Source organism: Hemiscyllium ocellatum, chromosome 24, assembly GCF_020745735.1.
Source record: "Hemiscyllium ocellatum isolate sHemOce1 chromosome 24, sHemOce1.pat.X.cur, whole genome shotgun sequence".
NCBI classification, from domain to species: domain Eukaryota; kingdom Metazoa; phylum Chordata; class Chondrichthyes; order Orectolobiformes; family Hemiscylliidae; genus Hemiscyllium; species Hemiscyllium ocellatum.
In genome coordinates this window covers 58,721,465-59,009,822 of record NC_083424.1, presented here as the reverse complement: position 1 = coordinate 59,009,822, position 288,358 = coordinate 58,721,465, and the positions used below count along the sequence as shown (strand labels likewise).

The 288,358-nt window shown below is 43.3% G+C and overlaps 4 protein-coding genes across 7 annotated transcripts; 2 read left to right on the top strand and 2 right to left on the bottom strand.

Moving 5' to 3' along the window:
* The first annotated feature begins 33,129 nt into the window (after window positions 1–33,129).
* Window positions 33,130–57,809, top strand: mycbp (MYC binding protein). The gene is made up of 5 exons (XM_060844117.1): window positions 33,130–33,235; window positions 37,230–37,302; window positions 44,156–44,204; window positions 51,395–51,524; window positions 56,970–57,809. The coding sequence occupies exons 1-5, from the start codon at window positions 33,221–33,223 to the stop codon at window positions 57,012–57,014; spliced, it is 312 nt and encodes a 103-aa protein (XP_060700100.1). The 5' UTR covers window positions 33,130–33,220; the 3' UTR covers window positions 57,015–57,809.
* A 4,137-nt stretch (window positions 57,810–61,946) lies between these two features.
* Window positions 61,947–217,165, top strand: rnf185 (ring finger protein 185). 2 transcript variants are annotated; one of them, XM_060843857.1, is made up of 6 exons: window positions 61,947–62,174; window positions 62,285–62,303; window positions 78,084–78,196; window positions 79,232–79,286; window positions 87,899–88,016; window positions 217,137–217,165. In XM_060843857.1, exons 1-6 carry the CDS (start codon window positions 61,981–61,983, stop codon window positions 217,148–217,150), a joined length of 513 nt encoding a protein of 170 aa, XP_060699840.1. In that variant the 5' UTR covers window positions 61,947–61,980; the 3' UTR covers window positions 217,151–217,165. The 2 variants fall into 2 exon arrangements, with proteins under 2 accessions (XP_060699840.1, XP_060699839.1); XM_060843856.1 differs by lacking the exon at window positions 217,137–217,165 and adding an exon at window positions 93,128–94,957.
* On the bottom strand, window positions 98,809–154,919 carry pik3ip1 (phosphoinositide-3-kinase interacting protein 1). Its single transcript, XM_060843855.1, has 6 exons — window positions 154,745–154,919; window positions 122,702–122,830; window positions 122,491–122,610; window positions 111,845–112,039; window positions 107,394–107,472; window positions 98,809–100,879 (listed from the first exon to the last, which is right to left on the bottom strand). Exons 1-6 carry the CDS (start codon window positions 154,875–154,877, stop codon window positions 100,666–100,668), a joined length of 870 nt encoding a protein of 289 aa, XP_060699838.1. The 5' UTR covers window positions 154,878–154,919; the 3' UTR covers window positions 98,809–100,665.
* Window positions 189,933–282,858, bottom strand: dgcr2 (DiGeorge syndrome critical region gene 2). Of its 3 annotated transcripts, none has more exons than XM_060843852.1 (11): window positions 282,694–282,858; window positions 259,805–259,837; window positions 245,179–245,301; window positions 223,124–223,249; window positions 221,961–222,171; window positions 221,058–221,140; window positions 220,682–220,864; window positions 218,598–218,801; window positions 203,363–203,515; window positions 191,450–191,689; window positions 189,933–190,699 (listed from the first exon to the last, which is right to left on the bottom strand). In XM_060843852.1, exons 1-11 carry the CDS (start codon window positions 282,761–282,763, stop codon window positions 190,485–190,487), a joined length of 1,641 nt encoding a protein of 546 aa, XP_060699835.1. In that variant the 5' UTR covers window positions 282,764–282,858; the 3' UTR covers window positions 189,933–190,484. The 3 variants fall into 3 exon arrangements, with proteins under 3 accessions (XP_060699835.1, XP_060699836.1, XP_060699837.1); XM_060843853.1 differs by having other exon boundaries at window positions 223,145–223,249; XM_060843854.1 differs by lacking the exon at window positions 259,805–259,837.
* Between the last annotated feature and the right edge of the window lie 5,500 nt (window positions 282,859–288,358).

The window sequence follows — 288,358 nt, the reverse complement described above, 5'->3', positions numbered from 1 at the left end:
CAAAGGTTTAAAAATTGATAAATCTCCTGGCCCTGATGGGCTACATTCTAGAGTTCTGAGGGAGGTGGCTGAGGAAATAGCAGAGACATTGGTTGTGATCTTTCAAAAATCATTGGAGTCAGGGGAAGTCCAGATGATTGGAAAATCGCTGTTGTAACCCCCTCATTCAAGAAAGGATCAAGACAAAAGATGGAAAATTATAGGCCGATTAGCCTAACCTTGGTTGTAGGTAAGATTCTAGAATCCATCATTAAGGATGAGATTTCTAAATTCTTGGAAGTGCAGCATCGGATTAGAACAAGTCAGCATGGATTTAGAAAGGGGAGGTTGTGCCTGATAAACCTGTTAGAGCTTTTTGAAGGGGTAACAAGTAGGTTAGACCAGGGAAGCCCAGTGGATGTGGTCTATCTAAACTTCCAAAAGGCCTTTGATAAGGTGCCTCACATGAGGCTGCTGAGTAAGGTAAGGGCCCACCATGAGCTATTGGCATGGATTGAGGATTGGCTGTCTGATAGAAGGCAGAGAGTTGGGATAAAAGGTTCTTTTTCGGAATGGCAGCCAGTGACAAGTGGTGTCCTGTAGGGTTCAGTTTGGGGCTGCAGCTGTTCACTTTATATATTAATGATTGAGATGAAGGGACTGGGAGCAGTCTGGTGAAGTTTGCCGATGATACAAAGTGAGGTGGTACTGAGGAGTGGGGAGGCTGCAGAAAGATTTAGACAGTTTAGAAGAGTGGTCCAAGAAATGGCTGATGAAATTCAACATGAGCAAACGTGAGGTCTTGCATTTTGGAAAAAAAGAGTAAAGGCATGGACTATTTTCTAAATGGTGAGAAAATTCATAAAGCCAAAGTATAAAGGGATCTGGGAGTGCTAGTCCAGGATTCTCTAAAGGTTAACTTGCAGGTTGAGTCCGTGATTAAGAAAGCAAATGTAATGTTGTCATTTACCTCAAGAGGGTTGGAATATAAAAGCAGCGATGTGCTTCTGACACTTTATAGAGCTCTAGTTAGGCCCCATTTAGAATACTGTACCCAACTTTGTGCCCCACACCTTAGGAAGGACATATTGGCACTGGAGCATGTCCAACAGAGATTCACACGGATGATCCCTGGAATCGTAGGCCTAACATATGATGGATCGGCTGAGGATCCTGGGATTGTATTCATTAGAGTTTAGAAAGTTGAGGAGAAATTTAATAGAAACTCACAAGATAATGCATGACTTAGAAAGGGTCCAGCGCTGGGAAGTTGTTTCCATGAGGCGGGGAGACTAGGACCCGTGGGCACAGCCTTAGAATTAGAAGAGGTCAATTTATAACAGAAACGAGGAGACATTTCTTCAGCCAGAGAGTGGTGGGCCTGTGGAATTCATTGGCATGAAGCACAGTGGAGGGCAGGATGTAAAACGTCTTCAAGGCTGAGATTGATAAATTCTTGATCTCGCAAGGAATTAAGGGCTACGGGGGAGAGTGCAGGTAAGTTGAGTTGAAATGCCCATCAGCCATGATTAAATAGCAAAGTGGACTCAATAGGCCAAATTCCCACTCCTATGTCTTATGGTCTTATAGTCTTAACTGCAATGGCTTTTAAGCACGAATCCTGAAGAAGATTTTAACAATTTGACCAAGGCTTGCCTTTGTTTTGAGATTTTATTTTGATCTAAAGTCCCTCTGTTTAGGATATGTTCTGAGTGAGGCTGTGCAATTGCATGCACTCAACTAGTACTCTCTAAGTTTAGTCAGACTGGCAAGGGTGTCCACCTCCATCAAAATACTCTGCAATTTATATGCTCCACTTGCCACATTTTCCAATGATAAAGCTAGTTGTTTGAAGTTCAGTTGGGTTTAAGCTACTAGGGACTTTTGTACAGTTACAGAATTAATCCCGTTCTTGTCGCCACTGAAATAACTCCACAGAAGCCAATATGCCATCACCAGTTTACCCTTTATCTACACATGGCCAATTCTTGACTGTAGCACTGCCTCTTCAAAGCCAGAAGTGGGGTGTGCCAGAATCTCTGACACACCTCTTTTATCTGTCAGCCAGGGCTTCCTGTTTAGACCAGAAGAACAGCCCCAATCAGGGAACTCACATTCTATGAGATCCAGCAGGCTGACCTCATTTCAATCACCACAAGAATGGCAGCTTCAAACTTTCATCAGCATGTTGAGGGACTTTAATCACAAGTATCCGGAGGATTGAGAAAAAGGAATTCCATTCACATGTTTACGCAATTAGGGATGCACCCAATGAATCAATTAAATGAGGTCCATTTGAATTTGGTTTTGGGCATGAGATAAGAGGACCATTGAATTAAGGAAAAATTGGTGAAGTTACGTTATTGGACTAAGGAGAACAGGTGAGTTAGCTAGACAACTTGAAAAGTAGCACAACATGTGATGATATAGGAAGCAGACAAGAGATCAAAAAATCAATAGTTTCACTAGAGGATATACAGTATTAGCATTACTACCAGTGGTGAACTTTTAAAAGCAAGGTTTAGTGGCCTTTATCAATGAAAGGGAATTGATTGAGGTAAATTATTTGATGAGAATATCAGGTAGAAGGAAAATTCACAAAGTGTGTTATTTGAATATGCTCAAATGGTATTTTGATAGGGAAGGAAAATTTGCTACAACTCAAAGTGAAAAATCCAGATGATTCTAATGATTCTAAATTTCACATTCCTCAGCTTAAATTGAACAATGAAGAAGTTCTCAGAAACTGGAAAAATTATTGAGGCACCTTCTAGGTGAAAATCAAAATGACCTGAAAGAATTATTGCAATCACCTGGAGAAATATGTGAGAATATACCAGGAAGTATTAAGCTGAATAAACATGATGTAGATACAGGAAACGCTGTTCCAAGTAAGCAATATGTAGGTTGCTCAAACCATGTGGGTTTAACCCTCTAAAATTGGCAAAGGTACAAAAGGAGATTGAAAGCATGCTCAGAAATGACATTATCAAAATGCACTGAAGCAAATGAAACTCGCACATAGTGACAGTATTAAAACTAGGTGATGCCCAACAATACAGTGTGGACTATCACAAAGTCAATGCAGTTACAAAACCTGACTCGTACCATATTCCACATTGAGAAGGTGGGAAAAGCAACTTTATTTCTAAGCTTGACTTACTTACAGGACATGGCAGATACCTTTGTCTGAAAGAACAAAGAAAATGCCAACTTTCCTGACACCGAATGGACTTCACCAGTTTAAAGTGATGTCACATTTGAAAGGTTAGCCATAAAAGTCATTTCAAGATTACCAAATGTGCAGTCAACATCAAAGGATCTGGTGAGTTTTAGTCACAGATGTGAAGGAATAGTTGAAGCATCTCACGGAATTGTTTGATTGATTTCAGGAGACGGGGTTAGTAATAAACCTGAGAGTGAGTTCACAAAACCCTAAGTTATATTCCTAGGCCATATCATTAGCATGGACAGATAGCTCCACAAGACGTGAAAACAAAGGTTATTGGGGAATTTCTCATAGTCATAGTCATAGAGATGTACAGCATGGAAACAGACCCTTCAGTCCAACCTGTCCATGCCAACAAGATATCCCCAACTCAATCTAGTCCCACCTGCCAGCACCCGGCCCATATCCCTCCAAACCCTTCTATTCATATACCCATCCAAATGTCTCTTAAATGTTGCAAATGTACTAGCCTCCACCACATCCTCTGGCAGCTCATTCCATACACGTTCCACCCTCCGCATGAAAACGTTGCCCCTTATATCTTTTATATCTTTCCCCTCTCATCCTAAATCTATGCCTTCTAGTTCTGGATTCCCGACCCCAGGGAAAAGACTTTGTCTATTTACCCTATCCATGCCCCTCACAATTTTGTAAACCTCTACAAGGTCACCCCTCAGCCTCCGACACTCCAGGGAAAACTTATTATTTAAGTTCAAAAGAGAACAAACTATTTACAACTCCTTACTCTTAAATCTATCTTATACCTTCCACTCTACAATAAATTCTCTCTTAAATTTTCAGCAAATCAATTTCAAACCCAGTTGTTTCTTCGATGTCAAACTTTCTCTGTAGATTTCTCTAGGTTGGCTTTGGTCTTCTACTGCACAAATCTCTTCTGGACAGGTATCTTTCAGAGAGCTATTCTGCTGGCTGTAATTTTGGTGCTTAACAGCTCTTTGCTGTTCTCCCCCTAAATGTTCAAAATGTCTGATTCTATATTCCAAAACATCAGATCATTTCATTGGCTTGGTGTCATCCAAAACAGTAAAATTTAAATTCGATTGGATTTTGGTCTCTGGGGCATAATTTCAACTGATTGGCCAAATGTGTATTTGTTTTGTACCATGGTAACGCAGCTCCAGCTATTTGTTTCAACCAAATGTTGCATTTTTAAATTTTTCAGCACACTCTGTGCCTCTCAAGGTTCATACCAGCTTCTACTCTCTCTTAAAGGTACTGTGCACACCTATACCTTCACAACAGTATTTTTCCCAAAAGTCGAATGTTTATCAAAAGAAATATTCCACCATCCAGAAGGAGACCTTGAGTTTGCAACATTTCAACATTTATGTTGCCAGTAATATATCTGAGATGACGATAAGCTCTTAAGGTTTTTGGAAAATGTTTTAACGACAAAAACGTCACATTATCTAAATGGCATTTATTGTTATAACCATTTAATTTGAAAAGTATGCATGTGGCAGAATGAGAGAACGTAATTGCCGAAGCTTTGCCATAACTTTGATTAAGAAAGACAGGTATTCGGTGATGAATAGAAAGTAACTGAAGTGGAAAGTATTGCTGAAAGTTTACATATTTGGAGTTAATACAATGTAACTCAAACTTATGAAAGATTCGGATGGGAACAAACTATTTTCAGTGATAACCAAAAAGCACAAATGTAAGATATTTGGCAAAATAACAAGAGTAAAGATAAGAGAAACTTCTAATGCAGAACCTTTTATGATGTTGGAATATGTATGTATAATAGTGGAGATAGATTCTGTTGTTACTTTCAAATGGGAATTAGATATATACTCAAATAATTGAAAGTCTGTGGCATGGTGGCTCAGTGGTTAGCACTGTTGCCTCACAGCACCCGAGACCCGGGTTTGATTCCAGCCTCAGGCGACTGTCTGTGTGGAATTTGCACATTCTCCCTATGTCTGTGTGGGTTTCCTCTGGGTTCTCCTGTTTCCTCCCACAATCCAAAGATGTGCAGGTTAGGTGAATTGGCTGTACTAAATTGCCCATACTGTTCAGGGATTCCTAGGTTAGATGCATTAGTCAGGGATAAGTATAAAGTGGGGGAATGGATCTGGATGGGTTACTCTTTGGTGGGTTGGTGTGGACTTGTTGGCTCGCAGGGCCTGTTTTCACACTGTAAGGATTCTATGAGAAAGAACAGATTAGCTACAGTAATTGGAGTTGTTCTTTTAAAGGAAGATGTATTGAATGTCATCTTCCTATTATATATAATTTTAAGAAAAGGAGGTAGAGATTTTGTGGGACAACAGAATATTTGAAAGAAATTGTTCTAACACTATTTCCTGTTAGAAAATTGGGAAATTGGCGGCATGGTTGCTCAGTGGTTGGCATTGTTGCCTCACAACGTGAGGGACCAGACTCGGGTGATTGTCTGTGTGGAGTTTGCACATTCTCCCTGTGTCTGCATAGGATTCATCCATGTGCTCCAGTTTTCTCCCCCAGTTGTTAGATATGCAAGTTAGGTGAATTGGCCATGCTAAATTGCCCATAGTTTTTGGGCTTATGTAGGCTAGGCCCATTAGTCATGGGAAATGTAGAGTAATAATGTAGGGAAATGGGTCTGGGTGGGATACTCTTTGGAGGGTTGGTGTGGACTTGTTGGGCTAAATGGCCTGCTTTCACACTATAGGGATTCTATGATTCTATGATGTATAATGTAGAGTACTATTAGGGTGAGACTAAAAGCTTTGAAAATGAAGCCATCTTTGTATACTGATGGTTCATTTATTTTACAGGGCAGGAGGTGTGAAGTCATCACCTGACGAAGGAGGTGCATTCTGAAAGCTTGTGATTTCAAATAAACCTGTTGGACTATAACCTGATGTCACGTGACTTCTGATTTTGTCTGCCGCAGTCCAATTCCCGACATTTCCGAATCTCCTGGAGTGGACATACTTACTATCCCTAGCTACCCTTTTTTCTCTTAATATACACTTAAAATGCCTTGGGAAACTCCTTAATCTTATTTGCTAAGGACAGTTCACGGCCCCTTGTTAATCACCCTATTCCTTGTTTAAGTTCTTTCCTGATTCTTTTACATTCCTCAAGCACCTTATGAGGATTCCAGCTTCCCTTTTTCTTTTTATGAAGCTTCCAAGATTCCTTGTCACCCAGGGTTCCAGAATCTTATCATCCTTATCTTTCATCCTCACTAGAACATGCTGGTCCTGAACTCCGATGAACTGATATGTAAAGACTCTCACACATCAGATGTGGATTTATCCTCAAACAGATGTTCTTAGTCTAGTTCCTGCTTTAGTCTAGTTTTTTAATTAGCTAATCCCACCCCCACCAATTTAGTACTTTCACATGAAATCAGTTGTATCCTTATGCACAATTATCTTAAAACTTACAAAATTATGATCACTATTCCCAAAATGTTCCTCCACTGAAACTTTGATACCTGGCCATTCTCATTCCCCTAAACAAGGTCTCACATGGGTTCTTTCCTAGTTGGACTATCTTCATATTGTTTCAAGAATCCCTCCTGGATGCATCTGACAAATTCTGCTCTATCTAAACCTCTGGCACTAAAGGAGTCCCAGTCAATATAAGGAATTAAAATTATCCACTACTATAACCTTGTTGTTTTCGCATCTTTCCATGATCTGCCTACATATCTGTTCCTCTATCTCCTGATGGCTATAAGGAGGCCTTCAGGATAACCGCATCACAGTGACTGCACCTTTCTTATTCCTGAGTTCGATCTGTATTGCCTCATTGAATGAGTCCTCCAAGATACTCTTAGTATAGCTGTGACATCCTCCTTGATCAGTGATGCAACTCCCCTACCCCTCTCTATTACGCCTGAAGTATCTAAATTTTGGAATGTTGAGCTGCCGGTCCTGTCATTGTCTCAAGCAAGTTTTTGTAATGGCTACAACATTGTGGAAATGTAGTAATCCAGGCTCTAAGCTCCATCTGCCTTTACTGTTATCTCCATGCATTAAAATAAATAGAGGAACCTTGATTATCCAGTATTTGACTACTTGAATTTCAGATATTCCGAACAAGATCACAAGGTCCGAATGCTTAGCTAAACTGTGTTACCTGGCATCCGATTATCCGACATTCAATTATCCAAACAAAATATTCCCTGCCCGTCTTGTTTGGATAATTGAGGTTCCTCTGTATACTTCAGACTGCCAGTCCTGCCTTATTCATTAACTTAGAATATAGAACATAACAGTATGAAGATCTCAACCCCTGGGAGGGGTCCCTCGGTTCCGTGATCGGTCAAATAATCAACAGGATTGCGGTCTGCTTCAGCAAGGTTTCACAGTTTATTACGATGCCAGGCACAAGTTTGTCCAGCAACACAGAGGTTAAAAGCTTCTGTGTTCCTTGGAGAAACTGTGCAATTTCATTTGGAACAAAGGCAATTTTTATATGTTTCTTAAGAAATAGTTTAGCCTTAATTACAGAATAAATCCAATAAAGTGTAATGAATTGACATAATGGACAACAGGTTAACCCAATGATATTTCCTGGAAAGCAAGGTTGTTTACTACATATTTATCTCTTTCCACCTGCATCTCAAGGTTAACTGAGATGGTCAGTAATGTACTATCTAGCATACTGTGAAGGGTCCATTGTTTTGCTTTATCTTTAATTCAGTTAGCTCAGCAAGGCAGGAGTGCAGCCTTTAGCAGGGTGAGAAGCCATTTTAAATATAGTGTTCATTTGCAGCCTGAAGGCATTTTGTTATGTTACTTTGCATTGAGAAATCGTTTTATGGTTAATAAAAGCATGCATAAAATGGTCACTCCTGGGCAACAGCCTAATTCCAGATTTTAGATCCTCATCTGTACAGGCCCTTCAGCCTTCGATGTTGTGACAACCTGTGAAACCAATCTGAAACCCATCTAACATACACTATTCCATTATCATCCATATGTTTATCCAATGACCATTTAAATGCCTTTAAAGTTGGCGAATCTGCTATTGTTGCAGGTAGGATGTCCCACGCTCTTACTATTTTCTGAGTAAAGAACCTACCACTGACATCTGTCCTATATCTATCACCCATCAATTTAAAGCTATGTCCCCTCTTGCTAGCCATTACCATCTGAGGGAAAAAAGTTCTTACTGCCCCCCTTATCTAATCCTTTGATCATCTTATATGTCTCTATTAAGCCACCTCTCAATCTTCTTCTCTTTAATGAAAACAGCCTCAAGTCACTCAGGCTTTCCTCATAAGACCTTCCCTCCATACCAGGTAACATCCTGATAAATCTCCTCTGCACTCTTTCCAATGCTTCCACATCCTTCCTACAATGACCAGAACTGTACACAATACTGCAAGTGTGGCCGCACCAGAGTTTTGTACAGCTGCAACATGACCTCATGGCTCCAAAATACAATGCTTCTACCAATAAAAGCTAATACACTGTATGCCTTCTTCACAATCCTATCAGCCTGGGTGGCAACTTTCAGGGATGTATGCACATGGACACTGAAGTATCTTTGCTCATCCACACCACCAAGAATTTTACCATTAGCTCAGTACTCTGTTTTCTTGTTATTCCTTGCAAACTGAATCACCTCACCCTTTTCCACATTAGAATCCATTTGCCACCTCTTAGCCCAGGTCTGCAGTTTATCTATGTCCCTTTGTAACCTGCAACATCCTTCAACACTGTTCACAGCTCCACCAACCTTAGTGTCATTTGCAAATTTACTAACCCATCCTTTTACACCCTCATCCAGGTCATTCATAAAATTGACAAACAGCAGCGGCCCTAAAACAGATTCCTAGGGTACACCACTAGTAACTGAACTCCAGGATGAACATTTCCCATCAACCATTACCCTCTTGTCTTATTATAACTAGCCAATTTCTGATCTAAACCACTCAACGACCCTCAATCCCATGTGTCCGTATTTTGTACAATAGCCTACCATGGGGAATCTTATCAAACGCCTGACTGAACTCCATATAAACTGCATCAACCGCTTTACCTAAGATTTGTGAGGCACGATCTATCCTTCATAAAACTGTAATGACTATCCCTAATCAAACTATTCCTTTCCAGATTATTATAAATCCTATCCCTTATAACCTTCCCAACTTGGCCCTGCCTGATCTTCCGATTAGACTTACTTAATCTCTACTTTTTCAGCAAGCTCTCCACCTGCTGACCTACTGCTCTGCCACACTAGTTTGAACACAACTGAGTCCTTGTACACAAATCATTGCAAGCAAGCTGGAAGGCAATGGAAGCATCTAGGAAAGGAAATGGCATGTCGGCCTTCAATGTAAGAGGTTTTGATTAAAGGAACTTTGGAAAAAAATGTCAAAACAACAGCAGTTTTAAAAGGGAGAAGAGCAGACAAAGGAAGCCACATGGTGAGGACAGTGCAGGAGAGTGAGATAGAAAGAGAGAACTTGCAGTTACCGCCTTTGCTATTTGAATTCGTGTATCGCTGGACATCGGAGTGCATCTGGGAAAATTAACAAACAGTGAAATTCACAACTAATCTTGGAGGAACTGTTGGGCGAAGTTCACAGAACAGAATCAGATAAGTTAATTGTTGTTTTAAGTCTGTCCAAGAGAAAGGCTGTATTAGTGAGTACAGTGGATTCTTTCTTGATTATACGTTTTTGGAGATAAGTCTCTTGATTAAACTTAAAATATAAGCCATAACTATTAATTTAAGCTGGGGCAGTGTTTGTAGAGGAATAAGACGGTGTTATTTTTCTGGATCTGTAGATTGTGAAGGAGCAAAAATGGGCTTTGCAGTGATATGTACTTTTTGTCAGATATGGGAGTTTAAAGAGAGGATAATATCTGCCATAAATGCTGTTGGATGCGAATCTTATCAGATCATGGATCGGTTGGAGAGACAGATAGAAGCGATGAGGAATTTGCAACAGCAACAGTATGGGATGGATGGCAGTTATAGGAAGGGGGGAAAGTCTCAGATACAGTCACATAGATGGGTTAACTCCAGGAAGGGTAAGAGAGGTAGGCATCTAGTGCAGGAGTCTTTTGTGGATATACCCATTTCAAACAGGTATGCTGTTTTGGAAAATGTAGGGAATGATGGATTCTCAGGGGAACCACAAACAGCCAAGTTTCTGGTATTGAGACTGGCTCTCATGCAACAAGAGGCACGTCGGCTTCCAAGAGATCAATTGTGTTCAGGGATTCTGTAGTCCGAGGTACAGACAGATGTATCTGTGGCCAGCAGAGAAAAAGCAGAATGGTGTGTTGCTTCCCTGGTGCCAGGATCAAGGATGTCTCAGAGAGGGTAAAGAATGTTCTCACGGGGGAGAGGGGGCATCAGGAGGTCATTGTCCACATTGGAACCAACGACATAGGAAGGGAAAAGGTTGAGATTCTGAAGAGAGATTACAGAGAGTTAGGCAGAAATTTAAAAATGAGGTCCTCAAGGGTAGTAATATATGGATTACTCCCAGTGCTACAAACTAGTGAGGGCAGGAATAGGAGGATAGAGCAGATGAATGCATGGCTAAGGAGCTGGTGTATCGGAGAAGGATTCACATTTGTGGATCATTGAAATCTCTTTTGGGGTAGAAGTGACCTGTACAAGAAGGACGGATTGCACCTAAATCGGAAGGGGACTAATATACTGGCAGGGAAATTTTCTAGAACTGCTTGGGAGGATTTAAACTAGTAAGGTGGGGGGAGGGTGGGACTCGGGGAGATAGCGAGGAAAGAGATTGATCTGAGACGGGTACAGCTGAGAACAGAAGTGAGTCAAACAGTCAGGGCAGGCAGGGACAAGGTAGGACTAATAAATTAAACTGCATTTATTTCAATGCAAGGGGCCTAACAGGGAAGGCAGATGAACTCAGGGCATGATTAGGAACATGGGACTGGGATATCATAGCAATTATGGAAACATGGCTCAGGGATGGGCAGGACTGGCAGCTTAATGTTCCAGGATACAAATGCTACAGGAAGGATAGAAAGGGAGGTAAGGGAGGAGGGGGAGTGGCATTTTTGATAAAGGATAGCGTTACAGCTGTGCTGAGGAAGGATATTCCCAGAAATTCATCCAGGGAAGTTATTTGGATGGAACTGAGAAATAAGAAAGGGATGATCACCTTATTGGGATTGTATTATAAACCCCCCAACAGTCAGAGGGAAATTGAGAAACAAACTTGTCAGGAGATCTCAGCTAACTGTAAGAATAATAGGGTAGTTATGGTAGGCGATTTTAACTTTCCAAACATCGACTGGGACTGCCATAGTGTTAAAGGTTTAGGTGGAGAGGAATTTCTTAAGTGTGTACAAGACAATTTTCTGATTCAGTATGTGGATGTACCTACTAGTGAAGGTGCAAAAACTTGACCTTCCCTTGGGAAATAAGGCAGGGCAGGTGACTGAGGTGTCAGTGGGGGAGCACTTTGGGACCAGCGAAGTGGGACCACTTTTCCATCACTATTTTAAATCGAATAGAATTAAGGATAGGCCAAATCTAAAAGTTGAAGCTATAAATTGGAGAAAGGCCAATTTTGACGGTATTAGGCAAGAACTTTTGATCGCTGATTGGAGGCAGATGTTCGCAGGTAAAGGGACAGCTAGAAAATGGGAAGCCTTCAGAAATGAGATAACAAGAATCCAGAGAAAGTATATTCCTGTCAGGGTGAAAGGGAAGGCTGCTAGGTGTAGGGAATGCTGGATGACTAAAGAAATTGAGGGTTTGTTTAGGAAAAAGAAGGAAGCATATGGCAAAATGGGGACATTAGATAGCTTTGACAAATAGAATTAAGGAGAATCCAAAGGGTTTTTGCAAATATATGAAGGACAAAAGAGTAACTAGGGAGAGAATAGGGCCCCTCAAGGATCAGCAAGGCGGCCTTTGTGTGGAGCCACAGAAAATGGGGGAAGATACTAAATGAACATTTTGCATCAGTATTTACTGTGGAAAAGGATATGGAAGATATAGACTGTAGGGAAATAGATGGTGACATCTTGCAAAATGTCCAGATTACAGAGGAGGAAGTGCTGGATGTCAAGAAACAGGTAAAGGTAGATAAATCCCCAGGACCTGATCAGGTGGGAAGCTATAGAAGTGATTGCTGGGCCTCTTGCTGAGATATTTGTATCATCGATAGTCACAGGTGAGGTGCCGGAAGACTGGAGGTTGGCAAATGTGGTGCCACTGGTTAAGAAGGGTGGTAAAGACAAGCCTGGGAACTATAGACTGGTGAGCCTGACCTTAGTAGTGGACAAGTTGTTGGAGGGAATCCTGAGGGACAGGATGTACATGTATTTGGAAAGGCAAGGACTGATTTAGGATAGTCAGCATGTCTTTGTGCGTGGGAATTCATGTCTCACAAACTTGATTGAGTTTTTTGAATAAGTAACAAAGATTGATGAGGGCAGAGCAGTAGATGTGATCTATGGACTTCAGTTAGGCGTTTGACAAGGTTCCCCATGGGAGACCGATTAGCAAGGTTAGATCTCATGGAATACAGGGAGAACTAGCCATTTGGATACAGAACTGGCTCAAAGGTAGATGACAGTGGGTGGTGGAGGCCTGTGACCAATGGAGTACCACAAGGATCGGTGCTGGGTCCTCTACTTTTTATCATTTACATAAATGATTTGGATGTGAGCATAAGAGGTACAGTTAGTAAGTTTGCAGATTGGAGGTGTAGTGGACAGCAAAGAGCGTTACCTCAGATTACAATAGGATCTGGACGAGATGGGCCAATGGGCTGAGAAGTGTCAGATGGAGTTTCATTCAGATAAATGCGAGGTGCTGCATTTTGGGAAAGCAAATCTTAGCAGGACTTATACACTTAATGGTAAGGTCCTAGGGAGTGTTGCTGAACAAAGAGACCTTGGAGTGCAGGTTCATAGCTCCTTGAAAGTGGAGTCGCAGGTAGATAGGATAGTAAAGAAGGCATTTGCTATGCTTTCCTTTATTGCTCAGAGTATTGAGTACAGGAGTTGGGAGGTCATGTTGCGGCTGTACAGGACATTGGTTAGGCCACTATTGGAATATTGCGTGCAATTCTGGTCTCCTTCTTATCAGAAAGATGTTGTGAAACTTGAAAGGGTTCAGAAAGGATTTACAAGGATGTTGCCAGGGTTGGAAGATCTGAGCTACAGGGAGAGGCTGAACAGGCTGAGGCTGTTTTCCCTGGAGCGTCGGAGGCTGAGGGGTGATCTTATAGAGGTTTACAAAATTAAGAGGGGCATGTATAGGATAAATAGACAAAGTCTTTTCCCTGGAGTCGGGGAGTCCAGAACTAGAGGGCATAGGTTTAGGGTGAGAGGGGAAAGATATAAAAGAGACCTAAGGGGCAACGTTTTCACGCAGGGGATGGTGCGTGTATGGAATGAGCTGCCAGAGGATGTGGTGGAGGCTGGTACAATTGCAACATTTAAGAGGCATTTGGATGGGTATATGAATAGGAAGGGTTTGGAGGGATATGGGCTGGGTGCTGGCAGGTGGGACTAGATTGGGTTGGGATATTTAGTCGGTGTGGACAAGTTGGACCAAACGGTCTGTTTCCATGCTGTACATCTCTATGACTCTATGACAAAGAATCCGGTTTCCTCTCACAGTCCAAAGATGTGCAGGTCAGGTGAATTGGCTATGCTAAATTGTCTATAGTGTTAATCAGAGGGAACTGGGTCTGGGTGAGTTACTCTTCAGAGGGTCAGTGTAGACTTGTTGGGTCAAAGGGCCTGTTTCCATATGGAGGGAATCTAATCTAATCTAATCTTTACTGAAGTTGTACAAGGCCTTACTGTGATCACACCTGGAGTATTCTATACAGTTTTGATCTCCCTATTTAAGATACACTTGCCATTGAGGGAGTACAGTGACTTTTCACAGATTCATTCCTGGGATGGCAGTATCTGTCCAAGGAGTAGAGATTGGGTTAACTGGTCCGGTATTCACTGGAGTTTGTGAAACCTAAAAATTTCAAATGGTATGAGGAGAGCGTGAGAGTATGATATTGAGATCGGAACTTTTTAAAAAATTCACTAGTGTGACGTAAGCATCCCTGACTGGCCAGCATTTATTGCCTGTCCCTACTAGTCCTTCAGGATGTGTTACTGCAGTCTATGTGCTGTAGTAAGACATCCTGTGCTGTAGGGAGACCCACAATGTCTTCAGGGAGGAAACTCCAGGATTTTAAACAATAAGACCATAAAACACAGGAGCAGAAATTGAGCCATTTGGTCCATCGAGTGCGCTCCACCATTCAATCATGGCTGATAGATTTTTCAACTCAATTTTCCTGCTTTCTCCCAGTAACCTTTGATTCCCTTGGCAATCAAGAATTTATCTATCTCTAATTTTGATCTAATGGCAGTGAAGCGATATATTTCAAGTCAAGGCTATTTGGAGGGAACAAATGGTGTCCTCTGTAGCCATTGGAGAGGTCCCTGAGGGCTGGCAAGTAGCTAATGTTGTTCCACAGTTCAAGAAGGGAAATAGGGATAACCCAGAAAATTCTCCCAGGAAACAGGGATAACCCAGACTGGTGAGTCACACATCAGTGACTGGGAAGCGACTGGAGAGGATTCTTAGGCATAGGATTTACATGTATTTAGAAAAGCATTGCCTAATTAGGGACAGTCAGCATGGCCTTGTGCAGGGCTGATGAAGGGCTCTTGCATGAAATGTCGATTCTTCTGCTCTTTGGATGCTGCCTGACCTGCTGAGCTTTTCCAGCATCACACTCCCGACTCCAATCTCCAGCATCTGCAGTCCTCACTTTCTCCTTTGTGTGGGGCACGTCATGTCATGCTTGCTGATGAATTTTTTTGAGGAGTTGACGAGAATGATTGATGAGGGTATAGCAGTGGATGTTGTTTATATGGATTTTATTAAGGATTTCAACAAGGTCCCTCATGATAGTCTCATCCAGAAGGTTAAAATGTGTGGGATTCCTGGTGACTTGGCCCTTTGGATTCAGAATTGGCTTGCCTATAGAAGACAGAGGATAGTCGTGGACTAGTACTAAGACCTCTGTTATTTTTGATTTATACAAATGACTTGGATGAAAACATCGATGGCTAGATTAGTAAATTTGCAGATGACACAAAGATTGGAGGAGTTGTGAGATACTGTAGAAGGTTGTCAAAGGATACAGCAGGGTGTAGATCAGTTGCAGGTATTGGCGGATAAATGGCGGGTGGAGTTTAGTCCAGATGAGTGTGAAGTGTTACACTCTGGGAAACCAAATGTTAGTGGAAGCTGTACAGTTAATGGCAGGATCCTTAACAGCACTGATGTACTGAGGGATCTTGGCATCATAGGCCATAGCTCCTGAAAGTGGCCACACAAGTAGATAGGTTGATAAAGAAGGTGTATGGCATGCCTGCCTTTATTCATCTTGAACCCAGGTCCCAGAATATTACCTGAATTTCCTGAAGAAGAGCTTATGCTCGAAAAGTCTACTCACCTGCTCCTTGGATGCTGCCTGACCGGCTGTGTTTTTCCAGCACCACACTTTTCATTTCTGGATTAATAGTCTACTTTTAGGCCACCGCCTTCCTGTATTGAGTATTGACCTACTCTTCTAGACACGATTTATATGGTGAGTCTAGATGGTTTTCTGATCAATGGCTTCCCCAAGAATGTTCATAGGAGGGGATTCAGTATGGTAACACCACTGAATGTCAAAGGGTGGTGGCTCGATTGAATCTTATACGAGAAGGTCATTGCCTGGCATTTGTGCAGCACATATGTTACTTGCCACTTGTCAAGCAAGCCTGAATATTGTCCAGGTCTTGCTGCTCTTGGATACAGACTGCTTCAATATCTGTGGAGACCTGAATAGTGCTGAATATTGCATATCATAAGCAAACATCCCCATTTCTGACCTTATGAAGAAGGGAAGTAGATAAAGATAATTGGACCTAGGACTATCCTTGCAGAGATGTTCTGAAGCTGAAATAACTGACCTCTAACAACTATAATCATCTTCCCATGAGCCAAGTATGACTCTGACCAGTAAAGAGTTTGGCCCCGACTCCCAATCATTCCAGATTTTGCTGGGATTCCTTGATGTTACTCCTGGTCAAATACAGCCATGATTTCAAGAGCTATCAATCTCACCTTGCTTCTGAAATTTAGCTCTTTTGTCCATGTTTGAACCCAGACTGTTATGAGGTCAGGAGCTGAGCAGCCCTGGCAGGACCCAAATTGGGCATCAATGAACAATTTGTTGCTAAGCAGGTGCTGCTTGATAGCATTATTGGTGAGACTTTCCATCACATTATTGCTGATCCAAAGTTGCCTGATGGGGTGGTAATTTGTCAGTTTGAATTTGACCTGCTTTTTGTGTACAGGAATACTTTGGTAATTTTTCACACTGTTGGGTAAATGCCAATGTTGCAGCCATACTGGAACAGATTAGCTATGGGAGCCACAAGCCCTAGTCTTCAATACTATTGCCAGAATGTTGTCAGGACCCTTTTTAATTATTCAGTGCCTCCAACTATTGCTTTATATCACACGGAATAAATCAAATTGGCTGAAGACTGGTATCGGTTATGCTGGGGACTACTGAAGGAGATCGAGATTGCTGCAAAAATATTAACCTTATCTTTTGCACTAATGTCCTGGATTCTTTCATCATTGAGGATGGGATATCTATGGAGCCTCCTCCTCCAGTGAACTGTCCACAAACATTCATGACACAATGTAGAACTGCAGAATTTAGATCTGATCCATTGATTGTGGGATCACTTAGCTCTGTTCATCACTTGCTTGTTTGGCATGCAAGTAGTCCTTTTTGAGATGCCTTGTTGTTAGGTATCCCAAGTGCTGCTCCTAGCATACCCTCCTTCACTCTCCATTGAACCACAGTTGATCGCTTGGCTTGATGGTAATGGTTGAATGTGAATATGCTGGACCCTGAGGCTGCAGATTGTGTAGAAGTATATTTTTAACTGCAGCTGATGACCCACAGCACTTCATGGATGTCCAGTCTTGGGTTGCTAGATTCATTTTGCACTGTGATTATGCTACACACAATGAAGGGTATTTTCAATGTGAAGATGGGACTTCAGTCCCACAAGCACTTTGTGGTGATTTTATTTACTGTCATGGACAGATACATCAGCAGCTAGCAGATTAGTAAGGCTGAGGTCAAGTATGTTGTTCCCTTACCATATGCCACAGACCCAGTCTAGCGGCAACATCTTTTAGGATCTAACCAGTTCAATCAGTCGTGCTGTTATCAAACTACTTATGGTAGTGGACATTGAAATCCCCCACCAATTGCACATTTTCTCACTCAGTGATTCCTCCAGGTTTTATTCAACATGGAGGAGTGCTGATTTGTCAGCCAAGAACACTTCTCATTGTATATTTATTGTAAAAATACACATGACAATAAATTCTAAATTATATAAGGTCAGGTCACTAGACTTGAAGTGTTAACTCTGTTTCTCACCCCACAGATGCAATTAGACCTTCTGAATTTCTTTAGCAATTCCTACTTTTGTTTCAGATTTTTAGCATCCACAGTTTTCTGTTTTATTTTATTCACCATCCAGATGCACAGTGGACCATGCGGAGTCATCATTGGTGAAAAAGAGTGTAGTTCCTTTTTGATTTTTTGTGAAACAGCATCAATTTCTAGACCGTAGCTTAGATATTAATTGGTTTTGTCTCTGTGTGTTATAATAAACAGATTGCTTTGAGTTTGTTATGGACCAGACCTAGCCCCCTGAATATATTTTAAGAAGGTAACCTATATGCTAACTTTTTATCATTTTAAAGGTAAATGGACAAACTACTTGACGTTAACAAAAACACAATTTATTTGAATACTACAGTGAAAGCACAAAAGAAGAAAGTGGAATTTATAATAACTTAGCTACACTATCACCAAATAATATAGTATTAATCTCTGATTAGCCTGCAAAATAAAACTAGAAACCATTGCCACCCACTTAAACCACCAAATTGTCTAGCTATGCCACAATCCAGGCATAAAGCCTGACACACTCTGGACTGAAAGCTCATCAACCCCCAAGCCCTTCATGTATAACACCCATGTCTGCCCATGGCCAGCTCTGTAGGCATAAAGCCCATCAGTCCACTGGATGCCCACCAGTTCTCCAGGCATAAAGCCTGTCAGTGACCCTTTGGCTGCCCCCAGCTCATCAGGCATAAAGCCCATCCCCCAGCTGAACCAAGTTCTCCCAGGCATAAAGCCCATCCCCAGCTGAACCAAGTTCTCCCAGGCATAAAGCCCATCCCCAGCTGAACCAAGTTCTCCCAGGCATAAAGCCCATCCCCAGCTGAGCCAAGTTGTCCCAGGCATAAAGCCCATCCCCCAGCTGAACCAAGTTCTCCCAGGCATAAAGCCCATCCCCAGCTGAACCAAGTTCTCCCAGGCATAAAGCCCATCCCCCAGCTGAACCAAGTTCTCCCAGGCATAAAGCCCATCCCCCAGCTGAACCAAGTTCTCCCAGGCATAAAGCCCATCCCCAGCTGAACCAAGTTCTCCCAGGCATAAAGCCCATCAGCACCAGCCCCACATTTCAGGCATAAAGCCCATCAAAAACATTAAAATGTCATCCTTGAATGGAAATGGTTCCTATATTGCAGGCATAAAGCCCAGAAGATTAAATCTTGGATCACAATATCCCCAAATAAACAGCTACACACCAATTTTAAATTACCGGAGCTAAGAGGTATAAAGCCTTTTATGCATAAAGCATAAAGCCTAGAGGAGCAGCCAACTGCAACTTTCATTATAAAGCTCCCAAACAGGCTAGTAAAACCATTAAACCAAGTAGTCTTACAAGGAATTCTAACCAGTCATCACCCCGTCAACAAGCAACTGAAAGCTCATGACAATTAATGGAGTCCAAACAGGCACTTAGCTGTTGTGAGGTGAACGTTAGTTGGAGCCACATCTCTCGAATACAGACTTGCAAGTAATATTGAATTTCAACCTATTGGCAAGACAGAAAAAGTACGGAGAGCAAAGCAACAACTTTCCAGTCTGGAACTGTACATCAGCATTCACTAAGACAGCCATGTCATCTTGCTGCAGGAAATTGGATTTGCTTTTTGAATGAAATGCCTGAAAGATAAAACTAGACAATGTTGCCCACCCAAGTAATCCCTTGCAGACAAAAATTACCAAAACCAGCTCAAAACAAACATTACAATCTCAATTTTTTTAAATTACTGGGACGAACATACAAACCAGGTTCAGTCCATCTTCCTCTGCTCTTATCTGACTTGTTCCAGAAGACTCCAGCCCTAAAAAACATTCTTTAATTACACGACTGCCTCATCAGCCCCTCTGCTCTCAACTTCTGCCAATGTGTGCGTCCAGGAACTCTTCATCTGTACTGGCTATCTCATTGTGCGTTGTTAGTGATCTCTTCCTATCCAAGCCCCTTTCCTCCTGAAGATCTTCAATCTTAACCTGCGTGTTGTTCCATCTCTTCATTCTGGTCGACTTCCATGCCAGTCCAATACTCACATCAGTCCTTCACAACTTCACATCAAACACTTTTTCAAGTGAACATTGCACCTTCTGCATAACCAAAGTCTGTCATCTAAAAAGTGGTCCAATGCCAGATTTTGCTTTATTCTGCATCCAAGTATAATGCTTAGATCAGCAAATATAAAAACATACAGTCATGCAGACAACAGTCGCAGCATGGGCGGCACGGTGGCACAGTGGTTAGCACTGCTGCCTCACAGCGCCTGAGACCTGGGTTCAATTCCCGACTCAGGCGACTGACTGTGTGGAGTTTGCACGTTCTCCCCGTGTCTGCGTGGGTTTCCTCCGGGTGCTCCGGTTTCCTCCCACAGTCCAAAGATGTGCGGGTCAGGTGAATTGGCCATGCTAAATTGCCCGTAGTGTTAGGTAAGGGGTAAATGTAGGGGTATGGGTGGGTTGCGCTTCGGCGGGTCGGTGTGGACTTGTTGGGCCGAAGGGCCTGTTTCCACACTGTAAGTAATATAATCTAATAGATATAGCGCCTATTACTGAATAACTGTTCCAACATAGTAACATCTCATAAATACACTCCTTGTCAAAAAGGCAAATTCAGCCACAGATTTTCACATGTAGTTCTCTAATCCAGGAGGAAACATCAAAGGAAAATTCAGAGAAAGTAGCAGCAAGGAGGCATTCACTGAAGGCTTCTGCTCAAAACTAAATTTAAAACTAAAAAAAAACTAGAAAGCTTTGTCTGTGGGAGTTGGCCACACCCAGATTGCTTCCATTGTTCCAATGTTTACAAGAATTCCAAGGCCTCAAATTGTTTACTTTCTTAGATACAGCTTGGCGCCTCTGCCTTACAATCTCTTAAAAAAAAGAACAAAATAAACTCTTAAAGTGACAGCATCATCACAAGTTTCTGAAAGAAGCTTGGTGAAAGTCTCTTTTATTCTGTAAATGTAGTACCAAGGAGAAACAACTGGCCATTCAGTGACTGAATATATTAATGGTGATACTTGCATAGTAGTAGTGGCATTTGATAATCAACACATTCCTCACGTCACAGTCATACAGAAATCTCTGGATTACTTTTAGTCTGCCTACTGCTCATGATCAGAAGAATAAGAGAATTTAACAATTGAACACATGTCTAGAAAATGGTTTGGAGGGAGGACATCAGATTCCGGAGGCATTGAAACTAATTCTGAGATGTGTGAGACCTACACAAGAAGGGCAGGTTGCATTTAACAGGACAGGAACTAATATCCTCACAGTGAGAATCGCTAGTGCTATTGAGAAGGGATTAAGTAGATGAGCAACAGTACAGGAATCTGAGACAGAGATAAAGTAGATGAGGGAAGCAAAACTGGGAAAAGGAAGTAGAGAAGCAGAAATCAAAAACAAAAGGTAGATAAAGTTTAATCAAGCATCAAATACAGTCGAAATTGAGAATAACGTTGCAAAGCAAAATTAAAGGCACTGTATCTTATTGACTTGAATGCACAAATTGTGATAAACTGGCATGTTTTAATTGTGTGATTAAAGTGCATAGTGTAATATAGTTTGGAAATTGGACTTTAAAGTGGAGATTTGCTATATGTGTTGTTTCAATTCTATGACAGTAAGTGAGTAATTTTTTAAAGGTCAGAAAGTCATTTGAAACAATGAACTAAAGACATCATTTCCAAGAAGGAATGTGATTGAAGTTAGTTACCTAGCAGTATGACTCAGAGACAGCTGAACCAAATCAGTTTTTCTTATTGAATCCCTACAGTGTGGAAACAGGCCATTTGGCCCAATGAGTTCACACCGACCATCCGAAGAGCAACCCACCTGGACCCTGCCCTATCCCTGTAATCCTGCATGCTGACATGCCTAACCTACACATCCCTGGACACCATAGGGTAATTTAGCATGGCCAATCCATTAAAATTGCACATCTTTGGAGCGTGGGAGGAAACTGGAAGACCCGAAGGAAACTGATGCAGATGGGGGAGAACATTGAAACACCACACAGATAGTCACCCCCGGGTGAAATCGAACCTGGCTCCCTGCTGTTGTGAAGTAGCAGTGCTAACCACTGAGCCACCGTGCCACCCCTTTCTACCTCTATATTTGCATTACAGTAAAATTAAAATCTTTAAACATCCCCATAATTCGCCCCAATGGTTGAGAACCAGACTTTTTGAATAACTGATCCTAGGCTGTGCAAATAATCAATTTCCAACACCACTTTGTAACTTAAACAAAAGACTAAGCAACATATTAATACCACAATAACTTTAGCAGAGTAAAGTTCAATAACAAAGTAAACTAAGTGCTTTAAATCCAAAAATGTCTGTTTTCGGTCTCATTCACACAATACAAACAAACAAACAGAGTTAAGGATAAATAAAATAACAATATTAGCCAGATTTATCCACAGAATCGATCCGAGTTCGATTCTATGCATAAATAAAATAACAATATTCACCAGATCAATCAAAGTGGTTTTCCAAAGGCATAGATAATAGTTGATTTTCTTAAGATTTCAATCATGGTCACCTTTACAGTTCACTCAGATAACCACAATAATACTTAAAAATTAGTTTTCTATTCTCTGTGCTTCCAAGAGCCGAGCCTGATGAAAAAAGGTCAGCCAATGATTTTTCAAATTTTCACACGTAGTATCAGCAGCTAGATTCCTTCTCACAGAAAACACAGATGAACACACAATTTAGTTGCCATCCAATATCTGTCATCTTCTTGAACGTATGGTGTTTTTCATACTTGCTGGAACCAATTCCCAGTTACTGACCTTATTAATAGCCAACTTCTGCTCTCTGTTTTAATATAATTTGCCTCCCCAGTGATGAAGTACCTGCAATTAACTTCCAGACCTAGTCTTAAAAACTTGTTCGGTCTGTTTTCCTGTTAACGTGGAAAATTGGTGCAGCAGAAGACCATTTGGCCCTTTGAGCCCATCCCACTATTCAATATGATCGTGGCTGATCACGTATCTCATCCCCACTTTCTCTCCATACCCCTTGATTCCTTTAACTGCAAAGTCCAGATCCAGCTCCCTCCTGAATATATCTAAAAACTGGCCCCAATAGCTTTCTGTGGTAGAGAATTCCACAGACTCACAACTCTACGAGTGAAAAAATTCTTCCTCATCTCAGTCCTGAATAGCTTACCCCTTATTCTTAGACTGTGACCCCTCGTTCTGGACTTTCCCAACATTGGGAAGATCCTTCCTGCATCTAGCTGCCCAATTCCATCAGGATTGGATATCTCATGTTTCTACGAGATCCCACCTCATTCTTCTAAATTCCAGTGAGCATAAGCCCAATTGATCCCGTCTTTGAATCAGTCTAGTGAGCCTTTGTTGGACTCCCACAATAGTAAGAATGTCCTTCCTCAAACTAGCAGACCAAAGCTGTATACATTACTCAAGGTGTGGCCTTACCAAGGCTCTGTATAACTGCAGCAAGACATCCCTCCTCCCATACTCAAATCCTCGCACTATGACGGCCAGCATGCCATGAGCTTTCCTTACCACCTGCTGCACTTGCCTGCCAACCTTCAGCAACTGTTCCACTATGGCGTCCAGATCTCGTTGCACCTCAACTTTTCCTAAACTGCCACCATTCAGATAAAAATCTGTCTTCCTGTTTTTTGCCATCAAAGTGAATAACCTCACCTTAATCCACATCACTTTGCATTTGTCAAGTTTTTGCCCACTCAGCCAGACTGTCCAAGTCACGCTGCAGCCTCTTAACATCCCCTTCAAAGCACACATGGCCACCCATTTGCAATAAAGGAGATATTGTACTCAATTCCTTCATCCAAATATATATTGTGAAAAGCTGGGTTACCAGCACTGATCCCTGCAGTACCTCACTCATCACTGCCTACCATTCTGAAAAGAACCCATTTTATTCCAACTCTCTGCTTCCTATCTGCCAATCAGTTCTCTATCTACATCAATACATTATCTCCAATACCATGAGCTTTAATTTTGCTTACTAATTTCTTATATGGAAATTTGTCAAAAGTTTTTCAAAAGTCTAGATACTCAACATCCACTGATTCACCCTCGTCCACTCTACTGGTCATATCCTCAAAAAATTCTAGAAGATTTGGCAAGCATGATTTTTCTTTAATAAATCTATGCAGACTTGAACCAATCATGCCACCACTTTCCAAATGCTCAGTAATTGCATCCTTAATAATTGACCCTAGCATTTTCTCCACTGCTGATGTCAGGCTAACCAGCCTATAATTGCCTGTGTTCTCTCTCCCTAGTTTTTTAAAAAAGTGCGGTTACAACACTTTGCCTATCTCTAGGAACTGTTACAAAGGCAGTGGTGAGTTGCCTTCTTGAATCTCTGCAGTCCATGTGCTGTAGGTTGACAGTACCCTGAGTGACAGGAGTGAAGGAACGATGATGTATTTCCAGTGAGGATGCTGAATGGCTTGGTGGGATTCTCAAGTATCTGATGCCCTTGAAGTTATTGTGGTTTTTGGACCAAAAGAGTGAGGGCTCAAATACTGGCCAGATGCCCATGGGGTTTATTGATTAACTTTTGCAATGTTGAGTTCATGACACAGAACAGCAAAAGATCAGATGTGGGCCATTAGATGGTTCAGGATGTTGCCAGGGTTGGAGGATTTGAGCAGCAGTGAGAGGCTGAATAGGCTGCTGCTGATTTCCCTGTAGCATCAGAGGCTGAGGGGTGACCTTATAGAGGTTTACAAAATCATGAGGAGAATGGATAGGGTAATTAGACAAAGTCTTTTTCCCCGGGTTGGGAGAGTCCAGAAGTAGAGTGTATAGTTTAGGGTGAGAGGGGAAAGATTTAAAGGGACCTAAGGGGCAACTTTTTCACATAAAGGGTGGTGTGTGTATGGAATTAGCTGCCAGAGGAACTGGTGGAGGTTGGTACAATTACAACATTTTAAAGGCAGCTGGATGGATACATGAACAGGAAGGGTTTAAGGTGATATGGGCCAAGTGTTGGCAAATGGGTCTAGATTAATTTAGGATATCTGGTCGGCATGGAGAAATTGGACCAAAGGGTCTGTTTCCACATTATATACCTCTATAACTAATTCTGCAGAACCAGATCATCCAAGAAGAAGGACATGTTGTCAGTTGTGTAAAAATGTCCAGGCTTAAGAGTTTCATTTGTAGAACTTTTATGTTGTGAGAGTTTGTAGACATCTCCTGGCTATCAAAATTGAAAAGGAATGCTAACGCTTGGAATTGAAAAGAGGTGTCAAGGCCATCAGAACTATCATGACCTTATTATGGAGGGAAGGTCATTGCTGAAGCAGCTGAAGATGATTGGGTCTGGACACCTAAGGAACTCTGGCAGAGATGTACAGAATCTGAAATGACTGACTTCCAACAATCACAATCATATTCCTATGTGTCAGGTATGGCTCCAATAGCAGAGAGTTTGTCCCCGACTATTACTAGGGTTCCTTGATGTCACATCTGGTCAAATGCAGTCTTGATGCTCAGGTCCATTATTCTCACTTCACACGTGGAATCAGCTCTATTTTCTATGCTTGAACCAAGGCTATAATAAGTTCAGGAGCTGAGTGACCCTGATAGATCCCAGATTATTGTTGAGCAGCTGCTACTTGATGCCAATGTTGATGCTACCTTCCATCACTTTACTGATGATCAAGAGTACAGTAATGAACAGTAATTAGCCTGGGGTTGGTAGGTCCTGCTTTTTGTGTACAGGACATACCTGGTAATTTTTCACATTGTTGGGTAGATGACAGTGTTGTAACTGCACTGGAACAGCTTTGCTAGGGCAGCAGCAAGTTCTGGAGCACAAGTCTTCAGTACTATTGCCTGAATGCTGGCAGGATCCATAGCCTTTGCAATATCCAGTGCTTCCAATTATTTCTTCATGTGGAATGAATCGAATCGGCTGAAGACTAGTGCCTGTAATGCTGGGGACTTCTGGCTGAAGACTTGGTTTGCCCATCACTGAGGATGGGTATATTTATTGAGCTTCATCCTCCAGTGAATTCTTTAACTGTGCACTACCAATCACGACTTCACGTGACATGACTGAAGAGCTTAATCTAATCCATTGGCTTTGGGCTCTCTTATCTCTGTCTATCACTTACTACTTATGTTGTTTGGTATATAGGTAATCCTGTTTGATAGCTTCATCGGGTTGGTATTTTATTCTTAGGTATGCCTGTTGCTGGTCCTGCCATGCCCTCCTGCGCTTGATTGTAATGGTTGAGTAGAAGATACGCTAGGCCCTGAAGTTGCAGATTATGCTGTAGTCCTGGTTCTATGGTTCTGCTGCTGTTGATAGCCCACAGTGTCTCATGGATGACCAGTCTTGAGTTACAAGATCTATTCGAAATCTGTTCATGTGGCACAACAATTGCATCACACAGGATGGAGGGTATTTTCAATATGAATGTGGGACTTTGACTCCTCGAGGACTGTGCAGTGGTCAGTCTTACCAATACTGTCATGGATACATATACCTGCAGCCAGCAGATTGTTAAGGATGAGGACAAGAAAGTCGTTTCCCTCTTGTTTGTCTCCTCATCACCTGCCACAGACCTAGTCTAATAATAGCTATGCCCTTTAGGGCCCAACCAGCTTGAACATTTGTGATGCTGCAGAGCCACTTGTGATGGTGGACACTCAGAGTACATTTTGTGCTCTTGCTAGGCAAAGTATTTCCTCAAAGTGGTGTTCAAATGGAGGAATACTGATTCATCAACCGAGGGAGAACAGCAGGAAGTTTCCCTGCCCATGTTTAACCTGAAAGCTTCATGGGGTCCAGAGGATGCTCAAAGCAACTCCATCCCAACTGTTTCACATCCCATTGCCTCTGCTGCGTCTGTCCTCATGGTGGGATGGAACATATCAAGGGATAGCGATGGTGGTGTCTAGGACATTATCTGTCAGGTATGATTCCGTAAGTATGACTGTCAAGCTGTTCAATGACTAGTCCATGAGATAGCTCTCCCAATTTTGGCACTAGCCTCCAGATGTTAGTAAGAAGGACTTTGCAGGATTGACAGGGCTGTCTCTGCTGTTATCTTTTCCAGTGTCCAGGTAGTTGGAGTTAATCTGCCCAGTGTCAATGTTTCATTGAGGCTCACTTCAATTAATACAACTGAGTGGCTTGTTGGGCTATTTCAGAGGGCAGTTGAGAGCCAAACACATTGCTGTGGGTCTGGAGTCACAGGAAGGCCAGAGCAGGCAAAGATGACAGATTTCCTTCCCTGAAGGACATTAGTGAGCCAGATGGATTTATCGAACAATTGGCGATGATTTCATGATCACCAGTAGATTCTAATGCCAGATTTTTTTTATTGAATTCAAATTCCACTACCTATGGTGACGGGATTTGCACCCCAAAATTGAGTCGAGTTTGAGTTGAACGATAATTCCTCAAGGCCATTACTTCCCTCTAAATAAAATGAGTCCATGGTATTTGGGGCATGGCTAGAGGATTGGCTGACTGGCAGAAGGCAGAGAATGGAATAAAAGGGTATTTTTCAGAATGGCACCAGTGACTAGTGGAGTTCTACAGGGATCAGAGTTGGGTTCACAACTATTCACATACATAATTGTATGTGGCGGCACGGTGGCACAGTGGTTAGCATTGCTGCTTCATAGCGCCAGAGACCTGGGTTCAATTCCCGACTCAGGCGACTGACTGTGTGGAGTTTGCACGTTCTCCCCGTGTCTGCGTGGGTTTCCTCCGCGTGTTCCGGTTTCCTCCCACAGTCCAAAGATGTGCGGGTCAAGTGAATTGGCCATGCTAAATTGCCCGTAGTGTTAGGTAAGGGGTAAATGTAGGGTTATAGGTGGGTTGCGCTTCGGCGGGTCGGTGTGGACTTGTTGGGCCGAAGGGCCTGTTTCCACACTGTAAGTAATCTAATCTAATAATTGGTCTGGATGAAGAAATAGAGGGCATTATTGCTAAATTTGCAAAAGACAGAAAGCTAGGTGGAGGGACAGGTTGTGTTAGGGAAGTGGGGAGGCTGCAGAAGGACTTACACAGGGTAGGACAGTGGGCCAAGATATGGCAGATGGGATACAATGTGTGAGGGTTTGTACTTAGGTAGGAAGAGTAAAGATGTAGACTATGTTCTAAATAGGGAAACGCTTTGGAAATCTGAACCACAAAGGTACTTAGGATTCCTATTTCAGGTTACTCTTAAGGTTAACACGTAGGTTCAGTTGGCAGTTAGAAAAGCTCATGCAATATTCTTATTCATTTCAAAAGGGCTAGGATACAAGAACAGAGATGTACTGCTGAGGCTGTATAAGACCCTGGTCAGACCACCATTGGAATTTTGTGAGCAGTTTTGGGCTCCGTATCTAAGGAAGCATGTGCTGGTTTTGGAGGGGTTCCAAAGGAGGTTGACAAGAACAAAGCCAGGGATGAAAGGCTTGCCATATGAGAAGCAGTTTGAGTACTCTAAGTCTGTACTTGATGGAATTTAAAAGGATCAGAGACAATCTCATTGAAATTTACAGAATACTGAGAGGACTGGATAAAGTGGATGTAAAAATATTCCTACTAGTAAGAGAGATTCGGACTCAAGGGCACAGCCTCAGAGTGAAAGGACCAATCTTTCTGAGTAGGGTATGAGGATGTGGAGTAATTTCTTCAGCCAGAGAGTGGTGAATCATTGCCACAGAAATCTGTGGAGGCCAAATCATCAACTGTATGCAAGACAGAAATAGGTAAGTTCTTGATTAGTAAGAAGATCAAAGGTTATGGGAGAAGGCAGGAGAATCAGTTGAGAAGCACATCAACATTGATTAAATGGCAGAGGAGACTCAATGGGCCAAATGACCTAATTCTGCTCCTATATCTTATCTTACAATGTTGAACTTGTATCAAACATTTGTTAGATCACAGCTGGAGTATGGTGAAATTTCTGGAAGGATGTGAACTCATTAGAGAGGGTGCAGAAGCAATCTACAAGAATAGATCCAAAAACGAAGAATGTCAGTTATGAGCATGTATCGAAGAGGTTGGGATTGTTTTCCTTGCATAGAAGAAGACTGAGTGGAGACTTGATGGAGATTGGAGATTTGCAAAATCATGAGCAGACTAAATACAGTAGATAGGGAGAAGCTGCAAGAAAGAGATGTCATAGATTTAAAGTGGTGTGTAAAAGAAGCAACAATGATTTGAGAAAAGTTTTTTACTTGGCGCCTGGAAATGTGGTGGAGGTAGGTTAAATTGAGGCATTCCAGAGGGCATTGTATCACTATTTGGTTCGAAATAACGTGCAAAGGTATGGAGAAAAAAGATATAGACTCCAGGAAATTATGTTCATTTGAAGAGCCGCTGCAGTCACCATAGACCAAATGGAACCCTTCTGTGCCATAACAATTATGTGATAAATTTGTGTTCTTTAATTACAAGGCATTGTCAACCTCATTAGATTGTTCAGTGGTTAACCATCACAGTAAACAAGTGTAAAAATTAAACTGATTGTCTATCAAGCTAGATATCACTCTGGGATGTGACTTATTCAACATTGTCTTCAACTGGGATCATAGCAATTGCCGTTACAGAGACATGGCTACATGGTGATCAATATTGGAAACAACGTTTAAGAAACAATAGTTTTAATGAGAAAAGTAGCACTCAATAAGGGACAAGATCAAAAAGTTAGTAAGTGAGGAGCTCAGAAACACAGAAGCATAGAAAATAGAAGCAAGACTGGGCCATTCAGCTATTGAGGCTGTTCTATCCTTCATGTGATCAAGGCTGATCAAGGCTTCCAACCTGAAAGTTCCCCAATTCTGCAATGCCTGTTTCTATCTCCTACCCAAAATCCATAAATCCAACAGCTCTGGTCAACCAATGGTCTCTGCCTGCTCCTGCCCCACAGAACTCATCTCCTCCTACTTAAATTTCGTTCTTCCCCTTTGGTCCAGGAACTCACCACCTACCTTCGGGACACAACCCACGCCCTGCATCTTCTCCAAGACTTTCAATTCCCCAGCCCTCAACACCTCATCTTCACCATGGATATTCAGTCCCTATACACCTACATCCTCCATGCCAGGGGCCTAGAAACCCTCTGTTTCTTCCTCTCCTGTAGGCCCAACCAGTCCCCCTCCACCGACACTCTCATTTGACTGATGGAACTGGTCCTCACCCTCCACAATTTTCCCTTTGATTCCTCCCACTTCCTACAAACCAAAGGGGTGGTTAAGGGCACCCGCATGGGCCTGAGCAATGCCCGCCTCTTTGTCGGATCCATGGAGCAGTCCCTCTTTTGCAACTACACTGGCACTATCCTTCACCTCTATCTCTGCTACATTGATGACTGCCATCGGTGCTGCCTTGTACTCCCATGAGCTTTTTGAACAGTTCATCAACTTGGCGAACACCTTCCACCTGACCTCAAATTCACCTGGACCATCTCCAACACCTCCCTCCCTTTCCTGGACCTCTCCATTGCCATCTCCAGGAACCAACTCACCACCAACATCCATTTGAAACCCATCAACTCCCACAGCTATTTCAACTACAACTCCACTCAACCGCCCTCCTGAAGAAACGCAATCCTGTACTCCCAATTTCTCTGTCTCTGCTCCATCTGCTCCCATGATGAAATGTTCCACTCTAGGGCATCCCAGATGTTCTCCTACTTTAGGGACTCTAATTTCCCCTTCTCTGTGATTAATGAGGCCTCAACTCCATATCCCCCATTTCCCGCACTTCTGTCCTCAAACTCCCACTCCCCAACAATAATAAGGATAAAGCCCCCCAGTCCTCTCATACCACCAAATCAATCTTTAAATTGAAGGCATCATCATCTACCACTTTTGCCCTTTACAATAGACCCACCACCAAAAGAATATTCCTTCCCCACCCTTATTGCTTTCCATAGAGACCATTTACTCACAACTCCCTTGTTAGCCTCTACAATCCCCACCAAACTTTCCTCCACACCTGGCACCTTTCCCTGCAACTGCAATACATGTAACACCTGTCCCTACACCTCTTCTCTCACCCCTGTCCAAGGCCTCAAACAATCCTTCCAGATTCAGCAGAGTTTCACTTGCACGTTTTCCTATTGCGTCCACTGCTCCCAATGTGGTTTCCTCTGGTTTGTGGAGCACCTGTGCTCTGCATGCACCAATCAACCTGGCCTTCCGGTTACATTCCATTTCAACATGGGGCGTCATGGTGACTCAGTGATTAGCACTGCTGCCTCACAGCACCAGGGTCCCAGATTCAATTCCAGCCTGGGGTGACTGTCTGTGTGGACTTTACACATTCTCCCCGTGTCTGCCTGTGTTTCCTCTGGGTGCTCCGGTTTCCTCCCACAGTCCAAAGATGTGCAGGTTAGGTGAATTTACCATTCTAAATAGCCCATTGTATTAGGTGCATTAGTCAGAGGGAAACAGATTTGGGTGGGTTACTCTTCGGAGGGTCGGCATGGACTTGTTGGGCCGAAGGGCCAATCATGCTGTAGGTAATCTAATCTAATCTAATCTAATCACCCTCCCATTCTCTTGGCCTCCTCTATTGAAGCCAAACATAAACTGGAAGAAAACACCTTATATTTCACCTCAGGAACTCAGAGCCAAACAGTCTTAATATAGAATTCACCAGCTTCAAAATCTCCCCAACCCCAATCTCACCCCATGTCCAGCCCTCCCTAACCTGTCCACCTTCCTATTAACCTGCCTGCTCTATCTCTCCCCACTGAGCAATCACAATAACTCCAAACTGCATTCACCTATCACCATCCCATCCATCCTTCTCCCCAGCATCAACCCCTTCCTTCTATTTATTTCTGGGCTCCCTTTCCCCTCCCCAGTCCTGATGAAGAGTCCTGGCCAAAAATGTTGACTTTCCTGCTCCTCTGATGTAGTCTGACCTGCAATGCTTCTCCAGCTCCACATTAGTTGATCCTGATCTCAACACCAATACGCAGACTCCCTTCCCATACTCAACATATTTCCTGTCTAGAAATCTATTTCCTTCTCAAATATATTTAGTGACTTAGGTTTCCAAAGTCTTATTTATGTATAAGTCCCTATGGACCCCAGCATCTGAATAAAGACATTTCTCCCCTCAGTCCAAAATGGCCTATCCTCTACCCTGAGGTGGTGAACCCTTTGTTCTAGACTTGATCATCCTTCTGACCAACCCTTCAGAATTTTATACATTTTAATTAAATTCCTTCTTATCAAAGACTAGTTCTCAGTTTCTCTTCATTCAACACATTGCCATTGCAAGAATCTGACTGGTGACCTTTAGTTAAACTCTCTCTATGGCAAGTGTATATTTTCTTGGGTAAAGAGATCAGAACTGCATATAATACTCCAGGTGTTATCCCACCCTTGCCCTTTTTCGTATCAACAAGACATCCTTGGTTCTGTACTTAAAGTCCTCAGTAAAGACTAACATACTATTTACGTTCTTAACTGCTTCCTGCATCAACATGCACATCTGCTTTCCGTAACTGATGTACAATGGCACTCAATTTCCTTTGTACACCAAGATTTCCTAAACTGTAGGAATTCTTCCGCCATCAAATTATTGCACATGTAGTTTTGCCAGTAAGTTTTGCATGTTAAATAAAGGTCAGCCATGATTACTGGAGCAACCTCATTGTACGTACAGGTATTTTAAATTTTAGTTGAGTATTATCCCTTACCTCAGTATAACTGTATGGAGGCCTTTAGACAACACCTACTATTGTTTTTGCTCCTTTGTTGCTTCTTAGTTCCACCTGGTTCTATGTATATTTTTCAAGGCACTAGCAAAAACAGAAATTGCTGGAGGATCTCAGCAGGTCTGGCTGCGTTTGTGAAGAGTTAACGTTTTGAGCCCAGTGATCTTCCTTCAGAACATCTGAGGAATTTCAGTTCACAGATGCTACCAGACCTGCTGAGTTTCTCCTGCAATTTCTATTTTTGTTTGCTTCAGATCTCCAGCGTCTACAGTTTTTTATTTCGTCCTTTATTATTCTGCTGATTCCATGCTTTACTAAGAAAACAAAAGCACCACCTCTCTGTTTTTCCTTGCCTCTCCTTTCTAAATATACCTTTGGATATTTGGTTCCCAGCCGTGTAACTTTACAGCCATGCCTCAGTAATAACATTTACATCATACTCACTTACAACATTTTTAAACTCTTCATTTATTATCCTTATTGTAATTGCTCCGTTTAATGCAATAAATTCAGGTCTGCCTTTTCAACATATTTACACTTTTTGTGCTATTGCTCTGGTTGCTGCTACTCCGTTGGTTTTACCTGTCATCCAATTTTGCTTTGCACTTTTCTGCCGTTGGTCCTTTATTTCCCCATAACCGTTCCCTGACCTCGCACCGCCGGAGCGAGGCGCTAACGGACACAACGTGGAGGCGGGAACAATCTGGGAGGCGGGACCTGGGCCTGGCCGCTGCCTCCTCGTGGACGGGCCGTTGACGAGGGGCCGGCCTGGCTCGTTGTCATGGCAACAAATTCCGGAAACAAGAGGCGCACTGCGGGCCTTCGAGCGGAGAGGGAGAGAGAAGATGGCGCATTACCGGGTAAGGAAAGGAAAGGAAAGGGAAACGGTGGAGACGGCTGGGAAGAGTCTGGAGTGGGTACAACCCGGGAGGAGCGGGAGTTTGGAGTGAGGATCACTTGAGGAGAGCCAAGGAACAGGAACGGGTTGGGGGTAACTCTGGGACAACCCAATGGGGTCCGGGTCCGGAGTTAGGACGACGGGGTTTATAGGGGAGGGTCTGCAGTAGGAGTGACTGAGTTCGGGGCGGTAAGAGGGTCTGCAGCGGAGATTACTGGGTTTGACGGGAAGGGTCTGGAGTGGGGACGATGGGGTTTGTGGGGGAGGGTCTGGAGAGGGGATGAGTAGGATTTTGGGGGTAGGTGACGGCTGGAGTGGGGGGGAAGGGTCTGTTATGGAGACAGCTAGTTGTGGGATGGGGGGTGGGAAGGGTCTGTTGTGGGGATGCCTGGGGTTGTGGTCTGCAGTGAGGGTGACCTGAGGGGGGAGACAGGGGAAATGGAGAATGGCAGAAGGAGAAGTTGGTGCCATGTGCTCGAGTTCATAAGTGGGATTGGGGGGTGGTGGGTGAAATTGGGTTTTGTGTAGGGTAAGTGGGTGTAAGGCAAGGGTGAGTGAATGGAGTGAGGTAGGCTGAGGCAAGGGTGAGTGGGGGTCAGATGGAGTGAGTTGGGTGGGATCAAGGAGGATGTTTGAGGAGGCAGTGGCAAGAGAAAGTATGGTGTCTGGGGGGAGGAGAGTAGGGTGGTGGGTGTTGGATTTGACAAGAAGGACTGGGGGAGAGAGAGTTGGGATGACTGTTTGTTTTTTTTGGGTGTCTGGATGTGGGGACATTTGGGGGTCTGGTTTTGTTTGCCTTTTATCTGAATGGTATGGCAGTGGTGTGGTGAGTAAGTTTGCAGATGATGCCAAAATTGGTGATATTGTGGACAGTGATGAAGGTTATCTAACATTGCAAAGAGATCTTAATCATTTGGGTCAATTGGCTGAGGAGTGGCAGATGATGTTTTATTTGACTAAATGCAAGGTATTGCATTTTGGCAAAACAAACAAGGGCAGGAATTATACAATTAATGGTCAGGCTTTGGCTCCTATTGTAGAACCGTGAGATTTATCAGTTCAAATACATAATTCTTTGAAATTTGTGCCTAGTTAAGATATTTAGCAGGTTTACCTTCTTCACTCAGGCCTTTAAGGATGTTATGTTAAAGTTACTGATAATCCTAGAATGAAAGGAGATGCTATCCAGCCTTACCTTTATAACCTTGAAATTCAATGTGGCTCTGTCCCTTCCCCTTGCCAAACTAATTTAAGTTTCTCCCAGTGGCATGCACAAACCCACGAGAAAATGGCCCCCACCTGAACCAGAATGGGGGTTCTTCTGCTTGATTAAAGTGGATTCCGTACAGTGTGGAAATAGGCCCAACAAGTCCATACCGACCCTCCAAAGAGTAACCCCCCCCAGACCCATTCCCTCTGAGGAATGCACCTAATACTGTGGGCAATTTAGCATGGCCAATTCACCTCTTTGTGACTGTGGGAGGAAACTGGAGCACCCAGAGGAAACCCACGCAGACACAGGGAGAATGTGCAAACTCCACACACAGTTGCCCAAGGCTGGAATCAAACCTGGGACCCTGGTGCTGTGAGGCAGCGGTGCTAACCACTGAGCCACCGTGCTGCCCCAAAAGGCTCCATCTTCCACAGAAACAGTTCCTGTCATTCAGGAATCTCAACCCTCCTTGCTGTACCAAATCTTGAGCTGAAAATATGTTGCTGGGAAAGCGCAGCAGGTCAGGCAGCATCCAAGGAACAGGAGATTCGATGTTTCAGGCATAAGCCCTTCTTCAGGAATGAGGAAAGTGTGTCCAGCAGGCTAAGATAAAAGGAAGGGAGGAGGGACTTGGGGGAGGGGCGATGGAGATGTGATAGGTAGAAGGAGGTCAAGGTGAGGGTGATAGGCTGGAGTGGGGTGGGGGCGGAGAGGTCAGGAAGAAGATTGCAGGTTAGGAAGGCAGTGCTGAGTTCGAGGGAATTGACTGAGACAAGGTGAGGGGTGGGGTGGAAATGAGGAAACTGGAGAAATCTGAGTTCATCCCTTGTGGTTGGAGGGATCCTAGGCAGAAGATGAGGCGCTCTTCCTCCAACCGTCGTTTTGTTATGGTCTGGCGATGGAGGAGTCCAAGGACCTGCATGTCCTTGGTGGAGTGGGAGGGGGAGTTAAAGTGTTGAGCCACGGGGTGGTTGGGTTGGTTGGTCCAGGTGTCCCAGAGGTGTTCTCTGAAACATTCCGCAAGTAGGCAGCCTGTCTCTCCAATATAGAGGAGGCCACGTCAGGTGCAGCGGATGCAATAGATGATGTGTGCAGAGGTGCAGGTGAATTTGTGGTGGATGTGGAAGGATCCCTTGGGGCCTTGGAGAGAAGTGAGGGAGGAGGTGTGGGCGCAAGTTTTGCATTTCTTGCGGTTGCAGGAGAAGGTGCCGGGAGTGGAGGTGGGTTGGTGGGGGTTGTGGACCTGACGAGGGAGTCACGGAGGGAGTGGTCTTTTCAGAACGCTGATAGGGGAGGGGAGGGAAATATATCCCTGGTGGTGGGGTCCGTTTGGAGGTGGCGGAAATGATGGCTGATGATACGCTGTATATAGAGGTTGGTGGGGTGGTAGGTGAGAACCTGTGGGGTTCTGTCCTGGTGGCGGTTGGAGGGGTGGGGATCAAGGCGGAGGAGCGGGAAGTGGAGGGGATGCAGTGGAGGGCATCGTCGATCACGTCTGGGGGGAAATTGCGGTCCTTGAAGAAAGAGGCCATCTGGCCTGTACAGTATTGGGACTGGTCCTCCTGGGAGCAGATGCGGCGGAGAAGGAGGAGTTGGGAATATGGGATGGCGTTTTTACAGGGGGCAGGGTGGGAGAAGGTGTAGTCTAGGTAGCTGTGGGAGTCAGTCGGTTTATAGTAGATGTCTGTGTTGATTCAGTCGCCCGAGATAGAAATGGAAAGGTCTAGGAAGGGGAGGGAGGAGTCTGAGACGGTCCAGGTGAATTTGAGGTCGGGGTGGAAGGTGTTTGTCAAGTGGATGAACTGTTCAACCTCCTCGTGGGAGCACGAGGCAGCGCCGATACAGTCATCGATGTAGCAGAGGAAAAGGTGAAGGGGTGGTGCCAGTGTAGGGGACACTTTCCTCATTCCTGAAGAAGGGCTTATGCCCGAACAGTTGAATCTCCTGCTCCTTGGATGCTGCCTGACCTGCTGCGCTTTTCTGGCAACACATTTTCAGCTCTGAACTCCAGCATCTGCAGATCTCACTTTCTCCTCGAAGGTACCAACTCTTGAGCCAAGCATTCACCTGACATTCTTTTATTTCTCTCCTCACTAGCACATGGCACTTGAAGTAATCTGGATATCTTTGAGATCATCCTCTTTAGACTATTGCTCAGCTACCTAAATGCCTATCCCTCATTTCCAATGTCATTGGTAATGATGTACTACAACCTCTGTCTTGTCATCCTGCAGCCTCTGTGGCATCCCTGACCCTGGCACAGAGGTAATATCACCTTGGAGTCATTTCTGCGGCCACAGAAATGTCTGACTATTCTTTAAACGAATCCCTATCATTGTTGCTCCTGCTTTCTTCCCCCAACTCCTGGACAGTCCAGCTGCTTCTAGTGCTAGAAGCTTGGCTCTGTCTGCGCTTTCTTGAGGAACCAATGCTCTCATCAGCTTCCAGAATGGAAAACTGATTTGTGGGTAGGACCTGGGGTGGGGAATCCTGCACTACCTGCCTGTTTTTCCTTGACTGCCTGGTGGTCACCCATTCCCTTCTTTCCTCCAGTCCCTTGAGCTGCATTGTGACCCCCTTGGAGCTCATGTTTCTCTGTTAGGAGCATTTCCTGCGCACACGGTATCTGGAATGCCTGTTGGGTCCATGGAGGATAGGAATGGAGTCAAGGAGCTATCATAGACATGTCATATGCATGTACCTATTAGTGGCATAAACACATTATTCTTCTTGTTTTCTCCAGGCTGGTGATTCCCGTAGAGAGCAATTTCGTAGATACTTAGAGAAAGGTGGTGTACTGGATACACTTACAAAAGGTGAGGTGCTGTTTTCGCTCTTTTTGTTCATTTGTGGGATGTAGGTGTTCCTGGCTGGGCTAGTCTAGCCTGTATTGCTGTCATTGTCCCTGAGGTGTGGTGGTGAGCTGCTTTCTATAACTGCTGCATTCCGTGTCCTGTAGGTGTACACACACCATCTTGTTAAGAAGGGACTTCCAGGACTTCCAGGATTTTCACCTTGTGATACCGATGGAACAGTGTTTATATATACTAATTCAGGATGACGTGTGGTGTGAAACGGATCTTGCAAGTATCTGTTGCCCCTATTCTGGATGTTGGTTTCAAGGTGGTGTCTAATGAGTCTTGGTGAATTTCTGCAGTGCATCTGAATGCCTTATTGTATTATTATATAAATATGAAACATCCTGGGGAAGTTCATTGATATCTTAGGCAACAAAATCAGATGCAGAAGTCCCCAGTGGTAATATTTGGGCAGGTATTGAACAAATCTTGGAACATTGAAGCAGATCTTAGGTACATCTTGAAAGCAACAATAATATGACCCTTTCTCTCATGGTTTTTCTTCTTAACTTGGTTCAAGGGGTTGGCATTCTGGATGCCCCAGTCAGGTAATCAGTGATTCAACAGCTGAGCAAATGATCTATATGGATTCTTTCAATGTAGGAGTATTAGAGCAGCTGCCTTTTCAAATAGTCAGTCCAACAGGTCTGCCCTTTTGGGTGGATACACAAAGGATGCAACTTGAAATACAGGCAGGGATACCTGACTGGTGGCCTGGCCAATATTAAGCCGTCAACTGACACCATTAAACAGATTACCTGATGCTTCTCATATTGCTGTCAGTGCAAACTGGCTGTGTGCAAATTAGTTGCTGTGTTTCCTACAGCATAAGAATGCCAACGAAAGGTATTACTGAAGAGCGATACATTGCCCATGTTTCTTGTGTTTCACGAATTGGGACTGTGTGAGAATCCCAAATTTCCAACCGTCACAACAATTTGTGACATGAGACTGTCCCCATGGCAACACATTGGCCAGTGTCTAATTACAAACAAATCAATACTTTTTTTATCCTGTCATATAAACTGTTGTGGTAGTCTCGGCTCGCCTAGGCCGCTGGACAGGACTGCTCCGAGTGCTATCTTACAGGAGCCGAGTGCTGGTCGTAAACCAGCTGGTGGCCGCCATGCTGTGGTACCGGCTGGTCACTTTGGTCCCTCCTCCTGGCTTTGTCGCTGACATCCAGAGAACGTTAGTCGACTTCTTCTGGGACAAAAAGATGCACTGGGTCGCTGCGCAGGTTCTGAGTCTCCCCATTGAGGGGGGCGGTCAGTCGCTGGTGTGCGTCCGCACCCAGGTCGCGACCTTCCGCCTTCAGACCTTGCAGCGATACCTTTACGTCGAGCCTCCTCCTAGGTGGTGCTCCCTGGCGACGTATTTTTTCCGCCAGGTGCGTAACCTCAACTACGACACGCAGCTCCTGTTCGTCGATCGTGACGGTTTGGAGGTCGCCCTCAAGGTGCTGCCTGTCTTTTACCAGGACCTGATCACTGTCTGGAACATGGTCGAATCGCGTCGCACCTACCCTCCGGCAGGAGTAGCGGCTGTCGTCAGGGAGCCGTTGCTCAGGAATCCGCACCTCCGTGCTCGCGGGTTCGAGTGGCTGTCGGAGGGGAGGGCCGTGGCGGCGAGGGTTACCAGGGTCGGGGACGTGCTGGGTGCCGGGGGCCTGGGCTGGACGTTGCCGCAAGACATAGCGAGCAGGGCAGCGGTAGACGTCCAGTACGTGGCCACCGGCATCCGACGCCTTAAAACGGCGGTGCTCGGACCCGACGTAGTGCACCAGTTGGAGGACGCTCAGGTGTGTGGTGGGATCCCGTCCGCGCTCACCCCTGCCCGGACGGAATTTCACATGGGCCCCAGGGTCCCGTACTTCCCGCGGGAGCCTGTGCCCCACAACCTGAGCCGCCTCCGAAATTTTAATTTTGTCCCCTTCAAGGACGTTAAAAGGCGGGCCCTGTACCGACTGCTGCTGCACACCGTCCACCTCTTCTCCCTCATCCACCGCCCGGACACGCCCTGGCGTGCCCATTTGCCACCGGGCGGTGGGGATCCCCAGTGGAGGGCCCTCTATGCTGGAGTCCTCCCCCTTTCTCTCGGGGATCTGGGGTGGAGGGTGCTGCACGCAGCAGTCCCCTGCAACCGCAGATTGCGGTGGTTCACGGACTTCCAGCCCAATTGCTTGTTCTGTGGTGCTGTGGAGTCCGTGGACCATGTGTATGTTGGGTGTGGGCGTTTGCACTCCCTTTTTGATTTTCTGAAAAATCTCCTCCTCTGTTTTTGGTTGCACTTCAGTCCCACGCTCCTGATCTTTGGGCACCCGGTGCGGAGGAGGGAGGGCAGGTCTGAAGACCTCCTTGTGGGTCTGCTCCTGGGCCTGGCCAAACTGGCCATAAACAGGTCCAAACAGCGGGCCGTGGAGGGGGTCGTTAGGGCCGACTGCCTGCCCCTCTTCCGCGGTTACGTTAGGGCCCGGGTGTCCTTGGAGAAGGAGCACGCGGTGTCCACCAACACCCTGGAGTTGTTCAGGGAGAGGTGGGCGCCGCAGGGAGTGGAGTGCATCATTTCCCCCTCCAACGCTATTTTAATTTAGTCCTTGCCCTCCCCTTCACTGTTTTGATCACACAGCATTGCCCTTTAATGTGAAGGGCACTGCTTGTCACAGGCCACTCGGGTGTTTTCCTACTTTTCCTGGTGGTGGAAATTGAATAAAAAAGAAAAAGAGAAAAAAAACTGTTGGGCGTTGGAGTCACCAGTTGCTGAAGAGAATTGTTACTTGAGGCAACAATTTCCACAGTCATAATCATGGCCTAAATACTCATGGCAACCAGATAAGATAATGAAGTGCCTCACGGAAATCTTAGTGATGAAGGAAAGACTTGTTACTTAGTAAAGTATAATTGGGAAAATCAGAACCAATTTGCATATTCAAAGTTCCCATAATCAAAGTAATTGCCATTACATATTTCTATGTAGGTATACTGAAATTGTAAATGAAACAAACTAACAAGTTAATTTTAAGGAATTTAGCTGAATTCATTTAGACGAATGGCTGTAGATAGTGGTGAGAAGCCCCATCCCCTCAGCAGATACCAAGGACCTACTGATGTATAACAAAAGGTGTAAACCTTTTCAAATGACACTGGAAAACAATTTTAAAAATCTCACAACACCAAGTTATGTTCCAACAGCTTCACCTGGAAGCGCTAGCCTTTGAAGCGCTGTGGCTGCAGAATATACTGCACAAGCTCCTGATGAAGGAGCAGTGCTCCAAAAGCTAGTGTGAGCAGGCAAACTTGCTGGACTATAACCTGACATTGTGTGATCTCTAACTGTGTGCACCCCAGTCTAACACCGGCACTTCCACATCATGGAAAACAAAATATTGTAAGGGGGCAATTGCAAAACGTTAGTCATACTTGACCTACTCTTGAGAAATTAGGCAGGGCAGGTGACTGAGGTGTCGGTGGGGGAGCACTCTGGGGCCAGCAACTATAATTCTATTAATTTTAAAATAGTGATGGAAAGGATAGACCAGACCTAAAAGTCCAAGTTCTAATTTGGAGGAAGGCCAATTTTGACAGTATTAGACAAGAACTTTCAAAAGCTGATCGGGGCAGATGTTCACAGGTAAAGGGACAGCTGGAAAATGGGAAGCCTTCAGAAATGAGATAACAAGAGGCCAGAGAAAGTATATTCCTGTTAGGGTAAAAGGGAATGCTGGATGACTAAAGAAATTGAGAGTTTGATTAAGAAAAAGAAGAAAACATATGTCAGATATTGACAAGATAGATCCAATGAATCCTTACAGTATAAAGGCAATAGGAGTATACTGAAGAGGGAAATCAGGAGGTTAGAAAGGGGACATGAATAGCTTTGGCAAAAAGAGTTGAGGAGAATTCAAAGGGTTTTTACAAATACATCAAGGACAAAAGGTAACTAGGGAGAGAATAGGGCCCCTCAAAGATCAGCACAGTGGCCTTTGTGTGGAGTCACAGGAGATGGGGGGAGATACTAAACGAGTATTTTGTATCAATATTTACTGTGGGAAAGGACATGGAAGATATGGAATGTAGGGAAATAGATGGTGACATCTTGAAAAAATCTCCATATTACAGAGGAGGGAAGTGCTGGTTAGATCCCCAGAACCTGATCAGGTATACCCTGGAAGTCTGTCTCCCCAATATTTAATGGGAGGAATTAAAGCAAAAAATATCTGGACATGCTCACCCACCCACCTGTCTGTGGAGAAAGAGTTAATATTTTGTCTCCGTTTTGAGACTAACAGTATTTAAAAACAAGTTCTTCTCTCACTCCTTATTTTTTCCCCCCAACCCCCTGCCAAACTTAGTTGAAAGAAAACATTTCACATTTTAAAACTTTCATTGTGAGGAATGGCTAAGAGCTCTATTGAGCAAACTACAGAGAGGACCATTTCCCCTTTTTAAATTAGTCACCTTGTTACAGGATTGCAGCCCACAGTTGCTCCCAGTTTCAAATGGACTCCTGTACTCCCAACTAATTGTAACTGTGAATGACTGTATTGATGTACTGTTCCCAATTTTCAGAGTTCCTGAAATCCACCACCAGCTGGTAAAGCCTTTTCCAATGATTCTCCTTTCCTGACCATGCCAGAACAAATCTCTTACTCTAGAAAATTGCAGGATATGTTTTTTTTGACTAGAGAATGCCTCTCCTGCTTCTGACAATCACAGAATCTCAAGAGGCCATCAATTCACTGTCCTTACACAGGCTGTAATTTCTAGTCCGGCTCTATCATCTAGTGTTTTATCCCCAAATCCCTGCACTCCATTACGATCCAAAAAAAAACTATCCATTATTCTCTTGAATACCTTAACTGAACTTCCTGCCTCCAAGTTTTAGGCAGTGGTCTCCAAACCCTAACTGCTCCCTGTGTGAACAATTTCTTTTTGCATCATCCTTGCTTTGTTGCATGTCACTTTAAATCTAAGGCCCCTTGTTCTTGTTTCTTTTGCAAGTGGAAATGGTTTCACTTAATCTTCTCTGTCCAATCCGCTCATGATTTTGAAAACCCCATTCAGATCTCCCCTCACTGCCTTCTCTCCAGGATGAACAGTCCCCAACTCCCATCAATCATAGTTGAAGTTCCTCAACCTGGAGCCATATCTCGTAAATCATTCCTGCATCGTGTCCAATCAACTTGATTACTGAATGTGGCACCCACAACTGTACACAGTACTCTAACAAATGTCTTGTGCAAGCTCAACATCACCCTCCTCGCTTTCATAATCTATGCCTCTTGTGGCTCAGTCAAAACCAACTTTTTTTTTCTTATTGCTGAACAGCGAACCTGTTTTCTGCCCACAAAGTTAATTGATTTGAAGAAAAGGTCAGTAATCTGATTTTCATAATGGTTTTCTTTATCCCATCCCTGCGCAGTGTGAACTCCTTTGTATCCAGGAGTAAATAATTTATTATTCATGATTCCAGACCCCCTTCCTCTTAGAAACAAATAGATGGTTAATATCATTAACAGTTTACAAGTTGACACCTACAACACCTTTTCTAGGGTTTGGAAGATTTAAAGTCTGTTTATTGTAAACTCAGGATGTTTCCATTGTCCACAAGCAGTAAATAGTTTGTGAACGAACTCCTATTTCATCCCTTTCTTTTAGCTTGTCACCTCTTCTGTCACCATGACCTCTTCTCCTCTGCCCTCCCTGCCCATTCCAGTGAGACTGTCTGTTCTTTCAAGTCTGGCAGTTAGATGCACCACTCTTGCCATTCTCACGTTCTGATCACTTAATCTGAACTATCAGCTTTCCTAATCCGCCACCCCACCCCACTACCACTAACAACAACTATTGAAAAAGTGCTGCCCCCTCCACACTTCACTTTAACTCTGGTAAAGAGTCATCTAGACTTGGCATTAGACTGCTGTTTGACTGTAGCTGCACCTGACCTGTTGTGATTTCCAGTGTCTTGTTTTCAATACAGATTCCTGTATCTGCAGTAATTTGATCCTATACCTTTGCTGTCAGTAAACTGCAGAACCGGCAACTTACCATGTTAAACCTACAGCTCCAATATTTAATGATCTCTGAAACCAAGTCATTACAATGGTTTTGAGTTGAACACCACTGTTCTTTGGAATTCTGCTCCACAGGCTGCTATCGAAGCTGATTATTTCCAATATTTTTAAAATCTGATTTCTAGCATCTGCAGGAATATTTTGGGAGATTTCTGCTCATTTAGTACTGAATGTTGAGTACACTACTTGTTAATGTGCCAACGCCAAAGGTCAAAGTGCAGAGAAATGAAATCCTAAGACTATTTTTGGATTATGTTGCTAAGAGTGATGTGTAAATTTAGACATTTGAGGGGTCATTGTTGTAAATGCTCCTCTGGGTATTGCTTTATATCTTCACCTGCTTCATCAGAAATCTTTCTTCTGGCATGAGATCAAAAATGGATGTTCATTGAATGTGCATTTAGTTCCATTTGTGACACCTCAGATGTTGAAAGCATGGGCTACCTCATTAGGGTAGATTGGTTAAGATTATAGTAACCAGGGTCTTCCCTCATTTTTGTATTCTTGCTGTCTGGTCTAGCCCCAATCAAACAGATATACCCTTCAGGGCTCAATGCTACCAAAATCTTTTACAAGTTACATTGATATTTGCTGCAGAGTACATTCTGTGCCTTAAAAGCCATGGAACATGTGCGATAGTTTAATCATAGTACCTTAAAATTTTGGTTTTTGTTTTTGCATTTGCATGCTGTTATAGTATTTAGTGAACGTATAGAATTGAAATGTTATGTTTTTCAGTGCTGGTTGCCCTCTATGAGGAGCCGGAGAAGCCCAACAATGCAATGGAGTATCCTTTATTGCTCGAAGAGGAACGGAAAACACTGACTTCATTCAGAAAGTCTGCTGTTGAAAAAGCTGTGACCTTGTTAGTTCATGCTTGAGGTGTAGATACTGCTGCTAGGTCAGCATTTATTGCCTGTGCTTCACTATCCTTATCAAATTGGTGTGAGTGTGCTGGACTTGGACTATTGTCATGTTTAAGATAAATTAAGTGACCCATTCCAGAAGGCATGTAAGAGCCAACCACGTTAAGTTAGAGCTGCACACAGACTAGACTGGTTTAAAATGGCTGACTTCTTCTATTGAAAGGACTAAAAAGTAACCAGTTGGATACTTAGAAGATTCAAACAGCTGCGTGGTCAGTTTCACTGATTCTAGATTTTTTAATTTTCCAATTTGATACAAATAGAAGAAGGCTGGCATTTCACACAACCAAATTATCTCCAGATAGAACAAGATGACTCTGTGGTTAGCACTGCTGACTCACAGCAGCAGGGACTTGGGTTTTATTCCAGTCTCTGGCAATTGTGAAGTTTGCACATTCGTTTCATGTCTGCGTGGGTTTCCTCCAGGTGTTCTGGTTGCCTTTTAAATGTTAATTTACCCATTTCAACCACTTCAGCAGGCAGCTTATTCCATATCTTCACCACTGAGTTTTTAAAAAAAGCAAAAGGTTGCCTCAAGTTCCCATTTATTCTTTTCCCCTCTAACCTTAAACTGATGCCCTCTAGTCCTTGATTCCCCAACCCTTGCATTCACTCTATCCATGCCTCTCATGATCTTATGAAGTGTATAAGTTCATAAGATATAGGAGCAGAATTAGGCCATTTGGCCCATCAAGTCTGCTCCGCCATTCGATCATGGCTGCTATGTTCTTGAATCTCATTTTCCTGCCTTCTCTTAGATCTGTTCAACCCATTACCACTTAAAAATCAGTCTTAACTTCTCCTTAAATTTACTTAAATTGCTGACTGAAAGTACATTTGCACACATTCCTGCTTCCAACTGGTTTGTAACTAGGTGTTCTCTCCTGCTTGAACAAACAGCTGTGTAAACAGCACTCCCAGTGAGTCAGGCAATCCTTCAGTATTTGGAGAGGGGGAAAAAACTTTTAAAATTCACTTCAGTCCACATTAAAAAATATGGAAAAATAAATATATTCTTTACGTTGGGGCTTAATTGGCTTATTCAGCCAAGTTGAGGGTTGCCTGCAAATTGTCATGTGTGCTGTAGGGCAAAAGAAGTGATTGTGCAAAAAGGTGCTAATGTGGTGAGCAAAGATGCATAATTTTGATCTAGAGAAGCTCTTAAATGGCAGTCAAATTTGTTACCAGTCACTGCTGGCTAAACAAATTGGAGCGGAGATTTCTATTGAAATAAAGAAGCTAGGACTACTGTCAGAATCCTGCTAGAGCATAGAGTCTAGCAGTAGCCATTGCCTTCAGCAGATTCCTGATCTGAGCTTTCCATGCTGTAAAAGGGCCTTGTAGCCTATTGTGGTGACACCAGACATCAAGCACTTATCCATTCTAGTCTCACCTTAGCATTTGGCCCAAAGCCTTCTATGCTAAGATGTATCAAGTGTTCATGTAAGTATTTACAAAATGTTGTTGTGATGGCTTCTGCACTCCCACCCTTCTTAGTCCCAGATACAGACTGGAAACCCTCTGTGAAACATTCTTCCTTCAATCCAAACCTCCTACATATTACCTTAGATCTATCGCCCTGGTTCTTGAGTCATCTATTTATGGAAAAGGATTCTTACTGTCCACCCTATCTATGCCTCGGTTAATTTGTACACTTTAGTCAGGGTGGACCTCCTCTTCACACCACCTTCCACCCAGTCTTTCCTGCTCCAAGAAAAACTAAACTCCATCCTATCTTTAGTTGAAATGCTTTCGCCCAGGAAACATCCTCTGCACTCTCGAGTATAATCACATCCTTCCATATTGTGGTGACCAAAACTATATACAATACCCCACCTTTGGTTTAACTCCAATCTTGTCTAGCTCCATTATAAGCTTCCTATTGAGTCACATAGAATGGTATGAATTGTTTTGAGAATAGCATCTATGCTGCTTGGGTTGTTAGGCGTATGCCAAGGTGAATTCTCAACTCAGTACTTCTGGCTGAAGTTCACAAATGCTTCAGGCTCGACTTTTCACTGATGTGCTGGGTTTCCCAATCACTGAGAATGGGGATAATTAAATGAGTGGACAGGCCATAAATGTCTGCCACCACAACTGGATGTGGCGAGACTGCAAAAGCTGGATCCTGTTCATTAGTGTGGGAAAGCTTACTCTCTCATTCTATTAACACTGGGCGTTTTAGTGCTGTGTTTTAGTTTCACTAATTGACATCTCATTTTGCTTGGTTCTGCTCTTGGTAGGCTCTCCTGCAGTCTTTGAACTAGGGTTGATTCCCTGCCTCCATGGCAATATTAGAATGGGAATATGATGGGCAATGAGGTTTTATTCTGGTTTAACACAATTCTGCTGTTAATGGTTCACGTGTCTCATGAGTCTCCAGTCTGGAATTGCTAGTTTTGTTTAAAATCTATCCCATTTAACAGGGAGGTAGGGCAGAGAAGCAATTTTGGCAAAAATAAGCAGAATAATTCAGGAAGAGACAGGGAGCTTAACAGTAGTATCAAGCCATTTATTTATCAGACGCTGTTAAGGTAAATGGGAAGATGTTAAAGCTAAAGGCATTCTATCTGAATACATGAAGTGAGCAATAGAGAAATGTGAAGAGATGTCCTTTGGAAGGTAAAGGAAGAGGTAATATAGAATTCTTGCCCGAAACATTGAGTTTACTGCTCCTCAGATGCTGCCTGAACTGCTGTGCTCTTCCAGCACCACTAATCTAGAATATAGATTTAATGGCAGCCTGAGAGATTGGGCAGGGATGTAAGGATTTGCATTTCCATTGGGAGTTGAATTTGGTGGGATACACAAAGTGTTGCTTTAAAAAAAATTATTGAAGCTTTGCACTGATCAGTGCAATGCACAAGAAATACCAATATAAAGAGAAAGCAGCTACAGTTTTGTAGCCATTACAGAGATTTGGATATCACAAGGACAGGAATGGTTGTTTGGATGTTCCAGAGTTTAGATATTTCAAAAGGAATAGGGAGGGAGGTAGAGGAGGAGGAGGAGGAGTGTATTGCAAATCAGGGATAGTACAACAGCTGCATCATTTGAGGAGGGTTTGAGGAGTCAGTATGAGTGGAAGTCAGAAACAGAAAAAGAGTGGTCACTTTATTGGGTGTTTTCTATAGACCCCCAATAACAGAGACATGAAGGAGCAGATTTTTGGAAAGGTGCAGAAGTAACAGGGTTGTCATGGGTGACTTCAACTTTTCTAATATTGATTAGAATCTCCTTTAGTGCAAATAATTTGGATGGAGCAGATTTTGTCAGTTGTGTCCAAGAAGGATTCTTAACTCTATATGTCTGTAGATAGACAGGCTGACTAGAGTGAAGGTTATACTGGATTTGGTGCTTGGCAACGAACCAGGTCAGCTGTCTGATCTCTCAGAAGAGCATTTTGGTGATGATGACAACTCCTTGACCTTAACTATAGTCGGAGAGAGCAATAGGAGCAGACTGTATGGGAAAGTATTTAATTGGGGGAGGGGGAATTACAATGCTATTCGACAGGAACTGTGGAGAATAAATTGAATAAGTATTCTCGGGGAAATGCATGACAAATGTGAAGGTTGTTTAAGGAGCACTTGCTGAGAGTTGAATAGCTTTGTCCCACTGTGGCAAGAAAGGGATGGGAGGGTGAAGGAACCTTGGATGATGAGATGTGGAACATCTAGCCAAGAGGAAGAAGGAAGCTTACTTTAAGATTGAGGAGGCAAGGATCAGAGAGGGCTTCAGAGAGTTACAAGGTAACCAGGCAGGAACTGAAGAATGGACTTAGGAGAGCTCGAAAGAGGCATGAAAAAGCCTTGGCGCAGGATTAAGGAAAACCCAAAGGTGTTCTACACTCTTGTGAGGAACAAGAAGATAGCCAGAGTTAGGATAGGGCTGATCAAGGATATTTCAGGGAACTTGTGCCTGGAATTGGAGGAGGTTGGGGAAGTCCTTAATGAATACATTGCTTCAGTATTCACTAGTGAGAGGGACCTTGTCATTTGTGAGGACATTGTGAAATAGGCTGATATGCTCGAACAGGTTAATATTAGGAAGGAAATTTTGAAAAACATGAGGATAAATTAGCCCCCCTGGGACAGATGGGATGTACCCAACGTTACTAGGGGAAGTGATGGAAGAGATTGCTGCACCTTTGGCAATGATATTTGTCCACTTAGGTAGTATATGATGATTGGAGGGTGGCAAATTCTCATTAAAGAGAATAGGGATAATTGTGGGAATTACAGACCAGTCAGTCTTATGTCAGTGGTGGAGAGGATTCTCAGACTGGATTTATGATTATTTGGAAAAGGATAGTTTGATTAGAGATAGTCGGTCAGCATAGCTTTGTGAGGTGTGACCTACCCCACATAAGGCTTATTTGAAGTCTTGAGGATGTGACAAAACATATTGATGAAGGTAGAGCAGTGGATGTGGAGTATATGGATTTTAGCAAGGCGTTTGTCACGGTTCCTCATGGTTAACTCATTCAAAAAGTTAGGACGCATGAGACGGAATTTAAGCTGCCTGGATACAGAATTGGCTGGCATATAGAAGACAGTATTCAGCCTGGAGCTCTGGTGACCAGCAGGGATCTGATGTTCTGGGACCTCTTCATCCAACTCATTTATAAAAATCATGAACAGAAGAAGTGGAACAGCAGGTTAATAAGTTTGCTGATGACACACAGGGTGGAAGACCATTATAGGTTGCAGTGGGACATTGACAGTATGCAGAGCTGGGCTGAGAAGTGGCAGATGGATTTCAACCTGGACAAGTGTGAAATGATTCATTTTGGAAGGTCGAATTTGAGGGCAGATTACAGTGTTAAAGGCAGAATTCTTGGCAGTGTAGAGTAACAGAAGGATCTTTGGGTCCATGTCCATAGGTCCCTCAGTTGCCACCCAAATTGATAGGGTTGTTAAGAAGACACATGGCATGTTGGCTTTCATTAGAAGGGGGATTGAGTTTAAGAGCTGTGAGGTTGTGCTGTATCTCTGTAGAGCCTAGATAGGCCACACTTGGAATATTGTGTTCAGTTCTGGATGCCTCATTATAGGAAAGATGTGGAAACTTTAGAGAGGGTATAGAGGAGATTTACCAGATGCTGCCTGGATTGGAGGGTATGTCTTATGAAGAAAGGTTGAGGGTGCTAAGGCTTTTCTCATTGGAGCAAAGAAGGATGAGAGATGACTTGACAGAAGTGTACAAGATAAGAGGTGTGGATAGCCAGAGATGTTTTCACAGGGTGGAAATAGCTATCGCAAGGGGGCATAATTTTAAGGTGATTGGAGGAAGTTTTGGGGAGATAGGAGTGTAGGTTTTTCAAACACAGTTTTGGGTGCATTCCATGTACTGCCAACAGTGGTAGAGTCAGATTTATTAGGGACATTTAAGTGACTTTTGGCTAGGCACATGGTTGATTAGTAAAATGTAGGGTATGGACGTTAATTTGATCTTGGATAAAAGGCTGGCACCACATTGAGGCCTGAAGGGCCTGTACTATGCTGTACTGTTCTAAGTTGTATGTTCTTAACAATGACTTGCCAATTAACTAGCATTTTACACTCATCCAGTATAGATGCTGTCTGTAAACTCTGGTCACGCTGTAATTAGCGTGTTTCAAAGGAGATTGAGGAGATTTGCTAGAAGTTAGTACAAGGTTGATTAAGGTGGACAATAAAACGCTGATCCCATTTGCTCTTCCTTCAAGAAGTAGGGAACCTAAATGTAGGTTTTGGAGTAGCTGTAAGGGGCTATGAGGATTCAATTCTTTCTGCATTGAGTGATAATAACCTCAAACCTTCCACCTACCAGGATGGTGAAAGCAGTGACTTTCAGTAATTTCAAAAGGAAATTGAATAGAATTTGAGTGAAATAAATTTGCAAGGTAAGTTTGCTATTTCATTTTAACTTCCATGACTTAATTTCCTTGGAGGCAAACAAAAATTTAATTTTTGAAATTGTTATTTTGTGCTTCATGAAGCTTTTTGTCCGCCTTCTATTTTACTGCCTCCACTTTCACTTACTTTAAATCTGTCGTCATTCATGGTTTTTCTTACTAGCTAGTGATGGATCAGCAAAGAGATTGAATCTGTTGCTTTAAGCTTAAAGCATCAATTTCAGAATAATTAAATGCAACTTCAGTGCATTTTCTATTGCAATATTTTAAACGTGGTGTGGTATGGTAGAAACAAAAGAACAGGAAATTTGACGTTTCTGGCATAAGCCCTTCATCAGGAATGAGGAAAGTGTGTCCAGCAGGCTAAGATAAAAGGTACGGAGGAGGGACTTGGGGGAGGGGCGATGGAAATGTGATAGGTGGAAGGAGGTCAAGGTGAGGGTGATAGGCCGGAGTGGGGTGGGCCTGGAGAGGTCAGGAAGAAGATTGCAGGTTAGGAGGGCGGTGCTGAGTTCGAGGGAATCGACTGAGATAAGGTGGGGGGAGGGGAAATGAGGAAACTGGAGAAATCTGAGTTCATCCCTTGTGGTTGGAGGGTTCCCAGGCAGAAGATGAGGCGCTGTTCCTCCAACCGTTGTTATGTTCTGCCGATGGAGGAGTCCAAGGACCTGCATGTCCTTGGTGGAGTGGGAGGAGGAGTTGAAGTGTTGAGCCACGGGGTGGTTGGGTTGGTTGGTCCGGGCATCCCAGTGGTGTTCCCTGAAGCGTTCCGCAAGTAGGCGGCCCGTCTCCCCAATATAGAGGAGGCCACATCGGGTGCAGCGGATGCAATAGATGGTGTGTGTGGAGGTGCAGGTGAATTTGTGGCGGATATGGAAGGATCCCTTGGGGCCTTGGAGAGAGGTAAGGGAGGAGGTGTGGGCGCAAGTTTTGCATTTCCTGCGGTTGCAGGGAAGGTGCCGGGGGTGGAGGTTGGGTTGGTGGGGGGTGTGGACCTGATGAGGGAGTCACGGAGGGAGTGGTCTTTTCGGAACGCTGATAGGGGAGGGGAGGGAAATATATCCCTGGTGGTGGGGTCCGTTTGGAGGTGGCGGAAATGACGGCGGATCTGACTATTAAAAGGTGCATTGTTTCTTTCCTTAATATTGTTAGTTTTTTGAAACAGCATTTGGGAACATCAGGCCCCGAGACTGCAGATGTAGAAACACTGCGACTTGAAGTGATAGAACTAAGACAGAAATATGAATTGCTGCTGGAAGAAAATAAGGAATTGAAAGCGAAGGTAATGCACTATGTTATGCGGTATATGGAGTACCTGTACCCAGTTGCTCAATGTTTCCCATTGTGTAAAGCCCTTTTGAATTATTATATTGGTTTTATCCAGTTTTCATCAATCATTTTCTTGAGTTTATAAGACTCAATAGGCAGAATACTAAGATGGATGAACTGCATGCTCAGAGATGGAAGAAAATAAAGCAAGTTCTTACTATCATTTTGCTCGACTAATCCGTGGACTCTCTCAGCTAACTTGATTTAATCTCCTGCAAGGACACTTAATCTCCCTGCTCCTCATCCATGCATCTGTTCAAATGATATAACCTTCTCAACCAAGGATTGCCCTACCTTGCTATTTGAATCTATTTCAGACACGTGTTCCTTTTCCCCTTTCTTTCAGAGTCATGGTGTGATTCCTGTTTTGCCCGAACAGCAGTGTTCCTCATGTTATCCTCTGCCATTTCCACCATGTCTAGTGTGATTCCACAACCAAATGCATATTCCTTTTCTCCTCTATTGATATTCTGAAAATCCAAGTCAAATCCTCAGTCACCCTAAAAACTTGGTACTTTCCGACAGTATTTTTTTCATTAAAGCTCCGGAATTGCAACACTTGTCCTATTGTCTCCTCACCTGCCATCATCCTATCCATCCGCCTTATACTTTGCTATTTCAGGAGTTGGTAGCAATTGTAGCAGCAAGTAAGGTGCCAAGGGCTCTTTCTAAATGCTGCTGAGTCAATTGTTCTGTAATTCATTCTGGGGGCACCAAACATGAAATTAAATATGAAATTATCATATATACTTGTGTAATAGTTGGTTTTGTTTTATTGTCTAAGGTTAAATTTATGGGATCAACTATTACATGGATACTACTTTTGAGGGGCTGAAATTCATGCCCGTCAAAATTCATATTGTATCATTAGCAGAAGTCCAAATGATCTTTAAATAAAGAGAAAAAACAATGAATTATAGTAATTCTGAAAACCCAGAGTAGGACACAACAGCCAGCAGACTGGGACCAAAGTGGAGCAGCCAGAAGACTGGAAAGCTGGGGTGAGACATGACGACGGCTGGCACACTGACTCCTAAACGTTGATCTGTTGTCTGTGAAGAACTAGGGTTGACTTTTACATGAGATATATGGAAAATTCCAGGTTACTTGGCCAAAAATAGGGAGTCAACTATTACTCGAGTATATGTGGTATATTGCAATTTTCTTTATACTTTACTTTGCATAGCTGCTATCCTGTAACTCTCATCTCACCTAAAACACCTTCTGTATCTTATCCCTTTTGGTTTGTGCCCCAACAAACCTTAAACCTGTGTCCTGTTTTCTGGGCATACTTTTTGTTTTCTCTCTCTTTCACTAACTTTAACCTCAGAGTCAGACACTCGTATAGCACGGCGACAGGCCATTTTGCCCAGAGAGGTCCGTGCCGACCAAAATGTCCATCAACACTACCCCCATTTTCCCGCACTTGGCCCATATCCTTCTAAACCTTTCCTAGCCATGTAATTGTCAGATTGTGTTTTAAATGTTGTTAATGTACTGCCCCAACCACTTCTGCTGGCATCTAATATGCGTACCACTGTTTTTTTAAAAAAGTTGCCCCTCTGGTTCCCTTTTATTCTTTCCACTCTAACCTTTAGTCCTCGATTTCCCCAACACTGGGGGGGAAAAAGACTTGAGTGCATTCATCCTATCCATGTCTCGTGATCCTATAATTTGGAGATGCTGGTGTTGGACTGGGGTGTACAAAGTTAAAAATCTCACAACGCCAGGTTATAGTCCAACAGGTTTAATTGGAAGCACACTAGCTTTCGGAGCGTTGCTCCTTCATCATGTGGTAGTGGAGGGCTCAATCCTAACATCCAGAATTTATAGCAGTGTGATGTAACTGAAATTATTATACATTGAAAAATTGATTCTGTTAAGCCTTTCATCTGTTAGAATAACATAGTTTCACTTTCATGTGTAAATCACAAAACCTTTTTATAAAAAGTTGTATTCTCAGATTAGCTGTTAACAATGGTGATAGCTAGACGTTGAAGGTGTTAGCCCCCTGTGTTCTGTCTATGCCATGATGTTTAGGTTGATTCTAATCTTAAAAACTGGGATAGTGGAGCTTTACATGAATACATGCAGTTTTTGAGTAAAGTACAATGTAACCCTACAAGTACAAATTCACCCCTCAAAATGTGTGTGTATGTGTGTGTGTGTAGTGCAATGGTGATCACCTGTAATGTGACATGAACCCAAGGTCCCAGTTGAGGCCCTCCCTATGGGTACCAAACTTAGCTATCAGCCTCTGCTTGGCCACTTTTCGCTGCTGCTTGTGATTTGTGATTTACACACGAAAGAAGTGAAACTATCATCTTATTCTAATAGATAAAAGGCTTAACAGACAATCAATTTTTCAAAGTAAAATTTCTGTTACATCACACAGAACTTATAGCAAAAAATTTTCAGTGTGTTAGGATTGAGCCCTCCACAACCACCTGATGACGGAGGGACACTCTGAAAGCTAGTGTGCTTCCAATTAAACCTGTTGGACTATAACCTGGCGTTGTGATTTTTAACCATGATCTTATATACATCTATAAGATCCCCCTCAGTCTCCTAGGCTCTAAGGAAGAAAGCCCTAGCTTGTCCAACCTGTCCCTATAACTCAGAGCTATTATATTTCTAGCTTTTGTCCTAAAAAAATCACAATTAATATTATAAACTCTTTAACTACATGCACAAAGACCACTCTGACCACAGCTAGCATACTATAGACAGTTCTACTCACCAGAATATATGAAAAATATAATCATACCAGTGGTGGTACAGAGAACACTTGTGTGTTCTGTATGGTATGGAGAATTTTGGATTGATATGACACACAGGTTAACTATTGCTCACCACCCCAGATCCAGTCTGGGAATCAAAATCAGTCAAAATATGCCCTGTTGGGGAGAGGTGTTGAATTGACATAATATTCAGTTTTCAGTGTCAAGAGATCTAGATTATTACATTCAGTACAGAAAGTGATTTTCATGCAACTTTTGGCTTAATCAAGGTGGTAGAAACCAAACCCTCCCCACAAATTTCACAAACCTGTCAATTGTGATGGCTGCCCAACCCTGTCCCCACACATTGTTAGCCTCACTACGCCAACTCTCTGACCAGATGTCTTCTCCACATTTCTGCTGTGTACTAATTATTCTAGAACCGATTTGTTGTTGTCCAACGATGAAATAATTTGTTTCCCCGGCCTGATTGCTCACTGATTGCCTTCTGAAATTGCCCTAGCAAGCCAGTTAAGAATCAACCACATCACTAAGTCTGAAAACAAGTACAACAGATTTACTTCCCTGAAGGAAGTTAGTGAACTAGATGGGTATTTATAACAATTGACAGTGGTCATGTGGTTGCTATTAGTCTAGCTTTTTAAATTCCAGATTTTTTATTGAATTTAAACTTCACCGTCAAACCATGTCCCCAGAACATCCAACTGGACTCTTGATTACTGTTTCATGATTACTGCGCCACTGTACTACCACCTCACCTGAGGTGTTTGGGAAAAACCTGAGTGGGTGTTTGAAGATATTGATTTATGAGATGGGGATACCTGGATTAAATATGTCCTTTTTTTTTAAGAACAGGAAAGAAATGTTATCAAAGGTCCTGGGCTAAACAAATTTGAGAGTATAACAACTTAAACTTGATTTTCAATCCCACTAGCAGGTTATGAAATCCACTAAATCTGGTTCTTTGTGAGTGAGTACTAGGAAAGCTTCTGGATTAAATTGGCCTCTTTCAGCACTCTAATTACATCAGAGGCACCTCTATCCAGACTAACAATCAGGTGATTCCAATGCCAAACAACATAGTTGGTCCTTAAAGATTCTGGTCAACTATGGATAGACAATAATTTTGCCAACAATGAGGGAATGGATGCAGTGCAAAACTAAACTCTTTAAGTTGATGGACTTAAGTTGATTTGTATGAACGATTTGGATATATGCATGAGGAATAATTTTTGAATAGATGAGGCATTTTTACTGTTAATCTATGGGAAGAAAGAGTTTTGCATAACTTGGGTCTGGGTTGGATAGTCTTTGGAGGGTTGGTGCAGACTCATTGAGCTGAGTGGCCTCCTTCTGTACTGTAGGGATTCTATTATCCTAGACAGCACCAAGTCCAGACCACCCAGCATCTCTCTGCTTATTGACATGCATTGGCTTCTGGTCCAACAGTATTTCTCTCTAGTTCTCAGTTAATCCCTCCATGACCATAGCCCTCCCTATGTCTCCAACTTCTGCTAACCTTCTAACATGCACAAGCTTATCTTTGGAAACAGTTTGGATGATAATTGAGTTTGGAACTGAAAAAAGATTATAAGGATAAAATGGAGTAGTGGAATTAATTTAGGATTGTTCCAGTAAAGAACTGCTGCAGACACAATAGCTAAACAACCTGTTTTCTATTGAAGTCTGACTTGTTGTCGTTGTTGTTGTTGTCGTCGTTTTATTACAGTAACTGATGACTTAAAATTAAAAAGCTATTTTCAAGTAACAGTGTTGGTGTGGTTCTGTTCTGTGATAACAAAGCATTGGGACACTGGCACAATGACACACGTCTCAAATCACAGAGGATGATGCATGTATGGAATGAGTTGCCAGAGGAAATAGTGGAGGCTGATACAATTGCAACATTGAAAAGGCAGGTGGATGGGTATATGAATAGGAAGGGTTGAGAGGGAAATGGGACTCGAATAGATTGGGGTATCTAGTCAGCATGGACGGGTTGGACCGAAGGGTCTGTTTGTGCTGTACATCTGACTTTCTAAATTTTATTACTGATTTTTTTTTTTCTCTCTCTCTGGAAGCCTGATTTGTCGGAGTGTCTCCAATCCAAAATTATGGTATGTTTTAGAAGGGGTTTTAACTTTTTGCCCAGTTTGGAGACTTCAGTTTCCTGTTCCATTTACCCCATTAACAGGGGCTTGTGTAGGACTGGTTACTTTACAGACTTTTATAAACCATTGCTCCGTACTATGGCTAGCTCTAGTGTCAGTTGATTCAATTCCAATCTCCTCTGCCAACAGGTGAATCTACTGGACAGTGTGAATTAAATGTTTAAAATATTTCATTTAGGGGTCAAATATTTGCAGGTCTTTCTCTTTTTGGTGGGGGGGGGGTGCGGCTGTTCTAGTAGAATATTTTAAAGATTTGATTCACGTTCTATACTGCTGAGTCTACATTGAATGCTGTTTAAAAATCCTGTTCTGGTTTGTGTATTTTGTAGAACAATTTATTTTCTGTCTTAAACTGCAAAACTAAAAACTATTTTATTGAGAGCAAAGCAGAATTTTTAGGTGTAATCTGTGACAAGGTTTTGATGTGTAAGTCTCTGGGAAGTTCATTTTAATGGCAACTAAAGTATTTCAATCTGTTGTTCACAGCTTGCACAGTTCGAACCCCCAAAAGAGGAAGGGCAACCTGAATAATAAGTCAAGACTTCCCGCATTATCAGAAGAACGCATGAAAGGGATCTGTTAAAATCATCTGGAGAATTGGCACCTATTCTGGGAGAAATACAGCCAATCCTTTTTGAGATTGCACATGCCAAAAAAAGTTACTTTCAACTAATGATGATGCCATGGTTTATGCCTGTCTGAAATGAAGCATTTGGAACTAGATATTCAGGATTTTTACAAAATGCATTTAAATTCTACACAAACTTTGATTCAGAAATAGCCCTTCAGTCCGTGCACATGTTTCATTCTTGGAGCACTGTTGGATCTTAAATTTAATATTGGCATGATGTTACCAGAGATCTGAGACAAATTTTAGTAACTTTGTTCGACCAAACATGTTTGTTAAAGTCATTTTGCACTTTGTGGGGAGCTATACTAAACAATTTTGTCTTGCACATCCTGTTAGTTTGGGGGCATGGAGAGATATTAGCTAGGGGTTAACAGCTTTAAGTAACATTAGGCCAATAGAATCTGCATTCTGTTCACAAGCCAAACTGAACAAGTGGAACTTGGCAGCAGTCAAGTTTGAATATTGACCTTGTTGGATGGTTTCTTGTCATTGTGCCAGTATTTTGGAGGAAAGCTGGAAATCAGGCAATGATCCACGAACACCACACTGAGCACTGATGCGTTTGATCAGCAAACTGTACTAATACTGAAAACAGGCCCATTTGGCTCACTTAATGTACAAGGTTTTTTTTCTAGTTGTACAGGAGTTCAATTTTTCCTTTTTTGTATTTACTCAATAAATTTTTTTGCACATCATTGATACGTTTACTGATTAAAACACACTGGATTGAACAGTATTAGAAGATTCCTGTTCAAGAAAGCAGACCCAGGATTTGTGTTCATAATGGAACTTACATCATAGAGACTGTCCTATCCCTCCATGTAACATTCTTAGCCCTTTAGTTGGAGCTATGCTTAAATCTGTTATTTTTCCTTTGGTAATCATTATTTTCTTTGCAGAATGAATTTAAATAATTTCTCTCTTCCATGGCCAGTCAGCCCCCTCCTCCCTGAATCCATCCATCATCTCTCTGCTTTCCTTTCTCTCCATGCTGCTCACTTTGTCCCCTGACCCCTCAACCCCCACCTGCCTGGTCACTTTCTCTCCCAGCATTCTCCTCCACCCCCCCACCCCCCCCAGTCAACTCCAACCTGCCTGCTCATTTTCTTACCTCTCTTTCCCCTCCCCACCTGCCTGCTCACTTCCCTTTTCAGGTTCATTCTCTTTTCTTCCCTCAACTTTTTTTTCCTCTCTCCATCAATATTCCTTCTAATTCAATAATCCTGAGATAAAATTAAATCACCAGAACAAGTGCAGATTAATTTGTGAATGTCACTTTTGATTAACCTGACAGAAAATAGACTTTTCAAAGATATTGATAAAAGTGGAGCCCATGGGCAAAAAGGGCCCAGGGCAGCCTTGACACAAAATTAACTGAGTGACAGGAAACAGTAATAGCAAGCTACCTCTTCACACTGGAGAAAGATATGTTGTGGAGTTATTAGTTACACTGCTCTTATTTATATACAATAACAACATAAATTTACAGATAACAAAATTTGAAAGTATTGTAAATCCTGAGGAGGACTCCGATTTCATAAAATCAAAGAATCCCTGCAGTGTAGAAACAGGCTTTTTGGCCCAACAGTTCACACAAGCCCCCTGAGGAGTAACTCATCCAGACCTATTCCCCTGCCCTATTATCTACCCTGACTAATGCACCTCACCTACATATCCCTGAACACGGTTAGGCAATTTAGCATAGCCAATTCACCTAACATGCACATCTTTGGACTGTGGGAAGAAATGAAGGACCTGGAGGAAACCCACACAGCCATAAGGAGAATGTGCACACTCCACACAGATGAGTCAACCAAGGTTGAATTGAACCCTGTCCCTGGTGCTGTGAGGCAGGAGTACTACCCACTGCGGACACAAGCTGATGGAAGGGATATGGAGAGAAGTATGGATAATCCATGCTTGAGAAATGGGGAACTGCAATGTGAAGTAGTACAATTCTATATAGGAAAGCGGAACATGGGACAAACTGAAGGTAACAGGGCAGGCTGAGAAAGTGTTGAAAAGGCAATCAGGATCATAGGCTTCATAATGGTATGATGAACCTTTGTAAAGTGCTGGTTCAGTTACAGTTCAAACTCCACAGTGTTTTCTGTGGAGGAGGATCTGGAAGATAGAGAATTTGTGGAAATAAATAGTGATAAAGGGGTCAATATTTCATAGAAAGTGGTGCTTGAAATCTCAAAGTGCAAAAAAGTGGATAAATCCCTGAGATCAAATTAGGTGTGCCCTCGAACTTTGTGTGAAGCTAGAGAAGTGTTGCTGGGCCCCTTGCTGAGATGCTTGTATCATTGATAGTCATAGGTGAGGTGCCAGAAGACTAGAGGTTGGTTAATTGGGTGCCATTATTTCACAAATATGGTAAGGAAAAGCCAGGGAACTATATCTAGTGGGCAAGTTGTTGGAGGGGATTCTGAGGGACAGGATTTGTGTGTACTTGGAAAGGCAAGGACAGATTTAGGGATAATCAACATGACTTTGTGTGAGAAATAATGTCTCACTAACTTGATTGAGTTTTTTGAAGAAGTGATGAAGAGGATTGGTTCAGGCAAAGTAGTCCACATTGTCTACATGGACTTTATTAAGGTGTTCAACAAGGTTCTACGTGGTAGATTGGTTAACAGGGTTAGATCACATGGAATACAGAGTGAACTAGCCATTCAGTGCAAAATTACACGATGTGGTGGAGAGTTGCTTTTCAGAGTGGAGGCCTCTGACCAGCAGTGTGCCTCAGAGATCAATGCTAGGTAGACTGTTTTTCGTTATTTATATAGATAATTTGGATGTGAATATAGGAGTTATAGTTAGTATATTTGCAGATGGCACTAAAATTAATGTAGTGGACAGCGAAGAAGGTTACCTCTGAGTACAACGGGACCTTGACTGGATAGTCTGAGCAGTGGCAGATGGAGTTTAATCTAGATAAATGTGAGGTGCTACATTTTGGTAGGGCAAATCAGGACTGGACATATACACTCAGTGGTAAGGGAGTGTTGCCCAAACGAAGAGACCTTGGAGTACAGGTTTATAGTTCCTTGAAAGTGAAGCATAGGTAGACCAGGTAGCGAAGAAATGCCTTTCTGTGGATTGAGTAAAGGATTTGGGAGGTCATATTGCCATGCTGCAGGATATTGGTTAGGCCATTTTCGGAATACTGTGTGCAATTCTGGTCTCCCTACAATAGGAAAGATGGTGTGAAACTTGAATGGGTTCAGAAAAGCTTTACAAGGATGTTGCCAGGATTGGAAGGCTCAAGCTATCAGGAGAGGCTGAATAGGCTGGGACTATTTACACTGGATTTTTGGAGGCCGAGGGGTGACCTTAACAGAGGTTTATAAAATGAGGGGCATGCATATGGTGAAGAGTCAGGTCTTTTCCACAGGACACAGGAGTCCAAAACTAGAGAGCATTTTTGTTAAGATGAAAGGGGAAAGGTTTAAAAGGGACCTAAGGGGCAACTTTCTCAGAGGGTGGGGCGTGTATGGAATAAGCTGCCTGAGAAAGTGGTTAGGCTGAGATAATTCCAATAGTTAAAAGGCACTTGGATGGGCATATGAGTAGGAAGGGTTTATAGAGGGATATGGGCCAAATGCTGGCAAATGGAATGAGATTTATTTAGGATATCTGGTCGGCATAGGTGTATTGGACCAAGGGGTCTATTCCCATGCTATACATCTCAAAGACTAAAACAAAGGGAAAATGTCATACTATAAGAAGCAAAGAGTGCTGGTCGGTATAGATGTTACTATAGACAGAATGTGGTGGACTGTCCCTAATTGAAGGTGATGGCAAACTGCTTTCTTAAACCATTGAAGGCCTTTTGTTGTAGGTATACCCACAGTGCTGTAAGGAAGGCAGTTCCAGAATTTTAGGTAAAAACAAGGGCTCCAGATGCTGGAAACCAGAGTCTAGATTATAGTGTTGCTGGAAAAGCGCAGCAGGTCAAGCAGCATCCAAGGAGCAGGAAAATCGACCTTTCGGGCAAAAGCTCTTTATTCTGATGAAGGGCTTTTGCCCAAAACGTCGATTTTCCTGCTGCTCGGATGATGCCTGACCTGCTGTCCTTTTCCAGCACCACTCTAATCTAATCCGAGGATTTTGTCGCAACGACAGCAAAGGAATGATGAGAAAGTTCCGAGTAAGGATGTTGCGTGTTTTGCAATGGCAGTGTAGTGTACCATCTACAAGATGCACCAGAACAACAATTCCAGGCTCTTTAAACCTTACAAACCCAAGGCGACTCTTACTGAGGAGAACAAGGGCAGCAAAAGCCCCCCTCACCATCCTGACTTGGAAATATATCGCCACTATTCCTGAGTCAAAATCTTGTAACTCCTTCTCAAACAGATTGTATGCCCTGACCACAGAAGAACTGCAGCAGCTCACCATCACCCTCTTAGGGGGCAACTAACAAATGTTTGCCAGCCAGTGATGTCTGCATCCCAGAGAAGAGCAAGTCACAGCACGGACTGCAGGTTTCAAAATATTCACTGGCTGCAAAGTAATGTTCCTGAGGTTATGAAAAGCGCCAGGAAACAGGTTTTAATTGATGATCTCTCTCATCAGAGGATGGCAACTGCAGATTGAAGTTAAAAATCACACAACACCAGGTTTCGGAGCGCGGCTCCTTCACCACCAGCGCTTCCAATTACACCTGTTGGACTCTAACCTGGTGTTGGGTGTAAGTTTTAACTTTGTCCAACACCGGCCCCTCCACATCATGCAGATTGAAGAGTGCCCTTCTGGCGAGCGGAACCTTTCTCTGGAGCCGGTGCTGTAGCGGAGCGGTTGCTAGGGCGCAGTCCGTTCCGGTGGCCAGCCGGATGTGTGAGTGTTGCTATCAGGGAGATGGCAAGTTTGGATTCAGCGGCTGCTGGTGCCGACAGAGGCCCAGGGCCTGGGCCAGGGGAGAGCCGAGGGCCCGGGCCAGGGGAGAGCCGAGGGCCCGGGGAGGGTAAGGGCCAGGACAGTACCTTCGAGTGTAACATCTGCCTGGACACAGCGAAGGACGCGGTGATCAGTTTGTGCGGCCACTTGTTCTGGTAAGGGACTCGGGGCGTCGAAAATTTGCTGCTTCTTGTTCAAAGTTCTCAGACACTAACTCTTCCAATATTTTGTTCTTTTTCTCGGTGACACTTCTGGATATCCAAAGCTGGCCCTGCTTGCATCAGGTACGTTTGTTACTCTTACTAAACCACAAACATAACCCTAAAGAACTGCGGACTCTAGACACCAGACCGACTTCTCTTCGCAAATGCTGGCAGACCTCCTGAGCTTTGTTTATTTCCCCCCAACAAAGTCTGATTTTGTTACGGATGTTACTTTCACTGTTGGTGAACACTCCCTGAATTAAAGGGCAGGAACGCTCAGTGCCTCTCCCCTCATTGCGATGCAGAGGTCAATGTTCATTGCTGAACTGGAGCTTAGTGGGAGTAAATACCTCAAAAACTGAGAAGGCTTTGGGTTCAAGTCTCAAGCTGGGGACATCGAGGGTAAAGAGAGTGCTGTTCTGTTGGAAATACGTGAGCCCTGCACAGCTGGCTATAAAAGATCACATACTGCGAGATCCGAGTCGAGAGTGTGTTGCTGGAAAAGCACAGCAGGTCAGGCAGCATCCAAGGAACAGGAGAGTCGATGTTTTGGGCATAAGCCCTTCATCAGGAATGGGGGCAGGAAGGAGTCTGAGACATAAATAGGAGGATAGAGGTGAGGGAAAGGTAGCTGGGAAGGCAGTAGGTGGGGTGATAGTGATAGGTCAGTGAAGAGGATGGAGCCGAGTGAAGAGATAGGTGGGAAGGAAGATTGACAGGTGAAGAGGATGGTGCCGAGTTGGACCTGGCATGAGTTGAAGGGAGAGGAGATTAGGAAACTAGTGAAGTCGATGTTGATGCCGTGTGGTTGAAGGGTCCCAAGGCCGAAGATGAGGCATTCTTCCTCCAGTCGTTGGGTGGTTTGGATTTGGCAGTGAAAGCGGCCTAGGACTTGCATGTTCTTGCTGGAGTGGAGGGGAGTTGAAGTGGTCATCCACAAGGTGGTGGGGTGTGTGTGTGTGTGTGTGTGTGTGTGTGTGTGGTCCGTCCATCCGTCTGACCCAGAGGTGTTCCCTGAAATGCTCTGCGAGTTGGTGTCTGTCTTCCCAATGTAGAGGAGACCATATCAAGAGCAATGAACATCATATATGAGGTGGGTGGATGCGCAGGAAAATCTGTCGGATGTCAGTGTGGGCTGAGATTAGAAACAGGAGAGGAGAGGTCACATTGCATGGAGGTTCTTATAGGCCTCCGCAGAGTTTCAAGGAGGTGTAAGAGAGGATTGGCAAAATTATGGGGGCCTTTAACTTCCCCAACATTGACTGGAAATGCTATAACTCTAGTACATCGGATGGATCAGATTTTGTCCAATGTGTACAGGAAGGTTTCGAAGGGCTGACAAGAAGAGAGGCCACACTGGATCTGGTGCATTGGGAATGAACCAGGCCAGGTGTTTGATTTAGTTGTAGGTGAGCACTTTGGAGAGAGTGACCATAATTCAGTTACGTTTAGCTTAGCGATGAAAAGGTACATGCCACAGGTTAAGAGTTACTGATGGGGTAAGGGCAATTATAATGCGATTAGGCAAGAATTAGGATGCATAGAATGGGTTAGCAAAATGCGGGGGATGCAGACGTGGAAATGTAGAGCTGGTTTAAGGAACAGATATTGCATGTCCTTGATAGGTATGTCCCTGTCAGGCAGGGAGGAAGCAATAAGGTAAAGAAACCGTGGTTTACTACAGAAATTGCATCTCTTGTTAAGCAGAAGAAGGGGGCTTATGTGTTTGAGGCAAGGTGGTTCAGATGAGGTGATAGAGAGTTACAGATCAGCTAGCAAGGATTTAAGGAGAGAGGTAAGAAGAGCAAAAAGAGGACATGAGCAGTCTTTAGCAAATAGAATAAAGGAGAACCCTAAAGCTTTCTATAGGTATGTGAAGAATAAGAGGATGAATAGGGCCAGTCAAAGACAGAAGTGGGAAGTTGAGTGTGGACTCTGTGGAGATTGGAAAGGTGCTAAACAAACACTTCTCATCGGTTTTCACTCTGGAAAAGGAGAATATTGTAGAGGAGAAGAATGAGGTACAAGATATTAGACTAGAAGGGATTGAAGTTAGTTACGAACAGGTGTTATCAATTCTAGAAGGAGTGAAAGTAGACAAGTCCCCTGGGCCGGATGGATTCTAGTTGAGGATTCTCTGGGAAGCTCGTGGAGGAGCTAGTAGAGCCTTTGGCTTTGATATTTGAATCGTCACTGTCCACAGGTTTAGTACCAGAGGACTGGAAGATTGCAAATGTTGTGCCCTTGTTAAAGAAGGGCAGTAGAGATGACCCAGGTAATTATAGACCAGTAAACCTTACTTCTGTTGTAGAAAAGGTTTTGGAAAGGATTATAAGAGATGAGATTTATAACCATTTAGCAAGTAACAATTTGATTTCAGATCGTCAACATGGTTTGGTCAAGGGCAGGTCATGTCTCACAAACCTCATTGAGTTTTTTGAGAAGGTGACCAAGCATGTAGATGAGGGTATGGCAGTTGACGTGGTATACATGGAGCTGAAAATGTGTTGCTGGAAAAGCGCAGCAGATCAGGCAGCATCCAAGGAGCAGGAGAATCGACGTTTCAGGCATGAGCCCTTCATGCCCGAAACGTCTATTCTCCTGCTCCTTGGATGCTGCCTGACCTGCTGCGCTTTTCCAGCAACACATTTTCAGCTCTGATCTCCAGCATCTGCAGTCCTCACTTTCTCCTAGTGGTATACATGGACTTCAGTAAAGCATTTGATAACGTTCCATATGGTAGGCTGTTGGAGAAAATGCAGAGGCATGGGATTGAGGGTAATTTTAGCAGTTTGGATTAGAAACTGGCTTTTGGAAAGAAAGCAGCAAGTGGTGGTTGATGGAAAATATTCAGCCTGGAGTCAGTTACTATCGGTGTGCCACAAAGATCTGTTTTGGGACCACTACAGTTTGCCATTTTTATAAATGACTTAGACGCAGGCATAGGTGGATGGATTAGTAAATTTACAGATGACACTAAAGTTGGTGGAGTAGTGACAGTTCAGAAGAATGTTACAGGTTGCAGGGGGACTTAGATAGACTGCAGGATTTGGCTGAGAGGTGGCAAATGGAGTTCAATGCAGCTAAATGCAGCTAAAGTAAGGCTTACTGGTCTATAATTACCTTGGTCATCTCCACTGCTCTTCTTGAACAAGGACGCAACATTTGCAATCCTCCAGTCCTCTGGTACTAAACGTGTAGACAACAACGACTCAAATATCAAGGTGATGCACTTTGGGAAGAATATAACAGGAAGGCAGAGTACTGGGTCAATGGAAAGATTCTTGGTAGTGTGGGTGTGCAGAGGGATCTTGGAGTCCATGTACATAGATCCCTGAAAGTTGCCACCTGGATTGATAGTGCTGTTAAGAAGGCATACCGTGTGTTAGGTTTCATTTGTAGAGGGATTGAGTTCCAGAGTCGCAATGTTATGCTGCAACTATACAAAATGCTGGTGCGGCCACACTTGGAATATTGTGTACAGTTCTGGTTGCCATATTTTGGGATGGATGTGGAAGCATTGGAAAAGGTGCAGAGGAGATTTACGAGGATGTTGTCTGGTCTGGAGGGAAGGTCTTATGAGGAAAGGCTGAGAGACTTGGGTCTGTTCTCATTGGAAAGAAGAAGGCTAAGAGAGGATTTGATAGAGAAATACAAGATGATCAGAGTAGGGTAGACAATGAAAGTCTTTTTCCTAGGATGATGATGTCAGCTTGTACGAGGGGGCGTAACGACAAATTGAGGGGTGATAGATTTACGACAGATGTCAGAGGCAGGTTCTTTGCTCAGAGAGTGGTAAGGGCGTGGAATGCCCTACCTGCTAATGTAGTTAACTCAGCTACAGAGTTTGTGTGAAGATTTGTAGCTCGGGTGCTCGTTGTTGTGGTTCTGTTTGCCAAGCTGGAAGTTTATATTGCAAACGTTTCGTCCCCTGGCTAGGAGACATCATCAGTGCTGTGGAGCCTCCTGTGAAGCGCTTCTTTGATGTTTCTTCCGGTATTTATAGTGGTCTGTCCTTGCCGCTTCCGGGTGTCAGTTTCAGCTGTCCGCTGTAGTGGTTGGTATATTGGGTCCAGGTCGATGTGTCTGTTGATGGAGTTTGTGGATGAATGCCATGCTTCTAGGAATTCCCTGGCTGTTCTCTGTCTGGCTTGCCCTATGATATTAGTGTTTTCCCAGTCGAATTCATGTTGCTTGTTGTCTGAGTGTATGGCTACTAGGGATAGCTGGTTGTGTCGTTTTGTGGCTAGCTGATGTTCATGGATGCGGATTGTTAGCTGTCTTCCTGTTTGTCCTATATAGTGTTTTGTGCAGTCCTTGCATGGTATTTTGTAAACTACATTAGTTTGGCTCATGTTGGGTATCGGGTCCTTTGTTCTAGTAAGTTGTTGTCTGAGCGTGGCTGTTGGTTTGTGTGCCGTTATGAGTCCTAAGGGTCGCAGTAGTCTGGCTGTCCGTTCTGAGACGCTCCTGATGTATAGTAGTGTGGGAGCAGCTCACAGGAATCCGATTTGTGAGAGAAGAGGAAAAGGATAGCCAACTCCCATTCCTAGACGTGTTAGTACAGAGAACACCTAACGGAGAATTCACCACAAGGGTACACAGGAAAACAACACACACAGACCAAGTCCTAAACTATGAAAGTAACCACCCCAACACACACAAACGAAGCTGCATCAGGACACTATTCAAAAGAGCCACAACACACTGCAGTACACCAGAACTGCGAAAAGAGGAAGAGGAACACCTATACAAGGTATTCGCCAAAAACGGATACCCGCGCAACTTTATCACCAGATGCCTAAGAGATAGACCACGGAACGAGGACATGCCACAACCAAAAGGACTAGCCACACTACCATACATCAGGAGCGTCTCAGAACTGACAGCCAGACTACTGCGACCCTTAGGACTCATAACGGCACACAAACCAACAGCCACGCTCAGACAACAACTTACTAGAACAAAGGACCCGATACCCAACATGAGCCAAACTAATGTAGTTTACAAAATACCATGCAAGGACTGCACAAAACACTATATAGGACAAACAGGAAGACAGCTAACAATCCGCATCCATGAACATCAGCTAGCCACAAAACGACACAACCAGCTATCCCTAGTAGCCATACACTCAGACAACAAGCAACATGAATTCGACTGGGAAAACACTACTATCATAGGGCAAGCCAGACAGAGAACAGCCAGGGAATTCCTAGAAGCATGGCATTCATCCACAAACTCCATCAACAGACACATCAACCTGGACCCAATATACCAACCACTACAGCGGACAGCTGAAACTGACACCCGGAAGCGGCAAGGACAGACCGCTATAAATACCGGAAGAAACATCAAAGAAGCGCTTCACAGGAGGCTTCACAGCACTGATGATGTCTCCTAGCCAGGGGACGAAACATTTGCAACATAAACTTCCAGCTCGGCGAACAGAACCACAATAACTCAGCTACATTAGGGAGATTTAAACAATCCTTGGATGAGCACATGGATGATGATGGGATAGTGTAGGGGGACGAGCTGAGAATAGCTCACGGGTTGGCACAACATCGAGGGCCAAAGAGCCTGTTCTGCGTTGTATTGTTCTATGTTCTAAAAGATCCTTTGGGTCCTTGGATGGAGGTGAGGGGGGAGGTATGAGCTCAGGTTTTACACCTGCGGTGGCAAGGGAAGGTGCTGGGAGTGGAGAGTGTTGGTTGGGAGCGTGTACCTGATGATGCAGTCCTGGAGGGAATGATCTCTGCAGAACACAGATAGGGGTGGGGAGGGAAATATGACCTTGGTGGTGGGGTCTAATTGTAGATGCCAGAAATGGCAGAGGACCATTCAACCACATGGCATCAACATTGACTTCACTAGTTTCCAAATCTCCCCTCCCCTCACCTCCCCTCACCTCATCCCAGATCAACTCTCCAACTTGACACCCTCCCTCTTGACCTGTCCCACCTATCCACTCCACTCTCCCCACTGACCTATTGCAATAACCCCCCCACCTGCATTCCACCTATCACCTTTCCCCAGCTTTAGCCCTGCCTCCTATTTATCTCTCAGCCCTTGTCTCAGTTTACCTCTGCACCCCCCACCCCCACCCCCCCGCCTACATTCCTCATGAAGGGCTTGCCTGAAGCATTGACTCCTGCTCCTCGGATGCTGCCTGACCTGCTGTGCTTTTCCAGCACCACACTATTCTACACTGACCCTCCAGCATCTGCAGTCCTCACTTTGCAGTGTGTCCTGTGTCCTGGCCTATATTTATCCCTCAGGCAAAAAATATATTTTATTATAATTATCTGTATGACTTCATAGTTTGGAAGTATTGTCTATGTGTAAATTATGATGTTTTGTAATGTATGAATGATTGAGCTGATGTAAACCACTGTCCAAATGAGAGTTCCTCCTGTGTTGTTTTGGGTCAGGAGGTCTTTTATCTAATATCTCAGAGGTCCGTTCAAATTCTTGGGTAAAAACAGAAGACCTTGCACCAATCAAACAGTACTTAACACCTCCCATGCCCCTATATGATAAGACATGGGGGCAGAAGTAAGCCATTCAGCCCATCAAGTCTGCTCTGCCTTTCAATGATATCTTGGGTAATCTGAATCCTCATTTTACCTGTCTTTTCCCCGTTGCCCTTGATTCCATTGCTGATGAAAACCTATTTTGGCCTTTCAGAATACTTAACAGTTCATTCTGTATCATACTCAGCAAGTGATCCTCTCGATTGAATCCAGGTCTGGTCTATGTCACATGCTGTATTATCTGATACTGATTATCTTCCTGATAATACTGTGCTGCTCCCACACCAAGCTAATTCTTCCCAGAATAGCTCTCCAGAAGATCTGGCTGGAGCTTTTTATTTATTCACAAATTTTATCCCTTTATGTTCTGGCCTTTCAGACAAAGGCCAATGCTTCACTGGACTTTTAAAAATTATTTTGTTCTATTCACTAGTTATTAGAGGTTTTGTATTGAACCCTAGACTCTCAAATGGGATGAGAATAGTTGGGTGCTTGTTATTGACTGGTACAGATTCAATGGGCTGAAAGGCCTTTTTCTGTGCTATGACTATTCTCATTCACAGTTTGACTTCTTGCCATTTGAAAGATAATCATGTCTTTTTTTTTATTCAGTTCAACATAGACATTCATACATTGTCCCATGCTGATGTCATAGTTTCCCCCCAAAGCCCCACATTCACTCAATTTATCCATATCCCTTTGCAATGTTTGCTCCCTGCTGTCTTATTTACTGGCCCTCCTCAGCCAGTTTCATCACCAAGCTCGAATGTATGCTCTCTATTCTTTTATTTAAATCACGAACCAAACCGTAAAAAGCTCCCTGAACCTGGAGACTAATAGGCCCAGTAATTGCTACTTCCTTTCAGGATTCTTAAATATGAGGCATTGGCAATTTTTAGTTGACAATTCCTGAGAGATGATTTGAAGATCACTATTAAAATCTTTACAATTTATTTTCTCTTTAGTACTTTGAGGGTGGAATCCATCACATCATGGAATCATATAGTATGGAAAAGGCCCTTCAGCCCATCAAATCTATACTGCAACCTACAGTAATCCTCTTTCCTGCATTAGGACCATGGCCTTGAATGTTATGATGCTTATTTAATGGTTGAGCGGTTTTCCACTTTAATTATTTCTATAGACAGTGCATTCCAGACATCCATCACCCTCAAATGTTTCCTCAAATCCATTTTAAACCTCCTGCCTTTCACTTTAAAATTATATCTCCTTGTTAGTAAACCTTCTAAGGGGAACAACTGTTTTTTATTTACCTTGTCTGTGCCCCTTATAATTTCACACATCTTTATTAGATCCTCCCTCAACATTCTGTGCTTCAAAAAAAAACAAACCTAGTTTATCCACCCTCTCTTCATAGCTGAAATTCTCCATCCCAGGCAACATCCTGATAAACCTCCTTTACACCCCCTGCAATAATATCACATTCTTCCCATAGTGGAAATCAGAATTGCACACAGCACCCAAGCTGTGGCTTAACAAAAGTTCTATACAATTCCAATGTAACCTTCTTGCTCTATAACCTGTGTCACAACTGCAAGTGTTCCTAATACCTTCTTAAATCAGAGACCCAGATAATGTTCTGGAGACCTGGGTTCGAATCCCACCACAGTAGATGGTGGAGTTTGAATTCAATTTTTAAAAAATAAAGAAAATCTGGAATTAAGAGTCTAATGATGACATGAATCCACTGTCAATTGTCGGGGAAAACCCATCTGGTTCACTAATGTCGGTTGGGAAGGAAACTGCCATCCTTACCTGGTCTGGCCTACATGTAACTCCAGACCCACAACAATGTGGTTGACTCTTAATTGCCCTCTGGGGAGTAAGGGATAGGCAATAAATGCTGCCTAGCCAGTGACACCCTCATCCCATTCCTGAAGAAGGGTTCATGCCCGAAATGTCGATTCTCCTACTCCTTGGATGCTGCCTGACCTGCTGCGCTTTTCCAGCAACACATTTTCAGCTTTAAAAAAATACCCCAGTAACCTGTCCTGCTACTTCAGATATCTGTGGGCAAGCACCCCAACATCTCTCTTCTTCTAAACCACCTAGTATCTTGCCATTTATTATTTCCTTGTCTTGTTCCTTCTTCCAAGTTGTATTTCCTCATGTATCAGAGTTAAATTCCATCTGCAATTAATCTGCCCAGTTGATCAATCAATCCATTTATATCTTTTGTAATCTAACACCTTGCACCTGAATTGGAGGGGGATCAATATCTTGGGGGCCAGGTTTGCTAGTGTTACAAAGGAGGGTTGAAATAAGATTGGTGGCAGGGTAATCCTCAACAGCAGGGAGGCAGGTGTGAGGCTGGAAGGAGATAGAGTAATCAGAAATAATAAAGTGAAGAAACATATCAGGCTGGAACACAGTGGGGAGCGAGGAATGCCTGTTGGGTTAAATTGCATCTTTTTCAAAGTCCGGTAAGGCCAATGAACTCATCGCTTGGATAGGTACATGGGACTGGGTTATTATAGCCAATACAGAAATGTGGCCAAGGGAGAGACAGGAATGGCAGCTTAATATGCCAGGGCACAGATACTTTAGGTGTGACAGACGTGGTGGAAAGAAGGGACAGGGCGTTTCACTTTTGAATAAGGCAAGTCTAACAGCAGTAGTCAGAGATGAAATAACTGAAGGATCATCCAATGAGGCTTTGTGGGTGGAGCTAAGAAATAAGGAGGGAATGGAGATGTTATTGGGGTTGTACTATAGGTCCCCAAATAGTCAATGGGAATTAGAGGAACAAATATGCAAGTAGACATGGGATACCTGCAAGAGCAATAGGGCTGTCATAGGGGATTTTCCGAACATAAACTGGCACTGCCATTGCATTAAAGGCTTAAATGGCGTGGAATTTAAGTGTGTTCAGGAAAGTTTCCTCAAGTAGTATACAGGGGATTCTACTTGGGAAGGGGCAAAACTCGACCTGCTCTTGGGAAATAGGGCAGGACAGGTGACATTGGTGCAGCTCTTTGGGAACAGTGACCATAGTTCTATTAATTTTAAAATAGTTATGGACAGGGACAAAACTAGTTCACAGGTTCAAGTTCTAAATTGGGGCCAGGTGAATTTTCATGGAATGAGACAGGAGGATTAGAGTAGCTTTTTTGCAGTCAAAGGGACCTCCAACAAGTGGGAGGCATTTACAGAGAGACAGTTAGAGTTCAAGGTATGTAAGTTCCTGTGAGGGTGAAAGGCAAGGTTGGCAGGAATAGGGAACCCTGGATGACAAGAGATATTGAGGCTCTGACCAGAAAAAAGGAAGCATGGGTCAGGTACAGACAACTGGGATTTAGGGAATCCCTGAAGGTATGTAGCGGATACAGGAGTTTACTGAAGAAGGAAATCAGGAAGGCGTACAGGGTTCACAAGATAGCCTTGGCTGAGAAGATTAGAATGAATCCATAGAGGTTTTCTAAGTATATTAAAGGAAAGAAAATAACTAGGGAGACACAGTAGATCCCTCACGGACCAAAGTGGACGTGTATGTGTGAACCCGCAGGAGGTGGGTGAGTTCCTCAATGAATATTTATCATGGAGAGAGACATGAAGACTTGGGGAAGTTAGTGGTAATATCTTTCAAACAGTCCATATCATAGTAGAGGAGGTGTTGGACATACTAGAATGTATGAAGGTGGACAAATCTCCTGGTCCTGACCAGATATAGCCAAGAACCCTGGAAGAGGCGAGAGAAGAAATTGTGGAAGCCCTGGCTGATATTTTTGCATCATCATTAGCCACGGATAAGATCCCGGAAGACTGGAGGGTAGTGAATGTTGTGCTCTCATTCAAGAGCAGCTGCAAAGAAAAACCTGTGAATTATAAACCAGCAAGCTTAACATCTGCAGTAGATATGTTACTTGAGAAGATTCTGAGGGATAAGATGTACATGCATTTGGAAAGATAGGGTTTGATTAGGAGTAGAGCTGAAAGTGTGTTGCTGGAAAAGGGCAGCAGGTTAGGCAGCATCCAAGGAACAAGAAATTCGATGTTTCGGGCATAAGCCCTTCATCAGGATTGAGGAAAGTGCGTCCAGCAGGCTAAGATAAAAGATAGGGAGGAGGGACTTGGGGGAGGGGCGATGGAGATGTGATAGGTGGAAGGAGGTCAAGTTGAGGGTGATAGGCCGGAGTGGGGTGGGGGCGGAGAGGTCAGGAAGAAGATTGCAGGTTAGGAAGGTGGTGCTGAGGCTAACGATGCCCTCTACCGCGAGGAGGTCAGTGCTGGGCCCGTTGCTGTTTATTATATATATCAATGATTTTATGAGAATATACAAGGTATTGTTAGTAAGTTTGGTGATGACACTAAAATAGGCAGTACTGTGAACAGTGAAGAAGGTTACAGAAATTGCAGCAGGACCTTGATCACCTGGGGATGTGGCCTGAAAAAGGGCAAATATAATTTAATATGGATAAGTGTGAGGTCTTGCATTTTCGAAAGTCAAGTCAAGGTAGGAGTTTCATGGTGAATCGTAGGGCCTTAAGGAGTGTAGTGGAACAGAGGGACCTTGGAGTTCAGGAGCACGGTTCTCTGAAAGTGGAGTTACAGGTAGACAGGGCAGCGAAGAAGGCTTTTGACACACTGGCCTTCATCAGTCAGGATATTGAGTATAGAAGTTGGGAAGTTATGTTGCAGTTGTACAGGACATTGGTGAGGCCACACTTGGAGTATTGTGTGTGGTTTTGGTCACCTTGCTATAGGAAGGATGGTATTAAACTGGAAAGAGTGCAGAAGAAATTTACAAAGATGTTGCCGGGACTCAAGGGTCTGAGTTATATGGAGAGGTTGGACAAGCTAGGACTTTTTTGTTTAGTGCATATGAGATTGAGGGGTGGATCCTATAGAAGTGTATATGATCATGAAAGCCATGGATAGAATGAATGTACTGTCTTTTTCCCAGGATCAGGAATCAAGGTCTAGAGGGCATCAGTTTAAAATTAGAGAGGGAGAAAATAAGAGGGAACCTGAGGGGCAACTTCTTTTACACAGAGGGTGGTATGCATATGGAATGAGTTGCCTGCAGAAGTGGTTGAGGCTGGTACGTTAACATTTAAAAGGCATTTGGACAAATACATGGCCAATTGTAGGGAAATGGGGTTAGCGTTGATGGACATTTTGTTCGGCATGGACCAGTTTGGGCTGAAGGGCCTGTCCCCATGCTGTAGGACTCTATAACTATGACCTTCCACCTCATTGTCAACAACCCTGCCAGTCTGTATCATCCACAAACGTACTTCTCATTTTTCCACATTCTCATCATTTATGAATGTCAGAAACCATAAGGGACCCAGCACAGATCCTGGTATGTCACTGAAAACCAGACTCCAGTCACACAAACAGCCTTTTATCACCACCCTCTGCCTCCTACCACGAAGCCAACTTTGCCAAGTTCCATTTATTCCATTGGAGTTTTTACCTTCTCTCAGTTTTCCATGTGGCACCTTGTCAAATGCTTTGTTGAAATCCATATTAACTGTTTTAACTGCCCGACCATCATCCAAGCGCTTGATCAGCCCCACAAAAATTCCAACAGATTTGTTAGGCATGACGTCCTTCTGACAAAGCCATGCTGACTGTATCTGATTAAACCTTACCTCTCTAAATGGAGATTAATTCTCTCTGACTATTTTCTCCAAATGCTTCCCTATCGGACTACCTCTACCACCCTTCCTATAAAATGGAACCTCCAGTCCTCAGGCACCTCCCCTGTGACCAGACACAATTTAAAACTTTGGGACAGAGCCCTGTAATTTCTTCCTCATTCTTCTATAGCCGCCTAATTAAAACTCATCCAGATGTGGCAATTTATCCACTTTTAAATTCACCAGTGCGTCCAAACTCTCCATATTTCCCACATCATAGTCCAACCTAAAGTCGTACAGGTTAGAAACAGGCTCATCATGCCTTTGCCAACCAGCAAACACCAGACTGCACTAATTCACTTTACCTACATTTGGTATATAGCCTTGATGCCTTAGCATTTAAGTGCTTGTCCTCTTAAATGTTGCGAGACGACCTGCCTCCATCATTCCCTCAGACAGGATGTTCCATATTTCCACTACCCTCAGGATGAAAAATCTTTACCTTGGAGCTCCTCTTAGTTCACTTACTCCACACCTTAAGAGTATGCCCTCTTGGTCTTAGACATATCCACCATAGGGAAAAAATTCTGATCAACTGTGTTTACCTCTCATAGATTTGTATACCTCAATCAGATCACTCCCTCAGCCTTCACAGCTGCAAGGAAAGCACATCCAGGCTATCCAGTCTCTCCTCAAAACTGAGACTTTTCCTCCCCTGCAACATTCAGGTGAATCTTTTTGCAATCATGTCCTTCCAATAGTGGCCAGAACTTTATACAGTATCCCATCTGTGGCCTAACTGATTTATGATGTTGTAGCAAGACTTCCTTGCTCCTATTTTTTATACCCTGGCTAATGAAGGCAAGCATCCAGTTTGCTGTCTTCACTACCCTGTCTACACCATTAAGGATCTGTGGACTTGTATGTTAAGGTCCCTTTGTTCCTCAGTATTCCCTAGGGACCTATCATTCATTGTGTAAATCTTTCCTTTGTTAAACCTCCAATAGTGGAATGCTGACACCAATGTGTTGTTTATCAGGAGTAAATTTCATCTGCTGTTGCTCTGCCCAATTTATCAGCTGATCAATATCAGACTAGCCCGAGGCCACCTCTCTATCAATAGCACCACCAATTTTCATTCATTTACTAGCTTACTAATTATACCTTCTACACTCACATACAAGTAGTAAACATAGATAACAAACAGCAAAGGTCCAATATGGATCCCTGTGGTCACAGGCTTCTGATCACAAAACTTCCCTCTACAGCACCCTTTGCCTCCTAATTACAAGCCAGTTTTGGATCCAGTTTGGCATCTTGCCTTGGCTGCACTGGGCTCTTACTTTTGGACCAGCCTGCTATGTGGGACTTTGTCAAAGGTTTACTGAAGTCTGAAGTAAATCAACTGCAATACCCTCAACATATTCAGTCAGTTTTTCAAAAAATCGCAGTTGACTAATTCAGACAAGATCTCTCTCTGACAAAACAGTGCTGACTTTCCTTGACCAATGCCCTGCCTTTTCAAAGTATTGATTAATCCTATCCCTTTGAATTTTTTTCCAATAATTTCCCTATCGCTGAATAATTATCTAGTACATTCCTTGTTGCCTTATTGATCAAAGGAACCATGTCAGCTATCCTCCAGTAATTTCAACTTCACCTGTGGCCAGTGAAGTATCTCCACCAGGCCCCAACAATCTCCTCTTTTGTCTCTTATAGCACCCTGGCAGGCATCGCTGCAGGTCCTGGAGATTTATGTACCTTTAGGCCAAATAAAATCCTAACACCTCTTGCTTATTAATCTTTGTTCTAGAACCTCACCATTCCAACTGAAATTGCGAGCTACAATGTCTTTTTCCTTTGTGAATACAAATGAGAAATTCTCATTTAATTCCACACCCACTTCCTTTTGCTCCACGCGCAGGTTGCTCCTTTGGTCTCTAATAGGTCCCCTTGTTACTCCTAATATATTTATAAAGAGCCTTGGGACTTTCCTTAATCCTATCTGCCAGTAACATATCATGGTACATCTTTGCCCTCCTTGTTTAAGCAACACCCCATGCACTCCATACCTTTGAAGGGTGTTTGCTGTTTCTAATGCTCTGTACTTAACATATGCCTCCTTTTTCTTCATCATACTCTTGATATCTTCTCAAATTCTGTATTTGCAGAATTACGTCCTGGGGATTTAGCTATCATTAGTCTCTTTAATATTAGAATTCTTCATATCTTTGACATTTTGTTCTATTACTTTGAAGTTAGCTGGCATGAGAGATATTTGACAACACACCACATAAAATGGGTAATCAATAAAGCAAGTTGTTGTACTTGTGTATTGCTCGAGCACAAGTATTGCTTTGGTTTCTACATCTAAAGAAAATTTGCCTTTAGGGGTTTGCCATGTTGATTGCCTGCAATAGGCTTTCCTTCAAAGGAGCTTGTATCGAATGAGTCTGGAATTTTGAAGAATAAAATGATCATATTGGTAGAGGTTGGTGAGCTTTGGATCGTTGTCACAGAATCCTACAGAACAGAAACAGATCCTTCAGTCTAACTCGTCCATGCCAACGATGCTAAACTAGTCCCATTTGCTTGTGATTGGCCCATATCCATCCAGACATTTCATATTCATGTACATGTCCAAATGTCTTTCAAATGTTGTAACTGTACCTGCATCTACCACTTCCTCAGGCAGTTCATTTCACACAGGAGCAACCGTCTGTGAGAAAAGTTTCCCCTCAGGTCCCTTTTTAAATCCTTCTCCTTTCACCTTAACCTATGCTGTTTAGTTTTGAGCTCCCATATCCTAGAGAAAAGACTTTATCTATGTCTCTCATGATTTTATAATCGTCTTTAAGGTCACTCCTCAACCTCCTGCACGCCAATTTTAAAAGTCTGAGTCTATCAAGCCTCTCCCTATACCTCAAACCCTCCAACCAGTTCCAGGATAAATCCCTGAATCTTCAGTCAGCACTTAAGTGGCAAATATTGTGAACTGATCCAGCCAGACCAGGAATGAAATACTACAGGTCGTTCTGCTATGACATGCATTTTGTCAGTGCAAATTGTCTATAATGCAATTGATGAATTGTGAGTGTTGTTTGGATAATGCAAACTTTCCACTGAACAGGTATAGTGATTTTCTATTAGTGATCTTCTACAGCACAATTTTTTCAGCAGTTTTCCATAGTGTGAGGTTGTAGACCAACACAATTGTTGCATTATAGCAGAAGGACCTGTAACTGCAAGATGCCAAAGTTCTCCATTATTGGAGTTTCTTCACCTGGAGTTGAGATAGACTAAAAGATCAAGATTAATTTCTGACATGAGACAACAACTCCCATTATGGTAGCATGCAGTGAAGAAAGCAAACAAAGTGGATTTGGGCTATTTTTCATCCAGAAATCTTTCTGTTCCTAGTTTCCGTAATGTTCAAATTCCAGTCATCTAGGGTTGAGCATTTTCTGCTCAAACTTTAATGGCATCACTGTAAAAATAAGAAACTCACAGCTTTTCAAATAATGCATTTAATAAAAGCAATTGTGTTGCATTAGGCTCATGCCTCCATTAAGCAACGTAGAAATTAGTATATTTTTACTGTAAAAATGTCTTGTTCTTCATTTTCTCTACAATTAGGTTGGAAATGTAATTTTCTTTGTCTCTTTTCTCTGTGATAATATTATTACTAATTGAAAGCTCTGATGTTCATTTTCTGACAGTGGTTAGAAACCAGACCGAATCGACAGGTTTGCCCTGTTTGCAAAGCAGGAATTAGTCGAGACAAAGTAATTCCCCTTTATGGAAGAGGAAGCACAGGCCAGCAGGATCCAAGGTGAGTTCCAAAGCAGCAAAATGAAACCTGGGCAGACTTGTCACAATTTGTTATGTAAATCCTTCCCTTGGTTGCATCTTGATGCCATTCACTAAATTCTCAGAGGTCGATTACAAACTCCATAGGATGCTTCTTCCAGATGTGAAAACTATGCATGTTAACTGTGTTACTTTGTTTTGTTAGTGGGAATGAAAGCAATAAGGTGGATGAGAATGCAAAGTGATAGATTGTTCGTGGCCTTCCAAAGAATTTCTGTCCTTTGCAGAATTGGCTCACCAGGCTAAAACAAATTGAAGACACTCTGACCAGTCCTGACTCCCTCAGACTGCTTTGATTGTTTTGACAGCCACATTGAAACAATAACGTGAAAGAACCCTGCACATAAATAAAAATTTGTTTGGAAGTTCAAAACATATGATAAACTTCTGGGACTGTGGTAATCGTCATCATTGTTCCTGGTACAGTGTTGATTAGAAGTTTGACATAAAGACAGTGCTGTGGACACATAAGACATTGCATTAAGATTTCTAAAAGATGCTGAATGTGAACTGAGTAACAAGTTAGCAACAGGCTTTAAACAGTCTCAGTGTTCATTTTATGGCTAGCAGGAGGGCAATGGCGCTATAGGCTGCCAGGCTATTGTCAAAAATGATATCGATGCCATTACAAAAGGTGTTCAGCACACCCTTCAGGTCTGACCTACAGATGGCCACAGTAAATGTGGCCTTGTGAATGTCATTTTTCATTTGAACAATTTTACTCTCATTGCCTGCAAAACTGCCTCAAGGGCTCTTCAGAATTCACCTGGTTCCCCTTGCTGCTTGAGATGTGCAGGATCATAATTGACAGCCGCATTCTTGACATTTCATGTCCTCTCTGTCTCCTCTCAGTTTGCTTTTGAATGATCAGTTCATGAAATTTATGGAATGTTATAATTTTCTTGGTTTGAACATTCAAATTTCATCAGAATCAATTTGATTCATTCTTGCACATCATTGCCAACATTATATCTTGTCTACTATTGTTCAATTTCAGAGAGAAAACTCCTCCGAGACCGCAAGGCCAGAGACCTGAGCCAGAGAGTAGAGGGGTGAGTGCACTTTCATTTCTGGACACAAGATGCAGAGACAAAATGGGAGGAGGGACACAGAAGTGAGGGGATAAGGTGAATTGTTTGTGGTGGCTGGGATAATGGACCTGTTTTGTGTTTGTTCTACGCTTCTGACACAACTCTGGATTGGGAGTGGACCATTCAGCCCTTCAAAGTAAACCATCCAGTCCACTGAATCTGCACCTGTTTCTTCAATTCATTAATCCCATTCCCACCCTCTTCTCTCAGAACCCTGCATTTTTCTCTAGTTATTTATCCAACGCTTTTGAAGCAATATCTACCACCACATCGGGCATATTGCCATTTTTTAAAATCCTTCTCCTCAGGTTCTTCAGAATTTAAATAGATTTTTAATTCTCATTTTAATCAGATCAGTTTCTCTTTAAAATCATAAAGGCATAAATACTGCAAAAAAAATCCGTTATCACATCTTTCTGCTGAGACCAAGCATAGAGTCTCAATGGATCCATAGTTCATTCAAATAATCTGCCAGTCAATTACATCAAACTTGGTTTGTATTTCAACTTCATCTATCCACATTGATTCCCTACCCTGACCCAACCAAAGAGGTGAGGAGAATGCTATCTGTCTGCTTAGAGTTTTCCCAAGAGGTTGGTTTCTGGGAAGAGGAACTCCAATTATGTGGATAAATTGGAGATGCTGAAGCTGTTCTCCTTAAAGAGAAGAGAAAGCTGAGTGAAAACTAATGAAGGGTTTGGACGGAGTAGATGAGGGGAAAGGTTGTTCCATTGGCAAAAGAGAACTAGAGACCAGTTTAAGTTGGTGGACGAAAGCACCAAAAGCTAAACTTGTTACCATCGAAATGGTTGAAGTGAATAGCTTAGGTATTTTCAAAAGGAAACTAGATCAATACTTGAGAAAGAAAGGAATATGGAAAAGACAGGCGGGATAATATAGAACAAAGGATAGTACAGCACAGTACAGGCCCTTCGGCCCACAATGTTGTGCCGAGCATTTAGCTTAATCTAAGATCAACCGAACCTACACATCCCTCAATTTACTGCCATCCATGTGCTTGTCCAGCAGTCACTTAAATGTCCCTAATGTCTCTGACGCTACTACCACCACTGGCTGTGCATTCCACATACCCACCACACTCTGCATAAAGAACCTATCTCCCCTATACCTTCCTTCAGTCACCTTACAATTATTACCCATCATGACAGCCATTTCTGCCCTGGGGTAAAGTCGCTGGCTATCCACTCTACCTATGCCTCTCTTTATCTTGTACACCTATATCAAGTCACCTCTCTTTCTTCTCTCCAGTGTGAAAAGCCGTAGCTCACTCAACCTTTCTTCATAAGACATGCCCTCCAATCCAGGCAGCATCCTGGGAAATCTCCTCTACAGCCTTTCTAAAGCATCTACATCCTTCCAATAATGAGGCAACCAGAACTGGACACAATATTCCAAACGTGGTCTAACCAGGGTTTTATAGAGTTACAGCAAAACCTCGCGGCTCTCAAACTCAATCCCCTTCCTAATGAAAGCCAAAACACCATACACCTTCTTTTTATTTTTTATTTTTTTTTTGTGGGTGGGTGTGCGTGAGTGCATGTGTGTGTGGGTGTGTGTCTGTGCACGTGTGTTGAGTGATTGTGTGTTTCTGTGTGAGTGCATGTGTGTCAGTCCCATACACCTTCTTAACAATCCTATTAACTTGGGTGGCAACTTTGAGGGATCTATGTACGTGAACCCCGTGATCCCACTATTCCCTCACACTGCCAAGAATCCTGACTTTAACCTTATATTCAGCATTCAAATTCAACCTTCCAAAACAAATCACTTCACATTTATCCAGGTTGAACGCCATCTGCCACTTCTCAGCCCAGCTTTGTATCCTGTCAACGTCTTGTTGTAGCTTGCAACAGCCCTCAACACCATCGATGACACCACCGACCTTTGTGTCATTGGCAAACGTACTAGCCCACCCTTCTACTTCCTCATCCAAGTTATTTTTAAAAATTGCAAAGAGCAGAGGTCCAAGAACAGATCCCTGCGGGACACCACTGGTCACCCACCTCCAGGCGGAATATTTCCTATCCATTACCACTCGCTGTCTTTTTGCCAATCAACTCTGTATCCCGACAGCCAAATGTCCCTGTATCCCATACCTCCTCACTCTCTGAATGAGTCTACCATGGGGAACTCTATCAAATGCCTTACTGAAATCCAAATACACCACACCCACTGCTCGACCTTCGTCAGCTTGTCTCGTCACATCCTCAAAGACCTCAATAAGGCTTGTGAGGCATGACCTGCCCCTCTCAAAACCATGCTGACTATCTCTAATCAAATTATGTTTTTCCAAATAGTCATAAATCCTATCTCTCAGAATCCGTTCCAATACCTTGCTTACCACAGACGTAAGACTGACTGTTCTGTAATTCCCAGGGATTTCCCTATTCCCTTTCTTGAACAGAGGAACAACATTCACCTTCCCCCAATCATCCAGTACTACTCACGTGGAGAGTGAGGATGCAAAGATCATCATCAGAGGTGCAGCAATCTCATTCCTCGCTTCACGTAGTAACCTTGGATACATCTGGTCCAGACCTGGGGACTTATCTATCTTGATGCTTCCCAGAATTTCCAGCACATCCAGTTTCTCAATATCCATCTGTTCAAGCCTATTAACCTGGTCCACGGTATTCTCTCTATCAACAAGGTCCCTCTCTCTAGTGAATACTAAAGCAAAAAAACTCATTTAGGGCCTCCCCATTTCTTCAGACTCCACTATCCCTGATCGGCCTAACCCTCTCCCTGATCATTCTCTTATTCCTCACGTAAGTGTAGAACACTTTTCTCTAATCCTTTCAACCATGGCTTTTTCATGCAATCTTCTAGCTCTCCTCAGCCCATTTTGAGTTATTTCCTAGCTACCCTGTAATTCTCTATAGCTGTACCAGATCCTTCCTTCCTCAACTATAAGTAAGCTTCCTTCTTCCTCTTAATGAGAAGCATTGAGTAGCAAGTCGGGAGGTCATGTTATAGCTGTACAGGACATTGGTTAGGCCACTTTTGGAATATTGTATGCAATTCTATCGGAAGGATGTTGTGAAACTTGAAAGGGTTCAGAAAAGATTTACAAGGATGTTGCCAGGGTTGGAGGATTTGAGTTATAGGGAAAGGCTGAATAAGCTGGGGTTGTTTTCCCTGGAGGGTCAGAGGCTGAGGAGTGACCTTATCAATGTTTATGAAATCATGAGGGGCTTCGATAGGAGAAATAGACAAAGTCTTTCCCTGGGGTGGGGGAGTCCAGATATAGAGGGCAAAGGTTTAGGGTGAGAGGGAAAAGATATAAAAGGGACCTAAGGGGCAATGTTTTCATGCAGAGGGTGGTGCGTGTATGGAATGAGCTGCAAGAGAAAGTGGTGGGGGCTGGTACAATTACAGCAGTTAAAAGGCATCTGGATGGGTATGTGAATAGGAAGAGTTTAGAGGGATATTGGCCAAGTGCTGGGAAATGGAACTACATTGGGTTAGAATAACTGGTCAACCTGGACAAGTTGGACTGCAGGGTCTGTTTCCATGCTGTACATCTCTATGACTCCTGTCATCATCCAAGGCTCCTTCACCTTACCACTCCTTGCCTGTCTCATTGGGACAAATTTATCCAACGCTCACAAGTGCTCCTTAAATATCGTCCACATTTCTGTTGTGCATTTCCCGTAGAGCAACTGTTCCCAATTTATACTCGACAGCTCCTATCTAATAGCAGTATAATTTGCCCTCCCCCCAATTAAATTCTCCCATCTGTCTCACCATGGCTATGGTCAAGGTGAGGTAGTTGTGGTCACTGTCACCGAAATGCTGTCCCACTGAGAGATGTGACACCTGGCCTGGCTCGTTGCCTACCACCAAATCCAATATGGCCTCCCCCTAGTCGGCCCATCTACATATTGAGTCAGGAATCTTTCTTGGAAACACCTGACAAAATCGTCTCCATCCAGACCCTCTAAGGAGGTTCCAATCAATATTGGGGAAGTTGAAGTCACCCATTCTGTAACAACAATTATGTTACATCTGCACCTTTGAGATTTGTTATCCAATCTGTTCTTCTGTCTCTCTGCTGCTATTGAGGGGGTCTGTGGAAAATTCCCAATAAAGTGACTGCTCCTTTTCTGTTACTGACGTCCACCCATCCTGACTCAGTAGACAAACCCTCCTCAACAACCCCCTTTTCTGCAGCTGTGATGCACTGTCTAATTAACAATGCTACTCCCTCTCCTCTTTTATCAATTCCACCTCCCTTGTTCTTTTTAAGATCTAAACCCTGGAACCTCCAGCAACCATTCCTGCCCCAATGAAATCCATGTCTCCATTATGGCCGCAACATCTTAGTTCCAAGTACTGATCCATGCTGTACATTCATCACGCTTATTCCTGACACTCCTGCATTGAAATGAACACACTTTCACCCATCCCTTTGCCTTATCAATTGTGTATCCTTCCTAACAAACTCCCTGCATTCTATTTCTACCCATTTAACAATGATCCCATCCTCGGATTTGTAGCTCAGGTTCCCATCCTGCTGCCAAATTAGTTTAAACTCTCCCAAAGTGCTCGAGCAAATCTCCCCCCAGGACATTAGTGCCCCTCCAGTTTAAATGCAACCCGTCCTTCATGTACAGGTCCCACCTGCCCCAGAAGGTGCCCAAATGATCTACGTAGCTGAAGCCCTCCCTCCTGCTCCAGACCTGTAACCACGTGTTTAGCTGCACTCGCTCTCTGTTCCTCCCTCACTAGCACTAGAATAAGGACAATCTGTTTGACCCAGTTGGTTGTTGCATATTCTATGTGGGGGGTGGATGTCTACAAAGTCAGCCACAGTTCCTAACTAAGGTTAAACTGTGGCTTCATGTGTACATAAAAGATCCAGTAGCACTTGTCCTAAGCAATATTTATTTTTGAAGAAAAGTGTTTGACATTTGTAATAATTCGGATTTGGGTTGTACTTTCTTGAGGATGGTGGAGGCAGGTTGAATTCAAGCTCCCACTGAATAAAGCAAATAAATCAGGGCTCTCGGGGGGGGACACAAAACAACAGAGTGGCGCTAACTTGTCGAGACTTCATATACATTTGGCAAGTTATTTGGCCTCAGGTGTGTTGTAACCATTCGATGTTGTCCTGACTCTGACCTAGGAAGTGGACAGAAGGTTTTTCTGGTTTAATTTTTCCCTCTGCCATGAATACTGAACATCAATGTGGGTCATGATTATCCAGAAAGCTCTGCCACACCTTTATATGAGTTTTGATTCTCCATGGGAGTTGGCAATCTGTTCAAACATGGGGAAACAAAGCTCCTCACAATCACACACTATTTTTGAGAATGACAGAATTGTAATTAGAAACTGTGGCTGCATTTGAGCCAAGATCATAGAAGAGTTCACACAGAAACAAGTTCCAAAAAGACTGTTCCCATTCTACATGCCTTTCCTCAGCTTTTCCATTTCTGTCCAGTATTCATCTAGTTTGTTACTTGCTTCAATCAATTCATGTGGAAATAAGGGAGAAACAGTTGTGTGTCATAGGGCACTGGCACCAATACTGGGGGGATGAGAGAGATATTCCAATGGGACAGACTTTATTTTAACCATGGAGGCGAATCATATAACTAGGATTGTGGGTAGGGATTCAAGGGAGAGGAGAGGAGAGGAGGGAAAATTCAATTGAGGGGAGTTCCTAAAATATCAAAAAGAAAGAGAGCGCAAAAATAGAAGGTAGTAAAGAAGCAAATAATAATCAAAATGTGATGAGCAGGGGCAGAAGATATAAGCAGAGTGCAGCAGAAATTAGAAATGGCGTAAATAATATGGTGAAACCAAATTGGGTACAGGATGACTAGGATTTGGAACACAATTTCAAGGATATTCGATGGTTCAGAAAATAGGCAGAAAGAAAAAGGTGATGCAGTAGTATTAGTAAAGGAAGGTATCAGTGCAGTCATTAGTAACGATATATGTGCAATAAGACTATGATGTGGAATCAGTTTTGATGGAAATAGGGCAGAACAAGGGAATAAAGTCACTGGTGGGAGTTGTCCGTAGGACCCCATAGAGTTGCCCCACTAGCATGAAATTTAAATCGGCAAGTAATGAAGGTATGTAAGAAATGCACTCCAATTGTCTTGGATGATTTTAATCTACATATTGACTGAACAAATCAAATGAGCATAAGTAAAATGCAAAACAAATTTATAGGGTGCATTAGGGATTGTTTTTAGAACAGCACATTCACAATGTATCAGGAACGGGTTACTTCAGATCTGGGATTAGGGAATGAGGTAGGATTAACAGGAGATCTCGTGGTTAGGGATCCTTTAAGTAACTCCAGCCTCAATCCAGTATCCTCAACTTAAATGAGACAATTACAGAGCTATGATGAAAGAGTTGTCTAAAGCAGACTGGGAAAACAGTAGTGAGGAGTGGCAGGCATTAAAGTAGTAATTTCATAATGTATAGCAAAGGTTTAGTCTGGTAAAAAAGAATGGACTCAGAGAGAAGGATGAACCACTCATGGTTGACAATGGCAGTCAGAAAGCTTATTCAATCAAAACTGAGACAATCAAAAGTGGCAAAACTAACTGTAAGCTGGAGAATTTGAGATATAGGTGGAGACATAGACTAATCATTCCCTCAAGCCAGCCGTTCAACTGGATCATGGCTGATCCGTCCCCTCTTCAAATAACTGTGGAAACTCTGACTATCCATTTTTACATTGCTAACTACCTTCCTCTCACCACCTTAATATCTTCCCTGGTCAATCTTTTTGTCATTCTGTGCTTTTCTTTATATTCTGATCACTTAACTCACCTAACACTCATCGCTGCCAGTCTTCGACTTTTTCTAAAGTTTGATGTTTTCCCTCATTTACTGAGTTATCCACAGATGATCGACCTTATCTTTACATTTTTTTCTTTATTGTAAGAATATAATTACTCTGAGTGCTTTGAAATATCCTCTTAAATGTCTGCCTGTGTTTTTAATAGAAGTAACCCCGAGTGTAGAAGCCAGTTAACTTCAGCCGGCTCAGCCTTTGTGTCCATATAGTTGCCCTTATTTTGATTTAAAACTTAAACTCAATCATCTCTCTTTTAAACTATAAGTAATCTAGACATTCCTTTAACAAAATCAGAAATTGCTGGAAAATCTCAGCAGGACTGGTAACATCTATGGAGAGAAAGTAGAGTTAACGTTTCAGATCCAGTGACTGTTCTTGATTGTAACTTGGAAAAGCTTAGCATATGATGGGGGAGTGGAGGAGGAAAGAGTAAGCAGTAGGTTTACTCAGTGGTCCCAGTTATGATCTCCACAGTAATATTGCTATTTTATGTTTCTTTAGAAATCTGGAAGTCCAGTTATTTACTTAAAGAATAAACCCATGAGGTTCACTGTTATAAAACAAACAAAAATTACTACACAAAACTCAAATAATATATGGGAAAGAGCTAATAAAGACACTCTATCTTGTCAGTAACATTAAAGGTATCAAAGCTACAGTGAACACAATTGCTTGTGCTCTAAACTGAACTGAACTTCATTATCATTTCCATCCATTTAACTTACACAAAAACGCATCTCACATACCTAACAGAAGTTGAAAGGTTAACCACTTGGTCCAAATACTATTTCAAAGGTTCATATAAATGGTTAAGCTTTCTTGAGCATCTGCTTACTTCTTGCACTATTGTCCCTTCAAATTTGCTCCAACCATTCAAGGGTCGCAGACTCCCAGTTCAACAAAGAATCTTAAATGTGACTATATCTGGACAAAATCACTCCTGGTTCTAATATTCTTAACTCGGGACACACACACTCTTTCTCTCTCTTGGTCACTTTCACTCTATTCCTCCCCCTCCTCTTGCACACCAAAAGGTCCAACTCACTATTCGAATCCTTCAGTTAGCAAAGGTGTTACTAGTTTACAATCAAATAGAATTTCAACTCAATCCTGATTGAAAGAAACGTTCATGAAGGTAACTTGCACGAAACTATATTGCCTGAAAATAGAAACATGTTCAGGAATCTACTCCTTGCATACTGAGCTGTTTATTGACATTTTACTTGTGTTTTATTTTCAGAAAGGCAGGTCACATGGTCAATTACGATAAGCAAGTACATTTTTACAATCAATCACCTTTCAGGGAAAATTAACTCATTAAGGAACCATTCCCCCAACATTACAATATGGAGTTTCTTTAAGCATTGTACCCTTTACAACTTGTTCAGTGTATGCTGCGCAACCTAACAATGTTGTCAGCAAACTTGGATAAACTATAAAATTGATTAATATCACAAAAGCAAAGGCCCCACTATAGAATCTGGAAAGACCTACAGGAATCATGTCCAATTAGATTGTTTACCATTATCCTTATTCTGTCTCCTAATTCCCTACTTCTGTCAATATGATGCCTCCAGTTCTGTTGCTGTCATTTATAATTTCATGAAATGGCATGTTTTATTACATCATAGTCGTGGTTAAACTGTTTGTGATCGTGAATATGCTGTTCTTGTTCTTGATAATCTGTTTCATGTTCAATTACTGCCAAAATCATTTTATTTCCCAGGGTTTCCAAGGTTTTGGATTTGGAGATGGAGGATTCCAGATGTCATTTGGGATTGGTGCATTTCCATTTGGGATTTTTGCGACAGCATTTAACATCAATGATGGCCGCCCACCTCCAGGTAAATAATTAAAATCATTATATTTTCCCATCCTACCCAGATAACATCCAGTGCCGCATGGGACAGGTACAAAGCCAGCTTTCCATATGTGCCACAGTCTCTCTTTTATCCACCGTCGATGCTATATCTTTTAAAAAAAAGTTGCTTTCCAGTTTTAAAATTGGTGAATATTGCAGAAGCAACCTAAACAAATTGTGCTGTTTAGTGAGTCAGGAAGATCGAATAAGCTTGCTTATTTCTTAAATTGCTAAAGCAAAATTCAGAGCAAAATCATATGATGGGGAATGGCCTAATTCAGCATTCCAGCTTTGATATAAGAGAGTGGCATTCAGTTCCAGCACTATAAACCTGTTCATGGATCTTGTACAAATCATATTGAAGACCTGATATTGAAAAAGTGGTTGGCCAGTAACCCATTCAACCCAATGAGAGGATTCTGATTACTGGATGTTGATCTAGCCTCTTAGCTGGTGTACAATTCATAGCATAGAGATGTATAGCCCAGAAACAGACCCTTTGGTCTAATTTGTCCATGCTGATCAGATATCCTAACCTAACCTATCCAATCGCCAGCACTTGACCCACCTCCCTCCAATGCTTCCTATTCTTATACCCATCCAGATGCGTTTTAAATGTTGTAGTTGTACCAGCCTCCACCACTTCCTCTGGCAGCTCATTCCATACACGTACCTTTGATTATCTTTGCCCTCTCACATGAAACCTATGTCCTCTAGTTCTGGACTCCCCCACCACAGGGAAAAGACTTTGTCTATTTATCCTATCCATACCTCTAATGATTTTATAATTTGGATAGGATAGGATTGGATAGGCATATGCAGGATAGTGGGCTAGTGTAGGTTAGGTGGGCTTGGATCGGCGCAACATCGAGGGCCGAAGGGCCTGTACTGCGCTGTACTTTTCTATGTTCTATAAACCTCTGTAAGGTCACCACTCAGTCTCTGAGGTTCCAGGGAAAATAGCCCAGCCTATTCAGCCTCTCCTATAGCTGAAACCCTCCAGCACACAGAACATGAGATGGATTGAACCAGCCTGCCTGTATGTATCTGTTGTAGTGAAGTCCATGTAGTGAGGATAGGAGCAGGTTCTCTATCATACTGCCCAGTGTTTGAAAGCCTGTGTAGTTTCACGGTCTTACTTCCAGCAGTTTAGATCTTCTTTAGACCATATTTCACGGAGTACTGTAAGGTCCTTATTATGTAAAAGAAATAGTGCTTAATCTTTCAAGTTTTGATTTTCCTTTTAAATCTATATCCAGATCTCTTTAAACAAGCATGAAAACTAGGAATCAATGATTCTGTTTAATGATTTGTATTCATAATACATTACCCATTGAGAACCCTCAAGAAAAGTTGCAAACATATAGTTCTGTATATGCTGGCCAAAATTAAAGTTTTAAACTCTTCAGTTGCACCAAGATTACATACATGGGATGTACAGCACAGAAACAGGTCACTCAGCCCAATAAACAGGATCTACTCAAGTCTTCCTATCTTCCCTCATCAATATCTATTTTCATTACCCGTCTCACCAGTCTCCTTTAAATGCATTTCTTCCATTTGCCTCCAACTCTCCTGGTGTTGCAGTTGATTAGGACTTTAGTGTGGCCACATTTGGAATACTGCGTATAGTTCTGGTCGCCACATTTCCAAAAGGATGTGGATGCATTGGAGAGGGTGCAGAGGCGGTTCACCAGGATGTTGCCTGGTATGGAGGGTGCTAGCTCTGTAGAGAGGTTTAGTAGATTAGGCTTATTTTCATTAGAAAGACTGAGGTTGAGGGGGGAACCTTATTGAGATCTACAAAATCATGAGAGGTATAGATAGGATGGATCACAAGAAGCTTTTTCCCCAGAGTTGGAGATTCAATTACTAGGGGTCATGAGTTCAAAGTGAGAGGGGAAATGTTTAGGGGAGATAATGTGTGGAAAGCTCTTTATGCAGAGGGTGGTGGGAGCCTGGAACATGTTGCCAGCAGAGGTGGGAGAGGTGGGCATGATAGCATCATTTAAGATGTTTCTAAACAGATACATGAATGGGCAGGGAACAGATCTTTAGAGTATAGGCGGCAGGTTTCGTTAGAGGATATAGATCGGAGCAGGCTTAGAGGGCTGAAGGGCCTGTTCCTGTACTGTAAGCTTCTTTGTTCTTTGGTGGTGGCAATGCTACATTCTTGCCATTCTTCAGGTAAAGAAGTTCCTTCTGAATTCTCTGTTGGACCTCTTGTTGAAGACCAAGTTATAATCTTATTTACAAAAGGGAACATCTTTCTGTATCCATTTATACTCAGCATGGAAACAGATCTTTTCGTCCGACCAGTCCATGCCAAACTAAACTAGTCCCACTTGCCTGCTCCTGGCTCATATCCCGCTAAACCTTTCCTAATTATTATTTACCTAAGTTTCTTTTAAACATTGTAATCGTGGCCATATTCACCATTTCGTCAGGAAGTTCATTCTACATGCAAACCACCCTATGTTTAAAAAACGTTTGCTCCTCACGTTATTTTAGAAATCTCCCTCCTGTCACCTTAAAAATGCGCCATCCTGGGGGGAAGAAAAAGGAAAGAATTAAGAACCACTATCCCCATCTTTGCCCTTTATTATTTTATAAACCTCTATAAGGTCACCTCTCAACCTCCTACACCCTGGTGAAAGAAGTCCCAGCCTTTTCTAAGTCAAACCTTCCATACCCAGCAACATCCTGGTCGATCTCTTCTGAACCCTCTCTAGTTTAATAATATCCTTCCTATATCTGGGTGACCAGAACTGGACACAGTACTTCAGAAGAGGCCTCACCATGACTTGCCAACTCCTATCCTGATCATTTAAAATAACTTGGTTAGGTTTCTCTCAGCCCTCGTTTTTGAGAGAGAGCCCCAGCTTGTCAATCCTTTCCTGATTTTTAAATCATTCATTTATAAATCTCTCTACACTCTCCAGTGCCTCTTGTGAGGTGACCAGAACAGAAATCTAACTGCCTTTTTTCTCAATTCTTGCCCTCAATGAAATTCTTTGTTAGCTTTTAGCATGTAGCCAAATCACAACCTTTAATGATTGTAATGATTCTATTCTGAAATCCCATTTCCATTTGACCCCAACTTGCAGGGTCAGTTACTAGGTGGCTTTCAGTATTGATCTTAATTGTCCAGTTATTTGCCTATTCTGCGTGTCTTTTAAAATTCTTATATAGAATGCATAACACCCACACTCTGTTTGCCTTTGAACTGACTTCTTCAGTGATTTCACGCAGCAATTAAGAATCAACATTACTGTAGATTGAGTCACCTGTAAATCAGACCAGATTACAGATGTGATCCCCTGACATTAGTGAGCGAGATGATGTTTTGCAACAATGATTAGAGTCACCATTAGATAATTTGATTTTGCAACATATTTGATTATAGAATATATTCAAATCCATGAGCATCATTTGTGGGCTTTGGATTACTCACCATACCACTCCATCTCTGCATTCCACATCTATTCAAGTGCACCTGCAATTTGGTCCAGTCTAGCAATCCCTTCTGCCACTTGTCCCTGTCCCCAACATTCCCTCTAACTCTTTTCGCTGCTGCACAGGTGTGTGCATGGCTGGAACTTCTGGAGCTGAAGCCGTTGATCGGCATAGCAACCACTTTTCAGCAGACTGAACAAGAACATTGCTTTTGATCTTAATCATTAGTCTATTATCGTACAGTTATTTGAAGGCCTATCAATGAATAATGAGTTGAGATTGTGATAATAATGTTTTATACTTTCCATTAAAGCACACCACGTTAACCCATTAGGTCATCTTGTAAATTTCTGTTTAGTGTATTTGCTTTTTTTTCCAGTTTGTACCTTTGTTATCACAGCTTTTTATAATGGTCTTAGTATTCAGTTCATTTCCTGCCTGTTTGGCTCTACATATGAAACATAATGTGTGTCATTTCTCAAGTTCTAATCTTTTCCTATTCGTGATCTTTAATAAACTGCTGACATTGTAGATTCTTTGTTCTTTGACATTTTTTTCTGCCTGGCTCACCCCATCTCTATGGCTCACTTGAATCCCAGAAATGTTTTTCAGTAGTTTTGAAGCTGACCCATTGGTTAGTACAAGTATTTCCATTCTGTTTTCATAATGATCATCAAATGATGTTGAAGAGCATTCAGTATTGTCATAATTGTAGTAATTTTGAATCAAACCATTTCAAGAAGTCTGTGTCTAAAGCTTATGTCTAAAGTTGATTTCCAGATCCGTCCAATCCATTGGAAGTCACTCTCCTGCGTTTTTCTCGAGTTTCCTGATCTAGTTTTATTTGCCTGCACTTTTGCTTCATCCCTGCTCTCTAGATGCACACTTCATCTGGCCATTGACAGCAGCCAGCATAAAATACAAAGAAGCAAACAAAATGATGGCTTAAAAACCTTCAGTGCGAAGTACTTCAAATCAGTTTGTTTTCTTTTTATTTATTCATGGGGTCACTAACTCGGCCAGAATATATTGCAGATCCCTAACTGCCCAGAGTTCAGTTAAGAGTGAAACACATTGCTGTGGGTCAAGAGTCAGAATCTAAAGGTGGCAGATTTCCTTCCCTAAAGGATATAAGTGAACCTTGGTGGGGTTTTCCTGATAGTTAACAAAGGATTCATGGTCATCATTAGACTCTTATTTCCAGATTATTATTGAATTCAATTTTTTTTTGTTCATTCATGGCATGAGGACGTCTCTGGTGAGGCCAGTATTTATTGCTCATCCCTAATTGCCCAGAGGACAGTTAAGAGTCACCTTATATTGGTTGTGGTTCTGGAGTCATGTGTTGGCCAGACCAGATAAGGATGATACTTGCTCTCCGTCAGGACATTATGGAATCAAATAGGTTCCACCATCTGCCATGGTGGGATTTGAACCTGGGCCACTACCCCATCATTATTAGTTAATTCATTATTTAAATTTGGCTCTGAATTGGAAGGCAGGAACTGGAAGAGTCCAGTACACCTAGAGATAAGAGCTCACAAAGGGAGACAAGGGAAGAAAGGGTGGGAGTGTTTCTCATTTACAACTGTCTCCAGATGCTGGAATCTGACTTTGTTTGTGCCATTTCACCTGCAGCAGTCCCTGGAACGCCACAGTACGTGGATGAACAGTTTCTGTCTCGCCTTTTCCTCTTTGTGGCTCTTGTGATTATGTTCTGGCTCCTCATTGCTTAAGGACAAACGGAAGCGATTACTTTTCTGGATCATTGTGTGATCTGATGAGCCAGATGAACACTTCTGGGAAACTATATCTTTCACCAAGGTTTTCTACCTTTCAAACATACATTATTTACAGAAATCATATCTAATTGGGGCTGAAACCATTGTTTGAATTGACCAATTGAAGATGATGAAAACAGCATGTATATGGATCTAGTTAGAGAGGACTCGTTTGTTCAAAAGATTCCCATTCCTGGGTTGTAATTTTATGGAAATACCTGTGTTCTGTGCTTGTATGTGAAATATTCAGGTCTGCATGCTGATTTCAAGCTGAGTTTCTGATTATCTATCCTTACTCAAATCACTGCATTGTCACTTTGGGAATGGAAAGAAAATGTGTTTCTTGGCTGGTATAATAGTCCTTGAAGTGAAGATTTAAGCTGTGCTTGTCAGGTTTGTTAAGTAGATTTGTCTCCAAGTCAGAAGATTTAAAGTACAAGTTCAACACAACTTGACTGTACAGTCTCAGCTATTTGGCAAGACAGATGTCTAATTTTACGTTCAGATGAATATAAAAGGTCCTATAGTCCTATTTAAAGACTAGCAAGAGTTGCATTTCCTGGTCAACCAAGTTGTCAAACTTAGATTAAACGGTAATGTATTTCATTGCAATTTATGGAATATTGCTGTGCTTGAATTACATTTTCCTACATAACAATTGCTTTAACTGTGATTAATGTTTAGCTGTGAAGAACACTGACATGAACTGAGGTTGTAGACAACTGCAAGTCTCCACTCTTAATTTTGCTAAAAGTAAAACAAATTAGTCACCTTTACCTGCTCGTCAGACTTCATTTGTAGCCACTGATAATATCAATCAACTGTTAAGATCATTTTCTCACTCTGCCTGTACCTATTCAGATCAGAATATTGGAGTAGATCTTTTCAGTGGTACTCTTCCCTTTAATTGAGATGCTCAGTTTTAAACAGTTAGTCAATAAATCTGCATGAAATATTGATCAGATTCTCAACTTATTGCATCACCTCACGGAGTGGGATGGGTGTGCTGGAATCTGGTCCCCCTCTAATCCTGAGCATTTCGATCGCCATGTTCTGGATTCACCTTAACAATCCTTATTCATCTATTTTGTAAGTTCACCTATCAGAGGCCTCTATTCATAGAGTTAGCAAGCTTCTGCACATTTGCCACATCTACCTTTAGGAAAGAAGTAACAGCCCAAAGAGATCTGCAGAATTTGCAGTGTGTTTAAAGTACTCTGTATTTAAATAGATATTAAGGCTGGGGAGACACATTGAACGGCCAGTGAGCCAAGCCTGTTACTTTCACTACAGTCAAAAATTTGCTGGGACCACCTGGGAGGAAGTGGTAATGGAGAAATGTTTGTCAGTCAGGAGATGAAAATTGAAAAGCCTGGATGAGATGGGTTGAGGAACAGATGATGGCATATAGAATGGATGAGATGGAGGAAGATCAGTTCTAAAAGGCTGGATAAGACAGGCTGCACCTGTCATTCAGCTCACCTGATTAGTGGAATTCCAGAAAATTCCTGCGTCTGATAATATAGGGTTCATTCTCGAACCAGGCGAAACCCAGTATGGAGGTGGAGAACATCAGATGCATATGGGGTGATAGCCTTCTATTAGAAACATCCAAATGTATTTTAAATTTAATATCCTGTTTCCTACTTTGTATCAAGTGTAAAATAAAACTTGTGCATCAATCAAATTGATCCTTCATGATTGTTTCTTTGGCCTAAATGATGCTGTATTCTCCTGGATTTTTAAAACAAATCAAGACAGATGGCAACCAATAACCAGTGAAGGCTACAATTATTGACAGTATATACAGAAGTAAATAGGCTGCAGCCAGATTTGCCAATGACAATCACATACCTTACTGTGGACTAGGGAATTGGGCAGAAACTTGGCAGGCGTATAATGGGGAAAATTAAGAGGTCATGGACTTTGGTAGGAAGAATTGAGGAACTGAATATTATATAAAGGGAGACATTGCAGAAAATGGCAATATTGAGGGATTTGGGAGTCCTCGTTTTTCACAAAATCCAAGTTAACAGGGAAATCAAATTTAGATTAGATTTCCTACAGTATGGAAACAGGCCCTTTGGACCAGTCCACGTCAACCCTCCGAAGACTAACCCACCCAGACCCATTCCTCTACCCTATATTTACCCCTGACTAATGCACGTAACAGTATGGGCAATTTACCTGACCTGCACATCTTTGGACTGTGGGAGGAAACCCACACAAACACGGGGAGAATGTGCAAACTCCATACAGACAGCCATCCGAGGCTGGAATTGAACCTGGGTCCCTGGCGCCATGAGGTAGCAGTGCTAGCCACTGAGCCACCCCGGTGTTTCAAAAGGAATGGAGTATGAAAATAGGGACCCAAAGTCTTGCTAAATTTACTCAAGGCACTACTTAGGAAACACCTAGAATACAGTGAAATGTTCTTTTTCCATTCATGTAACAAATCTTATATTTTTACTAAGGAAAGTTATACTGGCTTGATCTGAGGTATAAGGCGAAAGTGAACACTGCAGATGATGGAGATCAGAGTCAAGAGTGTGGTGCTAGAAAAGCATAGCAGGTCAGGCAGCATCCAAGGAGCAGGTAAATAGACGTTTCAGGCAAAAGCCCTTTATCAGGGTGATGATGATGATGAAGGGCTTTTGCCCAAAACATTTATTTCCTGCTTCTCCGATGCTGCCCGACCTGCTATGCTTTTCCAGCACCATACTCTTAGAGTCATAGAGATGTACAGAATGGAAACAGACCCTTCAGTCCAACACATCCATGCCAACCAGATATCCCAACCCAATCTAGTCCCACCTGCCAGCACACGACCCATATCCCTCCAAACCCTTCCTATTCATATACCCATCCAGATGCCTTTTAAATGTTGCAATTGTACTAGCTTTCATCACTTCCTTTCATTCCAACTCATTCACCACTTCCAGCTCATTCCATACACGTACCACCCTGTGTGTGAAAAAGTTGCCTTTTTGGTCTCTTCTATATCTTTCCCCCCCTCACCCTAAACCTATGCCCTCTAGTTCTGGACTCCCCCCATCCCAGGGAAAAGACTTTGTCTATTTATCCTATTCATGCCTCATAACTTTATAAACCTCTTTAAGGTCACCCCTCAGCCTCCAATGCTCCAGGGAAAACAGCCCCAGCCTGTTCAGCCTCTCCCTATAGCTCAAATCCTCCAACCCTGGCAACCTCCTTGTAAATTTTTTCTGAACCCTTTCAAATTTCACATCATCTCTCTTGATCTGAGGTATGCAAAGACTGTCTTATGAGGAGAAGTTGAGTAGATTCCTCACAGTCATAAAGGCTGTATATTATTAAGTATATTCAAGACAGATTTTTAATCAGTCAGTGAATTAATGAGTTTTGGGGAGTTAAGAATTCAGCCGTGATCTCTCTGAATGGAATATATTTGCTCCTATATCTTATGATGTATAATACCTTTGAGAAACCGAAGATGCCCATGATCTACTACCTCTTTTCTCTCAGGTGCATCTAGAATTAGGATTCATAGACTTAGACGAAGTGTCAGAAATTGAGGACTGAGATGAGAAAGTAGTCTTCACACACAGCTGTACATCTTTGGATTTCTGTACCCCAGTGGGTTATACAGGCAGAGCATGGAAACAAACGCTACAGGCCAATTCATCTATGCTAATCAAACATCCTAAATTAATCTAATCCCATTTGCCAGTATTTGGCCCATATTCCTCTAAACAATCCATATTCATATGCCCATCCAGATGCCTTTTAAATGCTGTAATTGGGTAAGACCAATGTCTGCAGATGCTGGAAACCAGACTTTGGATTAGTGGTGCTGGAAGAGCACAGCAGTTCAGACAGCATCCGAGGAGCAATAAAATCGACGTTTCGGGCAAAATAGTCCAGGAACTCCCCACATACGTTCGAGATACCACCCACACCCTCCACCTCCTCCAAGACTTCCGTTTCCCTGGCCCCTAACGCCTCATCTTCACCATGGATATCCAATCCCTCTATACCTCCATCCGCCATGACTAAGGCCTCCATGCCATCCGTTTCTTCCTCTCCAGACGTCCCCAACAGTACCCTTCCACCGACACTCTCATTCGTTTGGCCGAACTGGTCCTCACCCTTAACAATTTCTCCTTCGAATCCTCCCACTTCCTCCAGACCAAAGGGGTAGCCATGGGCACACGTATGGGCCCAGCTATGCCTGTCTCTTTGTTGGCTACATAGAACAGTCGATCTTCTGTAATTACACCGGCACCACTCCCCACCTCTTCCTCCGCTACATTGATGACTGCATTGGCGCCAATTCGTTCTCCCGCGAGGAGGTTGAGCAATTCATCAACTTCACCAAGACATTCCACCCTGACCTTAAATTTACCTGGATCATCTCTGATACCTCCCTCCCCTTCCTGGACCTTTCCAACTCCATTAATGACGACCGACTTGATACTGACATTTTTTACAAACCCACCGACTCCCAGAGCTACCTGGATTACACCTCTTCCCACCCTACTTCCTGCAAAAATGTCATCCCGTATTCCCAATTCCTCCGCCTCTGCTGTATCTGTTCCCAGGAGGACCAGTTCCACCACAAAACACACCAAATGGCCTCCTTCTTTAGAGATCGCAATTTCCCTTCCCAAGTGGTTAAAGATGCCCTCCAACGCATCTCGTCCACATCCCGCATCTCCGCCCTCAGACCCCACCTCTCCAACCGTAACAAGAACAGAACGCCCCTGCTGCTCACCTTCCACCCCACCAACCTTCGCATAAACCAAATCATCCGCCGACATTTCCTCCACCTTCAAACAGACCCCACCACCAGGGATATATTTCCCTCCCCACCCCTTTCCACCTTCCGCAAAGACCGTTCCCTTCGTGCCTACCTGGTTAGGTCCACGCCCCCCTTCAATCCACCCTCTCATCCTGGCACCTTCCCCTGCCCCCGCAGGAATTGCAAAACCTGTGCCCACACCACCTCCCTCACCTCCATCCAAGGCCCTAAAGGAGCCTTCCACATCCATCAGTGTTTTACCTGCACATCCACCAATATAATTTATTGAATCCGTTGCTCCCAATGCAGTCTCCTGTACACTGGGGAGACTGGATGTCTTCTAGCAGACCGCTTTAGGGAACATCTCCGGGACACCTGCACCAATCAACCACACCGCCCTGTGGCCCAACATTTCAACTCCTCCTCCCACTCTGCCGAGGACATGGAGGTCCTGGGCCTCCTTCACCGCCACTCCCTCACCACCAGACGCCTGGAGGAAGAACATCTCATCTTCCGCCTCGGAACACTTCAACCCCAGTGCATCAATGTGGACATCAACAGTTTCCTCATTTCCCCTTCCCCCCCCACCTCGCCCTAGTTCCAAACTTCCACTGTCCCCATAACTTGTCCTACCTGCCTATTTTCTTTTCCACCTATCCACTCCACCCTCCCCTATCACCTTCATCCCCTCCCCATCTCACCTATTGTGCTCTATGCTACTTTCTCCCCACCCCTACCCTCCTCTCACTTATCTCTCCACCCTTCAGGCTCTCTGCCTGTATTCCTGATGAAGGGCTTTTGCCCGAAATGTCGATTTTATTGCTCCTTGGATGCTGCCTGAACTGCTGTGCTCTTCCAGCACCAATAATCCACAAATGCTGTAATTGTACTAGCCTCCACCACTTCCTCTGGCAGCTCTTTCCATACACACACCAGTCTCTGCATAAAAAAGTTGTCCCTTTTAAATCTTTCCCCTCTCACCTTGAAACTATGCCCTCTAGTTTTGGACTCCCCACCCCAGGGAAAAGACCTTGGCATTCTATGCATTCAGCTGCTAGTTCTGTCCATCTCTTCAGCCACATCTCTGTAATTGCTATGATATCCCAGTCCCACATTCCCAACCATGCTCTGAGTTCATATGCCTTACCTGTTAAGGCTTCTTGCATTGAAATTAATGCAGTTTAATCTGTCAGACATACCTCATTCTCTGCTTTGTTTCTGCCTGTCCTAACTGTTTGACTCCTTTTCCCAACTGCATCGATTTCAGACTGATCTCTTTTCTCCCTGTATCCTACCCGCCCACACAAGTTTAGATCCTCCTGAGCAAATCTTTCCTTCTAATTCAGGTGGATTCCACCCTTCGTATATGCATCGCTTCTACCCCAGTAGGGATTCCAATGATGCAACAATGACAATGCTTTTCTCCTCCCCAGCTCCTCAGCCACATATTCATCTGCTCTAACTTCCCCTTCCTACCCTCAGTTGCTCCAGGCACCAGGAGTAATTCCGATATTATTACCAAAGCAACTACCTTTTAAACTTCCTGCCTAATGTCCCATTTCTCTCTTCAGAATCTCGTTCTTTTCCCTTCCTATTGGTTCCAATATGTACAACAATCACCTACTGGCCCTCCTCCCCTTTGAGAATATTCATGGCACAGTGGCTCAGTGGTTAACACTGCTGCCTCACAGCAGCAGGATCCCAGGTTCAATTCCAGCCTCAGGGGACGCTCTGTGTGGAGTTTGCGCATTCTCCCCTCCCCGTACTCCGGTTTCCTCCCACACTCCAAAGATGTGCAGGTCAGGGGAATTGCCTATGCTAAACTGCCCATAGTGTTAGGTGCATTAGAGGGAGATGGGTCTGGGTGGGTTACTCTTTGAAGGGTTGGTGTGGACCTGTTGGGCCGAAGGGCCTGTTTCCACACTGTAGGGAATTTTAAAAAAAGTCTTGATGTGCAAAGTTCAGCCATGACCTTACTGAATGCACATGACCTATCACCCGCCAAGACTACATTTTTATGCAATACTGACTTCTTCAAATAAACAATAAAAACCATCAACATTTTCTGAAAAATCTTTATGTTCAAATGAAACATGGTTGACTGATGAAGGGCTTTTGCTCGAAACGTCGATTTCGCTGCTCCTTGGATGCTGCCTGAACTGCTGTTCTCTTCCAGCATCACTAATCCAGAATAGTATATATAATTCTAAAGCAGGCTGTTTACACATTTCGACATCATTCTCGAATATATTGGCACGTGCTAGAAGTGGATATTGAAGAAAAGACCCCACTGAGCATGTTTGCAAAGCAATATCACTGCTCTTCAAATACAAACATCTTTCACCTGATTTACCACCTCACTGAAATAAATGCTGAATTCATATTTGAGTACTGATGGCCAACATCTTGATGTGGCCTGGTGCACACCACAGGTGATGTAGACGCTGTATCATCCCTGGCAGTTCTCACAGAGAGTACTCGGTCCAGAGGGATTTGATTAATGGCATTGGATTGAGTCTGGATTCAACTCCCCACTTTCCATTTACAGTTCACTTGCTGAACAGAAGCCTGAAAGGCACATCCAGTGAGCCTTCTCAGTTGGATTGCATCCAACCTCAAGCCCCAGGAGTGCCGGCTGGTCCGACGAGGGGGCTGGTTCTGTCTTCATCTTGGCCTTCATCAGTTTCTGTCTGAGGGCTCTCAACTACCAGAGCTATTTCATCGATAAGATCACAATTGGGGTTGGAGAAGGCTGACAGTGGCAACATAATGCGATTCATTTCTCGCTCAGTGGCTCTCTGCTCCTGCTCTTTCTTCAAGTCTCGTCCCCTGGAATAAAATTGTGTAACAGTCAATTAATTAAAGGCACTTCAAAAAGTTTTCCAAAGCATATTTAACAATAAAATGCCCTGTAAAGCACTCTCAATCAAAACATGACAATAGGACGGTAAGGGATAAAACTCAGACTCCTGACCACAAACTTGAACAGACAGATAGATTTTCGCAACATTTTAAGCAAGCGAGAGTGTGTTCAGGAATGCAGTTCCAGAGTTTGACAGCTGAAGAGATGGCATCATTGGTGTGAGATAGTGTGTTATAGATTATCTTTATTAACTCACTCACCAGCTCGCAATCTTCATTAATTGTTTGTTTATTCATTCGTAACCCTTTTACTAACCCGTTATTTACTAAAACAGTTTCCTTCATAATATTGCAATTCTGTGGTATATTTTACTATTGCAAGAGAGATTAAAATTAAAGCAACACTTCTAAACTCATTCACCTTAAACCTTTATTTTTACATCAAAAGTTACCTCTGAATAGATGTTAATATTGTAAACAATATCATTCCCATCAAGTCTCCATGAAACATTATAATATTAAGCAGTCCTTACCAACCATCTCTTGGACCTGAATAGATTCTTCAATTAGTAAGTATCTGTTAAAAATTTGGGCCATTATCCCTTTAAGAAACTAACTGACAAAATTACGCTTCCATGAAATTGCATGAATGAATGAAACTCACACTGGCAAATAGTAAACACATCTCACAACCAGGCTGTGGTAATCACTTGAGAATCCTTTACTCTTTTATTAAGTACAGGTACAATTTCTAACTTACTTACAGCATATAGGACTGGTATTTTTACTAACATTTACTAACTTAAAAGACAAAAGGACTAACACTTAATTATGTAAGGAGACCAGATATACATTCCTAATCCCATCAGAAGTAGCAGCCAGCAATTAGCACATTTTAACCAATCTCCTGTCTCTCAGGACAGAAGCCCTTCAAACCTTTGTGTACTACAGATTAAAAAAATGTAACACCATAGTATTTAAAGGGGCTCTTTGTGGGCGGCACAGTGGCACAGTGGTCAGCACTGCTGCCTCACAGCGCCAGAGACCCGGGTTCAATTCCCGCCTCAGGCAACTGTCTCTGTGGAGTTTGCACATTCTCCCCGTGTCTGCGTGGGTTTCCACCGGGTGCTCTGGTTTCCCCCCACAATCCAAAAATGTGCAGGTTAGGTGAATTGGCCATGCTAAATTGCCCGTAATGTTAGGTGAAGGGGTAAATGTAGGAGTACGGGTCTGGGTGGTATACACTTCAGCGGGTCGGTGTGGACTTGTTGGGCCGAAGGGCCTGTTTCCACACTGTAAGTAATCTAATCTAATCTAATCTAATCTTGTAAGAACTGCATTTCGGGATTGTATTGCCAAACATGTGCTGTGATTGCTGAATAAAAGAGGCTATTTTCACCACTCACCAATCTCTGTCATTATTTGAACACCATCCCACTGTGTGAAGTAAAGGAAGTGAAAAAAAAATAAAGGAGTGCTGATAACTTATTACTGATGAGGATTGTTGTGCTAGAGATAGGGACCAACCTTAATAAGATTTAAATACAAAGTGAGGAATAGTCAAGACTGGAGGGAAGATGATAAAATGACGAAGGAGGTTGGAAGAACACAGCAAGCCAGGCAGCATCAGGAGGTGGAGAAGACAATATTTTAGGTATAACCCTTCTTGAGGACTAGATGTAGGGGTAAGGGAAGCTACAGATAAAGCGAAGTGGGATGTGGGGTGAGGAAAGGTAGCAGAATGGTGAGGTAGTGATAGATGAACACAGGTAGTGGATACAACTGGTTGGTTGATGGGAGGGATGAATCCAGTTGTTTAGCTGGATGGAAGGGTCAGTAGGTTGAATGAGAGGGAGGGGCAGGAAAGTTAGTTGAAATTGGAGAACTCAATCTGGAGTCCTTCGGGCTGTAGGTTGCCCAGGCGGAAGATGAGGTGTTGTTCCTCCAATTTGCAGTCTGACTCACTGCAGCAATGGAGGAGACGAAGGCTGGAATTGAAATGGGCGGTGACCAGGAGGTCAGGGTGGTCATTTCAGGCACAGCAAAAATGTTCTGCGCAACAGACACCTAGTCTGCATTGGGTCTCACTGATGTAAAGAAGACCATTTCGGAAGCACTGGATACAGTTGAACGAGGTTGGAGAAGATGCAGGTGAACTGCTGTCTCACTCGGAAGGACTGTTTGGGGCCCTGGATGGAGATGTGTGAAGTGGAATACAGGCCATCTTTTTTGCTTACAGGGTAAGGTACCAGGGAGGGTTGGAGAGGTTGGTGGGGAATGTGGTGCGAACCAAGGAGTGGCAAAGGGAACAGTCCTTGCAAAAGGCAGAGAAGGGTGGGGAGGGGAAAATGTTTTCAATTTCACTGCAATGCTTCATCTCATCACCAGCAAGCTCCCTGCCGGACTGGAGCTCCAGCAGGAAGTTATTAGATTAGATTAATTACAGTGTGGAAACAGGCCCTTCGGCCCAACAAGTCCACACCGACCCGCCGAAGCGCAACCCACCCACACGCCTACATTTACCCCTTACCTAACACTACGGGCAATTTAGCATGGCCAATTCACCTGACCCGCACATCTTTGTGACTGTGGGAGGAAACCGGAGCACCCGGAGGAAACCCACGCAGACACGGGGAGAACGTGCAAACTCCACACAGTCAGTCGCCTGAGTCGGGAATTGAACCCGAGTCTCAGGCGCTGTGAGGCAGCAGTGCTAACCACTGTGCCACCGTGCCGCCCACATTCAACCTTCGCTGCCTCCAAGACAAAATCAAAGTCATGTCAACCAGTACACAGACAATGATTGCATACATCTAAACACAGACGATCATCATCAGCACCTTTACTGAGCCATATAAGAGCATGGGTCTCACCCTGACCATTTACAATAGGAATGGTCCTCCACCAACCTGGCCTGGCATTGCATAGAGAACAACCGATCTTCAAGGTTCATAGGGAGGTCTTCGAGGCCATTTCCAGTATAGAACATAGAACATTACAGTGCAGTACAGGCCCTTCGGCCCTACATGTTGTGCCGACGTGTGAAACCAATCTGAAGCCCATCTAAACTACACTATTCCATTCTCGTCCATATGCCTATCCAACAAAAATATCTCAGGAGTGTCCTGTTGACCAAAGCATATATTGAAGAAGAGATCCAGCACAGCCTCCAATGTGCTTGTGCAGCCTTCAGCTATCTGAGAATAACATCAGATATGACGCCAAGCTGATTGTATATTAGAATGTGGTAGTTCCTGCCTTCTATATGGTTCAGATATGGCAAATCTACTGGGAAGACAGATGCACCAACAGGCCTCAACCAGGCCAACAAGCTTCGAGGCACTGCCCATCCTTGATTGGCTGTGATGGACTGGACACATTGTCCACATGACTAACATAAGAAATCCCAAGCAGGTTCTCTATTCCCAACTCTGAAATGGCAGGTAAGCCCCAGGTGGACAGAGGAAAGACTTCAAGGATACCCTGAAGGCCTCACTGGCAAAGTGTGACGTTCTCACCGATGCCTGGGAATCACTGTCCCAAGTGGAGGATCAGCAGCTGGGAAGGCATCGAGCACCTCGAGAATGCCATTGGAAAATAATGGAAGTCAGGCGAAAACAGCGTAAGGAGTGCACTGCCGCACTAATATCACACCCCAAGTGCAGCAGAGTCTGTGGAAGCCGCATTGGGTTGTACAGCCACCTACCATCTGACCCCCTAGAGTCAAGCCCGTCTGCAAGGGACTACCAATGATGAGGAGTGGTGGGTAAAATTTTAGAGACAATTGAGTAAAACATAACATGTATTTGGAGAGGTTTGGGTTAGCGAAGGAGAACCTACAGGGATTTATAAAGGCAGAGGCTGCTTTATGAATCTAATTGAAATGTTTGCTGAAGTAGCAGAGAAAATCGATGAAGGGAATGAGGAGAATGCTGTCTATCTAGATTTTAAGAAATCCTTTAACAATTACTACAAAACAAAAGTCTGATTCAGAGCTATGTTGTATAGGAGGCAGAAGAAAACAGAGAATTGTGAATTTTGTAATGTGTTATCCAGAAATGTGGTTGCTAAAGTGGTTGAGAAAATTCAAGTCAGACATTGACCGATATCTGAACTCAGGTCAAAGAGTCATAGAAACGTACAGCGTGGAAACAGACCCTTTGGTCCAACTCATCCACGCTGACCAGATATCCTAAATTAATCTTGCCCCATTTGCCTGCACTTGACCCATCCCTCTAAACCCTGCATATGGGATATACCCTTCCAGTTGCCTTTTAAATGTTGCAATTGTACCAGCCTCCACCATTTCCTCTGGCAGCTCATTCCATACACGTACCATCCTCTGCCTGAAAAAGTTTCCCCTTTTTAAATCTTTCCCCACTCACCCTGAACTTATGCCCTCTAGTTCTGGATTCCCCCATCCCAGGGAAAAGACCTTGGGTATGTTCCCCATCCAGCCCCTCATGATTTTATAAACCTCTATAAGGTCACCCCACAGCCTCCAACACTGCAGGGAAAATAGCCCCAGCTTATTGAGCCTCTCCCTATAGCTCAAACCCTCCAACCCTGGGAACATCCTTGTAAATCTTTTTCAAACTTTTTCACAACATCCTTCTTATAGTAGGGAGACCAGAATTGCATACAATATTCCAAAAATGTCCTAACCAATGTCCTATACAGCCGCTACATGACCTCCTAACTCCTATACTCAATGTTCTGACCAATAAAGGAAAGCAAACCAAACACCTTTTTCACTATCCTATTTACCTCTTTCAAGGAATTATGAACCTGCTTTCCAAGGTGTTTATGTTCAGCAACACTCTCCAGGAGCTTACCATTAGGTGTTTCAAGCCATGCTCTGATTTGTCTTTCTAAAATGCAGTATCTCACATTTATCTAAATTAAAATCCGCTGCCACTACCCGGCCTATTGGCCCATCTGATCAAGATCCCGTTGAACCCCGAGGTAACCTTCTTCGCTGTCCAATGTTGGTGTCTTCTACAAACTTACTAACTAAACCTCCTATATTCACATCCAAATCATTAAATGCCAAAAAGAAGTGGGTCTGAACATGTTTAGATGATTAGCTGGGTCCTCTACTTTTTGTTATTTACATAAATGATTTGGATGCGAGCATAACAGGTACAGTTAGTAAGTTTGCAGATGTCTCCATAATTGGAGGTGTAGTGGACAGCGAAGAGGGTTAACTTCAGATTACAACAGGATCTGGACTAGATAGGCCAATGGGCTGAGAAGTGTCAGATGGAGTTTCATTCAGATAAATGTGAGGTGCTGCATTTTGGGAAAGCAAATCTTAGCAGGACTTATACACTAAATGGTAAGGTCCTAGGGAGTGTTGCTGAACAAAGAGACCTTGGAGTGCAGGTTCATAGCTCCTTGAAAGTGGAGTCGCAGGTAGATAGGATAGTGAAGGAGGTGTTTGGTATGCTTTCCTTTATTGGTCAGAGTATTGAGTACAGGAGTTGGGAGGTCATGTTGTGGCTGTACAGGACATCGGTTAGGCCACTGTTGGAATACTGCGTGCAATTCTGGTCCCCTTCTTATCGGAAAGATGTTGCGAAACTTGAAAGGATTCAGAAAGGATTTACAAGGATGTTGCCAGGGTTGGAGGATCTGAGGTACAGGGAGAGGCTGAACAGGCTGGGGCTGTTTTCCCTGGAGCGTCGGAGGCTGAGGAATGACCTTATAGAGGTTTACAAAATTATGAGGGGCATGGATAGGGTAAATAGGCAAAGTCTTTTCCCTGGGGTCGGGGAGTCCAGAAATAGAGGGCATAGGTTTAGGGTGAGAGGGGAAAGATATAAAAGAGACCTAAGGGGCAACGCTTTCACGCAGAGGGTGGTATGTGTATGGAATGACTTGCCAGAGGATGTGGTGGAGGCTGGTACAATTGCAACATTTAAGAGGCATTTGGATGGGTCTATGAATAGGAAGGGTTTGGAGGGATATGGGCCGGGTGCTGGCAGGTGGGACTGCCTTGGTATTCTTTATCTATGATAGTGCAACTAACAGCAGCAAGCAGGGGAGAGAAACAGCTTGTGCTTAGAGCAGCAGCTTCACAGATATTGACAGTTCTATTATGCGAGTGACTTTTCTCCCATTGGCCATCCCATGACAATATTTTTCTGGGTACTTTTGTGGATTTGGGGTGAATTTGAGCACGGGGAACTTAGGAGGAACACAAGCAGAAACAGGAGATGGAGACGTTGCAGTCTGGGACCCAGTTTAGACCAACTGGGAAGCTTTGCTATCTCATTGCTTTATGATATCTCTCACTTATTCAAGAAGCTAATAGAAACTAAAACCAAAGCTGGGACAATCGACAAAAGTCAGCAAATGGTTAATACATCACAGTCAGATCAGCCTAGAATAGCATCTGGAGTCCAGCTCCACTCCAGTGTATTCCAGCGAATCATTCTTATAATTCCTGCATTGAATCTGGTGCCGAACCCATCCTTACCTTTTGTAGATGTAGCCCAAAGTGATGCTAACACCCAACACTATTATAATCGCCATCATTCCAATCGCCAAAGCCTGACCTAGAGATAGAAGCATACTGATGTTACATTGCAGAAGAGAGATAGCAAAGAACACAAATATCAAATCAAAGCCATTGTAACTTTCAGTCCTTTCCAGGCAGTGTTTGATCTAATCCCAGATGTTTGTCCCTGGATTAGCGTTAGGTGTTTATTTGGCGTAAAGGTTGACCGTCTGCAGAAACGTGCAGAATCAGGATCGTAATAAAGGAATAGGTGGCATCATAACGTAATACCACAATCATGTAGCCCTTTAATTTAGCTACTAGTTTCTGTTCTGCTGAAAGAAGCCAAAGGTTAAATATGGTTTGATTTTCATAGAGTCAGAGATCTATAACACAGAAAAAGGCCCTGCGGCCCATCATATCCTGTCAAAAACAACCACCTAACGATTCTAATCCTGTTTTCAAGCTACATAACTAAATACTATTGAAATACTAGAACACAGAACATTCCAGCGCAATACAGGCCCTTTGGCCCTCGATGTTGCGTCGATCTGTGGAACCAATCTGAAGCCTATCTAACCTACACTATTCCAATATCATCCATCTGTTTATCCAATGACCATTTAAATGCCCTTAAAGTCGGCAAGTCTACTACTGTTGTAGTGTGTTCCATGTCTTTACAACTCTGAGTAAAGAAACTACCTCTGATATCTGTCCTATATCTATCACCTCAAAATTTAAAGCTATGTTCCCTCGTGCTAGCCATCACCATCCGAGGAAAATGGCTCTCCCTGTCCACCCTATCTAATCCTCTGATCATCTTGTATGCCTCTATTAAGTAACCTCTTAACCTTCTTCTCTCCAATGAAAACAGCCTCAAGTCCCACAGCCTTTCCTCACAAGACCTTCTCCCCATACCAGGTAACATCCTGGTGAATCTCCTCTGCACCCTTTCCAATGCTTCCAAGTCCTTCATATAATGCCAGAACTGTACACAATACTCCAAATGCAGCCACACCAGAGTTTTGTACAGCTGCAACATGACCTTGTGGCTCCGAAACTCAATCCCTCTACCAATAAAAGCTAACACATAGTATGCCTTCTTAACAATCCTATCAACCTGGGTGGCAACTTTCAGGGATCTACGCACATGGACACCGAGATCTCTCTGCTCATCCACACTACCAAGAATTTTACCATTAGCCCAGTAATCTGTATTCCTGTTAATCTTTCCAAAGTGAATCACCTCACACTTTTCCACATTAAACTCCATTTGCCACCTCTCAGCTCAGATCTGCATCTTATCTATGCCCCTCTGTAACCTGCAAAATCCTTCCGCACTGTCCACAATTCCACTGACTGTTCCCAATGGATTATCAGCGTTTGTGCCTCTACAGGCAATAGGTCCCAGATTCCTACTACCCTCTCAGTGGAAAAAAAAGTTTTGCTTCACATCTCCTCTAAAACTTTGGCCTCTTGGTGCCGTCTGGTTACCAATCTCTCCAAATGGAAACGTTACTTCCCATCTACCTTTTCTGTGCCCCTCATAATTTTATATATGTCAGTCGTATTCAAGGAAAACTACCCCAGCCTGCCCAATTTCTTTTCATAACTGAAACTCTCCAGCATGCTGGTAAATCTCCTCTGCATCTTCTCCAGAGCTATGACATCCCTCCTAAAACCGTACACAATAGTCTAGTTATGGCCGAACCACTGTTTAATACAGTGCCAGCATGCCGCCTTGCTCTAAAACCCTATGCCTCAATTTATAAAGGTAACAAATGGATAATGCTTCAAATGAAACATAAAGGTGAATATTACACATTGATTAATAAGGAACCAAAGTTACAGTAACTAAGGTGGTTATGGGGACATTGGAGAAGATGAAAATCAAGGAACTAGTATGGTTGGCAGTAATTAGTATGGATAAGTCACCCAAGCCAAACGGGATTAAATCTGGTTGCTCGGATTCGAAATTGCAAACTCTTGTGGTCACAATTTTCTAATCCTTATTTAGAAGTGCAGGACTAAGGACTGCAGAATTGCAAATGTTGTACATATACAAAAATAAATGGAGAAAGAATCAGTTTGTCAATAGCAGCCCAGTCAGTTTTAAATCAATGATGAGGAAGGACCAAAAACCTGACAGAAAACAGCCACTTGCCCAAGTATGGACTATTAACTATATGGATTGAAGAGCCAATTATATTTGACTAACTAAAGTTTCTGATGACAAAGCAGAGTGGGCAGATGCAGGCAATGCTAACACAGAGAAATCTGATAAAGTAGAACATGACTAGACTTGAAACCCACAGAATAAAAGGGGCTGCAGGAGCTCTTGTGCAGTGGCAGTGTCCCTGCCTCTGATTTAGGACAACCAGGATCAAAACACCTACTCCAGTGGTTTCGTAATAACATTGAGCAGAAAATATTCACACCATACGAAGAGGTCTTCTGGCACTGTGGCAGTGTCCCTACCTCTGAGCCAGCAGTTGGGGTTTAAGTCCCGAGTGCATCATAACATCTCTGAGAAGGTTGTTTAGAAACTATAAAAGGGGCTGAGAGCTGCAAACCATTTTTTTACCTTCTAAAGAAAGAAATTCCCTTCAATATCCCTTTACTTCTTCCGCCGGTTAATTTAAACATATGTCATAATTATTGATGTAGAGTCGTAGAGATGTACAGCATGGAAACGACCCTTCGGTCCATGCTAACCAGATATCCTAAATTAATCTAGTTCTGTTTGCCAGCACTTGGCCCATATCCCTCTAAACCCTTCCTATTTATTCATTTACATATTCAGATGCCTTTTAAATGTCATAATTGCAGCAGCCTCCACCACTTTCTCTGGCAGCTTATTCCACACACGCACCACCCTCTGTGTAAAAAAGTTGCCCTTTAAGTACCTTGTAAATCTTTCTTCTCTTACTTTAAACCTCTGCCCTCTAGTGCTTGACCCCTGGGAAAATAGACCCCTTGTCTATTTATCCTATCCACATCCCTCATGATTTTATAAACCTCTATAAGGTCACCCCTCCACATCTGACACTCCAGAGAAAACAGCCCCAGCTTATTCAACCTCTTCCCTTTAGCTTAAATCCTCCAACCCTGCTTAAAGCTTAAATCTTTTCCAAACTCTTTCTGGTTTCACAACATGCTTCCAATAGGAGGGAGACTAGAATTGCACATAATATTCCAAAAGTGGCCTAAACACTGTCCTGTACAGCTGCAACACAACCTTCCAGCTCCTACACTCAATGCTCTGATCAATAAAGGAAAGCCTTCTTCACTGTTATATCTACCCATGATTCTACTTTCAAGGAACTATGAACCTGCACTCCAAGCTCTCTTTGTTCAGCAACACTTCCCAAGACCTTACCATTAAGTGTATAAATCCTGCTCTGATTTGCTTTTTCAAAATGCAGAATCTCATATTTATCTAAATTAAACTCCATCTGCCGCTCCTCAGTCCGATTACATGATCCCATTGTAATCTGAGGTAAATTTCTTTGCTGTCCACTACATCTCCAATTTTGGTGTCATCTGCAAACTTATTAACTATATCTATGTTCACACCCAAATCATTTATATAAATGACAAAACGTAGAGGACCCAGCACTGATCCTTATGGCACTCCACTAGTCACAGGTCTCCAGTGTGAAAAACAACCCTCCACAACCACCTATGTCTTCTACCTTTGAGCCAGTTCTGTATCCAAATGGCTAGTTCTCCCTGTATTCTGTGTGATCTAACCTTGCTAACAGCACTTTTTTTTAATCCAAAATTACAAATATTTCAATTCACAAAAAACCATTACCCTAAGCACCTTCCACAGACACGTAAAGATTACAGATGTGTTTGTCACATATGTTTTAACCACACAGTTACTACAATCTTTTACTGTATCTTAGATCTTATTTTAAGACCCTAACATGAAATCCAATAGGACACCATTATCTAACTTGCAGCTCCAACAATTTACTCCGTATTACTTCGCTGGTATTTCTAACTTCCTCGAATTCCTCCTGCACTTTCAATTCCTGATCTACAGCTATTTCTGGAATGCTACTTGTATCCGACACAAAATATCTCCACAGAAGACTTGTGCTCCAACACCTAGCCAAGCTTTTCCAGAACAGCCTGAACACTGGCATCTGCTTGATGATATGGTAATTGTCCAGGTAGGCCTTGTACTCCATGGTGGGCTGGAGGGCCTGTTTTTATGCTGTATGACTGTGAATCTATGAACAGGAGAAATTCAACCCAGCCAATTATCTTCCCGTCAGTCTGCTTTCAACTTCTCTGACTCTATGCACTCTGGCCACAGTTTGAGACGGAGCACACATTGCTCTCTGACGCTGGACCCAAATGTTGTGCAGATTGCACCCCGGTCATTGATTATCTCCCTGTTCAGAGTTCAGAAATTATACCCAAAACTCCAAGATCCTTCTTCTGTTTAGCAGTCTGCCTCACAGGTGGCCTCTGGATGACTGGTTGCTTCACATTACGGCCACTTTTGGAGGAAACCGAGATAACTTGATCATCAATCTGACTGGCACTTGATCCAACATTCACTGTTTCCACCTCTGCTGTTGTGGCATTAACATCTCCATGCAGAGAAGTACCTAATGAATAAAGAGAGAGAGGAAATCCAATCATCAAACAACAGGGAGCCAACTGTCATCTATACAATGGGAAAATACCTTAAAGTTACAAATATCAACGCTGCATGTGAGGAAAATGACCATGAAAGGATTGCTGACTGAACCCGATTAATCCCGCCACATTCTGGGCCTGCTAATTTAATCTGGAGCATTGAGCCATTGTGGCTAGTCTTCATGTTTCCATTTAAACCTCGAGTGCTGACAGGATTATTGGGTTAGGGTTGTATCACAGACTCTTTTGTCCCCATACCACGGCCAAGCAAGGGTCATTAAATGGAAACTAGGAAGAGAACTAATTAGCATTTCTGCCTCACAGTACCAGGTTCAATTCCATCCTCGGATGACTGTCTTGTGGAGTTTGCACATTCTCTCCATGTCTGCATGGGCTTCCTCCGGATGCTAGATTTCCTCCCTTAGTCTAAAGATGTGAAAATTAGGTGGACTGGCAATGCTAAATTGCCTATAGTGTCCAGGGACGTGCAGGCTAGGTGTATTAGCTAAGGGAATTGCAGAGTTACAGGGATAGAGTAGTGGGGGTGGGTCTGGGTGGGATGTTCTTTAGAGGGTCAGTGTGGATGTGATGGGCCAAATGGCCTTTTTCCACAATGTAAGGATATGACCCTTTCTGTATATAATACATAAGGAAATATTATATGCTCCTTATGTAATAAGGAAACAGGAGTGTCTCAGGTCTGTTCCACCATTCAATTCAATCATGGTTGATCTGTATTCACAAGTCTATCCACCCATCTTCGTTCCACAGTCCTCATGTCCAGGCCTAACAAAAACCAATCATCACGGCTTTGCACATGTTAGGACAATTTGCAAGGTTACCATTTCAGAGGGAGAATCACTACTTATAAGTTTAAATGAGACAGAGAATCAGTTTTAAAGTTTTCAATTGGCCTCTAACTTCAACAGGTTTTTAGTTGAGTTTGAAATGCTCACTGTATGCTCTGTGTAAAGAAGCATATCTCACGTTATCAAGGGAATTCAACCACAGTCTAAGCAATCTATCTTTATAACCCTTGTATCATTCTGGTGAATCTGATGACATTTACTTTAAGCACAATATATCCTTCCTGAGGACCAGGGTTGCAGTTGATGTTGGAAAATAAAGTGGAAACGAGATCAGAACATTTTACAAATGAAGCATCATCCCATTCAGCACTTTACATTGCAATCCTCTTGAAATAAAAGCCATCATCCCCTATTCATGATTTCTCACAGCTGTCCACTAACTTTTCTGATTTCTGAACATGGGCCTCTAAATCTTTATGTTGTATCTTCTCACCATTTAAAAATATCCATTGAAGTCATTCTAGGTCAATTGTGAATGATCTTGCACTTCATTCATAATGAACATCAACTGCCATTCTCTTCCTCTCTCCCCCACACCTAACCTCACACCAAACCTGGCAAATCCTCAACAAATTTGGACACAGGACTCTCATTTCACTTGAAGGAATAAAAGAGGTCAAAAAGAATGTATGAAAATAGACTAATAGCTACCAAAGAAAATCTAAAGTTTGTTGTGGCTAGTAAACAATAGATAAGTAGTAAGGAGAGTGATGTAGCAAATTAGGGACCAGTGGAAATGGCTGAGACTATGAATCCTCACTTAAAGTTGTGGTTACATTCCTGAACATGATAACTTTTAAGTGCAACCACTTGAGTGGATCAAAGGTTTGAACAGAAATCAATATTAAAACTGGAGTTAGGTTTTTTCAGGTATTTCTTGTTCGGAAAAAACATAATAAGTAGAAACGTTGATATACAGTACACTGTACATCTAGAAATAACTTGCAAAACAAAATCACTAAATATAAAAAGTGTTCAGTTAATTACTTTGGGGACTTTTCTCAGCAGAGAACAATTTTAAACCATTAAATTGAAATAGTTTACCTTCCTAAAAGCTAACACTCACAAATAAAATATATAATATATTGAAGACATTGAAGAATTACAGTATACCTGTAATTGCAATTACTATTGGCATTTTCTAATCAACTGGTTCAGAAATGTTCTTGCAAACTTTTGCAGCAGGTGGGACTTAAACTGGGACCTCCTAGCACAGAGGTTAAGGACACACCACTGCCACAACAGGCCAAGTGCAATTATTATAAATATATGTCAATGTTTTACTCACAAGGGTGGCACGGTGGCACAGTGGTTAGCACTGCTGCCTCACAGCGCCTGTAGACCCAGGTTCAATTCTCGACTCAGGTGACTGACTGTGTGGAGTTTGCACGTTCTCCCTGTGTCTGCGTGGGTTTCCTCCGGGTGCTCCGGTTTCCTCCCACAGTCACAAAGATGTGCGGGTCAGGTGAATTGTCCAAGCTAAATTGCCCATAGTGTTAGGTAAGGGGTAAATGTAGGGGTATGGGTGGGTTGCGCTTCGGCGGGTCGGTGTGGACTTGTTGGGCCGAAGGGCCTGTTTCCACACTGTAAATCTAATCTAATCTAATCTAATCACCTTAATTAACAATACTCCATCTAGTGGCAGAGGTTGGTCAGAACAGGCAGAATTCCCTGCAGCAACCAATTTCTAAAGCTAGGTAGATCCCAGAACTCCCAACACAAGTCCAGAATAGAAGACAATGAGAGACGTTGACACCAGAGACTTCAAGGATAATATCAGAAGGAACAGGAGCTCGGGGGCTGGATACAGATAGCAGGGGCCAGGGAATTTAAACACTGAAATTGGGTGATAAATACATGGATAAATCACAATGATTTATCTTCACAGAGACGTTTACAAAATTATGAGGGGCATGGATAGGGTAAATAGGCAAAGTCTTTTCCCTGGGGTCAGGGAGTCCAGAAATAGAGGGCATGGGTTTAGGGTGAGCGGGGAAAGATATAAAAGAGACTTAAGGGGCATCTGTTTCACACAGAGGGTGGTACGTGTATGGAATGAACTGCCAGAGGAAGTGGGGGAGACTGGTACAATTGCAACATTTAAAAGGCATCTGGATGAGCATATGAATAGGAAGGGTTTGGAGGGATATGGGCTGGATGCTGGCAGGTGGGACTAGATTGGATTGGGGTATCTAGTCGGCATGGATGGTTTGGACTGAAGGGTCTGTTTCCATCCTGTACATCTCTATGACTCTATGCTGCCAGACTGACAGTAAATGCTGGCCAACCAATGACCCCTATGTTCTGCAAATGAGTAACTGAAAATAAATAGGGTTGGAAAGAATGGGAATAAACCTCAGGATTCGGAAAGTATTTGAAGCCAGCAAAGTGCAACTAAAATGATGATTAAGAGGAAAATGAAGAACGAGAGTAAGGTAGCCAGGATTATAAAAATGGATTGAAGAAAGTGGTTATTGTAAATTTGGTCTCTTAATAACAGAGACAGTAAAAACACCACTGGGAATCATCAAGGATATGGAAGTAGTATTAGTACAAAATGCAAATTGCATAATTGAAAAAGAGAAGCTTGAAGGGACAAAAAATCATTAGTAATTAATACTAGTCGGAACATAATACCAACAGATAAAATAACATTGGAGGAACTTAGAGAATCTGTCAGCTTTTAGTCCCTTATACCCAGCGGCCGGCATGCTTAACGTATGAGAAGTGTTTGAGGACACTGGATCTATACTCGATGGAGTTTAGAAGGATGAGGGGAGATCTAATTGAAAGATACAGAATATTGAATGGCCTGGACAAGTGGACATTGGGAAGATGTTTCCGTTGGTAGGAGAGACCAGGACCCGACAGTACAGCCTTAGAGTAAAGGGAAGACCTTTTACAACAGAGATGAGGAGAAACTTCTTTAGCCAGAGAGTGGTGAATCTATGGAATTCATTGTCACAGAAGGCCGTGGAGGTCAGGTCATTGAGTATATTTAAGATAGAAATAGGTTCTTGATTGTTAAAGGGATCAAAGATGACTGGGAGAAAGCGGGAGAATGGGTTTGAGAAACTTATCAGCTATGATTAAATGGTAGAACAAACTCAATGGACCGAATGGCTTAATTTGTGGTCCTCTGTCTTATGGTTGTAAAAGAGATACCTGCAGAGAGGTTGAATCCCACCCTTATCAATATCTTGGAGGTTAACATTAACCAGAACTGGACCAGCCATGTAACTATTGTCACTATAAGAGGAGGCCAGAGGATGTGAATTTTGCAGTAAGCAACGCACTTCCTGTCTCTCAACATCTACTGGGCCATGCCTATCTGTACACATTTTTACAAAAGATTGAAAGATTATGATCATTCAACTGGCAGTTGGTGACTTACAACTTTACACTTAGCCATCCTTTCTATTACTATCTCTTTGTCAAAAATCACACAACACCAGGTTATAGTCCAACAGGTTTAATTGGAAGCACACTAGGTTTCAGAGCGTCGCTCCTTCATCAGGTGGTAGTGGAGGGCTCAATCCTAACACACAAAATTTATAGCAAAAATTTACAGTGTGATGTAACTGAAATTAGACATTGAAAAATTGATAGTTAAGTCTTTCATCTGTTTGAATACCATGATTGTTTCACTTCTTTCATGTTCAACATATTGTCTAGCTAACCTGAGAATGCAACTTTTAAAAAAAAAGGTTTTGTGATTTACACATGAAAGAAGTGAAACAATCATGGTATTCAAGCAGATGCAAAACTTAACTATCAATTTTTCAATGTCTAATTTCAGTTATATCACATTGTAAATTTTTGCTATAAATTCTGTGTGTTGGATTGAGCCCTCCACTACCACCTGATGAAGGAGCGACGCTCTGAAAACTAGTGTGCTTCCAATTAAACCTGTTGGACTATAACCTGGTGTTGTGTGATTTTTAACTTTGTACACCCCAGTCCAACACCAGCATCTCCAAATCATATCTCTTTGTCCTTAGGGCAGCCAGCAATTCAAGTATTTCTTTTATTGTCATCTCCTTTTATCGTAAAGACAGACAGTAAATCACCACTCAATGTGTTTTTCTCTTTAAAGTTGTTAGTAAAATAGTGACAATATATCCAGTTAATGTTGAGAGCTTCAGTTCAACATTGTTTGACACAGACTTCTGTAGCTTGCCTCCTCTAAGGCAAGTGATCCTTCCTCAGAACTGAAAACATTAACTCTGATTTCTCTTCACAGATGCTGCCAGACCTGCTGAGCTTTTCCAGTAACTTCTGGTTTTGTTTCTGATTTACACATCCTCAGTTCTATAGGTTTTGACGGTCAGTCCCTAGTTTAATCAATCCCTACAGTGTGGAAACAGGCCATTTGGCCTATCAAGTTCACACTAACCCTCTGAAGAACACCCCATCAAACCCACACCCCTACCCTCTACATGTGACACTTCATATTTGCAGTGGTTGATGTGCTGTCTTCTTGAAACACTACAGTCTGTGTGCATATAGACCCATATCCTTAAATAAAAACTGAAAGAAGAGTGGATGCTGTAAATCCGTAACAAAAACATAAATTGCCTGAAAAGCTCAGCAGGTCTCACAGCATCTGTGGAGAAAAACCAGAGTTAAAATTTCAGGTCCTGTGATCCTTCCTCAGAACTCACGGTAAATAGGAAAATCATAGAATCAGAGAATCCCAACAGTGAGGAAACAGGCCATTCAACCCAACTAGTCCACACCAATCTTCCGAAGAGCATCCTCCCCTGGCCCATCCCCCACCCTACATTTCCCAAGGCTAACCCACCTAGCCTGCACATCGCTGAACATTATTTGCAATTTAGCATACCCAATCCACCAAACCTTTATATCATTGGAAACCAAAGCACCTGACGGAAAGCTACACAGACACTGGGAGAATGTGCAAATTCCACACAGGCAGTCACCCAATGGTGGAATCGTACCCAGCTCCCTGGCACTATGAGGCAGCTGTACTAACCACTGAGCCACCATGTCAGTTTATATGCAAAAGAACAGCTGGGGACACTGGGTACCAAGTATGTTACAGATGAAGATAGAGCCCAAAGAGAAAAGAACAGTTGAACAGATAAAGAAGTGGATATCATCCGGCTGGGAGGGTGAATAGCTATTAATGGGAATTGCTGGAAAAGCTCAGTAGGTCTGGCAGCAGGTGCACTTCTTTTGGTTTTTAGCTTTTAATGGGAACTGTTAGTGGCTAACAATGAGTTGTGTGTAATAGCAGATGATGTGATAACAAGGCCTGGTGTATGGAGGTTCGGTAAGTACATGGGAGAGCACAAGCCTTAGTTATTGAACTCGATGTAGAGTCCAGAAGGTGCAGGGTTCCCAAGCAGAAAATGAAGTGCTTGCACTGAGACAGCAAGCCTGGCACAGAGATGTTGGTCAGAGAACAGGATGGTGTGTTGAACTGGCAGGCAACTGAAAGTTCAGGATCATTTTTGCAGACAGAATACAAGTGTTCTGCGATGCGGTCTCCCAGCCTATGCTTTGGTTCCATGATGTAAAGGACATTGTAGGCAGCAAGTGCAGTAGACTAGACAGTGAAGTGCAGGTCCTGGAAGGTGCATTTGGACTCTTAGATACTGAGGAGCAAGGGAGTAAATGGACAGGTGTTAGACCTTCAGTGTTGTTGGGAGTGAAGGAAGAATGAACCAGGATGGCCCAGGAGCTGTCCCTGCGAAAGGCTGACAAGGATTGGGAGGGGAATGTATGTCTGGGTAATGGCCCTCTGGATATGGACGCTGGTGGGGTGGTAGGTAAGGACAAGGGTCCCTATCGCAGTTGCTGGAGGGAGTGAGGGCCTAAGTGCGGAGTGTGGGTCGGACCCGGCTGAGGGCCCTGTCAACAAAGGTGCTGGGGAATTCACAGCTGAGGAAGAAGGTGGACATTTCGGAGGCTCTCTTGTCAAAGTTGGGATCATTGGAACAAATACAACAGAGATGGAGGACCTGGGAGAGTGGAATAAAGACTTTGCAGGAAGCAGAGGGCTAGGATGTATAGTCCAGGTTACTGTGCGAGTTGGTGGATTTATTGTGGATATTGTGGCCAGATATCCCCAGAGATGGAAACAGTGGAAGGGAAGGGAGGAATCAGAGATGGAAGAGGTGAAGCTGAGAGTGGAGTGAAAGTTGGAAGCCGAATGAATAAACTTTTCCAATTCTGCACAGGAGAGGGAGGGAGCTACATCATGGATATAACGGAGAAAGAGATGTGGGTGGGGGTCTGCATAGGACTGGAGAAAGGAAGTTCCGTGTACCCCACAAGGAGAGAGAGGCTTAACTGGGGCTAATGCGGGTACCCATGGCCAGCCCTCTGACCTGAAGAAAATTGTTCACGGTGAGGACATTGCTGGTGTTAGGTCCAGGAAGAAGCAGAGATCCCTGAGATCATCCTGGTGGGGGATGTACGCATAAAGGGACTGAACATCCATGGCAAAGAGGTGGCAGCGGGAGCCAGCTAACTGCAAGTTCTAAAACTGCTATATAGCGGAGAGGAATTGTGGAATGTAAGTGTGCAGGAACTGGACCAGGCCAATACTTGTCCCCAGAGCCTCACGGCACCTTCTGCTGTAATCACAAAAGTGTAAGACTTGTCCATTTACTTTCTCAATCCTCAGTATCCAAGGGCCCAAACACACCTTTCAGATGAAGCAGCGCTTTATCTTCACTTCACACACACACAATCTCCCCGACTACTGCATTCACTGCTCACAATGTGGTCTCCTCTACAATGCAGAAATAAAGCATAGCCGAGGTGACCATTTCGCTGAACACTTGCATTCAGTCTGCAAAACAGGCCCTGAGCTTCCAGTTGCCTACTACTTCAACACCCCACCCTGTTCCCTGGCCAACAATCTCTGTCAAAGCCTTGCTGCAGTACTCAGCAAAGTTCAGCACAAGCTGGAAGAACAGCTTGTTTTCCACTTGGGTCTTCTAGACTCAACATCAAGTTCAATGACTTTAGGGTTTGAGTTCTCCCATACCCCTCACGATTTTATAAACCTCTTTAAAGTCACTCCTCAGCCTCCAACACTCCAGAGAACACAGCCCCAGCCTATTCAGTCTCTCCCTTTGGCTCAAGACCTAACCCTGGCAACATCCTTGTAAATCTTTTCTGAACCCTTTCAAGTTTCACAACATCCTTCCGATAGGAAGATCAAAATTGCATGCAAATTCCAAAAGTGGCCTAACCAAAGTCCTGTACAACCACAACATGACCTCCCAACTTCTATACACAATGCTCTGATCAATAAAGGAAAGCATATCAAATGGCTTCTTCACTATTGTACCTACCTGCGACTCCACTATCAAGGAGTTATGAACCTGCACTCCAAGGTCTCTTTGTTAACAACATTCCCCAGCACCTTACCATTGAGTGTGTAAGTCCTGCTAAGATTTGCTTTTCCAAAATGCAGCACTTCACATTTATCTAAATGAAACTCCAAGTGTCACTCCTCAGCCCATTAGCCCATCGATCAAGATCCCATTGTAATCAGAGATAACCTTCGTCGCTGTCCATTACACCCCCAATTTTGGTGTCATCTGCAAACTTACTAACTATACCTCTTATGTTCACATCCAAAATAGACAAGATCTTTTCCCCGGGGTGGGGGAGTCCCGAATTAGAGGGCATAGGGAAAGACAGAAAAGGAGCCTAAGAGGTAAATTTTTCACGCAGAGGGTTGTGCGTGTATGGAATGAGCTGCCAGAGGAAGTGGTAGAGGCTGGTACAATTACAGCATTTAAAAAGGATCTGGATGGGTATGTGAATAGGAAGGGTTTGGAGGGATACGGGCTAAGTGCTGGCAAATAAGACTAGATTAGGCTGGGATATCTGGTTGGCAAGGACGAGTCGGACCGAAGGGTCTGTTTCCATGCTGTACATCTCGATGATTCTATGACTCTAAGTGATAATGAACCATTATAAAATAGTTAGCCTGCCACAACTGGATCCAGCTCAGAGCACTGGATTTTAGGAAGGATGTAAAGGCCTTGCAGAGGGTGGAGATAACATTTAATAGGATAGTTCAAAATGGGAGGGCTTTAACTACGTAGATAGATTTGAGAAGCTAAAGTTGCTTTCAGAAAGTCAAAAAAAGATCAAGGAGAAATTTGATAAGGTATTCAAAGCAATGAGAGCTCCAGGCCAATGGTTTGTAAACTTGTTTTGGTTGAAGGACCCTTTAAAAGAGTTAATACCTATTAAAATAAAAACAAACTGCTGGAGAAACACCAGCATCTGTGGAGACAGAAACAGAGTTAACGGCTCGAGTCTGCTAGAAGCCTTTGTTAGACCCCATTGACATTTGCTTAAAATGGCAAAACCATCAAATACTCAAAATTAAAAAATGCTGTATATAACATTTACTTTATATAAAAGTACAAATACATGATACATATATGCAGATAAGGCAAGAACGTGAAGTTGGGAATTGAATGACAGAGCAAGTACGATGGGCTGAATGATCTCATTCCCTTCCGTACCTCGGTGAACCGGACTTCTCTACTTTTGCAGCAGAGTTTGTGTTCCTTTGCCACGATGTTTGACAACATCACACAAACCCCTTTATCTCATCTTTTTTGCGTTAGAGAAAGGGACACTTTTGATGAACTTGCATCTACAACAGGCTACTTGCCTGTGGTTTGTGCTCCTGTGTAGCACTTAGAAAATTAAAATACAAATATTTTTTGCCTGAATAAGGTTAACTCACCAAATTGCTCTATTCTAACCATCACCATCAACCTTACCACTGCTAGTCTACCTGCTAATCTTTGTGCTTACCTCCATGTGAAACAGCCAGCCCACTCTTTGATGTACACATGGCAGCTGCACCTCACTCCCACCCTCACAGCTTGGGCCCAACTCTCAATTTACTTTTGACCACAGCGGCCTGGACAGCTACCCAGATACAAAGCCAGCCCTTTTTAGACAGATCAAGAGGGGACTGATTTAGGCTAAACGGTAAAAGACTCAAAGGCAGCATGAAGATAAACAGCATAGGCAATGATTTGTAATGGAGAAAGTGAGGACTGCAGATGCTGGAGATCAGAGCTGAAAATGTGTTGCTGGAAAAGCACAGCAGGTCAGGCAGCATCCAAGGAGCAGAAGAATCGACATTTCGGGCATGAGCCTGAAGAAGGGGTCATGCCCGAAATGTCGATTCTCCTGCTCCTTGAATGCTGCCTGACCTGCTGCGCTTTTCCAGCAACACACTCCCAGCAATGATTTGTAATGATCTGTAATACATTGCCTGAAAATGTGTTGACAGCCAATTCAGCCATGGCTTTCAAAAACAGATTATGCATTTGAAAGGCTACAGGGAAAGAAAGCGATAATTTGATCTTGCAGGTTTTACCAACTGAGATCATATCCATTAACCCTCCTAACTAACTCCATGTCCATCTCAATTGGTTCTAATTTCATGCACACTCAGTTTTGTTACGCCTTCCCGTGGAACATTTGTGATGCTATCCCAAAGTGGGCAGAATTTGTGACATTAAAACTTGACTTACTGTTACAGCTTCCAATGCTACAAGATTGTCGCAGTGGTCTTTCTTCATTTGGAGCCTTCACATAGCACCAGGGCCCATCTACACCATCTGGATTTCGACAGAACTGATGGTCTCCTACCCCTGTTGTTTATCACAACATGTTAGCAATATCAGATCAAACAGCCATATTTATTCTTATTAACAGAGAAATGATTGATGTTATTCTCAATACCTGTGTCGCTGTCTGGATACAGAGTCAAGTTATAATCACGCTCACTGTGCATCCAGTTCACACATTTGATTCCTTGTGATGTCATTTGCTGCTCTCCTCTGTAATTCACCCCATTGGAAAGAATACAGTCTGGAACAAATTCATAAAATCTGATTAACTCAGTCATCATTAGTCACAGTGTCAGATTTTGAACCTCCAGAAATGTTCCCTATCAACCAGTGCTACCCCAACCCCAAACCAAACAGACTCACTGATATCCCTGAGTCCCCTTCCACCGCACATGCTAACTCCCTCCTTCAGATCCTGAAGTCATTCTATACATGCATTAAGCAAGAGGATAACTAGGACATGCGTAGGACCACTCAAGAATAAAGAAGGGAACTTGTAGTTGGAGGCAGAGGATGTGGGTGAGATCCTAAATGAATACTTTGTGTCAGTATTCACCCAGGAGGAGGATATGGAGGATTGAGATTTGTGTGGAGTATCACAAAGTTGGTCCTTTTTTCTAAAAGCTGTTCCTTTTCTCAAGGATACTGTGTACTTGGTTTTTCTCAGAGGGGTCATAAACAGGCCAGGTTCCAAAACGGCTGGGTTTGGTAGAGAGATGAAAGGACTTTTTGATTATATGTAAGCAGATTAGTGTTTAGGCCAAAGCTTTTATGTTTTCAGAAGTAACCTGTATAAGTCAAGGGGTATCTCTAATTGAGCAGTTCAGTCCGGAACTGGGAGGAGTTCAGCTGTGGAGCTATGTGGATACAGGCTCTCTCTCCTTCTACACTTCTAACTTTGACCTGTAAGCCTTTGCTTCATTTTTACTAAGTTTAAGGGGATTGTTTATTGGGACGTAGTGTATATTTGGATCAGCATAATTAAGTCTAGTTTGGACAGACTGAGTTCTGTAAGGATTCTTTATTCTGTTCTTTGCGTTTCATTGTGTAATTTTACTTTGTTTTAAAACCTGGTTGCCAACCGAGCTAACTTACTCTGGGTAATTTCATTGTACACTTAGAGTCATAGAGATGTACTGCACGGAAACAGACCCTTCAGTCCAACTTGTCCATGCCGAACAGATATCTCAATCCAATCTAGTCCCACCTGCCAGCACCCGGCCCATATCTCTCCAAACCCATCCTATTCTCATACCTATCCAGATGCCTTTTAAATGTTGTAGTTGTACCAGCCTCCACCACATCCTCTGGCAGCTCAATCCATACATGCACCACCCTCTGCGTGAAAAAATTACCCCATAGGTCTCTTTTATATCTTTTCCTTCTCATCCTAACTCTATGCCCTCTACTCCCCCCATTCCAGGGGAAAAACCTTGTCTATTTATCCTATTCATGCCTCTCATGGTTTTATAAACCTATAAGGTCACCCCTCAGCCTCCAATGCTCCAGGGAAAACAGCCCCAGCCTATTCAACCTCTCCATATAGCTCAAATCCTCCAACCCTGGCAACATCCTTGTAAATCTTTTCTGAACCCTTTCAAATTTCACAAATTGGGCTGTCTGCTTAAGAATGTTTAGAGTTGTCTGGCCTAGTCCACAACAAGCCATTTTGAGATCCAGAAAGAAGTGACGTAGGGTCTCTTGAAGAGCATTGCGGTGATAGGTTCCCTGGGCCTGATGGTATCTCCACCAGGTTATTGAGACAGGCAAGACAGGAGATTGCTGGGGTCTCGACCCAGATCTTTGTATCCTCGTTAGCCACCAGAGAGGTCCCACAGAATTGGCGAATAGATAAAGTTGTTCCTCTATTTAAGAGGGGAAATAGGGATAATCTAGGAAACTACAGGCCAGTGACTCTCCCATCAGTGATTAGATTAGATTTCCTACAGTGTGGAATCAAACCCTTCAGCCCAACCAGTCCACACTGACTCTCCGAAGAGTAACCCACCCAGACCCATTTCCCTCTGACTAATGCACCTAACACTGTGGGCAATTTAGAATGGCCAATTCACCTGACCTGCACATCTTTGGACTATGGGAGGAAACTGGAGCATCCGGAGGAAACCCATGCAGACATGAGGAGAATGTGCAGGGTTTGGGAAGTTATTGGAGAGAATTCTTAGGGATAGGATTTACAGGATTTGAAAAAAGCATGGCCTAATTAGGGACAGTCAGTATGGATTTGTGCAGGGCAGATCATGTCTTATTAACTTGATGAATTTTTCGAGGAGGTGACAATCGTGATCGATGAGGGTAGAGCAGTAGATATTGTGCAAATGGATTTTAGTGAGGCTTTTGACAAGGTCCCTCATGGTAGGCTCATCCAGAAGATTAAGATGCATAGGATGCACGGTGACATGGCCACCTGGATTCAGAATTGTCCATAGAACGTAGAGGGTAGTGCTGGAAGGGTGTTTTTCCAGCTGGAAGTCTGTGACTTTGTGGTGTTCCGCAGGGATCCATACTGGAACTTCTGCTGTTTGTGATATATATAGATGACTTGAATGAAAATGTAGATCGGGTAGTAAGTAAGTTTGCAAATGATACAAAGATCAGAGTTGTGGATAGTGTAGAATGCTGTCAAAGGATACAGTGAGATATGGGCAAAGCAATGGTAGATAGAGTTTATTCCAGCTGAATTGAGGTGCTGCACTTTAGAAGATCAAATGTTAAGGGAAGAAGTTTACAGTTAATAGCAGGATCCCGAACAGCTCCGACTTACAGGGGGATCTTGGGGTTCAAGTCCATAGCTCCCTGAATGTACATAAGGTGGTAACAAAGACATATGGCATGCTTGCCTTCATTGGTCAAGAAACTGAGTACAAGAGTGAGGATGTTATGTTGCAGCTTTATAAGCCTTTGTTATGTCACACCTGGAGTATTGTGTTCAATTCTGGTCGCCATATTACAGAAAGGAATGTGGAGGCTTTGGAGAGGGTGCAGAAGAGGTTTACTAGGACACTGCCTGGAGTAGAAAGTGTGAGCTATAAGGAGAGTCACAGAGTCCTACAGCACGGAGACAGGTCCTTTGGCCCAAACTGGTCCATGCCGACCAAACTGTTCAATAACACAAACCCCATTTCCCTGCACTTGGTCTATATCCTTTTAAATCTTTCCTATCCATGTATTTGTCCAAATTCCTTTTAAATGTTATTAATGTACATGCATCAACCACTTCCGCTGATAGCTCATTCCATATGCGTACCACCCTCAGCGTAAAAAAGATGCCCCTCAGGTTCCCTTTTATTCTTTCCCCTTAAACTGATGCCCTACAGTCCTTGATTGACGCCTTCTAGTTCTTAATTCCTCAACCCTTGGAAAAAGACTGAGTGCATGCACCCTATCCATGCTTCTCATGATCTTATATACTTCTATAAGACCCCCCCCCCACCCCCCATGTCCTATGCACGAAAGAAATAAGTCCTAGCTTGTCCAACCTCTCCTGTATCTTAAGCCGATGAGAGGTTAAAAAAACTTGAGTTATTTTCTCTGGAGCTGTGGAGGCTGAAGGGAGACTTGTTAGGAAGCTATAAAATTATGAGATGCAATCGGATTGACAGTCAGAATCTTTTTCCCAGAATTCAAATGGCTAATACTAGGGGCATGCATTTAAGGTGAGAGAAGGAAAATTCAAAGGAGATGTGAGGGGCAATTGTTTTTGTACACAGACAATAGGAGAATGTGTAGCCAGGTGTAGTGGTGGAAGCAGATACAATAGGGGCGTTTAAGGGACTTTCAGTTAAGCACATGAATATGCAAAGAATGCAGCAATATAGATCAAGTGCAGGCAGAAAGGATTAGTTTAATTTGGCATCATGTCCGGCACAACATTGGGCCGAAGAACCCATTCCAGTGCTGTATAGTTCTATGGCTTTGTCTGTGGGAAATCATGTCTCATGAACTTGATTCAGTTTTTTGAAGAAGTAACAAAGAGAACGGATGAAGGTAAAGTGGTGGCTGTGATCTATATGTACTTTAGTAAGGCATTCGACAAGGTTCCTCATGGCAGACTGGTTAGCAAGGTTAGATCTCATGGAACCTTACAATTGTTTAAAAAAGTACTTGGATAAGCACTTGAAATGCCATAACATTTGTGGGTCAGATGCAGAAAGGTGAACAACTGACTATTTAGAATAGTTTTTGTTGGCACAGACTCAATGGGCCAAAGAGCCCTTTCTTTACTGTGTGTTTCTCTTCTAGGATTCTACAATTCTAAAGAATAACGGGATATTCTAAAGAATAATCCTATATCTCTGGGCCAAAAGATACTAACTTGACAGCAAATGCTTTTCAAGTCTTATCTTGAAAGAAATATGACATCAGCTGCAGTAGAATATTGGCCAGGAAGATTTACATGAGCATAACTAAAAATAACATATCTCATGTTCTCTGGGTAACCCAAGGTTTGGAACTTGTGAACATACTTATCCCCATCTAGTGTATCTTTTTTTTTAAATGTTCTAGTTGCTCTTTAAAACACTGACTTTAGGTTGTTTCATCATAATGCTTAATTCCAGTACATCAAAATCAACATTGGATCTAGTCCAAGCCAACAGTTAAACCAGTTCACCCTGACCAACCAAGCTTCACAATTACTTTCTGATAAAATTTTAGTGCAAACTGACCAAGATGGGAATATTACTTCCTAAAAAAGGTTTGCGGATGTAAAGCTATTCCAAACCACCTCTGTAAAACAACTAAACAATATATTTAAAAGATCAGATTCTCAATTTTAAATTCCGTTGTAATTTAATTTATATATCTGGAATTACCACCCTACTGGAAATCATCAACAGACATCATGAAGATACCTGAACCTTTACCTTCAGGATATCAACAAAACATTACAGGATCTGGTTTCAGCTGAACATAAGGCCCAATTTTCACAAAATAGAAATTCCTCACACTGGAACTCACTAGCATTTGTTATCACTCAGTCTCTATTCAAAACCCCTTGTAACTCATTTCACTTTAGCCTTATAGATTCCATCTGCAAAGAGTAAGAGGAACATTGAGACCGACAGCAGGATAACTCGGGGGTTCAGGATCAACTGACCACCCTCAAACACATAGGATACAGAGATTGGTGACATGTCTTTTTGCTGCACAACTAAATCATTAAAATCAGAGCATGTATAACCATGAGAGTTAACAAAGATATCAGCACTGAGCAGGCCTACAGGCATTAATTAAAATGAATAGTTTGAACAAGTACTAACAAGATTATTAAAGAGGGAAGAGAGGGTTTCTTCAGGATCATAGGTGGCCAAACTTTTCACTTGGAATTTCTGCACCATGTAGCATCTCAAAGACATTTCGCACATCTTGAGGAACAAAAAAAGGTAATTGTGTCCAGCTGCACGACACAAACTCAGAATTCCAGGGAGGCTGAGTTCCTGGATCCAAAGTTCCCAAAGATTCTTCCACCCCTCCAGGCAGCGAAAATTCAGGACAGCAAATGAATAGCTATCAGGAAGAGCAGAAATGCTCAATTGAGATTGCTGGAATTATACAGCCAAACATATCACTTATTCTTCCACTCAACTGAGGCCAGAGGTGGCTGTACAGACCCATGTATAGATCTATACACTGTGTTACACTTGGGGCAAAAGGTAGTCACAGGAAGGGGTTTGGGGGCGCTGGGGCAGAAATGTGCTCCTATATCCCAATATGCGCATGGCTTCTGTTTTTTTTTCCCTGATGGCAAGTCTCAAGATGGTCAACGCCATCCTGGATGCACTTCCTCCACTTTGGACTGTCTTGGGTCAGTGATTGCCAAGTGTATGGGAATGCTGCACTTCCCCAGTGAGGCCTTGAGGGTGTCACTAAAACACTTCCTCCTCCCACCTGAGCCTTGCCTGCCATTTCAAAGCTGAGAGTAGAGCACCTGCTTTTTTTTTAAGGGGGGGGGGGGCCTTGTATCAGTCATGTGATATGCAGTAGCCGATCAAGGGTGCCCTATGCCTCGATGCTGAGGAGTGGTTCTGGTCTTTCTTCCCAGATTTGCAGGATATTGCGTAGGTAGCATGGTGGTACAGCTCCAGGGTCTTGAGATGTCTGCTGTAGACAGTCCATGTCTTAGAAGAAAAAACAACAGTACAGACCAGGCCCAGGCCCTTTAGCCCACAATGTTGTGCCGAACCTGATGTCAAATTTTACTAATCCTGTTTGCTTCCCCTTGATCCACATCCCTCCAATTCTTGTACCTTCATGTGCTTATTTAAAAGTCCCTTAAACACCCCTATCGCATCTACCTCCACCACCACCACCACTGACAGCACGTTCTAGACACCTACAACTCCAAATTCACAATCTTGAACTTTCTCCCTCTCACCTTAAACGTATTAGAAATTTTGACTCTGGGAAAAGATTCTGACTCAACCCCTGTATGCATCGCATAATCTTATAGATTTCTTTCAAGTCTCCACTCAGCCTCTGCAGTTCCCGAGAAAACCACCCAAGTTTTTCCAGTCTCTCCTTGTAGCTCGTACCCTCTAATCCAGGCAGCAGCCAGGTAGACCTCTTCTGCACCCTCTCCAAAGCCTCCATATCCTTCCTGTAATGTGGCAACCAGAACTGAACGCAATACTCAAAGTGTGACCTAACCAAAGTCTCTTAAAGGTGCAACATGACATCCTGACTCTTGTACTTAATTCCCCAACCCATAAAAGTGAGCATGCCATATGTTTTGTTACCACCTGATCTACTTGCATGGACACTTTATGGAGAAAGTGAGGCCTGCAGATGCTGGAGATCAGAGTCGAAGAGTGTGGTGCTGGAAAAGCATAGCCGGTCAGGCAGCATACAAGGAGCGGTAGAGTTGACACTTTGAGCATTAGTTCTTCATCAGGAATTGGGGTGTGTGTGTGCGTGGCCCAAGAGGGATGAGAGAGAAATGGGAGGAGGTGGAGCTGAGGAGAAGGTAGATGGAAATGCAATAGGTAGATGAAGGTGGGATGAAGGTGATAGGTCAGAGAGGAGGGTGGAGTGAATAGGTGCTCTAACTCCCCCTCCCACTCTGCTGAGGACGTGCAAGTCCTGGACCTGATCCACAGCCAAACTCTAGCCACCCGATGCCTGGAGGAAGAATGCCTCATCTTCCACCTTGGGACTGTCCATCCACATGATTTCACCAGTTCCATTTCCACACCCCACCCCCACCTTATCTCAGATCCAACCTACCAACTCAGCACCGCCCTCTTGAACTATCCTACCTGTCCATCTTTCTTCCCACTTATCCACTCCACACTCCTCTCCGACCTATCACCTTCATCTACCTATCACATTCTCAGCTATCCAAACACCACGTCCTCCTCCACCCCTGCCCCATTCCTGATGAAGACCTTGTGCTTGAAATGTCAACTCTCCTGCTCCTCGGATGCTGCCTGACTGGCTGTTCTCTTCCAGCACCACAATCTTCAACTGTGACCACACTATGGAGTAATGGGCTTGAGATCCAAGATTTCTCTGTAAATCAATGATGTTCAGGATCCTACCATTAATTGTATATATTTTCCTTTAGATTTCATTACTGAAAGTGTAGCACCTGACATGTACATGGGTTAGCCTCCATCTGCCATTTCTCCACCATATTTGCATCTAATCAGTATCCAGCTAGATCTTTTAACAACCTTTCTACACTATCCACAATTCCACTGAGGTTTGTATTGTCTGCAAACGTACTCACCCACCCATCCCATTTTCATCCATGTAGTAGAGTAAGAGTCAGTCATACAGTATGAAACAGGTCTTTTAGCCCAACCCATCCATGCCGAACAGATTTCCTAGCTAAACTAGTCGCATTTGCCAATGTTCGGACCATATGTGTCTAAACTTTTCCTATCCATGGCCCCAAGCACAGGCTCCTGAGGAACTCCACGATAAACCTTTCTCCAGACTGAAAACATTCATTAACCAGTTTTCTGCCAATCAATTTTGCACTCTTTAAATTGCATCTGTCCTTTTCATTCCACGAGTTATAGCTTAGTTCAGTCTGTCGAGGCATGTTTTGATAAAATATTCTTGTTAACATTATTACACTCATTAAAACTCCATCTGGATAAACAATGTGTCCTGAACAAACCCATATTGGGCTTTCTCAATTAAGCTAAATTCACCCAAGTGACTAATGATTTGTCCAAATTAGTGTTTCTAGAAGCTTCCCCACCATTGACCAATCTGTATAAAAGCAAATTACTGCAGATCTGAAACCAAAAGAGAAAATGCTGGAAAATCTCAGCAGGTCTGGCAGCATCTGCAAGGAGAGAAAAGAGCTGACACTTCGAGTCTAACTGACCACTTTGACCAACCGGTAGTTGCTGAGCTCAACTTTGTACCTTTTAATCAGCAGTGGACCAATACTTACAATTCTCCAAGTCCTCCAGCTTCACCCAGAGTCTCAAGCAGACTGGACAACTATAGCCAATGCCTCCACAATTTCTAGTCACTTCCCTCAACATCCTTGGATACATGTGATTTGGTCCTCACCCATTTTAAGTACAGATAGCATATCCAATATTGTACCAATTTTAAACTCTTATTTCTGGACTGTCTCCTCACACTATGGCGGCATTTCCTACCTTGCTAAAGGCAGACACAAAATATTCAGTACATCAGCCATGCACATTTTTGCTGCCTATATTGGTCCTACATCTGCTTTTAGCGCCTACCAGTCAGTCATTTATACCACAAACAGAAAAGATCCCAGTACAGATCGCTGCAGAATACTATTAGGTCATGGACTTCCAGCCGGAAAAACAATTCAAGTGTTACGTAAATCTTGCTGCAGCTACAGCAGGAGCTCCGGCTTACTGGCGGGTGGGTATTTGTAGGCTGTACAGCCACTTACCGGCGGGTGGGTATTTGTAGGCTGTACAGCCACTTACCGGCGGGTGGGTATTTGTAGGCTGTACAGCCACTTACCGGCGGGTGGGTATTTGTAGGCTGTGCAGCCACTTACTGGCGGGTGGGTATTTGTAGGCTGTACAGCCACTTACCGGCGGGTGGGCATTTGTAAGCTGCGCAGCCACTTACCGGCAGGTGGGTATTTGTAGGCTGTACAGCCACTTACCGACGGGTGGGTATTTGTAGGCTGTGCAGCCACTTACCGGCGGGTGGGTATTTGTAGGCTGTACAGCCACTTACCGGCGGGTGGGCATTTGTAAGCTGCGCAGCCACTTACCGGCGGGTGGGCATTTGTAAGCTGCGCAGCCACTTACCGGCAGGTGGGTATTTGTAGGCTGTACAGCCACTTACTGGCGGGTGGGTATTTGTAGACTGTACAGCCACTTACTGGCGGGTGGGTATTTGTAGGCTGTACAGCCACTTACTGGAGGGTGGGTATTTGTAGACTGTACAGCCACTTACCGGCGGGTGGGTATTTGTAGACTGTACAGCCACTTACCGGCGGGTGGGTATTTGTAGACTGTACAGCCACTTACCGGCGGGTGGGCATTTGTAGGCTGTACAGCCACTTACTGGCGGGTGGGCATTTGTAGGCTATACAGCCACTTACTGGCAGGTGGGCATTTGTAGGCTATACAGCCACTTACTGGCGGGTGGGCATTTGTAGGCTGTACAGCCACTTACTGGCGGGTGGGCATTTGTAGGCTGTACAGCCACTTACTGGCGGGTGGGCATTTGTAGGCTGTACAGCCACTTCCAAGTCCTGTTCCAATCACCAAAAGATCCAGTTCAGAGGCTGCCAGGAGATGGGAGGCACTAATGGATCAGGGATTACACAGAAAACGACAAATAAAGGATTCCCAAAGAGGAATCATTTTGGACTCAAAGCATTAACTCTATTTCTCTCTCCATAGACCCTGCCGGACCTGCTGAGTTTCTCTAGCACTTGCTGCTTTTATTTCGGATCTCTAACATCTGCAGTATTCTGCTTTTGTTAGGCAACAATAAAGAATCAGGTCGGCGAAAGTGAGGACTGCAGATGCTGGAAATTAGAGAAACGTCGATTTGCCTGCTCCTCGGATTCTGCCTGACCTGCTGTGCTTTTCCAGCACCACACTCTTAACAAGAAAGAATCGAAATGCAGTCTTTAAAAGACTCTCCATAGTCAGAGAGACAGCATAACCATCGTTATGAGTGTTACACGGTTTGTTGCCTCACACATGCCAGGGCAAGGAACATCAGGACAGGGCACAGAGTATTTTGCACAGGGAAAGGAATGAGCCAAAAGGTGTAGTAGACATTGATACAAATCAGAGAGTTGAGGGCAGGTTTTAGGTCCAATGGTCAGAATTTCAGAAGCTGGGGAGAAAATTTAATAACTGCAACTCCATAAGAAGTAATCTGAGAACTATTCCCAATACTATTCATTTGTGAAAATAGAAAAGGTAGGAAGGATCAGTGCATGGCCTGAGGCACTGAAATCAATTCTGGGGCAGGAAGCACTTATTCAAAGGTTGCACCTCAACAGCGGATGCAATGTTTTTGTAGGTAGTTTTGCAAGTGAGATCAGGTTAACACAAACTTATCAATGTCACACCAGGACTGGTAAATTAAACATCGTTTCTGTTTTTAAGCATGCATTACAGGATTGCTCAAATCCATTAGAAGGGTTCAGCAATTATAGTTAGAAGAAAACTAAACCACAACACCCTCATATCAGTTATAACTGTGCAGAGACTACTTAACCCACTGTGCCCGTGCCATCTCTCTGAAAAGCAGTCCAGTCTGTCCCACTCTATCCCCATAGCCCTGCAAATTTATTTTGTTCAAGATGTTGGACAAGGTTCTCCATGGGAGACTGGTTAGCAAGGTTAGATCTCATGGAATACAGAGAGAACTAGCCATTTGGATACAGAACTGGCTCAAAGGTAGAAGTCAGAGGGTGGTGGTGGAGGGTTGTTTTTCAGACTGGAGGCCTGTGACCAGTGGAGTGCCACAAGGATCAGTGCTGGGTCCACTACATTTTGTCATTTACATAAATGATTTGGATGTGAGCATAAGAGGTACAGTTAGTAACTTTGCTTATGACACCAAAATTGGAGGTGTAGTGAACAGTGAAGAAGGTTACCTCTGATTACAACGGGATCTTGATAAGATGGCCCAATGGGCTGAGAAGTGGGAGATGGAGTTTAATTTAGATAAATGTGAGGTGCTGCATTTTGGGAAAGCAAATCTTAGCAGGACATATACACTTAATGGTAAGGTCCTAGGGAGTGTTGCTGAACAAAGAGACCTTGGAGTGCAGGTTCATAGCTCCTTGAAAGTGGAGTCGCAGGTAGATAGGATAGTGAAGGCGGCATTTGGTATGCTTTATTGGTCAGAGTATTGAGTACAGGAGTTGGGAGGTCATGTTACGGCAGTACAGGACATTGGTTAGGCCACTGTTGGAATATTGCATGCAATTCTGGTCACCTTCCTATTGGAAGGACGTTGTGAAATTTGAAAGGGTTCAGAAAAGATTTACAAGGATGTTGCCAGAGTTGGAGGGTTTGAACAATAGGGAGAGGTCGAATAGGCTAGGAATATTTTCCCTGGAGCATCGGAGGCTGATGGGTGACCTTATAAAGGTTTATAAAATTAGTGGGGCGTGGATAGGAAAAATAGACAGTCTTTTCCCTGGTGTCGTGGAGTCCAGAACTAGAGGGCATAGGTTTAGGGCGAGAGGGGAAAGATATAAAAGAGACCCAAGGGGCAATGTTTTCACGCAGAGGGTGGTACGTGTATGGAATGAGCTGCCAGAGGAAGTGGTGGAGGCTAGTACAATTGTAACATTTAAAAGGCATCTGGATGGGTATATGAATAGGAAGGGTTTGGAGGGATATAGGCCAGGCGCTGGCAGGTGGGACTAGATTGGGTTGGGATATCTGGTCAGCATGGATAAGTTGGACCGAAGGGTCTGTTTCCGTGCTGTACATCTCTATGACTCTATGTCACTTAATTTCCTTTTAAGATCATAGTCTCAACTTCTACAATCATTTTAAGCAGTCAGTTCCAGCTGATGGCTTCTGAGGCAGCACGGTAGCTCAGGTGCCAAGGAACTGGGTTCAATTCCAGCCTCAGGCGACTGTCTATGTGGAGTTTGCACATTCTGTCCGTGCCTGCATGGGTTTCCTCCCACAGATGTGCAGGTCAGGTGAATTGGCCATGCTAAATTGCCCAAAGTGTTCAGGGATATGAAGGTTAGGTACATTAGTTAGAGGAATGGGTCTAGATGGGTTATTCTTCGAAGGGTCACTCTTCGAAGGGTCAATGTGACTTGTTGGGTTGAAGGACATGCTTCCACACATAGGGATTCTATTATTATGCCATACTCTGGCAAGCTAGACTGAGAAATGACTATCATATTCCCAACTCAAAGAAATAAGGGGTGGCAATCAGCTGCTCTCTTTTCAACCACCTCTCAGTCAATTGTAACAAGTATTTTTATTTTTCTTTAGCACACAACTACTTGCATATCACGTCAATTAAGGATATAGTTACGAAATCAATATAAGGAGCCAAACAGAATACAGAACCAGAATGTCAGCTCTGAAGAGCAACTCTCTTCTCTCCACAGATGCTGGCAGATCTGCTGACTTTTGGCAGCATTCACTATATTTCACATTTCCAGCCCCAACAGTACTTTACCTTTATTGGGAACAAAGGTTGCACAGTTTAATGAAGCCTTACGGTCCTTTTGGTGGCAAATTTAGGTGATGTTTTTTGGAAGTCCGGGTGAAAGATTTTTTGCCATAATTTGCTTTTCCACCAGATCTCAAGATGCCAAGAGGTAATTCGGTGGGGCAGGAGTTTTCTCTCTGCTCTGCAGATCCAAAGCAGCTGTTGAATCTCCTGGACTTGCCTCAGTCTATGTGGTCAGGTGATCTGTGTGCAGTATGTACATTCTCACAGTGTCTGTGTGGGTTTCCTCCCACAGTCCAAAGATGTGCAGACAAAATGGATTGGCCATGCTAAATTGTCCATCGTGCCCAAGGACGTGCAGGTTAGATGGATTAACCATGGGAAATGCAGAGTTACAAAGATAGGGTGTGTCTGGGTGAGTTGTTCTTCGGAGGGTCGGTGTGGACTCTTTGGGCCACGTGGCCTGCTTCCACACTGTAGGGTTCTATTTTATTCTGTGATCACAACAGCCATTTTAGATGCATGCCTTTTTTTTATAAAAGATTTTAGTCCATAAAAGGTTTCAGATCGCAGATAACGGAACCATAGGTGGACTGGGTTCAACTCAATTAGGACAATTTGCACCAGTAGATAGAAGTAGAAAGTAGCAATACGTGACTGGGATAGTACCATATCAAATAAGACAGCAGGATTGAAAGGAACCCAGATACATTCTCAACTTGTCTTTATGTAAACAAAGTTACGTTTAGAAAGTTGAGACTGGTCTGAATTTTTTGACAGCAGGCAATGTCTTTAAAGAAAGCAAGACTGAATCTATGTGGTTAGCGAAAAGAGCCAAAAACAGTACGATCAAAATACTAGGATATTCTAGGGCATATAAACAGTGCGACTGAGATACAAATCCAAAAGTAGTTGTAAATAAGCAAGAACTGTGGTAATACGTTTATTACCCCAATGTCAGGATAAAGTTGTATAAAGAGCTCAGGAGGAAGGAATTGATTGATCAGTATTTCTTTGGTCCAATTAGGAAGGTGGTGTTGCTGGGTCCAATGCAAGGAATTAGGTAGGCCAGGTGATCCAAGGACCTGTGAGGTTGGGGTGGGCATTTCCACAAGTGACCGTTCTGAAAAAGGATCACTGGACATAAAATGGTAACTCTGCTTTGTCTACACAGATACTGCCAGACCTGCTGGAACTTTCCAAAAATTGATTTTTGTTTCTTTAAGAGTGATCATAGTATTATACACAGTTTAATAATGGAACAAAAACAAAATATGATATATAGGCTGGAAGAATAAAAAAGGATCTAGTCATGGCAAAATGTGACAGGAAGACAAAAATAATTTTTTAATAGATTTTTTTATTGAAAGAGAAGTTTTTTTATAAAATTACAAAAATAAACCAACAACAACAGTATGTGTATATATAAAAAAAGGGGACACAGTGGTTAGCACTGCTGCCTCACAGCGCCAGAGACCCGGGTTCAATTCCTGCCTCAGGAGACTGCCTGTGTGGAGTTTGCACAATCGCCCTGTGTCTGCGTGGGTTTTCTCCGGGTGCTCCAGTTTCCTCCCACTGTCCAAAATGTGCAGGTTAGGTGAATTGGCCATGCTAAATTGACTGTAGTGTTAGGTGAAGGGGTAAATGTAGGGGAATGGGTCTGGGTGGGTTGCGCTTCGGAGGGTGGGTGTGGACTTGTGGGGTGAAGGGCCTGTTTCCACACTGTAAGTAATCTAATCTAAAAAAAAGACAAAGCAACAACACAAACAGAACACAACTATACTCATGTACAAAATAAGCAAATCAATAAAAGAAATAAATGAATAAATAAAACAGTTCAGCACAACAAAACAATTAGCTCCTAACCTCCAAGAGCATTCAGTACTTTACACGAGTTTTCTCAAAATTCTTCCTTCAAGGACATCAAGTTCACTAAATCGGCCACACAAAAGCCCTAGTTAAGATAGCAAATAACTCTATATCTAAAAAGGGCTGCCATATCCTATAAAAAGTTTCTGTTTTCCGGTGTACCATATTCGTTAAAAAATCTAAAGTAATATGTTCGATGATTAGCCTATGCCAACCCAACAGACCCAGTGAGGCTTTCAGAGACCCAAAACATTAAAATATTTTTCCTTGCACAACAAGTGAGAATATTAATAAGTTATTTTTCCCATGGGCATCTAGAGAAGATGGGTAGGCTCAGAAGAGAGATAGGGTCCACCTTAACCTCGGTCTCTCTCAAAACTCCTGCTACAGCATTCCAATATGTACAAAACCAGCGGCAAGACCACAATGAGTGAGAGTACCAATACTTATTTTGTATTTAGGACATAATGAAGATATTCCCACCTTACATTTTGAGAGACAGTCTGGGACTAAATGGACCCTATGCAGATTCTTTAGCTGCATGGCATGGGTCCAATTCTAGATCGAAATCTTCCTCGCATTTTCGTAAACGTCCTCCCATGTTTCCATAGAGATCTCAATCCCTAGTTCTTTCTCCCAGACCCCACAAAGCTACTCAACATCTTCCGAAAGATCACTCCCAAACATATGATAAAAAGTACCAATAGAGAGAGTACTTTTAGCATGAAGCACCCTTTTTTCTGCAACAGATCTGTAGGGATTTGTCAAAAGCATGGTCTCTTTTTGAATATAATCCCTGATCTAACAAAATACGAAAAAGGTCTCTGCTAGCTAAACCATACTTAAGGGTTACTTGGTCAAAGGGCATCATTATTTCACCTTCAAATAAATCACCCAAACAGGAGATTCCTCTAGCTGCCCAAGCTTAAATCTGGGGTCCATTATCTCCAGCTGAAAGCCTAGCATGCTGGCTATGGAGGTAAGAAAGGACTTTTTGGATGTATTACCCTCACCTTACCACATTGCCCTCCACGCCTTAACAGTATTAATAATTATCGCAGTATGGCAATATTACTTAACGGTCTTCATTTTATCTACGAACAACAGGCTAATGAGGAGATATTTTGCCCATGCGGCCTCAATATCTAGCCATATTGACACCGGGTCCTCGTAAGGCCGGTCACTGTTAAGGGATAGAGGAAAACCTAAGTAATATCTTTCAATATCTGAAAGGTCCACTCCCCCTTACCCATGAGGCAACTGCAATTGAGCCAGCTTAATCCGAGGTCACTTATGGCACCAAATAAAGGAGCTAAACCACCCATTAAGTCTCTGGAATGTTTGCCTAGGAAAAATTAAGGGGAGCATTCATATAGAAATAGCAAACGGGAAAAGGACAATCATTTTGATAAGAACTACTCAGCCTAGCCAGGATATTGGAAGCACTTCCCATCGCTGAAGATCTTGCTTAATCCTCTCAAACAAATGGACAAAATTGGCCTTAAACAACTGATCAAAGATAGGAGTAACAAAGATGCCTATCCTGTGACCATTTAAAGGGGAATCATGATTATCCCTCCACATCAAATACTCTCCTAAGACCTTCCGAAATTTGAAAAATTGATCTTATAACTAGAGAAGGAGCTAAGTAAGTCGATACATTGTATCAAATGAGGTACCAAGACAAAAATCAAAAACATTATCCGCATATAATGTGATTTTATGCAATTTTGATCCTGCTTCCAAGGCAGCGAATATTAGCATCCCTGTCGATAGGCTCAGTCACCAATGTAAAAAGCAATGGTGAGACGGGACAGCTTTGCTGACTGCCTCTACGAATATTAAAATTACTAGAGCTCACACTATTGGTGAGAACCGCTGCCAGAAGATCACTAAAGAGGATCCTGATCCACCTAATAAAAACCTCCTCCAATATGAATCGGTCAAGGATATAAAAAAAATGGTCATTCGAGCCAATCAAATGCTTTTTCTGCATCCGAGACCACTAATCCCTGAACTGACTGTTTGCTGACATGTTTGAAATATTTTCAGCAGCTTCCTGACATTATTGGAGGATCGACAGCTCTTTCTAAAACCAGTCTGGTCGGCTTTAACAATGGAAGGCAGCACAGCTTCCAGTCTAAACACAAGAACCTTAGACAAAATTTTAAAACCAGAATTTAACAGTGAGATAGGCCTATAGAAGCACATTCTTCTGGGGTCTTCCCTTAAGAATGAGAGAAATATTAGCGTCTCTCAAGGATGGCGGGAGGCAACTGTAGCTGTACAAGTAACTATACATGTCTAACATCAGCTCCGACAATATATTTATAAATTCTTTGTAAAGCTCGCTAGGAAGACAGTCAGGGCAGGCATCTTACCACTCTGCATCTGTTTCACAGCCTCCTGTACGTCTGTTAAAGGAAAGACGCCCGTTCAGAACTAACACTTGGAAGATCCAGGTTCTTAAAAAAAATTCCATCTTGGCCCATCCACCCTCACAATGTTCAGAATGGTGTAGTCCCAAATAAAATTCCCAAAATGCAGCAATGATCTTTTTAGAATCACAAGTGACTATCCCAGTCCCATTCCTAATTGAGATAAGGATTGGGGGCATTCTTTCTCTTGACAAGATATGTCAGACACCTGCCCGGCTTTCCACAAAGGAAACTTCCTTCTTTGCTGTCTGCATAAGCAAGGAATTCAAAGTGGACTGAAGAGTTGTAACCACTTCAGCTTAGCCACCAATGGCTTATCAAAATATCATAATGGCTTATCCTTCTCAGCGGTCTTTAGCTACACCTCAAGGTGGTGTTGCTGCTCCTCCTTCTGCTGTTTCTGACTGGCAGAGTGAGAAATAATTATCTCCCTGGCATAAGTCTTAGCAGTCTCCCAAAGTACAGACTGGTTACTGGCCATGATCAAATTGGTGTCTAAAAATACCTTAAATTCACTGAAGAAATGTTTGATGAACTTACTTTAAGAACAAAATGGATCCATTCACCAGTGCCGAGACCTCTTAATCTCTAAATATACTGCAGCGTGGTCAGAAATAGTAATATTTCCAATGGTACAGGATATTACTGAACTCAAGGATAACACAGGAGTTAGGAAAAGATCAATCCTAGTATGACACTTGTGCGGATTACAAAAGAACGTGAAGTCCCTACCCCATGGGGTGCAGACACTTCCAGACATCCACCAATCCCAGTTCTACACAAGTCCACTAGTTGCTTACATTCTAAAGAAAGTGTTGAGGGACCTCTAGGCATTCTATCCACTGCACGGTCCACGAGACAATTAAAGTCTATCTCCATAATTATCTGCCGCAGCGCAAGAGCCATCAGTTCAGAGAATGCATTAATCAAAGATTTAAGGGGGTGCTCTGGGGGACAATAAAAATTCAAAATACAATATTCTCTCGCTATGTATTGAGGCTTTAAGAATGACAAACCGCTTATACTCATCTTTAATCTAACGTAGCAACTTAAATGAAAAATCCTTCCTAATAAGTACGGCCTCTCCCCTGCTCCTAGTATTAAAAGGAGAAGTATACCCGATCAAACCCAATCTGCTGCAATTTCAAATGCTCATCGAGATGAGTCTCCTGCAAAAGAGCAATGAACACCCTGCCCTTTCTAAGGCTACACAGCACCTTTTTCCTCTTAACTGTTGAATGGCTCTCTCTCTAATATTTAAGACACAATTAGCCATGACTCTCTATAATATCATTTGAACTCCAAAAAGGAAGAATTAGACTTACCAATTGTTGAGCATAAACAAAAAAAAACTCATAAAAAATACATAAACTAAAACTACTATAACTAACATTCTAGTAACTACTTATACAAAAAAATGACGAAACCAAATACTTAATGAGAGGCTGTACTCCCTGCCGACAGGGGACACTTACACCTCTCCCAAACACCTTCATAACTCGTTCCTGCTTGAGCTGCAGCCCAGGCTCAGGCCAAAAAAGGAAGGAGAAAGAAAAATAATATTAACAAGGAAATTAAAAGTAGACACTCTACCCATCCCCAAATATACATTAACTCCCATTAATATCAGAAAAACATTCAACAACACTTTCTTTAAGAAAAGAGAAAAGGAAAAAAGAAACACTATTGTCCAGATCCTTTAAGTTATCCAATCTATTTTAAAAGTGTCCAAAAATGTTTCACTTTTTCGGAAGGGTCAAATGAGCACACAGACCCATCGTAAGTGAAGCGCAGCACCACAGGATACCTCAGGGAACACTGGATACCAAGACCTTTCAAGTCCTCTCTTGGCTTCATCCTTTTACGAATAACAGCTGCAGAGAAGTTCTGAAAAAACCATTATTTTGGAACCTTTGTAAGTTAGAGCCTGTGGATGCTTTGCCCTTATTCTGGAGGCTTTCACAACTTTAACTTTTGTCGCTGTAACTGTGGAGTCGCACTAGGACTGCACAGGGGTGCTGCTCCAGGCCGGGCCTGCGCTCCAGTGTAGCCTCTGAACTTTCACCTGGCCCGACACAGCCTCCAACCAAGAAATTGCAGCAGCCGGCTTTCACAGAAGCTCGCTGGCTGGTCGCCTTCTACTCCCTCCTGCAACCCCACGATGTGGAGATTCTTTTGCCTACCAGTGTTCAAGGTCGCCAACATATTCCAGTAAGGTAAGGACCCGCTTCTCCACGACTCGAATCCTTTCCTTTGTACAATCGACTACAGTCTCCGAAGCTGCGGTCCTTCTTTCAACCTCCTCTGTTCGGTGTCCAAGGCCTTCCATCTGCTCCTCCTGTTTGTGCAGCATGGCCGCAATTGGGTCCAGCCTCCCATAGAACGTTTCCTCGATCATGATCATGAGACTTGATCATTTCTTGCAGTTTAACAAACTTCGTTGCCGGGGCCTGAGGGTGAGTGGCTCCGATAGACTAGTGGAGGGAGGGAGCTGCAGCTGCGGAACTGACAGATGTCTCCGGTGAGTGTCCCCTGTATTGGGACTTGTTGGCACTTTTGCCTTTTGCCATATTTATTTAATAGAACAGACTTTATAGGAAATTTGTATAAGTTCTATAACTCTTTAAATGCCAAATGTTCACATAAATACTTTGAGTGGAGAGGCGAGAGTGCTACTTTGTCTGAGTTGAGATGCAGAGTTTAGCAAAGCAGCCCTCTCAAATTTCTGCCATCTTGGATCCCCCCAAAAAAAAAAACTTTAAAAGGGGAGACGATTGAGATGCAGACGAGGTACATTCCAAACAGGTAGGGGAATCAAAACTGGGAATCAGAGACTGAAACAAAAACAGGATGTAAGAAAAAAAATAGAAAAAGGTTGCACAAAAGATAAACTCTTCAAGAACCAGGTCAAATATAAGTGCAAGAAAGTGAAGTGGAAAATAAGACAGGCAAAAAAAACAATGGGAATTTGACAGTAGAGAATCAAAAATCCTCTAACGCATATAGACCATAAGTCTGCACTAAAAGAAAGCCTGGGTTTCATTCACAACAAGTAGGATGGTCATCCCCTTAGGCAGTCTCTCAGGATCAAGGGTGCCTTCTTGTTCAAAGGGTTCTAAAAGTACCAGCCATCACTGGCAGGCTCGGACACTTGCCAGGCAGGTTGGGTAGATGAGTTGTTTACAGGTTTCTACATTCCTCCAACATCTCAATTTCACTTTTGCACGATCCAGACAAACTTTAGAGTGGAGCTGTTGCTTTGGGTGTTGGTGTTAGGCACATGAGCAATACGTCCTGCTCAGCGAAATTGATTTGAAGTGATTTGCACCTCAATGTTGAGGAAGTTGGCTTAGGAAAGGGCTGATGAAGGGCTTAAGCCCGAAACGTCAAATTTCCTGTTCCTTGGATGCTGCCTGACCTGCTGCGCTTTAACCAGCAACACGTTTTCAGCTCTGATCTCCAGCATCTGCAGACCTCACTTTCTCCTTAGGAAAGAAAGGTGCTGTTGGACTGCTTTTTTCTTGTTTTCTTGCTGTTCCAGATTTTTGAAAATACTTTTTTTCAAAAAAAAAAATTCCCTACAGTGTAGAAACAGGCCCTTCAGCCCAACCAGTCCACACCGACCCTCTGAGGAATAACCCACCTTGACCCATTTCCCCTCTGACTAATGCACCTAACACTACGGGCAATTTAGCATGGCCAATTCACCCTGACCCCCACATCTTTGGACTGTGGGAGGAAACCGGAGCACCCAGAGGAAACCCACACAGACACGGGGAGAATGTGTAAACTCTACACAGACAGTCGCCCGAGGCTGGAATCAAACCTGACAGCTTTCACATTAGCCAAGTATTAATTTGGTTAAAGGAAAATAATTTTTGAATAACCCGAATGAGGTCCCCTGCAGGTTTGATTTTAGGACCATTGATTGTGGTTTATAAATTACTGAATTGTTTAGGCAGTACAATTTCGAAGTTTATGGATTGTATAAAATTTGATAATGTCATAAAGTGTGAACAGAGTAACAGACTTCAAGCTGACTGAGAATGTTGAAATAGGCAGACACAATTTAGTGTAGTTAAATGTGCCTATCTCCATACTGATATCCACCTTGGTAAGTAAGGAATGAGAGAGGAAATGCACAGATACTTTCGTCTCTAGAGTTTCTCCATTCACAGGTAAAGCACACTTTTGGACCACTGCCTGCCCCTCTTTAACCTGATCCAACGGATTCAATCAGCTCCCCAGTCATGAGCATGCAAAGTGAAGTAGTAAACAACAGTGAAGAGGGGAGCGGTATGCTTTTTGTCAGTGGCCTTCCTATGGACATTAAACCACATGAGCTGGTGGATTCTGCACAGATCTTTACAAGAGATCTTAATTTTTCTAAAATATGATCCATTAGGAGGGAGAGCCAGCTAAGAAGCTGAGTAACGCCGAAAGCACTAAAGAAATGGTGAAAATAAAACGAAAATGAAGTTGCTGCTCCCTTCCAAACTTTTTATTCCTATCACACACGTTACAAAGTGTGCAGCATGCTTATGCTTTTAAGTTATATTATATTGCATTCTATTCAAAATTGTAAGGTGATACATATTACCTATGTATAGGCATGTGACATTTTCGTATTGCAATTGGTTCTCTTGTTTACTTTCCTTGATTGGACTTTCACCTGTATTTCCATTATTGAGATGAAAGCTAGTGAAGCATACAAGACCTTGGTAAGGCCAAATCTGGAATACTGCATATCATTCTGGTTGCCCTGCTCTAGGCACCACAGAGGGTGGTCTGAATAAAGAATGAGCTTGCCAGAGGAAGTGGTAGAGGCAGGGACAATGACAATATTTAAAAGACAATGAGACAAGATGAGTTGGGCTAAAAAGCCTTTTCTACAGCGTATGACTCCATAATTGACAAGTAACTTTTATTCCATACATTTACCATCTCGAATAAGGATTCGAATGATCTCTCCATGATATTGAATGGTATAATCGTTATTATGACAACTGACCAGAAACTGGACTGGATAACCATATAAAAAGTATTGGTTACAAGATCAGATCAGAGGGTGGTAAGTCTGTGCATAGCAACTCACCTCCTGATCACTATCTTCAAGACAAACGTCAACAGTGTAAGAGAACATTCCCCAATTTATTGATGACTGTTGCTCCAACCCTTGAAGTTCAACACCATCCAGGTCAAAACAGTCCACTTGACTGTCACCCCATCTCCCACCTTCAAGATTCACATTCTCCACCACTAACACACGGTGGCAGCAATGTGTACTATCGACAAGACGCACTGAAGTAACTCACCAAGACTCCTTCAACAGAACCTTCCAAACCCATAACCACTCTCACTTAGAAGGCCAAGAACTCCATGTACAAGGGAACATCACAACTTGAAATTTCTCCTCCAAGTCACACTCCATCCTAACTTGGAAATCTATCTGCCTTACTGCACTGTCAATGAGTCGAAGTCCTGGAACACCACTTCTAACAGGACTGTGGCTGCCCCTAGACCACATGGACTGCAGCAGTTCAAGGAGATGGCTCACCATCACCTTCTCAAGGCTCATTAAGAATGGGCAAGAACTGCTAGTCTTGCCAGTGACGTCCCTTTTTGTGAACAAATAATAAAAGAAAAATCAGTTGAACCTCTCCCCAAAATCACCTCCACACTGCATTGAACCTGGTGTGGGATCAACTGTTCCCCACCATCCCTGATCCACCGATCCCGACACAAGTGGCCAGGAACATCACCCTGATGTGAACTGGGATGGTGACTCCCCCGAGTCAGCTTTGTTACTCACAGAAATTTTCCAGGCTCTCTGAACCATACCCCACCCCAGCTTTGTGGAAAGCGTCAGTCAGAAAATAATTTAAAAGATCCACTCTGTAACTAATGGCAACTTTTCATTTCTGAAAGCCAGTTAACAATTTTGTTTGGTAGTAAAACTTACTCTAAAGGCAGAAAATGGTGTTTCATGGTTTTCAGATGGGAGGCAGGGCGACAGTATTTCCCAAAGATCAGATCTTGGAAAACTGGTTTTTGATACACATTGGAGTTTGCAATAGAAAATAAAATTTCTAAATTTGTTTATGATACCAAACCTGGAGGAGTGTGAACGAGATGCAAAATTATTGCTGTTGGACAGGGATGGGCAGTAGAATGGACAGACAAGCACCAGATGGAATTTAAATTTAGAAAAGTCTTGGAATAGTGAGAGAAAATAGAAATTTAACAACTGTTCAAAAATGGGCTGTAGGGTGCATAGCATTCATGTTTGAAGGTAGCAAGTCACTTTGATAGTAATTGTAAAAGAGAAGGGACTTTAAGCTTCCTAAATACAACAGCAGGGAAATTAGAAAACTCTGGTTAGGCCCCAATTGTGCCCAATTCTGCTTTACCACATTTTACCAAGAATGGGAGAGTCTTTGACAGGGAGCAAAGAAGATTTCCAGGGATGAGCAGTTTTGACCCCAATATTAAGTTAGAGATACTGGAGTTGTTCAACTTAGGGCAAAGAGGATTGTGGTAAAAATTAATAGAAATGCAAGATGTGCATTGGAAAGGCAGACAAAGAAACCTGTTCCTTTAAGCTATTGGTTGAACTAAAGGATACAGGTAGCTCTTCTATAACGCAATAGTTGCAATTCTTGTGCAACCCCACATTATTGAAAAATTGTGCTTTCGAAACAGTGCTTAAAGTATTGGTGATCTAACTGTAACGCAGCTAACACTCGTTTTAAAAGTTCACGTTTTAGAAACAGTGTCCCCAGTTTGTCAATTGCATTCTAGCACATTGACGTTAGTGTGTGTGAGCATGTGTGTGCATGGAGTGAGAAGTATTATACCATTCACTGTGCAAAAAGAAATTTCTTGGACCTCACTTCCCAGATGGAGGTGTCAGCAGAGGCCAGTGACTGCAGTGGCATAAATGGCTATGAGGAAGCTAGATGGATGCAGGAGAAAAAAATCAACTAAATTATAGAATATAGTGAGGGAGAGTTGGCAATGGATGTGATGGCAGAAGTGGGTACTGCAAATGCTGGAGATTAGAGTCAAGATTGGAGTGGTGCTGGAAAAGCACAGCAGGTCAGGCAGTATCAGAGGAGCTGAAAAATCGACATTTCAGATGAAAGTCCTTCATCAGGAATGGATGTGATGGACCAACTGGCCTTGTATTCTATGACTCTTGAACAATTTGCTTGCCATCTTTGGTCAGAATGATATTACCATCACAATCTATTACCGTGCCAGAGTCTGTCCATTCTCTTTAACATCCCTCTGTTAAAACCTATCAAATCTTAATTATACTCTATCTCAGATAGTCTGATAAATTATATTTTCAAAAGCCTTGCTTCCCTGCATTTAAATATTCCGATCAAACAATTGTTACACAGAAATGGCAGCAAATTGACATATCATCCAAGTGCTAATTGATAGTGTCTATGCCTACCAACTACCAATTATTTGCATGAACTGACTATACCAGTGCAATTATTAAATAGTCATCTTGTTGGTCTGCGAAGATGTTATGCAGCATTTTGCTGATCGCCATGATGCTCATCAGTTTGCATGTCTGAGCTCATCATTCGCAAAATTCAGTCATTTACAGCGCAGAAAGAGGCCATGAGGTCCACCCAGGCCATACTGCCCCTGCAGAACAATCCAAAGCCAAAGCCCTGCACGTTTATGTTCTTCAGGAAACCTTCCATTCTCTTTTTTTAAAAACCCTCTCTCCACTTTGACCAAGCCTGGTCATTTGTACGTCATCTTCCTTCTTCACTGGTCATGTGATTCAGATTCCAAGAATACATCAACAATTTACACTTGCATCCTGCCACAATCTATATTATGTCCCAGGAATTTAGCTTTAGGGCCGAATTTCTCAGGTTCTAACTTTCACCATGAATAATCCTTCCTTATTCCTCCTGTTATCATTCAGAAAGCCAAATGGTGAAACACAGAAGAGCTGCTATTTTCTCAGTCATATAGCAAATGTGGCTCAGCAGCTGCTGTGGAAACTGTCTCCCAGGGGCCCAAAGCTCACCCTCACTGGTGCTAATTACTCTAAGATTCCCTTCTGGAAACATACCAGGATTTGAGATCTTGGAGAAGATTCGTAGCTCAGATTATGGATCAGGTTGTCAGTTTGCTCATTGAGCTGGTGGGTTTACTTATCAGACATTTCATCACCCTGCTAGGTAACATCATCCGTGAGCCTCCAGTGATGTGCTGGGGTTCTGTCCCACTTGCTACTTACGTGTCAAACTCCTGGACCTGTGCCTCACAACCCACTTCACCTTTAACAACAAGATATGCAAACAAATCAACAGGACCCCGATGGGATCACCAATAATCAGGACTTCCAGCAGAAGCAGTTAGGCAGAGGTTAAAACAAACAGCCCTTCCCACCATCCAGTCCAAGCTTTGGGTCCACAATGTGGATTTGCCATCAAAAAATACAACAAAATAGAAGAAACCCACAAACACATAAACAACATGCTCAATGATATAAAGTTTTTTCGATTAGATTAAATTACCTACTGTGTGGAAACAGGCCCTTCGACATAAGTCCACATCCACCCTCCGAAGAGTAACCTGCTGACTAATGTACCTAACACTATGGGCAATTTAGCATGGCCAATTCACCTGACCTGCGCATCTTTGGACTGTGGGAGGAAACCCACGCAGACACAGGAAGAACGTGCAAACTCCACACAGACAGACAGTCGCCAGAGGCTGGAATTGAACCTGGAACTCTGGTGCTGTGAGGCAGCAGTGCTAACCACTGAGCCACCATGCTGCCCCAGGAGAGGAACAGAACAACAACCGACTCCTCTGCTTGCATGTCATGTTAGAACAAAATGCCAATGGACAACTGCTAGCAAGTCACACACACTGACCAGATTCTCAACTAGAGAAGCAACCATCCCAACATCCACAAACAGTGCAAAATCAGGACACTATTCAAACAGGCCACAACATGCTGCAGCACTCAGGAACTAAGAGAAGCTGAGAAACCGAGAAGAAACACCTGTACAACGTATTCAGGAACAACGGTTACCCAATAAGCCGATTCTTGTGCAATAAACCTAAACAGGAAGACACAACGTGGCCACATTCTAGTCACCCTACTATACATCAAAGACATTTCAGAGATGACTAACAGACTGCTCCAGCCCTATGCATCATAGCCCACAAACTAACCACCACACTAGAACAACTACTGATGAATTTAAAAGGACCCCATACCCATAACCAGCACAATAAATGTAATGGACATAATACCCTGCAAGGACTGCAACAAACATTACATTTGACAAATTGGCTGGAAACTAGCCACCAGGACACATGAGCACCAACTAGCTACCAAAAGACATGACCAAGTATCACTTGTATCCTGACACACAGACGAAGAGGGACACCATTTCGACTGGGACAATGAATCTATCCCAGGGACAAAGACACCCGCAGAAATTCCTAGAGGCTTGGCATTCAAACTGGAACTTCATTAACATATAGATTTTTACCCATTTAATAACTTCTTAGAAACAGAGCCGGAAATGATATCATCCACCACAATAGACCAAGACACACAAATAGCAAGTGAGACAGAACACCAGTGCTTCAGTGGAGGCTCACTGATGATGGTACCTAGCATGGTGACGAAACATCTGAAAACAAACCCACCTGCTCAGCAAGTAAACAACCACCTGATATACCAGGGTGGAGCAGATTTCTCCAACTCCTAGAGAAATCCCGGTGAGTCATACAGTCAGGAGAAAGTGAGGACTGCAGATGCTGGAGATCAGAGCTGAAATGTGTTGCTGGAAAAGCGCAGCAGGTCAGGCAGCATCCAAGGAGCAGGAGAGTCGACGTTTTGGGCTGAGTCCTTCTTCAGGAATGAGGAAAGTGTGTCCAGCAGGCTAAGGTAAAAGGTAGGGAGGAGGGACTTGGGGGAGGGGCGTTGGAAATGTGATAGATGGAAGGAGGTCAAGGTGAGGGTGATAGGCCAGAGTGGAGGTTGGGGCAGAGAGGTCAGGAAGAAGATTGCAGGTTAGGAAGGCGGTGCTGAGTTCGAGGGATTTGACTGAGACAAGGTGGGGGGAGGGGAAATGAGGAAACTGGAGAAATCTAGGTTCATCCCTTGTGTTTGGAGGGTTCCTAGGTGGAAGATGAGGCGCTCTTCCTCCAGCCGTCGTGTTGCTATGGTCTGGCGATAGAGGAGTCCAACGACCTGCATGTCCTTGGTGGAGTGGGAGGGGGAGTTAAAGTGTTGAGCCACGGGGTGGTTGGGTTGGTTGGTCCGGGTATCCCAGAGGTGTTCCCTGAAACATTTCGCAAGTAGGCGGCCTGTCTCCCCAATATAGAGGAGGCCACATCGGGTGCAGCAGATGCAGTAAATGATGTATGTGGAGGTGCAGGTGAATTTGTGGTAGATATGGATATGGTCCCTTGGGGGCCTTGGAGGGAAGTAAGGGGGGAGGTGTGGGCGCAAGTTTTGCATTTCTTGCGGTTGCAGGGGAAGGTGCCAGGAGTGGAGGTTGAGTTGGTGAGGGGTGTGGACCTGATGAGGGAGTCACGGAGAGAGTGGTCTTTCCGGAACGCTGATAGGGGAGGGGAGGGAAATATATCCCTGGTGGTGGGGTCCGTTTGTAGGTGGCGGAAATGACGGTGGATGATACGATGTATGTGGAGGTTGGTGGGGTGGTAGGTGAGAACCTGTGGGGTTCTGTCCTGGTGGTGATTGGAGGGGCGGGGCTCAAGAGCGGAGGAGCGGGAAGTGGAGGAGATGCGGTGGAGGGCATTGATGATCACATCTGGGGGGAAATTGCGGTCTTTGAAGAAGGAGACTATTTGGGTTGTACGATATTGGAACTGGTCCTCCTGGGAGCAGATGCGGCAGAGATGAAGGAATTGGGAGTATGGGATGGTGTTTTTACAGGGAGCAGGGTGGGAGGAAGTGTAGTCTAGGTAGCTGTGGGAGTCGGTCGGTTTGTAGTAAATGTCCGTGTTGATTCGGTCGCCCGAGATAGAAATGGAAAGGTCTAGGAAGGGGAGGGAGGAGTCTGAGAGGTCCAGGTAAATTTGAGGTCGGGGTGAAAGGTGTTGGTCAAGTGGATGAACTGTTCAACCTCCTCGTGGGAGCATGAGGCAGCACCGATACAGTCATCGATGTAGCAGAGGAAAAGGTGGGGGATGGTGCCAGTGTAGCTGCGGAAGATGGACTGTTCCACATATCCTACGAAGAGGCAGGCATAGCTGGGGCCCATGCGGGTGCCTATGGCCACTCCTTTAGTTTGGAGGAAGTGGGAGGATTGGAAAGAGAAGTTGTTCAGGGTGAGGACCAGTTCAGTCAGTCGAAGGAGGGTGTCAGTGGAAGGTACTGGTACAGCGGGAAAGGAAGAAGCGGAGGGCTTTGAGTCCTTTGTGATGGGGGATGGAGGTGTACAGGGACTGGGCGTCCATGGCGAAGATAAGGCGTTGGGGACCGGGGAAGCAAAAATCATGGAGGAGGTGGAGGGCATGGGTGGTATCCCGAACGTTGGTGGGACAGCGTCTCAGACTCCTCTCTCCCCTTCCTAGACCTTTCCATTTCTATCTCAGGCGACCGAATCAACACGGACATTTACTACAAACCGACCGACTCCCACAGCTACCTGGACTACACCTCCTCCCACCCTGCCCCTGTAAAAACACCATCCCATACTCCCAATTCCTTCGTCTCTGCCGCATCTGCTCCCAGGAGGGCCAGTTCCAATATCGTACAACCCAAATGGCCTCCTTCTTCAAAGACCGCAATTTCCCCCCAGACGTGATCGACGATGCCCTCCACTGCATCTCCTCCACTTCCCGCTCCTCCACCCTTGAGCCACGCCCCTCCAATCACCACCAGGACAGAACCCCACTGGTCCTCACCTACCACCCCACCAACCTCCACATATATCGTATCATGTCATCATTTCCGCCACCTCCAAACGGATCCCACCACCAGAGATATATTTCCCTCCCCTCCCTTATCAGTGTTCTGAAAAGACCACTCCCTCTGTGACTTCTTCGTCAGGTCCACACCCCCCACCAACCCAACCTCCACTCCCAGCACCTTCCCCTGAAACCGCAAGAAATGCAAAACTTGCGCCCACACCTCCCCCCTTACTTCCCTCCAAGGTCCCAAGGGATCCTTCCATGTCCGCAACAAATTCACCTGCACCTCCACACACATCATTTACTGCATCTGCTGCACCCGATGTGGCCTCCTCTATATTGGGGAGACAGGCTGCCTACTTGTGGAACGTTTCAGGGAACACCTCTGGGACACCCGGACCAACCAACCCAACCACCCTGTGGCTCAACACTTCAACTCCCCCTCCCACTCCAACAAGGACATGCAGGTCCTTGGATTCCTCCATCACCAGACCATAGCAACATGACGGCTGGAGGAAGAGCACCTCATTTTCCGCCTAGGAACCCTCCAACCACAAGGGATGAACCTAGATTTCTCCAATTTCATTTCCCCTCCTCCCACCTTGTCTCAGTCAAATCCCTTGAACTCAGCACCGCCTTCCTAACCTGCAATCTTCTTCCTGACCTCTCCACCCTCACCCCCATTCTGGTCTATCACCCTCACCTTTACCTCCTTCCACCTATCGCATTTCCAACACCCATCCCTCAAGTCCCTCCTCCCTAACTTTTATCTTAGCCTGCTGGACACACTTTCCTCATTCCTGAAGAAGGGCTGATGCCTGAAACGTTGACTCTCCTGCTCCTTGGATGCTGCCTGACCTGCTGCGCTTTTCCAGCAACACATTTTCAGAGTCATACAGTCAGTCTCACAGCACAAATACAGACCCTTCAGCCCAACCAGTCCATGCCAACCATAATCTCAAACTAAATTATTCCCACTGTGCTTGGCCCATATTCCTAGAAACATTTCTTACTCATGTACTTTCCAACTGTCTTTGGAACATTGTAACTGCATCTGCAATCCACAACCTCTGGAAGTTCATTCCACACACAAACCATTACATTAAAAAAAATTCCCTTCATGTATATTTTTAAAACTCTTTCCTCTCTTGTCTTAAAAATGTCCCCAAGTCTTGAAATCCCCCACTCTAGGGAAAAGACACCTGCCATTCACCTTATCTATAATCCTCATGATTTTATAAACCTCTAAGTTCACTCCTTAAACTCCTATGCTTCAGTGACACAAGTCTCAGCCTCCTCTTATAACTCAAACCTTCCATTCCCAACATCTTAATAAATGCCTTCTGAACCCTCTGCAGCTTAATATCATTCATATAACTGAGCAATCAGAACAGGACACAGTAGTCCAGAAAATCTCTCACCAATGTCCTGTACAACCTCAACATGACACCCAAACTTCTACAAATAAAAGAACTGAAAAAACTGGATGCTGTAAATCAGAAACAAAGACAGAAATTGCTGGAAAAGCTGAGCAAGTCTAGCAGCATTTGTGAATAGAAAGCAAATTTAACATTTCAGGTCCAGTGACTCTTCCTCAGTTCTCAAAGGTCTGAGCAATGAAGGCAATGGATGTTGAAAGTTTTAAGGATCTAGTGGCATCACTTAATAAGGCAGGGATTTACAAACACAGCTGGAAAGGGTGCCCTGAGTAACACATTGTGGCCACTGCAATAGCAACATGGTGAGCAAGGTCATTGACTGACAAAGCCTGATTGGATATAAAGTCTGAACTATGCCCTGAGTTGAACCAGCCTTCTATTACAAATGAATGAAGAACATTTCAAATTAACTAAAACCATTCCCAGTACTTCAAAAAAACAAGTAATTATTTGCAGTTAAAGATTGCTGATGGGCACTTGGTGACCCAACGCAAATATGTCTATCAACAGCAGCAAAGGTGGTATCATAGCTTTATAATTACACAGCTCAAACAAACCCCCCCACACTGACTCCCCACAATCCCCCCCCCCACACTGACTCCCCACAATCCCCCCCCACACTGACTCCCCACAAACCCCCCCTCACACTGACTCCCCACAAACCCCCCCTCACACTGACTCCCCACAAACCCCCCCTCACACTGACTCCCCACAAACCCCCCCTCACACTGACTCCCCACAAACCCCCCCTCACACTGACTCCCCACAAACCCCCCCTCACACTGACTCCCCACAACCCCCCCTCACACTGACTCCCCACAAACCCCCCCTCACACTGACTCCCCACAAACCCCCCCCTCACACTGACTCCCCACAAACCCCCCCCTCACACTGACTCCCCACAAACCCCCCCCACACTGACTCCCCACAATCCCCCCCCACACTGACTCCCCACAAACCCCCCCCTACACTGACTCCCCACAAACCCCCCCTACACTGACTCCCCACAAACCCCCCCTCACACTGACTCCCCACAAACCCCCCCTCACACTGACTCCCCACAATCCCCCCCCCACACTGACTCCCCACAATCCCCCCCCCACACTGACTCCCCACAATCCCCCCCCCACACTGACTCCCCACAAACCCCCCCCTACACTGACTCCCCACAAACCCCCCTCACACTGACTCCCCACAAACCCCCCCTCACACTGACTCCCCACAATCCCCCCCCCACACTGACTCCCCACAAACCCCCCCCCACACTGACTCCCCACAAACCCCCCCTCACACTGACTCCCCACAAACCCCCCCTCACACTGACTCCCCACAAACCCCCCCCTCACACTGACTCCCCACAAACCCCCCCCTCACACTGACTCCCCACAAACCCCCCCCTCACACTGACTCCCCACAATCCCCCCCCACACTGACTCCCCACAATCCCCCCCCACACTGACTCCCCACAAACCCCCCCCTACACTGACTCCCCACAAACCCCCCCTCACACTGACTCCCCACAATCCCCCCCCCACACTGACTCCCCACAATCCCCCCCCTCACACTGACTCCCCACAAACCCCCCCTCACACTGACTCCCCACAATCCCCCCCCACAACTCTGCAGTGCAAACACCCCCACCCACAGCAACATTACCCCAACACACACATTCCCCACATTTACATCCACTCTCCCCATAGACCCCCACCCCCTCACCCTCACCCCCACCCCCTCCCCCTCACCCCCACCCCCTCCCCCTCACCCCCACCCCCACCCTCTCCCTCTCCCTCCCCTCCCCCCTCCATAACAACCCCACCCCCAGGTATTTACCTGTCCTCTGGCCCGCTTCAGTCTCTGTCATCAGCTGCAGGAAAACCATCAAGAAAACCACCCTGAGAGACGACAGGAGCCTGGCCCCTTGGCCCGGGCCTGCAGCCGCGCTCCCACTTTCTCCCTGCTCCATGTTCCACTTTGGTAAACAACCTCACTCCCTGACAAACCCCGCCCCCCGGGGCCTAGCGCCCGCCCCCCACACCGTCACTCACCCACAAACCCCGCCCCCGGGGCCTAGCGCCCGCCCCCCACCCCGTCACTCACCCACAAACCCCGCCCCCCGGGCCTAGCGCCCGCCCCCACACAATCACTCACCCACAAACCCCGCCCCCACACCATCACTCTCCCACAAACCCCGCCCCCACACCATCACTCTCCCACAAACCCCGCCCCCCGGGGCCTAGCGCCCGCCCCCACACCGTCACTCAGCCACAAACCCCGCCCCCCGGGGCCTAGTGCCCGCCCCCACACCGTCTCTCACCCACAAACCCCGCCCCCCACACCATCACTCACCCACAAACCCCGCCCCCCGGGGCCTAGCGCCCGCCCCCCACACCGTCACTCACCCACAAACCCCGCCCCCCGGGGCCTAGCGCCCGCCCCCCACCCCGTCACTCACCCACAAACCCCGCCCCCACACCATCACTCTCCCACAAACCCCGCCCCCACACCATCACTCTCCCACAAACCCCGCCCCCCGGGGCCTAGCGCCCGCCCCCACACCGTCACTCAACCACAAACCCCGCCCCCCGGGGCCTAGTGCCCGCCCCCACACCGTCTCTCACCCACAAACCCCGCCCCCCACACCGTCACTCACCCACAAACCCCGCCCCCCGGGGCCTAGCGCCCGCCCCCCACACCGTCACTCACCCACAAACCCCGCCCCCCGGGGCTTAGTGCCCGCCCCCACACCGTCACTCACCCACAAACCACGCCCCCCACACCATCACTCACCCACAAACCCCGCCCCCCCACACCGTCAGTCACCCACAAACCCCGCCCCCACACCGTCACTCACCCACAAACCCCGCCCCCACACCGTCACTCACCCACAAACCCCGCCCCCCGGGGCCTAGCGCCCGCCTCTCAGCTGCACACTCACACCTGTCCCACCATCACCGCCCTCGGGTCCTAACGCCCGCCCTATCCCCGGGCAGGAGTTGGGTGACCCTTCAGCGGTCAAGGTCATCCAGCTTCCGACCTTCAGGTCAGCGTCCTCCGAGATACACAGCAGCAGGGGATTGGCCACCTTCCATCCCCCTGCAGACAGCCTCAGCCCGTGAGCCCTCCCCATGTCAGTCCAGGTGACACCTTCCCCACTGCCTTGTTGTGGCACCAACACCGTGACCAATCCTAATGCTCGCTCTACCTTCATTATTTTGTACAGTTTTGGATTTCAGGTATCCCCCACTTTTCAATCAGCTTTACGCAACTTCACTTTTCTGAAAGACCTGTTTTTGCTAATCCCTGAAGAGGATTTTCACTTTTACAAAAATATGCAATACCTTTTCCCATATAAATGGCTTTACGCCAATTCCGGCTCACAAAACCGCCTCCCAGGATTTGGATAGCAGGAGGCACCTGTACTTTGGTTAGACCCTTGGCGAGCAACACCTTATACCGATCATGTTATTCCAGTCAAATGTAAATGGAAACAATGGCTGGTGCTATAAATCAGAAGCAAGGATTTCAGTGAGACCTCGGCGAGTCTAGCAGCATCTGTGAAGAATGTCAAGAGTTTTGATTTAGGTCCAGTGACCATTCCTCTGGTTTTTCTTCACAGATGCTGCTGAACCTGCTGGGCTCTTCCAGCAGCTTCTGTTTTTGTTCCATGTTATCCCAGTCATGTGATCTGTCTTCAGCACCACCTATCTCTCTGCCTCATTTAATTGGATTATAGGTCATCCTTTAGTTTTTATTCAGCTCTTGACATCTTACACCATCTAACACCCTCAGTCACCTGCGGAGACTTATTATTTGATATTCCACTCAAACCATTTGTATGATCCTTTGATCACTCCATCCTTGATCACTCTGGCCATAAATTCTCTGTGTGCTTCCCTCTCACTTCACCTGACGAAGAAGCTCACTCTGAAAGCTTGTGATTTCAAATTAGCCTGTTGGACTATAACCTGGTGTCATGCGATTTCTGACTTTGTCCATCCCAAACCAACACCAGCACCTCCACATCAAAGGTAGTGTAATGTTTGGAATAAGGGTCAGGTCGGTCTCATTGAATATGAGATCCTTGATTGTGGTTATTAACCTGGACCAATCTGGATAAATGTGACAAACAGGGGCAATTAATGGGAGGGCCTTAGGGAGTCTTCCAGAACAGAGACACGTAGGGGTGCAGGCAGATAGTCCTTTGAAGTTTGCATCACATATAGACAATAGGATGATTTAAAAGGGCATTTGCATGCTTGCCTTTATAGCTTAGTCTTTTTTTAGATTACTTAGTGTGGAAACAGGCCCTTCGGCCCAACAAGTCCACACCGACCCGCCGAAGCGCAACCCACCCATACCCCTACATTTACCCCTTACCTAACACTACGGGCAATTTAGCATGGCCAATTTACCTGACCCGCACATCTTTGGACTGTGGGAGGAAACCGGAGCACCCGGAGGAAACCCACGCAGACACGGGGAGAACGTGCAAACTCCACACAGTCAGTCGCCTGAGTCGGGAATTGAACCCGGGTCTCAGGCGCTGTGAGGCAGTAGTGCTAACCACTGTGCCACCGTGCCGCCCACGAATAGTCCTTTGAATATAGGAGTCGGGAAGTCATGTTGAGGTTGTACAGGACATTGGCCTGTTCTGGAGTACTGTGTCCAGTTCTGTTCACCCAGTTATAGGAAGGATATCACTAAGCAGGAGAGGGTTCAGAAGAGATTTACCAGGATGTTGCTGGGTATGGAAGGATTGTGTTATAAAGAAAGGCTGGAGAGGCTGGGACTTCATTCACTGGAGTGTGGGAGTTTGAGAGGCGAGCTTGTAGAAGTTTGTAAAATAAAGAGAGGGATAGATAGAATTAATGACAGTTGTCTTTCCTTAGGATGGGTCATTTCAAGACCAGGGGACACGTGTTTAAGTTGAAAAGAGAGGAGGTTAGCTCATGTGTGGAAGTGATTGATGCAGGTACAATTACAAAGTTTAAAAGACATTTGAATAGATACATAAATAGGAAAGAATTAGAGGGATGTAGGCCAGGTGCAGGCAGGTAAGACCAGTTTAGTTTGGGATTATGTTCAGCATGGACTGGTTGGACTGAAGGTTCTGTTTCTGTGCTGTATGAATATAGTTAAAATACAAGCAAAAGAAAAAAGAACTTAGAATAACTTAACTATTGGAAAACCTAACCAAATAATAGATAATAGTGATTATTACTAATTAACTGTTCCAATATCGTAATCTCCCATAAACATATCTCCTGGCAAAAAGGAAAATTTGGAGAAATAGATTTGTATCCCAGGTAACCCAGCAGCAGAGAGAAACCCCAGCCTTGAGCTATAACTGAGAGTGGGAAAAGATAGTGTTTACCTCTTCAAGTCCACAACAGCAACTGTTTAAAACTAAACCTAAGAAAATAAGAGAAATTCTGGTCTGTGAGAGTGGGCCCCACCCACCCAGGCTGCCTCTATTGTTCCAACTTTTAAAAAATCCTAAGGCCTCACAAGCCATTTATGCTGGTGGGTTTTGGTAGACTGCTTGGTACCTCTGCCTTACAACCCCTCTTCAAAAGAAAGGACAAAATAACCTCTTAAAGCCACAGCATTGTCACATATCCTCCCTTTTAAAAAAAATCAATATATAAAGATGGCTTTATTTTTAAAGACCCTTAGTCTCACTCTCGTAGTACAATAGAATACATATACATTACATTGACTTGAAGCATGTAAATAATCACGACTGCCTTCTATTTCAATCAATTCCCGCCCCTGAACACCTCCTTCCTTCATCATTAAAGTCACGAAGCGCATTGGCAAGTATGTTCTCTCATCCTGCCACGTGTATAATTTTCAAATAGAATGGCTGCAATAATAAGCTCCATTTAAACAGTCTGGAATTTTTGTCCTTAAATTTTTCCAAAACTTTAGTGGGTTATGATCAGTATGTATAATTGTCTCAGACATATTACTGACAATATAAGTGTTGAATTGTTATAATGCCAATACCAACCTCCAGGTTTCTTTCTCAATTGTGGAATATTTCCACTGATAATTATTCCATTTTCTGGAAAAACATCTATTGGTCTTTCTATTTCCTTGTTGTTTTCTTGTAAGAGTGAAACACCAACACTCACATCACTCAGATTGATAGCCACCTTGAATGGCTTTGCATAATTTGGTGTGGCTAACACTGAGGCAGTGGTTAGCACAACTTTTGGGGTTGCATTTTCACTGTACTGCTGACCAGAGAATGGTCAATGTTTACACTGTGGCAAGTATGAGTGTGCAAGTAATCAAGTCAGAATGGTTCTGATAGTCATGTCTTGGATGATACCTGTATCCCTTGTACATTTGTTTGTTTCATCAGAGGCAAGACTCCCTCAGCCAATCCAAGATGCCCTTGATAGCGTGTTCAGGGCAACCACCACCCGCCGGGCACATCTTTAAACTGTTCCCCTCTCACCTTAAACCTATGCCCACTCATATTTTGTGTCTTATTCTACTACTAATTCCACTAATTCTATGTCTTATGATCTTGCTCCATAGCAACCAGATGAAGGAGCAGTGCTCCAAAAGCTAGTGCTTCCAAATAAACCCATTGGACTATAACCTGGTGTTGTGTGATTTCTAACTGTGTCCACCCCAGTCCAACACCAGCTCCTCCAATCATCACTAATATTTGCCATTTTCACTCTGGTGAGAAAAGCATACGCCTTCTTCTATCTCAACCTTATGTTGGCACTTATGGGGAACTATGGACTTGGGTCTCAAGATATCTCAAAACTGTATATCTATGGTGCTACGAGTCCTGCCATTTGCTGTATATTTTCATCGTGCATTTAACCTCCTAAAATGTATCATCTGCCATTTCTTTGATCAACTTTTCATTTGATCTATATCCCTCCTCACTATCCACAACTCCACCAATTTTCATGTCATCTGCAAACTTACTAATCAGATCACATATTTTCATCCAAAACATTCATACAGATGTTATACAAGTAATGCTGCCCATTTAAGAGAACTGGTGGGATGACCCACAAGGGCTGAGCCTGGTGCTCAGTTTAGTACCCACTGTGCAAGTATGAGCATCTAAAATTAAGTGTTCCTGTTCAGAGGAGACCTGTGTCTCCCTTGTGTACAATTCCTGTTCCCTGTGAATTACAAACTTAACAACTGGTGAAAACTGGATTTGACCAACACACTGTGTGCAAGCAACCTTTTTCTGTGTGGAGGAGACATTACCTGGACCTCAGAAACTTTGGTGTGGAATTAAGGAGGAAACCTCAAGAGAAGCAGTTGTGAGAACTCAGATTGTGGGCGATACCAGGGAAGAACAATATACTACTTCAACCAGTGAGGGAGCAGCTGATATGGAGACTGTTCACTAAGGGGACTGGGACTGTGAACGACTACTAAACTACTAGATTACTGGAAATGAAAACACTTACTGCCAGCAGGAAAACACACTGGCAGGCTATTTTGCAGCAATGAATCTATTTGATGAAGAGTCAGAAAATTGGCCTCTATACTGGAATCCTTCAATTCATTCTCAAAGGCAAACAAAGTGTCTGAGGACATCATGGTATCAATTTTCTTAAGTCCAATTGGGAGCAAGACCTTTGCGATTCTAAGGAGCCTGCTGCAACCAGAGAATTTCAAGGGCTATGCAAAACGTTAGGAAATTATTTTGCAAACATGCTGCTGATCTTTAGCCGTTCAATCTTTACAAATGGGTACAACATGAAGGAGACCCTTTCGCCCAATTTGTAGCCACCTTGAAGAGTTTAGCGGGACATTGTGAATTTGGAGGGTTGCTTCAAGCTGCCTTGTAAAACTGTTTAGTTTGTGGCCTCCAACACAAAACAATCCAAACAGAATCTGCTAACAAGGAGAGACCTGGACTTGAATAAGTCACGTGTTGAAATCGAAAAGCCCAGGTGTAAGTGAATGGATCATATTGCTCAAAATCACTGGATACAACTGAACCAAGAGAAGAGCTGTCTCAAGGAGCTGAATCTGAGGATAAGGTGCAAGCCCCTGCTCAGGCCCAGAGCCAGTGATGTTTGGGTTAAATGTACTGTGAATTTGATCATTTCTGGGTTCTTCCCAAAATAGAGGTGTAAAAATGCAAGTGGATATGGGCACAGCAGTAGCCCTGATTGCCAAATCAGTATAAGGGAGAAGTTAAGGGTAGTAATATTGAAGCTGGCAAAGATTACACTATGGACTTAACAGAACATGTGGTGCCACTAAAGGTTTAAGCACTGGTGAAAATACAGTAAGGGACCAGTGTGCAGAAATGCCACTTTGTGTTAAAAGATGAGTAACTGGAATTATTTTGGCACTCCTGCACAACTGGTCGAGGGATAAATGTCATAGTGGTTGTAATACCCATTCTAAGTGCCCTGAAGTGACAGTCATATGGTAGGTATCAGCAGGAGCGATAAAATGCTTAACAGGTTTGGGAACCCCAAACAAGTCGTGAGCAACAATGGTCCACATTTTGTGGGGTAAGAGTTTGAAGAGTGTCAGCCATGTGAGGTCGGCTCTGTATCACCCGATGTCAAACAGCCAGGCAGTGAGATTTGTTCAAACCTTGCAGTAGGCTGTAAAGGCCTCATGGGGGGAGAGTTCATGAGAACAATCAATCACCTAGTTCCTCAGCATGTACAGGAATATGCCACATGTGACGACCCAGTGCTTACTGGTGTCCTTGACTTTCAACCACCAGCTGAGAACTGTGTTTGACATACTATGACCAGAAGAGACCAGAGAGATGGTAGAGTGAAATCAAGGCCAGATGATAAGAAGGGCAGGACCCTCAAGGTCGAGGGTATTCCAAGAGGAGAGACTGTGTTGGCCTGGATCCCAGCAGTGGTGGTGGATCAGACATTGTCATATACAGTACAGACTAGGGATGAACTCATCTGAAGGAGACACGCAGACCATCTGGTCACCACAACTCACCAACGGATGGAAGTCCCTTGGAATACCAAGCCAGCCCAGATGGAACCGGGGGATGTTGACCAAGCCTTGTGTCTCTGAGCCAGAGTTGGTCATACCACAGGACAAGAAGCAATCAAGAAGGGGCATTTCAGCAGGACAACAGGGGTTTCCAGATGCCTGGGAGACTGCCAGGAGTATCCTGTGCCTGCCTTATCTCCATAACCCTTGATTCCACTATCCTTGAGAGCCTTATCCAACTCTTTCTTAAATGAATCCAGAGACTGGGCCTCCACTGCCCTCTGGGGCAGAGCATTCCACACAGCCACCACTCTCTGGGTGAAGAAGTTTCTCCTCTTCTCTGTCCTAAATGGTCTACCCTGTATTTTTAAGCTGTGTCCTCTGGTTTGGCACTCGCCCATCAGCGGAAACATGTTTCCTGCCTCCAGAGTGTCCAATCCTTTAATAATCTTATATCTCTCAATCAGATCCCCTCTCAGTCTTCTAAACTCAAGGGTATACAAGCCCAGTCGCTCCAGTCTTTCAGCGTAAGGTAGTCCCGCCATTCCAGGAATTGACCTCGTGAACCTACACTGCACTCCCTCAATAGCTAGAATGTCTTTCCTCAAATTTGGAGACCAGAACTGCACACAGTACTACAGGTGTGGTCTCACCAGAGCCCTGTACAGCTGCAGAAGAACCTCTTTGTTTCTGTACTCAATCCTTCTTGTTATGAAGGCCAGCATGCTATTAGCCTTCTTCACTACCTGCTGATTCAAAGGAGAAATTGTTAAGGGTGAGGACCAGTTCGGCCAAACGAATGAGAGTGTAATGGAAGGGTACTGTTGGGGACGTCGGGAGAGGAAGAAACGGAGGGCTTGGAGGCCCTGGTCATGGCGGACGGAGGTGTAGAGGGACTGGACCATGGATATCCTCACCCTTAACAATTTCTCCTACGAATCCTGCCACTTCCTCCAAACCAAAGGGGTAGCCATGGGCACCCGTATGGGCCCCAGCTATGCCTGTCTCTTTGTTGGCTACGTAGAACAGTCCATCTTCCATAATTAGACTGGCACCACTCCCCACCTCTTCCTCCGCTACATTGATGACTGCATTGGTGCCACCTCGTGCTCCCATGAGGAGATTGAGCAATTCATCAACTTCACCAACACATTCCACCCTGACCTTAAATTTACCTGGATGATCTCTGACACCTCCCTCCCCTTCCTGGACCTCTCCATCTCCATTAATGACGACCGACTTGACACCGACATATTTTACAAATCCACCAACTCCCACAGCTACCTGGATTACACCTCTTCCCACGCTACCTCCTACAAAAATGCCATCCCGTATTCCCAATTCCTCTGCCTCCGCCTATCTGCTCCCAGGAGGACCAGTTCCACCACAAAACACAACAGATGGCCTCCTTCTTTAGAGACCACAATTTCCCTTCCCACATTGTTAAAGATGCTCTCCAACACACCTCGTCCACATCCTGCACCTCCGCCCTCAGACCCCACCCCTCCAACCATAACAAGGACAGAACGCCCCTGGTGCTCACCTACCACCCTACCAACCTTCGCATAAACCAAATCATCCGCTGACAATTCCACCACCTCCAAACGGACCAGGGATATATTTCCCTCCCCACCCCTTTCCACTTCTGAATAGACCGTTCCCTCCGTGACTACCTGGTCAGTTCCAAGCCCTCCTACAACCCACCCTCCTGTCCTGGCACCTTCCCCTGTCACCGCAGGAATTGCAAAACCTGCACCCACACCTCCTCCCTCACCTCTATCCAAGGCCCTAAAGGAGCCTTCCACATCCATCAAAGTTTTACCTGCACATCCACCAATATCATTTATTTTATCCGTTGCTCCCGATGCGGTCTCCTCTATATTGGGGAGACTGGGTGCCTCCTAGCAGCGTGCTTTAGGGAACATCTCCGGGAAACCCGCACCAATCAACCACACCGCCCTGTGGCCCAACATTTCAACACCCCCCTCCCACTCTGCCGAGGACATGGAGGTCCTGGGCCTCCTTCACCGCCGCTCCATCACCACCCGACGCCTGCAGGAAGAACGCCTCATCTTCCGCCTTGGAACACTTCAACCCCAGGGCATCAATGTGGACTTCAGCAGTTTCCTCATTTCCCCTTCCCCACCTCACCCCAGTTCCAAACTTCCAGCTCAGCACTGTCCCCATGACTTGTCCTACCTGCCTATCTTCTTTTCCACCTACCCACTCCACCCTCCTCCCTGACCTATCACCTTCATCCCCTCCCCCAATCACCTATTGTACTCTATGCTACTTCCTCCCCACCCCCATCCTCCTCTCATTTATCTCTCCACCCTTCAGGCTCTCTGCCTGTATTCCTGATGAAGGGCTTTTGCCTGAAATGTTGATTTTCCTGCTCCTCGGATGCTGCCTGAACGGCTGTGCTCTTCCAGCACCACTCTAATCCAGAACAGAGGTCCCAGCACCGATCCCTGCAGAACACCACTGATTACAAACTTCAGTCTGACAAACATCATTCCACAACTACCCTCTGTCTTCAATGACCAAGCTAATTTTATATCCAGCTTGCCAACTCTCTATAGATCCCATGTGACTTAATCTTCCAGACCAACCAGAGCCAGTCAAATGGTTTGGTAAGGACCATGTAGACAACAGCCTGTGCCCTAACTGCATCAATCATCTTCATCAGTTTGTCAAAACGCTCAATGAAATTTGTGAGACAAGACCTCCCCCACACAAATACATTCTGAGTATTCCTAATAAGTCCATTCCTTTCCAAATGTGAGTAAAACCAGAACCCAAGACATTTATCGACCATTTATCGGCCATATGGTCACTCTGTCATTGGACAGATGATGACTGGTGGTGATTTAACCTGAGGGCCACCAGACCTCAGGCAAGAGAAGAGGTTGAGAAGGAGCATTCTTCATGGTAATCTCAGCCAGTGATGGGAATTGGGCACACTGTTGGTATCACAACTGACCAATCAACTGAGCTAAACCAATCCCCACACTGGCATAAAACTCACCGGCATATGGTTTCCTGGATTATCCCTGTTGTGCTTCTTGAACAAAGGAACAACACTGGCTATGCTGCAGTCTTCTGGGACCCCCATCTTTGGCTAAAGAGGATTCAAAGATCTCTGTCAAGGACTGTGCACTCTCCTTCCTTTCCTTCCTCAGTATCCTGGGATAGATCCCATCAGGCCCTGAAATCTGAACTAGAAAGTTAGTTTCCGTTTCAACAATCTTGAAACAGCTAAACTGTTGTAAAAAATCTCTTTTGGATAAAATATTCTGCTGGATTGAACCCGTTTGACCTATTTATAACATCAAACCTGCCGTAATGTCAGTAACTCTTAATTCCCCTCTAAAATAGTCCAGCAAATTATTGGATTGTATCAGATCACAACAGAAAGTTTGCATAAAATAGAACCTCAACAGTTTGGAAGCAGGCCATTCGGCCCATCAAGTCCACCGTGACCATCTGAAGAGCATCCCGATCAAACCAACTCTCCTATCCTAACTCTACATTTCCCATGGCTAATCCACCCAGTGTGTACATCCCCAGACACTATGGGCAATTTAACATCTCCAATCCACCTAATCTGCATATCTTTGGACTATGGGGGGAGAAATGAGTACCTAGAGGAAACCCACAAAGACACGAGGAGAATGTGTCACCTGAGGGCAGAGTCAAACCCCCAAGTCTCTCAACCTGTGCGACAGCAGCAGTAGTTTTCCTAACCTCTGACCTGGTCTTGTAGCCACAGTATTTTTATGAGTGGTCCAGTTCAGTTTCTGGTGAATGTTAATCACCACAATGTTGCTAACAGAGCATTCAGCAATTGTAATCCCACTCAATGTCAAGGGGGGATAGCCTGGTCTCCCTACTAGGTGGATTAGCCATGGGAAGGATGTTGTGAAACTTGAAAGAATTCAGAAAACATTTGCAAGGATTGGAGGGTTTGGGTTATAAGGAAAGGTTGAATTCGGCTAGGGCTATTTTCCCTGGAGCACCAGAGGTTGAGGGGTGTTCTTAAAGACGTTTATTAAAATCATGAAGGGCATTGATAGGGTAAATAGACAAGGTCTTTTCCCCGGGGTCGGAGAGTCCAAAACTAGAAAGATTTAAAGGGGGACCTAAGGGGCAACTTTTTCACACAGAGGGTGGTACGTGTATGGAATTAGCTGCCAGAGGAAGCGGTGGAGGCTGGTACAATTACAACATTTAAAAGGCATCTGGACGGGTATATGAATAGGAAGGGAAGGGATTAGAGGATATGGACAAAATGTTGGCAAATGGCATTAGATTTATTTAGAATATCTGGTCGGCATGGACAAGTTGGACCAAAGGGTCTGTTTCCGTGCTGTACATCTCTATGAATAGATGATAGTCATTGCCTGTCACTTGTGGGGTGCAAAAGTAATTTGTCATTATCTGCCCTAGTCTGGATGTTGTTCACGTCTTGCTATGTATGGGTTTGGATCGTTTACAGAAACTATGTTGTTTTGAATTATAGTGAACACGATGTCGTCATCAACAGACAACTCAAATTATAATGCAGGGAAGATCATTGATGAAGTGCCAAAGCTGATTGAACTAGTACCCAACTACAAGATTCTTGTAATGATGTAAAATTGCAAAAACCCTTTCAAGTCCTGTCTCACCTTCAGAATTTATGTATTTGTATAAATTTTTTTTTCCATCCATATATTTCCTGCACTACGTATTTAAATTCACGCTCAACTATTCAATGGTTAGTCTGATTGAGAATTAGGGAGCACAGATAGAAGGTAATTTGCAAAAGGAGCAAATGTTGTTGTGGTTCTGTTCGCCGAGCTGGGAATTTGTGTTGCAAACGTTTCGTCCCCTGTCTAGGTGACATCCTCAGTGCTTGGGAGCCTCCTGTGAAGCGCTTCAGTGATGTTTCCTCCGGCATTTATAGTGATTTGTCTCTGCCGCTTCTGGATGTCAGTTCCAGCTGTCCGCTGCAGTGGCTGGTATATTGGGTCCAGGTCGATGTGTTTGTTGATAGAATCAGTGGATGAATGCCATGCCTCTAGGAATTCCCTGGCTGTTCTCTGTTTGGCTTGCCCTATGATAGTAGTGTTGTCCCAGTCAAATTCATGTTGCTTGTCATCTGCGTGTGTGGTTACTAAGGATAGCTGGTCGTGTCGTTTCGTGGCTAGTTGGTGTTCATGGATGCAGATCGTTAGCTGTCTTGCTGTTTGTCCTATGTAGTGTTTTGTGCAGTCCTTGCATGGGATTTTGTACACTACATTGGTTTTGCTCATGCTGGGTATCGGGTCCTTCATTTTGGTGAGTTGTTGTCTGAGAGTGGCTGTTGGTTTGTGTGTTTCCCATGTTATGAGTCCTAGTGGTCGCAGCAGTCTGGCTGTCAGTTCGGAAATGCTCCTGATGTATGGGAGTGTGGCTAGTCCTTTGGGTTGCGGCATGTCCTCGTTTCGTTGTCTTTCCCTTAGGCATCTGTTGATGAAATTGCGCGGGTATCCGTTTTTGGTGAATACCTTGTATAGGTGTTCTTCTTCCTCTTTTTGCAGTTCTGGTGTGCTGCAGTGTGTTGTGGTCCTTTTGAATAGTGTCTTGATGCAATTTCTTTTGTGTGTGTTGGGGTGGTTGCTTTCATAGTTCCGGACTTGGTCTGTGTGTGTGGCTTTCCTGTATACCTTTGTGCTGAACTGGGACAACACCACTATTATAGGACAAGCCAAACAGAGAACAGCCAGGGAATATCCCACCTCCATCGCCCCTCCCCCTAGTCCCTCCTCCCTACCTTTTATCTCAGCCTGCTTGGCTCTCTCTCTCTCTCTCTTATTCCTGATGAAGGGCTTGTGCTCGAAACGTCGAATTCTCTATTCCTGAGATGCTGCCTAACCTGCTGTGCTTTGACCAGCAACACATTTGCAGCAGGGAATTCCCAGAGGCATGGCACTCATCCACTGATTCTATCAACAAACACATCAACCTGGACCCAATATACCGGCCACTGCAGCTGACAGCTGGAACTGTCAACCGGAAGTGGCAGAGACAAACCACTATAAATGCCGGAGGAAACATCACTGAAGCGCTTCATAGGAGGCTCCCAAGCACTGAGGATGTCACCTAGACAGGGGACGAAACGTCTGCAACACAAATTCCCAGCTCGGCGAACAGAACCACAACAATGAGCACCCAAGCTACAAATCTTCTCCCAAACTTCGAGGAGTAAATGTATTGGAAAGTACATCTAGAAAATGTGTTCAGTTGGGGATGTTCAATTGAGCCGTTCAAAAGCGCCTTAGACGATTATTTAAACAGAAACAATGTGCAGTGAAAAGATATGAGATTAGCACTGAGAATTATTGTTCTTTCACAGAGCCAGTGTGGACAGGATGGGCTGAATGGTCTCCTTCTACACGTTAACAATTCTATGATCATGCCCTTAACTCCATTTTTCTCTCCGCACCCCTCAAATCTTCTGGCCTGAATTGATCAAAAATCTATCCAACTCAACATTAGATATATTTAATAAACCCAGCCTTCACCACACACTGCAGAATAGAGTTCTCAAGCTTAAATAACATCCAAAAGGAAAGATTATTTCTCATCTTCACTTGTACGGTTGATCCCTTACTTTTACATTGTACGAGGAGAAAGTGAGGACTGCAGATGCTGGAGATCAGAGCTAAAAAAATGTGTTGCTGGAAAAGCGCAGCAGGTCAGGCAGCATCCAAGGAACAGGAGAATCGACGTTTCGGGCATAAGCCCTTCTTCAGGAATTTACATTGTACCCCAAGTTTCAAATTCCCCAGAAAGAGGAATCGACTCTGTCCAGCTCTCGATCATTCTTCTAAACCCCAGTGAGTACAGACCCGATCTGCTCAATCTTTCCTGACTGGACACACCTCTTCATCCTACGTATCAGCCAAATGAACCGTTTCTGAACCTCCTCCAATGCAAATAAACCACTCCTTAAGTAAAGAAATTAAAACCGGCTGCAGCCTAAACAGTGCCCTGTAAAATATTAACAAGACTTCTCAGATTTTATTGTTCATCGTCCCCTTGCAATAAAGACCAATGTTCTGTTTGTTCTGTGGAAGGGTCACTGGACGTTTCAAGCATAAGCCTTTCATCAGAAACATTCCTGATGAAGAGCCTATGTTCAAAATGTCAACTCTCCTGCTCCTTGGATGCTGCCTGACCCTTTGTGTTTTTCCAGCACCACAATTTTTGACTGTGATCTCTTGCACCTGTAGTCCTCAATGTTTCCTGGAGTTTAGAAGAGTCAGAGTTAATTTCATTGAAATGTATGAGGAGACTTGGCCAGGTGGGTAATGAAAGGACATCTCCACTTGTGCGAGATTCTAGAAATAGCAATCATAGTTTAAAGATAAGGAGTCATCAAAGATAAGACAGAGATGAGGAAAACAAAATTCTCTCAGAGGTTGACAGGTTGAGTCTTTGGAAGTACCTTCCTCAAAAGGTAGTAGATGCAGAATCTTTCAATATTTTTAAGGCAGAGGTTTTTTAGATCCTTGATTTCAAAGGAGTTGAAAGATTATCAGGATATGACGATACAATGCTTTAAGAGATGTATTTTTTCCTGATCTTTTTTTAATGAAGAAAGGTTGATATAGAGGTTTCATCACCATACTAAGTAACATTATCAGTGAGCCTCTGGTGAAGCACTGGTGTTATCGCCCACTTTCAATTTATGTGTTTAGAGTTCCTTGGGTTGGTGATATCATTCCCTGTTCATTTTCTCAGAGGATGATAGATGGGATCCAAATCGATGTATTTGTTGATAAAGTTCCAGTTGGAATGCCATGCTTCTAGAAATTCTTGTGTGTGTCTCTGTTTGGCTTGTCCTAGGATAAATGCGTTGTCTCAGTCTAAATGGTATCCTTCCTCATCTGTATGTAAGGACACTAGTGATAGTGGGTCATGTCTTTTTGTGGCTAGTTGATGTTCATGTATCCTGGTGGCTAGTTTTCTGCCTGTTTATCCAATGTAGTGTTTGTTACAATTCTTGCAAGGTATTTTGTAAATGGCATTAGTTTTGCTTGTGTATATAGGGTCTTTCAAGTTGTTCGTGGCTGTTTCATTGTGCTGGTGGGTTTGTGGGCTGCCATGATACCCAGAGGTCTGAGCGGGCTGCAGTCATTTCCAAGGTGTCTTTGATGTAGGGGAGAGTGGCTAGGCTTTCTGGATGTGTTTTGTCTGCTTGTTGGGATTTGTTGCTGAGAAATCAGCAGACGTATTCACTGGGTACCCGCTCTTTTTGAATACATGGTTTAGGTGATTTTCCTCTGTTCTGCATAGTTCCTCTGTGCTGCAGTGTGTGGTGGCTCGTTGAAATAATATTCTAATGCAGCTTCATTTGTGCATGTTGGGATGATTGTTTCTGTAGTTCAGTAGTTGGTCTGTGTGCGTTGTTTTCCTGTAGACGCTGTTTGAAGTTTCTCATTGACCTTCGTTCTGCTATGGCATCTAGGAATGGCAGTTAGTTGTTGTTTTCCTCCTCTTTTGTGAATTTTAGGCCAGTAAGGGTATTACTGATGGTCTTGAAGGTTTCGTCTAATTTGTTTTGTTTAGTGATGACAAAGGTGTCATCTACATAGCGGATCCAAAGTTTGGGTTGGATGGTTGGCAGAGCTGTTTATTCGAGTCTCTGCATTACTGCCTCGGTTGAGAACCCTGATATCAGAGATCCCATGGGTGTTCTGTTGTTTGTCTGTAGGTTTTACTATTGAAAGTGAAGTGAGTGGCAAGGCATAGGTCCATTACTTGATGATGTTGTCTTTACTGATGAAATTGGTGGTGTCTGGTGTATGTGTCTTTGGTTCTTCTAATAACGTGGTCAGCGTTTCCATGGTCAGGTTGATGTGGATGGATGTGAACACGGCTGCTACATCAAAGGAGACCATTATTTCATCCTCTTCTATCTTGGTGTCTTTGATGGTGTTCAGGAATGCTTGGGTGGAACGGATGGAGTGGTGTGATTCTTCTACTAAGTATCTTATTCTTTGGTGTAACTCCCTGGCTAATTTGTATGTTGGTGTTACAGGTAACGAGACTATGGATCTGAGGGGAGATCCTGGTTTGTGAATTTTGAGTAATCCGTAGAAGCGTGGTGTGTTAGATCTGTCTGTTTTAAATTTTTGGAAGTCTGTCTTGTTTAATTCTCCAGATTTCTGAAGTCCTTTGAGTAAGGCCTTGATTCGGTTCTCTAGGTGTCAGGGAGGGCCTATCGCCATCTGTTGGTAAGTGTCAGTATCTGCAAGCAGCACATTCGCTTTCTTAATGTAGTCTGTTCAGTCAAGCATCCTTTGTCTGCAGGTAGGATAATGATGTTTTTACCTTTTTGGAGTCCTTCTAGCGCTTTCCTTTCTTGTGTATTGAGTGTGTTTCCTTTTATTTTCCTGCTTAATGTTGATGCAACTGTCCGTCTGATAGTTTGCTGGGTTGCTTCTGTGAGTTGGTTGTCTTTCAGTGTTGTTTCTAATGCTGCTAGGAATTGTTCTTGTCTGCATCTCAGATGTTGTAATTTAATCCTCTTACTAAGATGGCTTTTTCAGTGTCTGTTAAGGGCGGCAAGGTGGCACAGTGGTTGCGCTTCAGCGGGTTGGACCGAAGGATGTGGATGGATGTGAACAGGGCTGTTGCGTCAAAGGAGACCACTATTTAATAAAACTGGGAAATTTCGCGACAAAACCCTTTACTCATTAACGTGACAGACACAATACAAAGAGCCATAAATGTAATCTAATCTAATCTAATTTTAAAGGACAGCACGGTGGCACAGTGGTTAGCACTGCTGCCTCACAGCGCTAGAGTTCTGGGTTCAATTCCTGCCTCAGGCAACTGTCTGTGTGGAGTTTGCACATTCTCCCCGTGTCTGCGTGGGTTTCCTCCGGGTGCTCCGGTTTCCTCCCACAGTCCCAAAATGTGCAGGTCAGGTGAATTGGCCATGCTAAACTGCCCATAGTGTTAGGTGAAGGGGTAAATGTAGGGGGGTGGGTTGCTGTTTGAAGGGTCGGTTGTCACCTATCTCGAGAGGGTTGGAATATAAAAGCACCGTTGTGCTACTGAGACTTTATAAAGCTCTGGTTAGGCCCCATTTGGAGTACTGTGTCCAGTTTTGGTCCCCACACATCAGGAAGGACATACTGGCACTGGAACGTATCCAGCGGAGATTCACACGGATGATTCCTGGAATGGTTGGTCTAACATACGAGGAACGGCTGAGAATCCTGGGATTGTATTCATTGGAGTTTAGAAGATTAAGGGGAGACTTAATAGAAACTTATAAGATAATACATGGCTTGGAAAGGGTGGACGATAGGAAATTTTTTCCGTTAGGCGAGGAGACTAGGACCCGTGGACACAGCCTTAAAATTAGAGGGGGTCAATTCAGAACAGAAATGCGGAGATGTTTCTTCAGCCAGAGAGTGGTGGGCCTGTGGAATTCATTGCTGCAGAGTGCAGTGGAGGCCGGGATGCTAAATGTCTTCAAGGCAGAGATTGATAGATTCTTGATGTCACGAGGAATTAAGGGCTACGGAGAGAATGCGGGTAAGTGGAGTTGAAATGCCCATCAGCTATGATTGAATGGCGGAATGGACTCGATGGGCCGAATGGCCTACCTTCCACTCCTATGTCTTATGGTCTTATGGACTTGTTGGGTCGAAGGGCCTGTTTCCACACTGTAAGGAATTTAATCAAGGGTCAGTCAGATACGTTTTTTATCCATGCTTCTGTGTTGTTATTTTGGTGTGAGTTTGGCTAGTTTTCTCTGCAGGTCAAGTTTATTCGCTTTCTGTGTTTGCTGCTGTCTAACGTTTATGGCTCTTTGTACTGGGTCTGTCACGTTAATGAGTAAAGTTTTTTGTCGCGAAATTTCCCAGTTTTATGAAATAGTGGTCTCCTTTGACACAACAGCCCTGTTCACATCCATCCACATCAACCAGGCCATGGAAATACTGACTACACTAAGAGAAGAACCAAAGACACATACACCAGACACCACCAACTTCATTAGCAAAGACAACATCTTCAAGCTAGTGGAGCTATGCCTTATCACCCACTTCACTTTCAATAGCAAAACATACAGACAACCAACGGAACACCCATGGGATCTCCAATATCAGAGTTCTTAGCAGAGGCTGAACAGACTACATTGAGAAAGTGAACGCACTTCTTGCAGGTTCTGACATTTACCAACAGGTAACAATAGTCCCCACCCCACAACAAGAGAACCAAAATCATAGCTTTACTTAAAAAAAACTTTAAAAATCTAGAGAATTAAACAAGACAGACTTCCAAGAATCAAAACCAGACAGATTTAACACACCACGCTTCTACAGATTACCCAAAATTCACAAACCACGAGCCCCTCTCAGACCCATAGTCTACGTACCTGGAACACCAATGTACAGATTAGCCAAGGGACTACACCAAAGACTAAAACACTTAGTAGAAGAATCACACCATTCCATCCACTCCACCCAAGAATTCCTAAACACCAAAGACCAAGATAGAAGAGAATAAAATAATGGTCTCCTTTGACGTTCACATCCATCCACATCAACCAGACCAAGGAAACACTGACTACACTATTAGAAGACCCAAAGACAAATACACCAGACACCACCGACTTCATCAGCAAGAACAGTATCGTCAAGCTAGTAGACCTGTGCCTCACCACCCAATTTACCTTCAACAACAAAAACTACAGACATACCAAAAGAATACCCATGGGATCTCTGATATCAGGGTTTTTAGCAGAGGCAGTAATACAGAGACTCAAACAAACGGCTCTGCCAACCATCCAACCCAAACTTTAAGTCCGCTACATGGATGACACTTTTGTCCTTTCTAACCTAAACACATTACAGGAAACTTCAAGACCATCAATAATAACCTTAAAGGCATAAAATTCACTAAAGAGGAGGAAAACAACAACAAATTGCCATTCCTACATGTCGCAGTAGAGTGAACGGTCAATGTGGAACTTCAAACCAGTGTCTACAGGAAAACAACGCATAAAGACCAAATATTGAACTGAAGAAGCAATCATCCAACATCCACAAACTGCATTAGAACATTATTTCAACAAGCCACCACACACTGCAGCAGCAAGGAATTATGAAGAGTAGTGGAAAATCACTTATACAGCATATTCAAAAAGAGCGATACCCAATGAACAAAGTCCGCTGATTTCTCAGCAACAAACCCAAACAGGCAGACAGAACACAACCAGAACCCCTAACCACTCTCCCCTACATCAAAGGCATCTGCGAAATGACTGCCAGACTACTCAGACCTTTGGGCATCATAGTAGCCCACAAACCCACCGACAAACAAAAATAGCAGCTAATGAGCTTAAAAGACTCTATTCAGACAACTATCAAAACAAACGTCATTTACAAACTACATTGCAAGAACTCTAACAAACACTACATTGGACAAACAGGCAGAAAACTAGCCACCAAGATATGAACATCAACTAGCCACAAAAAGACATGAACCACTATCAGTAATATCCTTGCATACAGATGAGGAAGGATACCACTTTGATTGGGACAACACATCTATCCTAGGACAAGCCAAACGGAGACACACATGAGAATTCCTAGAAGCATGGCATTCCAACCAGAACTCTATCAACAAACACATCGATTTGGATCCCATCTATCTCCCTCTGAGAAAAAGAATATGAAATGACATCACAAACCCAAGGAAGCTTAAACACGTAAATAGAAAGTGGGCCATAACATTAGTGCTTCACTGGAGGCTCACTGATGAAGTTACATAGTGTGGTGATAAAACATCTGAAAATGAACTCTCCAGCTCAGCAAGCAAACTCACATCCAGTTAGTTAAGCCAATTATTTTCTTTTGCATTGGTCTGTGTTTTAAATATTATATATATTTTGTTTCAAGCCTGGTAGCTTGACCAATTGAATTGCATCCAGAAAGCAAAGCCTGGCACATGCCTTCAAAATAAGGAAGAGTTAGGGTCCAGGCTGTCTCCTTGACATGGTTTGAGAGGGCTGGTCATCCATAACAAATTGGGAGCTCTTGTTGGGATCAAAATCTCTAATTCCAGTTTGGGGTTAGAATTATTGGACTCAAAGGCAATCAGTAGAGAGTGTTGGTGCTTTTATATTTTGGTTATTGCATTTGTTTGATTTAAACAGGGTGTGCCTGAATACTAATGGCTCTTTTAGTTGCCAAGGGTTTCCTGAGGGTGGAAGAGATCACTTCGGGCATTTTACAGAAAGGGAGCAAGGCAAAACTTTGGGAATTGGCAAACAATTTGAAGTTGGAGTTGCCTGTGTCTGTGAGAAAGAGGAAATAATTGTGACAAAAATGTAACATTTACAATTGCCAGGAGTGCATTCAGAATGATTGGAAATGGGTAAAATCAATTGCAAATGAAGCAGCTTGAATTAGAGACAATGGCAAGAGAAAAGAAAATGGAATAGTTTGAATTATGATTAAAAGCAGAACAAAAAGAAAAGGAAGAATATCCCTAGCACTAGAGGCAACTAGAGCTAGTGAGGTATTTGCATCATTCTCAGAGAAGGTATCTGGGAAGTATGATGAGGTGAAAAATGCATCTTGAATGCAAATGAGCTAATACCAGAAACTTACAGGAAATATTTTAGGAATCTGAGGAGGGAACATAGTTAAACATATGGGGAGTTTGAAAGGATCAAACAAAATAATTTTGATAGATGGATAAGGGAATTGAAGATGGAAAATAGAACGAACATATGACATTCTTAGAGAGTCAGTTATTTTGGAGGAGTTCAAAAATTCACTTCCTGAAGTAGTGAGAACTCCTGTGGAATAGCAGAGAGCTAAATCTGCCAGAATTGCAGCAGAAATGGCAGGTGATTATGAGCTGACTCATAAATCAAAGTTTGACTTCTGATATCAATTTCAATCTGTGAGGGATGGAATTTAGGAAAAAGAGAAATCCTCAAGTGTAAAGGAAATCTCCTTGAAGATACTCGAGATAATTTACCATTGGGTAAGAAGGAAACCCATGAGGGGAAAGAGCACAGTATTTTTATTGTAATAAAGTAGGCTACATAGACGGATATGGGAAAACAGAATATGCCAGTGAATTTTATTGATGTGATAAAGGAAAGCACAGTGGAAGCTAAAAAGCTGCAAAAGAATGTACAATCTGATCAGGGGATATTTAAGAAGGAAGTATCAGATCTCTTTAAAGAAGTTACTTGCACGGGTAAGATTCAGTTGTATGCTGGGGGAGCAGGTAAAGAAATCAAAATTTTAAAAGACACAGGAGGAAGACGATCTTTGATAGCAAGAGATAAGGAAATATGTAATTCAATAGGAGTATTGGCAGGAAAGGCGCTAATATGTGAAATTTGTGGTGAGAAGAACATTGCACATTATATAAAGAGAAGTTGGAGAGTCTAGTAAAAAATATTCCGTGGTGGTAGGAGTACGAGAGAAATCCTTTGTTCTGGAAATACAGTTTATCCTTGGTAATGATATCGCTGGATCACAGGTGGGAGTGATGCCTACTGAAAAGCCAGTGAAAATCAGGTCACCAGGGATGTGGCGAATAGTATATCCTTAGATTTTTCCTGACTGTGAGATAACAAGGTCTCAGAGCCACAGAAGGAGAAATAAAGATAAAGAAGCTGAATTTCAAGTATGCTTCATCAAGTGGTTGAGAAAAAAATAAAAACAAGTGGAGACAAAGTGGATATTTTCAGTTCAGAGAAATTAGCTGAATTACAACAGAAGGATGAAAAACTAAAGTTCTATCAAAAAGGCATACACCGAAGAATGAGTGTATCCCAGAATATTATCATCTAAAAATGAAGTCTTGATGAGGGAATGCATCACATACTCAAATACATGAGAAATGGGTAATATCAAATGATATTACTGCTGGGTTATAGAAAGGAAATGTTGCTGGTAAAACATGAATTTCAAGGAGGTGGTAATTTGGAAGTAAGGAAAACTCAAGCCAAAATTCAAAAATATGTTTATTGGCCTGGGTTACATAAGCATGTGGATGACCTTTGCTGTCATATGTGTCAGGTAATTGGGAAACCTCAGGCAAAACCGTAGAATATAGAACTATACACCACAGGAATGGACTCTTCAGCCTATGATGTTGTGCTGAGCATGATGCCAAATTCAAATAACTCCTTCTGCCTGCCCTTGGTCCATATCCCTCCATTCCTTGCATATTCACAGGCTTATCTAAAAGTATCTTCAACACTGCTATCAAATTTACCTAAAAGACCTGCCCCTCACCTCTCCTTTGAACTTGCCCCCTTCTCACCTTAAATGCATGTCCCTTAGCATTAGACATTTCAACTCTGAGATAAATATTCTAACCATCAATCCTATCAATGCAGCTCATAATTTTATAGACTCCTATCAAGTCTCCTGTCAGCCTTCAACTGTCCAGAGAAAACAACCCCATTTTTCTAGCCTCTCCTTATAGCTCATACCCACTAATCCAGGAGTATCCTGGTAGCACCCTTAATACCCAGTCCCATGTTTGAGGAATGTTTTATAAGAATCTTAATTAATTGTGTAGGAAGCCTCCCTTAAACAGCAAGTGGATTCAGTATTTGTTGATCATAATGGACCATAATCGAGTCTACTGCATTGCCAGAGGCCATTCTATTACGCAGTATCATGGCTAAAAGGACGTAGAAGTGTTACTCAAATTGTTTACTAGATACAGACTACCCACAGATTACAATCGGACCAAGAATCAAATTTTACATCAAAATTACTCAATGAAGTTATGGATAGTTTATAGATAAAACAATTCATATCCACTATGGACCTCGCAGGGAGCAGTAGAATGGTGGGCATCAAATTTTAAAGACCATGTTCATGACTTATAGTTAAGTCTATCCAGAGATTTGGAATAAGGAATTCCATCTGCACTTCTTGCAATTGTGGACACAGAATTTTTTTTTTCTGTTTATTCATTAAAGTCTGGTTGAAGATTTGTAGCTCGGGTGTCCGTTGTTGTGGTTCTGTTCACCGAGCTGGAAGTTTTTGCTGCAAACGTTTCGTTCCCTGGCAAGGGAACATCATCAGTGCTATTGGAGCCTCCTGTGAAGCGCTGCTTTGATGTTTCTTCCAGTATTTACATCAATAAAGCACAACAACTACTCGCAGACACCAACACCTACCAAAGGAAGGATTCTGACCCCACACCACAACTCACCAATAGAATAATCAACACACTAAGGAATCTACAAAAAAACGGACAGATAACCAAAGCGGACCAGCAAAGAATGAAACCTGAAAGCAACAACACCCCCAGATTCTACGGACTACCCAAAGTACACAACCAGACATCCCACTCAGACCCATAGTATCACTACCAGGGACACCAGCATACAAACTGGCCAAAGAACTACAACAAAAACTGAAACACCTAGTCAGCAGATCCAAACACTCCATACAATCAACACAGGAATTCTTGGACATCATCAGGAATACACACATAGACAAAGAAGAAACCATGGTATCATTCGACGTGACGGCACTGTTCACATCAATTGACAAAACCCTAGCCAGAGAAACAATAGCCAACCTACTGGACATACATAACAGAACACAGGAGGCCGAACCTATCAACAAGGACAGCATACTATTAGACCTGTGCCTCACCACACACTTTACATTCAACAATCAGATATACGAACAAATCAACGGAACACCCATGGGATCACCAATCTCGGGACTCATAGCAGAGGCAGTTATGTAAAGGTTAGAACATACAGCCCTACCACAAATCCAACCCAAACTCTGGATCAGATACGTCGATGACACCTTTGTAATCATCAAAAACACAGAAATAGAAAAAACACACCGAATCATCAACGCCACACTCACAGGAATACGATTCACGAGAGAAGAGGAAAAGGATAGCCAACTCCCATTCCTAGACGTGTTAGTAGAGAGAACACCCAACGGAGAATTCACCACAAGGGTACACAGGAAACCAACACACACAGACCAAGTCCTAAACTATGAAAGTAACCACCCCAACACACACAAATGAAGCTGCATCAGGACACTATTCAAAAGAGCCACAACACACTGCAGTACACCAGAACTGCGAAAAGAGGAAGAGGAACACCTATACAAAGGTATTCGCCAAAAACGGATACCCACGCAACTTTATCACCAGATGCCTAAGAGATAGACCACGGATTGAGGACATGCCACAACCAAAAGGACTAGCCACACTACCATACGTCAGGAGCGTCTCAGAACTGACAGCCAGACTACTGCGACCCTTAGGACTCATAACAGCACACAAGCCAACTTCCACACTCAGACAACAACTCACTAGAACAAAGGACCCAATAGCCAGCACGAGCCAAACTAACGTAGTTTACAAAATACCATGCAAGGACTGCACAAAACACTATATAGGACAAACAGGAAGACAGCTAACAATCCGCATCCATGAACATCAGCTAGCCACAAAACGACACGACCAGCTATCCCTAGTAGCCATACACTCAGACAACCAGGAACATGAATTTGACTGGGAAAACACTACCATCATAGGACAAGCCAGACAGAGAACAGCCAGAGAATTCCTAGAGGCATGGCATTCATCCACAAACTCCATCAACAGACTCAGACCTGGACCCCATATACAAACCACTACAGCTGAAACTGACACCCGGAAACGGCAAGAAGATCCATCAACAGACACATCAACCTGGACCCCACATACAAACTACTACAGCTGAAACTGACACCTGGAAACGGCAAGAAGATCCATCAACAGACACATCAACCTGGACCCCACATACAAACTACTACAGCTGAAACTGACACCTGGAAGCGGCAAGAACAAACCACTATAAATACCAGAAGAAACATCAAAGCAGTGCTTCACAGGAGGCTCCAATAGCACTGATGATGTTCCCTAGCCAGGGAACGAAACGATTGCAGCAAAAACTGTTTATTCATTTGTGGGATGTGGGTGTTGCTGGCTGGGCCAGCATTTATTGCCTGCCCTAGTTACCCTTGGAGGTGGTAGTGAGCTGCCTTCTTGAACTGCTGCAGTCCACCTGCTGTGGGTTGACCCACAATGCTGGTAGGGAAGGAATTCCAGGATTTTGAACCAGCGACAGTGCAGGAATGGCAATATATTTCCAAGTCAGTATGATGAATGGCTTGGAGGGGAATTTAAAGGTAGTGGTATTTCCATATATCTGCTGTCCTTGTCCTTCCAGATGGAAGTTGTTGTTAGTTTGGAGGGTACTGTCTGAGGATCTTTGGTGAATTTCTGCAGTGTGTCTTGTAGGTAGTACACACTGCTGCTTCTGTGCATCAGTAGTGGAAGGAGTAGATGTAATACCAATTAAGTGGGTTGTTTTGTCCTGGAAGGTATTGAGCTTCAAGTGTTGTTGCAGCTGCACCCATCCAGGCAAATGGGAAATATTCCATCTCACTCCTGACTTGTGGTTTTAGATGGTGGAGAGGCTTTGAGGAGTCAGGTAGTGAGTTATTCAGTTCAGTATTCCGAACCTCTGACCTGCTCTTGTAGCCAGTATGTTTATGTGGTGAGTCCAGTTAAGTTTCTGGTCAATGATAATCCCCAGGATGTTGATAATGGGGGATTCAGTGATGGTAACTTTGTTGAACGTCAAAGGGCAGTGGTTAGATCGTCTCTTATTGATAGCAGTCATAGCGTGGCTATACTACCTGTCATTTGTCAGGCCAAGGCTGGATATTGTCCAGATTGTGCTGTGGGCATTTGAACATGGACTGCTTCAGTATCTGGAGGAGTTGTGAATGGTGCTGAGCATTATGCAATTATCAGTGAACATCCCCACTTCAGACCTTACGATGGAGGGAAGGTCACTGATGAAGCAGCTGAAGATAGTTAGGCCTTGGACACTACTATGAGGAACTCCTGCAGAGATGTCCTGGAGCAGAGATGACTGACCTCCAACAATGACAGTCATCTTCCTGTGTGGCATGTGCACCTCCAACCAGTGGAGAGTTTATCCCTGATATCCATTGATTCCAGTTTTGCGAGGGCTCCTTCATGCCACACTTGGTAGACTGCTGTCTTGATGTTTTGGGCTGTCACTTTCACTTTACCTCTGGAATTCAGCTCTTTTGTCCATGTTTAAATCAAGGCTGTAACGAGCTCAGGATCATGTAACCAATATTGTTTAAACAAAACTAGTCTGGTTCATGTGATTCCAGACTCAATGTGTGTTTGACTCTAAACTGTTTTCTGAGCAAAAACACTGGCCTAGCCAGTGACATCCACATCTCATGAATGAATTTAAAAAAAACTACTGAACATTTAGTTGTGCCCAAACTCTAATATCTAGTTTCAAATAAAGACAGTAAAAAGAGTCTGTTAAATATGTATTAGTTGTATACAGGTGGTGGGCATTAGGAACTCACCTCTCCACCCATAGCCCTCACTTAGATTCCAGCCTGTAACTAACTCCTGGGCATCTATCCTTCTCTGTATAAACAGCACCAGTTCGGGCTGTTAATTAGAAATTGGCCTTTAACACACTCCCAGAAAGATTGCCTGTATATAGCTCATTGGGAAACCTTGTCATTCAATCAAGTATGTTATTTATAAGAACCACCTGAGCCACTTATATCCCGGCCAAAACCTCTTTACCTGATATCAACCATTGTCAGTAAAATACCCTAAATCTTGGATTAAATTCCAACCTGCAACACTGCTAGGTGTCAGATAGTTTATATAAACTTCAAAAAAGCCAAGATTATGTTGTATATATAACTACATATAATAAATAGTAATAACATAACTAGAGTATTCAAACTCTCTCGCCCTATTAGCTGTTATTCTTGACATGAATCATTTGGAAATCAAGATCTAAGTAGCTCCTGGATACCTATTGTACTATAATGAGGAGGTGCCAGTATTAGACTAGGGTGGACAAATTTAAAAACACACACCAGGTTATATTCCTCCAGGTTTATTTGGAATAACTAGCTAGAACTTCCATATAAACCTGTTGGACTATAACCTGGTGTTGTGTGATTTTTAACAATTGTATTATATACTTACTCTAAAATAGAGTTCTCTCCAGGTTGAGTGGCTCAAGGTAATACAGAGCCAAGGGAAACAAGATTAAAGATACTACACATTGAAATGAAAAGGCTGAAATGATACTTAAAATGGAAGCAGTGTTTCTTCAGAGCCCTTGATGGAATGTTGGATAGTAACTTACTCCTGGGCACCTGTTATTCTGTTTATAAACCTCTCCAGACCTATGATTAGATTTCAACATGCAACTCAATACTGTGTATTGATAGAATTAACACCATGCCTCCTTGCTTAGATTCTTGTTGTAACTGACACCAGGGTGATCATAATTCTATATATAAAACCTCCAAGCTACTCGATGAGCTTGCTGCCTGCAACTCACTTCTGATTGACTGTCACTCATTATAAACTATCCAATATCTTTGAATTGTATTTAACCTGCAATACTCCTGTGCACCTATCATCCCTCTAGTCACCACACTGCATCCAGAAATGAGATGTCCCAATTTGCTCACAGTAACTCCGGCAGTGGTTTGACAGTGCTTTACACAGCTAAAGTGTGACTTCAACCCCCTTGTGTTCTCAACTTTTAGACTGGCATGCAAGTGCAGTACAGGGAGGCAAAGTTGTAAAGGAGAAATATGGAATGCTCTCCTTCATTGGCAGAAGTATAGAATACAAGAAGAAATATGACAAATCTGTACAAGACAGCATTGAGGTCTGACCTGGAGTATTGTGTGCAGTTCTGGTTACCACATTAGGGAAAGGACATAATTGCTCTGGAGATAATGATGGTGCCAGGGTTAGAGAATTATAACTACCAGGACCTATTGGGATTGTTTTTCTTGGAACAGAGGAGTAACATGATTGAGGTGTACAAAATTGTGAGTAGGTAGGAGAGTAGAGATGAGGAACCTGTTTCCCATGGCAGAGAGTTGAACATTCAAGCTGTCTGTTAGGTTAAGAGGGAACATTAGGAAAAACACTGTTAAACAGGGCATAGTGGGTGTCTGGAATTTTCTGTCTGGAAGTTGGTGGTGGAGGCAGACCCTAAACTTAAAACTCTTCGATAGTTTGGTGTGAATATGTTGGGCCAAAGGGCCTGTTTCCACACTGTAGGAATTCTATTCTGTTAAGTTCCTGAATTGGCACTTTACTGTAAGCTGCAGGGCTATGGGTCATATGCACAAAGATACAATTAGAAAGGGCATCTCAGAGTCTTTACGTTGACAAGGCCTCCTCCTGAACTGCATCATTTCTTTCATTTTAATATTCTATATAAAAGGTCAACATTCCAACAGCCTAATTACTTTCTGTATCTAATTATAATGATCTATGTATCTAGATCCCAACTCTCTTTGGATCCCAATTCTTATAAAATTAGGAGTATGAGGAGGACCATGAATCCTTTGTTAATTGTCAGAAAAACACAATCTGGTTAACTAATGTCATACAGGGAGGGTCTCTGCCATCCTTACCTGGTCTGGCCGATATGTGACTCCAGAGCTACAACAATGGGGTTGACTCTTAACTGTCCTCTGAGCAATTGGGGGCGGAGAATAAATGCTGCCAGGTCAGCAACCCCCTCATTCTGTGAATGAATTTAGAAAAAAAATCCATGTGTGTAATTACTGACTCACTAAGCCATTTGCCTATTCACTTACCTGGTAATTTTACACTTACATCAAAAAAGATTGCAATTCCACTTTGTGGGACCACCAAATCTCAATGTGGTTTTCTATCTCGTTGCTGAAGTTGCTTATGTGGTGAATTACTGAGATCTCAAACAGGCCTTAGTCACATTCTGGCAATTAGGATCCCTGTCAATGATCACGACATTTTGCTTCATTTCACTCAATGAATTTCTTAACTAGGTCAATTATTTGCCTTCAACTTTAGGATGAGGGAGAGACTATTGAGATAGTAGTTAGGGTGAAATAGTTCCCTACTGCAAAAAAACGTATGAGGGGGCATACATATAGTGATGTGCAAACTAAGTAAGGATGAACTGAGAAAATGTTTTTACTCAGTGAGTAGTTATGTCTGGAATATGTAATGGAGCTGAAAATGTGTTGCTGGAAAAGCGCAGCAGGTCAGGCAGCATCTGAGGAACAGGAAATTCGATGTTTCGGGCATAAGCCCTTCTTCAGGAATCTGAAGAATATGTAATGTTCAATTGAGGCATTCAAAAGGGCATTTGATGATTATTTGGAATGTAATGGTGTGCAAAGATATAGTGAAAAAGTGGGAGATTGGCACTAGATAATTGAGCCAGTACAGGCACAATGGGCTGAATGACCTCCTTCTGCAAAATTCTGAGAGGGTTAATTGATAAAGAATGAAGACTGGTTAGAGGGGGGAGTGAGACCTGGTGTGTTTGAGATGGGACGTTGTGAACTGTGAGGATAGTGCAGAATTTGAAAAGGACAATTGGAGGAGCAGGTGGCAAATGGAGAATAATGAAGTGACTCATTTTGATTTAAAAAATAGTGAGGAGAGTTTGTATAAAACGTGAAAATAAAAGAAAGAACATTATACTTCAATTATAGAGTCATAGAGATGTACAGCACGGAAACAGACCCTTCAGTCCAACCCGTCTGTGCCGACCAGATATCCCAACCCAATCTATGCAGGGCTTTAGTTAAATACGGTCTGCAGTTTTGGTCTACATATTTAACCAAGGCTGCAAATAAATTGGAGATAGTACTGAGGAGGTTTACCAGATTGATACCTGGAATAAGTGAGTAGTCTTATGAGGAAAGCTTGGACAGACTGGTTTTGTTATCATTTGAGTTTAGGAGAACGAGACGTCACTTAATTTAAGTATGTAAGATGGTCTTGACAAAGTCGAACTGGAACCAATGTTTCCTCGTGAGTGAAGCCAGGATTCAGGGACATTGTTTTAAAATTAGGGCTCACCTTTTTAAGACCAAGATGAACTTTTCTTCCCCTAGAGGTTGAGAGACTTTGGAACTCTGTGCTTAAGAGGGGGGGGGGGGGGGGGGGCAGGTGTCACTGAATATTTTTCAGGTGGAGGTAAATTAGTTCTTGTTCGGCAGGGGAATTAAAGCTTATTGGGGTAGATTGGAATGTGGAAGTTAAAACACAAACAGATCAGTCATTATCTTGTTGAATGTTGGAACAGTTTCAAGGAAATGATTGGCCTACTTTTACTCCTATTGTATATGTTCTGAAAATAACACTTTATAAACTGACAAAAATTATATAGCTCAAATACTGTGACCTACGATGGTGTTTGCTATTCTTTATTTACAGCATAAATACTCAATGATGTCTCTACTCTCTACATTACATTTCTATTATTTACTGTGCTTTGACATTGATCTTAGGAGGTGCCTAGATGTTTTTGTATTGATTTTTTGAGATGTTATGTCTTATGAGGAAAGATTATATAAATTAGGCCTGCATTCTCTAGAACTTGAATATTATGGGGTGATCGGATTAAAGCTTTCAAGATAGATAAAGAAAGTATTTTCACTGGTTGGGATTTTATATCTAGGACTACACAATTTCCAGCTGGACTATCTGAGAAACGTTCTGGACAAAAAGGAACACAAACTCAATGGCAGATAGAATTGTAAGGCTCAATATCTGTCCCATTGTATCCTGATGTTTCCCTCATTCAAAGTGTTAAACCATAAATAACACCCCTTTATTTGGAAAAGAACCTCAAACTTGGCTCTTTTTTAACATGTTTTTTTCTACTTTTAAAAGAACAGCCAGAAGTTTCTTGCAGATAATTCTAAAACCACTCTAGCTGCAAATAATTTAACTAGCCAAGGCATTATTTAAATGGGGAGATCCCAACAGAGGAAACTCTCCAACCTGCTGGAAATTCAGCTACATGAAAACTCACCTCCTGTTGAGAATCCTAGGCTTTACAAGATTTTTCTTCAAAATCAAAGTAACCAAACCATCCAAGAAACGACATAACTGCCCACAGGTAAGAGAAGATATTGTGTATCAGAGTTCACCATAGAGGAGAGAAATCAGAGCTAACATTTCAGGTCCAGTGACTCTTCGAATCACAGAATCCCTACAGTGTGGAAGCAGACCTTTTGGCCCAATAAGTCTACACCGACTGAAGAGTAACCCACCCTGATCCATTCCCCTACCCAATTACCCTATATTTACCCCTGACTAATGCACCTAACCTGCACATCTTTGGATTATGGGAGGAAACCCATGCAGACATGAGGAGAATGTGCAAACTCCACACAGACTATCGCCAGAGGGTGAAATCAAACCTGGGTCCCTGGCGCTGTGAGGCAGCAATGCTAACCACTGAGCCACCATACTGCCCCAACTCTTCTTTAGAACTAGCAAGTTCCTAATTCTGAATAAGGGTCCCAGGGTTCTAAACATTAATTCTGCTTTCTCTCCACAAATGCTGCCAGACGTGCTGAGTTTCTTCAGCAATTTGTTTTTGTTTCAGGATTGAAGATGCTGGAACTCTTAGTTAGTTATACATAGAATAAAACAATGTGTAACTATGTACAATTAAGAGCTAACTAGAAGTTGTAAAAGGATACTTTTCCTTGTAATAAGTGAGTGCAAGAGAAATCAAGTTTGATTGGATAATACTTACAAAAATGAAGAAGTTTGAGAATAACATTTTTTTTTAAAAAGACTTAAAACCTTGCTGCAGAAAACTTACCATTGAGGTTCACACTCAAGGGTAAGAAAGACAAATCTTGAGCAGGAAACAGAACACACGTATTCTATCCATGACACAATTAAAGAAAACAGCATTCAAGTTATCTCCAGTTTAGAATTTATTTGGCATTTCAATGCATGTATTAACAGCAACATGAAAATTTGAATGTGCTGCCAAAAAAGTGAAAAATGGAAAACTCCTGAACACACATGGACCTATTAACAGTATCAAATTTAATTTCTACATAATATTTCACCAAATATCAAAATCTTTCCACTGCCACAGTAAGATCAATTACAGACAAACTAAATACAAACATCTGGTAACTGCAGTATTTGAATAATTTTGTGCGTGCATGCACCTGGTTTTGTGAATTGAGTACCAAGGGTAGAAATTGTGGCCAGACAACAGAAAGGTGGTGCACAATTTCTAAACTCTTTATCTGGGTGGAAGTTTTTTCCAGGTAAATATGAAGGCCAATATCATTGATCAATATCAATCAACCACACTGGCTTTTTCGGTGTTGTGACTAACGTGTGGTTGAGATATCACTTAGCCAGTCTTGACTGTTACGCTCTCCAAAGGAAGAGTTTACAAAGTGCCTTGCAATTCTCTGAAGTGCCTCAAATGAACCTGTCTCCACCACACACTCAAGCGGTGCATTCCAATTGCTATGGGAACATATATTTTTTTCTCATTATGTCATTACTTATTTTACTAATTACTGTAAATCTGCAGCCTGTTCTTGATTCTTGTACCAAAAAGAACAGTTTTTCTCAACTCTGTCCAGCCACATTGTAGTGCTGAAATCTCCTTTCAACCTTTTTTCTTTCTGAACCTCTCCAATATATACAAGTAACTGAAGTTCTTCATCCTGGGAACCAATCTCATGAGTCTTCTCACCACCCTGTCAAATGCCTTCTTAAAGTGCAGTGCCCAGAATTAAAGCCAATGTTCCAGGTGAGGCCAAAGCAGCATTGTGTAAATGTTCAACACAACCTCCTAATAGTATACCCTAGAATATGGCAGGCTTCATTAACCACTCTCGACCTAACCCTGCCACCTTCAATGATCTAAGCACATTTACATTCTTTTACACATGTATGCTCTTTTATCTCCTTTGGAATTGCCGTCCATCTCCTTCTGCTTTTCCAAGTACACCACTTAACACTGCTGTGTATTGAACCTTACCTGCCCATTCCACCAAGCTTACAATGAACCCTACGATCAATATTATCCTCCTCAAAGTTCACAAGACTTCCAGATTTTACACCATCCACACATTTTGAAATTGTGTCTGGTAAGCCGATGTCTAGGCTATTCAGATATATCAGGAACAGCAAAGATCCAGACATTGATCTCTGCCAACTTACACTACTAATCCCTCTACAGTCCAAAAAAAAATCATGAAAACATTTTGTTTCCTGTTAGTCAGCCAATTTTATATTCATGTTCCTACAGTCCCTCTTATTCCATCAGCTATAACTTTGCTCACAAGTCTGCACACCACTGTATCAAAAGTCTTTCTTGTCATGCACACATCAATAGCATTGCCCTCATCAAATCTGTTCCTTTGAAAAGCTCCATCGTTAGTGAAACAAGATGAGTTCACTTAAAATTAATAGTCACAAAGACAAATGTGGATTAATTAATCTAAACTTATAGTTTTTAGAATATTTCCTATCAGGTTAAACTGACCGGCCTGTAATTGCTGGGCTTATCTTGTACAACCTTTTTTTTTGTGAACAATGGTTTAAGATTTGCAATTCCCCAGACCCATTGGCACCATCATTGAGTTGAAGAAAGATTGAACAATAATAGCCAGTGCATCAAGTCCTACTCTCACTTGGATGCATCTCACCCTGTTTTGGTGCCTCTGGTGTATTAAGTAGAAACAGCCTAGCCAGCTCATCAATTTAAGGCCCTTCAAGTAAGTGAACACTCACTTCTTTGATGACGACTTCACAGCACCTTCCTCCTTGAAATGTAAAACATTAATATCCTGGCTATGTGCCCTGCATAAATCCACTTTCTGGTCCCTAATCAGCCTCACTCCGTTCCACCATATTACTGTGCCTTTAGAAGACTTTGGGATTTCCTTGTGTACTAGCTGCCCGTTTATTTTTTAAATTTCTTTTCTTTTTCTTCCATTTCCCCTCTAAACCTTCAACACTCAGCCTGGTTCTCCTGATGTGGGCCAGAAGTACATTTTTGCATCTATACCTTAAACTGTATCTCTTTTGTCATTTGGGAGCTCTGTATTTTTTTGCTTTACCTTTTCTCTTTGGTGTATGCCTCAATTGTGTCCAGACAAACCCCTCTTTAAAGACACCCTATGATTTAGTCACCATTTGCCTGCCGAACTTTGATTTTAATTTATCGGTGTCAGATCTGTTGAAACTGGCTTTCCCCCGATAATTATTCTTACTCTGGAATGTTCCTTGCCCTTTTCCAAAATCAGTCTAAACCTATGATACATGTTCACTGCCCCCTAAATATCCCCCAAAAGACAAAAATATCATTTATCAATATGAGCCACATCAATAGCAAAGACCAACATTGATTGATATCAACCAACTACATCGATATGGGTGATCAATACTGACCACAAAATCACTGATCATATCAATATTATCAATCAAGACTGCATCAGTAATAATGATCAACTTTTTGATCAATATCAACTCCACTTATCAATACACTGATAGGTATTCTTGAATAGAAATGAACATGATATTGAAAATCTGCAGTGGAGTGAATAGGAAAGGGAACACAGTGTGGGGTAATATGCTCTCAGACTCTCATCCTACGTTTCGCAGGATGCATTCCCCTTCCCCGATTTGGTCCCCCTTGGGCTGGGAGCACAGGACCTCCTGTGCTTTACCCAACAGCCTGAGATTGGAGCATAGCCTCCCTCCAGTTAACTGAACTGCTGCTACTGATACTGTACCGGCAAAAACAAAATACACTGAGCCTCGCACAACTGGATAACATCCACAAATTCAGACCCTTACCCTCCATCCCAGTGGATCTGTTAACACTGACTCAAACCAAAAAAAGCCAGTAATCTCTTGCACCCATGATATTCTGATACAGCCTGCAAACCCCCAACTTCCACCCACCATCACCCCCCCCCCCTCAACCTGGGAGAGACTGTAACCATTCTTACAGCTCGAGAGAGATCATTACCTCCCCCCCCAGCACACTGACTCCATCGCTGCCTCAAAACACCCGAAGGATTAGTAATACCCAATCTGCCCATCCCACCCCCCTCCCCAGCACCAAGACCCTGTAAACAGTCTGTGCAACATGCATATCCCAAATACCATTCATCCTAGTGTCCAGCCCACTCCCACCACTGTTGTATCCCAGTGACAGAACAGAATTGCAACAGGAAGTGCACTTCTGTTTGTCAAGAAATATCACAAAGCTCTTTCAGATGATTGGCACCATCAGTTGCCAATTTAAAAGACCCAGTTGTAAGAGCTTTGAGTTGCCAGTATATATTCAGCATGCAAAACCACCAATTCAAGGCTGTTCCAGCCACTCAAACTTGAAGCTCTGTATTCAGATGCAAAATCTACATTAAAAAAAACACAAAACCCAGCTGCCCATTAGTTTCCTAAAATCCTACTGCACCTGTCTCCAGGGAAAGGTGCTGCATTCCACCATCAATATATACACAGAGGATTAACTCGCTCATTGAAACAGGAAATCTGACTGCTGAAGACCTGAACTAAGCCTTTTATAGTCATCAAAACGAGTGTTTGCCTGTACAGCACTGTGCAAGCATTTGCTTTTACTCCAAAAAAAGTGATAGACCCATCCCATTTATACAACAGTGTTTATTGAGGAGTGACTGCTTAGTGCTCCACTCTCTGAGCATGTGTCACATGGCACGAGCAAAGTACTGCTGTCAGCTGAATCTTCCAGGTCCTCTGTCACAGGTGGTAGTGTAAAGTTTGTGGCAGCCACCTGATCTCCAGCAGCACCCTCTGCCATAGGTAGCTGGCTGCTCGACTCCATCATCTGTCCAGGATCATGATCTAAAAGTAACAATAAATGTAATTGAAATAGGAGCTTCAAGCCAGAGGGTAACGTGTGTCAAATTCTGACTGGGTTTTCAAATTACCATCACTGGCTGAGATCAAGTCACAGATGCACAGCATGGAAACAGACCCTTCGGTCTAACTCATTCATGCCGAGTGAAGGAGGACTGGTACAAACAGCGCCACAGAATGATCGGAGCACTCATTGAGGGCAGCAAAGACATAGGAAACAGGGCAATATTTCAACTGATGACTAACATGATCTGACCTGAACTGTATTTTTTTCTCTCCCAAGTGCTTTGTAATTCCGTTTATTTCAGGTTATCTAGTAGTGGTGGCCTTTTCTCCAGAATACAAGATTCAAAGACAAATATCTAACAATTGCTGATTCACACAAAATGGTCCTGTTCTCCACTCGCTCCCTGCACACACCACCTCACCCCACAATATCTAATTCCCATCTAATTCTCTCACTCCCCATATCCTCCAGCAACCCACCCATTCTTTTGCCATCCACTTATCAATTCACTCCCTATGTCTCTATATTCCTACACTCTCCTTCATAGCCTTGAATATCCCACCCTTAATTGATTTCTCTTGCTCAGTGCTCGTACCTTTTATTATCTAATCTCTACCTAGGTATCTCATTTACCTCTCCTGCCACCCTTTACCAATCATGGAGCCATCAATGGTAATACCAATTGTAAACCCTTAACAAGTTGTTACAGTGACAGTTCAGGGACACACCTTGACTGACACACAGCATGCTGCCTGGATTGATGGATGCTTCATATGGAGGTGGTGGGTCATCTGGATGTTGTATGTCAGGGTATTTATAAGCTGTGTATGGTGGTGGGGGGTCATGGAAGTGGAATGCTCCTCCCTCACCATCGTCAGAAAGATGAAGAGGAGTTAATCCTGATCCAAGACTATCTGGGCCGTAATCAAAGCCTGGCATTCTACTTCGGGCCAGATTAAAATGATGCACTGTGAAAACAAAAACAGAAAGTTAACTCCAAGTACATTAGTGACAGCACACAGGTAAAAATGGCCTCATTGACTGAGAACGTGTGAAAGCTGATGGTATATGGAACATTGGAACTCGGTAAGGAAACAACAGAAATACTCACAGGTCAAGCAGCATCCGTGGAAAGAGAAATGGTTCAATTAATACTATTGCCCTTTCAACTTAAGAATCAAATACATGTTTTTGCAGAAAGCTCTGCCTCCCCTTTTCATAGGTTTTCTTGTATAGATTCAAAACTTCAGTGATCCTCGCTTAGAATGAGGCATGCAGAAATGGGAAGAAACCTAGTTGGGCATTGTGAGCAATACAAAACAGAACAGAAATGCAAATGGGGAGCTGATGTTTCTGAGCGTTGCAGCATTTCCACATTTGAAACACTATCCATCTGTTTCTAACAGAAAGACAATCTCATGACATTTCAAAAGAAGCTGAAAGTGTGTTGCTGGTTAAAGCACAGCAGGTTAGGCAGCATCCTAGGAACAGGAAATTCGACGTTTCGGGCCAGAGCCCTTCATCAGGAATTCCTGATGAAGGGCTCTGGCCCGAAACGTCGAATTTCCTGTTCCTAGGATGCTGCCTAACCTGCTGTGCTTTAACCAGCAACACATTTTCCGCTCTGATCTCCAGCATCTGCAGACCTCACTTTTTACTTGAACATTTCAAAAGAAGTTTAGAAAGGAATATGGGAAGGGCAATCCTGATTTTATTCTGGCACCAATCTTCCTGCCTTGTGCGCATGCTACAGTCAAGCTTCCTTCATTTCCTCGTCATCGCATCCACCACCCACCCTGGACACAGGGAATCTCCAACTGCACAGACATCCACGATTTGACCAAAACCTGGTTCATAGGAAGTGCCCTCATATCACTGTGTGAACCTTAACTTCTCAGACACTTGCACCGCCTGTTGAGTAGCTCATTCAGTTACATCTCTTCACATTCCTGACAGGCCTTCCCATGGTTCTCCAAAAGACAGCCTCCCTGCTTTACTTCTTTAGGGCCAATGCCAATTAGCCCCAATCTCCGTGATTTTCATTTTCACTTTAGCTCTCTTTACCATCTGTACAACAGAATTCTTTAATCTGAAATCATGTCTCACTAACTTGATTGAGTTTTTTGAAGTTATGAAGAGGATTGAAGAAGGCAGAGCGGTCGATGTTGTCTTCATGGACTTCAGTGAGGTGTTTGACAAGGTCCAGCATGGTAAAATCATTAACAAGGGTAAATCTCATGGAATATAGGGAGAACTGGCCATTTGGATACAAAATTGGCTATAGGTAGGAGACAGAGGATTCTGGTGGAAGGTTTCAAGCTGAAGACTTGTGATCAGCAGTATGCCGCAAGGAACAGTGCTGGGTCCACTGCGTTTTGTCATTTATGTAAATGATTTGGATGTGAATATAGGAGATATGGTTAGTAAGTTTGCAGACGATACCAAAATTGGTGGTGTAGTGGACAACCAAGAAGATTATCTCAGAGTACAGTGGAAATATGATCTGATGGGACAAGGAGTGGCAGATGGAGTTTAATCTAGATAAATGCGAGGCACTACATTTTGGTAGAGCAAATCAGAGTAAGAAGTATACACTTAATGGTAAAGACCTGGACAGTTTTGCTGAACAAAGAGATCCTGGGTGGAGGTTCATAATTTCCCGAAAGTAGAGTCGCAGATAGACAGGATAGTGAAAAAGACATTTGATATGCTTGCCTTTATTGGTTAGTGCATTGAGTATAGGAGTTGGGAGGTCCAGAGCATTGGTGCCACTGTCGAAATACGGCATTCAATTCTGGTCTCCCTGCTATAAGAAAGATGTTGTTAAACATGAAAGGGTTCAGGAAAGATTTACAAGGATGTTGCTAGGCCTGGAGGGTTTGAGCTATAAGAGAGGCTGAATAGCCTGGGGCTATTTTCCGTAGAGCATTGGAGGCTAAGAGTGAACTTAAAATCAGTTTATAAAAATCATGAGGAGCATGGATAGGGTGAATAGTCAAAGTCTTTTCCCCAGGGTAGGGGAGTCCAAAACTAGACAGCACAAGCTTAAGGTGAGAGGGGAATGATTTGAAAGGGACCTCAGGGACAACTTTTTTGTGCAGTGGGTGGTGTGTGCATAAAATGAACTGCCAAAGGGAATGGTGGAGGCTGGTACAATTATGCAGATTTCTCCAGCTTCCTTATTTCCCCTCTCCCCCCCCCCCCCCCCACCTTATCTCAGTCCCAAAACAACCCAGATGACCTCCTTCTTCAAAGACCACAATTTCCCCTCATGCTCTCCACCGCATCTCCTCCACTTCCCGCTCCTCCGCCCTTGAACCTCCCCCCCCCCCCCCCCCCCCCCCCCCATCGCCACCAGGACAGAACCCCACTGGTCCTCACCTACCACCCCACCAACCTCCAGATACATCGTCATTTACGCCATCTCCAAACAGAACCCACCACCAAGGACATACTTCCCTCCCATCCCCTCCCCTATCAGCTTTCCGGAAAGACCACTCCCTTGTCAGATCCACACCCCCCCCACCAACCCCACCTCCACTCCCAGCACCTTCCCCTGAAACCGCAAGAATTGCAAAACTTGCACCCACACCTCCCCCCCCCTCACTTCCCTCCAAGGCCCCAAGGGATCCTTCCATATCCGTCACAAATTTACCTGCACCTCCACACACATCATCTATTGCATCCGATACACCCGATGTGGCCTTCTCTACATTGGGGAGACAGGCCGCCTACTTGCGGAACGCTTCAAAGAACACCTCTGGGACACCCGCGGCAACCAACCCAACCACCCCGTGGCTGAACGCTTTAACTCCCCCTCCCACTCTGCCAAGGACATGCAGGTCCTTGGCCTCCTCCATCGCCAGATGATGGCAACACGACGCCTGGAGGAAGAGCGACTCATCTTCCGCCTAAGAACCCTCCAACCACAAGGGATGAATGCAGATTTCTCCAGCTTCCTCATTTCCCCTCCCCCCACCTTATCTCAGTCCAACCCTCTGACTCAGCACTGTCTTCTTGACCTGCAATCTTCTTACCGACCTCTCCGCCCCATCACCTTCACCTTAATCTCCTTCCACCTATCGCATTCCCATTGCCCCTCCCCCAAGTCCCTCCTCCCTACCTTTTATCTCAGCCCACTTGGCACACCTTCCTCATGCCTGAAGAAGGGCCTATGCCCGAAACGTCGATTCGCCTGCTCCTTGGATGCTGTCTGACCTGCTGAGCTTTTCCAGCAACACATTTTCAGCGCTGGTACAATTACAACATTTAAAAGGAATCTGGATGGGTATATGAATAGGAAGGGTTTAGAGGGATGTGGGCCAAATGCTAGCAAATGGGACTAGATTAACGTGGATATCTGGTTGGAATGGACGAGTTAAACTGAAGGGTCTGTTATAGAGTCTATGACTCTATGATATGATTGCACGAGACAGTGCAAGAAGATTCAAAAGAGACTATACAGGCTGGGGTTGATTTCCTTAAGAGCAGAGAAGTTTGAAGAGAGATCTGACTAAGGAGTACAGTTATGAAGGGCATAGAGTAGATGGGAAGAAATCTTTCACATTAGAACTTGGGCCAATATCCAGGAGGATTACATTTGAGAGAAAAGGAATGAGGTTTACAGCAGGTTTAAGGAAAAATAATTTACCCAGAGTGGTGGTTTCTGGAAAACACTGGGGTAAATATTGGCAGAGGCAGAAGCCATCAAATCATTTCGAAGTATCTGCACGATCACAAATGCCATGGCATACAAGGGGACTACAAGGTAAGTGCTGGAAATGGAGCTGCAGACTTTTTAAATTCACTTGTGTTGCCCTTGAGAAAGTAGCGGTGAGCTGCCTCCTTGAACTGCTGCTGTCCATTTCACGTAGGTAGACACACAATGTCATTAATGAGGAGAAAGTGAGGACTGCAGATGCTGGAGAGGGTGTTGCTGGAAAAGCACAGGTCAGGCAGCATACAAGAAGAGAATCCATGTTTCGGGCATAAGCCCTGACGATTCCTGATGAAGGACTCATGCCCAAAATGTAGATTCTTCTGCTCCTTGGATGCTGCCTGACCTGCTGTGCTTTTCCAGCATCACACTCTTGACAATGCCATTAATGAGTGTGTTCCATGATTTTGACTCAATGACACTGAAGGTAGTAGTGAATGTTTGCGCATGTGGTGCAAATCAAGTGAGCTACTTTGATGTGGTCAAACTTCTGGAGTGTCATTGGAGCTGTACGAATCCAGGCAAATGGGGAGCATTCTATCAAACACTTGATTTGTGCCTTGTAGATGGTGGACAGGTGGTTAGGAGTCATTGGTTATTCACTGCAGGAATCTCAGCTTCTGGCCTGCTCTCATAGTGACTCTATCTAAATACTGTGGCTAAGTAATACAACATGGAAACAGGCCATTCTGCCCAAACTGGTCCATGCTACCTACTCAGCTAGCTCCAATTGCCCACATTTGATCCATACTCCTTCAAACCCCTCCCATCCATGTATCTACTCAAATGTTTTTAAAATGTTGCTATTGTACCGACCTCAAATATTTTCTCTGGCAACCCATTCCACAGACGCACCACTCTCTGTGTGAAGTTAGCCCTCAGGTCCTCCTTAAATCTTTCCCCTCTCACCTTAGACTGATGCCCACGAGTTTTCAATTCACCATCCTTAGGAAAAAGATTATATGCATTCATCCGACTTATGCTCCTCATGCTATTAAACACCTCAATAAAGTCACCACTCATTCTCCTACTTTCCAAGGAATAAAGTCCCATCCTGACCAACATCTCTCTATAACTCAGGCCTACTCATCTTGGCAACATCCTTGTAAATCTTCTTTGCACTCTTTCCAGTTTAACTATGTCTTTCCTATAACAGAGTGACCAATACTCCAAGTGTGTCCTCATCAATGACTTATACAGCTATAACACAACATCTGAACTCCTATATTGAATGCATCGACCGATGAAGGCTAGCATGCTAAATGCCTTCAGCACCCTGTCTACCTGTGACACTGCTTTCAAAGAACTATGTACTTGTACTGCTAGGTCCCTCTGTTCCACAACACTTCTCAGGACCTTCCATAGTATCCAGAAATGCTCAGCCTAGGTGAGGTCACCATGATAAATGCAGGGTTAACAGAGATAGGATGCTCTGAGGGTAGGTGCAGATTCAGTAGGCCAAAAGATCTCTTTCCGCACTGCGGGGATTCTATGATTCAGGCACAGACTGCTTCAGTATCACAAATGGTGCTCAATATCGTGTAAGCAACAGCGAACATCCCTGCTTCTAACCTTAGAGAGATCACTGACGGAGCAGCTGAAGTTGTCAGCAAAAGACACTATTCTGAAGAAAACCCACAGAGATGTCCTGGAGCTGAGATAACAAACCTTCAACAAACGCAACCATCTTCCTTTGTTGTTGTGGTTCTGTTCACCGAGCTGGGAGTTTTTGTTGCAAACGTTTCGTCCCCTTTCTAGGTGACATCCTCAGTGCTTGGGAGCCTCCTGTGAAGTGCTTCTGTGCTGATTCCTCCGGCATTTATACTGGTTTGAATCTGCCGCTTCCGGTTGTCAGTTGCTGTCCGCTGCAGTGGCCGGTATATAGGGTCTAGGTCGATGTGTCTGTTGATAGAATTTGTGGATGAGTGCCATGCCTCTAGGAATTCCCTGGCTGTTCTCTGTTTGGCTTGCCCTATAATAGTCGTGTTGTCCCAATCGAATTTATGTTGTTTGTCATCTGAGTGTATGGCTACTAAGGATAGCTGGCCGTGTCGTTTCGTGGCTAGTTGGTGTTCATGGATGCGGGTTGTTAGCTGTCTTCCTGTTTGTCCTATGTAGTGTTTTGTGCAGTCCTTGCATGGGATTTTGTACACTACGTTGGTGTACAACAACGAGCACCCGAGCTACAAATCTTCTCACAAACTTTGAACATCTTCCCTTGTGCTTGTATGACTTCAACCAGCTTCAGTTTTGCCGGAGCTCCAAATGACACTTGGTCAAATGCTGCCTTGATGTCAAGGATCGTCACTCGCATCCCACCTCTGGAATTCAGCTGTTTTGGCAATGTTTGCACTGAGGCTGCAATGCCTGGCAGAATCTGAACTACAAGTCAGGGTGTTGCTAAGCTCATGCTGCTGGGTAGCAATGTAAAGAAATAATTTTTTTTAAAATCTGGAATTTGAAGTATGAGAACAACCCTGAACTATTGTTATTGGGAAAACACATCTGGTTCTCTTCATGTCCTTTCGGGAAGGAAATTGCTGTCCTTTCCAGGTCACTCCAGACCAACAGGCTTACACCCAACTTGACAATTAGGGATAAATGTTGGCCCAGACAGCAATGTCCACGTACCGTGAATGAATTAAAAAAAACCTTCAATGACGACTTGTTTTATATTCATTTGTGGGACTCGTGCATCGCTGGCTGGCCAGCATTGATAGCCCATCCCTATTTGCCCTTGAGAAGGTGGTAGTGAGCTGCCTTCTTGAATCGCTGACGCCCACTTGCTGTGGTTTGACCCACAATGCCGGGTGGGAGGGAATTACAGGATTTTGACCCAACGACTGTGAAGAAGCAGTGATATATTTCCAAGTCAGGGTGGTGAGTGCTTGGAGGAAAACTTGCAGGTAGTGGTGTTCCCAGGTACCTACTGCTCTTAGATGGAAGTGGTCGTGGGGTTGGAAGGTGCTGTCTAAGGATCTTTGGTGAATTTCTGCAGTATATCTTGTAGATAGTAGCAGGAGTGTGTACTGAGCACCAGTGGTTTGCAGATATGGTGCCAATCGGAGAATCCAAAGGGCTTTTACAAATATATTAAGGACAAAAGGGTAACTAGAGAGCAAACAGGGTCCCTCAAAGATCCAGCAAGGCAGCTTTGGTGTAGAGCTGCAGGAGATGGGGGGGAAGATACTAAACAAGCGTTTTGCATCCGTGCTTACTGTGGCGACGGACATGGGAGATATAGAATGTTGGGAAATAGATGGTGACATAATAATAGATGGTGGATAAATCCCCAGGACCTAGAACTCTGTGGGAAGCTAGGGAAGTGATTGCTGGGTCTCTTGCTGAGATATTTGTATCATCGATGGTCACAGGTGAAGTGCCAGAAGATGGGAGGTTGGCTAACATGGTACCATTATTTAAGAAAGGTGGTAAGGATGAGCCAGGGAACTACAGACCAGTGAGCCTACCATTGGTGGTGGGAATCCTGACAGAATGACTTACATATAATTGGAAAGGCAAGGATTGATTTGGGATAGTCAACATGGCTTTGTGCGTGGGAAGTCACGTCTCACAAACTTGATTGAGTTTTTTGACAAAGTAACAAAGATGATTAATGAGGGCAGAGTGGTGGACGTGACCGATGTGGACTTCAGTAAGGAATTTGACAAGGTTCCTCATGAGAGACTGGATAGCAAGGTTAGATCTTATGGAATACAGGGAGAACTAGCCATTCGGACACAGAACTGGCTCAAAGGTAGAAGACAGAGGGTGATGGTAGAGGGTTGTTTTTCAGACTGGAGGCCTGTTACCAGTGGAGTGCCACAAGAATCGGTGCTGGGTCCACTAGTTTTTGTCATTTATATACGATTCCGATATAAAACACAGGAGGTATAGTTAGTAAGTTTACAGATGACACCAAAATTGGAAGTGTAATGGACAGCAAAAAAGGTTACCTCAGATTACAGTGGGATCTTGATCAGATGGGCCTTTGTCTTTTCTGTACCCAGCACCTCCAACTGTTTCCTGATATCACTTGCAGTGAATTGATATCAGCTGAAGAACTGGCATCTGTGATGCTGGGGGCCTCTGTAGGCAGCCAAGATATATCATTCGCTTGGCACTTCCAGCTGAAGCTTGTTAGAAATACTCTTGCTTTACCTTTAGCATTAAGTGTGGGACTCTCCCATCATTAAAGATGGAGATTTTTGCAGAGCTTCCTTCTCCTCCAGTGAGTTGTTTAATTGTCCGCCATCACTCTAGACTAAATGTGGAGAGACCGATCTGTCGGTTGTGGAATCACTTGTCTTTGTCTATTACTTGCTGGTTATGTTGTTTGACATACGAATATTCCTATTTGGTAGCTTCATCGAGTTGACACCTTATTTCTGTTTGCCTGGTGCTGCTCCTGACATGCCTCTCTGGGTTGATGGCAACAGTACAGTGAGAATTCTGCCAGGCCATATGATTGCAGTTATTGTACTGGAATACAATTCTGCTGCTATTGATGGCCCACAGCATCTCATGGATGCCAAGTCTTAAGTTACTAGATCCATGCAAGGTCTATCCATTTAGCACGATGATAGCGCCACACAACATGATGGAGAGTGTTCACAACGTGAAGACAGTTCCTTGAGCAGATAAAGACCTATGTTGGTCACTATTATCGATATTGTCTTTAACATTTGTGACAGGCAAATTGGTGAAAGTGAGGTCGTGCATTGGTTCCCTCACCACCGGCCACAGATCCAGTTTGGCAGCAATGTCCTTTAGAACACCACCAGTTTGGTCGGTTGGTGGTCCCAGACCACTCTTGGTTGACAGACAGTGAAGTCATCAACGCAAAGTACATATTACACCCTAACCACCCTTGGCATTTCCCCCTGCTGTTCAACAGAGGAGTAGTAACTCATCCACTGAGGGAGGTAATCATAAAAGGGTTTTTGACCTGATACCATGACATGCCATGGGATGCAGAATCAGTGTTGAAAACTCCACAGATACTTTCCTCCTCACTGTAAACCAATCTCTTCAGAGATTGCCATGGGACGTCATCTGCGAGGAATGATTCCATGAGCATGAATATGTCAGGCTGTTGCTTACTAGCTTGAGAGATGGCTTTCCAAATTTTGGCTCACATGTGAGTAAGGAGGACTTCGCTGTATCGACAGGGCTGCTTATGTCATTGCTGAGTCCAATGCCTTATTCAATGTCGGGAAGCTTGCAAAGTTCCATTCATCTTCTCCCTTCTAGTAGTTGATACAACTGAATGGCTTGCTAGGCTACTTCAGAGGGTAGTCAAGAGTTAACCACATTGCTGTTGGTCTGAAGTCACATACAGGTCAGACCAGGTAAGAATTGCAGCTTTCCTTCTCTAAAAAGGTATTAGTGAATCAGATTGGCTTTTATGACAATCAACAGAGGTTTCATGGTCATTGAATTCAGGTGCTCAGAACATTACCAGAGTCTCTGGAATACTACTTCAGTGACAATATCCCGAGGCCATTCCCTTCAGGGGTAGATAGGTGCAAGATGACCAGCATAGATATGATGGGTTGAACGGCCTCTTTTAGTGCTGTAACTCCTTCTCCTGAACTGTCTTCAGCTTTCACTTAACCTCCCTCGACTTTGTAAATATTCCAACTCATTTGTGGTGAACCCACAGCACAGGAGACAGCCATGCAGCTGCTCATGGCCATGCCAGTCAACAAAAATCTGACCACACCAATCCCATTTTCTAGGTTTTGGTTGGCATTCCTGGCAACAAACGTGAATATCTACATATTGTTTAAATGTTTTACGCATCTGCCTCAATCACCCTTTCAGGCAGTGAGTTCCAGACTCCCATTATCCTTGAAGTGAAGAAGTTCTCAACTCTTCTTTTAGCTTTCTACCTCTTATCTTACATCTATGCCGCTGGTTACTGACTTCTCTGCTATTGAACAAGTGTGTTCCTCACCAATAAGTCACCCATCCTCAGGAGGTATTGCTCTTGCCTGATTCTATTCTAGCCTGTTTGACTCTTAATAGCATATACCACCACTTTATACAGATATTCAGTCTTCACATTCAACTCATTCTCAACCAAAAGTTATTCTTTGACCACATCAGCTAAGCTTACACATTCTCACAGCCAACACCCAGTTCCAATTCTTTATTGCCTCAGAATGATCAAATTACTTATACATTACCAATTCCAGACTGGCCACAACTCCTCCAATTAAATGCTAGGTAGTCTAAATACATTGCAGACAGTATTATGCTCTGGCCACCAACTTTAATCACTGCCCTCAGTTTCTTCAGAGTCATCAGAACCTGGATGCATTTCTGATCTGCCTGAAAATTGGCTCAAATCACAACTTGATTTGGGCAAAGGTGCCATCTCCTGAGCCAGTGGACAAAGACACAGGATGGATGATCAAAGTGCATTAATTGCTGCATTTGCAATGTAAATGGCTTGGATGGAACTGCTAGGACACTGGTGACCTTCTGCAACTTGCATTTATGTGGCATTGTTGGTGCTGTAATGACCCAAGGCACTTCACAGGAGCCAATAGTAAATATAACTTGGCACATTCACACAAAAGCCGACCAAAGAAGTACGCTTTGAGGATGATCTTTAAAGAGGATATTAAGTACGAGGCACAGAGGGTCAGAAAGGAAGCAGCAGAGCTTAAGATCTAGACAGTTGAAAGCACAGCCACCAATGATGAAGCATATTCAATTGGGGGATAAAAGGGGTGTGTGTGTGTGGGGGGGGAAGGATAGAAAAAAAAAGGAGGGGGGAAAGCACAGATCCCAGTGGGTTGTGGGGCTGGAAGATATTGCAGAGTAGAGAGGGCAAAATCACAGAAGCATTTGAAAAGAAGAATGAGCATTTTTAAATAGAAATGGATTTTAACTTGCCGGACCTCAAGGCAATATAGATCACTAAACACAGGTTGAGGAACGAATGGAATGTGGTGCAAATTAAGACATGGGTGGAAGAGATTTAGAGGATGGAACATTGGCCAGGAGTCAAGTACAGGTAGTTCTCTTATAACCACATAGCTACGTTCCAGTGAAAACTTGCTTAATGGAAAGGTGGTATTAGGGGTAGACCAGCAAAAAATATCACTCGCGATCGCTCAAAAAAAAATTCACCCAAAATTCTAATGCAAAGTACAGCACAGCCTGAATGAAGGCTGAAATCATAATTATTAACGAAAGTAAATTTAACAGTACATTTAAAAAATGTAAGAAAGCTTCTCTCTGTACAGTACCTCTCACAGAAAACTGCTCTGTCGGCAGATGACATTGGTGCATGTGCAGAACGGTACGAAGACTAGCACCAATGTCATGCATGCATGGGCACTGGCACATACACTGAATGGCGAGAACATTGCTACACACACAGAACAAAACACGTGAACCGATCCCCGCTGGAATTGCGCTACTGTCAACGGAGGTAAGCTCCCCACTGATGTTATAGCCAAATCACGCTGCCAAAACACACGTTATCCCAGAACTACCTGTACAGAGATACCAAAGGTGTGACTGATGGCTTCAATATCAGATGGGTTTAGGCAAGGTCTCAGTGGAGCACACTGGAGCTGAAATACTGACGGATGGCTTATAGAGTCAAAGGTGCAGGTTAGGGTCAAGTAACAGAGTCAAAGAGATGTACAGTATGGAAACAGATCCTTCCGTCCAACTCGTCCACATGCCAAGATTACAAAATCTGAAGCAGTCTCAAACTTGTGCAGAAGTGGGTGACGATGTTTGCATGGGACACAACAGTACAGGATATCCGATAAGGAACTGACACACAGCAAGAGTCAATGAAGGTTAAGGTGGATGCTATCATTCTCAAAAATGCATGCATTGACAGGAGTGTAAGGAAGACAATACAGTATAATACTATATTGACAAATATAATACTTACAATTGCCACCAATGAGAGACTCAATTCGTTCTCTGCGTCTCTGTCGTAATCGGTGAACCATAAAGAGGAGCAGCGAGAGGATAAGGAAGGAGGAGATGCAGCTCACAATCAAACGCATTCCACTCGCCATAGAATCAAAAATACTGCTGCCATCTGTAGACACAAGAGTTACATCAGCACATAATTCACACGGATACTGTCATTCATGCTCAGTAATTCTGACAGAAGACAGCATTGATGTACTCCAAACAGCAGCCAACAGAAAGCTGTCTATGAGAACTGGGAGCGGCCTGTATTTTGAGAGCCTGATCTAAACCCAACGCAAGGGGGAGGAATCAATCATAACACCACATACAAGGAAACATTGGTTTAGATTAATACATACTAGTGTAATCTAATCAACCAATCAAATTGAATCAAGCCTCAATTGATTAATTCATATAAAACCCAAAGCCAAATTGATCATTTATAATTGATCATATCTCATATGAGGAGATAATGTTAATTTAACTAACATGGATAGTGAATTATAACCAAACTGTTTTGAGTAATAAGCAAAAACATTTTAGTTAACCTCCATATAAAATAGAGACATCAACATTGAAGAAACAGTTGATTTGGGGGTGTGGGGTCATCCTTATTCAAGTATAAAGTTTAATAATCTAATAAATAAAGGCATGGCAGGGTGGAAAATACATCCTGTGCCATGTGGGAACTCCAGGACTAGTCTGGTGCTCTGGACAATCCCAAGTTCAGGAAGAGCCAGCAGTCATCAGTTGATTTTTAAACTTGAGCAGCAGCTGGTGTCAATGGCCAGCATTTATTGCCCATGCCAACTGCCCTTGGTGAGCCACCTTCTCGAATTACTGCAGCCCATGTGCTGTAGGTTGACTCAAAATGACATTAAAGAGGGAGTTCCAGGATTTTGACTCAGTGACAGTGAAGGAATATCAATATACAGAGGAATCTTTATTATCCAAAGGAGATGGGTGGGCAGGATTTTGTTCAGATAATTGATTATTCGGGTAATAGATTTGACCTTAAACAAAGGAAGCCATACTGAACGTAATTATTAAAAAAAGCACGTTTAGAGATTTTATTTCATTCAATTGCTAAAATTTGTACAAACACTGGATATCACTTAAAAATTCAGGATATTTTACAAATCAAGTTACTTTTTGTACAGATAAAATTCATTAAGGTGGAGGCCGGTTATTACTTTTCAAAGAAAATATCTAGCCGCTGTTGCTTGAGATGCTTCTGTCTTTTTATTGGTGAACAATAACATTTTGACAAAGATGCATTGACATTGCCTTGTGCTTCATACCACTCCATGAAAAAATCACAAACTGTTGATAGCTTCGTTAATGGGGACTGCAGGTGGTGTTGCTATCTGGTTTTCCCTACCATCCTTGGCATTCGTATTTTTCCACTGTTCTTAGAGTCATAGGGATGTACAGCATGGAAACAGACTCTTCGGTCCACGCCAACCGGATATCCCAACCTAATCTAGTCCCACCTGCCATATCTCTCCAAACCCTTCCTACTCATATACCCATCCAAATACCTCTTCAATGTTGCAATTGTACCAGCCTCCACCGCACCCTCTGGCAGCTCATTCCATACACTTATCACCCCCTGCGTGAAAAAGTTGCCCCTTAGGTCTCTTTTATATCTTTCCCCTCTCACCCTAAACCTATGCCCTCTAGTTCTGGATTCCCCGACATCAGGGAAAACACTTTGTCTATTTATCCTATCCAAGCCCCTTATAAATTTTACAAACCTCTATAAGGTCACCCCTCAGTCTCCGATGCTCCAGGGAAAACAGCCCCAGCCTGTTCAGCCTTTCCCTACGGCTCAAATCCTCCAACCCTGGCAACATTCTTGTAAATCTTTTCTGAACACTTTCAAGTTTCACAACATCTTCCTGATAGGAAGGAGACCTGAACTGCATGCAATATTCCAGTTGTGGCCTAACCAATGTCCTGTACAGCTGCAACATGACCTTCCCAACTCCTCTCCTCAATACTCTGACCAATAAAGGAAAGCATACCAAATGCCTTCTTCACTATTCTATCTACCTGCACCTCCACTGTCAAGGAGCTATGAACCTGCACTCCAAGGTCTCTTTGTTCAGCAACACTCCCTAGGACCTTACCATTAAGTGTATAAGTCCTGCTAAGATTTGTTTTTCTAAAATGCAGCACCTCGCATTTATCTGAATTAAACTCCATCTGCCACTTCTCAGCCCATTGGCCCATCTGGCCCAGATCCTGTTGTAATCAGAGGTAACCCTCTTCGCTGTCCATTACACCTCCAATTTTTCTTCCATGACTATGTTAAAAATCTGATCATTGCCGAGTGTCTCTGTTCTGAAGTCGTTGCCAGTTTACCCAAACATCAATCTCGGCTGCTACGAAGTTTCCTAATCCCAGCTGTCTGCAGTTTTCGGTGATTTCAGTGGGTACCCTTTGATCTGGACGGGGGTCCTCTGCACTGTCACGGCTATCAACATGCAAGCCATTGTATCAACAGTCTGCAACTGTTGAAGGCTTGATGCGGTCCCAAGATATAGCAACAATGAACAAAGCATCCTTGACTGTGGATGACTTCATAATTTGCTGCATTGCTTTGTCCACATTGTCTTCACTAAGGCACATATGTTACGGAGATAATATTTCTTCATTATTGCAATGATTCTCTGATCGAGTGGTTGTAACTTTGAAGTGGTAGAAACAAATACTTGACAGTTCCATCTGGTGATTCTAATGGCTGCCTTTCATAGCGTTGACATCATGGGGTTCAAACAGCAGAAGGGCACGTTGCTCAAGTCCAATGCTTGCTAAAAGTGGATGTGTCATCCATGCCTTGTCTTGTTGATTTGTACTTTGTGGAAAACGAGTTCTTGAAGCAATGTGGATGAGCACAACACCTGATGCAGACAAGCGGTAATTTTTTGAGTGCCGGTGGCGTTGACAGAAGAGAAACTGTAATGTGATCCTTCTGCACTTTATGTCCCCACACCTGCTTTTCGGCAGTGGATGCAAGAGTTTTGTCCGGCAATGCACATTGTATAATTGTTCAAGTTCATAATTTCCTTTACGGATGACGGATTGTAGTTTCTGTGCCCTTTCACAGTGCTGTCATCCACGGACTTCTGCTCTCCAAGAACACGGAGTTGCCGAAAGCCGTGATGATGTTTGAAACACTGTAACCAGCCCAATGATAGGCTTGTGATGGGCCTCATCAGCATAGAGTCGTTTATGGGAACTGGTAGCTTTTTCTTGTATCATCGGGCCAGATACGGGCATCCCCTTTTCACGCTGCTGTGAAAACCACAAAAATACGGCTTGGTCGAGTTGCTCACCTTTCGCTGGCTTCATGGATTTTCTTTTTAATGCATTTGAAGTGTCACTTTGGTTTGTAAATTTCTTGATCAACGATCTTGCTTTCCCGCTGAAAGATATTACTGCTGTTCCAATGTTGTAATCTTCTGCGATCTTTGATGCTTTTCACCACGATGCAGATTTATAAAATCTTGCTTTTCTGTTCACAGAACACAATATTACAGCACAGTACAGGCCCTTTGGCCCTCGATGCTGCACCAACCTGAGAAACCAATCTGAAGCCCATCTAACCTACATAATTCCATTTTCGTCCATATGACAATCCAATGACCATATAAATGTCCTTCAAGTTGGCGAGTCTACTCCTGCTGCTGGGAGTGTGTACTACACCCCCTCTACTACACTGAGTAAAGAAACTACCTCTGACATCTGTGCTATATCTATCACCCCTCAATTTAAAGCTATGCCTCCTCGTGCTACCCATCACCATCCGAAGAAAAAGGATCTCACTGTCTACCCTTGATTATCTTGTATGTCTCAATTAAGTCACCTCTCAACCTCCTTCTCTCTAACGAAAACAGCCTCAAGTCCTTCAGCCTTTTTTCATAAGACCTTCTCTCCATACCAGACAACATCCTAGTTAATCTCCTCTGAACCCTTTCCAAAGCTTCCATATCTTTCTTATAATGTGGTGACCAGAACTGTACGCAATACTCCAAGTGCAGCCGCATCAGAGCTTTGTACAGCTGCAGTATGACCTCATGGCTCCAAAACTCAATCCTTCAACCCATAAAAGCTAACACACGGTATGCCTTCTTAACAATCCTAATCAACCTGGGTGGCAACTTTCAGGGATCTATGTACATGGACACAGAGATCTCTGTGCTCATCTACACTACCATGAATCTTACCATTAGCCCAGTACTCTGTATTACTGTTTCTCCTTGCAAAGTGAATCACCTCACATTTTTCCACATGAAAGTCCATTTATCACCTCTCTGTCCAGCTCTGCAGCTTACCTATGACCCTCTGTAAAGCTGGAACATCCTTCTGCATTATCCACAACTCCACTGACCTTAGTGTCACCTGCAAATTTACTAACTCATTCTTCTACGCCCTCATCCAGGTTGTTTATAAAAATGACAATCAGCAGTGGCCCCAAAACAGATCCTTGCAGTACACCACTAGTAACTGAACACCAGGACGAACACTTCCCATCAGTCAGCATCCTTGTTCTTCTTTCAGCTGGCCAATTTCAAACCCAAACCACTAAATCACTCTCGATCCCATGCCTCCGTATTTTCTGCAATAACCTACCGTGGGGAACCTTATCAAACGCCTTACTGAAATCCATACACACATCAACCACTTTACCCTCATCCACTTGTTTGGTCACCTCCTCAAATAACTCAACAAGGCTGGAGAGGCATGAACTACCCTTCACAAAACTGTGTTGGCTATCCCTAACCAACTTCTTCCTTTCTAGACGATTATAAATCCTCTCTCTTTTTCAACACTTCACCCACATCTGAAGTAAGACTCAGTAGTCTGTAACTACCAGGGTTGTCTCGACTCCCTTTTTTGAACAAGGGGACAATACTTGCTATCCTCCAATCTTCTGGCACTATCCCTGTAGACAATGACAACATAAAGATCAAAGCCAAATGCTCGGCAATCGCTTCCCTGGCTTCCCAGAGAATTCCAGGATAAATCCCAGCCAGCCCAGGGGACTTAGCTATTTTCACACTGTCCAGAATTGCTAATACCTCCTCCTTGTGAACCTCAATCCCATCTAGTCTAGTAGTCCATGTCTCAGTATTCTCCTCGACAACATTGTCTTTTTCTAGTGTGAATAGAACATAGCCTGACAAAAAATATTCATTTAGCACTTCCCCTGTCTCTTCTGACTCCAAGCAAAGCTTCCCACTACTATCCTTGATTGGCCCTAACCTTTCTGCAGTCATTCTTTTATTCCTGATATATTTGTAGAAAGCCTTAGGGTTTTCCTTCATCCTATCCACCAAGGACTTCTCATATCCCCTCCTGGCTCTTCTCAACTTTTTCCTAGATCTTTCCTGGGTAACTTATTACTCTCAAGCACCGTAACTGAGCCTTCACATCTCATCCTAACAGAAGCCTTTTTCTTCCTCTTGACAAGCCATTCAACTTCTTCAGTGAACCATGGCTCCCGTGCTTGACAACTTCCTCCCTGCCCGACAGATACATACTTATCAAGGATCCGCAATAGCAGTTCCTGGAATAAGCTCCAGATTTCAATTGTGCCCATCCCCTGCATCCTAAATCTTGCCTAATCACATCATAATTGCCTTTCCCCCAGCTATAACTCTTGCCCTGCAGTATATCTATCTCTTCCCATTGCTAAAGTAAACATAATCGAATTGTGGTTACTGTCACCAAAGTGCTCACCTACCTCCAAGTCTAATACTTAGCCGGGTTCATTACCCAATACCAAATCTAATGTGGCCTCACCCCTTGCTGGCCTGTCTACCTGCACACATTGGACAAAAACTGACCCACCTGAAGTGCTTGAACCATAGTATTTCCAGGCAATATTTGGAAAGTTTCCCATAACAACCACCCTGTCATTCTTACTTCTATCGAAAATCATCTTTGCTATCCTTTCCTCTACATCTCTGGAACTATTTGAAGGCCTATAGAAAACTCCCAACAGGGTGACCTCTCCTTTCCTATTTCTAACCTCAGCCCATAGTACCTCAGTAGACAAGTCCTCAAACGTCCTTTCCACAACCGTTATACTGTCCCTGACTATCAATGCCACTCCCTCCCTCCCTTTTACCATCTTCTCTGTTCTTATTGAAACAGCTAAATCCCGGAACCTGCAACAACCATTCCTGTCCCTGCTCTACCCTTGTCTCCGAAATGGCCACAACACCGAAATCCAAGTACCAATCCATGCTGGAAGTTCACCCACCTTCTTCCGGATGCTCCTGGCACTGATTTAAAGTATGTTTACATCAACCTCTTGCTTGCCGGGGCCCTCTTGCGACCTTGAAACCTTATTTCGGACCTCACTACTCTCAACCTCCTGTACACTCGAACTACAGTTTGGGTTCCCATCTACCTGCTGAATTAGTTCAATTGCCAATGCTGTCAGCTTTCTCTTCACAGACATGGTAATAGCAACTCAACAACTTACAACAAATATGTACTCAGAACAAAGTTGCAGTGGGAATGAAGACACCACTGATTTTGTCATGCATTTAAATCCTTCAGTAGGTCAGTCATTTTTATGTGTTAAAATTATTTTAACACTGCTACAGTTGACCAACTGAGATTATTGCACCAGTGTCATTGACACCTCTTTGATGTAACATTTGTACATCTTTTTCACTTTTCATCATTTAAACAAAAGACACGATCATCGCACCATTTTCGGTAACACCTCTCAGCTGTAACGGTTTTATGGGACCTTCAGATCTTGCTTGGATAATCCACAATTCTGATAACTATGTTCGGATAATCAAAGTTCCTCTCTATTCCCAAGTCAGGATGGTGAATGACTTGCAGGTGGCAAGTTCCATATATCTGCCATCTTGTCATTCTCGATGGAAGTGTTTGTGGGTTTGGAAGGTGCTGTCTGAGGAAATTTGGATAACTTCTGCAATTCACTTGTAAATAGTACATGCTGCTGCTGCTACTGAGCGATAGAGATGGAGGGAGTGGATGCTTGTGGATATATTGCCAATCAAGCAGATTGCTTTACTCTGAATAGTGTCAAGCTTCTTGAATATTGTTGAAGCTGAATTAGAACATTATTTCAACGAGTTACCACACACTGCAGGACAAAGGAACTACGAAGAGCAGAGAAATATCACCTTTACAGTGTATTCAAAAAGAATGGATATTCATCAACACAGTCCGCCGATTTCTCAGCAGCAAACACAAACAAGCAGTCAAAACACATCCAGAAACCCTAGCCACTCTCTCCTACATCAAAGACATCTCAGAAATGACTGCCAGACTACTCAGACCCCTTGACATCATGGTAACCCACAAAGCAGATAATGAACTTGAAGGACCCTATACAGACAATAAACAAAACTAATGTCATTTACAAAATACCTTGCAAGAACTGTAGCAAACACTACATTGGACAAACAGGTAGAAACCTAGCCACCACAATACATGAACATCAACCAGCCACAAAAAGCCAAGACCCTCTCTCACTCGTATCCTTACATACAGATGAGGAAGGACACTACTTCGACTGGGACAATACATCTATCCTAGGACAAGCCAGGTGGATGCACGAGAATTCCCAGAAGCATGGCTCTCCAACCGCAACTCTATCAAAGAACACATTGACTTGGATTCCATTTACCACCACCTCAGAAAAAGAACAGGAAATTACATCACCACAGGAAATTGTGTCACAAACCCAAGGAAACCTAAACGCATAAATAAAAAGCAGGCCATACCACCAGGGCTTCATCTGGACGCTCACTGATGATGTCACCTAGTATGGTGACAAAACGTCCGAAACCAAACCTTCCAGCTCAGCGAGCAAACCTACATCCAGAACCTCAACCAGAGCTTCAAATCTTCTCAAAACTCGCCATCACTGAGCAGGTTCTACTTGATAGCACTGCTGAAGACACTTTCCATCACATAATTGATGATCAAGAGTAGGTTGATAGCAGTAACTGGCTGAGTTAGATTTTCCTGCATTTTCTGTTTGGGTATATTTGGGTAATTTTCTACATTGCCAGGTAGCTGTAACTGTTGTAACTGTACTGGAAGAGCTTGACTAGAGTAGCAGCAAGTTCTGGAACACGTCATCAGTATTATTGCAAGAATGTTGTCAGAGACCATTGTCTGCAATATCCTGTTCTTCCAACTATTTCTTGAGATCATGTGGAGTGAATTGAATTAGCTATAAACTGGTACCTGTGATGCCAGGGAATACTGAAGGAGATCAAGATGAATCATCCACTCAACACTTGTGGCTGAAGATATTTACAGAGCCTTCACCAGTGAGTTAATTGCCCACCTCCATTCACAACTGGATATGGCAGGACTTCGGAGGTTAGACCTGATCTATTGGCCATTTGACTCTGTCTATCACTTGCTGCTTATTTGGTCGCTTCACCAAGTTGACACCTAATTTTCAAGTACACATGGTGTTGCTCCTGACATGCTCTTCGGCACTCTTCATTGAACCATGGAGAAAGGGAGGACTTTGGAGATCAGAGCTGAAAATGTGTTGCTGGAAAAGCGCAGGTCAGGCAGCATCCAAGGAACAGGAGAATCGACGTTTCGGGCATAAGCCCTTCTTCAGGAATCTCGAGAAGGAGGGCTTATGCCCGAAACGTCAATTCTCCTGTTCCTTGGATGCTGCCTGACCTGCTGTGCTTTGATCCCCTGATGAAAATTCAACTCTTCCCGATGAAGGGCTTATGCCTAAAACATTGATTCTCCTGCTCCTCAGATGCTGCCTGACATGCTGTGCTTTTCCAGCACCACACCCTCTATCATCACTGATCCCCCACTTGGTTTTAGTGATTCAAGAGTTCTTTAGACTGGAAGGAGGAATGCAGTGAGATTCGCAACGGCTAGCCTTACTCTTCCTGGTGTATATTAATGACCTAGTCTTGGGAATATAAAAGGGTAAAAAATGAGGTCTGCAGATGCTGGAGATCACTGGGGATGCTGGAGATTTCGGGCATGAGCCCTGATGAAGGGCTTATGCCCGAAACATCGAGTTTCCTGTTCCTTGGATGTTGCCTGACCTGCTGTGCTTTAACCAGCAACACATTTTCAGTTGGGAATATAAAACACAATTTCAAGATTAGAAAATGGCATAAAACGTGGCAGTATTGCAAACTGTAGGGAGACTGGTGATAAATGTCAAGAGGACACAGACAGATAGAGATGTGGAAGATAAATATTGATTTAGAAATGTAAACTGATTCATTTTGATCAAAATAAAATCCAACTTCTAAAGGGAAAGCAGAACAAAGAAATTTGGGACACATGCACAAATCACTGAAGATGGTAGACAGGTTGAAAAGTGAAATCAAATCAAATTCTGAGCTTTTCATATAAAAATGCATAAAAAGTACAGAAGTTATGACAAATTCATGGTTCGGCCCAATCTGTAGCAAAGTCCCGTTCTTGCGGCCACTTTTAGGAAGGTTTCAAGGAGCGGAGAAAAACTTCCCGAGAATGTTTCTTCTGGAACATAGCTTCGAAAAGCTGTGGCCACCCTCCTTAGCAAAGTAAAGTTTAAGAGATTTGATGTGGCTATTCAGATCTACTAGTGGTCTGATTACAGTAGATAAAGACAGACTGTTCCCAATGGAACAATCAGGAACCAGAGCACTCTTCTCCCATGCAGTAGAAGTGTCCAGTATAAATAAAAGCCAGCGATACCCATATTACCTGAGTAAATTAAAAAAGCTCTTGAATGGTAATGTTGCGAAATACAAGATGAGAAGCTTTGACAACACATGTCTTTTTTCAGCAATACTCAAGATTGCACAGTTGTGTTAACATTACCTGAAGGAATACTTGGTGACACAGTAAGAAAGACAACATCCATAAGAATTAGATGTAACAACATAGAGAAAAGTGAATCTGTGAACATGGTGTACTTGAATTTCTACAAGCCCTTTGTTTAGGTACTCTACCAAAAATTACTACACAAGAAAGGTTCCAGTGTAGGGAGCAGCTTGGTTAGCTTTGACAGAAGATTGGGTAGCTAACAGAAAGCAGGGAGTAGGGATCAATGTCACACACAGTGGGCTGTCACTAATTGAGCCACTGAGGTCAGTGCTAAAATCTCAACTACTTTAATTCATAGCAATAACTTGCATTGTTATGATGTGGAGGTCAAATCCCTCAGTTAATTAAAACCTCACCTCACAATCTGTTAAAATGCAATTGACAGAGAAATCCTAATTGTCACTGTTTAAAAAAAGTGTATTTTCCTAACTCTTAATAGTGAACACTAAACAATAACTTTTAGCAAATTACAGTCCCCCTTTATATTAACTACTTAAATATCTGACTCCAACTCTATCAAAAAAATGCTGTTCCAATGACACATTTATTAAACATTACATTAACTTAATTTCAAGACCACACAGTCTTTGCCTTCTCTGTGGTCTTCAATCACCCTCCACTGCTGATCTCCCTGGGTGGTCACCTTTCCTTTTACTACAAGTATGTTTTCCATGAAAAGGTACCTTTGGCAGAGAGTACCTTCTAATTTCTTTAAGAGCAAGATTTTTTTTTAGATGGGCAGAGAGCTGTCCAGCTTTAAGATAGTTGCTCTCCCTCTAATTTTCAAAATGCTAGATTTATATGCCTCCCATGACACATTTAAATTCTTATAATTTGATTGGTTTCCAGATGTCAAAACAATAAAATTCAAATTCCATTGGCTTCTGGTATCCGGGACATATTTTAAACTAATTGGTTAAATTCGAATTCTTGTCTAGACAGCAACCAAAACTCAGGTATCCATTTAACAGCCAATTGTTACATGGATCTATTTTCGAACAGAAAAATGTGTTGCTGAAAAAGCGCAGCAAGTCAGGCAGCATCCAAGGAGGAGAATCGACATTTCGGGCATAAGCCCTTCTTCGTCGATTCTCCTGCTCTTTGGATGCTGCCTGACCTGATGCGCTTTTCCAGCAACACATTTTTCAGCTCTGATCTCCAGCATCCGCAGTCCTCACTTTCTTGCGTTTTGGAACAGCCCATCTCCCAGCCTTTCCATTCAGGCAGCGGAGCTTGCACTTTAAGTTTACTGCAATATTCAGAAAACACAATATTTTAAAGTGAACATACAAGCTTTCGACTTCACAACAGCATGGAGAGACAAATGCATTGTTGCTAAATTTGCTTATGATCCAAAGTTAAGTAAGGATCTTAAGTTGCCAGTATCTGTGGCATAGCCACTGCACAAGCCTTGTGGAGACAAATTCCTGACTTTAAAACGAGAGTATCCTGTATGGTAATATATGGCTGTCCCACTGTGTAAAACAAATTTATTAACTTAAATCCGAGTATCCACGAGAACTGGAGGATGATCAGCTGCATAATTATATTCAATCATAATCTGTAATCTCATAGCCTTATATATTACCCATTCTATTCTTTCTATCAAGCTGGGAGATCAGAGTCATAGAGCACAGAAACAGGCCCTTCAGTCCAATATGCCCAAGGTGACCAAATATCCAAATGTGACGTAGTCCCATTTGCCAGCATTTAGGCCGTTTCCCTCTAAAGCCTCCTACTCATATACCCATCCACATGCCTTTTAAATGTTGTAATTGTACCCGCCTCCACCACTTCCTCTGGTAGCTTGTTCAACACATGCACCACCCTCTGTGAAGAAGTTACCTCTCAGGTCCTTATTGAATCCTGCCCCTCTCACCTTAAACCTACGCCCTCTGGTTTTGGATAACCCCACCCTAGGAAAAAAAGACACTGGCTATTCACCCTTTCCATGTCCCTCAAGTTTATAATCCTCTTTTAGGTCACCCCTCAGCCTCAGATGCTCCAGGGAAAAAGATTCCCAGCCTATTCAGTCTCTCCCCACAACTCAATCCCTCTAGTCCAGCCAACATTGTTGTAAGTCTTTTTTGCACCTTAAATTTAACAACATCCTTCTTATAAAGGGTCACCAGAATTGTATGCAGTATTCCATAAGTGGCCTCACCAACGTCTAGCACAGTTGCATCAGATCTTGTCTAAATGCAGATTAAAGGAGGGCATGTCAGAAGCATTACCAGGCATAGCTAAAAATGAAACATCGACCTGATGAAGCTACAACACAGGATGACTTGCATGCTAAACTGCAGAAGCTACATGTGATAGACCTGGACTAAGAGACTCTGCACAGCAGATCAGTTCAAAGCTCTGCAGTCCTGTCACACCAGTGGCAAACAATTAAAGAACTAATAGGAGGTGGACATTTTACAAATATCTCCATCATTGATATTAGGATATTCAAGGACATCAGTATAAATGACAAGGCTTAAGCATTCAATCTAAACCAGAAATATTGAGTGAATGACCGGTCTCAGTCTCCTCCTGAGGTCCACAGCATCACAATATCAGTGTTCAGCCATTTCAATTTACTCTCCATTGTATCAAGCAACAGCAGATGGGATTGGATACCGTAAAGGTGAAAAGCCCGGACAACATTTCAGTAACAGTACTGAAGACTTGTGCTGCAGATCTGGCTGTACCTCAGCCGAGTTGTTCTAATACAGCTATGAAACTGACATCCAAAGGTCCACAAACAAATCCAACCCAGCTAATTACACCTCATCAGTCTATTCTAAACTATTAGCAAAGTGATGGACGCATGAGCTGTCTGAGACTCTGGTTTCCTCCAGGGTCATTTGGCTGCTGACCTCATGTGTAAAAAAAATTAGCTTAACTCCAGATGTGGTGAGAGTGACTGCCTTTGGCATAACCGCATTTTTACAGACTATGGCATCATGAATCCCGAGCAAATATGGAATTGAAGGGAATTGGAGGAAACCTCTCCATTGGTTGGAGTCATACAGGAAGATGATGGCAAGAAACATCCACACTGCACAAATGCCAGACAACAGCCATCTCCAGCAAGTGAGAATATAACCACTGCCCTTAACATTTACTGCCTCTGCATTACTGCTGCTGAATCACTATTGTCAAAAGCCTTCAGGATACCATTGACCAGAAACAGAACTGAACCAGCATATAAATACTGTGGCTACAAGAGTAGGTCAGAGGTGAGGAATTCTGCAGTGACTACCTCAGCTTCCGCCTGCCCATCTACTAAGCAACAATTCAAGATGAGTGATGGAATCCTCCTCACTTGCCCAGATGAATGCAGCTCTTAAGAATATTAATATTCAAGAAGTTTGATGCAGTAACAATAGTGTGTCCTGTTGCAAAGTTGGATAGAGTGATTGTAGATTGGAAGTTACAATTTTACAAACACAAAATTCTAAAATACTACAGAGGAAAGCATTACATGTCCCTTTAAAAGATCATGCACTTTTTCTGTGTTTGGAGATTTAAAATGGATGTCTGTGAACAGCAGCTTAAAAGTGTGCAAGTACACAGACAGCACCCAAACTGAAACATTTGCATCTAAAGGCCATACAGCTAACAGGCCAAGCAGCAGTTTTTAACCAAGATAAAATTGAGCCAATCAATTTGAACCGGGTACTTAGATACCAAGAGCTTATTAAATTTAAATCTGATGGTTTTGACAACACAGGGCCAATCATATTCCAGGAAATATTGATATGTCATCGAGGGTATAAAAGAAAGGGACACTTGGACAAAGACCCCAAAGCAAACTGCCCATCTGCCAGAGCTAACAGCCCTCAGCTCGAGAGAGAATTGCTGACTCTCACAACCTCATTTATGTATTACAGAAAGCACCATCTAAATAACAATGGTACCAATGACAGAGAAGGCATTCCTGATACAAGAATCAATTGAGAAGGCACAGAATATTCCAGAAGACACGTAATCTGGTAATTTTGAGAGACTAAATTCTGTTTTTTCCATGTGAGTGTGAGATATATATTTCTTGGAACAGCACACCATTAGAATCTTGCTTTATTCAGGAATAGTTTATAGTTAGAAGGGATTTATTGTTTATCAATAGTTTAGTTGAATTGTTCACTGTTGAGAGTTAGATAAATAAATTGTTACTTGTTGATTTTAAAGTGAGTATCAAAGGTTTATTTTATTAATCATTAGAAGTTGCTGAAAAGCAGGTTTTACACTCTTTTACAGATTATAGGGTTAGGCGCTCTTCTTTGGGAGTTTCGGTTTTAGTTCTCAGACGGAGGTCAACCTCCGCTTTATAACAATACCAAGATGCACCAATGTAAATTGATTAAGGTTCCATTGTCAACACATATCAAACTCATAACATCTACCATCTAAAAGGACAAGAGCAGGAGACCTGCAGGGAGTGGAAATCATCCAAAACTCTGCTGAACATGACTTGCCTTGCATCAAGACCCCTTCACCCATCAACCCTTGTAACTCACTGACCTACACTGGTACCTGATCCAGCAATGCCTTGGTTTGGAATTCTCATTCCACAATGCAGAACAGGAAAACATAGGCTAAAGTGCCACTTGCAATGTGATTGGAGCTGGGAAGGAATAACCATAACACTTAGGTTATGAGACTGCTTGGATTCAAACAGAAACTTGCATTTATACAACACCTTTCCTGATTTTAAGACTTCCAAATACTTTCCACAGCCAAACATTTGCAAGCTGCCACCACTGGCATAATGTTGGAAAACCTAGTATTTAATCTGCACAAAGCAAGATCCCAAGAACAGCAATGTGATAATGACTAGATCATCTGCCTTATTAATGGTGTTTGAAGGATAAATATTAGTGAGGACATCATCATAGACTCTCCTGTTCTTTTGGAATCATACCACAACTGACTTTCTACCCATCTCAGTGTCTTGTGTAACAAATTGCTGCAATTTCATGACTAAAGCCAAAAACTCAAAAGCAGCTACAGTTAATACATTGCAGGCCATTTCCTTTTCATACGCAACACTTCTGATGTCTGTTTTGAAAGGACATTCTCCCACCTCCACTGAACATATCTGCTTCTTCCAGTTTATAAATAAAATTCTGGCACATGGCAAACCCCACCTGGAGATTCGTACCACTTCAAAGCTCAAAGAATGTGTAGTTGCTCACCTCACTGTCTCCTTCCTGTCCACCAATCTTCAGGCTCTTAACCCCAGTCAGTGTTTCCCTGCTGCACTCGAGGACCTGCATTCACTCACCCATCACGTCTACGCGTTTGAACAATGGAGTGCGGGACAGGAAAGTGTTGCCCCTGACCTGCTTTACCTGGGTCCAGGCAGGTGAACTTGCAGCATTCCTTCGGGTCCTTTTCGTAGTGTTGACAGCCCTGAGGCCGCTCACACAGCGCTGCCACACACATTTCTGGTTCGCCATTATGGCAGGTGCAGCTCAAACATGGATCATTCCCCTTTGGAGTGAAATACTTGCCCTCGTCCACCACGTTGTCTTTTATATCCACGCAGGTTTGACCTAGAAGACAGGCATTAGTGAGATGCAAGTTACTAAAAACGAGGTTGTAACCGTGTCAGTTAAATCTCTTTATTCAGCAGAGCTCCAGGTTCCTCTCAACCATGAAAGCTATGAGAGCTGTGCAAGATGTTTGGAGAATTCCACAATTCCACGACTTCAATTAGCTGGATATCGAGTTCCCAGCACAGTCAACCTAGTCTTCTAAGCCAATTACACAAAGATTGCGGGAGCTGATTTAAGTGTTAAAACAAGGAAAGGCTGGAGGATGATTTAAAAAGCCATGAATTAGATTAAAAACTGCTCACGCTCAAAATAACATGCGCAAAAAACACAATTTACTTTGATGCAATTTCCATTTTGTGTTGCACATCACGTCTTCACAATGGCCCTGCACACTGTCAAAACAAATCATACTTCCAGTCACCAATTTCAAATGCTTCAAGTTCTTTCTCTCAAAATTCAGTAATTTTGTTTAAACTTGAGTAAGCTGTCCGATCCTTGCAGTGTTAAATATGGTCACATTCTGATTACTGTATGAAAGTCTCTCCAGTCTTTCTGACGAAAGACCTTTGGAGGTTTGGCTGGCCTCTTTTTAAGTCAAATCTAGGGTGTTTAACTTCCCTTGTTTGCTCTTTCATAAATATCTTTCCGTGAACTCATCATATTCTTCCTGTCTTCCCCCACCCAATGGTGCTTCCTCCTTGCTTATTTGAGAATCTCCATGCCAGACATCGCATCTAATCCTAACAATTGTATCGGAGTCTGTGCTGTGGCCGGGAGTCCACAATGACTTCACTCAAGGCATGTGAGGTAAGAAGGAAGAGGGAGGGACAAAACACAAAAAGAGAAAAAAAAACTATGGAGCAGATGAGCTCCGGCTGTGGAGTCCTAGTCTGCCACCAACTTGTTAGATAACTTTTTACTTCTTTATCTAATTTATTCCTATGATTTTCTACTTTTGTACTCAAGATTGTGCAAAGGTCTGTAATGCTGGACTTTTTATTACTTTATTTTTCTAAGCTTTCCCTAAGAATCTGTATTTAGGCATCTTTGTACCTAAGATGGTGTCTTAAGTCGCAACGTGTAAACTTTTCACTATACTCATGCAAGTCCATGTGACAATAAAGCTAATCCTAACAATTGCTACACAAGTATTCTCTCACATTGTTCACCTGGGACATCAGGTGCTCACTCATGTTCCTAGAAGGCAGGACACCAACACCTCCCTGCATAAGATTTACAAGAAAATCTAACTGTGACTCTAAGAATGAAATCCCCAATACCACAAACCTATCTGCTATTATTTGATCACTTGCTTCTTCATTGGCAAGGCATTGGATCAGTGTCTTCAGAGCAAGACTGATCCTTGAAAGAGGTCATAGAACATTTAGATTTCTCAAGCACCCACTGCTCACCCCTCTATTCAGTCTGACTGCACATTATTAGATTAAATGGTGAGGTAATGTGTCACTTACCTAGGATAAACATCACCAGTGATGGATTTAGCAACACTGACCCAGAATAAACAAGTCCCTTGCTCCCAATCTAGAAACTGAGCCACACTGACCTTGTACTTCACTCGCCTCAGGATGTGTATAGGAGTCTAGCTCAGGCTGCAGCGTCAGATGAAACAAAAACAAAAGTTTTCTCAACACCATCAAGGTGACTCAGCCTACAGGGGGAGTCAGGACAAACTGAATTTGCACTTTGAAATCAAAAGGGAGAGATGTGGTCTGGTGGCCTTGCTTGTAGTTGCACCTTTCCATAACACAACATTGCAAATCATATTCCCTAGATTTGTTTCATGATCTTCAGGATTTTGGGAGCAGTTGGTGAGCCGACAGTTATCGATATGCAGATATTTCCAAGCGTGTACTCACTTCTCTTACAAAGAAATGCTGACTTCTCATTGCAGTTCTCTGCATACCAGCTGTGCAATCCACGGTGCCGTAGGCTGGGCAAGTGGGAGCACTGCAACTGAGCACATAACACGTTCTCCTGTTCAGAGATAGTCATCCCAAAGAATGTCACCTTCTCTGGGGGAAGAAAAACTTCTGAGGAACCTACAGAAGGAAAAAGATATCACCAAAGCTGTGAAATACAATGCGTGGTTATAAACAAAAATAGGAGGCAGAGGATAGGTGCATGGTAGGAGAACCAGGGAGGGGTTTGTTAGCAGTGTGGAGCCACATAAGGAGTATCAGATCAGACAAAGATATTATGAACAATGAAGAATTTGGCATCCTGCATACTCACTGCTCTTGTAGGCTACTTCCCATTGCCCCTGGAGGGAGGTGTGACTTCGGTTGGTTACCATGTATTGATAGCCAACCCAGAATCTGGAAAATAAACCATTCAGCAAACAGATAATTAATTAATTATCTCCATTTGTAGCACATGCTAATACTAATAATAATTAATAAATCAAGGTTCAAGGAATGGGAGGTTCAATGATAGCTTGGATAAAATATGGGCTTTAGGACAGACAACAGCATACAAAGATAGACGTTTAGCCCAGAACATGGTCAACAGTGATGGTCCTCAAGGGTCAGTGAGAAGATGCATTTTGTGCTTTTTTTGCTCTGAATCATTAAGTTAGATGTTAGAATGCAGACTGAATGCAGAGTGCAGACTGCTCATAAACCAAGCTTGGGATGACAAATAATTAGGTCGATACCAATCAACTGCAGCATGACACAGCTAGGTTAGCAGAATAGACACGGGCAGATTAGGCAGAATGGACCGCCCCATGGATAACCTATATTGACTTGTTAAGCCAAAGGACCTCACTCTGTTGTGATGACCCAGCGACTGTTATAACTCAGAGGAGCATCAACGTTTGGAACCAACCCCATGCCAATCAGCCTGAAGTCCCATCACATTCATTTTCACTTTGCCTCTTACTCACTCTACTCTAATAATATCCTGCCAACTTCTAACTTGAGCCCCATTCCTCTTCACCACCATGCTCCCTGGCTCGCAGCTGTCCTTTGCATCACACTTCTTTTACCCACTCCACTCCCAACACCATGTCTGCTCTCCATGCCCACTGTCCTCCCACCTCGCCCTACCCCTTGCAAGTTCCTCTTCTCTCTATCCACCTCGCCAAAACTGTTTTTTTGAAAAAATCTTTCTACTTTCTTTTGCCCAGAGTCTCACCTGCGCTGGTCCTTGCGGCTCACTGGCCGCTCCTCCAGGTCCCACTCTTCAGCCAGGATGAACCGTAACTCCTGATCAGTCGTGAAGGTGGCCAGTGATCCATTCACTTGCTGACACATCTGGACAGCATCCCAGTAGTTCTCGCTGTTTAAATACACTCTGTAACAGCTCGCTGTCCCTTCATAGTGATGCCAGCCAGTTGGGCACTTCCCTACCAACAATAAAAGGCTGAGGGGTTTATTCAGCTCTTGTATTACAGCAAGTGGAGAAGGATGCAGTACAGAAAATTCAGCAAAGGGTGCATAATATCCAACCGAAAACACCCTGCAGCATTTCACACAGAAGACCATTCAGCCCTTTGATTCAGTGTTGGCTCTTTTTGAAAAGCAACAACATTAGCCCCACTCATTCCTCCTTCCCCTTAAATCACTATCTTCTTCAGTTATTTACTCAATTCTCTTTTAAAAGCTTATACCAAATCTAGATCCATCATGCGGTGTCTTCCAAATTTCAACATGCGAATGTGTTATCAACCATCACATCATGAGAACCCCAGTTTCCTTTCATTAACTCAACCTTAATAACTTGATCAAATGCCCTTTTAGCCTGCTCTATTCTAGCTCAGTTGGTTGGATAGTTGGTATGTGAAGCAGTGTGACACCAACTGTGTGGGTTCAAATCCCGTCACTGGCTGATGTTACCATGAAGGACTCAATGTCTCCCCTTGCTTCAGCTATGGTGGGCCTCAGGTTAATTTACATTAGTCATCGCTCTCCTATAAGAGAGCTGCCTATGATCTGGTAAGACTGCTGCGACACGAGTACTATTGGCTGGGTTATGTAACACCAGATTATTGAACAGGTCTGTTTTATTACAGAGGTCCAGTAATGGATACGACAGGAACATACTAACCACAGTCAGCACTGATAGAACTGGTCCCCACTCCCAGTGGGGGACAGCACGTTTAGCAACTGTGCACCAGAGAGAGCCAGTACTTTCAACAAGTGTTTTGCAGAAGGATTAGGACTCATGATTTCAGAAGTAATTGGTAGATAGAAAACGTTCTAACATTGAATTGAGATTGATCCCAAAGCATAAACTGGTAACTACTGATAATCTAAAAGCCTTCTGGGCTTAGATGAGAGGTTAGAACAGTAACCTACGTTCCAACTGAAATGACTGACCCATGTTAACAGGGTAAAAGCGGCTGTCCTCAGCTCCCCTGCCACGCCCATGTTTAGAGTCCACTGTTTCCTTCACGCGATGTATCTGATGGTCGCCGATTATACCTAGCAGGGAAAAACAGCACTCATTGAAACTGAAGGCAATTGTTGCCACCACCTCCACAACATTCACCACACAACAACATCCCAATGTTCTTCAACAGCAGTAATATGAGAGACTGGAACACAGAGATCATAGAGTTAGGTTTAAATTAGCGTATTAAAAGAGGAACACAGAGGCTTTTATGAGGGAGGGGCTGTGTGCGCTCTTCACAGGGAAGTTGAAGTTGCTGATAGCTAGGTTGTCTATGGCAAAGATATGCAAAAGGCCAAATTGCAAGAATGCAGATATTTTTGAGAGTTGTGGAGTTGGAGAAGATTGCACAGTTAGGGAGGAGTGAGGCCAATCGAGGAATTTAATATAAAAAAAGTAAGAATTTTAAGGGATTCAAGGGGGAGCCAGTGTAGATTGAAAAGTGACAGGGATTCAATGCAAATAAAGGCATTAGCGACAACGCTCGTGGTAAGTTTTAGTTTATGAAGTGGATCAGGTGGGAAAGGGCCAGAATAGTCAGGCTTAGATTACTGTGTCGGAGTGTTTATTCCATGAGGAAAGGCTAAGCCTCTTTGAGTTTAAAACAATTAGAGGCCATTGTACTGAGGTGGAGAAGGTTCTGAAGGATGTTGACCTGGTAGAGGGTGAGAGGATGTTTCTCCCCCCATGGGGACTTCAGAAAAAGGTGCCACCTTTTCACAATAAGGGACTTCCCATTTAAGTTCACAATCCAGGTTGGGAGACATTGGTACCTGTGGGAAATACATTGAATTGAGCAGCATAAAAGGCTTAGGACTTTCACTCATGTTCTGGGAGGGGAGACAAATGGACCCAGAAGAGACAGTGTGGGGCAAAACTCCAAGAGAGCTATCACTAGAAATCCGTAAGATTATTATTATTATTAAGAAGAAGCTACTGTTACGGAGTCTAAATAGTTTAAAATGAGAAACATATATAATTTATAAAGAGGCAGACTTTTAGATTTCAGTAAGGAGCATTTCCAAACTTAAGCCAAAGTAAAATAAAATTACAAAGTAAATCAAAGGAAAATAAAGTAAATGTAACTGAAGTTAAAATACTAGTAAGATTTCATAGTATGTTTATACTTATTCTAAGTGTGACAAACAAATTTCAGAGTTACAGAATAGCAAATCACCTAGACCAAGTAGACTACACATTCGACAATGTACAGAAATATGTCCCCTAACATTGTCACAGGCTACACAGGTTTGAGCTGTATTTTGGAATTTAAACAGTAGCTAGACTCTCTACTGAGCTTTCACAAGGAAGAGAACCATGTAGATAGCAAAATGTGGTCATGTCACAATTAATAAGCATACTAGCAGAAAGGGAATGGGGACTACTACGCAATCCAAAAATGTCTACTATGCTTGCTAATCAGTATTCTCCTTTGGAAATTAGTGGAGGCATGCTTCCTCAAGTGAATGCACCAAAGACAAATCCATGTCACCAAAGGCATCTTGGTGTACAGAAGGGGAGAAAGAAAACAGAAAGGCACCTTTGATAGGGGAATTCCACAATCAGGTATTTTCTGTTGCATTAAACGCAACTTCAGGATGGTATGCTGCCCCCTGCTGCTAGGGTCAATGACATTTCAAAATGGCTTCAGGACTCCCTTCTAGGGTAGTAGAATCTGGCAGAAGTCATCTTTCATAGTGATAACACGGACATTGGTAGGAAAAGGGATGAAATGCTGGAAGTAGATTTTGGGGAGTTAAGGAGAAAATTTAAATGCAGGACCCCTAGAGCAGTGGTGTTAAGATTAGTCCCAGTACCGCATGCTAGTGAGCATAAGAACAGGAGGATCAATTGGTTAAATGTTTGGCTGGATAACTGGTGTAGAAGGGAAGGTCAGATTTCTGAAAGGTTGGGATCAATTATGGGGCTGGTGGACCTGTACAAGTGAACAGGTTACATTCCTAACAGGACTGGAGCTGATATCCTCACAAGAAGATTTGCTAGTGGTATTGGAGTGGATTTAAGCTAACGTATTGAAGGGATAGTTGAAAAATGTGGTGCTGGAAAAAAACAGCTAGCCAGGCAGCATCTGAGGAGCAGGAGAATTAACGTTTCAGACATAAGCCCTTGTTAAAGGGATAGGAACTTGACAGGTAACCCAAATGAAAGGAGAAAACTTAAAGGGGACTAGAAGACAGGGGAAACAAAGTCGAGCATCCAGCATTCTCAAATGCAGAATGCAGAAGATAAAGTTAAGGATTCTCTACTGGAATGCACGCAGCATTTCAATAAGATAGTTGATCTAAAGGCACAAATAGAGACAAATGGTTATGATATAATTGCCATTACAGAGACATGGCTATCTGGTGACCACAATTAGGAATTGAATGCTCATGAATTTTCAATGCTTAGGTATGACAGACAAGAAGGAAAAGAAGGAGTTACACTGAATAAATGAGATGGGATCAATGCATCAGTGACAGGATCTGAGTTTGGAAGAACAATTTCTGGAACCTGTTTGGGTGGAGCTAAAAACAGCAAGGGCCACGAAAGAAGTCATATCAAACTCAAGACATTAACTTTGTTTCTCTCTCCACAGATGCTGTCAAACCTGCTGAGTCTCCCCAGCATTTTCTATTTTCATTGCTTCAGACATTGATTTGGTCACCAAACTGCAGTGGCAGTGTAAGGGTATTAATAAGATGATAAGAGAAGCAAGTACCATGGGCAAATAGTTATCATGGAATTCAACCTGCTTGTAGACTGGGTAAATCCAAAGCTGTGGGCGGCACGGTGGCACAGTGGTTAGCACTGCTGCCTCACAACACCAGAGACCCGGGTTCAGTTCCCGCCTCAGGCAACTGACTGTGTGGAGTTTGCACATTCTCCCCGTGTCTGCGTTGGTTTCCTCCGGGTGCTCCGGTTTCCTCCCACAGTCCAAAGATGTGCGGGCCATGCTAAATTGCCCATAGCGTTAGGTAAGGGGTAAATGTAGGGGTATTGGTGTGCTGCGCTTCGGCGGGTCGGTGTGGACTTGTTGGGCCGAAGGGCCTGTTTCCACACTATAAGTAATCTAATCTAAGGAGTTCCTCAAGTATTACACAGCAACACCAACTAGAGGACAAGCTACTTTAGATTCAGTATGATGTAATGAAAAGGGCTAATTAACAATGTTGTTGAAAATGAACCTTTACGAGGCATAACATGACAGAATTTTACACTTTTCTTGAAAGTGAGGGTGTTCAATCTGAAGCAAGGGTGTTTTGAAATTATGAACATGGAACTGTACGGCACAGGAATGGGACCTTCGGCCCTTGATGCTGTGCTGAAAATGACACCAAATGAAACAAATCCCTTTTGCCAGCCACTAGTCCAAATCCCTCCATTCCTTGCACATTCATGTGCTTATTTAAAAGTCCCTTAAATGCCTTCATCGTATCTGCCTCCAATACCACCCCAGGCAGTGTGTTCCAGACTCGTACCACAGTGTAGAAAAACTTGCCCCTCATGTTTCATTTGAACTGTTCCCCTCTCCCCTTAATTCATGCCTCCTATGTATTAGATGTTAGACATCTCACCTCTGGGAAAAAGATTCTGACCATCAACCCTATCTTTGGATCTCAATTTTATGAACTTCTATCATATTTCCCTCAACTCAAGAGAAAACAACCTGAGTTTTTCTCCACATTCATCCTGCAATTTGGCGACCAGAGCTAAACACAATACTCTAGGTCTGGCCTTACCAAAGTCTTATAAAGTTTTAACAAGACATCCTGACTTTTGTATTGAATTCCCTGACCAAGAAAGACAAGCATGCCATATGACTTCTTTACCACACTATTCACTTGTGGGGCCACTTTCAGGGAGCTATAAACCCCAAGATCCTTCTGTACTTCAATGTTGTTCAAAGTCCTACCATTAATTGTGGACTTTTCCTTACCACTTGATCTCCCAAAGTGCAACACCTCACACTTACCCAGATTAAACTCCATCTGCCATTTCTCCACCCATACCTGCAACTGATCTATATCCCACTGCATCCTTTGACAATATTCTACATGATCCATAACTTCACCAATCTTTGTATCGTCTGCAAATTTATTAACTCACCCATCTATGTTTCCATCGAAGTCAGAGGTTCCTGTGGAACACCACTAATCACAGACCTCCAGCCTGAAAAACATCCTTCTGCCATTACAGTCTGTCTCCTATTGGCAAGTCAATTCTGAATCTGTATGGCCAAGTCACTGTGGATCCCATGCATTGTAAACTTCTGGATAAAGCTACTATGAGGGACCTTGTCAAAAGCCTGACTAAAATTCAGGTAAACAACATCTACTACTCTATACTCATTGAATTTTTTTTTGAGGAAAAGACGATCAAGTTAACAAGACATGACCTACTCTTCACAATGCCATGCTGACTGTCCCTAATAACCCATGTTTTTCCAAATGCGTATAAATCCTAGATCTAAGAATTCGCTCCAATCACTTCCCAACCACCGTGAGACTCACTAATTTATAGTTTCCTGGATTGTCCCTCTTTCCTTTCTTAAACAGAGGAACAAAATTAGCTACTCAGCAATCTTCTTTCTTGCCTCTCTCAATAACCTGGATAGATAACATCAGGACCTGAGCACTTATCTATCTTAATGCTCTTCAAGAGATCCAACATCACTTCTTTCCTGATCTCAAAACGGCCTACATATTAGTATGCTCCGCACATATTGCGCACTCATCTCCTGGGTGAATGCTTGTAAAGCACTCATTTTGGATCTCACCCTCCAAGCACAAGCTCCTTCCATTACCTTCTCCCTAATTATCCTCTTGTTTATAATGTACCTATAGAATGCCGTGGGATTCTCTTAAATCCTACTTGCAAGGTCACTTAATAGTCCCTTCGTGCTCTCCTAATTCCCTGCTTGAGTTCTTTACTGCTTTCTTTATATTCCTCACTGACCCTGACCAATTTTAACTTCCTAACCCTTGCATGTGTTTCTTTTTTCCCTGTTGACTAAATTCACAACCTCCCTTGCTATCCAAGGGTCCCTTAATGTGCCATCCTCGTCTTTCCTCCTTAATTGAACTTTCCAGTTTTGAACTCTGATCAGCAGGTCTTTAAACAGTTCCCACATATCAAACACTGACTTCACCGATAATAGTTCCTGCCAATTAACACCCTCTAGCTCCTGCCTAATACTGACCTAATTTGCCCTCCCCAATTTAGTACCATCCCACAAGATCCTGACTTACCCTTGTACATAGCTATGACAGCATAAGGCACAAACTAGCTAAACTGGATTAGGAAAATACATGAAAAGGCAGGTTGTACATCAATAATGAGCTTTTTAAAAAGAGTGATTACATGGCTTTTAGCAACTATACATTCCTTCAAAGTGCAAAAACTCAAAAATGTCAGTTAGCCATTTTTGACAATATTTAAGGATTATATAAATAAGGCTTATAAATTGGTAATAAACAGAAATAAATCTGGAGATTGTGAAGTTTTATAAAAACAGAAGGAGGTGGTACAAGCAACTGATGAGGAAACGAAGAATGGAATAGGAATACAACCTACCAACAAAATAAAACTGAACTGCAAACATTTCGACAGATACCGTCATGAAATTGGTGCGCAAAAAATTGTAAAATGGGGGGAAAGCATTGTGATATCCCTTTAAGATAATGCTTGACATGCTTAGAGATTTAAAAATTAATGTCTGTGGGCAGCAGCTACAGGTGCTCGAATTGATTTAATGTGTCAAAATGCCATTCAGTTAGCAGGCCCAAGCAGCAGGTTTACCCAGACAACTGCTCACATTCAGGCAGTTTAATTTAAAAAGGTAATTGGAGACTAAGGAACAATTAAATTGCCAACCTGAAACCAATTATATCAATAGAATTACATCATTGGGGGGGGGGGTATATAACAAAAGGGGCAATTGGACAGAAAGGAGAGCTAACTGCCATCTGAAGGGGTGAGAGCAAAGTGTCAACTAAGAAAGAAACACTGAGCTCTCACAAGAAATTTCCACGCTCTCTAAAAAGCACCATCTGTCTATAAAATACACGGTACGTTTCGCAAGCATTCTTGACACCAGAAAACAAGAGAAGGAATTTTGGAAAGAGGTACAGAAAGTTCAGGAGGATGTATTCTGTGTGAACTTTAGGATACTAAGTTTCAATTTATTGTTCTTATTAATTGGATTTATATAAGTGGGACTTGTGTTATTGATACATCGTAGTTATTAGAATTTAGTTCAGGAAGGGAATAGGTAACAGTTAGAAGAGATTTATTCTGTTTGTTAGTTATTAATTTGGCCCCTGTTGGAGTAAGATAAATGAATTGTTACTTGTTAATTATTAAGCTGGTGAAAGGATTGCATTTCATTTAACCACTCCTTCATAACAGATTGGAGGACGAGAGGTCAGAGCATACCATATTTCACACTCTTATCAGATTATGAGGCGACACAATCTTTTCTGGGTGTTTTGGAGAGGCTAAAATCGAATTTAAGTAGAGATAATAAGAAAGTTGAAATTGTAATGGAATTAGTCAAACACTTAGGTATATCAGAGAAACACCCAAGTGCAATGGAGCTGTAAAAAATTAAATTGCAAATGAGACAATTAGAGTTAGAAGACAGAGAAAGGCAAGGAATGTTTGAGCTGGAAAACATGATGTGGAGAAGCCAATGTTGGACTGGAGTGGCCAAAGTTAAAAAAACATGCAACTCCAGGTTATAGTCCAACAGGTTTATTTGGAAGCACTTCATCAGGATCTGATGAAGGAGCAGCACTCCGAAAGCTAGTGCTTCCAAATAAGTCAGTCGGACTATAACCTGGCGTTGTGCAATTTTTAACTGAGTTGGAAAAGATGAAGTTGGAACTTGAAGCAAAAACTCTTCAAATGACAGAAGTAAAAGCACAGGAAAGTGATGATGAGCAAACCCATCATAGCCAACAGCCTGGTAGGGATATGTCCTAATATGTCCAGATATTACCAAAATTCACTGAAAAAGGTGCAAAAGCCTTTTTCATTTCTTTTGAGAAACTGGCCAGGCAGATGAATAGTCCTGAGGCTGTGTGGGTAATGTTAATTCAGACCAAGTTGCTAAGCAGGGCTAGTGAGATGTTTGCAGCGCTGTCAGATGAGGTATCAAGAGATTATTAAGATTCTAAGATATACATGCAGTTGGAAAAACAGGGTTTGATTAGGCATAGTCAGAATGGCTTTGTGCGTGGGAGATCATGCCTCACAAATTTGTTAGTGTTCTTTGATGAAGTGTCCAGTAAGATTGATGAGGGATGGGCAGTAGACTATTGTATATGGATTTCAGTAAGGCTCTTGATAAGGTTCCACACTGCTCTGGAAGGTTAGATTGCATAGAATCCAGGGGGAGCTAGCAAACTGGATACACATTTGGCTTGATACTAGGAAGCAGAAGGGAATAGTGGAAAGATGCTTGTCGGACTGAAGGCCTGTGACTAGTGGTGTACCTCAGGGCCCATTGCTTAGTAAGTTTGCAGATGACACTAAAATAGGAGGTGTCATGAGGAAGGTTGTCAGAAATTGTAGCAGGACCTTGATCAGCTGGGGAAGTGGGCTAAGAAGTGGCCAACGGAGTTTAATGTAAGTATGAGGTGTTACATTTTGGAAAGCCAAATTAAGGTAGGAGTTTCATTGTGTTTGGTAGGGCCTCAAGGAGTGTAGTTCACCTTGGGTTCAGGTACATGGTTCTCTGAAAGGGGAGTCACAGCAAGTCAGGGCAGTGAAGGTGGTTTTTGGCACACTGGCCTCCATCAGTCAGGATATTGAGTATAAAAGTTGGGAAATTATATTGCAGTTGTACAGGATGTTAGTGATGCCATACTTGGAGTATTGCGTTCAGTTCTGATCACCTTGTTACACGAAGGATGTTATTAAACTGAAAAGAGTGCAGAAGAAATTTGCAAAGATGTTGCCAGGACTCTAGGAACTGAGTTATAGGGAGAGGTTGGATGCTAGGATTTTTTTTATTTAGATCACAGGAGACGGAGTGGGGATCTAACCGAAGTGTATATGATCATAAAAGGCATGGAGAGGGTGAGTGCATTCAGTCTTTTCCCCACAGTTTGGGGAATCAAGGACTAGAGAGCATAAGTTTAAGGTTAGAGGGGAAATAATAGAAGAGAACTGGAGGGGCAGCTTTTTGTTTTACACAGAGGGTGGTATGCATATGGAATAAGCTGCCAGTGGAAGCGGCTAAGGTATTTACATTGACAACATTTAAAAGGCATTTGGACAAATACATAGATAGGAAAGGTTTAGAAGGATATAGCAGAAGTGAGGACTGCAGATGATGGAGATGAGAGTCGAGAGTGTGGTGCTGGAAAAGCAGGCAGCATCTGCAGAGCGGGAAAACTGACTTTTTGGGCAAAAGCCCTTCATCAGGAATGAGGCTGGGAGCCTCGGCGGAGGGCAGATAAATGGGAGGGGAGGTAGCTGACAGTGCAATAGGTGGATGGAGGTGAGGGTAATGGTGATAGGTTGGACGGGTAAGTGGTGCAGATAGGTGGGAACGAAGATGGACAGGTAGGACAGATCATGAGGGTGGTGCTGAGCTGAGGGTGGAACTGGGATAAGGTGAGGGAAGGGATAATGAGGAAATTAGTAAAATCCACATTGATTCCACGGGGTTGGTGGGTCCTGAGGTAGAAGATGAGATGTTCTTCCTCCAGGCATCGGGTGGTTAGGGAGTGCCAATGGAGGAGGCCCAGGACCTGCATGTCCTTGGAGGAATGGGATGGGGAATTTGAAGCGTTCGGCCATGGGGTGGTGGGGAGGTTGGTACGGGTGTCTTGGAGATGTTCTCTGAAGCACTCAGAGTAGGTGTCCTGTCTCCACAATGTAGAAGAGATCACATTGGGAGCAACTGACACAGTAAATGACACGTGTAGAAGTGCTAGGCCAAGTGCAGGGAAATGGGGTTAATGTGGATGGACCAGTTTGGGCTGAAGGGAGTGTCTCCATGCTGTAGAACTCCATAACTCTATTTTAGACAAGCTATATTGAGTGCCTATGAACTGGTACCCAAAGCATATAGACAATAGTTCAGAAATATAAGAAATCAGGTCAGACTTATATCAAGTTCGATCAATGAGTGAAAGCATTAATGATAGACAATGATAGATATATGAGAATCTTAGATATTATTCTACTGAAGGAGTTTAAAAGCCAACTTCCAGAAATGATAAGATCTTATATTGAGGAACAGAACGTTCAAACAATGAGAATAGCTGGAAAGATGGCAGACGAATACGCATTGGTGCATAAATCGAAATTTAGCTTCCGTCAACAATTTCGTTCTGAGGGGAAAAAAAAAAATCGGGAAACAGGGAGATTCTTCAGTGAAAAACAAGTAGAAGATCACACTGGGAATAGTTTACCACAGGTGAAAAAAGAAACCCAGCAGGGTGAAAAGCTGGTGAGAGGCCTCAGGTGTTTTCACTGTATTAAGGAGGGATACAAAGTCATAGCACAGGTGGTTGAAGAAAGCAACTGGGAAAAAGGATGTGGTGAAAGAGTGTAAAGGGAGTGAATTTTTCTGGGTGTTTCAGTTTTAATTATCAGAGAGGTGTCGACTTCAGCTTCATAAGTACCTTTGTCGGAGGAAGCGAAAGGTTTCTGCATTTATAACCCCAAAAAGGCTATATCAATTTAAAGTAATACCCTTTGAAATGAAGAATGCACCAGCCACATTTCAAAGACTTATGAACAGAGTTGTGGCAGGAGTGACTAATTGTGCCATCTATCTTGATGATTTACTGATCATTAGCCACTCATGGAAAGATCACATGATGCATTTGGCAGAACACTTTGAAAGATTATGGAAAGAACGACTGGTCCTAAATTTACAGAAAATGGAATTCGTGAAGGCAGAGATGACGTTGTTGGGACATAACATCAGACATGGAAGGATGACCCCAAGGAACTTGAAGACAAAGGCCATTGAGGAATTTCCAAGACTATCCTTGAAGAAAGAGGTGTTTGTAATTTTTGGGACTGAGCAGGTTCTCCTGGAAGTTTGTACCAAACCTAAGTAGCATGGCGGCACTGCTGACAGATTTGCTAAAGAAGAACATGAAATTTCAGTGGACAAATTTCAGGAGGCATTTGAGAATTTAAAGCCATGTTAACCACTGAACCAGATTTAGCCACACCAAATTTCAAAAAAACCCTCTAAAGTTGCGATTGACGCCAGAGGTGTAGCGGTTGGAGCTGTGTTGATGCAGGAAGATGATGGCAGACTTGAAAGGCCAATTGGTTATTTTTCAAAGAAACTCAATTTCCACCAGAGAAAATACTCCCCCATTGAAGAGTTATTCATTTTGGTACTGGCCTTACAACATTTTAAAGTTTATTTTACAAACAACGTTACGGAGACGATTGTGTACAAGGACCACAATCCTCTCACCTTTTTGGAAAGATTTAAAAGACAAAAATGAGAGACTATTTGTTGCAGTCTTATGTTACATTCTTTTAATTTACAAATTGTACACGTTGCGGGTCATAAAAATGTTACTGCAGATGCATTATTGCAGGGTTAAAAGAAAATGTGTAGGTAAGATAGAACTGGTACAGTCCAATGTTATACATGTATGCAGAATTAGAGTGAAAGGTATAATTTTTTTTATGACCTTTGTATCTCACAATAATGGCATTAAGATTTAGATGAGAATAAAAGAAACAAAGCCATCTTTTCATGATGAAGGTTCAGTTTTTTCTTAAGGGAGGTGGGGTCACAAAGCTGGTGTAAAAATAAGGTAAAATTATTAATTGGGGGAAAGCGCTGCAATATACCTTTAAGATAAAGTGCTTGTTATATTTGGAGATTTAAAAATTAATGTCTGTGGGCAGCAACTGCAGGTGCTCGAATTGGTATAAGTATCAAAAAGCCATTCAGTTAGCAGCATTTTTACCTGTGGGCGGCAGTGGTTAGCACTGCTGCCTCACAGCAGTTCCCGCCTCAGGCAACTGTCTGTGTGGAGTTTGCACATTCTCCCCGTGTCTGCGTGGGTTTCCTCCGGGTGCTCCGGTTTCCTCCCACAGTCCAAAAATGTGCAGGTTAGCGGAATTGGCCACGCTAAATTGCCCGTAGTGTTAGGTGAAGGTGTAAACGTAGGGGAATGGGTCTGGGTGGGTCGCGCTTCGGTGGGTCGGTGTGGACTTGTTGGGCTGAAGGGCCTGTTTCCACACCGTAAGTAAGTAATCTAAACTGTTTAAATTCAGCCAATTAATTTAAAAAGTAATTTCCCAGAATTAGATACCCAAAGTGCAAGGGATAATCAGGTGACATAATCTAGCAATAATAAGACCATAAGACCATAAGGTAAGACTGGTGAAATCAATGGAAGTTGATTACGCCCCTGAACCTGATAATCTGTATCCTACTGTCAAAGGAGGTAGCTACAGAAATAGTCAATGCATTGGTAATCATCTTCCAAGATTCCATAACTTCTGGAATGATTCCTGAAGACTGGAATCTAGCAAATGTCATCCTACTATTTAAGAAAGGAGCAAGAGGCAAAACAATGAAAGAGAGACCGGTCAGCCTAACATTGGTAGAAGGAAAAATGCTAGATAAATACAAACTTGGGATAAAAATGACCTGATTGGGCACTGTCAGCATCGAATGGCAATTGGAACAATCATGTTTGATTAACTTAAAGGGTTATTTTTGAGGATGAAGCTTACAAAATTGATAAAGGAAAGTCAATGGATGGAGATTTTCAGAAGGCTTTTGATCCACCACAGGAAGTTGGGGTACTTGGTAATATACTGGCATGGGAGAGTAATTGGTCAATAGGCAGAAAGCAGTAGGAATAAACAGATCATTTTCACAGTCAGATTGAGAGATTATCCAGCCTTTGATTATCCGAATATCGGATTATTTGGCAAGATCACAAGGTCCCGATGCATGGTTAAAACTACGTTATCCAGCAATCGCTTATCCGGAATTTGATTAACCGAACAAAATACTCCCTGCCCATGTCCTTCGGATAATCAAAGTTTCTCTGTCCTGGGGTACTGCAAGGATCAGTTTTCGGGCCCCAGCTGTTCATAATAAAAATAGAATCATAGACTTTTACAGTGTAGAAGGAGGACATTTGACCAGTGTCCGTACTGGCTCCTGAAAGAGTTACCCAGTTAGTCCCATTCACCAGTGGGCGGCATGGTGGCACAGTGGTTAGCACTGCTGCCTCACGGCGCCTGAGACCCGGGTTCAATTCCCGACTCAGGCGACTGACTGTGTGGAGTTTGCACGTTCTCCCCGTGTCTGCGTGGGTTTCCTCCGGGTGCTCCGGTTTCCTCCCACAGTCCAAAGATGTGCGGGTCAGGTGAATTGGCCATGCTAAATTGCCTGTAGTGTTAGGTAAGGGGTATGGGTGGGTTGCGCTTCGGCAGGTCGGTGTGGACTTGTTGGGCCGAAGGGCCTGTTTCCACACTGTAAGTAATCTAATCTAAAAAAAAACCAGGTCCATCTCTGTAGCCATCTAAATTCATCACTTTCAAATCCATCCATAGAGGGAGGCAGAGAAACTTCACTGAGGATCACCCTGGGCATCGTGAGTGAATGGCAGAGTGAGAAGGAACCTAGTATCAAGGAGCAGTGAGCCCCAAACATTACATCATCGCAGTGTTTCCGTCCTTCCCTTCACCTCTAACCAACAGAGAGAAATTAGAGGGGCCATTAGGAAGTTTGTTAGAGCATCGAAGGTACTTGGTCTGTTTGTAAATTTAACTGACTATTTTAAGTTAACTAGTTATGGCTGCTGGTTGCTACAAGTGTGGGTTTAGGTGGACACTGGGCGTGAGTACGGCGAGCAAGGCAAAAGGTAAGATTGTTTTATCTTTCTTTGTGTAAAGGGGCAGAGGTGGCAGTTAGGGCAGAGATGTGTGCTCCTCCTGCCAGGCGTGGGAGATCAGGGAGCAGCGTAGTGTCCCTGATAACTGTGTCTGTAGCAAGTGTGACCAACTGAAGCTCCTCACAGATTGCCTGGTTTGGTTGGAGCAGCAGTTGGTCACACTGAGAGCACATAGGGGCCGAGAGTGCTATAGACACTGGTTGCGGAGAGGCAGTTACATCACAGGTTCAGTCAAATAGACAGTGACTGCTAGGAGTGGCAAGCAAGTAATGCAGGAGTTACCGGTGGTCTTCTCCTTGCTAACATGTTTTGCATACTGTTGGGGGTGGAGGTTGGTGGAGAGGATAGCATCTCGGGAGCGTAGACGAGCAGTAGCCAGGCCTGTGGCACCACAACTAGCTCTGTTGTAGAGCAGGGGTCAGACGAAGTCCAAGTGAACAATAATGTTAGGAGACTCACTAGTTAGGGGCATGGATAGGCTTTTCTGTGGCCACGTTCGAAACTGTAGGATGATGTATTGCCTCCCTGGTGCCGTAGTCAAGGATGATCCTAAGTGGCTGCAAGAAGTTCTTATTGGGGGAGGGTTAGCAGCCAGAAGTTGTTGGTACCAACGTGTACAACAATATCAGTAGGAAAAGAGATGAAATCCTGTGGAGTGATTACAGAGAGTTAGGACTGAGACTCTTATACTACAGGCCCCACAACAGCCACCAACACTTTGAGGAACAAATGTGGAGGCAGAGTATGGAAAGATGCAATAACAACAGAGCTGTCATAGTGGATGACTTTAACTTCCCTAATATTGACTGGGATTGCCTTAAGAGTAAGAAGCTAAGATGGGCAGAATTCGTTAGGTGCATCCAGGAGGGTTTCTAGAGGAGGGGACATACTGAACTGTATATTAGTTAATGAGCCTGGCAAGGTGACTGACCTTTTAGTGGCAGAGCATTTTGGAAACAGAGTCAGAGAAGTACAGCACAGAAACAGACCCTTCGGTCCAACTTGTCCATGCTGACCAGATATCCCATATTAATCTAGTCCCATTTACCAGTACTTGGCCCATATCCCTCTAAACCCTTTCTATTCATATACTCATCCAGATGTCTTTTAAATGTTGCAATTGTACCAGCCTCCACCACTTCTTCTGGCAGCTCATTCCATACACGCACCACCCTCTGTGTGGGAAGTTGCCCTTTAAGTCCCTTTTAAATTTCTCCCCCCTTACCCTAAAACCTATGCCTCTAGCTCTGGACTCCCCTGACCTTGCCTATTTATTTTATCCATACCCTTCATGATTCTATAAACCTCTACAAGGTCATCCCTCAGCCTCTGACACTCTAGAGAAGATAGTCCCAACCTACTGAGGGCAATATGGTGGTTCAGTGGTTCGCACTACAGCCTGTCAGCGCCAGGGACCCAAATTAGACTCCAGCCTTGGGAAAGTGAGGGGCAGGTAGAGGCAATGAGGAATTTACAAGAGCAAGATGTGATGGATGGCAGTTACAGGAAGGGAGGAAAGTCTCCGATACAGTCACACAAATGGGTTAACTCCAGGAAATGTAAGAGAGGTAGGCAGGTAATGCAGGAGTCTTCTGTGGCTATCCCCATTTATAATGAGAAGTACGTTGGGTTCCAAGAGATCAATTGTGTTAGGGAACTCTCTAGTCTGAGGTACAGACAGACTTTTCTGTGACCAGCAGTGAAAAATCAGAATGATGTATTGCTTTCCTGGTGCCAGGATCAAGGATATCTCAGAGGGTGCACAATGTTCTCAAGGGGGAAGAGGAGCCATCAGGAGGTCATTGTTAACATTGGAACCAACGACATAGGAAGGGAAAAGATTGAGCTTCTGAAGAGAGATTAGAGGGACACCAACTAGCCACGAAACGACACGACCAGCTATCCTTAGTAGCCACATGACAAGCAACATGAATTCGATTGGGACAACACTACTATTATAGGGCAAGCCAAACAGAGAACAGCCAGGGAATTCCTAGAGGCATGGCACTCATCCACAGATTCAATCAAACACACACATCGACCTGGACCCAATATACCGGCCACTGCAGCAGACAGTTGGAACTGACAACTGGAAGCGGCAGAGCCAAACCACTATAAATGCCGGAGGAAACATCACAGAAGCACTTCACAGGAGACTCCCAAGCACTGAGGATGTCACCTAGAAAGGGGACGAAACGTTGCAACACAAATTCCCAGCTCGGCGAAAAGAACCACAACAATGAGCACCCGAGCTACAAATCTTCTCACAAACTTTGAGAGATTACAGAGTTAGGCAGGAATTAAAAAAGGAGGTCCTCAAAAGTAGTAATATCTGGATTACTCCTGGTGCTACAAGCTAGAGGGGGCAGGAATAGGAGGATGGAGCAGACAAATGCATGGCTGAGGAGCTGGTGTTCAGGAGAATGCTTCACATTTTTGGATCATTGGAAACTGTTTTGGGGTCGAAGTGGCCTGTACAAGAAGGACGGATTGCACCTAAATTGGAAGGGGACTATCTTATTGGCAGGGAAATTTGCTAGAGCTGCTCAGGAGGCTTTAAACGAGTAAGGTTGGGGGGGGACCATGGGAGATAGTGAGGAAAGATTTCAATCTGAGACTGGTACAGTTGAGAACAAAGGCAAGTCAAACAGTCAGGGCAGGCAGGGACAAAGCAGAGAACAAGATAGAACTGATAAATCAAACTGCATTTATTTCAATGCAAGAGGCCAAACAGGGAAGGCAGATGAACTCAGGGCATGGTTAGGAACATGGGACTGGGATTTCATAGCAATTACAGAAACGGTGCTCAGGGATGGACAAGACTGGCAGTTTAATGTTCCATGATACAAATGCGGCAGGAAGGACAGAAAGAGAAGATGGGGGGATATTCCCGGAAATACATCTAGGGAAGTTACTTGAGTGAAATTGAGAAATAAGAAAGGGATGATCACCTTATTGGGATTGTATCACAGCCCACTAATAGTCAGCAGGAAATGGAGAAATACATTTGTAAGGAGAGTGCTGTTATCTGTAAGCATAATAGGGTGGTTATGGTAGAGGATTTTAAACTTTCTAAACATCGACTGGGACGACCATTCTGTTAAGGGTTTAGATGGAGAGGAATTTGTTAAGTGTGTACAAATGTATTGCTGGAAAAGCGCAGCAGGTCAGGCAGCATCAAAGGAGAAGGAGAATCAACATTGCATCCGCTGCACCCGATGTGGTCTCCTCTAAATTGGTGAGATAGGCCGCCTACTTGCAGAACGTTTCAGAGAACACCTCTGGGACACCCGCAACAACTAACCCAACCACCCAGTGGCTGAACACTAACTCCCCCTCCCACTCCACCAAGAACATGCAGGTCCTTGGCCTCCTCCATCGCCAGACCATGGCAACATGATGCCTGGAGGAAGAGCACCTCATCTTCCGCCTAGGAACCCTCCAACCACAAAGGATGAATGCAGATTTCTCCAGCTTCCTCATTTCCCCTCCCCTCATCTTATCTCAGTCCCAACTCTCCGACTCAGCACTGCCTTCTTGACCTGCAATCTTCTTCCTGACCTCTCCGCCTCCACCCCCTCTAGAACCTATCACCCTCACCTTAACCTCCTTCCACCTATCGCATTCCTAACACCCCCCAGTTCCTCCTTCCTACCTTCCTCATTCCTGAAGAAGGGCTTATGCCCGAAACATCGATTCTCCTTCTCATTTGATGCTGCCTGACCTGCTGTGCTTTTCCAGCAACACATTTTTAATCTCTGATCCCCAGCATCTGCAGTCTTCACTTTCTCCTAAGTGTGTACAAGACAATTTTCTGATGCAGTGTGTCGATGTTTCTACTAGAGAAGGTGCAAAACTTGACCTACTCTCAGGAAATAAGGCAGGGCAGGTGACTGAGGTGTCAGTAGGGGAGCAATTTGGGGCCAGCAACATAATAGTTTTAAAATAGCGATAGAAAAGGATAGACCAGACCTAAAAGTTGAAGTTCTAAATTGGAGGAAGGCTAATTTTGACGGTATTAGGCAAGAACTTTCAAAAGCTGATTGGGGACAGATATTCGCAGGTAAAGGGACGGCTGGAAAATGGGAAGCCTTCAGGAAAGTTTTAGCAAGAGTCCAGAGAAAGTATATTCCCATTAGGATGAAAGGAAAGGCTGGTAGGTATAGGAAATGCTGGATGACTAAAGAAATGGAGGGCTATGAAAAAGGAAGCACATGTAAGGTATAGAAAGAAAGATCGAGTGAATCCTTAGAGGAGTGTAAAGGCAGTAGGAGTATAGTTTTTTTTTGATTAAATTTGATTCCCTACAGTGTGGAAACAGGCCCTTCAGCCCAACAAGTCCACACCGAGCTTCCAAGGAGTAACCCACCCAGTCCCATTTCCCTCTGACTGATGCACTTAATACTACGGGCAATTTAGCACAACCAATTCACCTGACCTGCACATCTTTGGACTATGGGAGGAAGCCAGAGTACACGGAGTGTAATTTCATAGATCCATGAAAGTGGAGTTACAGGTAGACAGGATAGTGAAGGCGGCATTTGGTATGCTTTCCTTTATTGGTCAGAGTATTGAGTACAGGAGTTGGGAGGTCATGTTGCGGCTGTACAGGACATTGGTTAGGACACCGTTGGAATGTTGCGTGCAATTCTGATTTCCTTCCTATCGGAAAGATGTTGTGAAACTTGAAAGTGTTCAGAAAAGATTTACAAGGATGTTGCCAGGGTTGGAGGGTTTGAGCTATGGGAAGAGGTTGAATAAGCTGGGGCTGTTTTCCCTGGAGCATCAGAGGCTGAGGGGTGACTTTATAGAGATTTAGAAACTCATGAGGGGCATGGATAGGATAAATAGACAAAGTTTTTTCCCTGGGGTGGGGGCATCCAGAGCTAGAATGCATAGGTTTAGGGTGAGGGGAAAGACATAAAGTGACCTAAGAAGCAGCTTTTTCACTCAGCGGGTAGTATGTGTATGGAGTGAGCTGCCAGACGAAGTGGTGGAGGCTAGGATAATTGTAACATTTAAAAGGCATCTGGATGGGTATATGAATAGGAAGGGTTTGGAGGGATATGGGCCAGGTGCTGGCAGGAGGGACTGGATTGGGTTGGGATATCTGGTCAGCATGGACGAGTTAGACCGAAGGGTCTGTTTCTGTGCTGTACATCTCTGACTGTCTGTGGAGTTTGCACATTCTCCACGTGTCTGCTTAAGTTTCCTTCGGGTACTCTGCTTTCCTCCCACAGTCCAAAGATGTGCAGGTCAGGTAGATTGGCCATGCTAAATTGCACATACTAATGCACAGGTGCATTAGTCAGAGGGAAATGGGTCTGGGTGGGTTACTCCTCGGAGGGTCAGTGTGGACTTGTTGGTCCGAAAGGCTTGTTTGGGAATGGGAATTAATCTAATCTATTCAGCCTCTACTTATAGTTCAAACCCTCCACCTGGCAACATCCTTGTAAACCTAACTGAACCCTTTCAAGCTTCAGTGATCACAACTCCTTAAGTTTTAAGTTAGCTATTAGGCAGGAGCAAAGGAGTTGTTAATCTGAAGTAGCTATCATCAGCTAAGTGCACATTTGACGTATCGGAATTGTTTAAAGATCTGCTGATTAGAGTTCAACATCGCCACGTTCCAGGAAAGAGGAAGCACAAGGATAGCAAGGTAGGGGACTCTTAGATAGTGAGGGAGGGTTCTGAATTTAGTCAAAAGTCAAAAAAAGCATATATAAGGTTTAAGAAGCTAAAAGTGGACAGGCCAGTGAGGAATATAAAGGAAGCAGGCAAGAACTCAAGCAGGGAATTAGGAGAACAAGAAGGGGTCATGAAATGGCCTTGGCAACTAGGGTTAAAGAGAATCCCAAAGCATTCTCTACATAGATTAAAAATAAGAGGATAACAATGGAGATGATAATCAAGGATAAAGGAGGGTACTTGTACTCTGAGGCAGAGGATGTGGGTAAGATCCTAAATGAGTACTTTGATTTAGTACTCACCCAGGAAAAGGATATAGAAGATTGAGATTTCTGCAGAGCGTGCAAACATCATAGGGCCTTTTGAGATCAAGAAAGGAGTGGGGTTGCGTCTCTTGAAGAGCATTAAGGCGGATACATCCCCAGGGCCCAATCCAGGAAACTATAGACCGGTGGGTCTCGCATCAGGATTAGATTAGATTAGATTAGATTACTTACAGTGTGGAAACAGGCCTTTCGGCCCAACAAGTCCACACCGACCCGCTGAAGCGCAACCCACCATACCCCTACATTTACCCCTTACCTAACACTACGGGCAATTTAGCATGGCCAATTCACTTGACCTGCACATCTTTGGACTGTGGGAGGAAACCGGAGCACCCGGAGGAAACCCACGCAGACACTGGGAGAACGTGCAAACTCCACACAGTCAGTCGCCTGAGGCGGGAATTGAACTCGGGTCTCTGGCGCTGTGAGGCAGCAGTGCTAACCACTGTGCCACCGTGCCGCCCATGGGAATCTATTTGGGAAGCTATTGGAGTGAATTCTTCAGGATACGATTCACGTGCATTTGGAGAAGCATAGCCTAATTAGGGACAGTCAACATGGGTTTGTGTGGGGCAGGTCATGTCTTACTAACATGATTGAAGTTTTCAGAGTGGTGACAAAAGTGATCGATAAGGATACAGCAGTGCATGTTGTCTACAAGGATTTTAGTAAGGCTTTTGACAAGGTCTCTCATGGTTGGCTCTTCCAGAAAATTCTTGAGATCCACAGTGACCTGGTCGTGTGGATTCAGAATTGGCTTGGCTTGCCCAGAGAAGGCAGAGGGTAGTGGTGGAAGGATGCTTTTCTGGCTGGAGGTCCGTGACTAGTGGCACTCTGCAAGGATTTATACTTCGACCTCTGCTTTTTGTGATATTTATAAGTGACGTCGACGAAATGTAGATGGATGGGTTAGTAAGTTTGCAGACAGTACAAATGTCAGTGAGTTGTGGATAGTGTAGAAGGTTGTCAAAGGATACAACGGAATGTAGATCAGTTGCAGATACGGGCAGAGAAATGGTGGATGGAATTTAATCCAGGTAACTTTAGGAGATCAAATGTTAAGGAAAAGCCTCTCCGAAAAGCATACAGCCAATACAGGACTCTGAACATCATTATGTCCAGAAAGATCTTGGGGTTCAAGTCCATAGCTCCCTGAAAATGATCATGCAAGTAGGTAGAGTGGTAAAGGCGGCATATATCATGTTTGCCTTTATTGGTCAGAGAACTGAGTAAAAGAGTCAGGATGTCATCCTGCAGCTTTATAAGAGTTTGGTTAGACCACACCTGTAGTACTGCATTCAATTCTGGTTGACACATTATAGGAAGGATGTGCTGCCTGGATTGGAGGGAATGAGCTACAAGGAGAGAGACTAGAAAACCTTAGGCTGCTTTTCCTGAAGCAGTGGAGGCTGAGGGGAGACATGATAGAAATCTATAAATTTATGAGATGCACAGATAGGGCTGACAGTCAGAACCTTTTTCCTTAATACTAGAGGACATGCTTTTAAAATGAGATGGAGCAAGTTCAATGGAGATGTGAGGGGCAAGTTATTTTTTTTTTTAAAAAACAGAGGGTGGCAAGAGCCAGGATCTTGCTGTTAGGGGTGGTGGTGGTGGTGGAGACAGAGACAATAGGGGTGTTTGAGAGAGTTTTAGATCAGCACATGAATATACACAGAAGGACATGGACCTAAGGCAGGCAGACAGGATTAGTTTAATTTGGCATTATGGTCAGCCCAACATCATGGGCCAAAGGGTCCGTTCCTGGGCTTTACTGTTCTATTCTATATATCTAGCTGTCTTTTGAAACCTCCTAAGGAATCTGCCCACCAATCTCCCAGTCAGTGCATTCCAAATCCTAAAAACTCTGAGAAGTTTCTCCTCATTTCATTCACACTTCTCTTGCTAACAATGTTGAAATGATGATTAGAAACAAAAATAGAAGTTGCAAGAAAAGCTCAGTTCTGAGGAATGGGCACTGGGCCTGAAACATTAAGTCTGCTTTCTCTTCACAGATTAAGACTAGATCCAGAACAGTTCCTTTCTTGGTATGACTGGAAATGTACTGTTCCAGAAATTTCTCCTGCACGTCGCAGGAACTTCCCACGTCTGTGCCCCTCTAACCCTTTTCCAATCTAGCCAGGGGTAATTGAAATCACCAGCTATCACAACCTTGCTTATACACTTATTATGAAAATCTGCAGGACAGTGCTCTCTCTTTTACTTTCTCCCTACCATTTGGAGGTCTGCAATAAATATCCAACAAGGTCACTGCTCCCTTCCTGTTTCATACCTCCAAATCATATAGATTCTAATTCAGGAATAGCACTTGTTCAAGGGTAATGACCAAGACTGTTAGACTTCTTTTTTACCCACTCATCTTCTACTAAAAGTTTTATAACTCAGGATGTTAAGTATCCTGTCCTTCTCTGGTTTGAGCCATGTTTCCTAGTAAACTGGTCTGTCAAATCCCTCCACAGCAATTTCTGATTCCAGTTCTCCAGTTGTGTTCACTGTACACTGGACATTAATGATTTGGTCTTGGGAACAAAGTGCAATATTTTCACATTTGCAAAATGATACAAAGTTAATCAGGAATGTGTCGTTAGCAAGATGTGAAGCCATTTCAGAAGGATTTGGACTGGCCTTCTGAGTCAGCAGAACATGGCAGATAGAATATAAACCTTCTGGGAGAGGATTAGATAGACTTTGGAAAAATATTGCAAGGGGTTGGAATTCCACCCAAGTTCAGGACAAGCTTCACCCAACTTTAAAAATTCATTGACTTTTCAATAATTATGGTTTATTTTGAAAATTCCTGGAACTTTTTCAGGTTTTCCATGACTCTCAGGAACACTGATCAGCAGGCAGATCTTTGATTGCACGAGGAAAGGAAATCAGAAATGAGAAATGCAGACATATGGTCAAAGCAGTCCTTAAACCTCAACTTAGCTCACACGTGTATACACAACAAAAAAATCAACAGGAGATAATTCTAGATCCAAATCACAAAATACAATCTCTCAGCTTATACTGTACCTGGACAATCCAATTCATCACTGCCATCTTCACAGGTCTGCCAGCCGTCACAGTGCCAAGTCAGAGGGATGCACTGAATTGTTCCAGTATTACACGCAAACTGTCCAGGCGTACAGCGCAGCTCTGTGGAAGGCAGAACAATATTCTGTTAACAAGTATCCCCTCCCACTACTTCAGTGAAATGTTGTCAGAGGTGCCTCTTCATAACAGAAATTTAAATGATGAAAAAAGATATACTCCATGCACAGTAACTGAAAGAGATTTCAAATAGTGAGAACTGAAAACAAAAAGTGACCACAATATGAAAAAGGAGGCTAGGGGTCCAGTGGGGAGGCCAGCTGGATGCTAGAGGTTTCTAAAGCCAGCCTGGATATATTCTAAAGTCAGCTGGCACTCAAGATGCCCTGCATTGCGAAGTAGTTTTACTATTCAAAGAGATATGAGAGTTTGTTAGAAACAAAGATGCTGGTACCTTTATTATCCACAAAGGCGCATCTATCCATTTTAAGACAATGTCTCTCCTGACTTTCCTTCCTACTTTACAATAGAAATTCCATCAGCAATACTCTTTAAATTTCTAATATTCGTACAAAAGTAGGAGCAGGCCACTTGACCACTTAATGTCTGCTCCATCATTCAATAAGATCACAGTATATCTGGTTGTGGGATCAATTCCATTCTCCATTTGCTCCCCATAACCATTGATTCCTTTGTCTAGCAAAAATATGAGTCAGCCTTGAATATATTTCATTGCCTTCTAGGGAAAAGAATTTCACATTTATATACTGTTTTGAGGGGGAAACAAAAGAAAAACTAGCCGAGCCTCTGCCTTAAAAGTAGAACTACTTATTCTTAAATAATGCTTTTAAGTTTTAGACTCTTCTACAAGAGAGGAATCATTCTCTGGGACTCCACCCCAACCAATTCCCTCAAGACCTTAAGCATTTTGATAAGATCACCTCTCATTCTTTTACTCCATTGAACAAAGGGCAACCTGTTCAACCTTCCTTTGGAACAAAGTTAAAAATCACACAACGCCAGGTTATAGTTCAACAGGTTTATTTGGAAGCACTAGCTCTCAGATCGCTGCCTCTTCATCAGGTGGTCGTGGAGTATAAGATCATAAGACAAGAATTTATAGCAAAATTTTAGTGTGATGGAACTGAAATTATATATTGAAAACGGCCTAGATTGTTTGTTAAGTCTCTCATCTTTTAGAATGAACATGTTGGTTTCAGTTCTTTCATGTGTAAATCGCAAAACCTTTTTTAAAAGTTACATTCTCAAGTGAACTTTAACAATTAATGTCATGTTGGCCCAGATAATGCATTGAAGGTGCGAGCTGCCCGGTGTGAGACTGTCTGAGCTACAACGGTCAGATTGATTCTAATCTAAAATACAGATCTACAGTATCTTACATGCATTCATGTAGTTTTTGAGCAAAATAGAATGTAAATTCACCCCACAAACATTTATTTGTGTGTGTGTGTGTGTGGGGGGGGGGGGGGGGGGGGGGAGAGAAAAGAGGTGGTGGTTAAGAGTGCCTGTGAGAGAGTGTAAAGGGGTATAAAGTCTGTGAGAGGGTGCATGTGAGAGTGTGGGAGTCTATGTGTGAGCGTATGAGAGGGGGTCTGTGTCTGTTGGTGCGTGTGTTTGACGGTGTGTGTCTGTCTGTGTATATAGTGCAGTGGGGTCGTGTAACATGAACCCAAGGTCCCGGCTGAGGCCAACCCCATGGGTACCAAACTTTGCTATCAGCCTCTGCTCGGCCACGTTTTGTTGTCGCCTGTCCAGAGGTCCACCTTGGAAGATGGTCACCTGAAGATCTGAGGTCAAATGTCCCGGACCGCTGAAGTGTTCTCTGACTGGGAGGGAACACATTGCTGTGTGGTGTCCATTCATCCATTGCCATAGTCTCTGCATGGTCTCGCCAATGTACCATGCCTCAGGGCATCCATGAATCTGGGTAAATCAGCGACTCAGGTACTCACACAACTCAGCCACCGTGATCTCTCTCATACGCTTCAGGCAAGAATGCCCTGAGGCATGGTACATTGGCGAGATGAAGCAGTGGCTACAGTACGGGGATGAACGGACACCGCACAACAATCAACAGGAATGTTCCCTCCCAGTCGGAGAACACTTCAGCGGTCTGGGGCTTTCGATCTCGGACCTTTGGGTGACTATCCTCCAAGGCGGACTTTGGGACCTGCAGCAACACAAAGTGGCCAAGCAAAGGCTGATAGCCAAGTTTGGTACCCATGGAGATGGCCTCAACTAGAACCCTGAATTGATGTCACACTACAGGTGACTCCTCTGCACTAAACACACACACACACTCCTACAGAACCATAGATTCACACAGACTCTCTTTCATATGTTTATACATATACTTCCACACTCTCTCACGCACCCTCTCACAGACTTATACCTCTTTACACTCACACACACACACACACACACACACACACACACACACACACAAAACTCCACATAAAACCAGATGCGCACACATATAAATTTGTGGGGTTAATTTGCACGTGCAGAATTAAGTTTTATTTTGCTCAAAAACTGCATGAATCCATGCAAGATTCTGTAAATCCGTTTTTTTAAAAATTAGAATCAATCTGACCATTGTAGCACAAACAGTCTCACACAGGGCACCTCATACCTTCAATGCATTATCTGGGCCAACACGACACCAAGTTCACTTGAGAATATAACTTTTAAAAAAAAGTTCTGTAATTTACATATGAAAAAGCTGAAACCAACATGTGCATTCTAAAAGCTGAGACACTTAAACAATCCAGGTCTTTTTCAATATATAATTTCAGTTAAACCACACTAAGATTTTGCTATAATTCGGTGTCTTACATAGAACATAGAAGGATACAGCGCAGTACAGGCCCTTCGGCCCTCGATGTTGCGCCGACCGAATCCTACCTAACCTATACTAGCCCAATAACTTCCAAATGCCTATCCAATGCCCGCTTAAATGACCATAAAGAAGGAGAGTTCACCACTGATACGGGCAGGGCATTCCATGAACTCACAACCCGCTGTGTGAAGAATCTACCCCTAACATCTGTCCTATACCTACCACCCCTTAATTTAAAGCTATGTCCCCTAGTAACACCTGACTCCATTAGCGGTAAAAGGTTCTTAGTATCTACCCTATCTAAACCCCTAATCATCTTATACACTTCTATCAGATCTCCCCTAAACCTTCTCTTCTCCAATGAGAACAGCCCCAAGTGCCTCAGCCTTTCCTCATAAGATTTTCCTACCATTCCAGGCAACATCCTGGTAAACCTCCTCTGCACTCGTTCTAAAGCTTCCACATCCTTCCTATAGTATGGCGACCAAAACTGCACACAATACTCCAGATGAGGCCTCACCAGAGTCTTATACAACTGCAACATGACCTCAGGACTCCGGAACTCAATTCCTCTGCCAATAAAGCCCAGTACACCATATGCCTTCCTCACAGCACTATTTACCTGGGTGACAACTTTCAGAGATCTGTGTACATGGACACCAAGATCCCTCTGCTCATCCACACTACCAAGTAGCCTACCATTAGCCCAGTAATCCATCATCTTGTTATTCCTACCAAAGTGAACGACTTCGCACTTAGCTACATTGAATTCCATTTGCCACATTTCCGCCCAGCTCTGCAACTTATCTATATCCCGCTGTAACCTACCACTTCCTTCCTCACTATCCACAACTCCACCGACTTTTGCTTACCCAGCTTTCAAGTCCTTCCTCTAGATCATTTATAAAGATAACAAAAAGCAATGGTCCCAAAACAGATCCTTGTGGTACACCGCTAGTAACTGCGCTCCAAGATGAACATAATCCATCAACTACTACCCTCTGTCTCCTTCCAGCCAGCCAATTCCTAATCCAAACCTCTAATGTATCCTCAATGCCATACCTCCGTAGTTTTAGCATTAGCCTACCATGGGGAACCTTATCGAACGCCTTACTAAAATCCATATACACAACATCTACTGCTTTACCCTCGTCCACTTCCTTAGTCACCTTCTCAAAGAACTCAATAAGGTTTGTGAGGCACGACCTGCCCTTCACAAAACCATGCTGGCTATCCCTGATCACGTTATTCCTACCCAGATGTTCATAAATCTTATCCCTTACCATTCTCTCTAAGACTTTGCCCACCACTGAAGTCAGACTCACTGGCCTATAGTTACTAGGGCTATCCCTACTCCCTTTCTTGAACAATGGGACCACATTCGCTATCCTCCAGTCCTCTGGTACTATTCCCGTTGACAATGACGACATAAAAATCCAGGCCAATGGCTCTGCTATCTCCTCCCTAGCTTCCCATAGGATCCTGGGGTAAATGCCATCAGGCCCAGGAGACTTATCTATATTCATCCTTTCCAATATGATCTTATACTCCATAACCACCTGATGAAGGAGCAGCAGTCCAAAAGCTAGTGCTTCAAAATAAACCTGTTGGATAATAATCTGGTGTTGTATAATTTTTAATTTTGTACACCCCAGTCCAACACCAGCATCTCCAAATCATTTCTTTGAAACATAATCCTTTCATTCAATGAATGAATCGAGTGAACCTTATCAGAATTGCCTCGAAAGCTCTATCGTAAGACAACCAAAACTGTTCACAGTAGTCTAGATGCAGTCAAATGCCCCATACAGTTGCGTAAAACGTCCTGCTTATGTGTCCCACTCCCCTTGCAAATGACAAAATTCAATTTTCTTCCTGATCACAGAATCATAGAATCCCTACAGTGTGGAAACAAGGCCGTGGCCAAACAAGTCCACACTGACCCTCCCAAAAGTAACCCACCAGACCCATTCCCCTACCACTCTATATTTTACCCCTGACAAATGCAGTTAACCTACACATCCCCAAACACGATGGGCAATTTAGCGTGGCCAATTTATCTAACCTGCAGAACATGCCCTTCGGCCCACCATTCCTGTGTTGACCTTGACACTATTCTAAACTAAGCCCATCTGCCTGCACACGGTTCATATTCCTCTATTCTCCACCATGTGCCCATCTAAATTACTTTCAAACTTTGCTATCTTATCTGCTTCTACCACCTCCCTGCCAGCTCATTCCCAACACCTGTGTGACAAACTTTCCTTGCATATTCCCTTTAAACATTCCTCCTCGAACCACAAACTTTTTGTCCCCAAATTTATGACATTTCCACCCTGGGAAAGAGACTCCAGCTATACAGCCTATGCATATCTTTCAAAAATCTTGATCAAGATAGATAAAGTCAGAGCAGTAGATGATATCAACATGGACTTTATCAAGGCCTTCAACAAGATTCTACTTGGATGAATAGTTAGTAAGGTTAGATCACATGGGATCCAGGGAGAGCTAGCAAATTGAGAGCTTGACAGTAGGAGACACAGGGTGGTTATAGAGGGCTGTTGTTCATACCGGAGGCTGTGACCAGCAGTGCGCTGCAAGGATCGGTACTGGGTCCAACACTTTGTCATTTATAGAAATGATTTGGATCAGAATATGGGAGGCATGGTTAGTGGATGACACCAAAATTGGTGGCATGGTGGACAGTGAAGAAGAGTACCAATGAGGTCAATGAGGTCTTGATCAATTTGGCCAATGGGCCAAGAAATGGTTAATGGAGTTTAATTCAGATACATACGAGGTTTGCATTTTGGCAAGATAATTTGACAAGTCTAAACCAGGACAGGACTTACACAGTTAATGGTAGGGCCTTAGGAAGTGTTGCTGAACTGAGAAACAGTGATGCAGGTACACAGTTCCTTGACAATGGCATCACGGGTGGACAGGTGAAGGTGGTGTTTGGCAGACTTTCCTTCATCGGTCAGAGTACTGAGCACAGGTGTTGGGACTCGTGTTACGGCGATACAAGACATAAGTAAGGCCACATTTGGAGTACAGCGTACAATTCTGATCACGCTACTATAGGGAGGAATGTTATTAAACTGGAAAGGGTGTAAAACAAGATTTACAAGGATACTATCAATACTAGATAGATAGGTGAGCTAATTTTAATAACTGACTGATCTTTATCAACTTAGTATGAAACTGAATTATGTTACAATTGCTATTTTCTAAATGCTCTACCACATTCTGAAGGGAGAAGATTGCTGAGGCCTTGACAGAGATCTTTGTATTAGCTTGAGTCACAGGCGATGTCCCAGAAGACTGAAGAACAGCCAGTGATCGATCTTTATTTAAAAAGGGCATAAGGGATAACCCAGGAAATCATAGACTAGTGAGCCCACCATCAGTGGTAAGGAAATTATTGGAGAAGATTCTTTGGGATGGGACTTACTTGCATTTATAGAAAAATAGGCAGATTAGAGATAGTCAGCAAGCCTTTATGCAGGCGAGGTTTTGTCTCACAAACATGATTGACCAAGTGAAGTTGATGATTGATGTGGGTTCGACAGTGATGTTGTCTACATGGACTTTACTAAAGCATTTGACAAGGTACTGATGGTAGGCTGGTCCAGAAAATCAAATCATGAATCCGTGTTAAGCTGGCAAGTTGGATACGAAATTGGTTTGGTCATGGGGGTAGTTGCGAAGGGGTACTTTTCTCACTGGACATCTGTGACCAGTGGTGTTCTGCAAGACCAGTGCTATTGTTTGTTATGTATACAACGTGATATGAATGAAAATGTCAATTGCCAGATTAATCAAGATTGCAGGTGGCATGAAAATTGGTAGTTGTGGATAGTGAGTAAGGATATCAAAGGATGAAGCAGGATCAGCTGGAAAGTTGGGGGAGAAAGGACAGGTGGAGTTTAATTTGGACAAATGTGAGGTGATGCATTTTGAATGAGGAAAGTATACAGTTAATGGCAAGGTCATTAGGAGCACTGATGTACAGAGGGATCCTCGGATCCAAGTCCATAGCTCCCCGAAAGTGGACAGGGGATAAGGGCATGCTTACATTCATAAACCACAACATTGAGTAAAAAAAGTGGGCAAGTCATGTTGACTTTGGTCAGATCACATTTGGAGTGTTGTGCACAGTTCCGGTTGCCAGACAATAGAAAAGACATGGAGGCTTTGGAGAGTGTGCGAAAGAGGTTGACCAGGACATTACCTGGATTGGAGTGTATTAGCTGTGAGGGGGGCTTGGATAAAATTGGATTATTGTTGCTCGAGTGCCAGAGGCTGGGGGCTCACCTAATAGAAGTACATAGTAACCCAGCACAGAAGCAGACCCTTTGGCCGAACTCGTCCATGCTGACCAGATATCCTAAGTTAATCTAGCCCCATTTGCCAGGATGGCCTCTATCCCTCTAAACTCTTCCTATTCATATATCCATCCAGATGCCTTCTAAATGTTGTACCAGCCCTCCACCGCTTCATCTGGCAACTCATTTCATACATGCACCATCCTCCGGCAAAAATGTTTCCCCATCGGTCCCTTTTAAATTTTTTTCCCTCTCACTTTAAATCTATGCCCTCTAGTTTAGGACTGCCCTAGCCTGGGAAAAAGATCTTGGCTATTCCCCACTTCCATGCCTCTCATGATTTTATAAACCTCTTAAAAAAGTCACCCCTCAGTCTGTGATGCTCCAGGGAAAATAGCCTCAGCCTATTCAGCTTCTCCTGAAAGCTCAAACCCTGGCAACATGCTTATAAATCTTTTCAAGTTTCACAATGTCTTTCCTAATAGCAAGGAGACCAGAACTGGATGCAGTATTCCAAAAGTGGCCTAACCAACATCCTGTATAGTCGCAGCATGACCTCCCAACTCCCATACTCAATGCTCTGACCAATAATTGAAAGCATACCAAACACCATCTTCACTACCCTGTCTACCTGCAACTCCACTTTCAAGGAACTATGAACCTGCACTCCAAGGTCTCTTTGTTCAGCAACGCTCCTCAGGATCTTATCATTAAGTATATAAGTCCTGCCCTGATTTGCCTTTATCTAATCACATTTATCTAAATCAAACTCCATCTGCCACTCCTTGACTCACCTGATCAAGGTCCTGTTATACTCTGACATAACCTTCTTTGCTATCCGCTACACCGACAATTTTGGCGTCATCCGCAAACTTGCTAACCAATGCTCCTATATTCACATCCAAACTATTTATATAAATGGCAAAAAGCAGCAGACCCAATACCGATGCCTGCAGCACACCGTTGGTCGCAGGCCTCCAGTCTGAAAAGCAACCTCCACCTGCCACCACCCTCTGTCTCCTACCTTCTGGGCGGCACAGTGGCACAGTGGTTAGCACTGCCGCCTCACAGCGCCTGAGACCCGGGTTCAATTCCCGACTCAGGCGACAGACTGTGTGGAGTTTGCACGTTCTCCCCGTGTCTGCGTGGGTTTCCTCCGGGTGCTCCGGTTTCCTCCCACAGTCCAAAGATGTGCGGGTCAGGTGAATTGGCCATGCTAAATTGCCCGTAGTGTTAGGTAAGGGGTAAATGTAGGGGTATGGGTGGGTTGCGCTTCGGCGGGTCGGTGTGGACTTGTTGGGCCGAAGGGCCTGTTTCCACACTGTAAGTCTAATCTAATCTAATCTAATTTTGTATCCAAATGGCCAGTTCTCCCTGTATTCTATGTGATCTAACCTCACTAACCAGTCTATAATGCGGAACGTTATCAAACACCTTACTGAAGTCCATATAGACAATGTCTACTGCGCAGCTTTCATCATCCCTCTTCGTCACTTCTTCAAAAACGTAATTCAGTTAGTGAGACATGATTTCCCACACAAAATCAGTTCTTGCCTTTCCAAACACATGCAAAATCTTTCCCTCAGAATCCCCTCCAACAACTTATCCACCACATATGGCAGGCTCACGGTTTTTAGTTCTCTGGCTTTTCCTTACCACATTTCTTAAATAATTACACTAAATTAGCCAACCTCCAAATGCCTCACCTGTGGCAATTGATGATACAAATATCTCCGCAATGGCCCCAGCAATCACTCCCCTAGCTTCCCACAAAGTTCAAGGGTACATCTGATCAGGTCCCGGGGACTTATCCACCTGAATGCATTTTATGACGTCCAGCACCACCTCCTCTGTAATATGGACACTTTTCAAGATATCACTATTTATTTCCCCAAGTTCTCCATAACCTTCTAGACTGTAAACACTGACAAAAATACTCATTTAGTATCTCCTCCCATCTCCTACGGTTCCACATATAGGCAGCCTTGCTGATCTTTACAGGGCCCCAGTTCTCTCCCAAGTTACTCTTTTGTCCTTAATGTATTTGTAAAAACCATTTTGATTCTCTTTAACTCTATTTGCCAAAGCTATCTCATGTCCCTTCTTTGCCCTCCTGATTTCCCTCTCAAGACTGATCATGCTGCTTTTATACTCTTCTAGGGATTCACTCAATCCCTGCTGTCTATACCTGACATTTGCTTCCTTCACTTTCTTGATCAGAACCTCTCTAGTCATCCAGCACTCCCTACATCTACCAACCTCGCCCTTCACCCTAACAGGAACATACTATTCCTGACTCTTGCTAATTAATTTTTGAAGGCTTCCAACTTGCCAACCATACCTTTTCCTGCAAACATCTACCCCCAATCTACTTTTAAAAGTTCTTACCGAATACCATCAAAATTGGCCTTCCTCCAATTTAGAACTTCCAACGTTTAGATCTGGTCTATCCTGTTCCATAACTATTTTAAAATTAACGGAATTGTGATCACTGACTCCAAAGTGCTCCACCACTGACACCTCAGTCACTTGCCCAGCCTTATTTCCAAGAGTAGGCCAAGTTTTGCTCCTTCTCTACATTCACATACTCAATAAGAGAATTTTCTTGTGCATACTTAACAATTCCTCTCCATCCGAGCCCTTAACACTATGGCAGTCCCAGTCTCTGTCTGGAAAGAGAAAATCCCCTACTAATACCAGCCTATTATTCTTACAGATAACTGGGGTCTCTGTACAATTTTGCTTGTCATTTTCCCACAGATGATTGGGGTCTATAGTACAATTCCCAATGAGGCAATCATCTCTTTCTTATTTCTCATTTCCACCCAAATAATTTCCACGGATGTACTCCCTGCAACATGCTCCCCGAGTATCGCCATAATGTTATCCCTAATCAAAAACATTGCCCATCTTCCTATACTACCATACCTTGGAACATTAACTGTTTAGTCCTGTCTATCCCTGAGCCATGTCTCTGTCTTAGCTATGATACCCTAATCCCATGTTCCCAACCATGCCTTGAGCTCTGTGCCTTAACTGTCAAGCCTCTTGCACTGAAATAAATGCAGTTTAATTTATCAGTCTTCTCTCATTCTCTGCTCTGCTCCTGCCTGCCTTGACTATTTGACTTCCTCCTTTTCCCAACTGCACCAGCTTCTCACTGATCCCTTTTCTCACTCTCTCTCTCTGGATAGACATCCTTGACCCCTGGCATCCAGGAGGCAACACATCATTCTGATTTCTTGTTGCCAGCAACAGAAATATCTGTCTGCTCCTCTGACTAGAGAGTGCCCTATCACAATTAATCTCTTGGAACCTTGTGTATCCGTCGTTACAGTACAGCCAGTCTCAGAAACTTGGCTATCAGTGCCACATTCCCTTGAGAGTTCATCATCACTTACATGTCCCAAAACAGCATATTTGTTTGAGATCAGGTATCGCCAGAGGAGACTCCTGCACTACCTGCCTATCTGAAGAAGGGCTTATGCCCTAAACGTCGATTCTCCTGCTCCTCGGATGCTGCCTGGCCTGCTGTGTTTTTCCAGCACCACATTTTTCAACTCTGGTCTCCAGCATCTGCAGTCCTCACTTTTTCCTACCTGCCTACCACCCCCCCCCCCCCCACCTCCCCCCTCCCCTTACTTTTTCCAGAGCTATCCCATCAACCATCTTTGCACCTTAATCTACAGACCCATAAAATAGCACTGCTTAAAAACATTGCTTACTGCTAACTCTTACTACTCTAAAAACATTGTTATAGGGTAACTTGGTATGTATGTTTTATATTTTCAAAAAACAGGTTAATCCAGAGACAGACCTCAATAAAATATATACTCACTATTATTGATTTACAAACAAACATTGTGATTAGACTTAATAAGCCACTTAGCTGTTCCCCTGAGAGAGGAGCTCCTGATAAGGAGGTCTCCAAAGTTAGCTGACTTTTGCTGCTTTATTTTTCTCACACCTAACTCAGATGTCCAGAGATACTTGAAACTAACAGCAGAGGCTGCAGGCTGTGAATGTTCACTTTCTGGTCAGCAAGCTGTGTAGGTTCATCGATCACATACTACTCCCTCTCCCTTTGTTTTAAAATATCTTGTTTTGATCTTTTTCCAAAGTTCCAATAAAAATACAACAGCTTATAAAACAGTTATTACTACTCCAAAAATGAAGAGGAAATCAGCTTCAACACTTAAAACAAGGGAACTGCTCTTACAGCCTCAATTTTCTCCTGTCAGATTATCCAGGTTCGCAACATAGTACATACAAAAAGCTAAAGAGGGAAAAAGAAATGCATGAACGTTTCACATTTCACAACATTGTGTTTTCAAACTTTGTTCAATTCAACTATTTCTAACAATTCATAGTCCCAAGTCTATTCCACACACTGCACTGAAATGTTACTTAATTGAAACTCAATAAAGGAGTTGTGCCCGGTCCACTACTTTTCATCATTTTATATAAAATGATTTGATGTGAACATAGGAGGCATAGTAGGTTTGCAGACAACACCAATATTGGAGGTGTAGTGGTCACAAAGGAGGTTATCTCAAAGTACAAACGGATCATGATCAGATGGGCCAATGGACTGAGGAGTGGCAGATGGAGTTTAATTTAGATAAATGTGAGGTGCTGCATTTTGGAAAACTAAATCAGAGCAGAACTTATACAGTTAATGGTAAGGTCCTGGGGAATGTTGCTGAACGAAGAGACCTTGGAGTGAAGGTTCACAGTTCCTTGAAAGTGGAGTTGCAGGTAGATAGGATAGTAAAGGAGGTGTTTGGTATGCTTTCCTTTATTGGTCAGAGCATTGAGTATAGGAGTTGAGAGGTCATGTTGTGGCTGTACAGACATTGGTTAGACTACTTTTGGAATATTGCGTGCAATTCTGGTCTCCTTCCTATTGGAAGAATTTTGTGAAACTCAAAATGGTTCAGTCAAGATTTATAAGGATGTTCCCAGGGTTGGAGGATTTGAGCTATAAGGAAAGGCTGAATACGCTGGGGCTGTTTTACGTGGAGGCTGAAGGGTGATCTTATAGAGATCTATAAAATCATGAGGAGCATGTATAGGGTAAATAGACAAGGTCTTTTCCATGGGGTGGGTGGGGTGGGCAAGGTTCCACAATTAGAAAGCATGGGTTTAGGGTGAGAGGGGAAAGATATGAAAGGGACCTAAAGGGCAACATTTTCACGTAGAGGATGATGTGTGTATGAAGAAGTGGTAGAGGCTGGTATAATTACAGCATTTAAAAGGTATCTGGATGGGTACATGAATAGGAAAGGTTTAGAGGGACATGGGCCAAGTGCTGGCAAATGGGACTAGATTAAGTTAGGATAACTGGTCGGCATGGACAAGTTGGACCAAAGGGCCTGTTTCCATGCTGTATATCTTTGTGATTATGAATCACAGCAAAACAGGAAGTAGAGTGAATTGCAATTCACTAAGTTAGGTTGATACACGTGCTGAAGGGTAGGGGTAGGAGGATGAAGAAAATAATAAAGAAAAAAACAGTTGAGCAGAGCAAGAAATGGGTAAATGTCAGACTACAATAACGAATAACTGCTAATGGGGACTGTTAGTGCTGATAAATGATTGGCTGTGGTAGCAGATCATGTGATGATAAGGCCTGATGCATGCGGTTTGGGGTAAGAACGTGGGTGGTGGTGCTCTGGCCCTAAAATTATTGAATTCAATGTTGATTCCAGAAGGTTGCAGGGTTCCCAAGCAGAAAATGAGTGTTATTCTTCCAGCTTGCACTGAACTTTGCTGGATCAGTATAACAAGGCCAAGATAGAGATTTTGGCCAGGGAACACACAGAAGTGTATTGAAATGGCAGGCAACAGGAAGTTCAGTGTCACATTTGCAGATAGAAAGTAAGTGTTCTGAAATTCACCCAACTTGTGCTTCATCTCGCCAGCATAGAAGAGGCCATTGTGAGCAGCAAGTACAGTAGATTACACTGAGTAAAGAGTATGTTTATCACTGCTTCACCTGAAAGGTATGTCTGGGGCCTTGGATAGTGTGGATGGAGGAAGTAAACAGGCAGGTGTTACACCTTCTGCAATTACAATGGGATGATGTCATGGGGGTGTGGAGAGATGTTGGGAATGGGCCAAGGTGTCTTGGAGGGAGCGTCCACATGCAAGGCTGACAAGGGAGGGACCGCCTTTCACAGAGACCATTCTCTCTGGGGCAGCTTGGTCCCCATTAGCAGCTATTCATTCTCCAAAATTGACCCTTACCAATTTCTTTGTCTGGTCAACTGTTTTGCTCTCGCTGGGCTCTATCACCACTTATAATTTCCTCATTCCCCTCTCCCCTAGCACCAGCACATAAACCAACGTTTTCCTAGCTACCATCAGTTCTGAAGGGTCACTAAACCAGAACCATTCACTCTGCCTTTCTATATAGATGCTGCCAGACTTGTTGCATTTTTTCAGCAATTTCTGTTCTTGTTTTAGAATTTTCTTAACTTTTACAAAATTTTATGGCACAGTGAGGCAAATCTCACAGCACACCGGCTGAAAACCACTGCCCTGTTTAAACAAAATGCTGTTTTTTGATTCTTCCTGCTAAAATAGACAAGTTCACCCAAGTTGTAAATTCCATCTGTCAATTTTTTTCTACTCTCACACTTGATTTATATCCATTTGCAGAATTCACTATCTCCTCTTGACAATTTAGCTTCATGCTTAGTGTCATTAGCAAATTTAACTGACATGCATGCAACGCTCTCACCCAAATCATTTATATAGATTATGAACAGTTGTGGCCCCAGGACTGATCCTGTGGTATCCACAGGGTAAAGTTAGTTTGCCAAACTAATAAATTAGTTAAGTTCATTTCTCTTTCACAAAGCCATGCTGGTGCTGCCTGTTCCAATGTGATTTCTCTCAGTACTTTCTTTTGATCTCCATCATAGTTAAGTCTAAAATTTTAAAATAAAAAGTAAAATTTGGTAAACTGACTTAAAGTTTGATGCTTCCTTTATTGAATAACATTTACAATTTCCCAACTGCCTGGATCCTTCCACAATCTAAGGAATTTTAAACAATAGAATCCAGCGTCTATTACCCACACTGCCAATTTTCTTTTGACCTGGGGATGTAGTCTATGTTATCTTGGGGAGTGGCCCCTCAGCCTTTAAATCCAACAGTCTTCCTTGCACTTTTTTTGATTGTTTTAAGTTCATCCCTCCCTTTCACCTCTTAATTTTCAATTATCACTCAGACTCTTCAAAGTCTTTTACTGTGAAGGCACACAAAATACCTGCTCAAAGTCTATACCATGTCTTCATTTTCTATTATCAATTGCCTAGATTCTCACTCCAGGTGATCAGTACTAGATTTTGATACTCTTCCTATCCAAATACTCAGAAAAAGTACAATTCAAATGCAGTTGTAAGACACTCACCTGACAAGAGTCTTGTCAGACCTAACCGCGGGCCTGCAACAAACAGAACAACTTTAAATAGTTAAGTAGCATCTGTAGACATGACTGCACGTTTACCAAGACTGAAGGCCAGCTAATAGTTTGAGCTGCTCCAGTTGGGTTCTCACCTCTTCTAATAATTTTGCATTAAAAGTTCATTACATCTTGCTCAAAGCAGCCAGTGTATTCCAGACCTAGTGGAGCCTACCCTTTAAATCAACAATGTAGGGGCTCAAGATCAGAAAATCCCCTCGCACGAAGCACTGCTAATATATTTCTATTAGTTCATGAGATGTAGGCATTAGTGTTAGGTCAGCATTTATTGTCCATCACTAATTGCCCTCAAGGAATGTTGTCTTAAAGGACTGTGGTCCTTGGGGCGTAGACATCCACAGCACTATTAATGAAGGCATTCAAATCTTGTTACGCAAATAACAGCATTGGTGACTACTCAGGTGGAACTACTGGGTTAATGTCATACTTGCAAAAAAAAGGCAGAAAAGCATTGGATGACCACCAGTAGAGACTGGTAGGTGTGGGCAGATTGTGCAGGAATCTCTGTGGCCACTCCCCTCTCAAACAGATATGGATAATGTTGGATAATTTTGGAAGGATTGGTCTCTTAGGGAAAGCAGCAACAAACAAAATTGACTCAGTAGCACTGCAAGGGAGGAAAACAACTGGGAGAGCTTTAATGAGAGCTAATGTAAGGGGGACTGACAGGCAGTTCTGTGGCCACAGCTGAGACTCTTGAATGGTATGTTGCCTCTCTGGTGACAAGGGTCAGGAATGTCACACAGAATGTAGGATATTCTGAAGGCAAAGAGTGAACAGCCAGCAATTGAGGCATATGTCGGTACCAACATGGGCTTACAAAAAAGGTCCTGCAACAGGAATTGAGTGAGTTCAGTTGTAGATTAAAGAGAAAGACTACTAAAGTTATAATCTAAGAATCTAAGGAAGGCTACTAAGGTTGTCGTCTCAGAATTACCTCCAGTGCCACACTCTAGTGACTACAGGATTATGAAGCAAGGTCAAAAGAATGTGCAAATAAAGGAATGGTATAGGAGGGAGGGCTTTAGACTTTGGTTCATGGGATAGCTTCTGAGGTAGGTAGGACCTGCACAAGCTGGATGGGTTACACCTGAACCAAAATGGATCCAATATCCTTTCTGGGAGAATTTCTTGTGCTATTTGTGAAGTCTTAAAATAATTTGGCATGGCTATGGAAATATCAAAGAAAAGGGCCAATACAGATCACTAGGCTTGCTGGGAGATTATATTTGGTCAACTTAAAACTAAAGCTTATTTCAGCAACTAATATCAAATAAGCTGTCAGCAAGTGTAACTACGTTTTGCAATATCTTGCAACAACAAAGGCCACCTCTTCATATGAGGGTGAGATACTGGCATCAGACACTGAAATATAGCCAAGGAGACAAAGGAAGGTTAGTCACCATCAAAAGACATTACAAAATTAAAACAAATGTTAATTCCATTACATTAAATGAGATAAGAACAATAATATTAAGGAAACAGTTGAAAGGTTGGTGAACTCTGTATTATGATGCAAGCTGCTTTAATCACATTCAAGAAGAACATTACACATGGTCATGTAGAACTTGTTTACATGAGTGTATAAAAATGCTACTGTACTGACGACCACTGGAGTTGCTGGACTAGCCTTTGTCAAGGCACTCTTCCCCTTTTATACAAGTAAGATAAAAGAAGCTGCAATCGGATGGTCCCACACCCTGTTAGAGTGTGTGTGTGTGTGCGCGCGCGCGCGTTAGGAGTAAAACCTGGAGTCAAGATTTCGACAGTAATCTTTGGAGGTTTCACCAAGATCGCTTACTACTTGTCGGTGAGTAAAAAGACACAAAGCACCCCACAACTTCCCTTGTATACAAGTAAAACAAAAAAAGTTGCAATCCAACGGTCCCATATTCTGTACTGTGTGTGTTAGGAGTTGAACTCGGAGCCGAGATTTTTAAGTGGGGATGGGGCATGGAGTAGAAGTAATATTGGGGGCAAGGTCTAGTCAGACATAGAAGCAATACTCTGACAGTTCAGCATGCAGAGAAGACCTAGGCAGAAGAAGGCATGTAGGAGGTCCAGCAAGCTAAATTATATTTATTTTAAGCCGAGGAACTTGTAAGGGTCTTCAAGTAAGGCCATTTGGGTAGAGCTTGGAAATGAAAAAAGTGACAATCACTTCTCGTATTATACCAATGGCCTCCCAACAGTCAGAAGGAGATAGTGGAGCAGATATGTAGGCAAATCATTAGAGTGGTGAGAATAATAGGGTTGTAATCATATAGGATTTTAACTTTGCTAATATCAATTGGGATCGCCACAGTGTGGGAGAATCAGATGCAGTGGAATTTTTAAGTGCAGCCAGGACAGCTTTTTGTGTCAGAATTTAGATCATCTTACTAGGGATGAGCAGTGCTAACCTCATCCCAGGGAATAAGGTCAATCAAGTAGCTAAGTGTCAGCGGCGAACATTTTGAGGATAGCAACGATAACTCTTAAGTTTCAAACACTTATGGGAAGTAAAGGAGTTAAATATCAAAATAAGGGTGAAGCCAATTTCAATATCAATAGACAGGATCTGGCATACCTAGACTGGGTGCTATGCCCTGATGTAGGGCTTTTGCCAGAAATGTTGATTTTCCTGCTCCTCAGATAGTGTCTGACCTGCGGTGTTTTTCCAGTACCACACTCTTGACGCTACATGCAGGTAAGTCTACATTTGGAAAATGGAAGTTTTTTTTTAAAAAAGTATTTAGGGACAGCATCTTCCTCTAAGAGTGATGGGGAAGGGCAGCACGACTGGGTATAAAAAGAGGGAATCATGTTTGTTGGAGAAAAATCAAATTATAGAGAGAGGCAAAACATGGATCTAGTGAAATTGACAAGTCTGGTTTATTTCACACGATATCGCGGGGAAAAGAAATTGAATAGGACTGGTGCAGAACAGATACTCTGCTCAGTGAAGCCAAAAGTTCTTCTCCAAGAGCTAGAGATTCAAACTGTTTTTTATAGGGTTACAGTAGTGTTGTGTGAATTACACAATAATATGAAGTGAATTGCACTCAATGGAAAACATGGCAGTAGTAGCAATCAGGGAATAATTGCATTAGGAGGTTCTGTTCCTCTGCTAGATTATGTCCAGTGTCCTGGCATTAAAGGGTTTACAGAGTTGTATGCATTCTTGGCAGAGAGCAGATGCCACTCAGTATTCTTTGTGGAGTTCTGGTACCTGTGGAGACTGGGGATGCCCTAGAGGCTGCAGGAGCAGTGTTGCTATTGTAAGGTAGGAAGTCTGTTATCAGATTACCCTAAGGAGTGTATTCCTCCTGCCTGGAAGCTGTTTAGGAAGTCTTGCTTTGCTGCTTACTGCCCGAGGCAGTTGTGATCAGGTTGAGGTATTATGGGTATACTGTTAGGTAAAGACCAGCCATGTTTCCTGTGAACAAGTAGTGGGCAGGCAGAGTGTTTATTTTTCTCCCACAATGTTAGAAACAGAACATTAAAAATAGGGGAAGTCCTCCAATACAGTGCATTGGATTTGCTTAAAAATAAATTAGGAGGGGAAAGATGGGCCATGAAACATCTTTGGCATATATGATCAAGGAAAACCAATAGGCATTTTATTGTAAGCAAGAAGATTACCAGGGCAAGAGTGGGGTCTATTACAGACCGAAGAAGCAATCTGTGTGTGGAGCCACAGGAAGTGGGTGAGGTCTGAAGTGAATGTTTCTTATCAACAGTCACAAAGGAGAAAGACATTGTAGCTGGAGATTTCAGTCGGGATGGTGAGGCTTACAGCATGTTAAGATCAATGAGGAGGTGGTAATAGATGTTTTGTAAGGAATAAAGGTGCATAAACCTTCAGGGCCTGACGTGATGTATCCAAAGTAGCTACGGGAGGGGATTGCAATGGTTCTGATGGATAAAATACTTCATTGGCCACAGGTGAAGTGTGAGATGATTGGAGGATAGCTAATGTGGCTCTTTTGTTCAAGAAGGGTGGTAAAAATATGCCAGGTAGTTAGAGACCACCTAGTCTGATGCCAGGGGGTGGGGAAATTATTGGAAAAAATTCTGAGGGATAGGATGAATCAACACTTTAAAAAGCAAGGATTTATGATGGATAATCATCACTGATTTGTTGAAGGGAGATCCTGTCTAACTAACATAATTAAGTTTTTGAAAAGGTGACAAAATATATTTATGAGGGTAGTACTGTTAATGTGGTTTATATAGACTTGAATAAGGCCTTTGACAAGGTCCCACATGGAAAGTTAGTTCAAAAGGTAAAGATCCCATGGGAAACACTGCAAGTTGCCAAAGTGGATCCAAAACTAGCTTGCAAATAGGGGCAAAGAGTGCTGGTGGAGGGCTGTTTTTGTAATTGGAAGCCTGTGACCAGAGCTGTGCCACAGGGATTGGTGCTGGGACCAATGTTTGTTATGTACATTAACAACCTGGACATGAATGTAAAATATATAACTAAAAGGTTTGCAGATTATACAAAAATTGGTGTTGCTGATACAGAAAAGGATGATTTCATCGTAGAATCATAGAATCAATCCCTACAGTGTGGAGACAGGCCATTTGGTCCAACAAGTCCACACTGACCCTCTGAAGAGTAACTGACCCAGACCCATTCCCCTACCCTATTACTCTACATTTACCCCTGACTCATGCACCTAACCTACACATACCTGAACACTATGGGCAATTTAAAATGGCCAATTCATCTAACCTGTACATCTCTGGACTGTGGGAGGAAACTGGAGCGTCCGAAGGAAACTCACACAGACAGGGAAAACGTGCAAACTCCGCACAAACAGTTTCCCATGGGTGGAATTGAAGCCAGGTCGCTGGCACTGTGAGGCAGCAGTGCTAACCACTGAGCCACAATGCCACCCCCTCACTAAGTGCAAACCACCAACCCCCATGCCATCTCAGGTACCTTGGGAGTTGAGATAGACAAAACTGCCCAAGTACATAGATCCCTAAAGGAGTCAGCACAATTAGAGTGGGTGGTGAAGGAAGCATAACAAATACCTGCCTTCATTAGTCGGGATGTAGAACATAGAAGCAGGGAAATCTTGTACTGTCAATAAGCATTTTTTAAAAATTCACTCGGATGTGGGCATCGCTGGCTGGGCTAGCATTTATTGCACGTCCCTAATTGCCCTTGAAGCTGGTGAGGTGAGCTATCTACTTGAACAGCTGGTGAGCATATGCTGTATTGACACACAGTGCCTGGGGGGGGGGGGGTGCAACTCCAGGATTTTGACACAGCAACAGTGAAGGAAAGGTGATATATTTCCAAGTCAGGATGATGAGTGGCTCGAACAGGAATTGGCAGATGGTGTTTCTATGTATCTATATCTTATTAGAATCCCTACAACGTGGAATCAGGCCATTCGGCTGCATCAAACCCACACTACTGAGACCCACACCCCAACTCTATCTCTGTAACTGTGCATGTCCAATGGCTAATCCACCTATCCTGCACATCCCTTGAGACTGGGCAATTTACCTTGACCAATCCATCCAGCCTGCACATCTTTGGACTGCGGGAGAAAATCCACACAAACAGGGGGGAGAATGTGCAAACTCCACACAGACAGTCGCCAGAGGGTGGAATCAAACCTGGGTGCCTGGCACTGAGGCAGCAGTGCTAACCACTGAACCACGGTGCTGCCCAATCTGTTGCCCTGTCCTTCTGGATGGAAGTGGTCTTGGGTTTGGAAGGGACTGTCTACAGTTCTTTGGTGAATTGACAGGGGGACAGAGATGGAGGGAGTGAATGCTAGTAGATGCAGTGCCAATCAAGTGGGCTGCTTGTGAGAGTGGGTAGCCTACAAACCCACCAACACATTAAAACAGCAGCTAATGAACTTGAAAGACCCTGTACAGACAACAAGCAAAACTAATGTCATCTACAAAACACCTTCCAAGAACTGTAACAAACAACATTGGACAAACAGGCAGAAAACTAGCTGACAGGATACATGAACATCAACTAGCCACAAAATGACATGGCCCACTCACTAGAATCCCTACATACAGATGAGGAAAGACACCACTTCAACTGGGACAACATATCCATCCTAGGACAAGCCAAACAGAGGTACACACGAGAATTCCTAGAAGCATGGCATTCCAATCGGAACTCTATCAACAAACACATTAACTTGGACCCCATTTACCACCCCCTGAGAAAAAGAACAGGAAATTACATCACCAGAGGAAATGACATCACCAGCCCAAAGAAACTCAAATGTATAAATAGAAGAGGACTACACCACCAGTGCTTCATTCAGAAGCTCCCTGAAAATGTTATCTAGTATGGTGATGAAAATCTGAAAACGAGCCTCCCAGCTCGTGAGCAAACCTACATCCAGAACCTCAACCTGAGCTACAACTATTCTCTAAACTTGTTAGGTGCTAAACATTGCTCAATTAACTGTAAATGTCCCTGTGGTTGGGCCGAGGACTACTTGAGGAACTCCCAAAATGATGTCCTGAGATTAAGATGAGTAACCTCCAACAACATAGCTATCTTTCTTTCTGCCTGACACTTACTGCAAGTCTTCAAATTATATATCAATTCTTGCACAGAATACAATCTTCAAGATGATTAAGACAGTGAAAAATTGAGACGGATTACAGATTTCAAGTGAATACTAAAAAAAAACGAAAGTTAGAACTGATTCAATAAGACTGATAAAATATATGACAAGGTGTGAAGTAGAACAGCAATGGGGCCTGGCAACATTTAAGGAAGTATTTCAAATTGCAATGTATATTCTGATGAGGAAGGCAGACCACCACAAGAATCCACCATCCATAGCTACGGAAAACAGACAGTATTAAATGGAAAAAAAAGTGTACATTTGAAATGGTGAGCAGCATGCCAGATAATTGAGAAACCTACAGAATTGACAAAAGGATTACAAAAATAAAAAGTAAAAATGAGAATTCAAAAAAGCAAGCAACATCAAAACATAGCAAATGCTTGCACAAGAATATAAAAAGGAAAACAATATTTTATGTAAACATTAAAGGTCCATTAAAGGTTGAGATTGGGAAATTAATGGGGAACTGCATAGACTTTGAACATTCATTTTTGAACTGTCATCACAATAGAAGACACAAAAAGCACTTCAAGAATAGCAGAAAATCAGGACGCATAGGGAGGGAGAAAGCTGAAACAAACACTTCTACCATAAAAATAAAACCACAAATAAACTAAAAGGATTTAAGGGTTTAAAAGTGCCCTGGACCTGAGAATCTGCATCCCCTGAAAGAAAGTGGCTACAGAGAAACTTGATGAATCGATTTCAAATTCCCTTACTTCTGGAAGGTGAATTGGGAAACTGAAAATGGGATTTGCCTGTTCAAGAAAGACAAAGCATGAAATGCCAGGCCAATTTGTTTTGCATTTATATTTAGGGGAATGGTGGAATCTATTCTGCAAGAGATAGCAGGGGAATATTTTGAAAATCAGAGCATAAAATCACATTGACTCTGTATGGTTTTGAAAGGGAAATAGTGTTGTGACAAATGTATTACTGAATTCATAGTCATAGATTCTTTATAAGGCAGATGGAGCCAATTCCAGCCATAGAGTCTGCACTGAAGAGCAAACTCCACCCTACCTCCACATTTACCATGGCTAATTCACCAAGTTTGCACATTCCTGTACACTATGGGACAATGTAGCTTGGCCAATCCACTTAATAGCACAGAGGTGGAATGAGTGGAGTATGTCAAGCTCCTGGAGGTGGTCATCCACAATAAGCTTTTTTGGACTCTTCATGTGGATGCACTGGTCTCTTCTTCCTCAGGCAGCTGAGGAAATCTGGCATGACAGATTGGCGCACCTATAAAAGTTGGCATCGAGAGCATTTTGTCTGGATGGATCAGTACCTGGTATGGCAACCGTACCATTCAAGATCGAACACAGTTACAGATAGTGGTGAATGCGGCCCAGACAATCACAAAGGCCAACCTCCCATCTACAGAATCCATCTATGAGGCCCGCTGTCAAGGAAAGGCCGCCACCATTCTCAAAGATCCATCCCACCCTGGCAAATGCTTTTCTACAACCTCTACCACTGGGGAGAAGGTACAGAAGACTAAACACACACACCAGCCAGTTTTGAAACAGTTTCTACCCTACTGTTGTTGGAATACTGAATGCACTCAAGATCTTAACATTCGCCTGTATCTGTGTTTTAGTTTTTGCTGCTGTTTACCTATTAGTTACAATCTATGCTACTTAACTCTGTGATCTACCTGTATTGCTCACAAGACAAAGCTTTTCACTGTGCCTTGGTACATGTGACAATACATTCAATTCAATCCAATCCAATCTTATCTTTGGACTGAGAGGAGAAACTGAAGCACCCGCACAAACCACACAGACATGGGGTGAAGGTTCCACCTCCACAGTCACCCAGGGCTGGAACTAAAATCACATCCCTGGCGCTGAGGCAGCAATGCTAACCACTGAGCCATCATGCCGCCCATCTCCAGTTCTTTACAAATGCAATACGTAGGACTGATAATGGAATAGATATAGTATGTTTAGATTTTCAAGGCAGGTGCCACAGAAAAGGTTATGACACAGGTAATTGCTTGTGACATTGAAGTTAGGGTCATTGAATATTTTTAAGGCCAAGATAGATAGATAACAGAGAAAGGAGTCAAAGGGTATGGGGGCAGTCTGGAACATCAAGAACACAATTATATCAACCACATCCTTATCAAAAGGCAGAGTAGACTCAAGGTGCCAAACGTCTAACTTCTAATTTGTAGGTTCATACGATTGTACAAAATAGTGTCAGGAAAGAGGGTTCACTTTCAGATCAAAAACCCTCGAGTAGCGAGTGCCATAGGAATTCGTGGTGCAGCCTCAACTAATTAAAATCTATATTAATGACTTGAAGGAACTAAGTGCATTGCAAATCTAATTTTGCAAAAGTAGGACAGGAAGTTCTGTAGAGAACACGGTTCACAAAAGGGGTACAGACAGGTTAAGCGAATGAGCAGGTGGAACATACCATGGAAAATATGACTGGTCATTAAATATATTCAAGGCTGAGAGAGACAGATTTTTAAATCAGTAATGGTCTTAAGCGTTATGAGAATAAGGCAGAAACTGAAGTTGAATGTTATCATAACACCACGATCTCATTGAATGACAAAGCAGTCTTGATGGGCTAAATGGCCTATTTCTGCTCCTAAATTTTATAGTCCATGTCCATTTCACAGGAAGAACAGAAAAACAGAATATCATTACTACACTGGATGACCTCATACATAATAGTCAGTGAAGAAATCCTTGGCTGCTTGTGGAATAGTATTTTCCAATTTCATAACAGAGTCACGATAACTCCAAGAGTTTAATTCCTATGAAAATACTCTTAACCACGTCTTCCCAATCCTTGACCTTCAAATAACTTCAACAATTTCTCCAAATGCCAAAAGCATGATGGGTTAGTGGTCAGCACTGCTGCCTCACAGCACCAGGGACCCAGGCTCAATTCCACCCTTGGGCGACTGTCTGTGTAGAGTTTACACATTAGAACATAGAACATAGAAAAATACAGCACAGAACAGGCCTTTCGGCCCACGATGTTGTGCCGAACATCTATCCTAGATTAAGCACCCATCCATGTACCTATCCAACTGCCGCTTAAAGGTCGCCAATGATTCTGACTCTACCACTCCCACGGGCAGCGCATTCCATGCCCCCACCACTCTCTGGGTAAAGAACCCACCCCTGACATCTCCCCTATACCTTCCACCCTTCACCTTAAATTTATGTCCCCTTGTAACACTCTGTTGTACCTGGGGAAAAAGTTTCTGACTGTCTACTCTATCTATTCCTCTGATCATCTTATAAACCTCTATCAAGTCACCCCTCATCCTTCACCGTTCCAACGAGAAAAGGCCGAGAACTCTCAACCTATCCTCGTACGACCTATTCTCCATTCCAGGCAACATCCTGGTAAATCTTCTCTGCACCCTCTCCAAAGCTTCCACATCTTTCCTAAAGTGAGGCGACCAGAACTGCACACAGTACTCCAAATGTGGCCTAACCAAAGTCCTGTACAGCTGCAACATCACTTCACAACTCTTGAATTCAATCTCTCTGCTAATGAACGCTAATATACCATAGGCCTTCTTACAAGCTCTATCCACCTGAGTGGCAACTTTCAAAGATCTATGTACATAGACCCCAAGATCCCTCTGTTCCTCCACCTGACTAAGAACCCTACCGTTAACCCTGTATTCCGCATTCTTATTTGTTCTTCCAAAATGGACAACCTCACACTTGGCAGGGTTGAACTCCATCTGCCACTCCTCAGCCCAGCTCTGCAGCATATCTAAGTCCCTTTGCAGCCGACAACAGCCCTCCTCACTGTCCACAACTCCACCAATCTTCGTATCATCTGCAAATTTACTGACCCACCCTTCGACTCCCTCATCCAAGTCATTAATAAAAATTACAAACAGCAGAGGACCCAGAACTGATCCCTGCGGAACTCCACTTGTAACTGGGCTCCAGTCTGAATATTTACCATCTACCACCACTCTCTGACTTCGACCGATTAGCCAGTTTTCTATCCAATTGGCCAAATTTCCCTCTATCCCATGCCTCCTGACTTTCCGCATTCTCCCCGTCAGCGTGGGTTTCCTCCAGTTTCCTCCCACAGTCCAAAAATGTGCAAGCTAGGTGGATTGGCCATGCTAACTTATCCATAGTATTGAGGGATAAGCAGGCTAGGTAAGTTAGCCATCGGAAAAGCACGATCACAGGGTGGGGTGGGGTGGGGGGCTTGGGTAGGAGAGCTGGTATGGGCTGAATAGCCTGATCTTCACTATCGGGATGTAATCTTCACTCAAAAACTTCCTTGATACTTCATGCTAAGTACACTCTTCCTAAGTTATCATTCTTCCACATTGTAGCCTGATTTGAACTCTGGACTCCAACCCCATCACTGCCAAGACTTTCCTGGTTAATATCATATTTTTATGTATTCTTATCTCTATGTACCTGCGTAACTTGTGTTTTCCTGAACGCAAATGGTTTTCCCGTCAATCTAGACCAAAGCGCAAACTTTTTCCATGTAACCTTTTAACTTTTTTCCAATTGCCTTCTTGCATTATATACTGTCCTCTACTGTCACCCTCCTCTCACTTCACTCTCCGGTACACTGCCCTCCCAAATTCCTCCTCCAATCTCTCAGTACTTCACCATCCTGTGCTCTTAACATGTACCAAACCCAATCCTATTAGATAGTTTATTAGATAAGCCTACAGCTTCCCGCTGTGCCTTTTCTGGTATCTGCTGACAGGCTCAGAGGCATTGATTCTGACTCATGGGCAATGCCAATCAGCCCAATCCAATCTTTACGCCCACTGGGGGTAAACTTGCCAATTTTCTTTCTGTTCAACCTCATTTTCCCACTGTTAACTCAAACTCTCACCATCTCTCTTCCTTTAGAAGATTTATTCATTTGAGAACTAGGCCATTACTATTCATGGATTTACTGTGGATGACTGCAATAACATCACAGCTTTAATATCCAGGGGTATTCAGTATATAGGAAGGACTGACAAAAAGGAAAAAAAGATGGTGAAGTTGCATTGCTGATTAAAGAGGAAACTAATGCAGTAGTGAAAAAGGATCTTAGCTTCGATGTGGAATCTGTATGGAGAGATCTAAGAAACATCAAGGGGCAAACATTAGTATATAACAGGCCTCAAACTATATGGGTGAAGTTGAGAATGGCATTAAACAGAAAATTAGAGATCTGTGCAATAAAGGGACAGAGGTATTAGATTTTTTTTATTAGATTACTTACAGTGTGGAAACAGGCCCAACAAGTCCACACTGACGCGCCGAAGCGCAACCCACCCAGACCCATTTCCCTACTTTTACCCCTTCACCTAACACGACGGGCAATTTAGCATGGCCAATTCACCTAAACTGCACATTTTTGGACTGTGGGAGGAAACCGGAGCACCCGGAGGAAACCCACGCAGACGCAGGGAGAATGTGCAAACTCTACACAGTCAGTCGCCTGAGGCGGGAATCGAACCCAAGTCTCTGGCGCTGTGAGGCAGCAGTGCTAACCACTGCGCCACACTTTAATGTGCACAGATTGCCGTTTCACTGTCAAACTGAACAAACTTAGGAACATTAGGTTAGAGGACAAATTTCTGGAGTGTATATGGGTTAATTTTCTGGACAGATGCATTGAGGAATCAACTAGAATACTGGCCATTCTAGACTGGGTATTGTTTAATGAAAAGGAAAACCTGGCAATCTAGCTGTGCAAGGCTCCTTAGGGATAAGTGACCATAATGATAGAATTCCTCAACAAGATGGAGTGACATCAATGTCTCCAAGACTAGGGCCCTCCCTGATTTTAAGACCATAAGACATAGGAGTGGAAGGAAGGCCATTTGGCCCATCAAGTTCACTCCGCCATTCAATCATGGCTGATGGGCATTTCAACTCCACTTACCCGCATTCTCCCCGTAGCCCTTAATTCCTCGTGACATCAAGAATCTATCAATCTCTGCCTTTAAGACATTCCACAGGCCCACCACTCTCTGGCTGAAGAAATGTCCTCGCATTTCTGTTCTGAATTGACCCCCCTCTGATTTTAAGGCTGTGTCCACGGGTCCTAGTCTCCTCGCCCAACGGAAAAAGTTTCCTAGCGTTCACCCTTTCCAAGCCATGTATTATCTTGTACGTCTCTATTAAGTCTCCCCTTAGTCTTCTAAACTCCAATAAATACAATCCCAGGATCCTCAGCCATTCCTCATATGTTAGACCTGCCATTCCAGGTATCATCCGTGTGAATCTCCGCTGGACACGTTCCAGTGCCAGTATGTCCTTCCTGAGGTGTGGGGACCAAAACTGGACATAGTACTCCCTAACCAGAGCTTTATAAAGTCTCAGTAGCACAACGGTGCTTTTATATTCCAACCCTCTTGAGATAAGTGACAACATTGCATTCGCTTTCTTAATCACGGACTCAACCTGCATGTTTACCTTTAGAGAATCCTCGACTAGCACTCCCAGATCCCTTTGTACTTTGGCTTTACGAATTTTCTCACCGTTTATAAAGTAGTCTATGCTTTTATTCTTTTTTCCAAAGTGCAAAACCTCGCATTTGCTCACGTTGAATTCCATCAGCCATTTCCTGGACCACTCTCCCAAACTGTCTAGATCCTTCTGCAGCCTCCCCACTTCCTCAGTACTACCTGCCTGTCCACCTAACTTCGTATCATCGGCAAACTTCGCTAGAATGCCCCCAGTCCAGATCATTAATATTTAATGTGAACAGCTGCGGCCCCAACACTGAACCCTGCGGGACACCGCTTGTCACCGGCTGCCATTCCGAAAAAGAACCTTTTATCCCAACTCCCTGCCTTCTGTCAGACAGCCAATCCTCAAACCATACCAGTAGCTCACCTCGAACACCATAGGCCCTCACCTTGCTCAGCAGCCTCCCGTGTGGCACCTTATCAAAGGCCTTTTGGAAGTCTAGATAGACCACATCCACTGGGTTTCCCTGGTCTAACCTACTTGTCACCTCTTCAAAGAATTAAATTTAAATAGAGGAAACTGCGATGGTAAAAGGAAGCTGTAAGCTGGCTATGATAGATTGGGGAAACATTAGTTAAAGGGAAACTGGAACGGTAATGGCAAACATTCAAAGAGGGTGTGAGTGAACTGAAATAATTGTTCATTCCTGACTGGCACAGAAGTGAAATTGGAAAGATGGCTAAACCATGACTTCCAAGGGAAATTAGAGATAGCATACAATAAGGTAGAAAAAAATGCAGAGCTGAGGAGTAGTAGTAGTTTAGAAAGAGGACAAAGAGATTGATTAAGGAAAAGAGAACAAAAGTAAGTTTGTGGGGACCATTAAACCTGAAACTGACTGTGAAAACTTCTATAGATACATGAAGAGAGAAGGAATGAAGGCAGTAGGTCCTTATGGTCAGAACTGTATAGTACTGAAAGACCCTTCCGTCAAACTTGTCCATGATAATCTATTTCAATCTAGTCCCACTTGCCCATATCCCTCTAAACCCTTCTTATTCATATAACCATCCGTATGCCTTTTAATTGTACCAGTTTGCACCATACTTCCTCTGGCAGCTCATTCCATACCTCTGGCATGAAAAAGTTGCCCCTTTGATAATTTTTATATTTTTCACCTCTCATCCTAAAACTATACACTCTAGTTTTGGACTCCCCTATCCTGGAAAAAAAACCTTGACTATTCACCATATCCATGCCCCTTATTACTTTATAAATCTCCAAGATCAGCCCTCAGACTCTAAAGCTCCAGGGATAATAGCCCCAGCCTATTCAGCCTCTCTCTACAGCTCAAACTCTCCAGCAACATCCTTGTAAATCTTTTCTGTACCCTTTCAAGTTTCACAACATCCTTGCTGTAGGAGGGAGACCAGAACTGAAAACAGTATTTGAAAAGTGGCCTAACCAATGTCTTTGACAGCTCAATGCACTGACTGATAAAGGCAAGCTGACCAAACGCCTTCTTCACTACTCGATCTAATTGTGACTCCACCTTCAAGGAAGTATGAAACCGTATCACAAGGACTTTTTGTTCGACAACACTCCATAGGACCCTACCATTAAGTGTACCAGTCCTGCCCTGATTTGCATTAACAAAATGCAATATCTCATGTTTATCTAAACTAAACTTCATCTGTCACTCCATTGCCCATCTGATCAAGGCCCTGTTGCACTCTGTAGTCAGAAGTGCAACAATAGAATTTGTAAAAGAAAACAAAGAACAGTTGACCATTCTCCACCACATTCCATGCCTGCCCAAGGAGAAGAAAAATGCTCCCATTCACTTAAAGCCTTTAGTCCCCCATTCATCAAAACATTCTAGAACTATTCATTAATTCTAAAAGTCACATCTGGTCTTATGTACACCAGCTTTCAATAAAAAGATGACTCTTTCTTGACCTGACTGCTCTCCCAACAAGGTACTCATCTCCACTCAACTTCAAAGGACACAATTTTGAAATGATAGTTATGGTTTAGCAATTTACTGCCAGATCTGATTGTTATGAAACTTATGAAAGACATAAAAGGTATCGAAGGGGCAACTTTCAGGGACAACTGAAGTTATGGTTTAGCAATCTACTGTCTGATCTGATTGGAAAATCTGGCTTTAAAGAAAAACAATTGGTTATTTCAGCATTATCCAAACATAACCCCAGCTTCTTTTCACAACTCCAGATTTTCTTAAACTCCACTCCCTTCTCCCATCCATGGACCTCAGTCATATGACTCAACCAATCCAATTAATTCTTGCTACCATATCCTTCTTTTGTACTAACCTGCATGGCGAAATTTCTTTTTGTGCTTTTCCCGGAGTCCTGAATTCACATCTTTCTCAAGTTTCTCTGCCATCTCCTCTCATGCCCTTTCTGACCTACCTTCTATTCTATTCCTAGTAAACTGTAATTACTCAACAGCTCCCTCCAACCATGTATGCCTATACTGTCGCTCTTCAGGTATTGCCCCTCTTACATTTGCCGACACTGCCCTATCCCTGAGAAAAATAAAGTCTTGACTTCTTGGCTCTTGCAAACTACCATCCCATCTCAAACCTCCCTAAACTCTCCAAAGCCATTGTTTCCACTTCCTAAATCAGTTCCGATCTTTCCGGAATTCCATGTTTGAATCTCAACAATCAGGTTTCCAATATTGCCTCACCACCATAACAGTCATTTATGACTGATAAAAGCCATGTGACTATGACAAACAAAAACAATTCTTCTTAACATTTGCCCCTCATTGCCTCTTCACTGTTGTCCAGCTGGATGGAGGTGCTCTCAACTGGTTCTATTCTAATCAATTTAGTGGTATTCCAGGGAATCATATGCAATGATTTCTTTTCCTGCTCCGATATACAAGGCGATGCATTAGCTTCCACTGACCAGTCCTACCTCGACCACATGTTCACCTCTCTCAATTCCTCCACTATTGCTAGAGCATACAATAAAATGTAGTTAAGAGACTTCACTGTGCAGCATTCTGGGAGCGGTCAGTTCAGTCATCAAGACTGAATAGCAAAGGAAATACAAGAAATTGATGAGGAAAGGTAGAATAGAATTTGAATGCAACCCAGAAATTAAATAATATTAAACTGCCAAAATTTATACAAGTATGCAAAAAAGAAATGTTCAGTCAAGACAGATGTGGGTCCATTACAGACACAGTTAACAGAATTTATAATTGGGAAAAGAGAAATGGCAGAGAAGCTGAATGGTTACTTTTTGTGTCTGTTTCCACTGAGAAAGGTGCAAAAAATTTCCCAGAATTAGATATCCATGTGACAAGGGATAAGGAGGAGTTGAAGTAATCTAGCATTAATAAGTCAAGACTGGGGAAATCAATGAGGATGAAAGGTGATAAATCCCTAGAACCCGATAATCTGTACCATAGAGTGTCGAAGTAGGTAGCTAAAGAAATTGTCATGCATTGGTTATTATCTTCCAAGATTCCATAAATTCTGAAATGATTCCTGAAGATGAAATCTAGCAAATGTCATCCCACTATTTAAGAAAGGAGTGAAAGAGAAATCAGGGAATTATAGATCTGTCAGCCTAACATTGGTAGAAGGAAAAATGCTAGATACATACAGAGGAACCGCAAATATCTGAACCCCTCAGGAGAGGAGTATTTTGTCTGGATAATTGAATGCCAGATAACAGGTGAGCAAAGCATCAGGACCTCGCGATCTTGTCTGGACAATCGAGATTCCTTTGTACAAACTTCAGATAAAAACTTCTGATTAGGCACTGTCAGCACGGAATGGCAAATGGAACATCATGTTTGATTAACTGAAAGGATTATTTTTGAGGATGAAAATAACAGGAAGTCAATGGATAGAGATTTTCAGAAGGCTTTCGATCCACCACAGGAGGTTGGGGTACTTGGTAATATACTGGCATGGGAGAGTAATTGGTCAATAGGCAGAAAGCAGTAGGAATAACAAATCATTTTCATATTGTTAGATTGTGACTACAGTACAACCTCAATTATCCGAATGACACGGGCAGGGAGTATTTTGTTTGGATAGCACAGTTTATCCAAGCATCGGGACCTTGAGATCTTGTTCGAATAATCCAAAATTCAGATAATCAATGTTGTTCTGTACTGGGGCATTGCAAGGATCAGTATTAGGGCCCCAGCTGTTCACGATAAAAACAGAATCATAGACTTTTACAGTGTAAAAGGAGGGCATTTGACCAGTGCCTGTACCGGCCCCTGAAAGAGTTACCCAGCAAGTCCCATTCACCAGGTCCATTTGTGTGGCCATCTAAACTCATCACTTTCAAATACATTCATAGAGAGCGGCAGAGACACTTCACTTAGGAGCACTGTGAGAGAATTTGGCTCAATCACCATGCGTGAACAGCAAAGATGAACCCAGTGTTAAGGAGCAGTAAGCCCCATACACTACATCATTGTAGTCTTTCTATCTGCAGCCCCCCCCCCTCCCACCTGTAACCAACCAAAAATGTTTGTTGTGGCATATGAGGTACTTGGCCTGTTTGTAAAGAAATTTAGGTAACCACTCAGTACTGCTGGTTGGTACAAGTGTGGGATTAGGTGAATACTGGACTTCATTGAGTAAGGTGATCAAGGTAAAGGCAACTTCCTTTGCATAAAGAGTCAGAGATAGCAGTTAGCACGGCTGTGTGCTCCTCCTGCCAGGGAGCAGTCTAGTGCCTCTGATAACCCTGTCTGCAAGAGGCTACAGCTCCTCCCAGACCACGTGGTTTGGCTAGAGTGGCAGTTGGATACATTGAGGAGCATACAGGACAGAGATTGTGATAGGCATTAGTTACGGGAACTGAAAATGTGTTGCTGGAAAAGCGCAGGTCAGACAGCATCCAAGGAACAGGAAATTCGACGTTTCGGGCATAAGCCCTTCATCAGGAATGAGGACACTGTGTCCAGCAGGCTAAGATAAAAGGTAGGGAGGAGGGACTTGGGGGAGGGGCGATGGAGATGTGATAGGTGGAAGGAGGTCAAGGTGAGGGTGATAGGCCGGAGTGGGGTGGGGGTGGAGAGGTCAGGAAGAAGATTGCAGGTTAGGAAGGTGGTGCTGAGTTCGAGGGATTCGACTGAGACAAGGTAGGGGGAGGGGAAATGAGGAAACTGGAGAAATCTGAGTTCATCCCTTGTGGTTGGAGGGTTCCCAGGCGGAAGATGAGGCGCTTTTCCTCCAACCGTTGTGTTGCTATGGTCTGGCGATGGAGGAGTCCAAGGACCTGCATGTCCTTGGTGGAGTGGGAGGGGGAGTTAAAGTGTTAGTTAAAGTGTTGAGCCACGGGGTGGTTGGGTTGGTTGGTCCGGGTGTCCTCTGAAACGTTCCGCAAGTAGGCGGCCTGTCTCCCCAATATACAGGAGGCCACATCGGGTGCAGCGGATGCAATAGATGGTGTGTGTGGAGGAGCAGGTGATTTTGTGATGGATATGAAAGGATCCCTTGGGACCTTGGAGAGAAGTAAGGGAGGAGGTGTGGGCGCAAGTTTTGCATTTCTTGCGGTTGCAGGGGAAGGTGCCGGGAGTGGAGGCTGGGTTAGTGGGGGGTGTGGACCTGACGAGGGATTCACGGAGGGAGTGGTATTTTCGGAATGCTGATAGGGGAGGGGAGGTAAATATATCCCTGGTGGTGGGGTCCATTTGGAGGTGGCGGAAATGATGGCGGATGATACGCTGTATATGGAGGTTGGTGGGGTGGTAGGTGAGAACCAGTGGGGTTCTGTCCTGGTGGCGGTTGGAGGGGCAGGGCTTACAGAAAGGTGGTCTCACCACAGGTTCAGTCAGGTAGATGGGTGACTGCCAGGAGGGGCAGGCTAGTACTGCATAAGTTGCCTGTGGCTATTCCTTCTCTAATAGTACTATTTTAGATACTTTTGGAGGGATAGCCTCTTAGTGAGGCGGGGGGGGTATAACAGCAGCAGCCAGGCCTGTGGCACCACAAGTGGCTCTGGTATACAGCAGGGTCAGGTGAAGTCCAAGCAACTAAAAGTGATAGGAGACCCACTAGTTAGGGGCAAAGAAAGACATTTCTGCTGCTACTTTCGAGACTCCAGGATAGTGTTCTACCTGCCCAGTGCCAGGGTCAGGATGTGTTTGAGCGGTTACATAAAATTTCTGATTCAAGATGGTGCCGACAGTAAGCAACTCTTGCGAGCTCTTTACAGCGGATCTTATTCTAACTTTCTTATAACCTCTCCATACTTTTAACCCTAACTTTAAGTCTGTAAAAATTACTGATCTTGCTTGGCTCACCTCCTGTGCAGTGTAACCTCACTGTGTCTAAAGCAGCTTATGATCTGCATATCCTCGCTTACTATTTATTATCTGCTTGTACTACTTGCCAACAAAGCTTTTCACTGTGCTTACATACACGTTACTACAATAGATCCAATGAAACTCTTAAGGACAGGGAGAGCAGTTAGAGGTTACTGTGCACATTGGTACCAACGGCATACGTAGAAAGAGGGGTAAGGTCCTGTGGAGTGAATACAAGGAGTTAGGAAAGAGGCTGAAAAGCAGGACCTTGAGGGTAGTAATCTCTGAGTTGCTACCAGTGCCATGTACTAATGAGGCAAGGGAAAAAAAGTTAGTGAGATGAATATGTGGCTTAGGAGTTGGTGCAAGTGGCAGATTTTCAGGATGATTAGAACCTCTTCTGGGGGCAGAAGCAAACTGCACCTCAGGTACAGATTGCACCTAAACTGGAAGCTAGAGAAGTGATTGCTGGGCCTCTTGCTGAGACATTTGTATCATCGATAGTCACAGGTGAGGTGCCGGAAGACTGGAGGTTGGCAAACTTGGTGCCACTGTTTAAGAAGGGCAGTAAAGACAAGCCAGGGAACTATAGACCGGTGAGTCTGACCTCGGTGGTGGGCAAGTTATTGGACAGAATCCTGAGGGACAGGATGTACATGTATTTGGAAAGGCAAGGACTGATTCGGGATAGTCAGCATGGCTTTGTGTATGGGAAATCATGTCTCACAAACTTGATTGAGTTTTTTTGAAGTAGGAACAAAGACAATTGATGAGGGCAGAGCAGTAGATGTGATTATATGGACTTCAGTAAGGCGTTTGACAAGGTTCCCCATGGGAGACTGATTAGCAAGGTTAGATGTCATGGAATACAGGGAGAACTAGCCATTCGGATTCAGAACTGGCTCAAAGGTAGAAGTCAGAGGGTGGTGGTGGAGGGTTGTTTTTCAGACTGGAGGCTTGTGACCAGTGGAGTGCCACAAGGATCGGTGCTGGGCCCTCTACTTTTTAAATGATTTGGATACTTAAACGATTACTTGATAAGAGGTACATTTGGTAAGTTTGCAGATGACACCAAAGAATATCATTAGTGAGGCAAAGAGAAGAACTCAAAACATCAAAGACAGAGTCATAAAGAAAACCTGAGCAAATCAAGTACAAATGGCGGACTTTGAAAGAGAAGGGCCTGTATCTACTTGCTGACAACATGTCCAGTGCCACCAAGACGTTTGGCCTCAAACCAATGTAGAGTAATGATAGCACTGTTTGACAAGGAGAAAATATCTTCCAACAGGCAGAATACTTCAAAATACTCCTAAATTGCAACAGAATCGGTGAGAATGTGTTTGAGAAAATATGCCAACTCCCCATCAATGATGGCCTTGGACTCCCAACTAGTGTGGCAGAAGTTGAAACCATGATTAGACACGTACTAAATGGAACAAAGTTGCAGGAATAGACAGGACTTCAGCGGAACTTTTCAAACTTGGAGTTGAGCTGACACACCATCTCCACCAACTGGATTAAAGAAGAAACTTCTGCCTTCAAGAAAGGAGACAAAAGTGGGCTGAGAAAATGATTGAGGAATTTCCCTATTCTCCATTACTGGAAAGACCATGGCCCAAGTCCTTGACAGAAGCCTGGTTCCAATTTCAGATAAAATCCTTCCTGAAAGCCTCTGCGGCTTGCAACCAAACCATGGAACTTTGGATATGATTAACACTGCTCAAGAACACCAAGAGAAAGGCCAGGAATAATGCTAACCATTCTACATGGCTTCATTGACTGAGTCAGAAGCCTGAGTCAGGTCAATCAAGAAGCATTATAGAAGATCCTGTTAATGACTGGCTATCCAGCAAAATTCATCAATATCTTCCATTTCCTGCACGACAAGTCTTCACTGATGGTAATATGACAGAACCCTTAGAGATGAAGACAGAAGTAAAGCAGCCTTTTCTCCACATTCATCCTCACCATTCTTTGGGACGCTCATTGACAAGCCAATAATGTGGATATTGTCAACAAAACAGACAAAAAGTTTTCAGCCTTAACCATTTGAAATCCCATAGGAATATAACGCCAACCTTACTTCGAGTCACACAGCACAGAAACAGACCTTTTGGTCCAACTCATCTATGTCAACCAGACATCCCAATCTGATCTAGTCCTATTTGCCATTCCTAAACCCTTCCTATTCCCATACCCATCCAGAGGCCTTTTAAACGTAGTACATGCAACAGCCCTGCACCACTTTCTCTGTCAGCTCATTTCATACACACACACCACCCTATATGTGAAAAAGTTACTCCCTCAGGTCCCTTTCAAATTTTCCCCCTCACCCCAGGAACAGAAACACCACTTTTTCACTACTTTCCACTATGCTCAAGAATACATGTGCAGTCCCTGGCATTGCAAGGTAGCAGTACTAACCGTGCCACCTACCCAACCTTTAACATGCTAGGGCAATCCTTCTCAGGCAGTTTCCTCCTAACCCCCATCATGCAAACAGATACACTGTCCATCCTTCCCCCCCCCCCACAATAATGCAAACAGATACACTGTCCTTCCCCCCCACCATCATGCAAACAGATACACTATCCCCCCCCACCATCATGCAAACAGATACACTATCCCCCCCACCATCATGCAAACAGATACACTATCCCCCCCCCACCATCATGCAAACAGATACACTATCCCCCCCCACCATCATGCAAACAGATACACTATCCCCCCCCACCATCATGCAAACAGATACACTATCCCCCCCCACCATCATGCAAACAGATACACTATCCCCCCCCACCATCATGCAAACAGATACACTATCCCCCCCACCATCATGCAAACAGATACACTATCCCCCCCCACCATCATGCAAACAGATACACTATCCCCCCCCACCATCATGCAAACAGATACACTATCCCCCCCCACCATCATGCAAACAGATACACTATCCCCCCCCACCATCATGCAAACAGATACACTATCCCCCCCCACCATCATGCAAACAGATACACTATCCCCCCCCCACCATCATGCAAACAGATACACTATCCCCCCCCACCATCATGCAAACAGATACACTATCCCCCCCCACCATCATGCAAACAGATACACTATCCCCCCCCACCATCATGCAAACAGATACACTATCCCCCCCCCCCCAGTATCACATAAACAGATACACTGCCCTAGCTCACCGGGAGGAACAGAATGCGCAGTTCTCCAACCCTTCCCCTCATCACCTCTAAAAACAGTCCTCCCCCTACCTCCCGGAACCAATGCCGGTTGCATCCCTTACCCGGAGGAACTGATACATGGACCTTTTCATCCTACTATCACCACCCGTAGCAATCCTCCCCTGCCCTCCCTGTTGCTGCTATCTGCAGCCACCGAGTAGGCCCTCTCCCCAGTCGCGACCTGTCTTGCCCAGTCCCGAGTGTAACGCGTCAGATACCTGGCCGTTCCGACTCCGCCACAGTCACGATTAACATCAACAGCAAAGGGATGTCGGGTTTGGGCCACATTTATCCGCCAGGCATCCTCCGGCCGGCAGCTCCCGCCCCGGCCCCGCTCTCAGGCTCCGGGAAACACATAAGATGGCGGCAGCGGAGCGCCGAGCATTGCGAGAGTGGGCGGAGCGCGAGACTGGGGAACAGTCCCCCCCTCAGAGGGGCGGAGCGAGATGTTAGGGGCGGGGCAAGAGTCCGGGGTCATGTCCTCAGGCGAGGGGGCGGGGCGAAACGCTGGAGGCGGATCCTCGAGCGGGGGTGTGGTTGGTGGAGGGGGGGAGGTGGGGTAGTGGCGCGAAGTGAGGGGCGGGGCGTGAGCTGGTGATGGGGCGTGAACTTGGAGGTGAAGGCAGATCTTCAAACGAAGGGCGGGCGGGACGTGCAGTAGAGGGTGTGTCCTCCAGTGATGGACGTCTGAGCTGTCTCGCTCAAAGTGTGGGGTAACCTGAGTAACCATGGCACCAAAAGACACAACAAGGCCCATAACACAGCGGGCATCAATGTGGACTTCAACAGTTTCCTTATTTCCCCACATCACCCCAATTCCCAACTTCCAGCTCAGCACTGTCCCCATGACTTGTCCTGCTGCAAATGTGTTGCTGGTCAAAGCACAGCAGGTTAGGCAGCATCTCAGGAATAGAGAATTCGACGTTTCGAGCATAAGCCCTTCATCAGGAAAGGGGGGTGCAGTGAGAGAGGGACTCACTGAAATCCTTGTAGAGGGAGGAAGAGAGCTTCTTCAAGGAAGGCATCCTTGTAAGAGGATTCGCAGTAGGTTAAAATCTTCGAGTAAAAAATGAGGTCTGCAGATGCTGGAGATCACAGCTGCAAATGTGTTGCTGGTCAAAGCACAGCAGGTTAGGCAGCATCTCAGGAATAGAGAATTCGACGTTTCGAGCATAAGACTTGTCCTACCTACCTATCTTCTTTTCCACCTATCCACTCCTCCCTGACCTATCACCTTCATCCCCTCCCCACTCACCTATTGTACTTTATGCTACCTTCTCCCCACCCCCACCCTCTTCTAGCTTATCTCTCCACCCTTCAGGCTCTCTGCCTGTATTCCTGATGAAGGGCTTTCGCCCGAAAAGTTGATTTTCCTGCTCCTCAGATGCTGCCTGAACTGCTGTGCTTTTCCAGCACCGCTCTAATCTAGGCTCTGGTTTCCAGCATCTGCAGTCATTATTTTTACCATAACACAGCAGCAGGGCCCAGTGGACCAGTGCCAGGGAAACCAGTTAATCCACATAACCAAGCCAGTTAGTCAGTTCAGTCTAATCTATGATGACGCTGTGCGGCCTTGTGTTACAGAAAACCGCACTGAGTTACAGTACTATATTAAGTTAGGAGCTGAGGGTCATCATCCGCATCATCGTTACTTTAGTATACAGTTCTGGGTGCAGGGTTATATTGAAAGAAAATGTATAGTCCAGAAGTAGAGGCTGTGTTTCATTGTTCTCAGACTGTTTCTTGGGGATTGGCTTAAAACGGCATCTAGATTTTGCTGCTTTGCCATCTTTCTTCTTTCGTGAAGATGCTGTTTATGGGGTGCCAGATATGACTTTATGCCACACACTGCTATCCTTCTGTATTCTAGTCTGCATTGTAGTCATTGTATTTTAAGAGCAGTAATTGCTTCTCAACTTCCTTCAGGGTAGAAGATAAAAGAGAAATGGAAAGCTCTGGTAGTGGTGCTGCTTCCTGGACTTCTTCATCTTCATCTTGAGCTTCGATTTCCCCCACAACAGTCTCCACTTTTTCAAATTCAAATTGCTTTGCAAGAGCGACACAATGTTCTTTGATTGCTGGAAGCTCCTCTGACAGTTCAACGCCTTTAAAATCATGAATAAAATCTGGGAGAAACTTCTGCTAAACTGTTTGCAAGCAGTCCTTATTGACATCACCCGAGGCTTCCACAATGATGTCAATAGCTTTCTTACTGTTTCTAAAAACATCCTCGAAAACATTTGTCCCGTCATCCAACCTCTATTGCTTGACCTGAAATAAACACCTAGAGTGGACTTAAAGTAACTGGGGATGGAATGGGAGTTTGTGTTTTTAAAAAAAAATCATTGCCCAATTCACCAATCGTGTTACAGCCAAATCATGTTGATGAAACACATGTTATAGAAGAACAACCTGTACCTGGCACCAAGGCACTCAGTCAGGAGAGAGATGGAATATTCCCATTGGCTTGGATGATTGCAGATTCAACATCACTTAAGAAACTCAAAACCATCCAGGATAAGAAAACTGCCAGCACTTACTGTGAGTGTTGTTTACACTTGTTTGTTCAAGCAATGAGGTAAGGTCAACTGTGGATGAATAGGTGTTGGGTGGTGTGTACAAAATGAGGTTTGATTGGCAGCAAATACTTGATTGCTCTGTGAGATGATGACCAGTTGTCAATGCAAGAGCCTCCTACCCAATAACAACCACGTGATTGGCTCTGAGGTAGCTGAGTAATTTGGATCTCTACCCATTAATTTGGATCTCTACTCCACTTTTTTTGTGACTTATGTGTATGTGTATGTAGGTAGAGGTTTGTAAGGGAGTTAGCATTTTAACTAGTAGACTGATATGTTGACAGTTTTAAAGTTGTTTATTTGTACAGTCAGTTCTGCCATAACACGGTAGTTCATTTTTGTGCAATCCCACATTATAAGAAAATCACATAATAGTAGCACCTTTTAAACTAATGGAGCTGGAACTGCATTATAACCAATACACGCTTTAAAAGTTCGCACTATAGAAACAGTGTTCCAATTCATCATTCACGTTATAGTGAATTCGCATTAACAAAATACACATTATAGAAGAACGACGTGTTCCTGGAATCTCTTTATTCACAATAAATAGTCATTCTTGTTGAGTATAGAACACTGATCTGTGCTTTCTATTAACTTGGGTCTGAGGTAACTTGTGACACTTACAAACCTTTATAAAATCCATAACTTTTGTGAAAACCCTAGGAATAGTGACTTTATTTCTAGTGTACTATCACAATGAACTGTGGCAAACTTTGGGTGCTTTTCCAGTATTAATTTGAAACAGAGACAAGAAGAATTGGTTATGCTATTGGTAAATAACACAGGTAAAGGAAAAAACCACAATCCATACTGCATTTAACATTTGGCATTAGAAATGGTAAAGGATTTACTAGTGGTGTCAGAATTGACCCCTGACTGAAGGGAATGTTCAAAGTCCATATTGATTGAATTGGAAAGTAAATTGTTGGTAACATTGCCTGACAGAGACAGATATAACCAAGGTACTGCTACATCACTTGGATTGAGAGGAAACACAAAATAGACCAGGTACTCCAGATAGTGAAACTTTGGAATCCAGTGATATTCATTTATAGTAAATTGGAAATTGACAGAATTGTAAATCGGAAAACAAGAAATAGAATTGAAAAGAGAAGAGAAAATGAGGGAACATGAATATCAGCTTTCAAGATTTACTTGCTACAGAAGTGTGTAAGATAATCTCTGAACAGGTTGTTGTGGTTCTGCTCGCCGAGCTGGAAGTACAACAACGGATACCCGAGCTACAAATCTTCAATCAGATTCTGAACAGGTTGATTGGAAAATATCAAAAATGATGTAGTTAAAACAGGAAACATCAGGTGCTGATTCTGACCCCAATGGGGACAATCTGAATCAAAATTTGAAGTTCTTCAAGGAAATATTTAAGTTTGCACAGGACCTATGAAAATTTGGGAAAAAAGATATGGATGCATCCTCATATCATTTGAAATAATGTCTAGACAAATGAATTGAGTGAACTATACTTTTTCATGCAGAGTAAATTGACAGGTAAAGACAGGAAATTTGGAGACACTTCACTATCAGAGGACATTTCCAGGGATTATTACACAGTAAGATAGACTGTATTGACCACATACAAGTTCGTGCCTAAGGCATATAAGCAATGGTTTGGAAATTTAAGGAAACTGGCAGAGAGGTTTGCTGGTGGCACTGGGGAGACTTTAAACTACTGTGGCCGGAGCCAGGAATGAGAGCAGAAGGTCGGAAAGAGAAATAACTGAGAAGAAATAGAACATAGAACAATACAGCGCAGAACAGGCCCTTCAGCCCATCCCCGATACGATCTCATCATCATCCATGTGATTATCCAAGGATTGTTTAAATCTCCCTAATGGGGCTGAGTTGACTACATTTGCAGGTAGGGCATTCCACGCCTCTACCACTCCCTGAGTAAAGAACCTGCCTCTGACATCTGTCTTAAATCTATTACCCCTCAAGTTGTGGTTATGGCCCCTCGTACAAGCTGAATTCATCATCCTAGGAAAAAGACTTTCACTGTCTCCCTATCTAAGCCTCTGATCATCTTGTATGTCTCTATCAAATCCCTTCTTAGCTTTCTTCTTTGCAATGAGAATAGACCAAAGTCTTTCAGCCTTTCCTCATAAGACCTTCCCTCCAAACCAGGCAACATCCCGGTAAATCAGAGAGTAATGCCAGTAAGGCTGAGAGGAAGAACAAACAGGGAGAGGTTGTTGAATACAGTGGTCTGAGACGTATTTGTTATAGTGTGAGGGTATGACAGGTAAGGCAGATGAACTGAGAGCTTAGATTAATACTTATAACTATGATGTTGTAGTTATTACAGAGACATGGTGGATTGAGGGACAATACTGGCAAATTAACATTTGGCAATTAGATAAGAGATAGAAAGAGATGGAGGAGTAGCTTTACTGAGAATGCAGAATATCACAGCAGTACTGAGAGAGGATGCTTCGGAGGGGTCATCCAGCGAGGAATAGGAACGATGTAATCACTTTGATGGTATTGTACTACAGCCCTCGAACAGACACATGGGCTGATTATGAAAAATGTAAAAATAACAAATTTGTTGTGGTTGGTTGATTTTAACTCACCTATATTAACTGGGACTGCCTTAAGTGCCAAGGGTTTGGAAGGGGTGGAATTTTTTTAGATGCATTCAGGAAGGTTTCTTGAGCAAATGTTAATAATCCAATGAGGGAAGAAGCTATACTACAGCTCATACTGGGGAATGAGCCTGATTAGGTGATCAAAGTTTCAGTGAGGGAGCATTTTGGGAACAGTGACCATACTTCAGTAAGTTTTAAGTTACTTATTATAACAAAAAAAGTAGTCATCAGGTGAAAATATGAAATCGGGGGAAAGCTAACTACCATTATATTAGGCAGGCGCTAGGGAATGTAGATGGGAGGCAGTTGTTTGTTGGTAAATCCATGTCTGTCATGTGGGAATTTATTAAAGGCCAGTTGATTAGAGTTTGGGACCAGTACATTCCTGTGAAAATGATAGCAAGATTCGGAAAACTTGGATGACAAGGGAAATTGAGAGCTTAGCCAAAAATAAAAAGGAAGCATATGTAAGATTTAGGAAACTAACGTCAAACAGAGCCCTGGAAGAATACAAGGATAGCTAGTAAGAACTCAACCAAGGAATTAGGAGTACTTAAAGAGGCCATGAACTATCTTTGACAATCAAGATTAAGGAAAATCCAAAGGCACTTTATACATATATAAGAAGCAAGAGGGAAGTGAAGGCCCACTCAAGGAAAAAGAGAGAATTTATACATGGATTCAGAGAAAAT

Bases quoted from the DNA above. Each gene is read 5' to 3' on its own strand.
- mycbp (XM_060844117.1), top strand. The intron at 37,303-44,155 runs GTGAGGTGCTGT...TATGTTTTTCAG, and splicing joins ACTGGATACACTTACAAAAG to TGCTGGTTGCCCTCTATGAG. The intron at 51,525-56,969 runs GTAATGCACTAT...TGTTGTTCACAG, and splicing joins ATAAGGAATTGAAAGCGAAG to CTTGCACAGTTCGAACCCCC.
- rnf185 (XM_060843856.1), top strand. From the start codon at position 61,981: ATGGCAAGTTTGGATTCAGCGGCTGCTGGTGCCGACAGAGGCCCAGGG. The intron at 79,287-87,898 runs GTGAGTGCACTT...TTTATTTCCCAG, and splicing joins CTGAGCCAGAGAGTAGAGGG to GGTTTCCAAGGTTTTGGATT. The intron at 88,017-93,127 runs GTAAATAATTAA...TTTCACCTGCAG, and splicing joins TGATGGCCGCCCACCTCCAG to CAGTCCCTGGAACGCCACAG.
- pik3ip1 (XM_060843855.1), bottom strand. From the start codon at position 154,877: ATGGAGCAGGGAGAAAGTGGGAGCGCGGCTGCAGGCCCGGGCCAAGGG. The intron at 122,831-154,744 runs GTAAATACCTGG...AATTTGTTCCAG, and splicing joins TGAAGCGGGCCAGAGGACAG to ACTGTATTCTTTCCAATGGG. The intron at 100,880-107,393 runs GTAAGGATGGGT...ATTTTATTCCAG, and splicing joins TTGGGCTACATCTACAAAAG to GGGACGAGACTTGAAGAAAG.
- dgcr2 (XM_060843852.1), bottom strand. From the start codon at position 282,763: ATGTGGCCCAAACCCGACATCCCTTTGCTGTTGATGTTAATCGTGACT. The intron at 220,865-221,057 runs GTGAGTATGCAG...TTCCTTCTGTAG, and splicing joins GGAAGTAGCCTACAAGAGCA to GTTCCTCAGAAGTTTTTCTT. The intron at 190,700-191,449 runs GTGTGTCCCTGA...TGTTACTTTTAG, and splicing joins CATGCTGTGTGTCAGTCAAG to ATCATGATCCTGGACAGATG.